We start from the raw sequence: 231,885 nt of genomic DNA on the forward strand, positions 1-231,885 counted from the left end.
TGGGAGTTACAGATAAGCCAACAAGTGACTACAAGACAATGCAGTTGGCACGTTTCCTGAGAGATGCATTAGTATTGTGGGTCCCTGGCAGAAAACTAACTAACCTAGACTTGGGAGGAAGGAAGGAGTCAAGAAAGACCTGGAGTAGGTGATGCCTGAGCTGACCCTTGAAAGACTAATAGAAATAAACTAGGTGGAGGGGAAAGAAATGGAAGGGAGTTCCAGGAAGAGCAAGCCTCTTGTGCAAAAGATCAGAAACATAATGAACATGACAAATCACAAGGAGCAGTTAGTTGTGGCTAGAGCATAGCGTGTGTGGGAAGAGTTGGATTGGGGCTGGGAGTTGTGACATATAGCTGCAGATGCAGGAGCTGGGTCCTGTGTGGAGGGTCTTGAAAGCTGTAAGTAGGCTGGACTCTACCCAGGGAGCAACAGGACTCCACTGAAATGTTTTAATCAGAGGAGTGACACGTCACATCCTCATTTTAGCATGATCACTCTGGCTGCAGAGTGGGAAAAAGGCAAAAATGGGAGCAGGGAGCTGAGTTAGGAGACTTCTGCAGTAAAGAAACCCAGATGAGAAATGCTGATCGTCTGGACCAGGGTGGTGACTATGACGGTTAAGAGAAGTAGATGGCTTTGAAAGATGTTAAAAGTTAGAATTGACATGAATTAACGATTAGACTGAAGTGGTGAGAGGGAGGTATCCAGAATGTCTTCCAGGTTTACCGAACTAGAAAAGGGGAGTAGGCTTGGGACGAATGTGAAAAGACAGTGGATACTGAGGAGCAGGCAGTGTGATGAACCTATTCCTTCCCCTTCCTGTGTCAAAATTGATCTATCCTGTGTCCCAGTCCCTCAAGAACTCTGGCCTCCCTTTCTAATTTATGCTAGCGTGTTACAGGCTAGTTATTCTTCCCATGCACAGGGAGCATTTTCATTTAGCAGCTACTTTTAAGGCTTTCATCTATAAAAATGATTCTAATAATGGAAGTTTCAGGCAGGCCAAGTGGGGAAGAGATTTTTGTCAAGAGGGCTTCAAATTATACCACAGTACATGGCCTGCTCCCCAAAACAGGTCCTAGTTCTATGTTACCCTGAAAGCAGATCTGGCTTTGTTCCATAGCATAGGCCAGTGAAAGGTGGCGGGAGGAGAGCTGTGGACCTTCGACTGGTCAGACGCTGGCCCAGACATCAGCAGAAATAGATCACATGCCTAACTGGAACAATCTGTCTGCCCTCATCTAGTTTCCCACATGTCAGGCTCCCTGTTCCCCCAAAGGAATGTGATCTTAGGGATCTGGAACAAACAGTCCTGGGAGACAGGGAGTTATTAGATGAGCACATCATTGAGCCCTTGAAACCAAGCACAGAATTTACTGCACAAAGAAAACTGGCATTCTGGATTCCAAAGGAGGGGGGAGGGCAGCCTGACATCAGAGGAGAGGGATTCGCGTTGTCATGGCAACCATAAGAGTTATACTGTATTGTTTGTACCCAGAATTTAAGAGATTATCCTTGGGCTAAAAAAAAGAAAGTGTCACCCCTTCCACTTCAACATCACCATCTCAGGACACCCGCCACCTTCCCGTGAGGAATTTTTATTTGTTCATTCGTTATAAGTCACTTGGATATTTATTGATTTACTAATCTGCCTTCCCCCATTTTTTCTCCTTCTTTTCTTCCTTGCCTGCATCTGACCAGCACAGCCAGAAGGAGCCATTTTTCTTTCCACAGATGGTCCCAGTAAATCAAACTTCTGTCTAGCGAAAACTGGTGCCCTGGAAAATCTCCCAAGTAGGGAGGTGTCCTTCCCATGCCTTAGGGCTGCCTCAGGTCTACCCCGGGAGAGAGCCAGGGGGAGGGAGGGCCTCTGGGAAAGGGCTCTCTGTCCAAAAATGTGGCAGAAAATCAGGCACTTATAGAAGCCTGCAGAGGTCTTTTCCCAGTCCCAAGCCCAATCTGGGATACTGGGAAACCTTAGCGTCTTCCCTCCTGATCTGGTTTCTCAGTCTGTGGCTACTAGGCAGGGAACTCACTCAAGTTATAGCCTTAAAGGGGTCAGAGCAGGACTGGGGATTTTCTAAGTGGGGAAAGACCTTTTTTAAACCTTTACACAAGCAAGTAGGAATTTCCTCACCACCATGTGTTTCTTTCCATGTCACAGAGGGTAAACTGAGACAGGAAAGGTACACCCAACCGGATTTTCTTTTAAAGTGAGTGAAAGAAGGATCTAAAAACATGCAGTGCTTTTTGATTCCCTAGCTTCAGCTAACCCCTCCTTCCATCAATAACACTGACATCACCTAGCTTTTTAATCCTGAGGCCTAATTGGCATCCTGTTTATTAAGCTTTATAAATCCTTTTCTTTCTTTCTCCTTCCTGGCTCAGTAACTCTCACTTTGGAAATCTCTGGAGATTTTAATTTCCCGAAGAGCCTCCTGTCATCTCTTACAGTAACTCTTTTCATTTCACCTCGTTTAAGTATATTGGCTGGTTTAAAGGCTTGATTGCGATGAAGAAGATTAAGTCCAAATTTAATAAGCATTAAGAGTAGAACAACATCCTTTATTTCCTCTGGCTTCAATAATCATTGCATTTGGTTTTTTATTTGGAGTGGAAGAGTTCAGATGACCCAAACTGGGGGAAGGAGGTGGGGTAGAGAGAAGGGCAAGAAGATGTTTAGCTGGCTTTTTCTAAAACCTGTGGTTGTTGCTGCCGCAGTGGCAGCAGACAAATGGTTGGAGGGTGATGGGTCTGGAAGTGATTCGCTAAGAATGCAAGATGAAGCAGGCACCAAGGGAGGAAGGAGCGCCTCCACGCTCTTCCCTGGTTTCCAAGTGGGCTCTTTATTTTACCAGCATGATTGGCTTCCAGAACACTCTGGGTTCTCCAAGTCCCTTGGCATGGGTGTAGACAAATTTCTTTTCCTGTTAGTACAGCTAAGACCAGATTAGCATTTTTCAAAAAGAACTTGACTAGGAAATGAAGGGAAACACAAAACTAAAAAAAGAAAATGTAAATGCATAGAAATGAGCACAGAGTCTAAGATAAAGTCTAGCCCCAGATTGGCTTGACTAGATAGACTACCACGCACCCATGTGCGCACACACACACACACACACACCCCTGGTCCTTTCTCCTGCTTAGTGCTATTTATGGAACTCTGCCTCAAAAAGCCCCCTTTCAGGCCTTGAGTGTTTTTCGTAGGTGTTGCAGTGTTGGCTCTCTCCGCTATTACATCCTTTATCCCTCTGTTTTCTGATGATCTAAATACATATTTGTCTCTTTCTAGTGGACTGTAAAGCTCGGTAAAGACAGGGACTAATCATAATCATCTTTGTACCCATAGCGTCTGGCATGTGAAATCAGTCGTAAATTATTGTGGAACTGAAGTGCACCAGATCAGATCCTGGCAACCTAGAATCATGTCTATCTTTGGAAAGTAGTTCCTCTAAAAGCAGGGTTCTGAGAGCAGACAATGCTTTACGCTCTAAGCTTAGGTCTGTTTGACCCCATGTAAACAAACTTTCTGCAATTTACAAGAACAGTACTGCCTTATAATCATATAGGACTCTGCTTTTCAAAACATGTTTCACACAATATCCAATTTGATTCACCTAACAACTTTGTGAGAAAATGGGACTTAGAGAGCTTAAATAGCTAGCCTCAAGTCACGAAGCTATCTAATAGTACAGTTAGAACTAGATCCTAGCCTTCTGATGCTTAATCCGGCAGTCCTAGTTCGATATGCCACATCCCAAAAAAGACCTGTTTTGGTTGGGTCGTAGTAAACTCAGAGAACAATTCTAAGGCTTGCCTCCTTCCATCCCTTCTGTCTTCCACTCACCTGATACGACACTAGCCCAGGGAGAAAGTCCAGTGATCACCTGGTGGCAAGCAGCAGAACCTTACTAAATCAGAACTGAGTGCCATGAGATTCAGTACTTCTATTTCTAGGAATGTGTCCTAACAAATCATCCAAATTCAAAAGAACTTTTTTATTTTAAAAAATGGTGAGCTGTCCGAACAAAACACATCTGTGAGCAAAAATCAGCCAGTGGGCTGTCATCTTACTACCTCGGAAATAACTGGACAGGTATGTAAAGATGTATGCATAAGGGTGTTCGTGGCAACTATATTACAATGGGAAAACATTGGAAACTACCTAATGTCTGACAATAGCGGATGGGATAAAGAAATTAAGGCACATCCATACTATGGACTGTCATGAAATCAATAAAGTCAATGATGTGATATAGATCTATATTTATTGACATAGAAATATATCCCTAACAGTGTGATGCTTTTAAAAAAGCAATATACAAATCAGCATTATAGTATAACATCATTTTTGTAATATACTACACTTACGAAAACAGTCAGGTAGAGTATTTTTAAAATGTTAACAGCAGTGGAATGTGTGACCTTGAGATTGGAAGGTGAAATGATTTGTGATCTTCATTTTTGCTCACATGTATTTTTCTGCAATGAACATATATTACTTTTGCCTTAAGAAAATATGTAACAAATGATTTTCAAAGAAAGAACTGAATACCAACCCTGCCATTGATGGTCAATAGATTTTCAACAAGGGTGCCAAAACTTTCAATGGCTCAAGAATAATCTTTTCAACACATGGTGCTGGAACAAGTGGATATTCACATGCAAAAGAATAAATTCGGATCCTTACTGCACACCATATACAAAAATTAACTCAGAGTGAATCCAAGACCTAAATATAACAGCTAAAAGCTATAAAACTCTTTGAAGAAAACATAGGTATTAAATCCCTAATTCTTTGAGTTTGAAGTATTAAATTTCCCTTGGTGATTTTTCAGAAATATAAATACCCTCAAGAAGGTGTATGAATAGGATTTTTAGACCCTAGTCTGTGATGAGCAATACTTTGTCTGTGTATGTGTTTGTCTTTGTGTGTGTGTGTGTGTGTATGTGTATTGGGAATAGGTGTGCACAGAAGATGAAGGCACCTCCACCACCAGCCTTTTCATACTGTGGCCATGAGCAAAGCACTATTTTCTGGGTTTGGTGAGCCAGGAGTTTTTCATAAGGAAACAGAAGCGAGGGGTAACCTAGACTAGATGCATAAGAAGGGGCCCAGCTGAAATCTGCTCCTGAGTAGAAATAAAATCTTTCCTAGCTATGTCTGTAAAAGCACTGCCTTCCCAATTCATTCCCTGAACTGTAGCCATCTTGGCTTCCTTTGAGTAGAGATGCTCCACCTCCCTCCACCCAGCCTTATATTAATACTTGTCTTATTGTATTAAATTGGAGTGTTGCCTCTTCCTCCTTTGCTCTTCCAGGTAGGCACATTTTAATTTGTTATCTTAGGTCTGTTTCCTGGAAACAGACTCTGATGCAGAGATTTGCATACAGGAAGGTTATTAGGAAGTACGCATGGGACCAACGCCTGTGAGGGAGTGAGGAAAGCAGAATTGAGGGGAGGGAGAAGTTGAACTGGAAAGCCACGGCCGTTCCCAGGGAGAGGTCTGGAGCTGGGATGGCCTTTCAGAGTTGTCCAAAATTGAGGCAAGGGGTGTGAGCCTTTGTACTCTTATTAGATGTGAGCTGCTTACCAGACCCTACCCTGACACAAAGGGCATAACCTTGGGCAAGGCCACCTTTGGCTAAGAGCAATGCCAAGATAGAGACACAACTGTGAGCCATCAGCAACAAACACTCCAGCAGATGGGGGAGATCTGGGTGGTGCACCATAACATCCACCACAGTTATTTACCTGGCCGGGCCTCAGAGAAAGCTTCCAAACATGGTGCTGTGAACCCTTTTACCTTCAACTATCTTCCCACGTTCTTTCATGACTAGAATTGGCAATTAGGAAGAGAGGTATAGGACTCCCAGATTTTGGGTGTAAGCAACTGGAGAATACAAAAAATTTCCTTGGCTTGAGCAAATGGGTGGATACTGGTGCAGTTTATTGAGATGGATAAGGAAAAAGCTTGGGGTAGGGAGAAATCAAGATTTTAGTCTTAGACAAGGTAAATTTGAGATGTTTGTTAAACATTCGAATGGAGATGTAAATTAAGTAATTGAATATACGAGTATGAGCTTAGAGAAGTTTAGGATATTGCTGTAACTTGGGAGATAGGATATAAATTGTGTTGAAAGCCATGAGAATGAATGAGATCACTTAAGGAAGGAGTGTAGAAAGAGAAGAGAAAACCTAGAGCTGAGCCTTCAGGAAACCTTCAATATTTAATGGCTGGATAGAGGAGGATGAGGAGACAGAGATGGCATAGTGAGGGTGGTAGGAAGAATACTATGAGAGAATCTCGTCACAAATCCACAGGAAGAGAATGTTTCAAAAACTGAGGAAGTAGTTAGTGGCATTATGTATTGCTGGAAGTGAAGCAAGCTGAGGATAGAAAATTTTCCATTGGATTTAACAATATGGGAGGCCATTGGTGATCTTTGTGAAAGCTGTTTCAGGAAAGTTATGAGGACAGAAGGCCAGATTGGAGTGGGTTGAGGAATGAGTAAAACCTGATGAAATAGAGGCAGTGAATATAGAAAATTCAAGAGGTTGGCTGTGATAAGGAGGAAGAAAGAGATATAGGGTAATTAGCTGAAAAGGTATATGAGTTTGGGGCATTTTTTTGTTTGCTCGATTGCTTCTGAATATTTTAATGGAAGTATAATATACATATAGAGAAGCACAAATCAGGTGTACAGTTTGATGAATTTCCACAATCTGAACACACCCAGCAACTAGAATGCAGATAAAAAAGAGAACACCTAAGGGCTACGTACTGTATAATTCCAAACATATGACATTCTGGAAAAGACAAAACTATAGAGAAAAAGATTAGTGCTTTCCAGGGGTTAGTGAGAGGAGAGGGATGCATAGGTGGTGCACAGAGGATTTTTAGGGCAGTGAAACTACTCTGTATGATACCATAATGATGGATACATGTCATTCATTAAACATTTGTCCAAACCCATAGAATGTACCACACCAAGAGTGAACTCTAGGGGGCGGCCTGGTGGCGCAGCAGTTAAGTTCACATGTTCCCTTTCAGTGGCCCAGGGTTCACCCATTCAGATCCCGGGTGTGGACATGGCATCACTTGGCACACCATGCCGTGGTAGGCATCCCACATATAAAGTAGAGGAAGATGGGCACGGATGTAAGCTCAGGGCCAGCCTTCTTCAGCAAAAAGAGGAGGATTGGCAGCAGTTAGCTCAGGGCTAATCTTCCTCAAAAAAAAAAAAAGAGTGAACCCTAATGTAAACTATGAACTCTGGGTGATAAGTGTCAATGAAGGTTCATCGACTGTAACAAATGTACCACTCTGGTGGGGATGTTGATAATGGGGGAGGTTATGCATGCGTGAGGGCAGGGGGTATATGTAAAATCTCCATACCTTCTGCAATAATCCTGTGAACCTAAAACTGCTCTAAAAAATGAAGAAAATTTTTTTAAAAAGAGAGAGAGAGAACACTTCAGAAGTCCCCTTGCGACCTATTTCAGTAACTAGCCCCTGCAAAGGCAACCATTATCCTAACTTCCAACACCATAGAGTAATTGTCCTTATTTTGGAACTCTAATGGAGTTATCCAGTGTGTACTCTTTCATATCTGGCTTTTATCACTCCACATCGCTTGTGAGACACATTCATATCATTGTGTGTAGTAGCAATGCATTCAGTCTCATTGCGGTATATTATTTCATTGTGTTAATTTATCTATTTCACTGTTAAAGAGCATTAGAGTAATTTCCAGCTTGGGGCTATCACAAATAGGACATTCTTGTGTGTGATGTATATTTTTTAATACTCAAACAATCTTTAATGTGTTTCAAACAAATCACTTTTCAAAAAGCGCTCAAACATTTTAAAAGCTAACTTTATAAAAAGAAAATACACAAATCTTAAAAAAAAAGAGCTTAAAAAAAGACCACTGGGGGCCAGCCTCATGGCCTAGTCATTAAGCTCAGCGCACTCTGTTTCGGCAACCTGGGTTCAGATCCCAGGCACAGACCTACACCATTTGTTGGCGGCCATGCTGTGGCAGTGACCCACATATACAATAGAAGATTGGCACTGTTGACGAAAATAATCCATATCCAATCTATAAATGACAATTTGGGTGAGTTTATTCTGAGCTTAAATCTGAGGATTATAACCCGGGAGAGTCTTTCCACAAAGGAACAGAGCACTCCAAAGAGGTGGGGGGGTATACAGGGTCGTTATATACCCTCAAAGAGGATGTTTCACATATGATTGGAATGTCCCTTTGACAATAGTCGCGAGACTACTCTGTCGGCACAGCGATTGATGGAAATAGCAGGTAGGTCTTCTGTCTCGGTGAACACAGCAGGATGGCAGTCTGTTGTCTCCAGCTGGGTGGTCACAGGTGAGCTGGGAGGTGAGTGCAGCAATCAGTTCCTAGCCTAAGGAAAAATGCTAATGTGGGGGGGGGGGGAAGTTGCATCTTTATCTCAAGGGCCTTTGTTCTGGCCATAGGAAATGTCTAAGCAGATATGCAATGCGTGCTCAATAGCCAGTCAGGCCCTTTTGGAGGAAAAAAAGAAGTCAGGCCGAATTAGGTTTATACCAAATGGCTTCCTCATATACTCCAATATATCCTATTGCTTGCCATTTTTATTTGTCAGCACATATGTTAACTCAAGCAAAAAGAGGAAGATTGGCAACAGACGTTAGCTCAGGGTGAATCTTCCTCAGCAAAAATAAGAAAAAAAAGAGACCATTCTATGGTCTGACCCTACAAAGTTAATTTCATTAATTTCAGAGCAATTTATTAAGATTCTAAATGTTACTAAGATGTTTCCAGTTATGTGCCCATAGATTGAATTTTACAATGAGAAAGTTGCTCAAAATCTAATCCCTTCAATCAATCTCCAAATAATTGTCCTACTTCAGGTAATCCATGAGCCCATTTATGGCAATATTCCTTAAATGCTTGCTATAAAATAAGCCAGTAGTTAACTACTGGACAGAAACTTTTATTTCAAGGACATACGTGGATAGGCAACTAGACAAATTCAAGCATTCTATTTTTCTTTAATTTTCATTACTGAAGAGAAATTCACATATAAAATTAACCATTTTAAAGTGAACAATGCAGTGGCATTTAGTACGATCACAATGTTATGTAACAACCACCTCTATCTTGTTCCCAAACATTTTCACCACCCCAGAAGGAAATCCTGTGCCCATTAAGCAGATGCTCCCCATTCCCACTCCCCTCCCCCACCGCCCCGGCCCCTGACAACCACCAACCTGCCTTTAGTCTCTATAGATTTATTCTGGGTGTTTCTGGATATTTCATATAAATGGAATCACACAATATGTGACCTTTTGTCATATATTTTTTCACTTCTTTTCACTTAGCATAGTGTTTTTGAGATTCATCTACATGTTGTAGCATGTATCAGTACTTCATTCCTTTTTACGGCTAAATAATATTCTATTGTATGGATAGACCACATTTTGTTTATCCATTCATCCATTGATGGACATTTGGGCTGTTTCCACCTTTTGGTATTGTGACTAGTACTTCTATAAATATGAGTGTATGTGTATTTGCTTAAGTACTTGTTTTCAATTCTTTTGTACATATACCTAACAGTGAAATTGCTGAGTCATATGGTAATTCTATGTTTAATTTTTTGAGAAACCACCAAACTGTTTTGTGCAGTGGCTGAACCATTTTACATTTCCACTAGCAATGTATGAGGCTTCTAATTTCTCCACATCCTCTCCACCACTCATTATTTTCGATTTTATTGTTTTGTAATAGCCATCCCAGTGAACCTGAAGTGGTGCCTCATTGTGGTTTTGATTTGCATTTCCCTAATGACTAATGATGCTGAGCATCCTTTCATACACTTGTTGGCCATTATATATCTTCTTTGGATAAATGTTTATTCAAATCCTTTGCCTATTTTTTAATTAGGTTGTTTGTCTTTTTGTGTTGAGTTGTAAGTGTTCTTTATATATTCTGAACACTAGACCTTATTAGATATATGATCTGCAAATATTTTCTCCCATTCTGTAGGTTGTCTTTTCACCTTTAGTGATGCCCTTTGACGTAACTGAGATGATGATGTGGGCTTTTGTCCTTCCTTCTATTAATATAGTCTTTTACATTGATCGATTTTCTTATGTTGAACCACCCTCGCAATCCTAGGATAAATCCCACTTGGTCATGTTGTACAATCCTTTTAATATACTGTTGGATTCAGTTTGCTAGTATTTTGTTGAGGGTTTTTGCATCTATATTCATAAAGGATGTTAGTATATAACAAAAATTCTACTTTAAAGAGAAAAAAATAAAGAAAAAAATGTACCAATACACTTTGGTCAGGAAACAAAATAGGGAAAAGGCAAAAATCGCACCACGGTGGTTGTATCTTTGAACAGTATTTTGTTACATTGAGAAATATAATTGGCCATACATCTTGCAGGGAAATTTCCCCCAAGAAGAATCCTGCTTGGGCCAGCTCTGTGACCGAGTGGTTAAGTTCTCGCGCTCCACTTCTGCGGCCCAGGGTTTCACCGGTTCAGATCCTGGGCGCGGACATGGCACCACTCATCAGGCCATGTTGAGGCCACGTCCCACATGCCACAACTAGAGGGACCCACAACTAAAATATACAACTATATACTGGGGGGATTTGGGGAGAAAAAAGCAGAAAAAAAAAGATTGGCAACAGTTGTTAGCTCGGGTGCCAATCTTTTTTTTTAAAAAAAGAAGGATCCTGCTTAATCTACCTAATATAGTTAAAAATAATTAAATCTTAAACTCATCAAGTCATCTTAGAGATGAGGAAACAGTGCCACAGAAGTTAAGTGATTTGCAGATGGTGACATTGATGGTAAGCATGAAGTGACACTTTTATTTTGTAACCCTTCACCTGAAGCACTTTGAACTTCACCACTCTTATCTTTTACTACCAATCTCCAAGACTTCAGCTTCCTTACCAAAATCCCATACCACCAAAGTTTCCCATGCTTCTAAATTAAAAAAAAAAAAATGTTCTGCAATTTAAGCCAATTTTTCCTTGGTATTCTCTTTGGTGAGACTAGAAAACAGCCAGTCAGTAAGTATATTATTGTAAAAACCTTTCACATGCTTGAAGTCCAGTGAACCATGTGACCAAGTTCTTTAATATTTTCTTTGTTAGTATTATTTCCAAGCCTTTGGGCTACTCTATCCCGGACTGGTACATATTCTCTACATCTCTCAAGGCTATGCAATCCAAAGTATGACATACAGCCATCCCGCGGTCTCCTCAGTGATTGGTTACAGGACTCCCACGGATACCAAAATCCCCAGCTGTTCAAGTCCCTTAGCCCACCGCATCCGAGGGTTAAGCATCCGCGGATTCAACCAACTGTGGATGCGGAACCCACGGCATGGAGAGCCAACTTTGCTGTCCTAATAGAGGGTAATTCACAGAATGAAGCAACTGTTGATTTTGAAGGTGAGTGTGACATTTTAAAGGTTGAAAAGTGACGTGGAAATATCAAACCTATTTGAAACGTTCAGACTGAAATGTTCAAATTAAGAGTAATGTTGAGAGACAGGAGAGTAAAAACGTGAACAATAATAGTTTAATTCACTTGCATGCGTCAATCATATTTAGTAAGTGGGTGGAACGAGAAGTGGGTGGAAATAGGAATGGTGAAAACTAGGGAGAAAAACCAGCAATAAAAAAGTAAGGGTCAATTCAAAGTTCAGATGAACTGTAAGTGAATCAATTTGGATTCCTGCAAAGTAATTTACACAACGATCTGCCAGCTATCAGGCTTAATATGATATGCTGCTTCTGGTATCCTCATGAGGAGGTGCTGCAACGCCCAACACCTCACTATTCTTCAGAGGTGATGTCAAGCTCCGCAGCTCCAGCTCTTTGACAGGAGCACTTTGGTTCTATTGTATTTTGTTCTTTTGAACTTTTCCTACATTTCTCTGCTTTTGGCGGTTCTTTCTCCTTTCTTGTTTTTATTTCCCGTGGCTGGTACAGGCCACTGCCTCCTCCCTCCCATTCCCTTTCACAGCCACAGCGCCCCCACCCTGGCCACTGTGCCTCCCCAATGGCAGTGACCACCACCGCTGCCACCCACTGTCTGAAGACAGCTGTTAGCTCCCTCTCCCTTCCCCTTTCTCAGGCTCTCAGGTACTGCAGTGGCAGTGGCAGCCGTGTACATATCTTTTGGTAAACACATTTGCTCTTCTGTTGGGTATATGCTTAGAAACGGAATCACTGGGTCACAGAGTATGGATATATATTTAGCTTGAGAAGATACTGCCAGAGTTTGCCAAATGTTTGTACCAATTTATACTCCCACCAGCAATGAACGACAATTCAAGTTTCTCTTTATCCTCACCAACAGTTGGTATTGTCTTTTTTTTCATTTTAACTATTCTGGTGGATGTGTAGTAGTATCTTATTGTGGGTTATTGTTGTTGTTTGTGTCTTTCTTTTAATTATTTTGAAATAATTTTAGACTTATGAAAAAGTTACAAAAAATACTACAGAGAGTTCCATATATCCTTCACCTAGCTTCATCTAATGTTAACATATTATATACCCACAGTGCCCATACCCTTATTTCCTATACAAACCAGGAAATTAACATTGATACATCATTATTAACTAATTTATAGACCTTTTTTGAATTTTGCCAGTTGTCCCACTAATGTCCTTTTTCTCGTCCTGGATCCAATTGCATTTATTTATCATGTTTCCTTAATTTCCTCCATCCATGCCAGTTCCTTATTCTTTATCTTTCATGACTGTGGTACATTGGATAATGGCCCCCAAAGATACCCATGTTCTAATCTCTGGAACCTATGAATGTTATCCTGTATGTTGAAAGGGACTTTGCAGATGTGATTAAAAGTCTTGAGATGGAGTTATCACCCTGCATTATCCAGGTGGCCCAATGTAATCACAAGGGTCCTTATAAGCGGGATGCAGACAGGAGATCAGAGTCAGTAGAAGGAGATGTGACAACAGAAGCAAGATGGAGCATTGCAAGGGAGGGGTCACAAACCAGGGAATGCAGGTGGGCTCTAGAAGCTGGAAAGACAAGGAAACAGATTCTTCCCTCAGAGCCTCCGGAAGGAATGCAGCCCTGCTGACAACTTGACTTTAGACTTCTGACCTCCAGAACTACAAGGGACTAAATTTGTTTTGTTGTAAGCCACTAAGTTTGCAGTAATTTGTTACAGCAGCAATAGAAATCTAATACAATGACCTTGACACTTTTGAAGGGTACTAGTTTTGTAGGATGTTCCTAATTTGAACTTGTCTGATGTTTTCTCATGATTAGATTGTGGTCATGCCTTTTTTTTTTTTTGCAATAATACCACAGAGGTGATAGTCCGTCCTTCTCAGTGCATGATGTCAGCAGGTACGTGATGTCAATGTGCCCTATTACTGGTGATGGTAACCTCGAACACTTGGTTAAGGCGTTGTCTGCTAGGTTTCTCCACTGTAAAGTTGTTATTTTCCCCTTTGCCATTGACAAATATTTGAAGGGAGGTACTTTGAGACTATGCTAATATCCTGTTTCTCATTAAACTTTTGCCCACTAATTTGAGAATCCATCAGTGTTTCTCGCTTGCAATAAATATTACGGTGGTGTTTGCCTCACGATGATTATCTATTTCCATCAATTCTTCTACATTTATTAACTAGAATTCTTCCTTAAGAAAGAGCTATCCCTCCCCCACACTTTGTTTACTCAATTATTTACTTACATCAGTATGGACCAATGTGTATTTATTTTATTCTATGGATTATAATCCATTGCTATTATTATTTACTTTGTTGTTCAAATTGCCCCAGATTTGGCCACTGAGAGGTCCTTCACGTTGCCTACTCTATATTCTCCTAAGTTTTCTTCTGAAGGCTTTATTGTTTTACCTTTTACATTTATATCTGAAATCTACATGGAATTCATTTTTCTGTATGGTATGAAGAGATGTCAATATGCATTTTCTCCTGTGTGGAGAACCAAGTGATCCAGCACCATCTATTGAAAAAACTATCCTTTGCCCCACTGAACCGCAATGCCATCTTTGAGATAAATCTGGTGACTACAAGCGTGGATTTGTTTCTAGATTCTCTATTCTGTTCCATTGATCTATTTGTCTATCCTTGTGTCAATGCCACGTTAGCTTTATCATTGCAGCTAGATACAGCTTAGTTTCTGGTATTATGTCTTGTTTTGTTCTTCTTCCTTAAGATTGCCCTGGCTATTCTTGGCCCTTTATATTTCCACATAAATTTTATAATTGGCTTGTCAATTTCCACAAATGAAAAAACCTTCTGGGATTTGACTGGGATTCTCTTGGATCTGTAGATCAAATCGGGCAGAATTTACATCTTTACGATGTTGAGATATACAATCCGTTTACAATCTGCCTGTTTATTTAGGTCTTATTTACTTCCTCTCAAACACGTTTTAGAACTTTCTCTTTAGAGATCTTGAACAATTTTCCTAGTTTCACTCTTACATATTGAATGTTTTTCAATGCTATGATAAATGGTTTAGGTGTTTTTGTTTTGTAGCCTGCTTTTAGCTGTTAATAAACCCTTTGAGAACACAGATGTTTTAAAAAATCTCTTCCCAAAATGGCAAATAGAAGAAAATTGACAAATGAGAGTGTTTCACAATTGTTAGATGAATCAGAATGTGAATATGAAGAGAAAGATAACAGTACTCCAGACTCAAATGATTACAGGGAAACTGACTGTGTGTGTGAAATCTCAGACTATGGATCTTCAGATGAAGATATAATATCCTAGATGATTTTCTCAAACTCAGGAATTGATGAGTGAATAATACATTTCTAAAGACAAAAAGGAATGACCAACAAAACTGCAACAGTATTATGCCAAGAAGCAAAAAGAAAAAGAAAAAGACACACACAAAAGGAATGACAGTCATTAACAGGAAGTACTTTATTATCCAGGATTTTGTGACATCCCTTTCTGCTAAAAGACATGTGACAGGGGCCAGCCCCATGGCCGAGTGGTTAAGTTCGAGCACTCCGCTTCAGTGTCCAGGGGCTTTGTTGGTTTGGATCCTAGGCACAGACATGGCACTGCTCATCAGGCTGCGCTGAGGCGGCGGCTCACATAGCACAACCAGAGCCACTCACAACTAGAATATACAACTATGTACTGGGGAGCTGTGGGGAGAAAAAGCAGAAAGAAAGAAGAAGGAGATTGGCAACAGCTGTTAGCTCAGTTGTCAATCTTTAAAAAGAAAAAAGACGTGACAACATTCTATATTGTTTATGATGTTTTTGTGGCAAAATTTACTTGATACAAAATTACCTGTATTAAAATATTTCCGAAAGATTTTTAGAAAATTATTTTTCATTATGCCTTTACTCTTACTTCTGTAAATTATCTGTAAGATGACTTAAAATTATAAAGATTGAAAAGGGTATACTGGATCCAGATGGTAAATAGGATGACTATTTTTGATGATATACTAAGGGTTAAAGTGTGTTGTTCTTATTGTTGTTGTTTGTTTGTTTGCAATCATTTTTCTCCTTTAGGCATAGCCCACTGGAGATGTACAGTCAAATTATTGTTTTTAAGTTTTTTGAATAATTCCATCACTAGATAGAAATTTAAGTCAGTTTGTTTGACATTATTTTTTATTTTTAAGGATTGCTTTCTTAAAAAATAAAGTTTTCATTTTGGACTAAATTTTAATTTACTGAAAAGTTGCAAAGATAGTAAGAGAGTTCTTGTATACCCCCCATACAATTTGCTTTATTGTTTACATTTTATATTTCCATGGTGTTTTTCTCAAAACTAAGAAACTGGCATTGGTACATTACTATTAACTAAACTCTAGATTTTATTTGGATTTTACCAGCTTTTCCATTTATGTCCTCTTTCTTTTCCAAGATCCAACCCAGAGTAATGGTACAGTTTTTCAATTTTCGCTTTCAAATCGTTTGTTCTGGTGTATAGAACGACAATTGATTGTTGTCTATTCACCTCATTAACAATGACCTTACTAAATTTACTTACTAATTCTCGTAGTTTATCTATAGATTATTTTGAATTTTCTGGACAGCCAGCCATATCATCTGAAAATAATGATTCTTCTAATTTTTAACCAACTTTATTGAGCTATAATTTACATAAAAGAAAATGCACCCATTTAGAGTGAACAGTTGATGAGTTTTGACAAATGTATACACTTCATAGCCCTTCTCAATTAATCTCCATTCCTGACTCCAGACAATCACTCTAGATTAGATTTGTCTTTTCTAGAGTTTCATATAAATGGAATCATACAATATGTGCTATTTTCTGTCTGGCTTCTTTGGCGTGGCATAAGACTGTTGAGATTCATACATGTTGTAGCATATCAGTAATTGGTTTCTTTTTAAATATTTTTAAACTTTCTTGAGGTGTAATTGAAGTACACTACTGCACATATTTAAAGTATACAATTCACTCAGTTTTCACATAAATATATACCTGTGAAACCATCGCCACAATTAAGGGAATAAATGTTTTCATCATCCCCCCAATGTTTCCTTGTGCCCCTTTGTAATCCATTCCTCCCTCCACCCTCATCCATGGGCTTCTACTAGTTTGCTTTCTGTCAGTACGTGTTAGGTTGCATTTTCTATTATTTTATATTAATGGACTCATGCAGTGTGTACTTTTTTTGGCCTGGCTTCTTTCACTTAGCATAATGATTTTGAGATTTTTTTCATGTTAATGAATATACCAATAATTTGTTGCTTTTATTGATGAGCAGTATTCTGTTATATGGATTTAGCATAATTTGTTTTTCCATTCCTCAAATGATGAACATTTGGGTAGTTCCCAGTTTGGGGCTGTGTATTACAGATAAAGCTCCTCTGAATATATTTGTACAAGTCTTTGTGTGGACATAGGCTTCCATTTCTCTTGGGGAAATACCTAGAAGTAGAATGGCTAGGTCATATAGTAGGTGTAAGATTACCTTTCCAAGCAGTTGCCAAATTGTTTTCCAAATTGGTTGTGCTATTTTACGTTCCCATTAGCACTGTATGAAAGCTCCAGCTTCTCGCATCCTCAGAAACACTTGACATGATCAATATTTTAAATTTTAGCCATTCTACTGGGTGAGCAGTGGTTTTAATTTGCAATTCCTTGATGACTAATGATATTAATTATCTTTTGTTTATTTACCGTTCACATATCTTTTTCTGTGAAGTGTCCAAATCCTTTGCCCATTTTTTAATTTGGGTTGTTTGTCTTATTGTTGAGTTGTAAGTGTTCTTTATATACTCTTCATCAGATTTTTAGCGTGTGTGTGTTCTAAGAAGCTTTTGCCTACCTCAAGGTCATAAATATTTTCCCCTATTATTTTTCTTCTAAAGTTTTAATTTTGGGGTTTTATGTTTAGACATATGCTCCATTTCAAGTTAATTTTTATGTCTAGGGTGAAGTAACAGTAGAGGTTCAGTTTTTACATTAGGATATCCAGTTGTCCTAGCACCATTTGTTAAAAAGAGTATGTTTTTCCTACTGAATTACTTTGGTACCTTTGTTAAAGTAAGTTTATATATATATATGTATATACATATGTGTATATATATACATATATATAAGATTTATATACATTATATTTTATATGTATTGAACACATATGTTTGTATACATGTGTGTGTTTGTGTGTGTATGTATACTTTTATATATACATATATATGTGATTCTGTTCCACTGATCTGTATACCTCTTCTTACATCAATACCACACTTTCTAGATTAGTAAAGTTTAAAAGCAAGACTTAAAATCAGGTATTGTAAATATTCCAACTTTATTTTTTTTCAATATATTTTTTGATATTCTACATCCTTAGAATTTTCATATAATTTTTAGAATCATCTTGTCAATTTCTGCAAAAAAATTTGCTGGGATATTGATTGGGATTGCATTGAATCTATAGATCAATTTGCAGAGAATGGACATCCTATAAGAATATAATTGATTTTTATATATTGATCTTGTGCCCTGAAACCTTGCCAAACTCACTTATTTTGCAAAGGAAGTAGCTTTTTTGCAGAGAAAATGGAAGGAGTGAATATAAACCACTCTCAAGACATTTGGCTGTGAGAAAGAGTAGGAGAGAAAGAGGGCAGTTAGCTGAAGGGTTGTGTGAGTTTGAAGGATTTTGCTTGTTTGGCCAGATGGTTTTCTTTTCCCTTTGTTTTTGTTTTATTTTATTAATGGAAGAATTTTAAACATGTTAAAAAGCTGAAAGACCCAATAAAGAGGGAACATTTTCATATAGAGAAGAAAAAAATCAAGTCATTAATAATTCAAGAAGGTGATAGAGTTTTGCTCTTTAAAACACCACACACATGCACACTCTTTCACACAGACTTCTCTATCCTCCATCCTTCCAATAGAATTACATCCCAATTATTGTTTAAATTGATACTCATCATTTACATTATTATGGCTATGTCAATATCTTTCATTGCTGGTCCAAGTAGTATACTATGATTATATTTCCTTTCTTCTACATTCCTTTTTCTCCCTAGAGTGAGTTTGCTCTTTTAAAAATTTTGTTGATTTTCTATTTTTCTATTATCAATATTTTTTAAATTCTCCTCTCTCCAGAATATTCTTTTTCACATGGTCAAATATATCTGGGATTCCATCAGTTCCATGTTTTTAATGGAGACATCTGTCCTGCAGGCCTGCATCTTCTTGCTACAATTTGGACTGATTGCCCTCTAGGTCTGCTGCACAGCTCTCGTCTTAGTGCTTCCTTTCATTCCCCTCCTATGGTGAATCTTCTCTTTCCTGGGTCCCAAATGTTCCCATCTCCTGGAGCACTTCCTCCAGTCACTTCCTGAGAAAGGATGCACAGGAGTTAAGTTTGCTGAGAACTTGCATGTCTGAAAATTTACTTATTTTATCCCAAATCTTGATTAATAGTTTTGCTGGACATAAAATGCTTATTTAAAAAGAATTTCCCCTTAGAATTTTGAAAACATTTTCCCATTATTCTCTAACTTCCAGTGTGGCTGTTAAAAAGTCTGATTGCCCAATCCTTTATATGTAACCTGTTTTTCCTTTCTGAAAGCTTCTACTATCTTCTATTTATCCCCAGTGTTCTGTGTTCTCATGATGCTTTGTCATAGTCTAGGTCTTTTTTCATTAATTGAGCTGGGCACTTGTTGGACCCTTGCAATCTGGACCTTCATGTCCTTCACTCCTGGGAAACTTACACTATTTCTTTTACATTTCCTCCTATCCATTTTTCTCTCTTCTCTCTTCCTAGAAGTCCTATTAATTAAATTTTGCCCATCTACATTGATTCTCTCATGTTCCTTATCTTTTCTCTCTGATTTTCCATGACTTTATCTTCTTGCTTTACTTTCTGGGTAGGAGTCTTTGTCTTACAACTCTTCCAGTGATTTTTTAAAAAGCCAGTTATACTGTTTTGAATTTCTAATAGCTCTTTCTTGTTCTCTTTTCTTTTTTTCTTTTTAAGGATCCTATTTCTATTTATTGTATGAAATATCTCTCTAAGGATATTTATTATTGGTCTTTTAAAGTTTCTTGCTCTATGCATTGTCTCTGTTTCCTTTGAGTTTCTCTCTTCCTCTCTTTTCTTTCTTTCATGTTAAAGGCTTTCTTCAAATCCTCTAATGATCCTCTGTTGTCTATTTATATTTTAAAATGGAAGTTTTTCTAAAGCTTACTAACTGCTAGGCTTCACTGTAGATAATTGGGCAGGAACCCAGACATTTCATTGGAGAAGCAACAGTACTCAATACCAGCAATCCTCATTTTGCATAATTTCTATGTGAACAAATTTCACTTATCACCAGTCCCCCAACACAGCACAGTTCAAATTTCAGTTATCACAGTATATTAACTGTGAGTCACTGCATAAAGTACAAACTATGATGCTAGCTCCTCAGCCCACAAATCACTATGTAAATAACAGATGTGCATCAAGACCATGTCACTTCTCTCAAAGTCTATTGCTAATTGGTTACTGTGAATCTGTTATTCAGTTCATGCACAGACAACAAAGCCTGTGGTAGCTGTGTTGCCTCCTTGTCTCCCAGTGATAAACCCACATGACATTTTACAAAAATGGGTAATCAAAAGAGGAAATTGGCCAACAAAGATGAGAGTACAGCAAAGAAATGAAAAGTGAAAATGCTGAAATTGCAATTGGGTGTGATTTGGAAATGGTGATTGCAAAGCAAAGCTACGACAAGACCTAAGCCTGCGTGAAGCTATAGTGTGAATAACATTGGACAAGTTTGATTAATATTAGAAAAAAACAAGGTAAAGTTGCATCAACATCTTTTATTTTAAACTGCAGTAGGAACAGAAAACTACTTATGATTGAAATGGAGTGTTTACTTCTACTTTAAAGACCGTAATAAAAAGAATCCCAATCAGTTTGGCTAGTGTTCAGGCCAAAGCATTGAAGTTATTGCCAGTAAAGTCTGCTTTAATCATTTCAGAAATTGGCACGAATTGATTAATGTTAATCCATCTGGTGAAGCAACTAGCACAGATGAGGATACTGCTGTAAAATTTGCACCCAGATTCCAAGGATTAGTAAAGGCAAGTGGTTCTGATGATCATCAACCATTTCATATTGATGAGACAGGTCTTTTTTGAAAGGCAACCCCATCAATAACTTATATGACAAAAGATGAAGGAGCATGAAGTGGTCATAAAGGAGAGGTTCTAGATATATAGCCAGAGAAACTTGGTGAAGATGAACTTATCAACATAAATGAGGAAAGTAGTTGTGACAAAAAGGATGAAGGTGTCCAAGAGGAAGTGATGCTGGCAAAAAAACTTCACATTAAAGGAACTCTCGGAGATGTTCCACCACATTTAAAGTACAAAGGATAAAATGTTGGAAGCTGATCCAAACTTAGAAAAGAATGTGACTATTTCCATGCCAAGGCATAGGAAATATGCTTGCTCCATGTCATCAACTATACTATGAGAAGAGGGCGAGCGCTGTCCAAACTACTTCTTGGTAAATTTTACAAAATTTAGACATTTTAATTCTCAATGTTCCTAGTGTTTTAAATTGCAGCGTACTAAATAGCAGTTTTACTCTTTCGTCATTTCCCTATGCATTTATGCCTGACAGTAAGAGTTTTTAATGTTTTGATAAAAATTTTTTAAGGTCATGAGTAAGTGTTAAGTTTTCCTGTTATTAAGATCACTTTGCATGGTTCCAGCTTGCAATAGTCATTTTTATAGTCCCACCCAACTGTGAAGCAAGGACTGCCTGTTTCTACAGATCTCTTCTCTGGGCCATTCAGTTTCTCTGGAGAGCAATGCTCCAATCCCTTGCCTGGTGACTATATTTCTCACTGCTAACGTGCTTGGAGCTATGTGGCAAAAGAGGTATGGGGGTCTTGCCAATGAATATGTAGACTTTTGTTTAATTCCACTATTTTCAGATGATACCATGCTCTGTGCCTGATATCTCCAAAACCAAAATCTCTCTGGTTCACTTTCTCCAGGGAATAAATTTCCTATCTCCTATCAGGATAAGGGAAGAGATTCAGGGGTGTAACTCCTTCTTACACAAGTTTTCGGCCCAACTCCTTCTTTATGGTTCTACACATTTCCCACCCCAACTGTACTCATTAACTAGCACTTCCGATTCCTGAGCCTCTCTGGAATTCTGTAGGTGAATTGGCTTGCTTCTTATCGGCATCATCCTTTGCATGGTCTTGGTATTTAGCCTTTTCAGTTCTGCGAATTCCTCCACCTGCTTTCCATCTTACAAAAACATATTCACATCTTATCCTCTGATTTTCTTTTCTGCTCTTTCTTCTCATGGGTTTATACCTTTTTTAAAAATTTCTTTGCTTCCATTTTGATGGGGTTTAATGAAGGAATAGGTGTTCAACGTGCTATGTTTAGCTGGAATGACCTATTATCATAAATTTATAGTGATTCCAGCCTGCCCTATTGTGTAACTTCTTTGGCAGTGCTTGGGTGCTTGGGTTAAGGAATAAAGAAAGTAGATAATAGGGTTCATCCAGAATTAATGTTGTACTAGGCAGGTACAGCAAAAAGTCAGAGGGACAAGAGAGTTTGGGGCAGTGGAAAAATTTTGAAGTGATAAATCATGTAATATAAGCTGAATAAAAATGAACAAAAAGAGAGAGTTGATGGACTGAGAGAAAATTAAGGTGTAAATATACTGGAGGTACTGATTAGGTCAAAAAAGTGTCATAGTGGAAATAGTTGAACAAGCAATCAAGAAGAGGAAGCTGTGGTCATACAGGGGGCTGTTGGAGTTACTGATTTTGGAGATTGCGCAGTCATGGGTGGCTGAGATGTTATAGAGGACACGGTTATTGGAATGAGGTACCAAAGAACTGAGAGGCCAGTTGAATGAGTTGTCCATATGGATCTTGAAGTCATACAGGATAATGAGCAAAGGTCATCATACTTGAAGTCTCTTAGCAAGTCTGCCATTTGGAGAACAACAATAACAACCAAAAAGGGAGAAAAAGGAGGAGTTAGGGGAGGAGGACGATATTATATTTCAGTTAGCATTAGGTTCAACTTCTACTGACAGAAAACCTCAAATAACCATGACTTAAACAATGTAGTTTATTTCTCCCTCATGTAAGTGTCAGGCTCATGGTGGCTCTGTCCCGTTATGTCTGCAGGGATCCAGGTTACTTCCAGTTCAATGTTCTGCCATTCCTGCAGTCTTGCCCTTGCCCTCATAGTCTAAGGTGATGATCTAGAGCTCCAACCATTGTGTCTGCATTCTAACAATGTAGGATGAAAGAAGATCCAAAGAAGAGGCAAAAGACATGGGCAGCTTTCTTAGAGAAAGTGCCTAGAAGCTGACACGTAGCACTTAAGCTTACATCCCACTGGTTGTGTACCACTGGCTTATACCCCATGGCCACTTCCAGCTAGAAGGGAAGCTCTGGGGAGCCATGTACCCACCTAAACTTTCTATTAGTATGGAAGAAAAGGAGAATAGATATGAGGGGACAAGCAGCAGGCTCTGCCACAGCCCTGGAAATCAGGTATGAGGGGAGAACTGGAGTAAAGATTTGTTAACTAGAGAGGAATATTCCCACCATTGAGTGATGTTCAAAAACAATCTAAAATTCTTTAAGCTTCAATGATGCTTCACTTTCCTTAAAAAATTTGAGTAAGTCTTTGGTATTCCTTAACAGAAAAGTCAGCAGGAACTCAGAGATATGCTGAATTAAATAATCAGCCCTCTAGAGTTACTAAGGGGTTTGTGAACCTGCACTCTCTTTCGTAATAATAAAGGCTACCGTGGTAAACTAAAAGTGTCCCCCCAATAATATCCACCTCCTGCTCCCTGGAACGTGCGCATGCCACCTTGTATGGCATTGGCGATAAAAGGGGGATCTTCGCAGATGTGATTCAATTAACCATCTTGAAATGGATAGATGTTTTGTTCCCCTCTTCTTCACCCCAGTGGTGAAGGAGGGAGTCCCACTATAGTGCTCTGAGGATGGTCAAATATATGGCACACCACGGTAGACACATGAACTAGACAGCAGTTTATTAGTCACATACACTCACAGCTCAGGGGAGGAGGACACCACATGCCAGGCAGAGCCACACAAGAGTTGCACTGGGGAATAGAGTAAACTGAAAAAGACTGTGGGAGGCAGGCTTTGTAGTAACAGAAGGGTGAGGTACCCCTCGGTCCCTGAGGGAGGATGTGATTGGCTTGTTTGAATAATTTACAGGCTTTCAGGGAGTTGAAACCCATTAGGTTGAGGACTGGGCCAGGTGGGGTGCAGTTGATCCAGCTGATGTGGGACTAGCCGGATGGGGAGACTTTCCTGCTGGATGGGAGACATACCTGGCAAGAGCAGAGGAAAACACAGTTAGGACTTTGAGGCCCTGTGAGACTCCAAAATGGCAAGGCAGCACGTGAAATTTTAGGCCTTATATTACAGGAGATTATTCTGGATAATCTCGGTAAACTCTAAATGCAATCCTGTGTATCCTTATAAGAGGGAAGCGGAGGGAGTTTAAACACACAGACAGAAGAGGAGAAGGCAATGTGACCACAGAGGCAGATATTGGAGTGATGCAGCCACAGAAGCCCAGAATGCTGGCAGCCGCTAGAAGTCGAAGAGGCAAGGAACAGATTCTCCCCTAGACCTCAGGGAGCGAGGCCCTGCCGACACCTTGATTTTAGCCCAGTGAAACTGATTTTGGACTTCTGGCCTCCAGAACCGGGAGAGAATACATTTCTGTTGTTTTAAGCCACCAAATCAGTGGTAATTTATTACAGCAGTGCTATGGTCTGAATGTTTGTGTCCACTCAAAGTTCATATGTTGCAATCCTAATGCCAGTGTGATGGTATCAGGAGGTGGTGCATTTAGGAGGTGCTTAGAGCATGAAAGTGGAACCCTCATGAATGGAATTAATGATCTTAGAAAAAAGACCCCACAGAGCTTTCTTGCCCGTTCCACCATGTTAGGACACAATGAGAAGGAGCCATCTATGAACCAGAGAGTGGGCTTTTGCCAGAACCCCACCATGCTGGCATTCTGATCTTGGGTTTTCAGCCTCCAGGACTGTGAGAAATAAGTTTTTGTTGTTTAGGAGCTACCCAGCCTGTGGGGTTTTGTTATAGCAGCCACAGGAAACTAATACAGCTAATAACCACTGAGCGTTAACTATGTGCCGGGTACTATGCTAAATCTTTTACATGCGTTATCTCATTTAATCCTCACAACAGTCCAAAGAGGTAGATACTATTGTTAACCCCATTTTACAAATAGAGAAACTGAGGTTTAGAAATTATAAATAGGGGCCAGCCCAGTGGCATAGTGGTTAAGTTCGCGTGTTCCACTTTGGCGGCCCGGGATTCGCAGGTTTGGATCCCGGGTGCGGACTTAGCACCACTCCTCAAGCCACGCTGTAGCAGCATCCCACATAAAGTAGAGGAGGATTAGCACAGATCTTAGCTCAGCAACAACCTTTCTCAAGCAAAAAGAGGAAGATCGGCAACAGATGTTAGCTCAGGGCCCATCTTCCTCACAAAAAAACTAAAAAGAAAGAGAAATGATAAATAACTTGCCCAATGTCACACACCACTCTATGGCAGATTGAGGGTGCTACCCCAAATATACATAGCCCTAGATTCCATGCTCTTAACCACAACCCAGTGTTACAATCAGAATATTCAGTTTCAGGACCTTGAGAAAGACTCCCAGAGAGAATGGGAAGCAGGATAGGAAAGTTTGTATAGTAAAGGAGGAATCCAAGGCGTAGAAAACAGCAGGGAGTGAACAAGAAACTCTCTGGGTGCGTAGACCAGCAAAGCAACAATTGGTTTATTCATTCATCCATCCTTCAGAGTGTCTCTTGTGTGCTCAGCACTCTGCCAGATGTTGTGGAGATAGAGATGATCAATGAGGGAACCTGTCCTTTTTGAACCTCTTTTACTTCCTCAGCCCCAGAGTGAACGACAAGCAGCTTTCTTGGGCAACACTGGCCAGAGACACTGTCCCACTTCCCTGCTGAGGGCCAGCATAAGCTTTATTCCTTCCAAAACCCAGCCATCTAGCCTCAAATCGCTCAAGACTCACAGTCAAGGAAAGTCAGAATCAAGGGCAAGCCTCTCTGAAGTGCTTATCACTCTCCGGCATCTCCTTATAAACCAGGAATAATCCTAGGCCTTTTGTAAGCTTCCCTTCCACCTACTGATCACATAGGCCCTGCACTGTTGAGCTTTTCTGGCTTTGGAAAGGGGTTTTCTGAACAGAATTTGCTTGAAAAGTCCCTGATATCCAAGAAAGACACAGGAACCATTAAGAGGCAAGTGCTGTTCTTCACTGCTTGCCCTGCGGCACTGCTTTCTGGACACCTATACTTCACCCCTTGCTGCCTTTACCCACATATTCATTAATTTTTGCTGATGAAACCAATCAAGTTGGAATAGATGAATACAGCCATGTGTATGCATGAGCTTGGTCCATTTCCCAGTATGTAGACTGTCTTATGATAAAGCTTCCATGAATACATTGTATTGCAAAAGCAGGAACCGCATACAAATTGACCTTTTATCGTTTTAAAAGATCTTCCCTGAGGACTTTCTAAGCAAAAATACAATGGAAGAAGTCAAGAAGGAAAAATATAGATAGATGTGACAAAGTCAAAATCAAAACCTTACGTGCATTAAAAAAAAACATAGACACTGCTGGTGGGTAAATGAATTGGTACAACTTTCATGGAGAGCAATCTGGTATATGCATTAAAAGACTTTCAAATGTGCTTACCATGTCACCCTGGAATCCCACTGCTAAGAATTTGTCCAAAGGAAATAAACATGTATGGGCACAAAGATTTTGCTATGGGGCTATTTCTCTGTTTTAATTATAATAGTAGAAGGTTGGAAGCAAGACAAATGTCCAATAATAAAAGGCTGATACACTGATATGATGGAGTGCAGTGCAAGCATTAAAAATCACATTTTCAAAGAATATTTAACATCATAGGAAGTACTTAGGTTATAACTAGGTAAAGAAAGCAGGCTATAAAATGGTACACAGAATGTTTTTTTAATTTAAATAAGTCTATGTACTCATTAATTCAACAAATATTTCTTGAGAACCTAATATGTGCTGGATATAGTGACAGATTCTGGGGATCCAGCAGTGAGCCAAACAGACACAGTCTTTGCCCTCATGAAGGAAAAGAGACTGGAAAGAAATACACCAAAATCCACATCATCAAAAGTACTTATATCTGGGTGGGATTAAGGGTGACTTTAAATTTTTTCTTTATACTTTTCTGTACTTTCTTTAATTATACAATGCTTTCAGAATAAAAAAAAAAAGGTATTTTTTAAAAATCTTCCTTAAAATTGAGACCAGCTACTAGGCCCTTGTGAAGCCTAATACGTAAAAACATTTTGTATTTAAAGAAGGCTTTGCCATTTGGACCCCTTCCATGGCCATCACTTCGTTTGATCCTCACAACAATCCTGTGGAGATAGGTAGGGCATGCCCATTGTATGGATAAAGAGACTGAGGCAGAGAAAGCAAGCGGTTGCCCTGGAAAACTGAGTTTGGGCTAGAATCATAGCACTAATGTCAGGTTTCAGGTCTCTCTTAGGCCTACTGTGTTTCCCTAAAGGTGTTGTGAAGGAAAGGGGCCCCCCAGGGCTTTGTCCCAAATCCTTTTCCAAACATTTCGCCCACTTCCTAGCCCCTGCTGTCTGTCTTTGTTTTTTCAAGTGACTGGTTACTATGGAATTCCCAAATATGCCAGAGGAATTGCCAAATCATTTTACCTTGCAGCCTCTCAAAAATTTAGAATCTCAGAAGAGAAGGGATCTTGAAAGCATTTCAGCCTGCCGTCCAAGTTGAGAAGATTGCCTAGAGGGTACCTCTGCTCCTGATCTGCCTTTCCATCTCTCTCTTCCAAGCACAGGTACCCCCTCCTTCCCTCCCCTGTCACCCTTTTTGGGAAGCCTGCTAGGTAGCTGTTTGATTGAACAAATGAATTCAACCTAGTATTTTCTGGCTAGTAGCGGACTCATGCCTGAATACAGAACTTCCCATGATGTTTGCATTTTAACTAGGAACTCAAAGGAACTGTGGGATTTCAAGCAGCAGAGCAGGCTAGCAAGAGAGGTATCTCTGGTCAGGATCACGTTTTGGCAGCTCTGTTAAAGATTTTACAAAGCCTAGGCAAGCTTTCCTCCTACTGCATGTAAGATCAGCCCCATCCCCAGCTTGGCCCAAAGAAAGGACTGAGGATACAGGGCTATAGTGGCCTATCCTTCTGGCCTCTGTCAGGGGTTAGCGGGTGCAGTCAGGCGCAATGCCCACAGTCACTCAGGAGGAAGCAAGGGATCCTGATGAATAGAGAAGGGAATGAGTTTCTAGTGGGAAGGTTTCCAATCCTTCCGAGAGAAAAACAAATCCAATTCCTTTTCCTGGTTCCAGCTTCCGCCCCCCCTGGCTTCCTTGGGTCAATGGCAAATCTGAGCCCTTTGTCAGCTTCTTTGCCTTGGTTCTGGTCTCTTCTTGAGCCTGCTGCTGCTGCTGCTGCTGCTGCTGAGAACCACCCTCCATCCATCAGCACAGCTGGCTCCCAGTTTGCTGCAAGGGAAAATTGAGATTTTGTTGCTCTCGTTCTGCTTTGCTGCTTCCATTTCAGGGCTTGCCCCCTGGGGTATGCAGCTCTTCCCTCCACCCACCCTCTACCACCGTGGCTTCTGCCCAAACTTAAAACTGTTTCCAGAAGCATCATTTCTGGAACCAAAGACGTGAAACTTGGACTTAGACCAGGCATAACTCAGTGGTGGCTGCAGTGGTCACCTGCCTGGTGTGGTTTTAAATGGCGTTAGGAAAAGATTCCCTGTCCAGAACTCTATTCCTCAATTGCTTGTCAAAGCAATAACAATAATAATAACTAATATTTATAAATAATCAAATATGTGCCAGGCACTGTGCTAAGTAACTTACATGCATAAGTCATTTAATCCTCAAAAAAACCTATGCAATAGCCATCACTATTAGCCCCATCATACATCTTTTTCAGTTCAAGATGGTAGGCTGAGCACAAACATTTAAGTCATCTCTCTCTAGAGACCTCATTAAAATAATAGTACAGAAATTTTAAAATGCATAAACCAACCACAATAAAGAGAACAGGAGGGGAGCCATCAGTGATGAGAAATTTAAATAAATTTCTGAAGTCAGAAAGCATCTGGAGAAGTGCTAACTGATGAAGCAGAGTGGAGCAAACAATCAGTTTAAACTATGTGTGGAAGTGCTGCAGCTAAAGAGGCAGCCCACCTACCTTGCAAACCTTAGCAAGCTCTGGCCTCAGAGACTGCAAGCATGACAAAGAGTTAGAGGGAGAAGTGAGGACAACAGGGCCTCACAACTGCAGCTCCTACTCAGAAGTGTTAACCCCCAGCTGTGACCTGGAGACAATCTGGCTGCCAAATATTTACTTGCCAGCCTGAAAACAAAGAGTTTCTTCTTGACAGAAATTGAACAAAGTATCTAGAGAGAATGAGGGCAGGTAGGTGGGTGTTAGTGCTTCACAGTTAGGCCTTGGGCAGTCTGGTATTTGGACCCTTCTTCCGCAGCCCGATGCCCCCACAGAAGTTTCATAACTGGCTCCCCCACCCATCATCTTTAAGCAAAGTATGCCTGATAACAAGGTCTGCTCACACCCCAGCTTCCAGTATCTCTGCTGCCTTATTTTAAAAGATGAACAGGAAACAAAGGAGCATTAGCCATATGAGGAAAGGCTGGAAAATTAAAGAGAAATTGCAAAATAAATAGAACAAGCGGAGTTAATTCAGGGAACTAAAGGTAGCTTTAAATAAAACTCCAAGTGGCCAGCCTGGTGGCAGAGTGGTTGAGTTCGAGCTCTCTGCTTTGGTGGCCCAGAGTTCACCAGTTTGGATCCCGGGTGCAGACCTACACACTGCTTATCAAGCCATGCTGTGGCAGGCATCCCACATATAAAGTAGAGGAAGATGGGCACCAATCTCAGGGCCAGTCTTCCTCAGCAAAAAGAGAAGGATTGGCAGCAAATGTTAGCTCAGGGTTAATCTTCCTCAAAAATCCCCACAAAACTCCAAGTAGTATCAATGGAGAAATTTGAGAATATATTACATCTGTAAAACAAGAATAGAAAGCTATAAAAAATAAGAACAAAGACTATAAATGAGCTCTTTGCAGAACTTTTCTATGTAAACCTTTGTATATTGCTTTGGTTTTTGAACCACATGGAAGGTATTACTTATTTGAAATAAATGATTTTAACTTTTTTAAATGATGAGTTCTTGGAAATAAAAAATATGATTAGCAAAGTAAAAAGTCATAGAAGGTGCATTAGTTTTCTATTGCTGCATAACAAATTACCACAAGCTTAGACAACACACATTTATTATCTCACAGTTTCTATAGGGCATAAGTTCAGGCACAGCATAGCAGGGTTCTGTGCTCATGGTCTCACCAGGATGCAATCACGGTCTTCCCAAGATGCATTCTCATCTAGATCTCAGGGTCCTTTTCCAAGCTCATTCAGGCTGTGGGCAGAATTCAGTTCCTTAAATTTGTAAGAAAGAGACCCTCAGCTCCTAGAAGCCACCCCTCTCCTTAGACAGGTTACAACATGGTTGTTTACTTCTTCAAGAACAGCAGGAGAATCTCTTTGACTTCTGTCTCTGACTCATAGATCTCCTTTAAAGAGCTCACCTGATTAAGTCAGGCCCACCCAGGATAATCTCCCTTTTGATTAACTAAAAAGAAACTGACTGGGGAACTGAATGACATCTGAAAAATCCCTTCAGTTTTGCTATATAACCTAATCGTGAGAGTAACATCCCACCACATTCAAAGGGAGGGGATTAGAAAGGGCATGTACACCAGAGGGCAGGAATCTTGGGGGCCATCTTAGAATTCTGTCTACTACAGAGGATTGGGGGATAAAGATAAGGAAATCTCCCATGTTGAAGAAAAAAGATGAGAAATAAAGGCGGAAAGAAAAACAACAAGTAAGGAAAATTCAAGAGGTTCAATGTCTAATATCCAACTATTGGAAATTCTAAAAAGAAGGAAGAGAGAAAATTATCAAAGGAATACTACGATCAAATTTCCCAAAATTGATGGAAGACATGAGTTTTCTAACTGAAAAAGCCAACTGAATATCATGTAGAATTAATCTTTTCAAATCCACAGTTCCCAGCCATGTGCAGGGTTATGCTGAATACTATAAAATGCTGATGAAAGTAATCAAAACCAAGTAATGGGGAAAAATATCGTGTTGATGGACTGGAAGGCTCAACATAGTTAAAAATGTCAATTCTCCCAAATTGATCAAGAGCTTTAATGTAATGTCTATCAGGATCCCAGAAGGTTTCTTGTAGATATAGACAAGCTTATTCTAAAATTAATGTGGAAAGGCAAGGGAATTAAAAAAAAGCAAGACAATATCTGAAAAAGAAGAATAAAAGGGGAATCACATTGAATGATTTTAAGATTTATGTAAAGCTAGGTAATCTAGATGATGTGGTATTGATAAAGGGATAGGCACATAGATCAATGGGACAGAAGAGAGAGTATAGACAGAGATCTGTAAAGGTACAAAGGCAATTCAGTGGAGAAAACACAGTCTTTTCAACAAATAATGCTGAAGTTATTGGATATCTGTATGTTAAAAAAAAGAACCTTGATCTAAATCTCATACTTTATATAAAAATGAATTAAAAATGTACATTAAATCTAAATGCAAAACCTAACACTATAAAACCTTTAGAAGACATAGGAGAAAATCTTCATGGCCTTGGGTTAGGAAAAGAGTTTTTAGACATGGCTCCAAAACCTTGATCTATAAAAGAAAAAAATGATAAAATGGATGTCATCAAAATGAAAAACTTTTGCCCTGTGAAAAACACAGTGAAGAGAATGAAAAGACAACCTAAAAACTGGGAGAAAATATTTGCAAATCGCATATCTGACAAAGGATTTGTATCCAGAATGTAAAGTCACACACACACAGTACAATGACATTTCAGTCAACGATTGACTGCATATACGACAGTGGTCCCAAAAGATTAGTACCATAGAGCCTAGGTGTGTAGTAGGCTATACCATCTATGTTTGTGTAAGTACACTCCATGATGTTCACACAACCAGGAAATCGCCTAACGACGCATTTCTCAGAACATATCCCCATCATTAAGTGACGCATGACTGCATAAAGACTTCCTACAACTCAATAATAAGGCTTATTGAAACAAACCAATATTTAAAAGTGAGAAATGATTTGAAGTGTCACTTTGCAAAGGAAAGTATAAAAATGGCTCACAAACACATTGAAATGGTCATTCAGCAAATGAGAATTAAAAGTGCAAGCCGTAATGTACCTCTACACAGCCACTAGAAAATCAAATAATAAAGAATCTCAATACCAAGTTTCGGCAAGCATGTGGAACAACTGGAACTCTGATTGTTGGTGGAGTTTTAAAATGGTATGACACTTTGGAAAGGACTTTGACAGTGTCTTATAACGTTAAACATATACCTACCATATGATCCAGCCATTCCACTCCTAGAGAGAAAGGAAGGCATATGTCCACACAAAAACTTGTACACGAATGTTCTTAAAAGCTTTATTTATAATTGTCAAAAATTGGAAATAACTCAAATGCCCAATAAAAGCAAACAGATAAACAAATTGTGGTAGAGCCATACTGTGGAATACTACTCAGCAATAAAAAAGGAACTGACTGTTGATTCATGCAGCATGAATCTCACACATATGATGTGTGAAAGAAGTCAGATACAAAACTATACATTTTGCATGATTCCAGTTTACAAAATTTGAATCTATAGTGAAAGAGAGCAGGTCAGTTGTTGCCTAGGGATGGGGGAATGACTTACAAAGGGGCCCAAGGAACCTTTTGCAGGTGTTGGCTATGTTCAATATCTCGATTTCACTGATACATGCATATGTCAAAACTTATCAAATTATGCACTTTCAACATGTGCAATTTATTCTAGGTCACTTACTCCTCAATAAAGCTGTTTTAGAAGACTATAAAAATTACACTAACAATTTTAAAGGTCACACACAAAAAGGTACATATGTATGATTCCATTATATGAAGTTTGAGACCACAAAAGTGTTTTAATTTATTTTAAAATGAGAAGGAAAAATAGAACTTTTAGGTCAAAGAAAATACTTTAATGCATAATATTAATATATTTCTCTTTATACTTATACAGCCATAAAATATCATTCTTGATCTTTTTTTATGAAAGAAGGGCTCACCAAAGAAGAAGTGCCTAGGGACCATGAAAGTCATAAAACATCCCAGTCTGTAGTGAATTATATTTTCGAAGTCACAATAATGTAAACATTACTTATTGGTTGTCAACTTTTAGAATCAACCTATAAACAAAGCATGGGAGATGTAATCATAGGTATAGAAGAGAATGTAAATATTATCAACCTCAACAATGTAAAAGTAATTATATATTTGACAGAAACTGGAGGTAGAAGGAGAAAGAGATGGAGGGTAGGGTACAGACTTGAACAGTTCCATGTTATAAAAATGGGGAGACAGGGGCCAGCCCCATGGCCGAGTGGTTAAGTTCGCATGCTCTGCTTCCGCTGCCCAGGGTTTTGCCAGTTGGGATTCTGGGCGCAGACATGGCATCACTCATTAGGCATCCCACATACCACTACTAGAAGGACCCACAACTAAAATATACAACTATGTACTGGGGGGATTTGGAGAGAAAAAGCAGGGGGAAAAAAAGAAGATTGGCAACAGTTGTTAGCTCAGGTGCCAATCTTTAAAAAAAAAATGGGGAGTCAAGAGGTGCTGTCTATAGTTGATGGAACAATATATAAGGGTTTGTGTATGTTATTTAATTTTACAAAGATAATTAGTAATAGAACTACAATATTATATACCTATATTGGGAGGAGTGGAGAAATGGAAGAAGATTTCTATCATAGTAGAAATCCAATAGATGAATGTCTCAAATTGATAAATCAAGAAAAGAGGACAGAAGCATATTCTTTAAAGAAACAGAGGTTAAACATCAGAAGAATTAAAAGAGAAAGGTTAAAAGTGGCAGCTTTGTGGGACTGAAGGTTGGGGGAATGGAGCAAAGGATTCTTTTTATTATAAGTTTTTCTGTAGTGTTCGATTTTTTTAACCAGGTGCGTGTGTCATTTTGATAAAAATGAAGTCAACTTCTCTCACCCCCTATTCTCTACTTGGCCACCATTTGTATCCTTGACTACACCTGTCCCAAGTTGTAATGACTTTAGTTATGTGTGTGATTATTCGATTAATGTTTCTTCCCATTAGACTGTAAGCTCCATGAGGACAAGAACAGTCTGTCTTTTTCGCCACTCTATCCCCAGTGCCTGGCACAGAATGTGGCCCAAGAATCAGGGTCACATCACACATATCACCCTGGGAACTCTGCATTCAAAGGCCCCTCCAAACGTCCTCTCTAGGACCAACTGGCAGTTGAGGTGGAAAATGTCCTGTCGTGGAAAGGCAGTGTCTTCCCAAAGAGTAAGTGCAGGGATGAATATTAGAGGAGAAAGGATCCATAGCCAAACAGTACCCCAGAAAGAACTCTAAACCTTCCCTAATGGGGGTGTGAGCTGGGGCAAATCTGATATGTGCTTGTGCCTCCAGCATGAAATTCTCTTAAAAAGACATCAGAGTGCCTTGAACGGGAAAAGAAATTCTAAATGGGCCTCCTGCAGGGAGTGTAAGGAAGGGAGTAGAGGGGAGGCACCTCTGAGCCTGGGTAATAGGAGCCTCCAGCATATTGACATCAGTTGGGGAGATAATATCCACCCAGTCAGCCTGGGCTTGTGTCTGCCAGCAAGCAGAGGCGGGCCCAAGAGATGGAGTTGATTTGGTGGTCCTCCCCAGACAACTCTGAAGAAGAGTCTGGAAATTGCTTGTTGGCTGAGCTGTTGATTATCTTGGGGTCATAACAAGAGAGCATGGGGCAGGGAGCTGGGGAAGCAGGCTATCATAATCTTCGAGAGCCACTTCCCTAAGAACCTGGAGGATATTAGGCGGAATGGTTGAGGTAGACCTGCTTCCTTTCTGATTAGATGTGGAAAGGCAACCTGTGAGGCTGCACCCTCCTGACATCAGCCCCACAGCTGGCCACTGGAAAGTCATGGGTAGGGAGATTAAGGTTCAGACAACCCCATGGAACCCCCTTGGGCTGGCTGGGCTTTCCTGCAGAAAACGTTCTTCTAATGAGGGGAACCCAAAGGAATGGAGCATGGAAAAAAGACCAATGAAAAATTATGAGTGGCACTGCTGGAGGAGGTGGCAGCAGGCAAACTGGTTCACAGGGAGGAGGTCCCTGTTTAGCAGGCCTAGAAACTCAGCACCCGGATTTGCTCCTCCCCCTTTCCAGGGAGGCAATAAATGGTCTTAGGGTTTCAGCTTTGTCTACCAGGTGCCTGGAACCTCCCTCTGGCCAGATTCCCAAGGCTGGATGAGTTGTCAATAGGCACTGCAGTCTCAGAATCTTTCCGGAAAGAGTATGTCAAAGACAGGAGTGTATTTGATCCATTGTGAACTGCTGCTGCATGTAGCAGGAGACAGCTGACAGATTGATCCAGGTGAAGGAAGGACTGGCAGTTGTAAGTAGAGAAATGAACGCTGAGACCATTTCTCATAAGTGGGGAGGGCTTGGAGTGAAAGGCATGAAAAATGCCCCTCATGCACTGGGCACGTTTCTCAGGGCCTGGGGCAAAGGCAGGACGTGGTGTTCCTGCTCTAACAGTGGCTGAAAAATCTGGTGGCAGCCCACAGCTTGCTGTTGGGCTGGCAGCTCGCGCTGTCCTCACTAACACCCCCAATGGCTCAGCCCGGAACACGGGGAGTCTCAGTCCTGAGAACGCAGCTCCCCCGGATTCCTCAGCCCTCATGCGTCCAGGGAGCAGCAGTGGCAACTTCACTCTGGACAGTGAGGGCTCTCTAAGCCCACAGCCTTAGTACATGCAAGGGAGTCTGAGCCTAACTTTACTTTCTTCCTAGCATCTACTGGTTTCTATCCAGCTGCTGTGCTTGGCCTGGCTTCCTTTTCTCCAAGTTGGTCACCAAATACCCAAATGGAACTCCACATTCAATGTAATCTTCCTCTCCTTTCTCTGGAGGCAGTGGAGGAGTTAAGGACACACACTCTGGAATCAGGCTGCCAGGGTTTGCAGTCCAACTCTGCCTTTTGCCAGCTATGCGGCCTTGCGTAGTTTACTTACCATTTTTGTGCCAGTTTTTCATCTCTAAAATGAGAATGACAACACTACTTAACTCACAGAGTTGGTGTGAGGATTAAATGAGACAAGTAACAGGTCTGGCACCTGGTTAGGGTTCACTGATGTTAGCTAGTATTATTTGGAATAAAAAGTCCTTTTATTCTCTTGCCCTCTCCGGCTCCTCTAGTTTCAGATACCTGCTCCTCTTCTCCCCAACTAATTTCTTGATTCTTCTCCAGACATTGCAAGCCTGTCAGTGCTACATTTCCTTAAAGAAGAGATTTCCCTTTGACCCTTTCTTTCTCCTGTAGACCCCAGGCCCAGAAAATCATTTGCTATCAGAATTAGAAAGGCCATTTATAAGTCGTCTGGCTTAATTTATTCTTTTCGCAGATGTCAAAAGTTGGAGCCAGAAAGATAAGGTGACAATAAAGATCACACTGAACTAGAACCCCAACCTAGCCCTGCAGACATTAGCAACATCAGACACCAAAGCCCACCACATTTAATTCCAGTAGATTCGACATATACCTGGTAAGGATCTACTATGTATGTGTGTGTTTGCGTATGTGTCGTAGTAGCTCAGATGCTGAGATGGTTGCAAAAATGGTTTCAAGTCATTTGTCCTGCTGGAAAAGTTGGATCTCAGGAGGTTGTGAGGCACTGTGTGTCTTGGGAAGGAGGGAGGCTCTGCATTCCTTTGTTTTACATATAGATATCCATCTATAAATAGATGTACATATAGTTATGTATATATTATTTTATATACAGTTTTGCATATGTATTGATATACATTGTGTGAATGTACATATGTGTATATGTAATTCAAACTAGTTTCACCTGAAGAATTTACTGAACCCTCCACCTTTCTAAATACCGTTCTTCTGCCCTAGTACAGTGGGCATGGCTATGCTAAATGATGGGGCTTGTAGACACTCATAAATGGAACCACAGTGTAATTGGTCTTGGGGACAGGTCCCTCTTCCCTGAATGTAGCCAGCAGTTCCCCACCCTGAAAGTAGATGAAGGATCCCACTATTCTCGGTGGGAGCTAAGTAAAGGACAATTAAAAAAAGAGAAAAACAAAGCAGTGTGGGTCTCTGTGAGACCTGGAAGGTGGAGGAAACCTACTGATTACTCAAGGAAGGCTCAGCATGGACCAAAGATAGAAGATGCTCCTAGAAAAAGAACAGACTTTTCTGAGAGCTGAATAGTGACCAGCAATAGATTGGAGTGAACTGATAGTCCCAAATCATGGAATCCCTGAGCAATACCAAACTGGACTCTGGGTCTTCACTGTAAAAATGATGTCCAGAGTGTATTGGTCTCCCCAGAAGTCTTTATGCGCTGAGAAAGGCTTGGTGGTAGTTGTTGATGGCTTACTGTGAAGAGGTGTCCAGCAGAATAGACCGTGCCATGCTCCTGAGGCTGTTCCCAGGAAGGTGGGAAGGAGGCCCAAGCTGCTAAGTTTGGTGCCAATTTCCTTACCCTTAGTAAATTAGCAGCACCCCAAGGCTGCCTTGTTCCACTGGAAGCCTTCCTCAGGTCAGGCATGACTGAATTCTCTCCTGTAAGCTGAACCTGACTCTGAAGTCCCTTCCAAAGCAAACACTAAATAGGATACAGTGAGATTCTAGGTCTGAACTGTAGGTTCCGTAGGTTCTAGTATTGAAGTCACCTCCATGTATTTAAATGGATGAAGGGAGGAAGGAAGGGAAGAGGAGGGAAGGGGCAGTGTGTTACACAAGTTTTGGCATGCAAATATTAGGAAGCTAGCCTTCCTTCTCTTCAACATTGGTCCTAGCAATGTGCTTAGATTTCTGTCCCTGATATATTGGCCCTCTCAGCAGCACTGGACACAGCCGGCCTGAGACACCCTCCTTTCTGGGCTCTCATGATACCACACCTTCCCAGCTTGCCGACTACCTCATGCTGGCTCAGTCTGCTTTGCTGACTCCTTATCTTCCATTCTACCTCTAAATGTTTGAGACGCTCTAGGACTTTCTCACTCTCTTTCAAGATCATTTCGTCCAGTGCCATAGCTCTAAGGAGCATTAATAAGATGAACACGCCCCTCTTTCTACGTCTGGCCCTCACCTCCTTTTTGAGCTCCAGGCTTATGGTAGGGTCTGAAGTTGGATAGCCTGAGTTTGAATCCTGGCTCTACCACGCACTGTGTGACCTTGAACAAGTTGTTTAGCCTGTTTTGCCTCCATTTCCTCTTCTGTAAAGCGGGATGATAATAATACCTGACCTTACAGGGTTGTTGTGAGAATTAAATGATCTAATAGGTATAAAACATCTGGGGCAGTATTTGGCACACAGTAATCATCAATAAATGTTAGTTGTTATTATTATTATCATTTCTGACTGTCTACTTGGCATCTCCTCTTAGGTGTCTCATAGGCATCTCTAACTTAACATAGCTAAAACAGAACTCTTGATTTCTATCCCCAAAATCATTCCTCCCCCACTTTTCCTCATCTCTAGTACATGGCACCACCAGTCATCCAGTTGCTCAGAAAAAAGCCAAGTATCATCTTTTTTGTCATTATTTTACCTCATCTTTTACATCTCATCCTTCAACAGAGCTTGGTAAGCTCTCATATATATCCAGAATCTATCCGGTTCTCTCTATCTCCATTGCTACCATCTTAACCCAAGCCAGCATCATGTCTCACCTGGATCCATCCTCCACACAGATGTCAATGATCTATTTAAGGAAGTTCTTCAGAACATGTCACTCTCCTGCTTAAAATTGTTTAATGGCTTTCTATTGGATTTAGACTGGAATCCAAACCCTCAACACGGACTGTCAGGCCCTGCAGGATCTGGCCTCTGCCTATCTCTCCAAACTCATCTTCACATTCACCAGCCTTCTTTAGGTTCTTAGTTCACACTAAGCTAGTTCAAGCCTCAGGGCCTTTGCACTAGCTGTCCCTTCTACCTGGAATAACCTTCCCCCAGATCCTCATATGATTGACTCCTATTATCATTCAGAATTCAGCTTAAATGTCACAATGTCACTTCCTCAGAGAAGTATTTCTGGACTACTTAATCTAAAGTAGCTTCCCCCATCACCGTTTTATATTTTTCATATCTGAAAATATCTTATTTGTTCATTTGTTGACTAGGTTTTCTCTCTCTCTCCCCTCTAGAATGCAAGCCCCATAGGAGCAGGAAGCTTGTCTGTCACGTTCACCATTGCATCCTCAGTGCCTAAGAGCATCACAGGGATAAGGAATTTATTCTTTAAGGGATTTCTTTTTAAAATTGTAATAAAATATGCACAACATAAAATTTACCATTTTAGTCATTTTGTGGTTTACAGTTTCAGTAGCATTAAGTACATTCACATTGTTGTGCAACCCACACGAGCATCCATCTCCAGAACTCTTGTCATCTAGCAAGCTGAAACTCTGTACCCAAAAAACAACAACTTCCCATCCTCTCCTCCCCCCCAGTCCCTAGCAACCATCATCCTACTTTCTATCTCTATGAATTTGACTCTTCTAGGTACCTCGTATAAGTGGAATCATACAATATTTGTCCTTTTGTGTCTTACTTACTTCAGTTAGCATAATGTCTTTAAGGTTCATCCACACGGTAGCATGTGTCAGAATTTCCTTCCTTTTTAAGGCTGAATAACATTTCATTGTATGTATAGACCACGTTTTGTTTATCTGTTCATCCATTGATGGACATTTGGGTTGTTTCCACCTTTCGGCTATTGTGAATAATGATGCTATGAACATGGATGTGCAAATACCTGAGTCCCTATTTCAATTCTTTTGGGTATATACCCAGAAGTTGAATTGCCACATCATATGGTAATTCTATGTTTAACTTTTTGAGGAACCACCATACCATTTTCCACAGCAGCTGCACCATTTTACTGTTCCACCAGTGGGATATATGAGAGTTCCAATTTCTCCATACCCTAGGCAACACTTGGTATTTTCTGTTGTTGTTATTTTATAACCCATCCTAATGGATGTGAAGTGGTATCTCATTGTTGTTTGCATTTCCCTAATGACTAGTGATGTTGAGCATTTTTTCATGTGCTCATTGGCCATTTGCATATCTTCTCTGGAGAAATATCTATTCAAGTCCTTTGCCCATTTTTTAATTGGGTTGTTTTGTTGTTGAGTTATAAGAGTTCTTTACATATTCTAGATACTAAGCCTTTATCAGATAGCCGATTTACAAACATTTTCTCCCTTTTCGTGGGTTGCATTTTCACTACATTTATAGTGTCTTTTGGTGCATGAAAGTTTTAATTTTGATGAAGATTAGGATTACTTTTTAGGGGAGGGACTGGGACTCAGCATGAGGTTTGGGGTAGGAAGGCTAGTGTTCAGAGGAGTGCAGTACACGAGCAGGTCTGAAAGGATGCCGTGGGGGGGAGTCCTTGGCAGTCTGAGGACCGTATGGGGTCTCTGGGAACCCTGGGGAGGTAGGGGCAAAAGAGGGGAGGATAATAATAGATAGCATTTGCTGAGCGCTTACTATGCGCCATGCACTGTGTTAAGCACTGTACATCCATTACCTCATTTAATTCTCCTAGCAATTCTGTGAGGTAGGTATTTTTATTAGCCCTAATTTATAGAAGAGGAGAAGGAGGCACAGAGAGATTAAACAACTTACTCAAATTCCCACAGCTAAAAAGTGACAGTGCTGGGATTTGAAGCCAGGCAGTCTGGCTCTGGAGCCTGTGCTCTCATGCACGGGCCTTCTGTACTGGACAAGTCAAGGAGATGGGCAGGGCATGGGACACATTGTGGTTGTTAAAACTATGATGAAAAAATAAGCCACAGGGAGTAGCTTGAAAGCATACCTTGAAGAATGTAGAGAAAGTCCTCAAAGGGTGGCCCTTGTTTTTTATATACTGGCTCCACAAAGGCAGTTTTATTTGTCAAGGTGGAATAGAGTGGTGGTGAAGTTCACAGGCTTTGGCATTAGATAGACCTGGGCTTGAACCCCAACACTGCCACTCACTAGCTAGTGACCTTAGGAAAATTATTTCACTTCTCTGTGCCTCAGTTTCCTCATCTACAATCAAAGGTAAAAGCAGTCACTTCATAGAGTTGTTAAGTGGATTTAATGAGACCTCTGATGTAACCTGCATGGCACCATGGCTGGCACCCAGTAAAGGCTCTTGCTCCCCACCCAACTAATGGTGTGGGCCCCTCCCCCAGCTTCTGACTGAGTGGATTTCTTGGGCCAGGCTGAAGTAGTTGTACTTGAATAACTTCATGGGCCATTAAGGCCCATGAGTAGATAGGTGACTAAAAGCGATCTCTCCCAGAAGAGAGAAAGGTTCTTCCTTCCCTAAGGACACATTCCGACTGCCCCTCTTTGAGCCCCAGGAAATGCATTTCTGACTATTTTAGAACAACCACTTTGTCCCAGCTTCCAGCTACCCAGAGTTCAGGAACTCAGAGTGTCTTGCTAGGCAATCAAGTTTGGGTTTTTTAATTATAAAAAGGACGTTTACACACCTTTTTTAGCGAAGTTTAATCTCAGGGAACAGGAAGTGGAAATGATGGCTGCTGGCTCAACAGCAGACACTGAGCAACCAGAGGAGGAAGGGTCGGATGAAAGACAAACTTCCCCGACTTCCCAGTTTTTTCTTGGCTGCCTCTGGATTGATTAATTTCAGAAAAACTGAAGAGGGTCCAAGGAAGAACCATCAAAATGATTAATAAGAGGAAGAAGCTCCTGAATGGTGCTAGGAGCTTCCAGTGAAGGACAAGAAAAGGGGATGGGGAGGGGAGGCCCTGAAGGCTGAAAACAAAGCAGCCTCCAGAGCCTGCAGAGCTGCAGGGAGCTACCAGAGGAAGGGGCAGGCAGCCTGGGCTCAGCTACCTCCTTGGCCCAGCGTCGGGCCAGGCACTCTGGGAGATCAAAAGGAGCATAAGGCTTGGCCTATGCCCACATAGATAGGGAGACAGAACTATGCCCAAGAAAGGACAATTACAGTCCAAGCCAAGAATACAAGCACTGCGACAAGGCACTCATTCTCTGATATGTGCCAAATGACTGGTGCAGTGAGAAATGCTCAGCGTTCCTAGGAGGATGGGACTTCCGCTGGTGGCGGGGCTGGGACTTAGGGGGAGGGACGGGATGTGGCTAGGCAGAGAGGAGGGAGAGTAACATAGGCCTGGGGAAACTGCAAGACCAAAATGCAGGAAACAGGATCCAGGCAAAGAAGAGTGAGGATCCATACCTGGTGGAGTAAGCAGTTCTCAGAAGGGACTAGTGGAAGATGGATGCTAGCAGAGGAGCTTGGATTTTATGCTACAAGTAGAGGGCAGCCACTCAAGGCATCGGAGCAGGAGAGTGTCATGGTACCAGCTATGCTTTGGCAAGATGGATCTGTCTAGGTACAGTGGATTGGACGTAGAGATCGGGAGACAGCCCCTAAGGAAACTCCTGTAGCTGCAGCCACTGGAAATGTGCTCAAGTGCTGACAGAGGCCAGGGCTCGGTTGACAAAATCAGCTGGAGCCCAAGCGTCTCTCCAAAAGAAGCAGTCTGGCCTCCATCTGCCGAGACCACAGCCTCGGTTTCCTCAAGCCCACCAAGCTCATGGTGCTGGTCACCATTCAAAGCACATCTCAGCAAGCTCAGGCCGGTACCAAGGACAGATTTCTGGGCAGATGATATCTCTGTTATAAATAGAGAATTTGACTCCAGGTGGGAAATTCAATTTGTGGGAGCAGATGAAATCTTCTGAAACCAAGATCTGATTTCCTGAGCAAATGTCCTTTGGTCTTAATGAACAAGAGAAAAAGATAAGGAAAAGAACAAGCTATCATTAGGCCTTTCCCCTAAATAGGAGGCTTCTTGGATTACCAGGGAACTGTCTGCAGTGCCTTAACAAATGCCTCCCATTTCTGAGCCATGACTTTCGAGGCAAAGAATGCCATTAAATATGGATGCATCACTTAGGAATGGTTGCAAAGTGCTTTTCAGCCCTTGTTATTCATTAGCCATTCCCTCTCCCACTCCTTTCTTCAGGCCCATCCCCCCATGAGCCTGGCGTGGCTTATGCAGGTTAGAAAAGATGAGAACTTGCAGACAGAAAGGTTAATCTATTGACTCCAAGTCAAACACAGCAAGTTACTGACAGTCCAGCAGTGAGAATGTCCTAGTCTGGCCTATCTGAGGGTTATTGCTTTAGCTCACCAAGACATCATACAAACCAACACCCGCTTTTCCTTGCAAGGCTAATTTTTTTTTCTTCCCTGTCTGGTGAATGGCAGCCAGAGGAACAGAAAATGGGGTCCAGAGAAGATAGAGTGAAGAAAAGAGAAATTAGTGACAGACAGAAAAAGTGAATGGGAGAAGCCGGCAGATCCCTCCAGGCCAGGTATTCCTGAGCCCTGTGCTCTGCTCCAGTGCAGTAAGCATGGAAAAGAGAGGAACATTCTATCCGGGAATCAATAGCTTCCTCTCTGTGTGGCCCTGGATGGTCATTTAGCCAATCTGAGCCTCAATTTCCTCATGTATAAAATGGGGATTATAGCAGCTCTACACACCTCACAGTGTTATTGTGAAGACCCCATAAATGTCAACTGTAAAGCCCTGTGCACGTGTAAGGGGTCATCTGAGGGTGAACCAGGAAAGGCCCCTATACCCTCAAACTCCTCAGCCAGCTGCCTCTGTGTCAAACGTTCCCACTGTTAATCACATCTTTGGAGAAAGACATTGAAAGCTTAGCTCTGGACAAAATGCAAACTGTTGGGAGGGGAACTTCTTGGCCCATAAGCACTCAATAGCACATTAGCAAGAATTCATGCATCAGATTAGTGGGGGCTCCCAGGGCTTTGGGGGAAGGTGTATTTAAACATTCTGTTCCCTAGAGTCTTTCAGGGGACATTTGTCTCTGTGTGGTGTTTTCCTTCCAAAAAGATCCAGGTTCATCCTTCTGTAAGTCAGCACCCCTGTGAAAAGTGTTATGCAAACGTTAGATTTTTCTTGGGGTTCTTTTCCAGGGGGACCTTAGGCACAGAGAGGTTAAATAAAGTGTCCATGACTGCACAGTGGCCTAATCAGGAAGGAGAGCCCATCGGAGGCACCTAGTCCTCTGCTCACCAGCCTAGGTACATTCCTGTTGCCCACCCAGTTTCTCCTTTCCAAATTTCACCCCACCCTCACCCCCACGGAGACAGAGGTGAGGAAGGGCAAGGAGGCCAGCTCCTGGCAGCAGTGTCCCAAGCACACACCCAGACTCCCCCGTGGGGAATAGCTGTACTGGTGGCAACAGCAGCGGCAAGCACTTGGCATCTGACAGGCTCCGTGAGCATCAATTTAAATTGGTGTTTTGCTTCCTAACTCCAGGAGGGCAAACATGCCTAAGATGCCAGCAGGGGGGAGAGAAGGAAGGCATACAAGGAAGCCATGGGCGATTCCCCAGAGCCTGTCAATTCAGCTCCCACTCCAAGGCCTTCCTGAGACACTGGCCCTCTCTCCGCAGGGCTCCCTCTGCATGAGGGAGGTGAGTGAGGAGGCAGCAGTGCAGAAGCTCTTCCTCTAGAGAGAGACAAAAAAAGAAAGAAAAGGATGAAAAGAGGAAGCTCCAGAGTAGGGCCAGGGCAATGCAAAGCTAGTGGGGATGTCCTCTTAGTCCCAGCCCTCAGTGACTGCTCATTTGGCCCTGGCCCCCAAGCCCTCCAGAGCAGCATTCCTCTCCTTAGACCTGCTTTGGCTGTGCTTTGATGCAGGCCTAACCCAGGGGGCTTGTTAAATAGAGGCCTGGGGTCTGGGGTGGAATCCGGAAATCTGCCTTTTCACAGCCACGAGCATGATTCTGATGCAGTGGGGTCAAGGCCCACAGCCAGGGAAACGCTGCGCTGGAGCTCCTCCACACCACCCAGAGCACCCCAAGGAAAGGCCCTTGGTCACTCTCTCATCCCCTCACAGCTCTGCCCTCCTGAGAGGTGACAGGCAATCTGATAGATTTATTCAGGCAAGTGCATTAATGGGCGCTAATGACTTAATGTGCTGTCCATTCCAGATAACATGTGCAATTTACCGGGACCTTCTGGAGACTGGGCCTTAACCCAAAGGAGAATTTCCGGCACACGCAGCAGGGGGGCGGGTGAATTTGAGTAAGGGGAAGGTTCCCATCACAGCAAGTAGGAGGCCCCCGGCGCCCTCTGGGACCTACGGGTGTAGCTGGATCTGCTCCAAGTCCTGCGGGGGAAATCGAGCTTAATAAGAAGACAGGCTTCCCCCACACACCGGTGCACCCCAACACTCCAAACTGTTCTAGTCATTCTTTCTGCTCACCACTGTCTTCAATAGAGATAGTGGGTCCAAAGCAAGCAGGTTCTGAGATAATGCGTTCATTCGGTGCTTCTCGAATGGGAGTGTCTATACCTCCTATGGTGTACACAGAGCCACGGGATAAACACAGTGCATCTTTTTGGAGCTTCAATTTATGCAAGGATTTTAGAGCTATGTAATACCTACATGGTAAATCAAGCACCAGTACCCTAGGGAGTAGAATATGAAAATTCACTTTTTCAAAATAAATTGTGAAACTGAAGAAATTCGACACTTTTGGCCACTTTGGCCTTCACCTCCAGATTCTCACTTTAGTGTATTGTTAGGGATTCTGCGCACGCATGCGCGCGTGTGTGTCTAAAGGTTGAGAAGCGCTGCCAATTACAGTCTGTGTTTACCTACGTATAAATTAGTTTATCGGATTATCTAGGACTAGGACAAGGGATGAATATATTTTTAAAAATTATTTTATTGAGGTCACATTGCTTTATAACATTGTGTAATTTCAGGTGTACATTATTATATATCAGTTTCTGTATAGACTGCATCGTGCTCACCACCATTCGTCTAGATTTTGTCCATCACCATACATAGATGCCCCTTTACCCCTTTTGCCCTCCTCAACCCCTTCTCTTCTGGTAACCACTAATCTGTTCTCATCCATGCGTTTGTTTATCTTCCACATATGAGAGAAATAACTGGAACATATGGTATTTCTATTTTTAATTTTTTGAGAAATCGCCCCTCAAAAAGCCCCTTTCTTCCTAGATCCTCTTTGAGTGCCCTCCCCGAGACAGGATGAATACATTTTGATGGCAGACAGAGATTGCATTCAGGAAACACCCAGAGCCTGAGGAGCTGTCTACAGGAGAGCACTCAAAGAGGATCTAGGAAGAAAGGGGCTTATTGAGGGGAGGCGCGTGGGGGATGCCCGAAAGGAAATCTTGTTAAGCCAGTACTTAATAGGTAAGTGAGATGAGCAGAAGCAGGGAAGGCTAAGGAAGCAACCAAAGAGGCCTGAACTTATCCATGCAGAGTGTCCCTCTGACCCCAAGCCCCAGAGAGGAACCAAGAACTGAGTGACCCCATTCTGGTCACAGGGCACCACTGTAGGATGAACCCCAGTTCTGACCCAGGGACTCCCCTCTCATGACTGGGCACTTCCCCAGCAAGTTGTGTCAGCGCGGGGCACGAACACAGACCTGGAAGCTGGGAGCTCCCTGGGACCCACAGAATTGGCAGGTGGGGGGGCCTGCTCAGCAGCTGCGTTTGAGGGGAGCAGGCTGGCTGGCAGTTTGCAGCTTATCGGGAGTTGTTCCCTTCAGGTCTCCCGGCCCACACCAGGTGGGCAGGCTCAGCCAGTATACAAAGGGCCACCAAAGAGCCCTCTTAGCATAATTGCCCAGCCTTTTACCTCCCTCCTCCTAGTGACAAATCCTTTGCAATGGCCCTCTCCTTCTCCATTTTCCTCTGGCTTCTCTCTGTCATCCAACTTTCCTGCTAGCGCCCAGTTTCTCCAGTAGCTCAGGAGGTTCCTCTCCCTTTTTCCGTGCCCACCCTCTTCCAAACACCAAGGCCCTGGTTAGCCTCAGATGCTTTAGGATGGGTGAGTGTCTTGCTGAAAGGCGAGATGGAGAATAAAGGGCTGGGGGCTGAAAAATGATAAAGTAGTTTTCCTCCTTGGTCTCTCTGATTATGCCATCCCTCCTTCCACCATCTGAGGGCCTGCCTAGCCCCCCAGGGGGGTCCCTTGCTGCCTTAGGCAGATGCACTTCATACTCTAGCCATCAGTCATTGGTGATACCCTGCTCTTCATTGATGCATCTTTTCCTGGGTGCTAGTGGATGCCTGGGTTGCCCCAGCAGAGGCAGGCAGTGTAGTATACCTCTGAAAAAGACTAGCAGCCTGTCTCTGCTATGTAATCCCAGTTGAAGGCTTGGAGCCACAGCCTTTTTGGAGACACTATAACTGTTGTAGTTAAAATGGCATGGGTCCAAATCCTAGATTAGGCCTTACTAGCTGTGTGACCTTGCGGAGATTACTTAACCTCTCTGAGCCTTCGTTATTGTGAGGATTAAATATGATAATGCATGCAGAATGCTAGCACAATGCCTGGCCCATAATAAGTGCTCAATAAAAGTCAGCAATCATAATTACTATTACTATTAATTGTCGTTATGTGGTTAGAATCCAGCTTCCACTACTTACCGCTACATGAGTCTTGGCTTCCTCCTCTGTAAAATGAGGAAGAGGGTTGTGGAGATCCTGAGATGAGTTAAAGCGAGTAAGCTCTCAGGGCAGGCTGGAGGTCCGACCAGGGGAGTGGAACTAATTATATCCCCTGGGATGAAGAACCATCCTCCTTTGCCTAGGCGCATTCGCAGAGGGCCCAACTCGCAGTGACGGATGGGTCGGCAAATGGTAGTCAGTATTGCTATTATTACTGGAGGCCGAGAGAGTCTCTGTCCATTTATTTCTGGATTCTCAGTTAATGGTGAGTTGGTTGCTTGGTTGTTAAGCGCTGATTATAGTCCAAAGGTGCCAGTGAGGCTGGGCTGCCTCGATCCACACTCAGTGTACAGGGGAGAAAAATAGTGCCACTTATTAGCTTCGTCTCAACGTATTGATTTCAATAGGAAATAGGCTTCTGGCTGGAAGGTCCTCATTTGTCATCCACTTGTCATGAGATTTGAAGAGACGGAACTCTTACCCCGAGGAGATCTTCCTCACCAAATTTCAGTGTGACTGGATCGAGAGTCCCAGTTTTACACACAAGTGTTTACTTTGCTGCATTTTGCCACAGGGTTAAGAATGTCAAAGAACCTTCTCTGTACTCTGCCTCCTGCTCTCCCCCCTCCCTCATTTCTCTTGAGCATAAGGAGTGCACACAGCTTGTCAAACAACAAAAACAAAAAAATCCTACTTACATGATTCTCTGGGCGGGATGGGGGAGGGTGGTTCTCCCTTTGGAAATGAAATCAGCCAAGGTGCACGCAGGCGTGAGAACTCATTTTGACCAAGAGCAAGAAACACTGCAAATCTACATCACTTCAGACTGGGCTCAAGCAGAGTAAGAACAAAACGGGAAGCCTTTTAGTAGATGACTAGGAGACAGATTGGTCTTGAGGAAGAATGACAGCTACCATTTACTGAGACCTCTTCCATCCATTATCTCATTTAATACTCCCAATAACTCCATGAGGCTCTACCATCATCTTCATCCCACAGGTAAGGCTCAGAGAGGTTAAGTGACTTACTCAGGTCATACCACTAATAAGAAGCAGATTCCAAAAGCTGTGTACTTAATCACTATTCTAAACTGGGCACTGCCTCATTGGTCACCCAGGCGCCCTCCCACATGTATTTGTCCAGTGACACAGTCCCTCCCCAGATTCTATTCCCCTTCACTACCCGGTCTTTACTTTTGTTTACCGCACAGCAGATTGAGCAGAACCCAGGCATATGCTTCTAGGGAGCCCAGCAAGCAGCAGAAGAGAGCTAATCCAAATTGCAAAATGCATTTATTTCAGTTATTAACCCGTGAGTTTTATTATAAGAACTGATACAAGCAAACTTGTTGGTAACTGTGTTATTAATATTAATATTCATAAGGAATGAACTGGGCAAGGATCAGGGGGACTCTGGAGGAGATCTTCCCCCAAGACACCACCACAAGGAAACCAGCCAGAAACTGTCTGGCTGCAAATAGCATTATTCATACCGGACAGCTGGTTCCCGGCTCCCTCTCCAATCCCTGGAGACAGGGGGCCAACTCTTCTCTGCTTCTCTTCACCTCTCTCTTTTGGAAGGATTAGAAATCAAGTCTGAGTCACTTCTCTGGCTAGACGTCTCCTTTTTTTTTGGACTAACTCAGTGTGTCTGTAGTCCCAAGTGTGACTCCGTGTGTGTCCCTGTGTGTATGTTGTGCTCCTCAGAGCATCTTCTACTGTGCGGGTCTGCCTGCGTGTTTGCCGGGAATTCTGTGTGTTTCTCGCCCTGCATGTCCTTACTTTCACTCACCATCCATTTTTAATAATTCCATCAGCTTGTTTTCCCAGCCTAGGCTACCCCCATCCAGATGCAGGGAATTTCCATCCTTTTTTTCACCGTAGGAAGTGCCAGGAAGGAAGCAAAAAGTGTGCTCAGTGGACTGATGGCCAAATCTGCTAGTCAGCTCCTCCACTGCTGATCCCAGCTGCGGGAAGCCACAGAGCTCTGCACCGGGGCTCTCCTCTGTGTCCTGGAAATTCCACGCAGCTTGCAAGACCCTCCTCTGGCCCCCCGATTGCCCCTCACTAGCCCTCCAGCCTCTTCTGTGGCTTTACCCAAATGTTTAAATAGAACTGAGGACAAGACTCCAACTAGAATGGGTCCCCTTTTCCCAACAGCCTCCCTGGCAGAGTCCAGGCACACAGGGAGAATTGAGGAGGGCTCACTTTTCACCTTAGAACTGCTGAGGCCCAAACGTGCCACAGTTAGTTCTCTCTCTGAGGCACCCCTGACACTCAGAAATTCGCCATGCATTTGGCATCACCAGAGGCTCCTCCACTCCACCACGTCCTTCTGCTTTTTTTGTTCCTGGCCTCAACTTTGCCCTCCCAAACCCATTTCAGCTTCCCGGTCCCCCCTGAGTCCCCAGTGAGGCTGCCCTTTGGGGGAGAGGGAGAGTGGCCTTTCTTCTTGGCCCCCAAACTCCACCAAAGGGGTCTGGAGCCATCTGGGAGACCAAGAGCCTTTCTTGAATCCCGGCTGCTACATGTTTAGTATTCACAGCATGTTTCGAAAAAAATGTCTTGAGATCATTCATTAGGCACTGTGCTGTGTGCCTAGCTACTCTCCTTCGGGGTGTGTGTGCGTGTGTGGCCAGGACCCTCCCTCCATCTGCTGGTGAACACACACAGGCACACACACCTTAACCTCCTTCCCTTCTCACCAAACCAACCGCATGCTCTGAGCAGACCTCTGCCAGCTGGCAGATTGCTCCCTTCTTGAGGTGGGCTCCCAGGGCTGGGCCTGGGCTGGAAACAGCTCGCACTTCAGGGCTGAGGAGAGGTGCTGCGAGTAGGAGCCGACGCCGAAACTCAAGATGTGTGTGGATGCTGGCGGTGGTGACCAGAAGGGGAGCTGCGGGGAGGGCAACCCCAGTAGAAGGCGAGCAAACAAGGGTCGAAGGGGCGCTCAGAGAGGCAAGGTCAGGGGCCAGGGAATGGAGTCCCCAAAGCGAGCATTCCCGTTGCCCCTTCTCTGCAGCTCACCACACCGCCCCCCACCCACCCCCCCTTTCTCGGGTTCACTTTGGAAATTGGCTTGCCCTTTTAGCTCCCAGCAGTTCCCGGCAGAGCCCAGTCTGAATGGTCAGGTTTAAGAAGTGAGGCAGCGCCAGGCTGGGTGGCTGGCTTGCTCGCTTGAGTCTTGGGAGATTCTTTCCCCAATTGTCAATTTTGTGCTTATTTTTAGTTGTGACCCGAGCCGGGAGCTGTGCCTTTAAGCCGCGTTCCCATTCCGGGAAACCGACGCCAGCACTCGAGGGTCGGGAGGCGCCGGAGAGGCCCCTCATTCTGCGCTCCCCTCTTTCCTCCCCCTCCTCCCCCTCCCCCGCCCCTCCTCCCCTCCTCCCCTCCCCTCCTCGGCCGTCCGGCCGCCTCGCCGCCATCCGTCACCTCGCCGCCTGCCGCACTCCTGGAGCGAGAGAGCGACGAGCGAGCCACGGAGATGGTGCCGCCCGCGGCGCAGCCATGGAGCCCGCCCGAGGAGCCCGCGCGCGCCGCTGCCAGCCTGCCCGCAGCCCGCCGCCTGCGCGCCAGCTCCCCGCGTCCCGGGCCAGCTGCTGCCGCCCCGCCAAGCTCTGCCCGCCCCGCCGCCCGGCGCCACTGAGCCCCACGCCCGTGCCGGGCTCGGGGACACGGGCGCCCTAGTCCCGCTGCTGTCGCCGTCGCCGCTGCGCCGCCGCCGCCGCGCCACCGAGGAGGAGGAGGAAGAGGAGGCGGAGGAGGAAGGTAAGAGGCGCGCTGCCTTCAGGGGGGCGCGCCCGCAGTCTCAGCCCGGCCCGGGGTGGGTCGCGGCGGGAGCGTGCCGCCCTGGGCTGTCTCGGGGGCGACCGGCGCTTGGGCGCCCCCGGGAGCCGGGGCCAGGGCGGGGGGGCGCCGAGCGTCGGGCTGCCTGGAGTTTGGGCGGGCGGGGGAGCGGCCGGCTGCGTGCCCACTGCCCCGGTGAGTCGCCGACTGGGCGGGCTCGCCTTGGCCGCCGGGGGTGCAGGGTGAGGAGCCAAGCGCAGGGGAGTGCAGTGCGTTCATTATGGAGCCTTTGTGTGCGCGCCGGGGCCATGGGCACAGTGGGGAGAGCTGGCTAGACGCGGGGCCTGGCTGCTGGGAGGTGGCCACTTAGCCGGGGTGCCCGGAGAAGCCCGAGCCTCAGGGCTGCCAGAAACAGCTGTCTGAAGCATGTGCGTGGTTCCCGGGGCCATGTTCACACGGGGACACGGACGCACACACACGCACAGGCAGCCGCACCACATACCCTGCGCTCAGCTACAGTCACCCCATTCAAAGACGAAACACACACACATATACACACAGCTACACTTGCCCCCTCCCACCAGGATGCTAGTAAAGCAGTCATCCAAACACATATAGCTACACGCACCCCCTCCCCAGCGCCACTTAAATATGTTTACACACACACACACACACACACATCCACTCCTCTACTGCCCAGCCTGATGCTTTGGAGCTTGGAGAGTGTGTCTGTTGTCTCAGAGCGTCCCTGAGAAACTACATGACAACTGCACATTACTGCAGATCCAGTACCTGCTCCCCCCCCACACACACGGCTAACTCGCGTCCCAAGCTGCTGTAGACACCTCCACCAGGGCCCTTAAGAACTCCATTCTGGCAAAAAGCACTCCCAACTCTTATAGTCCTTGCCATCTACACCCGACCTCCTGGGCCTCCTGCACACAGACACCCATACACGCACATTGAAACCACTGCAGGGGCCAATGCTTGACATCTTCCTCCAAAAGCAGGTGGCACCCCCACCCTTGCAGCTGACCAGAGAGCCCTTGATCCCGGTGTACACTGAATTCTGCCAGACCTGCTCCCTCCCCTTGGCATCTTAGTCTGGCTGCAGAGCCCTGGAGTCCACTGGGTGGTCTTAGCATCCTGCAGCTCTTTCAGAGGGCGGGGCAGTCTCTGGACTTCTGCCCACTGGAGAAACTGTTATAAGAGCAAGGCTCCCTTGGGGGCGCCCTTCTTGGGCTGGAGGGTTGGGGGCTCTATGCTGACTCAGAGAAAAGCTCCGAGTGAGTTTTCCCCACTGGAAGGCTAGGGTAAAAGGCGCACACTTTGGTAGAGTGGACCCTGGTGTGGTGTGGCAATTCAGCCACTGGGGCCCTCAGCAGGGAGACCTTATCTGTCCCTCCCCTTCCCTGCCCGTCAGGCTCACTGCAGAAGAAGCCAGGGGAACCCAGTTCTCAGTTTCCTGGGAGCTGAGAGAGGCTTCCCAGGAAGCCTTTGCTATTTTCACTAAGCAAGAGACTCTCAGCTCCCCTCCACACCCAAACCTCAGCAAGACTTGGCCATGCCCAAGCAGACGTGCCGGCTTCTATCCAATTTCATGGCCTATTTTTTTCATATGAAAGAAGCAGTTCAACCTCAGCAGTTTGGCATGAGGGTACCCGTGAGGTGAAATAAGATGTAATGTGTGTGTGGAAGGGGGAGGACTAGTGGGTTTGACTGGTTTAAGTAGAGACGCCGCCGCGGAATCAGACTGTATTCCTTGGTAAAGTCGTGACAGAAGGCTTCGACGTCAGAGCCCCTTCACTGCACCCCTCCCGGCGGCTGCTCCAGGCGCCTCGGGGTCCCCTCCCCCGCCCCCTTAGGCCGCTTAGGCGGGGCTTTGCTCCCTGCTCCGTCAAATCTGATGACAGAATCCCTGCCTGGCCAAGGTGTTAATAGCTGATAATGTTTTACTGCCTTCACCTCTCAGGTAATACTTGCATTTTTAAAGGAGGCAGAGGAATGGCTCTGTTGGTGGTGCTCTCAGGCACCTGTGGCAAGACCCAGGCAGGAGCGTTTGTGGACCATGTCTTCTACTGTCTGTGTCTGGCTCGGAGTTATGCGTGATGTGTGTGGGAGTGGGCATGTGGGAAGGTGAGCTGTAATTACGGAGCGCTTTGAGACCCATAGAGAGAAGGTTTAAATTGATGTTCGAGGCAATTGGGAGCCACTGCAGGATTCTGAGAAGGGAGGGGGTATGATCCAAGAAGGAGAGAGACACTCGTTGCTGCGTCTGGAGAGATTCTCCCCTCTCTCCCACCAACACTCACCACCACAATTGCTTTGTAAGTGTGGGCTGACGACCACTTGGGAGAGGAGGCCAGCCAGGGTAGGGTGGTGGGTGCCCCAAGTTCCTGACTCCGAACATCTCCCAGATCTGAGGCATCCTGAAGACTGGCTGGGCTAGCGGCCCGAAGCCAGCAAGTGCCCCAATAAACACAAGCTAGTCATGCTGTTGGTGCTGTGGCTTCAGACAGTGGAATGGAGCTTCTGCCTCCCTGGGTGAGGGGGCTGGGGACTCCTTGGAGGCTGCAGGACCCATTTTAAATGAGTCAAGGGACCTCTACCTCTGGTGAGTGGCACAGTCCCAGGGTCTTGGGAAATGAACTGTGTGGCCCAATTCGGGGATTTTGCCACCAACGAGGTCCTTTGGGAGCAATGGTAAGTTCAAAAAGTGCACCAGGAAAGCCCTGGGATTGTTGACAACAGCAGCAAGCTGGGCAAGGCGCAGGATTGGGGTGAGGAGCGAGGCAACTGCAATCCTGGGGTGTGAGGGTGAGTAAGGAGTGCTGAGGGTGGCATGGGTGGAGGAGAGGCGTTGGTCCAGCACCGCCACACTTCAGTAGTCCCCAGTTCAGTCCTTGGAGGGAACCCGTGTGGATGCGGGACAACGGAAGCACTCTGTTCCCACCCACCCCCACTGGCAGAAATGATTGGGCTCCGTGGCCAGCACCAGACAAGGCACCCTGAGAGGGCAGCACCAATGCAATAGAGGAAGGATCCCTGGTCTTTTGGAGCCTCTAGGCTCGCTGAAGCCATAAAAGACACACAGGCACAAACCACACACATACACACAAATTACACACAGAACCTACAGACACACACACCTGCATGCATGTGCACACACTTGCACATACATACACATATGCACACACACCTGGAGCAAATTGTGGGAAGTGAGGCTCACACGGAAGAGCTTGGGTTCTGGGGGTTCATGCCTTCACAGAGGTTCTAGCACCCCCTTTTAGGGCAGCTGGGACAGTCCCCGTCAATACTGAGTGAAGACCCTTAGCTTGCACAGGCCACTGGGAGGAGGCCACACCCAAGTTAGCTTCAGCTGTGGTCCAGTCTTAAGGCTATTAGCATACGCAGCAGAAAACTCTGTTCTGGCTCTTCTCGCAAGGACTTCTGTTTTCTTTCTTACCATAAATTCAAAAAGAAAAACATTCTCTTTCATTATCAGCAGCCAAAACGAAGGACTCTCAAAATGGGCTGGACCTTGCAACTCTGCTGAGAAATCCAAGGTCGGGATGGCGGGGGGAGGGGAGGGAAGCATACCATCTTCCTCCCTTTCCAGTCCCCCCACAACTAAGCTGGTAAGGAGAGGGCAGGGATCTTGCAGTTCTGTATTGTTTCCCACCCACGACAGGCAGGCCCTTTTCTGAGGCCCCCATCCTTAAAATGGAACATTAACAGCCCAGTGGCAAGCAAGTGCCTACTCCCCTGGGCATTTAGAAAATGAGCTTGGAAATCAGTGTGTATATGACATGGGGGGTAGGGGAGGGGGGCTGCCTGTTATGTCTAGGGGTCAGGGTGCCTGTGTGTAAGTGTTTGTGTTGATGCACATGAGATGAGCAGGTTTCTTTGTATGCAAGCCATAGCTAGTGACCTTTTCTGAGCCTCAGCTTCAGTTTGGCATTAGCCACACTGCTAGCCATCCCTAGCTTTTCAAAGGGCTCCGTGCCTGGTTGTACTATTTGGGTCTCCTTCCACCCTAGTGACCCCTCCTTTTTTCTCCATTTTCCTAGTTCCTCCTCCTACTCCTCAAATCTGGATGTTCTTCAGCTCCTCTTGCCTTCCACTTCCTCTGTTGGCAAGGACACGCAGCCATGTCATGGCTTCCCCTCTTACCCCTCTCCTGGCCATTCCCACTTCCCTAGTCTAAACTGAATCCCTCTCCTATATTTCAGTCCTATATTTCCAGCTACTTGCTGAACATTTCCCCTTGGATAGTCTGCCATCATGTCAGACTCAACATTCACAGACTCATCTCATTAGCTCTCAAAGATGGCTTGCCCTTCTGACCTCTCTGTTACCACAAGCCTTCTAGTCTCCCAGACTAGAAACCTCAAAACCATCTCTGACTCTACCCCAATTCACTCTGTCCCCTGCCATCACCTCCTGTCTACACTACACCAGCCTCTTTCCTTTCCAATCCATAATACACACATTTGTCAGGTTAATATTCCTGAATATCCTTTATTCATGACAGTTCTGATCAGCATCTTTGAGGGGTGACACCTGATTGCCTGTGGGATAAATTTCAGCCCCCTTAGCCTGGCATTCAAGGCTCTCCTTGAGTGGACCTAATGCTGTGTATTCTTCCAACCTCATTTCCCATCCTTTGTTCACATCATGGATTCTTAATTTTTACTGTGTCTCAAAATCACTTGGAGGAACTTGTTAAAATGCAGATTGCCAGGTCCCACCAGCTGAGCTTCTGCTTCAGTAGGTCTGGGAGCTGGAGTCGAGGAATATGCATTTTAACAAGCTCCCCCAAGTGACGTTGCTGTACTTGGTCTACTTGAGAAACATAGCCCTACATGCACCTTCTACTCCAGCCAAATTTCTTTCCTCAGGGTCTCTGAAACGTATCTTTTATACATTTTTTTGGCATCTGTGCTCTTGTTCATGCCATTCCACTCACCAGGAATGCCCTCTCCTCTCTGGCTATGCTCCTCTCCTGTCCAGTACCACTAAAGCTGTCCTTCAAGTCTACATTCAAATTCACGTCCTCTGTGAAGACTTGTCTGTCATTCTAGGCTGAGGTGATCTCTCTCCCTCCTCTGAACTCTTCCTGCACGCACTGTCTCTCAAATATATTTAGCAAGTATATCGCTGATACACCCCGCTGTTATTGCTTGAATCGTTATTTCATATATTCTTCGCATACAAACATAACTTCTCATATGTGTGTCTTATCTACATTTTCAGTTCAATAAAGGAAACAGCCTGGTGTTTTTCGTCTCTTTTTTATTCCTGTTACACACAGTGCCTCACACATAGTAGGTGTTCAATAAGCATTTTGGGGGTTGGATTAAATACTTGTCGGTTCACATCAGACAGGGAATCTATCACATCTCGCCGTGCACATCAGTTCAATAAACATTCATTGAGCACCTGTTATGTGTCAGGTGCTATGCTAGCTACTGGGGAGGATAGAAAGACGAAGGAGGCCCCTTGTCTTCCTCAGTCTCAGTCATCGTGCATTTCCAGTGCCTAGTGCATTTAAGAGGTCCTTAGTAGGTATTTGTTGAGTAAACAAATGAAGTGAGTTAGTGAAGGGATGAAGTTCAGACAGGACTCATCTGAGCAAGGACCTAGGGCACCTGTGTCATAGAGAAATGAGATAGGAGTACAACATAGAGCTAGGAAGATAGACTGGAGTAGAGTGGATGACAATTGTTTTTGTCCTGTATTATGAACATTTCTCAAATAAATACAGAAAATAGTATAACAACCCCATATACCCAGTATCCACATTAAGTAATTATCAGGACTTTGCCATATTTGCTTCGTTATCCTTTTTTTTCTTTGCTGAAGTTTTTTTTGAGGAAGATTAGCCCAGAGCTAACATCTGCTGCCAGTCCTTCTCTTTTTGCTGAGGAAGACTGGCCCTGAGCTAACATCCGTGCCTATCTTCCTCCACTTTATATGTGGGTCGCCTACCACAGCATGGCATGCCAAGCGGTGCCATGTCCACACCCGCGATCCGAATCGGTGAACCCCGGGCCGCCGAAGCAGAACATGCACACTTAACCACTGCGCAACCAGGCCAGCCCCTTTGCTGAAGTTTTTTAAAATAAATTTTAAACGTCAATCATGTCATTTCACCCCTAATACTTCTCTATGCATGTCTAAAAAAATGGACATTTTCTCATATAACCACAGTACCATTAATACATCTGAGAAAATTAACAATAATGCTTTTGTATTATCCATTTCCTAGTCTATAATCAAATGTCCTTAGTGGTCTCAAAACATATTTTACAGTCAGCTTGTTAGATCAAGATCCAAAAAAGCCCCACACATTACTTTGGTCATTACGTCTCTTAAGGCCCTTTCAACAATCCTCTCTCTTTGACTTGTTAGAGAAGTCAGGTTACTTGTTCTGTATACTGTCCCACATTCTGCTCTGTTTGCTTCCTCTTATCATTTAGCTTGCTCCACTATCCTCTGTATCTCTTGTAAATGGAAGTAACTCTATACTTGATTAGATTGAGGCTCATTTTTCTTTTTTTTCCCCTTTGGCAGATTGATTAAAAGGGGGCCATCCTGGAGACATGAAGACCCGTTAGGAGGCTGTTACAATAGCTGGATGGGGATAGAAAGAAGGAGATGGATGGATGGGTTTCGGAGGTAGAAGAAACCTGATTTACCTACCAATTGGATGAGTGGGGTGAGGAAGGAAGAAGAGTCAAAGATGATTCTGGGGCTTGGAGCCTGCGTGATGGGGAGAGTAATAATGCCATCATATGCGAAGGATCGGTTTTTAATAAGAGCAGCAGGAATCATGGTCAGATTAAAGGAGGAATTTTCTCACAGTAATAAGTTATCTGCTCTGTTTGTTCCAGATAACACTATCTTTCCCAGAAAAATTTTGATTATTGATATAGCTAGAAATTTAGGCCCTCCAGAAAAAAAAATTCAGAAAGAGACTTCTTATTTTTTGTCGACGCCAAATAATCAAATTTCCAGCCCCAGAGCCTTGGGAGGAGGGATAATATGTCTACCAGTGGACAGGAGAAAGTAGTGCTGAAATCACCCCTGCAGATCAGCCAACTATCCCATATCATCGTGAATATCAGAGTCACCACCCTTGGGTGGAGGGCTGAAGGGTGCCAGAACTTGGGATTTCTGTAGACCCAGCCAATAAGCATAGCTCAAGGCCCAAGTGCTTCCTTAGGATCCCCAGAAGTCTCCATTCTAACCCACTTCTGCATCCAATACAGAGCATGCAGCCTCTTAGGCCCTCAGTGGACTGTGGCAACAGTGATCTTGCCAAGGTCAAAGATTGCCCAGCAGCCCAGGGATATTCACTGGGCTCGGCGAAAGCCCCAAGATTATTTAGTTGTCTCAGTAAGAACTTGCTTCAGTTGTTGAATCAGATCAGATGAGAACTCTCTGCTCCATCCTATTGTATCCTCATTCATAAAACCTTCTCTCCCTTCCCCCAGCTCATCTTTCCTCCTGCTTTCTCTTCTGCTCCTCCTTCCCTGCTCTGTCTCTTCCAGCATACGTTTATTCTCTTGACTTAATCAAACACTGGCCCCTGCAGCCCATTGTGTCTCAGATTGATCACTTAAGGAGCATTATTGATGGCTCAGAAAGCCTTAGGAGGTGGGAGTGTACTAAAAACTAGAGATCTAATAGCCAATTGCCTGGATAGGCCTCTCTGGGCAGCCTCAGCTCCTCAACTGCCTGGAATATCTTTTGATAAAGGAGAGGGAACAGACAGAGAAGATCCTCGGAGGGCCTTCATTCGTCTTATCTTTCCTTAATTTTGGAGACTTGAGTGCTCCTGGGTCTAGCCCAGCGCCAATGTTATGGTGAGAAGGGGAGAGCAAAGGGCCTACTCTTTAGAAATTCATAATTTAACAAAAAAATAATACTTACTCATATGAACCACTAAGGATAATACATGTTGAGAAACAATTATATACCACATTATGTGCTCTAAACAGTAAGCACCGTAGGGGTTCAGGGCACAGAGAGAGCCAGCATCGTGGGCTGGAATGGAGGGAGAAGGCTTCCCAGAAGAGGCTGAACTTGAGTTAGGTTTTGAATAATGTAGGAGATTGAGATTGTTGGCTGTAAGAAAAGCAGGCTTCCAAGGGGGAGGCATAGTCAGGGAAAAGGCTGCAGGTGGAGATGGTCATGGTGTAATCAGGGAAGAGTGAGGAGGAGGTCTGACTAGAAGACGGGGTGGGTGTGGAGGCACGGTGGGGTAAAAATTACTTACCAGGTAAGGGGTACCTGGATTTGGAGGGCCTTTGATGTCCGCATGAGGAGTTTGGACTTGGGGAGGCCCTGGAAGGCTACTGGACAATTAACACGAAGTGTTCTAGGATGGTTAGCCATGCGATAGGAAGCAGACTTGTTTGGAATAAGGAGGGATTGAGACCAGCTTGTAAACTACTACAGCAAGCCAAGGGAGAGGCAATTAGGGTGGTGGCAGTGGGCATACAGAGGAGGGTCAGATTCAAAAGGCACTTAAAGCATTGGTGTGGCTGGTCAACCACCAGGTAGATTCTTTTGACTTCTTTTCATCCCATCCACTCCCTCCCCTTAGCCTCAATACTTACATAGTCTTTGCCCCATGCCCTCAGGGCCTTCACTTGGCAGAATTTCACTGGAGCTAAGACGACAACGGGTTAATCAGTTAACTATCTCAAGTAAAGTAGATTTGCACCGGAGCCTTCAATGTCACAACCTGAAGGACTGAGCCCTGGGACTCTGGCTGCAGAATCCAGCTGAGTGACCGCTGAGCTGGGGTGCTTGAGTACAGCACCCCCAACAGGGAGGCTGGAGGCAGGGGCTGTCTGTTTCAAGCTCCCAAGACCTCTGAGAGCTGCTGAGAGCGAGGAGCCACCTTTCAACTTCCCTGGTAGAATTAGTTTGAAAATTCCTCTCAGCACTTGGGATCGTCCCAGCGGAGGTCACACCTGTGCCAGAGCACAGCGAGAGCTACCGCAGCACTTTAATGCCAGCTGGAGCCCTATTGTTACAGCTGGTGTGAGAGAAATAAGCCAGGAGTCCACAGGTGGGTGGGAGGGTGATGGTGGAGGCCTCTGCCTGCTCATTTGCTTCCCCCACCAGCATTCCTCTCGCTGCCCAGCCCACTGAATTGCAGCCCTGGGCAAGTGTCTGGGCCGAGTCCCCCATCCCTGGGTTGGGGGGGAGTAGAGAACTGCAGATAAAGGGATATTTGTGAGATTTTAGCCCCCTTCCTCTGACTGGATCTTTCTGTGGGAGGCAATGATGCCTCCTAAAGATGAATGAGTGGAGAGTAAGTCCGCCCAGGCTGTGGGCTCCTAACCACCAAGGGAGCTCAGCTCTGGGGGCAGGACCACCCAAACAGGCCTCTCTTTGCTTCTGATCCAAACCCACTGGGAAAACAGAGGAACAGATGGCTAGACTGGTGGATGAATGCGCGCGTGCGTGCACACACACACACACACACACGCACACTGCATAGCCTGTCGACCAGCGGTCTCCAGCATTTCCCTGCTGAAGATTTCTTTTCTGATTTCCAGTCAGTCTTTTGATTTGAGGTAGGGGGAAGGATGGTGGCTGAAAAGTGGGCAGGTGTCCCGAGCAAAAGATGCCTCTGGAGGTGGGGGATCAGGAAGAGGGAATGGAAGTCACTGACTAGGGAGGTTGTCCTGTTTACAACTCTTCACATGGAAAAGCCCATTGAAAGTAGAAAGAAGAGGGCATGGTGGTGACAACTGGCTTAGGAGTCAATCAGGTAAGTGTCAAGACCTCTCAACTTGGAAATCTTGCTGCAAACTGTGCTTACTCTTTCTCAAGTTTTCTCTTTCATCTATACATTTTTTCTCTCAATAATTGTTCCTCCCACTTATAACCCAGACCCAAGCAAATCAGTTACAGATGCTTTTCCAGCTGACACACGGGGAAACTAAGGTACCCAGATTATTTTTTTAATGGGACTTGCCTCCGATCCTGTATCAAGATGACCAGAAGTCTGGATCTTGGGTTTGTGGGCTGGGACTCTGAAAACCAGCCCACTCACAGGGCTGGGTGAGGGTGCTGTGTGTCACACTGGCTCTGTTGCCACCATTAGTGAAATCACGGAGAATGCAGATATGATTAATAAAGCGAGTGTTGTTCCATATTCATCTCGTCACCTACAGTCGAGCTGTAATCTTTCTAATATGTAGAGAAATCACTCACTGACAGAGAAAAACGAGGGGGATTTTTAAATAGACCCACCAGCCTGCTGTTGCCACACAGTTTAAAGTCTGTCACCTGCAAATTCCAAATCAGAATTGGCTGTTGGGTCTGCTTTTTACCTTTTCCCTCTCTAGAAGTGTCTACACTCAATCTAAATACAGTTTGCCCTCCTTTAGAATTCTGGATGGTTGCTGGAAATGATAAAGCCTGGCCTTTAATCTGAGCTCCAGTTCCATTTCATTATTGCCTTTTAGGACATTTTCTCTTTGGAGTTTATCATCACTTTAAATTCACCACAGCTAAAACCAAACTCAGGCTCTCCTCTCCAACCTTACCCTCCATGCTGATCCCCAGCCCTGAGCCCTTCCCTGGATCTCCGTCTCTGTTAGTGACACCATCACTCCTTTACTAGCCCATGGGCTGAGCCTTGGAGTCACTCGCCTCCTCCCCACTCCCATCAGTCACCGCCGCGTCTTGGCAGTTCATCTCTCACAAGTGCCTCATGAATCCATGTCTTCTTGACCATTCCCACTGCCGCCATCATAGCCCACGCTCTCATTCCCTCACGACTGGAGTACTGCAGCAGCCTCCTGACTGGTCTCTGCATGCTGCCTCCCCCTCCCAGCCAAGTGATCCTTCAACGCTGCTGCCAAAGGAATCTCCTTAAAGCATCTTTCATCATGTCACTTCCCTGCTCAAGAGCCTATAATAGCTCCCTTTTGCTTACGATATCAAATAGAAATTCCTCTCCCTGGTATCCGAGGCCTGCCTTCCACAACTGCTGAGCTTCACCATATATATATGTATATAAATAATCCCTCTGACCTATTTCTTCCTGACCCCCAAGCTACACTAGTCTCCTTATTCTCCCTGCCCACTGTACCCCATTCAGAGGGTACTCTTCTCTGCACTCATCTTCCGGCTGTTCCCCCACTGGCAGTAGTCCCTTCTTCTCCACCTCTGCAAATCCTTCCACCGCATCCTCTAACTAAAAGCTCAAGTCCAGCCTCTGCTGTGAAGCCTTTCCTGATCATTCTAGCCCGCATTGACTGCCCTCCTTTTTTAAATTATAAATGTTCCCTGATTGTGAAAGTAATACTTATACATAGTTGAAAACTTTGAGAATACAGGAAAAAAATTAGTCACCCACAGTTCTCCCTTTTCCGTTTTGGAATCCAGACCGTTTTTCCACCACAATTTGGCACTTGATTACCCTGTCTTGTATTGCCGTGGCTTTCTGTGTGTTCAACCTTCTCCTTAGTTAGGGAGTGAGCTCTTCAGAGGCCTCTTTGATCCATGTGTCATGCAGAGCAGTGCCAGACACACGGACACAGGACACATCGTAGGGGCTCAACAAACCCTTGTTAGTGGATGGGGCGGAGATGAGCTGTTTATCATCCCGTGTGTACCCTTCATTGCCGAGGGGAGAGGGGAGCATGCGTGGGCAGCTGTGGCCCTGCTACTTCCTCTTCCTGGTGAGGAATGCACCCGGACAAAAGGGCTGCACATCCAGAGAGAGCTGAGAGTTCACGGTCATAATGCCCTGGAACTCCGCTGCCTCTGCTGACCTCTTGTGCAGTGCTGGATGTTTTCCCCGTCAGGAAGCCTCTGGCTTTGAGGTGAGAGCTTTAATTCATGCTGGTGGCCAGAATGAGCTTTTCCTACTATGTTGGCATTAACTTGCAAGAATCAATAATTGCCTCCTTTGCCCATCATATCAAATTGAAATCTCTCATCCTGGCCTCGAAGACCATCTGCCAGTTCCCTTTCCCATCTCACTAAGGTATCTCTCATGATTTCTCTAATTAACCCCTGCACTTAAGCCAAGCCACCCAGTATGCCATATCCTCACAAACTAACTTCTCTAATGTAAGGGTGCCTGACAGTAGGTTATTTGCTACGTACCACCCCCTGCCCTCAGCCCCAGGCCCTGCGCAGCCTAGTCCCTCTACCTTGAATCCTGCCCCTGTTTCTCTTCACCGCTGAGGCTCATGACCCCATCAACAGGTGCTGCCATTGACCCCAGACTCAGTGTGCCACCTTCTGGGTCCTTGTGTAATCATTTTGTATTAAAATATTAATATGTGCTTGCCATTTTATTATTATATCCAAGTGTTCCCCAGCTAGTTTCCATCTGGGTTCTGTGAACAGCATTTGGCAGAGTGCACACTCTGGAACTGGCCTTACCACTTACTGTATTTCATGGTTTCAAAGACACAATTTTAACATTTCTGAAACTGAAATGCGTCTTCTAATCCCTGGTGCATTGTAGTTCGGTTGGCAGCATCTTTTCTTTCTCAGGGAAACCTAAGAAAATGTTGCCTCTAACATCTAGAGTCAATGAAATACGGTACTAAGTTCCTTAACCTCTCGGAGGCCCAGGCCCTTTGTCTGCAAAATACTTACATCAGAGGGTGGTTGTTGTGAGGATTCAAAGATAATATTTATACAGCACCTTGCACAGGGCCTGACACTTTGGTGGAGGCTCAATAAACGTCAGCCATTGTAATTCCCCAACTTCATAAACTATAAACCCCTCGAGGGCAGGGACATGATTTTTCTTCTTTTAGCAGATGGTACAATGTGAAGGGTAGAAAAGGTTTCCTTTTGAAAAATATCTCCTTTGCTAGACTGCCAAACAGCCGAAATTTCAACATTAATCACTCCTTTGAGTTAAGGCATTATCTCCTGAAGACCTCTGTTAAAATGCAAATATGTCACTTGGGAAGGTAACAGATTAATTCATTAGCATTCATGATCCCATTAGTGCAGATTAGTTTATCAGATTAACTAGCTGGTGCCAAGCAAACCCTGAGAGCCCCAGTAAGGGGGCTAGTAAGATACATGACTTAAGGTGGGAGCAGAGGAATGAGGGGGACAGGCAGCCCGGAGTTTGGGGCCACCTCCCATCAGCACTTGCCTTTTGGGGTTTGTTTGTTGGCAAGGTTGTGACTCTGGTCTGTGATATACTAGGAAGGATCTCAGCGACAGAGGCAGAAACACATGGGTGGGAGGAAATGTGAGGTTAGGGTGGTCCTTAAAGATCATCTAGTTCAGTCTCCCCTTCAAATATTTACCTCTCATCAGCAGGCCGCTCACTGCCTCCTTGGGTGGCCCTTTCCATTGTTGAACAAGTCTAATTAGAACATTTTTTGATATTGAGCTGAAAGCAGTCTTTCAGTCATTTCTTTCCTTCCTCTTCCTCTTGGCAGCCCCTTTAAAATACCTGAATATAGCTATCACCATTTCCTTAAGTCTGTCTTTTTACTTTCATTTTATTTTACTTTTTTGGCTAAATCTACCAAATATGCTCAATGATTCCTTTTGTGGTATGATTCTACAGCTGAGCTTCTTAACCTGGAGGTCCATGAACCTCCTGGAATTATATGTAAAATGTTGGCTAGGTGTCCCTACGTGTCTTCCCCCAGGGTTCATAGCTTTCAACAGTGGTCAGGATCTGGAAGAGGCCTTAGCCTATTGACCTTACAGCATCTTAGTCATTTTCCTTCAGTAACACTCCAGTTTGCAAGGATGCCTCTTAGCGGTCCTGTCCAGAACTGAACACAGTCCTCTTGGGGTGCTCTAACCAGCACAGAGTACAGTGGACGCAGTATAAGCACCTTTATGAACAGCTTCATATTGCTCAGTTCTCACCTTTGGAGACCTCTCAGTTTAATGGATGAGAACATCTTGTTCTCAAGTAACTGACCCTCACCAGGAGTAAGTCACTTTTTTCAAAAGAGCAGCTTGCTGCCCACCCCTTAGCTCACCATGTTGAAGAGCATCTCAGTTCTTTCGACAGGAACTAGTGGAGGTCCCTTTGTGGGGACCTGTCTGGTCAGGCCACCTAGTAGGCTAGCAGAGGAGCAGTGTGACCCAGCACAGCCCGTGAGTTCTCTCCAGTGCTCCCCGTTTCCCCAATTCTGTGCACTGTAAAGACACGCTTAGGTCACACACATATAGGAGAAAAGCCAGAGAGAGGACCAGGGCTCACAGCCAGCCCTTCTTGAGGCAGTAGGCTTAGGGGGCTCTAGACGATAGAGTTTAGGGGACTGGTGGTGTTACTGAGAACAAGGTCACAAATATCAAGTGCCTTAGGAAAGACCAGCTCTTAAACATGAGTGTGTCAACATGAAAGATAGACAGGCTCCCTTCTTTTCCCTCCATCCTAGGCACCCAGACACAGCACAAAAAAGCTAAATATTAAAGGTACTTGGGACTGTATGGGGTAGGAGCAGGCCAACTGGTAAGTGACAATCACTTATAATGTGTGACATTAGACAGCCATACCATACCACCAGGGTCCTCTGGTCGAAAATACCTCCCTTGTAGCCTGGTGGTTGATCCAGTCTAACCATCACTGCCTCCACTAACTGTAAGGGTGCCTACTTTCCCACCATCACAGTCACCTTTTTAGGTGTAGGTATTAAAGACTGTTGAGAAAATGTAACTATGTTATCCGAGAAGGGAAATAGATTGAATAAACCACTAGTTCCATAGGCTGCTCTACAAAAAGAAACAAAAAAAGATTCTATGACCAAGTAAGTTTGAGAAATGCTATATCCCCCTCTTAGATCTTCACAATGCACATTAGCATATTAAAGGCTCTGAGAAGTCCTGCAGTAGAGAAACCTGCTAACATTGTTTAAGGTTTCCAGTATCGATTTGACCACAGATCACCATCCTTCTCTTTTTCCCCTCAATTACAATCTATTAACATCCACACAACGGCTTTGGAGAATTCAGCTTTCAGCCGTGACCCACCATTTCACACCTGGGTGCACAAATGACTTGACATACTCAAAGTTCTGCAGAAATGGGACAGGGATGTGTGAATTTTGTTGTGGGGAGGCTGTACAAGACTCTTGGGACAGGGAGAAAACACTGGGAGTCTGGGAGAGGGGAGCACAAAATGGGAAAGAAACCAAGATGGGGGATGTTGGAGACCAGCTCCCCTCACCTCGCAGTTTTGCCATTGGCCAGCCAGTAGAGGCCATGCTCTCGGCTATGAGCCAACGGTGAGCAGAACAGAGCAGCTTTGGCCAGGCCAGGACCCTGCAGGGCCATTTGTGGTCATTGGCTTCTCAGCTGGGGCCTTTCCACTTTCATTCCCTGCCTGCTGCTCTCCATTCCCTCCCTGGGCCTCTGGCGCAGCTTCAATTTGTCAGTCTACCAGTTGATCCATTTCATTTGGGTCTTGTTCTTTCCACTTCCCTTCATTTGGACTGAGGAGGCTTTTGAGTTTGCTGCTGCCAAAGGGAAGAATGAGAGGATGGGGTCAGAGAAGGCAAGGAAAAGAACATGGCCTCTCTGCAAGACCTGGGGCAAGTCTGTATTTTCCCTGCACCCTCGGAGCAGGAATAGGCACTTCTGTAGCCATCACTGGGCCTTGGAGAGGTACCAAAGATACCTCTGGGGGCAGAGAAAACTCCTACCTTTTTCCAAGAGAATGTAGGAGGAATTGAGGGTCAGCAAGGGGAGGGATGCCCTCTGGGAACCAGAGGGACATTAGGGTGAAGGAGTCCAGCTGATATCTGTTGAAAGTGGCTCAGGTTGGAGAGAGAGATTGAGGTTGAGACGGAGAGAGAGAACATGTGTGGAGAAGGTCCACAGACTACATGTATATATATGTCCACGCCTGTGTGTGAGGGTGAATCTGCAAGGTTACTGAATCATTCCTGACTGAGGAGGCCTAGGAGACACCTGGACCTTGGCAGGGGCACATCAGGATCAAAGTGACTTGTCAGTAGGGAGAAGGGCTAAAATCTCTGTAGTATGATAGCCCTTTCATCATCAGTGAAACATGAGATGGAGCAGGGTCATTTCCCTCCATGCAGGGTGCAAGAGTGTGACTGTGTGTGTGAGAGCATGCACATGCGGGTTGCCTCTGAGGACTGACCCTGCAAAGAGCCTCTCAGTAGATCCATTTGAACCCCCGCCACCTCCCCCACTGCCCACAGCTGGGAAGGGTTTGCTGGTACTGATAACCCGCCTCGGATCTGATCTCTGATCTCACCTAGTTTGAATGCCTCTGATGCGGGTGACTCAACCTCCTCTCTAGGCAGTTTATTCTGCTGTGTTAAGGTTAGGAAATGGGCTTTTTTGCTCTCACTAGATTCTATTTTTAGATATGCAGACCCCAGGCTTTCTCTCTCTCTTTCTCTGTCTCTGTCTCTGTCTCTCTTCCTCTCTTCTCCTCTCTCACACCAGATCACTGAGACCTGCAGTAATAGTCCATGTTTTTACTCACACAGAGACCCCCAGAGTTGGCTTTGCAGCCTCAGAATGTCCTTACCCCCTTGCAGTTTGGATACCAAATGCCCCCTCCCACTCCAGGACCAAGATTTCCTTTTCTCCGACATGTGTGGGCTTCAGTTTTTGCCTGTCAGCTTAGCCCCTTCCATCTTTCCTTTTGACTTCACTGTACATTCTCCCCTGCAAAGATTCTCTCCACTACCCAGAAACTGCAGAAAACCTGCCAAACTCCCTACCCCCACCTTGGCCCCCCCCAGATCACCCCTTTGGAAAGTTCAAGACAAAAACATTGTGCAGTAAAAAAGCCCATGATCACTCTGCATCTCCCCATCCCCTACAGCCCAGTAAGGCTGGGTAGTGTGGTTAAATGGATGAAAAAACTGAGGTGTGGGTGACACATCCCAACAATTTTACTCCACAAGTATGGTCTCAGGATTTACTTGTATCCGGTGTTATGCTCGATGCCGTGGAAAGCTGAAGACTATGACAGGGGCCTTGCTGTTAGGACACTTGTTTTCTAGCTAGGGAAAAGTGCACAGAAGAACTTCCAGGGGAAACATCTCTTTCATTCAACCAACAAATGTTCAATGAGTAGCTCTTATGTGCCCAGCCCTGTTATAGGCCCCGGGGACACAGTGGTGAACAGGACAGACAGAATCTTGGCTCTCGTGGAGCACATGTTTCAATGGGAACACATTTAAAAAGCAAACAAGTAAATCATCACTACTTGTATTGGTAAGTGCCAGAAAGGAAAGAAACGCAGGGCTGGGATGGAGAGTAGCCAGAGGGTTACCTCAGCTGGGGCAGTCGGGAAAGGCTTCTATGCAGAGGTGACAGCTGAGCTGAGAATTGAGTGGCCTGAGGACAGTCCACACTGTGTGCCTCAGACAGAGGAATTACACGGGCAGAAGGAAGTCGGGGAGGCTTTCAGGAGGAGATAGGGTTCGACTGGGTAAAGTGCGTGGCACAGCGCTTTGACCACCACCTTGGCGGCATTGGGCTCGCTCTCGCAAAGCTGAGAGAGGCACTTCCACTCAGGTAGAGGGTTCATAGTCTGCTCCTTGGAATCTGAGAGGACCACTGTGAGAGGAGGGTCTTCAAGATTTGTCCAGATGATCTGACTATAAAACCCTTTCTATGTCACACCTAGTAGTTTTCAACTAGAAACATTGAGACTTTCCAGGTAGGACAAAATCAGGAAGATAGCTTTTGTGGGGCAGAGAATCAGGGGATTATTGTAGCTAGAAGTAGAAGTTACATGGTGGAGAATAGAGAAAGATATGTAGGCTGGGGCCAAATTAATGGTAAGGGTCGTGAAGAGGACTTTGGACTTGACCCAGTAGGCAGTGGGAAGCTGCTGTCAGTTTTTGAGCAAGGAAATTGAAGGAAGACAGAAGGAAAGAAAGGAAAGATCCTGACTTTTGGTAACCCGAATCCCTCCTTCTGCCAAGTACATGTGGGCTTCCCTAGAGGAACATGGTTAGGACCATAGGCTCAAATCTTAGCTCTGCCACTCACTGACTCCTAACTTGGACAAGTTCCTTAACTTCTCTGTGCCTCAGTTTCCTGCTCTGTAGAATGGGGTTATTGTGAGGATTAAATGAGTTAATCATTGTAAAGTGCTTAGAACAGTGCCTGATATTGAGTTAGTACTTGATGAACTTTAGCTACCATTATCCAAGGAGGAAACTAGTATGAGGGGGTCCAGTCTGGGTACTGCCATAAACCTTGAGTTATTTTGGTTACCATTTGATCAGCTGGGGATTCTAAGAAGCTATGATCATTGCCTGGGCTGAGGACCCAAGGTATACAAAGGAACTGTGGACTCTCTGCCCCAATAATCTTTTCCATTATCCTACCAGCATCTAAAATCCCTACTATTCTTTAGTGGCAATCTGGAGACTTAAGCATTTTTAACTGAATTAAGGTATCCTCTTATCGGCTGTTAAAAAATTTTGAACATTTGGTCATTGGCCATTGTCACCTGGAATAAAGCAGAATTTTGAGGAAATGGGACACAGGATGGTATATTAGCTATCTTTGCTGTGTAACACATGATCCCAAAATGTAGCCATTTAAAACAAACATTCATCATCTTACAGTTTCTGTAGGTCAGGAGCCTGGGTGCATCTTGGCTGGGTGGTTCTGGATCAAGACTACTCATGAGGTTGTGGTCAAGCTGTGGGTCAGGACTGTAGTATCTGAAGACTCAACCAGGGCTGAAGGCTCTGCCTCCAAACTCACTTATATGGTTGTTGGCAGGCTTCAAGAGTTTCAGTTGCTTGCCATGCCATGTGGGCCTCTCCGTTAGGCTGCTCACAACATGGCAGCTTGCTTCCTTCAGTATGATTGATCAGAGAGAGAGAGAACGTGCGACCAATAGCAGGTAATCCAAGGCAGAAGCTGCAGTCTTTTTATAACCTTATCTTGGAAGTTATAGCCCATCACCTCTGTCATATTCTGTTCGTTAGAAGTCAGCCAGTCGGTCCAGCCCAAGCTCAGGAGATATCAAGAGGTGGAGATTATTGGGGCCCTTTTAGAGGCTGCCTACCACAGATGGATAAGGATTGGTGGTAGGTGCTAAAAAAGGCCCTAGTGAAGTGGAAACTTGGAATACGCTGGCTAACTGGGGGTCAGCATAAATAGGTACTGGACTTAGTGGTAGCCAAAGATATTGGATACCAAAAGGGCAAAGAGAAGAACCAAAAGGTAGGGTGGATGGTAGCTGGGAGGTGTTTGACCTAAATCTGAAGTTGCCAAATGTCCTGGGAACATCATCTGATCCAGGCCCAAGTTTGTGCTGAGGGTTCAGCCTCCCTTGCCCTTGCCCTCAAGGCCCAGCTCCATGGGTGTGGCCAGGGAGAGAGGAAGGAGCTGGGATGAGGCCCAGGAAGTCCAGTGGCGGCAGAAGCAAGAGAGGGGAATGCAGGTTCAGCAACTGCATTTGTTTGCAGTTGGGAAAGTTGTTAATTTTAGCTTCACACAAGGGGCTGAAGCAGGAGGGTTTGTCATTTCTGCTGAGCTAGCCCTTGGCTGCCTCCCACAGGCCACTGCCGCCGTGTCAGCTTCGAGCTGCCGTCTGCAGGGTGGTGAGCTTGGCTAACAGGAAAGAAGGGCTGTGGGAACTGTGGGTCTGAGGCCTTGGGTATGGGGGTACAGCCAGCCCTGGGCAAAACAGTGCTGTGGGCTAGCAACTGCCTGCTGGTGCTGCCTCCTTCCTTTTATCACTCCTGTGTTCCCATCCTGGCTCTACCACTTGCTGATCTTGTGACCTAGGGCAGTTTTGCTTCATTTTTCAGCGCCTCCATTTCCTCCTCTGCAAAATGGAGATAAATAGTCCCTAGCTTGCAGGGTTGTTGTGAGGAATCGTGAGCTCCTGTAGGTAAAGCACCAATAAACGGTAGCTGCTATTACTTATAAACCACGCACTGACTCAGGGCAACCAGCCCAAACGAGGCAGGTCTCTTCCAGCACAGGACCCTGCTTTCCAAACCAACCAGAAACCCTCTCTGAGTGTTAAGTATCTTTTGCTGAGGGCTTTATGTGGATTTACATGGGTTAGGCACTCTAACATCTCCGGTTTATGTAAGAAGAGAGGCTCAGAGAGGTGAAGGGACTTGCTGAGGGTCGCACAGCTAATAATAAGTGGCAGAGTTGCGACTGTAACCCAGATCTGTCATAGCACCAAATCTGTCCATTTTCTATCCTGCCCATCGGTAATTGGCCCTGAGCATGATTTCAGGATGTGATGGGGGTAGACAGTGGGGCTAGAGGTTGGCTACAAAGGTAGAAAGGATTGGGTTCAGATCATATAACCTTTTGGAGCCCTACAAACTTGAATTTGCAGTGCAATTTCTACTCCATCTCCACATGGCTGAGCCAGGAGTGGAGGTTCTAATTTGTGTAATGACACTCTCCCACCCTCACCCCCAGCACACACACTTTTCTACCAAATGACTAATTTCCTTTCAAACACACTTCTGAGATCCAGAAACAGGGAAGCGAGTGCAGGTGTGAGTGTTTGAGGACCTGTTTAAAATGCTGAGCTCCGAGAGCACAGGCATCCTCCCAGAGAGGCAGACACCCTCTCCTCGTCACCAAGGGAAAGCTCAGTCCCTGCAGCGGGGGGCGGGGACCTGGGCTGGCCACGACTTGCCCTGGCCTCACAGCTTAGGGCAGACTCACCCTCTCCTTTATCTACAATAGCTGTAGAGAAGGAAGAGCTTGAAACCCTTGGAGCTTGAGGCAAGGAATTAAGAATGGAGAAGATTCCAGGATTGAGGCTTGGTTGGAGAGAGGGAAGTGAGGTAAAGAATATGCAGATCTGAGAGGTCAAAAGAGGATAAAGAAGAAAAAGCACGAGGATTGAGAGAAAGGCTAAGGGAAAGGGAAGAGGAAATTAAGGAAGAGAGGAGTTTGAGAGACAGGAAGGAATGGAGGAATGCTAAGGAGGGCAAAGTCAGATTGCAGAATGCAGAGAAATACTGAAAGAGTGGCCTCCAGAATTGTCATCCAGGAAGAACGTTGGGGCAACAATCTCACTGGTAGAGGGTCTAGGAGGCTTGTCTAGAACCTGCCTTTGCACGTAGTTTTTACTCGGGTGGCATATTTCTCGGGGGTAGCTTGCAGGGGGGCAGGTACTTGTTAGAGATTCATGGGGAAGGGTGATTCATCCCCCAGCCACCCCTTGGCACTGCTGCCACTGATGAGCAACATTCATAAAGTGCCTACTGTGTGCCAGAGAAGATGAGATTGAAGAAAATCAAAGAGCAGGAAGTAGGGTCGAGGAAGGCTGCATCCGGTTAAACCGCCCTTAAGGGGGTAGGAGGGCAGGGGTGCTGATGGAAGCTTTCTGCTCAGCAGCCTGAGGAGGACAAGTTGACTAAATGAAGGCCTAGGATGGGAGACTTCCAAAAGAGAATGGTTGTATATTCCAGAATCTTATTTTAGAGAACTATCAGGCCCACCTCCACCAACAGCAGGACTAGCTCTGAATTTAGAGTAAGGACACCAAATGTGTCTGAATATATATATATATATGTATGTATGTATATCTGTGTGTGCGTTCCCAAAGAGGAACATTCTCTCCTGGTACAGACACGTTGCACACCCAGGGATAACACACATGGTGTGTGTGAGAGGGATTATGCTCTGTCTGCTGTCCAGGTGGCAGGGGGTCTTCCCTTGGCCTGTGAAGGTCGTTTAATCCCAGCTCTCCTGCCTCCCCGAGCTCCCTTCAAGTGTCTACTCTGCTCTCTGAAAGAGGGGCCCCAGCTGGGATCGTGTTTTTGTTTTCTGTGGTTTCTTTTTCCTCTGCCCCAACCTTAGCCTGAGCTGCTATTTCCTCAACAACATCCAAAGGGGGAAGCAATCATTGGTTTGAGAAGAATCTCTGAGCCAATGAAATGTCAGCTCAGCCATTGTTTCCAGATGCCTAAAAGAGAATTATCCATAGATGGAGCAAAACCTCTGTTGACCAGAATATTTGGGAATGGGCAGATAATAACGCAATTTTCTGGCAGATCGAGGGTTTTCATTTCATTTCATTGTTGAAATTCTCTCTAAAGCCTGAAGCCGCTCTCTCGCCTTAGAATGGAAGGCCCAGTGAAATGGATTCGGTGTTTGATGACTAATGACCTTGCTTTCTAAATATCAGCTCCAATGTTTAGGATCACAGGAAAATGGTATGCTATAGCTGTCAGAACACTGAATTCTAGAAGTCAGAAGGCGTGGATTCTACTTCCAGGGCAGCCACATATTAGCAGTGTGACTTTGGGCAGTGGCTTATCCTTTTTGAGCCTCAATTTCCTTGTCTGTAAAATGGAGTGGTGTTTTTTGATAGGATGGAGAAAGTATAGGGGAAAATGTGTACTGAACTCAGACTGCCTGCTAAAAATTACTCACTTAAATTATTCCCTCATGCAGGCTTATTTCATTATCCTGTGTTTCTTTTTCCAAACAGCTGAGTGAAGAAAAAATGTATATGATCAATTGATGGATTGGAAGATTGGACTTTTGTTGATGGAATTTTCACCATTTGTCCCATTTCCTCACCAGAATGTTAACCCCTAAGGACACATTGTGTCCGCCCCAAACTGTTCAGATCTCTTAGCTCCCAATTTAGTTGCAAGCACCTCACCGATGCTTAGTCATGGTCAACAGTGGTGCCAGTGTGGATGTGTTCGTCGCTCCACGCCTGGGCAAGGCTGGAGGTCCAGACAGGATCCCTGCTTTGAGGCCTCCGGACTAGCACAGGGCCTGGCATTCAGTGGTTGCTTATTACATGATAGCTGCTGGTCCTGGTATAATTATCCTTTGGGAGCTACCTAGAAACTGGGGAAGACGGCACGAATGAACACAGGGTTTCCAATTCCATTGTGGCTGCTGGAGTTGTATGCATCATCATAGCAAGGGGAATATCAGTGCTGGAAGAGACCTTATAGATGAGGAAACGAAGGTCAGAGGCTCCTAAATCAGGCAGTATGCCAGAGGCAAGTCTAAGCACTCTCTTTTAGGAGTGGATGGGGGAGAGGGCGGCAGACAGGCGAAAGCTAAAGAAGTTTGTGGTCTGGGCTCAGTCGTCCCCCGGGCTCTTTCCCATCTGCCCATTAGCTGAGATTACTTCACCTGGTAGGGTGAGGGTTTGGGATAGAGGAGGGATTGGCCTCCAGGGTAGGAGTCCAGGCCTAGGTGACTTGGGGGAACTTGAGAGAGGAGAGCAGGGATGAGTGGGGCACTCCTGCTAGAAGGACAGCCAGAGGGGATCTAGCAAGGACTGGGGAAAGAGGTGGCATGCTTGTCTTTCCTTAAAGATATCCAGGCTACTTCCCAGTTTTGCCTGAGGATACTGGAGGTATAGGGTGGTGGCCTTGCCCCAGCGAATTTCTTTGGGACCCCAGGAAAGAGGAGAGCCAGCTCTGTGCCCCAGGGCTGTTGGCATCCTGGCTCTGTGATTCTGCATACAGAGCTGAGCTTGTTGGGGGGGGGGGGGTGCGGGTGCAGCCCCTACTGCAGAGAGAACTGTGAGGAGAGAGGCCAGGCAACCGGCTCACCCAGGATAGGACTGTCATATAGAAATATTCCCATCTGGATAGTTCTAGAGAAGCAAGTCTGGGTAATGATAAACTATGAATTTTATGCATGAGCTGAACATTGAAAAACTTCAGCCCCAAGCTCCCGGCTAGCATCTGAGCCAAATCCCACTCGCACAGCATTTAATCAGCTTCCTGACAGATCCCAGTAAAAGGGAGATGAATTTACGAGATTGATTAGCTAATACCCAAGTGTTATGCTTACTCTGTGATCCAAGAGCACCAGGCTGGGGCCTCTAGATTTTCTGCTGCTCAGATTCTGCAGCTGCTTCAAAGGCAAGTAGACCTGGGGGCTGCCCCCTGGGGAGGGACTAAGCTGAGCTGTTCCTGCTCTTAGGCTTCCTCCTCAGCCCAGGACACTCCCCAACCTAGGATGCATCTAGGCCTTGGGCAAGAGTTATTCTCTTTGCCCTCCACCCCCTATTATGGCCTCAGCCAGTTTATTGCCCATCACCACCTCATGCCAGAGATGTCCTATCCTTGTCTCTACCAATCCAAAGCGTACCAGTCCTTCAAGACCCACCTGGGCTCTCACCTCCTCTGGGAAGCCTTCCCTGACTATCAGAGCCCTCAGCGAGCTTTCTCTTCTCCCAACTCCAAAGGCTCAGTATTGTGTGAACCAGAGAGAATCACAAACCGTGGTGAGAGATAACCCAGAATTTAGCTAGTTCCATCCATCCCCACTTGTAAATGCTGTATTTATTTAACCACAAAAGTAGTACATGCTCATTATAACAAGTCAAAAAATACAGAGAGGCTTGAAGAAAAATTTATCTCCCTCTCAAGCCCCTTTGATCCCATCCCTTCAGAAAATGGGTATTACCAGCCTCTCCGCTCTGTCTCTATGCTCATACAGACATAGATACACAGCCCCTTCATTTTACCAGTAAGGAAACTGAAGCCCAGAGAGGTGAGGTGACTTTTCCAAAATCACACAGCTGGCTAGTGGCTGAGCTGCGAGTCAGAACCCAGGTGTCCAGGCTTCCAGTTCCCATGTCAGTGCTGTCGTAGTTTAGTTCCCTCCTAAGAAAGTCTTGTCTCCCCAAGTGAATTGTAAACTCAACTGAGAGTAAGAAAACAAAAAGAAAAACATGTTCTCTCTTGCATTTCCCACAACACCTAGCACAGTTTCAAGCATCTGGTCCAGGGTGTTTACTAAATGTTTGTCTCCTCGTTTTAAATCTTTTCTGAAACAAGACAGTATAAATAAAATTTTAAAAAAAAGAAAATGTTTGACTCAGTGCCTGGCTGTGCTAGACTGCAAAGCCAAGCCACGCAATCATACAGAAATTGATTGTGAAGATGGCTGGGGAAGAAGTAGCCGAGAACTCAAGTGATTGGTGACTGTGTGCAGATACCTGGAGGCAAAGACAAATACGGACACTGAGGGGCTCAGATGTTCCAGGGCCTTGTGCTCCGAGCTGAGCTTACAGAACCGAGAGCCTGGCGGGGCGGAAGGGGGGTGGTTGGGGCAGTGCTGGAGGTGGGCAGTGAGACCCCTTGGCACCCCACTTTCTTTGGCACCTGTGGCTCCCTGCGCCAATGGCCACGTTGACTGCTGCAGTCCTCCGCACGCTGATGAAGGCCCCCTTGGCTGTGGCCAGGTACGTAAGACTCCTTTCATGTTACGAGTCTCAAGAACCTGCTTTTTACTCCTCTGTGGAGTCAGTCATGGGATTTGTATGGACTTATTTGATATGTTTCTTAGTTGCTGCTCAAGTCTGAGGGTAGAAAAGGCTGGGCTGGAATGAAGGCTGGTGCTTCCACTCATAGGAGTGTCTCCCTGCCTTGGGGAGCAGGGAAGGGTTGAGAGTGGCCTCTGGCATGTCAACTGATCTGGAGGCAGAACTCTTTGGAAAATCATAACCGTTAATTGAATTTTAGAGCTGAAACAAATGTTCTAGATCATCTAATAAGGTTATTAATGCCTCACATTTATATAGCACTTCATAATTTATGAAACAACTAGATGTGACTCATTCCCCTTATTTTACATGTAGAAACCTTTGTTTATTTAAGAAGACTCTGACAACTGGATGGTAGATTGTTCTTAATTATCTTTGGTGTGAGAATGGCATTGTGGTTATGTGGGAATATTCTCAATTTTAGATGAATGAGGAAGTATTTAGGGGTGAAGTGTCCTGATATTTGGAAGTTTAAACTGACACAGTATTTAAAAAGATAGAAATAGAGGCTGGGGAGGATAGAGCTGTTCTTTAATGGGTACAGAGCTTCTGTTTGGGGTGATGAAAAAGTTATGAAGATGAATGGTGGTGATGGTTGCACAACAGTGTGAATGTACTTAATGCCACTGAACTGTATACTTAAAAATGGTTAAAATGGTAACTTTTATGTTGTGATATTTTACCACAATAAAAATGTATGTAAATATATACACAGAGATAGATAAAGCAAAAATGGCAAAAATATTAATAAATGTTGAGTCTAAGTGATGAATATAAAGGTGATTATTGGGGGGCCGGCCCCGTGGCCCAGTGGTTAAGTTTGCGTGCTCTGCTGCGGCAGCCCAGGGTTTCACTGGTTCGGATCCTGGGCGTAGACATGGCACCGCTCATCAGGCCATGCTGAGGCAGCATCCCACATGCTGCAACTAGAAGGACACACAACTAATATATACAACTATGTACTGGGGGGATTTGGGGAGAAAAAGAAAAAAAAGGAAAAAAGATTGGCAACAGATGTTAGCTCAGGTGCCAATCTTTAAAAAAAAAGGCAATTATTGTTCTTAAGGCTACTTTAGGGGCTCTGTATATTTGAAAATATTCATAATAGAACATAGGGAATAAAAGAAACCCTTAATGTGAGCAGGCTTATGCAGAAATGGACACATGGCTGTCTGAATCAGCTGAAGATTGTACATGGTCCCCACGGGCATGTGGAAGATTGGGACATGTGATGGAGAGGAGGCAACGGATGGCTTGCTGTGCAGTTGGCTGTTGTTGGTCAGTTGACAGGTAAAATGGCAGAGTTGAGCCAGTTGTCTACTCTGGATGTTTCCTTGGGTGAGTGGTAGGAAAGTTGTTACATGGAGGGTCCTTAAGTTGCAGCACAACACAGCTCCTAGTTAGGGGCATCTCAAGGGCTCTGAGTTGCTCAGAGGCTGACTGTCTAGTTTCTGCTTCACACCTCCTCTGGGCCATGGCGATGCTTGTGATTCCTTCATGAGTGAATAAAGCAGAGAAATATAAGTTGCTGAAACTACCATGAACTTCATTTTAGTTGGCTTTGTGCCACTCAGCTCCACTCTTGAAATCTCATTAAACTGCACATCCTCTAGATGGATTCCTTCCTCAGAAGGAATTGCTGAAAGGTGACCCATAACAGCTTGGTGGTCCAAGGTTTGGTGAGAGGAGAAGTGAAAAGGAAGTGATTGACTGTGATTCAGTCGCCCAGCCCTACCTACGTGTATGCCGTTGGCCATTTGAGCCTTTGCTGGTGAGAGGAAAGGGAAGCTCTGGCCCAGTGCTGGGGCCCTCCGGATGTTCTTGCATAGAGTAGGAAGGTGCCATCCATCTCACCGCTGGCAGGGTCTTATGGTCAGTGCAGAACTCAAACAAAACCATTAGGGTGGGATTGCCCCCCCCCCCAACCGTGTAACGAACTGTAATTTATGGGGATCACTTTGTCGCTACTGCTGCTCTGCTAGACCTGCTCAGCTTCAGCTCTTCCAGGGCCTCATCCCTCCTCAGCAGACAGAAGGGCTTCTGACTGACCCTCCCAGTGCACAAGGGAAAGGGACAAGGACTTAATTTACATTTTCCTTTGGCCAGCATTTGCCTGGTGTCTACATTCATCACCATAAAGGATAAATGCCACCAAGAGAGTGGAGCAAGCCAGGGAGAGCGAGAGCAAGAGTGACAAAGAGAAAGAGAGAGAGAGAGAGAGTGTGCCTGAGCAAGCAGTGGGGCCTAATGGGAGGGGAGCGAGCTGGTCTGGAAAAGAGCCGGCCAGAATGAATCCCTGGTGAGCTCTCGCTTCATCTCCTGAGTCCCTGAAACTTCAGCCTTTTGAAGATTAGATCTCCTGTCCCCAAGTCATGTTGGATAGCCATGTTCCAAAATAACGGAGTCTCAGGCTAAAAGAAATCAGGCTGTGAGCAAGGCCTGATGCAGTGTCATCATAAGAAATGAATGCAGGTGGGAGATTGGACAGACGAGAGTAGGATAGAATGTTAGAGATTATTTACTAGCTCAGTTTCCTTCCTAATTTTACAGATAAGGAAACTGAGACTCGGCAAGGGGAAGGGACTTACCCAAGACCATCCAGCTAATTAGTCTAGGTGGAGCCCCTGAATCCTAATCCAGTCCTCTTTTATAAATCATAACACACGTCCTGCTGGTAAACGAAAACCGCATGAGCTGAGAGTTCTTTTTCTCTCAAACATCTTTGCAAGGTGGCACTGACAGAAACTCAGTCTTGGAAAAAGGCTTGTCCCTCCTCCCTCCCTGTCTTACCCAGCAAGGTGGCCACGCTCTGGAGTCAGGCCAAGCTCCAGTAGGTCCTCGCTCTGTCTCCAGCTCACTCCCCCCTCCCTCTCCTTTGTCAGCAGAGGCTTACCGGAAAGGCCACTCTGAAATGAAGATAATGTCAATGAAGTGCTTGTTAGTAGGTAGCCGCTGGCTGACTACAGACTTGGCCATGTCCCTTGTCCCTTGGTCTCAGTCCCAGGCTCTTGATCTGTGCTGCACCTGGCCCTACTCCTCTTATCTTCGACTCTGAGCATAGGGGTCAATAGCCTCTGACCTGGGGCCCAGATTTTTCCCACCCCAGTTCCAGGGCCACATAATCATCTGTTGGGTTGCTAGAGAGGCTGAGTCAGGGAGCAAACCTTGGGGCAGGACTATGACAGGCTTTTCAGAGACACAGAACCTCAGAACAAGAAGGGACCTTGATCGTTCCCCAACCTATAGCTAGGGAAACTGAGCATCACTGTCATAATAATGTAGCCTAGTTTCCACTTTAGAGCGGAGCATGAGGAAACAGCATCCCCAAAGAGCGTGCTTGCCTAGGAGTACCAACACTATTGGGCAGAGCAGTTATGTGGGGGGTTAAGTGGAGGCTCTTAGAGAGGGGAGTTCAAGGGAGAGGTTGGGGGATGCAAAAGACACCAGTATTTCAGGGCTGGCCCGGTGGCGTAGTGGTTAAGTTTGCACGCTCCACTTCAGCGGCTCGGGGTTCAGATCCCAGGCGCGGACCTAACACCACTCGTCAAGCCACGCTGTGGCGGCATTCCACATACAAAATAGAGGAAGATTGGCACAGATGTTAGCATGTTAGTTCAACGACAATCTTGCTCATCAAAAAGAAAAAAAAAAGACAAGTATTACTTTCATCATAGAATAAAACACAGTAAAAACAAAAGCTGTAAAGTTCTTGATGGGCAGAAGGACCTGGAAAATAACTCCCTCAAAAAGGAAAAGGTATCTCCATCTTGACCTCACAATGTAGCTTCCCACTGCTCTGGTGACCCAGCTGGGGTCACCATTGTCCCCATCCAGAGACCAAGCCTTTTCCTTGCTTCTAAACCACTGAGGACTGGATGCAGGCAAGGCTTTCATGAGCTCAGTCTCCCTGAGCCTCAACATGGAGGAGAAGGGGAGATATTTGCTGTAGTCAGGGCTATTTCCTACAGTTGTACAGGTTGTGAACTGCACAAAGGTGCTTGGCTAAGGAGGTAAGTAGGGGCGGAAATCCATTCTGTGCTCTGCTCCCCAAATCATGTGCCCTGGGCAGGGCTGAGTCCACCTAGATGAAGGGGTGCATTTTTCATCTGACAAAGCCATACTGTTCATGAGGCTGTGTTCACCCAGAGGGGGTAGCTTTTCTCAGATTTTTACACAAAAGCACTGAATAGACTACTTGTGGCTCCAGCTGCCACCAACCATGGGCACCCATGATCCATGGTAACCCATAACTAGGTTTCTAAGTTCCCCGCTAAGGCTGTCTCCCTCCTTGTGTACCCCTCGGTCCCAGGCTTTCTGTTCTTGCCAGCCACCTTCTGTGCACAAGGGCAGGAAATCCAGTGAGGCAGCTCTCTTGGGGCCTGGGGCCCACCTCATGAAGACTGCAGATTTCTCTCAGCCCTGCATTTTCTGCCCCTGTGCTCTGCTTACCTGTTTGGCTCAGCTGCCACATTTGGATGCCCGTTCCCTTCCTGGTAAGTCTGGTGCCAACTGTTTGTCTGAATCGTGACTCTTGACTGCTGTGTCCCCTGTTTTCTGTGCCCTGCCCTCCCAGCTGCCCCTCTCTAGTCAGCTGTCACAGCCGGAACACATCCCTTAGGCCTGTGGGGTCCTGATGTGGGGACAGGGTGGGGATGAGCTCACCTGAGGCTTGCTTTCTCTTCCTCCTGCCTTTCTGGATGGAGGCCTCCTGTTGGTGCTTTTCACTGCAAAGGAACTTACAGGCAGGGTGGGCAGGGAGGATGACAGCTGCCAGGGGCTCTTGGCTGGAGAGCTTTGTCATGTCCACGTAGTGCTATGTCAAGACCCCACGAGACACCCACCCTGCCCTCCCTGAGCTGCAGGGGAGGGGCTGTGGCAGGGCCAGGAACAGGTAGAAACCTGCATGGTGTGAGGGGGAGGGGGGTAGGTTGGTCCTTAAGATCAAGTAGCTTCTTCTGGCTCTGCTTAAAGCGTCCCTCCCCCACTTCCTGATGGCACAGACCCAAGGCTTCCAAGTGAGCTCACTGGGCCCTCCCAGAGGCCAGCAGATTATGGTGCCAGATCGGCCTGAAGCAAATGGCCCAACAGAGCACTGCTAAGGAAGAAAGGGGCCTCAGGACAGGACCCGCACTGGGCCAGCCAGCAGGGAGGGGCCAGGGAGGGAGTCAGGTCCCCTAAACCCTCCACTTGGACTGGCAGGCCAGTGTCTTCTAAGCTGAGCCCCTTCAAGTAAGGACTAGCAAAAGCCCTTGAATCAAGAAGAATGTGAATGAAACAGCTCCCTCTCCATCTCCTCCCTCCTCTCCAAATCCCAGAGCTGGAAGGAGCCAGACAGTGGAAGAAAGGCGGGGAAACAAAGCAGAGGGCCTGCCATCAATCTCCTGCCCTGACAAGCTGCGTCATCGCTGGCTCCCGCTGGCTCCCCTGGGGTGGGGGGAGGGGAGCTGGGTATGGGTCCTGGCCAGGAGGAGCACGGGGAGAGAGGCAGTCTGGGGACTGAGACTTAGGGCTAGGAGGGGGGCCAGGGCAGAAGGCTGGGGTGCCCATCCAGGGGTACAGAGAGGCCCAGCAAGCCGGGGTCCTTTAGGGAATACATAGACCAGGGCAAGTCCAGCTCCGAATGGATACCAGACAGGGAGCCAAGCTTTGTAGAGTCCAGCAATAGTCCCTCTGCTGCCTCTCAGGGAATAGAAGCTGCAGGTTTTCCCAGTGCCTGCTTCCCCACCACCCTCCACCTCTCACTTCTCGTAGCTCAGTCCACTCCCCAGAGGTGGGTGCAAATCCCAAAGGATATGGTTAGCTAATTGGGAAGATCTGGTCATGCCAAGATATGACGATTATGAAGAGGAGGGAAGCCCAGATCAGTTTACTCTCAGTCAGAAATGTCTGCTTTCTGGTTCTTTGAACTCTCTTGGAAAGAACCACACACCCTGGAAGAATGTTCCTATTTAGTCATGCCAGTGGGCTAAGCCAACCAAGTGATTTGGTGAGGGGGAAGGAGAGGGGAAGGCGCCCTGGAATGGAAGAGCGCGTGCCGTGGAGCTTGGGTTCCTCTGCTGGTGAGGCACTTCTTCTTCAGGAACCTGGTTTAGGACTGGGCGGGGGGGGATGAGGGGAGATCCTTACAGGGGCCCGGCTTCGGGAACTTATCAGTTGGGGTTTTCTTTAGGAGAGGGGGCAGATGAAGGGGGCAAGGGGAAAGGCTGAGGCAGAGGAAAGAGTTCCCAAACAAGTATCTCCCAGCCTCTGAAAAGGATTCTGGGCCAAATTAAATCTTTCGTCCTGTTGAGATGTAGTGGCTGTTGAAATTTTGTTCAGTAATGTTAAAAAGTATGCAGGTTTCTTCCTGGGTTTAATTAGTTTACTAGATTTTAAAAAGCACCCTAGTTTTGTATTCAATAAGAAAGGAATCTGAGTTCTGCCAAGGAAGCGTTCAGCAAATTAACAGGTTTCATTCTGATTTCGAGTTTGCAGTATGCTCAATTCAAGCTCCTGCCTCTGAGTAAGTTATCCCGGGGAATGGGAGCTGTGACCACTGCCCACTGGTATCCTCTGGGACCTGAGGCTCTTTGAAGCCCCGCCTTATCTCAGGCTATTACCCACTGTGTGGGCACGAGCGAGCAGAGGAAGGGAGGGGTACAGGGGAAAGAGAACGGCTCCTTCTTGGTTCCATCCTGCCTAATGTTTTTCCCACTAAAGAGCACTCATTTGTCACATTTAGCTTCAGGAGGTGTGACAGGATGATCCATCCCTCAGGCCTGGGCCTATAAAAACCAGAGAATTGGCACCCGCAATTTGCCATTCTCTGCCTTTGTCTTCTCTGGCTGCGGCTAAGCTGCTGCTAAAGTGCTGACTCCCACCTTGTCCATGATGGAGTGAGCTTTTAACAGGGGAGCTTGGCCTGTGAAGCTTACTCGATTCAGAGCTGTGTAAAACCCTGGAGGGGTAAAGAGCTAGAACGGGCAGTGGAGAAGTGGGGAGGAATACGCTGGCACTGGTGGCTGCATCTGAGAAGAGCCCCATGAAGCTGAGGTATGCCTGGACCTTTCCTGGGTGTCATCGCCAGTCACCCCCGAAGAAGGGGCCCAGCTTTTCCAGACATTTCTCAGATGTGGATCTCCAGTAATCAGCTCATGGGTAGCCATCTACCCATATGGTGCGCCTTGAGAACCTCTACAGGTCCCTTCCACCACAAAATATATTCTCTGTGCTCTGCCAACATCCCTGAAATTATCGCCATGAGTCAAGGCATTGTCCTCCGAAGGCCCTTGTTAAAATGTACAATTCGTTTTGTCTGAGAAAAGTTTTCATATATTGGATTCATTAGCTTTTACCTGTCAAAAGCAGGTTCACAAAGAAATGGGATCCAGGGCAAATAATGCTTGATGGGAAGGGAAGAGAGGATGTGTTTGCAACAAGATGAAGCATAATGGGCTGGTTGAGTCGGGAGTCAAAATTGCTAGGACAGGGAGGGAGGACTGGACAGCCAAGGGGGGAATCAGACAACTGGCATCAGTTGTCCCTGTCATCAGGGTGTCCACGTGGTCTCCCCTGCCCTGCAGATATGGAGATAAGATTCGTTCCAGATGCATGTCCTCCCAGACCTCTGCATTCCCTGGGCAGGCCTCCCTTCTCCTCGTCCTCCAATCCAGGCTGCACGCCCCTGGTCCTTCTGGAAGAGTTCCATCTGGACCGGTGGTTCTAAACCTTGGCTGCTTGTTCAGAATCACTTCGGGAGCTTTTAGAAGCATGATGCCAGGCCCCCACCCCGGATTAATTATATTCGAATCTCTGTGGGGAGACCCTAGGGGCATCTCAGGGTTTTAAAACTCCCTCAGGTGATTCTAATCTGCAGCCAGCACAAACAATTTAACATGTAAAGTTAGGAATTCTGGCCCTAAGGGGTCCTTGGTCATTTTTCCAGTCAGGCTCTAGCCTCCCATCATGTTCCCCAGTTTCCCTCTCTCTCCCCCATCTACTCCTCTCCCCTCTGCTCCCCCACAACCCCAGAGTTCTGTTCATTTTCACCACCCAGCGCTATGCTCTCTCCTCCGTTGCCTTGGCTCCTGCCTACCCATGCTGTCAAGGCGAGCAGCTTATCAAAATCTTTTCCTAAAGATGGTCCCAGTTCTCTCCTTAAGAGGGATTCTGGTGCCAGCTGGTGAGATGATTGAAATTTCACCCCACATCCACGTGGTTCTCACAAGGACCCTGGATGGCCTCATCGTTATATCTCCACTGGCTCCAAGAACCATCACAGACGCATGCTCTGCTATTTCCACTCAAAGAAGCAGGGCCCACATCTTGCAGGGGAGGCCCAAAGTTGGCAAAGCATTTGGAGAGTGACTGTCTGTGTATCCACTTGAGGGAGTCTTTGTGTACTTGTGGGTGTCTACCCTTATGGCTAATATTCAAATTTGGCCCATTTGCAGACAGACAGGACTTTCCCAAGTGCAGAGAAAAATGTCCTTGATTCATGACCTAAAAAAAATGTATAGATACTATTGCTACAAAACTACTTTGACATGAAATGTGATGTTTTATTCAGTGGCTATTTACTGGGCACCACCCTATGTCAGCCACTGGGTAGGTGTTTTAGATTTGATGGTGACCCAAACCTGTGTGCCTGGTACTTGCGGTCTAGTGGGTTTTAGTAATCTCTTTTTTGAACTCCTTTTCTTGAACTAAAAGGCACTATTTTAAAAAGAGCCAGAACGCTTTAAGCTCTGAGTCAGGAATTTCTCTGCCTTGGAAATTCTCCTCAGCAAACAGGTAGGCTTCTGTATACGGGCCTGCACACATTATTTCCCTTTTGTGTGTGTGAGAGCACCTTGACTCCTGAAACTATGCTTCCTAGAACTCTCCCAAGGTTTCCAACACTGGATCATTAGCCAGCTGGCTAACAGTTATCGGTGCTTACAGTGTGCCAGACACTGGGCTTGCTACTTCACATGCATCATCTCATTCCATCCTCAAGACAGTGAGTTACATAGAATTACTGTCCCCGTTTACAACTGGGAAAACTGTTGACTGACTTCGGTAGCAGAGTCAGGATTCAAACCCGGGACTCTCTGAACCCAGAGACTTTCAAAGCTCTCCACCTCTTGATGCCAACCGCCAAAGCAGGGCTGAGGGAAGGCAAGCTCCTCATCATCAATAACAACATCATCGCTGTCATCATTGTCATGGTCATTGTCATCCTGTCATCATATCAGTGATCATTTGTCAGGCACTTTCTTTGTGCCAAGCAACTGCACTAAATGCTTTTAGTAATAATAAAAAAGAATAAACTAATAGCAGTTAGCAGTTATTGAATTCCTATTATGTGTCAGGCATTGTCCTAACCATGTGGTCGGGATCACCCTGAGCATTGCTCACCAAGGTCCTATGAGATAGAGCCTATTCTTAACTTTAGAGAGGAGAAAACCGAGGGTTAGACAGGCTAATTTACCTCATGATCTCGCAGCTAATGAGTAGCAGAGCTGGGGTGTGGCCCGTATCTGACTCCAGACCCGGGACTCCCATGCTGTACTGCCTCCCACATCAGGGGTGCCCATCTCTCTCTTTTTTCCAGTTTGGGAGCACTGTGTGCCACTGGCTTCTGATAATTGAAGTGCTCTCTTGGACGCATCTGGATAGGGGCTGGAGTGAAGGGCCACCATGGATGTGAGCAGATGCCCTCCTACATAAACTGACAACCTAGACCCTTCCCATCTGGCCGTCAATGCCATGAGAATGAGAAATCTGCTCAGAATGGGCATCCTAGCCAAACAATTTGTACAGCAGAATTTTGGGAAAATACGTAGCTGAAACCTGTACAGGCAGAGGCCGGGTAAATTAGATGCCTTTTCGTATTTTCTTCCTCCTCATTCTATACAGTCAGATTTTTTAGGGTATATATTCTCTCTTCATTGCTCTCCCAGGACACCCTGCCCAGTAGCATCTCTTTCTGATGCCTCTTTCTTCCTCCTCGCCCCAACTAACCTCTGAGTCCGTTACCTCCTCTCTACTTTCAGTGTCATTTGCTCATCATCTCATTTCAGGCCTCTTTCAAAAATGCCTGCTCGTCTCTGCTCCAAATCTCTTCACTTTTCCCTGCTTTCATTTCAGCTCAAGCCACATTAAGGTTGTAAAGTACTTTGGAAAGTGGTGAGTATGGCAGGTTGGTAAATAGTTTTATGGTATTTTGCTGTCGTTGAGCTTGGAGTCTGAAAACCAACAGCAATTCACAGGTTTGGCATACTTTTTTCTCTTCAGGGCTATTAACTAGCCCTAGATGAGGTCTATATCCATGACCCAAAAATGTATACTTCTCAGATGATGCGAAGTCACTCCAGGTAGAGTAGTATTAACTTGAGCAGCACTTCCCAAATTGGCTTCCACAGTACCCTGCGTGTGAGGGATTAATAGATACCATGGGGAGAAAAAGGTTTCTGGGTACAAATGAGTTTGACAAATGCTGGGTTAGATAAGCTAAACTTTACTAAAGGATTTCACAGAGTCCTTAACATACTAATGAGAATCGTGAATCTCCAAGAGGACATTTAGAGCCTTGCCATCCAAAGTATGGTCTGAGGATTGGCAGTGTAGGCATCACTCAGGAGCTTACTGGAAATGCAAAATCTCCGGCCTCCACCCCAGACTTTCGCAGTCAGAATCTGTGTTGTAATGGGATCCTCAGGTGATTTGTATGCACATTAAATTTTGAGAAGCGCTGATATAGAGTACCTGACATTTCTCGAACTTTTTTGTCCATGAACCCCTCTACGGAACCTCTCATGGGACTAGAGTTCCCTGCAGCATACTTTGGGGAAGTACCAGGGCTAGAGAGCCCTTCATAGGAATTTCCCATTGTCCAGAGACTCCACAGAAAGACATCAGCCAAAGCAACATTTTGAAATTGGGGGGCTGGCTCATTATACATTACCCAAAACCTCACTTTACAGAAGTTTCAAGTCTTCTGAATCTTGTGTTACCAAAAAGTCTTCCCATACTCCTCCTGCCCCCAATTAACTCATTTCCTGGGGCATTTTTAAGCAGTGCCACTCTGCTTCTTCGTCTGCTCTCTGTCCCAGATCAACCTGTTCTTTTCTTAAATCCAGCAGCTTCTCCAGAGTACGAGAGCTCAGGATGCGAGTCTGTAAAGAATGTTGCATGGTCCCCTGCTGTAGAACATTAGAAAGGCAATTTTATGGAAGCTGGGCAACTTTTCAGTCTGGTGTGTTCTGTTCAGTTAAGCTGTCGTTGTTTTTCTTTTAGGCCTTTAAGCTATTGTGCCAAACATAAAATAACGCTAGCTATTTTGTCTTCAGATCTTGCAACTCATTTGGGGGCATTGTTAATATTTTATAAGAAAATTCTCATTTTTTTCCATTCCCTTTTGTGATTTTCAAATGTGTTGCTGCATTGCATTCATAAACGTGATTTTTATTAAGTCTCAGGGCCCCACTTTTTTCTCCTCGGAGAAACACATCTCCAATTTTATGTTAAAAGTTAAGTAGGCTTTGATATGTGAAAATTTGACTTGCAGGAAACTTGTCCAGGATGAAGCCATTCTGTACAGTAAGGTGCCGACATGCTCATGCTGTGCTTAGGACATGGGCAAAGTTCTCAGAAAGACTTCTTGGAGGTTGTCACCAAGCACCTTCCCAAGGACCACTCTATGGCTGGCCAGGATTGTCTTTTCAGAGTGCAGGAAGAGGAGGTGACATGAGCAGCAGGATGATACTTAGAGATGTGTGAAAGTGAAAAAGATACATGCCATTAGGCCCCTTGGGCTGGAGGTGCTGCCAACCCCAGAGGTTGCCCACTCTGGGTTTGGAACCATGATTCTGACCTCTCCCACACTCCCAGCGGAACAGAAGCAACAGAGTAAAGAGAGAAGAGACTATGGAAACACCTCCTCATGCTGGATCAGAAGATTCAAGGCTACGTTTGAATTTCCCACCTGCTTAATGATGCTGGCAATGCTACTGTTCAGAGCCCCACCATTTTAAAGCTAAATGCAAACCCACCTGCAAAAGGTAACCATTGATGCCAATGGTTCCTAACCTTTCTAAGTCTCAATACCCATTTGTAATGTTAAAAATTTAGGACACGCTCCATGATAGTGATTCTACTTGCATTTTTTTCTCTCTACTGACCACCCACAATTGCTGTATTCAAGAATTTTCCTTGTAAGAAGTCCATAGGCCTTTCAGGGGACCCAAGGCACACAGATTGCTCTCTATTGTTCATACCTGTCTGTGAATGAATACCAGCAGCTAGCATTTCTTGAGCATTTACTATGTGCCAGGCCCTGGGCTCAGCATTTTACATGCATTACCTCATTTAATCCTCCCAATACCTTATTATCTCCACTTTAAAAATAATGAAATTGAGGCTCAGAGAAGTAGGTGACTTATCCAAAGAAAGTTACACAGCTAGTAAGAGGCGGAACCGGGAGGAAGCCCAGATATGTGGGACCCTCAAGTTGTGCTCTTTATTCCCCAGGCTGGGGGACTGGATTTGCTGGCAGAGAGCACTAGAGAGGCCCCAAATTCTGGGGTGGGGGTGGGCGCACATGGAGGAGGAGGAGGCAAAAGGAAGGACTAGAAAGGGGTTGAAGAGTGACAGACACAAGTGTTTGCCTCATAGTTTTGTCTAGAGCTAGCCCTGCAAGCCAACCAAGGTTAAGGTGGCCCTCATAGGCCTCTTGGAGGTCTAATGACAGACTCCACTCCTGAATCCACCTCTGCACACACAGCCATTCATGTACATTCTCACAGACAAACTGTTGCGGCAACGCTGGCCTCCTTCACAGTCCTTGGTCACTCCAGGCCCATTCCATCCCCTGGCCTTTGCATGTGCTGTTCTTTGTGCCTGACAGGCTCTTCCCTGAGATAGCTACAGGGCTCGCTCCCTCCCTTCCTTCAGGTCTTTGCTTAGTTGTCACCTTCTCATTGAGACCTTCCCTGACCACACTATTTAGCCACTCATCCCCAATTCCTTGCTTCATTTTCTCCAAAGCACTTATCATTCTCTAAATATCATATAATTTTCTCTGTTTGTTGTTTATTGTCACTAGAATGCAAGCTCCATGAGGACAGAAATTTTTATCTATTTTGTTCATTGCAGTATCCCCAGTGTCTAGAACAGTGTATGGCAGGTGGTAGGAGCTCAATAAATGTGTGTTTAATGAATGATTGAATATGCAGATACCTTTAGACGTGGATCCCCACCCCTGTCATACCAGCAGAGACACACAGGTCCTTTGAGATAAAACAGAAGGTGAACAGATAAGAGAATGAGTGTCTTCATGGGTGAGAGGACATGGGGTGGGAGGACTCTACAGGCAAAATGCCATGGTTCTCAATCCGGCTAAAGCCAAGGACCCATATTCTGGACCCCTCTTGACAGAAATTTTACTCTTCGTATCCACTGACTGAGAAACACATAATGACCCCAAACTAATGTGAATGTATGATATTTTTAAATGAATTTTGTTAATCATTGTGACGTCTGCCTAACATTTGGAAAATAATGGTACATATATGTGTGGGATGTTTTAGGATAGTGCTTAAATGCCTAGTCTCTGGCATCTGTCAGCCGGGGCTTGCTTTGCAGCATTGCACTATATTACCTGTGTGATCTTGAGCAAGTTCCTTGAACCTTGGCCTCAGCGTCCTCTTCTGCAAAACGGGGCTAATCATAGTATCAAGTTCACGGGGTTGTTATGTAGATTCAATGAGATATCGCATGTCAAGTTCATGGAAGGTGTCTGGCATGTAGTAAATGCTCCTCAAATGGGAACTGTTCTCACCCTCATCCTCATCGTCATTATTATGATGGTGGATTATTGGCTGACATATCCACAGTCAATGCCTCAAAGTGTATGGATGTGCGACCCTCTTGCAGTACACTGCAGCCCCCAGGGTCCTGGGCCCACAGTTCGGGGGGCCAGTGTGGTGGACACTAAGTGTTGTTGGCAATCAAAAAAGAGGGGTTGGTAGCTGGGTGAATACGGGCATGGGCATGGTGAGAAGGGGAAGATAGACAAAAGGGAGAGTGGTCACAGGTGTCATCTTGGAATAGTGGCTCAATGTACGCATTCAGAGAGGAAGCCAGCAGCTGCATAAGAGGTCTTCCAACACTCTGAAATCCTGACTTGGTTAAGGTTGCTCAGGAAGACAGATAAAGATAGTTATTACCCAAGGTCCCTGGTGTAAGTTTCAAGTGTTTTGTCACCTCTGTGTGTTAGCTCTTTGAGAGTAGTGAGGCTGTTCTGATCATCACCCTGTCTGGCCTTGCATTCCAGAGAATTCTGAGTTCCAGATGGTAGCTCATTAGCGGCAGGTTGGGTCTGGGTGACTTGGGTAGTTTCTTTCCAGTATTTCCCAGCTCACTACTTACCCGCAAATGGGGGCTCCAGAAAGTTGTTTTCAAGACAATCTGTGGGGCTACAGGACAAACAGCAACCAGCTGAGGTCCTAGGGAGAGCTGAGCTGGAAGCAGCAGTGAGTAGCTAGTGGACAAGGATACTCTCCTCCATGGCACCTCATTACTGTGCCCTGTGGAGCAGGAAGCACTGGGCTGATTAACCAGGGGGTTCAGTGAGCCCTGGCGGTTTAAGAGATCAAACAAGAAGGAGGTCAAAGATGGAGCTCTGTGTGTGTGTGGAGAGAGGGGGAGAATGGCCACCTCCTGAGGCTAAACATTATCAGATAGGAAGCATTCCACCCTTGGAGAGAGCATGCAAGCTGTGCCCATAGGCTGATTGATTTGATGAGGGAGTTGAGTACATTCTGATTTTTTGCTCAAAATGGGAAATAGAACCAATTAAACTTCACTTTCCCAGGGAAGAAAAAGGGAACCCCAGCATTCAGATTTATTTTAGGAAGCTGATCTTTCTGGAAAGACAAAAAACTCCAATGGCACTTGGCAGCATGCCACAAGGAGCCTTCTTCTTCCTCACCTTCAGGTAGAAAGCTCAAACTCTTGTGCAAGTCAGGAATTTTTGTCCTCAAACAAAGGATCTTAAAAAGATAGTTCTGTCAGTCCTATGCAAATTGCCTGGGGCCCCTTCTCCATTTCTCCTGGAAGTCTTGACTCCATGCTTATCACCATGCAAGTGGCCCATTTGTAACTGTCCAGTCCCTTTCTGAGCCTGACGGGGAGTTCTGCTCTGGGGTTTTATTTGCGTAGACAAATGCAGACTGGCATCTGTCAGCTTAGCACGTCAAGCCAAGGAGCTAGAGCAGCAACGGGCAACCTTCTGGGCAAATACGCTGGATATTGGATTAAAAAATGACAGTGTCAAATTGGGGCTAATTTGCATAGGCTTATCAGGTTAATTACTACAATGTCTCCAGGAACTTGAAAATCCTTGAATTCTTATGCAACCAGAATGCTCAAAGTCTGTTGCTATGAAACTTGCAGTGTAAATTACCATGAATACCATTAATCTGTTCACTAGGAGGTTAATTTGCAATTTGTTGGCAAATCACATGTGGGTCTTATAGCAAGAGTGTGGGTGGTGTTTTTGTGCCAACGTGTGGTCCCGCCTCTGTCTCTGGATATGTGTGTGTGTCTGCGTACTTGTGCGCCCGAATATGTGGCATTGGGATTGGAACTCTACGGGAGTTCACATCCTGGGTTTTCCCACTGCTCCCCAGATCTCACCTGGCTCTTCTGGCACATCCTGGATCCTAGGGCATGTGTTCTCATGGTTGGAGGACTGCTGTGCTGAGCAGTCCTCGGCCCAGTGCCAGCTTACGAGGCATTAGCTCTTCCTGAGACAGGATCACAAAGCTGTCTGTTAATGCTTTAGAATCATCTGGCATTTCTAAAAGATGCTCTTTCCAGTTAATGGCTCTCAGGTTGTTTTTGCACACTGGCAGGTTGCTCCTGGCAAAGGAACTCAGGTTGTCTAGAGGAAACGGGGCAGGGAAGTTGCATTGGGATAGGAGATGGTGACAAGGACCACACTGGGTGGGGGTTGGGAGAAGGAAGACTGCTGACAGGGCTGGGGGGCTTCCGTGGCTGCTCTGTGTTATTGTTAATGGAAGATGGCAGGGTCAATGATACAAATCTCACTCCAGCTGTATTAGCCTACTCTCCAACAAAAGACAGGTACTTACAACAAAGTGAGAAAAATCCCCTCCTGAGTTAGGGGATAGGCTGTAGGGTGTGACTGAGGGGGCATTGGAACCCCACTAATACAGAAATAGATCCCCAGCTAGCCTCCCTGGTCTGGAAATCGCCTTTGGACAGAGGTATTGGAGAATCAAATATGTTGTCTAGGAGGGAAGACCTAGTGTACTATCATTATCATTATGTCCATTTCATAGATAAGGGCCAGGAAGCTAGAGTAGACAATTGGCCCTAGGAGGTATGGCTCAGTCATCTTTTGCTGCTGGGGTCCTCTGGGGACCCCGTTCTTCTTTCCTAACTCCCAGCCTGCCTCTATGGGCCAGAGGACACCCATAGTTCCAGACAACTATTAGTGCCCTCCCAAACTGGTGCCCCACCTTGCTGCTCCCCAAGTTAAAGAGGTAGTGGAGAGGAATGGAGTGGAGGGATCATAAGCTCAGATGACTACAGGGCCAGACCCAAGGGAGTAAATGTATTCACTAGGGCAAGATCAGATGTATGCCCAAGAAATGTTTCATTCTCCTCTTTATCATTCTTTTAATAAAAACAGCAACACAACAGTACAAGAACAATATTAAATGGCAGCTGACACTTGGCCCCATGTTGAGTGTACAGAAGGAGTGGTGGGGACTGGGGTGACCTGGAGAGCCCATCCCTCATCCAAAAGGGGCACTCCTCATCCAGGTGATCATTTTCAGGTAGGACTTTAAAGGCCCAGGGTTGCCAGATAGGATTTTTCAAGAGAAGCCAGAAATCTGGATTCTTATATGGAATGTGAGGATTTTTATATGTTAGCAATGAATTAAAAAATTTTTGAAAACACTGTGCAGGCCGAACAAAACACACTCACTTAGTAGCTGGGTGACCTTTGGGCAAGTAACGTAACATCTTGAGCCTCAGTTTTCTCAGATGTAAAATAGGAATAATACTAATACAGCCATGCGTCGCTTACAACAGGGATACGTCTGAGAAATGTGTCGTTAGGTGATTTTGTCATCATGTGAACATCACAGAGTATATTTACACAAACCTAGATGGTATAGCCTACTACACACCTGGGCTATAAGGTACTAATCTTATGGAACTACTGTCGTGTATGTGGTCCCTCCATCCCCCTGAGGAAACGTCGTTGTGTGGCTCATGACTCTACCTACTTCGGAGAGTGAGTATGAGGATTAAATGAGGTAATATAACTGAAATGCCTGCCACATAGTAAGTGCTTAATACATGATAGCTATTCAGATGATTATTCTTCCTAGGAGTTCCAGTCTCTTACCTAAGGAGCATCTCTTTATAGGTGATTGACCTGAAAGTCTCTACCCTTCACCTCGAGAGAGACCCCGTGCCTTACTCAGAGGAATCCAGCTCCACCCTTGCAGGCAGAAGATGCTAAAGATAGACTTACACAGCAACTGGCCAATATGGGTATATGGGACAGGGGTGTGTTTCTTTCTTTATACCCCTGCACACAGCAAACTCAGTGCTGACCAGTTTACAAGCCAGTCCAGGGCTGGGGAGGGGCTAAGGAGGCCTAAAGAATGATTTCCTTCAGGCAGAAAGGGAGAAACTGAGGCAGGGAAGCTAGACCATAGTTCACATTCCAGTCTACCTTCAGTTTTTGCTGGGGACGCCTAAGCTTTTTAAGAAAGCTCTTGGCTGCTAAGGCTGTTACGCTCTCATCTCTTATTTTTACATCTTCCTTTCAAGCAGTGGTTCTCACCCCCGGGTGCACATTAGAGTCACCTGGCAGCTTTTAAAAACTACTGATGCAAGGGCCTGACCCTCAGAGGTGCTATGACCCCTCACAAATTCATAAGCAAAATTGCAAATGGGTGTGTGTGCATACGGACACTTTTCTGGGGACTTGGTTAGGGCCTCTAAAGGCAGTGCCCAAGATGAATGACATAAGCATGTGGGGTATCATAGGAAAGAGCCGTGGTTCTAGGCCTGCTCGGCCATCTCACAGTATCTCTTCATGCAGGTAGGCCTTCTCACCACTCTGAGCCCTGGGTACCTCTCCAGTCCCACAGGGATCAGCATTCATGCCCACTTTGTTTCCTCGGGTGGTTGTGAGGCTGTACTGAACTACTAAAGCATGTACAAGAAAGGGCTTTGCAAAAGCCCAACCCCCTCTCCACGGGAGAGGGCCTGTTGTTACAAGGTTAAGGAGGGTGTGGGTGGGGAGGTAACAGAGGCAGCAGGGAGCAGCACTACACATCGAGAAAAGGCCATGCGCGTTAACAAAGCAGCTCACAAATGAGAGCAAATTAATACAGGGCCCAGCGAGAACAGAACATTCGCACTGCAGGGGCGAAGCACCCATTGGAGCAGCTAGGCCTTGGCAGGGAGAAGGAAGTAGAATAGCAGAGGGAGGGGAGACAGGGGCCAAGTGGGCAGAGTTTTCAATGCTAGGAAGGCTTGCTCTGGCTAAGAGCAGAAGGGAAGAGGTCAGCCACGAAAGAGGAAAAGAAAATGGTGGCAGGCACCACAGGTGGGCCTGGGGAGCAAACAGGAGCACGTGACAGCCCTTGTTGGGGGACCGGGAGGAACCAGTGAGGGGTACAGAATCAGTGCCCTGTTCAGGTAATAGCGGAAGTGAGTGCCCCTCCAACTTCAACACATTTGACTTCACCCTCTGGCAGCAGGATCCAGACCGCAGGGCAAAGGGTCACCAGGGCAGCTGCTACTAACCACAGAGCAAGCCCCCCACCCATTGCTGCCTTCTTTTTCTTCTTTCGGTGAAACCCCACCAGGGCCTGCCTGACTCAGAGGCAGGGAGTGGGGCTTACCTCAATTCAGAAAGCCCTTGACAAATCTTCACGGAGAAATGGCCTGGGAAGAGGGAGGGACGTTGAACTAGAGTGGAATCCTAGACTGGGGTGATATTAAAAATATTTTATTGCTGGTATGACTCGGGCATTGACCAGGCAGAATGAACAGCCCCTAGAACTAGAGCAGTGTTCTGGAGGGCCCCTACTGGGCTGGGCATTAACCCTTTAGCTGCTGGATTCGAAGGAGGTGGGGACAGTTGGATGGCACACAGGGGGGCTTGGGAAAGCAGCTGTTTACAATCACTAAGGCAGGAATGTGCGATGGTGGTGCAAGTGTTCACACTGGTGGAATGTCAGCCCTGTGAGCCCTGATCCTGTGGCAGCTGGAATCAGTCCTGGGGGCATAGGGCATTCACAGGCACAGAGTTACCACTGGGAATCTGAGGGGTTGCTCCCTAGCAAACATGGGTCAGACACTGGCTACCTTGTTGAATAGCATCGCCAGGCTCATGCCCATAGTGCCAACCCTTTGTCCCCCTCTAACTCCCATGCATACATAGTGCCATGCCCAGTGTCCCCAAATGGGGGCCCACTCTGGAGGGATCAGTCTATTTCAGTGCCAGATAGCCTACAATTTGAGCCTGTTAGAACGGGAAGGGACTCTGGAAGTGAGCTAAGCCAGTGCTCTCTTTTGACATATGGGGAAACTGATGCCTAGAAAGGGAAAGTATAGGGCATTATACATCTAATTAGTGCCAAAGCTGGGATGAGCAGCAAGGTGTCCCTGCTCCCAGCCTGGTGTACTTTCTATTGCTTTCTTTGCTATTATTCCAAGTCTTCATTATAGTCGAAGGAAAATGCCAGAATATCCTCAGGGCCAGCCTTACACATAGGTAAACATGATGTGATCAAATATGTCTCCTCAATTGCCTGTCATTGTGCCTGAAATTTCACCACCAGTGATTCATTCCTTTGGATCTTGAAGCTTTCTGGTCTTTCAGGGGGATATAGATGGGGGATTTATTGACAATCACTGAGAGAAAGGCTTTTGCAAATTGGACTCAGGTTATACAGCTGGGGGAGAGCAGCAGCAGCTGGCCCATGGAAGAAGACGCAGGCTGAGGTAAGCATAGGAACTCAGCGTAAGGCTCTGAATCCAGGGCTCAGGCCACCCTGAGGGGACAAGGAAAGAATTTGGATACACCCACACCCAATGCTTCCGTCACGCCCTGGCTTGGGCGCTCGGGAAGCATTTTCCCCAGGAGACTGTACTGTGACCCGGGAGGCCTGAATCACTGCTGTGTGGCCCACGCTGGGGAGAAAGGGCGGGAGAGTGAAGGATAACATCAGGCTGTCTGGAGTGGCCGCGGGGGCACTTTATTAAGAAGAGCAGCCTGGGCGAGATGGATGTGACAAGGGAATCTATGAAGACATTGAGAGGAGCCTCAGCCACAAGAGGGATGGGCTCTGAGACTGCCAAGGGAGGCTGGCTATGGAGTCTGTCTGTTGTGCACCTCCCCCCATGGACCTGCTGGTTGAAGGTACCCTGGCCCAACACTGGGCTCCTTTCTGTCGCTGTCCCTAACTCCCATTCTAGTTCAGCTCCAGAGCTGTGCAGTGCAGCGCTGGGTTTGGCCGGCCATGGTGTCCAGGCTCCTGAGCCATCCCTGTCCCACGTCGGTGCTAGCATTTTTATATTGAAGGGGCTTAAGGGTGACAATCTGGTGGGAAGGGGGAGAGGCAGATTTACCTACAACTGTTTGCCTGGCCAGACCTTGTGTTTCCTTAGAGTGTGTATTTATTTGAGGTAGCAGAGGGTAGGGGAGAGTGCTTCTGGAAATGTGGGAATTTGCCTTGAAGCTGCGTTTGCATAACAAGCATAGTATTATAATTTAGCCTGTAGATCTGTTTAGGAGGGCTTGCAGGGGTGGGTTGAGCAAGCTGAAAACTCCCCCACAGGCTCCACTAGTTCTGTTGTAGATCTTAGCTAGCCAGGCTGAACCCAGAACCCCTAGGTTCCAAAAGAGAGAACATCCACCCTCAAGGCCACCTTCTGCTGTCTGACATGAACCCTGTGCTTCCTGAAGGGGGTGTCTCTGGAGGCCTCAAGTGGTTTCTACTCAGACACTTGCAGTCCTGGGCTCAGGTGGGTTCGAGTTGAGGGCAGGGTGCTGCTGTTGCTGGGAAATTAGGGACCCAAAGCCCAGACTGCCCTGTTGGTTCCACTCAAGTCCCTCAAACAATCTCCCCAGCTTAAGGCCAGGTCATCACTAACCCGGATGTCATGGGCGCTGCCGTGAGAACACGGTATTTCACAGAGCAGAGACTCCTGCTCAGGTGCGGGATCAGTGATTTGGGAAAGATGGAATTCAGTGCAATCAATTTGGGAGAGTCAGCCAGGATTTGTTTTAAGCTTTGCTTCCCCGCAGCCCCCTCCCACCCTGGAGACAGACTAATCTCTGACATTTGTCTAGTGGCTTTATACTTTTCAAAGCTCCTTCACATCTATTATCTCCACTGAGCCTCGCACACACCCCCATGAAGTAGGACGGGAAGGTGTTATTATCCCTGTTTGACCAAGAAGAAAACCGAGGTCCCAAAAGGATACATGACTCATCCAGGGTCACATAGCTATTTAGTCAAAGAACTAGGACTTAAAATGTGTTCCCTAACTTGCAACCCTGTGTGCTTTCCACCTCCCGTGGAGACTCCCTCACAGAACCGTGGAGGTGCTCAGCACCTAGCACGGTGCCTGGCTCAAAGGAGATGCTAATAAATATTTGCTAAAAGAATGACTGAATGGTTAAGCAGGGGCAAGGCAGGGAGGAAGACAAGTTCTAAAACTGCTCTTTCTTTTTGTGACTAGAAGAGAAGGGAAGGAATACTGTATTATTTCATCATTTGGACCAGAAAGGAAGAAGTGAAAGATCTTTCCCATTTCACAGATGTCATTGCCGAGGCAGGGTGATTGGCATAACTCCCATAGAGAAGCAACAGGGTTTCAGCTCCTGACAAGGCTGCCGTCCGTTCATGCTTTAAAGAGTGGGTGCTGTGGGCCCTCACTCCAGTACCAGGAAGGAGTCAGAATCAGCCTGTAGGAAGAGCACCCTCTCCAGCTATCCCTGCAAGCCCCTTCTCCACCCATGTCCCCACCAGTGGCTCCCCGAGGTTCTGCCGTGGCATCGGTGTCTGAGAACACTGGCTGCCTGCTCCTTTAGGGGCTTCTGCACCCCCACCTATGACCCTTCTAGCATAATCCAGACCTCACAGGCTCGGTGCCTGTCTCCTGGATCTCACCTGGATCAAGACTATCTCCTATTCCACTTTCTGTCTCCTGCAAGGCCTGGCATAGAGTCGGCGAGGTAAAGAGGGATGGCCACTCCCTGGCTCTAGGCACTGCAGTCAGGATGCCGCCTCCCACGGCCCCCACCTCCACCTCCACCAGCAAACTGACCTAAAGTTGCCACTTGTCCCTAGTCCTGTCAGAAAAATGGGGAAACAGGAGGGGGAGACAGGGGTATTCAAATGTTGCTTTGCAGTAGCACAGAGTGACATTTGAGGCAAGCAGTGGCGAATTTGAGCTCCCTCTGGTTTCGAATCTTGGCCCCACCACCACTTATTAGGAGCTCATGTATTTGGCGCTGTTTGCTTTGCTCCCCTGAGGCTTGGTTTTGTTCTCTGGACAATGAAGAGGATGCTGGCATGAAATGGATGTAAAGCACAGGGCCCGGCACTTAGTCGGTGCTCACCCAGGGGCAGCTGGCTTATCCGCCCGGCGCTGTACTTCGAGCCTCCCTCCCCGCTCCCCCGCGGGGCCGTCCAGTGAGGGGGGGCCCCGCCGCGGCGGACTGCGGGCGGCGGCGAGGCAGCAGACGCCGTGTTTACCAGCTGCCTCGCTAGTTCGCCGCCTCAGCCCAGCGCGGCTCTGGGGCCGAGCCAGTTGCCTCCTTCTTTAAGATTCTGGTCACAGCAGGGGCTGGGTTTCTAAGGCAGGCGTGATCTTTCTCTTTCCACAGACGCCGCCGCCGCTACCGTCGGCGCTGGGCACAGGCAGGGGCAGCGCGAGGGGCCACGGCCGAGGGTGCCCGGCGGGGCGGCCGCCCAGCCCCGGCCCCGAGAGGGCCCCGACAGTAAGTACCGCGCTCCCGGCAGCCGGGTTGGGGCTCGCCTGGGAAAGGGCCAGAAAGCGGGGTGTCTAGCCGGTGGAGCTGGGGTCTCTGGGGTTGCAGGGTCGGCAGCCGAGTGCTGGGGTCCTCGCCGGCCCCTCAAAGTGACTCCGGGAGGCACTGGCACGGGCTCCTGGTCCTGGGTGCGCGCCCGCTCGGCACCCGCAGTCGTTGGACGGAGTTGGCGCGGCGGGAGCCACATCCCTCCACCCCCACCCGCCACCCCGAGCCCCCAAGGAGCCGATCGGGTCGTCAGCAGCCCACGGCCCCCTTCGCAGCATCGCCCGCGAGGAAACTGGAAGACAGGATGCGCGGGGCTGAGGTTTTGGACGCCCATGAAAAAGTGGCGGCTTGAGCGGGAAGTTTTTGCTGGAGCTGGGGGAGGGCGTGGGGGGAGAGGGGAGAGAAGGAGCCAGGAGGTTGAGAAGCTCGGAGGGCAGCCGCGCGCAAGAGTTGGGGGTGGGGTGGGGGCTGGGGGAGCAGGGGCGACCCCTCCAGGGGCTCCGGCCCCGACCCCCTGCGGCTGCCCGGGGCTCCTGCAGCCCCAAAGCTCCATCCCCGGCTGGAAGCCCCCTATCCGAAGTGCGGGGTCGGGGGGAGTGCTTCTGGGCGCCCTGCACCCAGGGCCTCGGCTTCCCCAGGGCCGGGGCATCCTGGCTGGCCTGCCCTCCCGTGGCCTCAGTGTTCACAGAGCATCGTGGCGCTGAGAAACAAGAAACCTTGGCAGGTGGGAGTATGCAGGCGCATACCTTTCTTTTCTTGAGCTGTGTAGAATTCAAGCGGGGGGGGGGGGGGGGGGGGGGTCTGAGGTCACGAAGGTGAGTTTATCCTAAGTCACTTAGTCTCCTTCTTAGAGAAGACCCAGATCTCCCTTCTGCTCCTCCGTCCCAAGTCACTCATCTTTGCCTAGAGTACTGGTGATCCCAGTAGCTACTATTCCTGTGTGCCAAGCATTGTGCTAAGCTGTTTATGTAGTAAGAAGAATTCATGTACGATAAGGACAGTAGCTGGCATTCACTCAGCGTTTTGTGTGTGCCAGGCGCAGTTTTAAGTGCTTTACATGTGTTACCATATTTAATCTTTGCAACAGCCCTGTGAGGTAGAGTCTGATATGATCCCCATGTTACAGATGAGGAAATTGAGATGGTGGAAATTGAGAGGTGGACAAGCCCAAGGTCCCACAACTAGTGAGAAGCAGAGCTGGGATTCCCACTGGTCTTGCTTCAGCACCCCCACTGTTAACCACTAGAAATATGATGAGAAGGTGGCTTTAATGAAGTAGTAAAAGAGTTTCTTTTCCCCACGGCAAAGCATATGTATTCTGTAGATCTGAAGTGAGGGCCCAAGTTCCAAAGAGATTTGAACCAATTTTCAAATCACCCCTAGTATATTCTGTGGAGAAAGGCGAACCAAGTGGGCTATAACAGGACAACAGATCCTATCAGTAGGTGCCTACACAAAACATTGATCATTGCTAATAGCCATTACTGATTGAGCACTTACTTTGTATATTTAATCTTCTTGTAGGCACTTTGAAGTAGGTACTATCATGAGCCCTGTTTATAGATGAGGGAACTGAGGCTCAAGAGGTTAAGTAACCTGCTACAGAGTTGGAATTCCAGCCCAGATCCACTGCCTCCAAAGCCCAGGTTGCAACTAACCTTTGGCAGATTTGTTCAAGAGGCAGAGGTTCCCCCATTGCCTTCGCCTGCTGGGCTCCTTGAGCTGTCCCCTCCTCAGCCAGTTGCCCAGAGCTCTCCACTGTTCCCTCCTCTCCCAGCCCCTGTTTGCGTTGAAGAAGGGATTGTACAGGTTGGCAGACAAAGGGCTTCCTAGAGAACATGGAGCATTCTGCATGGATTTGGGTTTTGTTGTTGTGCTAAGTGCTGTGCCCATAACATCAATAAGTTGTTCTGCTTTATAAGTTTTATTAATTAGACAAGTGTCTGGTCTGCTGGCTTGAAGTTGTTAATCTGACATTATGGTTCTATCTGAGTACCTTTGTTAGGAGTTATTTTCTAAAAAGTTTTTAGAGCCTGACTTGCAATGTTAAGCAAGGCTATCTTCCCACCTCCTGGGTAGGGGAAGGGGGCTTGTTTCTTGGCTAGGACTTCAGAGCAGCAACGGCAGCTGCTCCTATTGCTGTGTGTATTGATCTTCGTCCCTCCTTCCCCCAGGATGGCCCCTGTGAACTGAACAGCAGGTCCCGAGGGGGTCTTCCTGAGTCACATCTGGCCCTGCAGTAGGGTTGTTTGTAACTTCACACCTTTGGCACTGGCCCATTAATTAGAGCTGGCTCCCACGGACCCTCTTCACTGTGGGCATAACGGGGCGTTTGAGGTTCATGTTGGTCTCCGTTACTATGGCTGGATCTCAGTGCAACTGCTGGTAGTCTTCCTTCTGTGATGTGGGGGGCCTTCCATGGATAGCTTTTGGTTGGTGCATAGGATGTGTGGCTGGTAACCCTAGTGCTAGGCTGTGTCCCTCGTGGTCTCTGTGGCCTCTTCTGAGTGCACTGCATCATCCCACAAGGCCACACGAAAGGGGCCAGTAGCTAACACAAGTCCTCTGCCCTCATTCCTGCAACCAGAAATTAAAGCTTCCCTTCAGTTTTGCCTGAATTTGTTCTATGATTTCTTTTTTTAATTGAAGTGGCTTAAATATACCTAGAGGTTTCCTTCTTTACTGAATCTTCCTTATTCGTTTGCGTCATGTTTGACATTGCTTTCCTAGAATGCCCTTCTCTGCCTTGTCCATCTGTTGGACTTTTATTCACCTTCACCGCTCTGCTCGGGGGGTCTGCTGGGAGTCATGGGAGGGTGGGAAACAGGCCCTCCTCTGTGCTCCCATAGCATCATTTGCTGCCCTCTTTGGTGGCAGGTGACACATGTTTTTTTTGTTTTTTTTGTTTTGTTTTTTTTTTTTTACGGACCTGCCCCCACCTCAGACTGCAGCCTCCCAGAAAGGAGAGACTGGGCCTATTTTACCTCCGTATCCCCAGTACCCAGCACCATGCCTGGCTCACAGTAGGTGCTCAGTAAATTTTTGTTGCATATATGAATGAATGCACGAATGAATGCTATCTAAAAGCTGGTGGAGGGAGCCTATGACTCACAGCAAGGAACTCCGCTATTGTTCGCCTTACAAGAAGGGAGATGGGAAGAGAGCTTGCATTATTCTGTAACAGAGTCCCAGCTCTGTGGATTTTAATCACCGAAAAAATACAAATATACTGTAATACCAAAACCTGACTGCTTGGGGAAGGGCTTTTCTGCTTAATAGAATGTTCTGGGTAACTGAGGGTTAGGTTAAAAAAAAATCATTTTTCCTTACCATTTTTGGTTCTTTCTAAAATGCCTGCGTCTGCTTTTCTGCATCAGTGAGTCAAGTCTGGGGTCCATCGTTGAATCTGTGTTGCTGAGTAGGGAGCCTGTGGGTCCTCAGGACCCCCTAGGAGTCTGTCTCCCCTGAGCCTGATTGCAGAGTAGGGTACAGTGTGTTTACCACCCCCACCCCCACCCAAAGACAAGCCCACAGGCCCTTTGAGGTCTGCAGTTTTACTGCTACTCACCTCCAGGAAACGGACAGGGGAGTCCTGACCAACAAGCTGGGGGAGGTACAGAGTGTTTGGGGCTAACTCATGCCCTCTGAGACAGTAACTCAGCCCCTGCTCTAGCCCTTGTCTTTTATTCTTAGGTGGAGGGTTCACCAACCTCATTCCCCCTTTTTGATCCCATAGGATCTTCCCTTTTCTTTAGGAAAGACCTTATAGTCCTTCCTCCCTCTCAGCAGGAAGATGCAATTAGGCAAAATAAAAGGTGTCTCGTTCTCCTGAGGCTGTAGTTGGCATCTCTGGACACCTCCAGACAGGGTGGCATGAGTTTACTAGGTCTCTGCTCACATAACCTCTTTTGTCAAGTTGCTTCTTGGCCTGATTTCTGCCCTGCCCCCACCCGGCGCTCCTAGATGGACAGCTTGGAGATGGTACACAGGAGAGAATCGGGGGGTTGCTCCTGTTTATTCCCTCACAGGAGGTCAGCTGAGCGCCTGCTGGGCATGGTGCCTGGGATTCAGATGCTACCTGTGTCGTCTCAGTCAAGGAGGGGGCAGATGGGCAACTAGGCAGAGCAGCAGGATAGATATGCATTTCTCTGTCCAGCTATGGCTAGACTGGCCTGTCTGTCTCCTCACAAGTTCCCCTAGGGGTCACTGGAGAGAGGACCTTATGCCCTAGCAGAGCCAGGAATGAGAGAGGAGTGAGGAAAAGGTTTACCCCCTATCTCGCTGGGTCAGCCCCAGCTTCTTTCTTCCCAGCTAACCTCTTCCCAGCACCCCTTCCCGGCTCAGGCTGTCATCTTCCTTCCTCCTGCCGCAGACCCCCTGCTCCCTTCTGTCTCTGGGCCTGTTTTCAGTTTCCTCCCTCTCTACTTGCCCAAATCTGGCCCCTCCTGTAGTACCCAGCTGCAGTCTTCCTCTGGAAGGCCTTCCCTTTCCAGAAAGCCTGCTGCTTCTGGAAATCATCAGAGGGTGGACGAGGGTGAAGTAAATAACTTCCAAGGTCCCTGCCAACTCTGAGATTCTCCTGCTCTTTGACCAGAGTCAGGCGTTGGGGGCATCCCAGGCTGGTGGCCCAGGCCATTGATGCCTGGCAGCCTCACAGAGAGGAGGGAAACGGCACAGTCATCCAGCTGAGTAGGCCCTCATTTGGCTTCAGGAGGCTTTGCCCAGAGCCCTGTGTAGCAGGCGCCTGCCAAGCAGCCCCCAGAGGGGCGCTATTTGAGCCCTTGGTCTTTGACTGCTGGAGGCAGCTACTGGTTGGGATGTTCCCAGCAGCTCTTGCCCACACCTGCTCCCCCTCTCTGGCCTCCCAGCCTTGTTTACAGTTCAGCCCTTGACAGACTAGAGGCTAGGATCCAAGAGGAGAGAGAGATCTGGGTGGCCAGGGACCCTCTCCTGGCTTAGCATTCTGTGTCAGAGCTCTGCAGCTCAGCCTGGCCTTGGAGAGATGTGTTCACTGAGGGGAAGAATTCAGGCCTGCTGCTTCCTTCCCTGGCAACTCCACTTTTCCCATCATGACCATTCCCTCTCACCTTCTGGAATTCTCACCCCTTCCTAGTTTCTCCTCTTGATCTCATTCTCTTTCACAAGAAAAATATAGCCTCTGGTGGCTGCAGAATTGGCCCAAGTTGAGATGGTGTCCTGGGTTTCTTCCTCAGGCCCTTTCAGATTTGCCCCTTGCTCTCCACATCCCCATCTGTGAAATGGGGTGAATGCCCTCATGCTGTCAGTATGGCATAATAGCAGTGCCCCTCCCTGAAGAACTTGATCACCGGAAGTCCAAATCAGAAGGAAATCCAAAGCTCATTACCATGTGGCCCTCTCGTAGCTGCGGGAACCTGAGGGCAGAGCTGGGGGCAGCTCAAGGGCATTTAGAGAACAGGCAAAGCCCTGGAGTGGGCCTCCGAAAAGCTAATGCAAACCAGAGTTGGCAGGCTCAGGTTCTCTGTAGGGCTTGTCTTCCCCAAGCCTGTCCTTTCTCCTTCACTGTCTCTGAGGCCCCCCTCTTGTCTCATTTCTCCGCTTCTGTCTGGTTTTCTCTGCTTTGCCTCACCTCTACCCTCCCTCCTGGCTCTGTCTGGCCCCCTTTCTTGCTCAGCTGTCTTCCCCTCCATTCCTTATCTCTCCCCCTCTGGCTCAGTCAATCTCTGTCTCTGCCTTCCTCCGAAATACTTGGTATGGTACATGGAAGGTGGGGGCTGGGGTGCCCAGGGATCTTTGGAGTGACATGACAACTCCTTCAAGCTCCTGTGAATATTTCATTGCTCCAGTTCCCCCTCACTGCGTCTGCCAGTGACAGGTGAGTCGGGGCTAAAATGCAAGGATCTCCTCACTAACTCCGCCACAGCTCAGTGGCAGCAGCTTCAGACCTTGTGACCCACAGTGCCATATGGCATCAGCCTCACATCTGGCACAGCCCTCACATCTGTCACCAGGCTGGCAGCCCCAGCAGGGAGGGTTTAGGAGTGTGTCTGGGCCTATTAGGCAATATGTCTGAGTCTATTGGATGGGTAGCCCCTGAGGGGAGAAGTAGGAGGAGGGGGGGCCCGCCAAGAGGGTCCTCTGTAGTGTCCTCTCAGAAGCATCATAGAATTGATCTTTTTTTGAGGTGACTCCAGGTTCCCAGGTATCTGTGGAAGGACAAAAGGTTTTGGTCTCTCTACCTGCTCCCTCGTGACCTGCTAGAACAGGTGACAGGTGTCTCTATTCCAGCCCACTGAGGAAAAGCAACTGTTTGGATAACCAGAAAACAAATCCAGACACCAGCAGGTTTTCCAGAAGATGCCTCTCCAAGCTCAGCTGAGGAGGAATTGCAGGGCCATGAAGACCTCAAGGGAAAGAGAGAGGCAGCCCTAGGAAAGTAACCAGATTGTCTACCCAGAGACTCTTAGGAGCGGGAAGGACTACCCAAAGTCACCCTGCCCACCCCCAGGGCCTTTGGCCATTCTGAAAGAAGAGTTGTTTGCCCTTTAAAGAAACATATTTTTTTTTCCCTGAGAAGGAATAGCCTTTAGATTGCCCACCCTGCTATCCCTAAAAGGACTGGAGCCATTCTGCCTCCCATTTCTTCTTAGGTTGTAGCCTTCCTTGTACTCTTCCTTTCACTTCATTCTCTCCTTAACTTTGTCTTTGGCCAGAGATGTTGAGGGGTTTCTCCCACAGACCACACTCCCCATCCAGAAACCTGTCTTTTATGGGTGGAGACAGAACCAGTAGGCATTTGATAATGAATAGCGTGGAATGGCCAGAGGATTCTAATCTGTATGCCTCAAAATCACTCCTATCTGTGCTTCCATTGAGCCATTTTGAAAATATTTATTAAGCACCTCCTACTATGTGCCAGGTGCCATACTAGGTGGTGGAGATACACTGTTGGACAAAAGAGACATAGTCAATAGTCTTATGGGGTTTACAGCCAAATAATCACATAAATGAATATATAATTACATATCGTGATGAGTCTCACGAAGGAAATGAACAGGTTGCGGTAATAGGGATAACCAGGGCAGAGTTCTCAGGGAAGACCTCCGGGAGGAGGTGATATTTTAGTGGAGACCTGAAGGATGAAAGATCAGCCAAGTGAAGAATGGAGAAAGAGGTTTCCAGGGAGAAAGGAATACCAAATGGGAAGGCCTTGAGGTGGCAAAGAACTTGATGTGTTCGGAAACTGAAAGGAGGTCAGAGGAGCCAGACTGTACAAGGCATAGTAAGAGTAGCGTCAGAGGGGTTTGGCAAGGAGGGCAGGAGATCACCTAGGGCCTAGTAGGCCATGGAAAAGGAGTTTGGATGCTATTCACTTGCAGTGGGAAACGTCTGCAGGGTTTTAAGCAGGGGAGTGACAGGATCTGACTTGGACTTTGGCAAAATCTGTAGAGACAAGACTTAGAAGGGGGCAGCAGCGGCACAGGGAGACCAGAATGGAGGCTGCTGCAGCAATCCAGGGGACAGATGATGGTGGTTTGAACTGGGTGATAGCCATGGAGACGGAAAATGTTGGTCAGATTTTGAAGGAACACCTGTGAAGACTTATTGAGGGATTAGATGTGGGTAGTGAGGGAAAGGGAGGGATAGGACTCAAGAAAGACTCTGAGGTTTCTGGCTTGAGTCATTGAAGAGATGATGGTGCCATGTACTGAGATGAGGAAGGCTGAGGGAGGGCTAGGCTTGAGGGGAAAAAATCAAGAGTTCAGTTTTGGACATGTTAAGTTTGAGATTCCTGTGAGATGTAGAAGTGGAGATGCCAGAATAGATGGCTGGAATATAGGAATTTGGGAGCTCACAGAAGAGGTGTGGGTAGAATGCAAATTTGGGAGTTGTCTGCATATAGCTTGTATTTAAAGCCAGGGGTCTGATGATATCACCTCAGGAAAGAGAGAAGAGAAAGCCAGAAACTGAGTTGGGAAGAACTGCAATATCTGGTGGTAAAGTAAAGGAGGAGAAGCCCACAAAGGAGACTAAGAAATAGTGGGTAGAGAAGTCATTGGAGAGTCAGGAGATAGTCACAGAAGCCAAAGAGAGAGCGTTCCAAGAAAGAGGGAGTGGTCAACCCTGTCCAAAGCCAGTGAGAGGTTGAGCAAGATGAGGACTGAGAGATAACAATGAATGGCATTGGTGACCCTAATAAGAGCGAATCTGTGGAGTGATACATGTGGAAGCCCAATTATAGTGGATTGAGGAGCAAGTAGGAGATGAAGAAGTGGAGACAATGTGTGTGGAAAATTCTTGAGCAGTTTTGGTGTGAAGGAGAGCAAGGATTTTGGAGTTGAAGGAGGTGGTTTCTGTTTGTTTTCTTAAAGATAGATGGTTTCTATCAGCGTGCTAGCATGGTTCTGGAGAGATGGAGAGACTGATGACTTAGGGAAGAGAGCGAATGCCCAAAGGAGCAAAATGAGAAGATGAAAGGGGATGGTACCAGAGCATAAATGAAGAGCTCTGTCATTGATAGAAGAAAAGAAACATCCTCCATCTTAATAGGAGGGAAAAGGGAATCATGGGTACAGATGCAGGCAGGGTGGGTGTAGATTTGCTGGTGGTAAGGTGAGGGAGGTCTCGTTTGATGGCTTTTGTTTTCTCAGCATATGCAATAAGATCACCATCTGAGACTTGCTGGGGCAAATGGGGAGGTGAGGAAGGTTGAGGAGAGAGGAGGAGCTATGAAATAGTCATGTTAGAGAGTGAGAAAGTGGTGGCCAGACAGCGTTGAGGGCCTATACCAGGTTTGAGACCGTGAATATAAAGTGAAAGTCATCTACTCAGTTATGTGGTTTTTCTCCAGTTGCCTTCAGCTACTGGGATGCAGGTGTGGAGAACGTATATGGTTGAGTTCATCAAGGAGTGAGGTTTTTCAAGGCAAGTATAGCAGAGGAAGAGGAAGTAAGGGAGTTGAAGGTATTTGCAAGAGAATGATCATAATGGTAGATCAGGAGCTGTAACCTGGACATGAAGGGAAGTGAAGATAAGAAGGAACTTGAAGGAGAGTAAGAAAGTGAATACTTAGAGGAAAGGCTTGGGGAAGGCCTCTCTGAAGTGACATTTAAGCCAAGACCTGGAGGATGAAGATTTGGCTCTGCAAAGAATGGGGGAAGAGACTCCCAGTAAAAGGGATATCAAGTGGGAAGTGAGTAGGTGATCATGATGCGTTCTGATTATTCCTGCAGTGGGAGTCCTTGTGAAGGTAAACTGGCAGGATAGATGGGGAAGTAGAGTGAGATGTTGGCAAGGGAGATCGGGAGGTGGTGCAATATCTGATGATGACCCAAAGTCGTCATCAATGTGACAATGGAGTGACTGAGTGAAGTGAAGGAAGCAGTTGTTGGAGGCCATCATCACCATGTGGATGTTGAATTCACCAATGATGATATCAAGAACTGGAGAGAGCACACCCATTAGGATGACTATTATCCAAAAAATAGAAAACACTAACAAGTGTTGGCAAGAATGTGGAGAAATAACTCTTGTGCATTGCAGTTAAGAATATAAAATGGTGCAGCTACTGCATAGAATTACATATGATCCAGCAATTCCACTTCTGGGTATATATCCAAAAGAAGTGAAATCAGGGACTCAAACAAATATTTGTACACCCATGTTCATAGCAGCATTATTCACAATAGCCAAAAGGTGGAAACAACCTAAGTGTCCATCGACATATAAAATGTGGTACATGTATACGATGGAATATTATTCAAACTTAAAAAGGAAGGGAATTATGCAATACGCTACAACATGGATGAACCTTGATGACCTTATGCTAAGTGAAACGAGCCAGTCAGAAAAGGACAAATTTTGTATGATTTCACTTATGCAAGGTTCCCAGAATAGTCAAATTCATGGAGACAAAAAGTAAAATAGTGGTTGCTAGGGACTGGGGGAGCGGGTAGGGGAAGTTAGTGTTTAATGGGTACAGAGCTTCAGTTTGGGCTGATGAAACAGTTCTGGAGATGGATGGTGGTGATGGTTGTACAAAGTGTGAATGTACTTAATGCCACTGAACTGTACACTTAAAAATGGTTAAAATGGTAAATTTTATGTTATGAATATTTTACCACAATAAAATGGAAGAGTTGGGTGGGATAGAGGGGAAGGTGACATGTGACTGGGAACTAAAGTCCTCAGTGAATGTGGAGACTACCCAGGAAGTCTAGATAACAATGAGGAGGGAGAAGGAGTGATAAGAGTTTGGTGGCAGGCATGTTCCTCAAAAGAGCTGGATTTTTTTTGCAGAAGGACTAATGGCCCGGAGGCGGCATTGGCAAGCAAGGAGGACACCTACGGAAGGTCTTGAGAATTGAGAGGGAAAATAAAAGCGGCTTCCACAGGGCTGATTAGCAAGTGATGTCCTCAAGGAATAAACCAGGCCTCTATTGGGAAAGAAGGTGAAGGGAACTCTCAGAGAATCAGTTAAGGATATAGGGCAGCTTGCTGTTGACTGAGAGTTCCAGAGGGACAGGGGAAGGGTTTGAAGGGAAGAGAAGGGTAGCATTAGGGTATGAACAGACCACTGTGGGGATGAGAGTCTAGGTTCTGAAGAATGACCAGAGGCAAGTGGACTTCTCTCTGGTGGTGACTGAAGTTAACAGGCATGTGAGGCCTTATGGGCTGAGTCTCCCATATGGGAGGGTGGCCTTGGAGATGTGTAGGAGGTCAGTCCTGGGGCTGGAGTCTCCGCTATGTGCCCTCTGGTATGATGACTCAAGGGAGACTGCTCTGATAGAGAGCACTGCAGCAGCGCTCAGTTTGCTTGCGAAGGAGCAGTCTGCGGAATTCTCCCACTGGGTCTACTCATAGCCTAATGGGCAACTGCTTGGTCCACAGGTGCTGGGCAAAAATCGTGTAGGAAAATTGGTTCTAGAATCGGTCAGACCTTGGTTAACGTTGTGGTTGCACCACAGAGTATACAGGTGTATGTCTTGGAGCAAGTTACATAATCTTTCTTCCCAAATCTCAGTTTTCTTATCTGTAAAATGGAAATAATAATGCCTTCTCCTGAGGGTGCTATGAGGCTTGAGTGAGGTAATATGTGGACAGTGCCTGGCCATAATGAGTCCTCAGTAAGTGGCAGCTATTGTTTTCTGCACTGTCCTCTCTGTCATCATCTTCCTCGCCTTACTCCCGGATGTTGTGAGTCCTCAGACTGTCCTTTTGCTGAGCAAACTCTTCAGCAGGAATAAGTCGTGCCAATCTGTCCAGATCTTTCTCCCCTCTTCACTAATGCAGCCTTACCTGTCTTATTTCACATCTGTTTGTAACCCTCCCTGTTCTCTCCTGGGGTAAATCTGATCAGCCAGTGAGTCCTTTGTTTGCGTGACTTTGTGTGCCCTTTCTCCAAGACAGCATTTTTGTTTTAACTGGGGCCTTCAATGCCATAACCCAACGGAATAAAAGCACCTCAGTCCTCCCACCTGATTGTGGCCTTCCCATTGTCTGAGAATAGCGTTCTTTTAGATCCTTGCTTCTCAAAGTGTGGCCTGTGGATCAGCAGCATGGGCGCTGTCCTGGAATTTGCTAGAATCTCAGACCTTACTTCAGACCCACGGCATCAGAATCATTGTAGCAATACCCCCAGGTGATTCATGTGCACATTCAAGTTTGAGCAGCACTGCCAGAGTAAGGGGCAGCTAGCCGAAGTGAGGAAGAAGGATTTGTGTTGAAGCTCCTTACAAGAGGGCATCCAGAGCAGCTACTTCAGAGCCCTGAGGATGGGGCTCCCATCCCCGCTACCAGGAGAAGATGGCGTCTCCTGGGGGCCCAGCTGCCATGCTGGATCTCTGGAGCTTCCAGAAGAGTCAGGCTCCTGTGATTGGAATCAGAGGGCTAATTAGCTCCACATGGCTCCAAATCCTGCCAGTTGTGAGGGGAGTGACAAGACTCTCCAAGGAGCCAACCAAGTGTAAAGAAAAAGGAGCCAAAGGCAAGGAGGGATGGAGAACTAAAAGCTGATGCCTGGCAGTCTAGCTGTTACGTTTCTATCTTCCTGCCCAAAAGTGCAAGGGAGAGAGCATCAGCTCAGAACCAATCCATATTCTTCTCAGTTCACTTGTCCTTTAGCCACGTCCTGCCTAGCAACAGTTGTCAGCATGAGCCCCAGCTACCAGTCCCTCCTTGCACAGCAAGGGGGGGATCAGTTTAGCCCACAGAAGGACTGGAGTCAGGGCGTCCACAGGGAGCTGGGTCATCTTATCATTGGGTCAGGGGAAGAGCTGCCTGGAAAATGAGGGGACAGTGCATTGTGGGGCTGCCTCTTAGAGTCAAGAAGTTGACGAGGGAAGGGCCTGGATTGTGCAAAGCAGGCGAAGTTTATCTTCAGCTCCTGTTCTCTGCTCCTTTTGCCACCCAGCGAATAATACTACCAGTAATATCGCCACCTCTACATCTTTGTGATAGGTTTAACCTTCCAAAGTGCTTCTGTAGCCATGATCTCATTCCATTCTCCCAACAACGCTGAGTGAATGGGATCAGAGACAGGTTAATTAGGATGGGGGCCGGCCATCCAGACTCAGCCAGGACGCGGAGTGCTGCTGGCTGCTGGGTTGTGGCAGCCCTGCAAGGAAGACTGAACAGCCAGAGGGTCTAGGACCCTGAGCGGGTGTAGGTGGGCGTCCTGGGATTGTGGGCCCTGTCCAAGAGATTTGGCTCCAGCTGGGCTGCTAATGTGTTTAGCCTCTCTGGGTCACTTATTCATTGCCCACCTTGAAGGCTGGAATGGAGAAGGAGCAGTCACCTAGCCTATTTGGCAGGACATTTAGACACTATGAAGAGATAATGGATGTGAAAGCACCTTTTCTCAGATGAGGTAATGGGTGTAAAAATGAAAAGAACACATGACTGTAAAGTGTTGTTATCATTAGACAGAAGAGAAGGGCTAGGCCTTTACCTGGGTCACTGACTAGTGACGGCAAGCGTGGCACAGAATAAGGGGATACCTTTGGAAGCCTTGGGTAGGAAGGGGATAGAATAAAGGCATTGAGTGCTTTGGGGCAAAAAACAGAAGAACATAACAGGTCCCAGAAACAAAGCTGAGTGTTGGGGGAAGACCATAAGCTTTGGCTGCTTCACAATTTTGTTCAGGGTTGCCCTGTTTGGAGGGATCAGAATCCAGACATCTTTCAAAGTCAGATTGCCTATTTCCCTTAGGAGGGCAGTCATGTGACCCATGGACAGCTGAGTTCCTGTCATCTGTCACTGCTTGCCTTTGGTGTCACTCCCAAGACTCCAGGCACTTAGCAAATTTCAGAGGGACCAAACTGCAGACACTGAAAGATGCAAACCCCAGGAGGGAAGAGACAATTTCTATTTGCATTGTACAATGGCCTTCTGATCTGTTAATGGAGGTATTTCTTCCCTGACAATAGATACCTGGGAAGGACCAGGCAGTGTAAAGAAAGGGCTGCCTGCAGAACTGGGGGAGGCTCTAGTTAGGGACAGATAGTCCAACTCAGATAGGGACAACTCAGAGACAAATGTGCTCCAGTTAGACCTGGAGATATGCCTGTGGCTGTGGGAGAAATAACTGGGTCCCCTGTGAAAAGATGGGAGCCCCCATGGACAGAGCTTGGCTTCTTGTCTCTCGTCTCATCACTGCCCTTTCCTGGCTGTCTAGCACAATTCCCACCTCCTCCATGGAGCCCTCTCCAGCTCCTCCATCCCCTTCTCTGAACACACAATTGGACCTTAATTATGGACTTCATGCACTATTTTCAGTTACCACTCTCATTCTCTTGTTCAGTGTACACTTGTCTCTTCTCCCCTTGCTAGACTGGAAGATCCTTGAGGACAGAGATCTGAAACTTCTCTTGTGTTCCCCAAAGCTGACTGTTTGAGTAGTCACTCGATAAATACTTGTTGATGGATTAGCATGGTCACAACAGTAAAGCAGGAAACTCGTGTCACAAAAGGCATTTAGCCCCTTGATTCCTCAGGCTCCAGGAGTGTTTATTTTCATCAGTATTGGTGATGCCTCAAGGCCTAGTAGAGACCAAAGTGTCCCCAGCTTCTGAAAAAGAAAAAGGTGGCAAAACCGAGGCTCTAGTGGCCAGGGGTTCCTGAGTGCAGGACGGCGTCCTGAGGGCTTCCACGGGTGTCTGTATCTCCTTTGCCAGTGTTCCTGCTCCCAAAACTATAGGCTGCAAGCCCAACAGGCTCTCATCCTCCAGCCTGCCCTGGCTGGTGCCCATGTCGGAAATGAGCTGGTTTCATCCCAAGAAGAGGCCCTTTTAGTACCCATGAGGTCGGATGACAGGAGGCAATGGGCTCATTTCGGAAGCAGCCCCAGGGGTGAGGCAAGACAGCAGCTGTAGGAAGATGTTCTCTGGCTCCCTTCAAGGCCAAGCTCCTGCCTTCCACCAGGAGCAGAAATGAGAGAGGTGCCAGCCTGAGGCCACCCTCACCGAGCCCCTGTCCTGGGAAGGTACCTGTCCAGGACACCAGCCAGCCATTTCCAGCTTCTGAGTAACTTTCCATTGAAGAGTGGCCATTTGTCTTACCAGTGTGGAAGGGAAGGAGCCGGTTTCTGAATTCATCTTCAGAAGACTTGACCTTGTCCTAGCAGCCCCTTCTGCCTCCCTAAGGGGTGACAGACAGATCCCAAGACAGCTTGAGTACAGCCAGAGTTGATGTGGCTGGATTCAAATCAGCCATGGTCTATCTTCCTTCCCAAGTTCTTCTGTGAGAGAGAGAAGACCAAGACTATGAATTTCTCTTTTATGCAATTACTCTAAATCTTACCAGCCCCCCCATAAATAGTCCTAAAGCTCCTCTCTAATTACTGAATTTGTGTCCTCATAAACAACGTAATTGCTTGAAACCATTTGCTACTGAGGAATTTGGTATTCTTAGCTAGTCAGCAATCACTCTCAGCTCTCAGAGTGTCAGAACCTCCCACTTCTTTTATAAACCTTATACTAGTTTGACTAATTAGCTCCCGGCCCTGTGTATCTTGTTCAGAGGGTCCCTGCCTGGAGCCTTGATTTTTGAGAATACACACATAGAGGCTAGGAAGCTCAACCCCATTTATTAGGCCAGAAAGCTTGGGGGTAGAGTGGTGCTAAGTCAGGGAGCTAAGGCTCTGGGTCTCTTGGCTCTGGTCCCCTCTCTTCCACCTCCACCTGTGTTGCCCGGCCCGTTGACCATTCATTCCCCTCTTCACCTCCTTCCTTGCCTCTGGCACCCAGTGCCCTCACAAGCCCCAGGGTCCCCACGCCCTCACCCCTCACCCCTCAGGGCTCTTCATTCGAATACTGTGCTCAGACCCATCCATGCCTGCAGTGTGTCTCATCCTCTACCCTTGCTGTAGAACCTTTATAAACTCATTGCGTAATTCCTAAGCTTCAGTAACTTAAATTGTGGGCATTAGGTATCTTTCCCAGGTATTGGGGCAGTGATTTCTCTTCTCCCAGTTCATCTGGGGTTCAAGTCTGCTGGCAGCCTCAGAATGCAGCTCCTCTTCTTGCCCACAGGAGCCATTTTCCAGTTGTCCCATTAATAGAAATAAATTGGCATTATGTACAATTGTGTAAGGTCATGGTCCTCAACATTAGCCCATTTGTTTATGTATGTCATCTAAATATTTTATTTTTATATATAACCTAAAGGATATTAAAATTTTAAATTGCACAAGGACTTCATGAAGGTGCTCCAAATTCTGAAATGATTTCACATTTCTTCCCCACTTACTTACCTGTTTTGTGGTCCCTTCCCTCAAAGTTTCAGTTTCCCTTAGGGAGTTAACAGCCAATTCAATGGGTGATACCAATTAACCTTCAAATAAGCCTGTATTTGCATTTAGGCTTCTCGAGTCCCAATATCTTGGAGGAAGGGACTGACTCTAATGTCAAGCTCTGTGGCACCAGTTTCCTCTCTTGACTCTGGCCCTATGGACAAGTGGCTTCTCCTTTCCAGACTCCTCTTTCTCCAATCTAAAATATGAGGCGATCATCACCTCTGCTGGTTCCAGAAGATGGAGGAAGCTAAATGTGTGAACTCCCAGGTGCCATAGCCAGCACCCTAATCGGTGTCCCTCCAAGCTGGTTTTGAGGCTTAGTTGCCTTTGCGTCTTGTTTTGCTCCCATCTTCCCCACCCCCCAGTCATGTGATGCAGGAAGAGAGCGCAAATGATATGGAATGCGAGCAGCTGCCAGCAGAGACACTGCGACAAGTGACCATTCATCGGGACCCTATATATGGCTTTGGCTTCGTGGCTGGCAGTGAGAGGCCTGTGGTGGTGCGATCTGTGAGGCCAGGTAGGTGTCCCTCAGAGTGTCCCCCTGGCTCTGGCTCCTATCCCCTGACACCCACACGTCTTCACAAAGAGCAGAGCTCCTGAGTACACGGTGTTGCCAAGGAATTCATGAAGAGTGGGTGAAGACTTGCCAGCCACTAACTGTGTGAGGGAGCTGGTCTTTTTAAGACTGATCGACGCAAACCATTGAGGCAGCTTGGGGCCCTGGACAGAGGCTGCAGTTGATGGTTTAGTAGGGACTGGGCCTTAATAGAGCTCCCCTTTGCACAGAAACTTCATAGAAGAGCCATACTGCCTTGGACGAGAAATACCTATACAAATCAGTTCAACAAGTATTTATAGATTGCCTACTCTAAGCCCAGCAAGGTTGTAGGAAAGTACAAGACACAGTTCCTGTCCCCAAGAATCTAACCATCAGGCTGTGGAGACTGGTCCACACTCATGAGATAGGTCAGCCATTGAAGACTGGAATCAGGATACAGACCGTAGGTGGGAGAGGAGGGGAGAGGAGAATAAAATCTCTGAATGCTGCAGCGGCAGTAACAACAGCTGTCATTGATTAAGCATCAACTGTGTGCTTTACATCATCTTGTTTAAGCCTCACAGCCAAGCCTGCAAAGTAAATAATATAATTCCCATTTTACAAATGAGGAAACTGAGGCATAGAGGAAAAGAAATGACTTGTTCAGGGTCTCGTAGCTAGAAAGCAGCAGAGGCCAGGATTTGCATCAGGGCCTGTCTGATGTTATGCAGGGGAAGCAGGGCTTGAATGGGACCGTGTGGGATGGACCAAGCAAAAGCTCCACCTGAACTGTGAGATCCTGCCATCATGAATGAGATGAGAAAGGGCCTAAGCACTGTTTTGTTCCAAATCTGCTAGGCATTGACAGAAAAGACAGACAGAAAGGAGCTTTATTCCTGACTTGCTGGGCCTGAGGCTTTAGATGTTTACAACAGTTTCTCGCTCAGTCAAGAGGAGCAGCCGGAGTACAAACTGGTCTAGCAGAAATTTGATGAATTTTGCAATCCTCAAAGGAAAAGAAAAAGATTTTTGTAAGCTCTCTCTTCAACTACAGGGCATAGAGAAAAAAACAATTCAGTACAAGAGTTCATGGCTGACCTAAGGCTCCTGAGTCAGTCATGCAGTTTGGCAAAAGGTTTTTGAGTCTCTGATCAGAAATCTAATTTGTCCTGGGAAAGAAGGACCAGATAAAACTTAGTAACAGACCACCAGGAGACCCTGCCTTAACTTCAAAGGAGACAGAATTCACAGGGCCGCTTCAAGTGGTATGAGAATGAAAAGGAAGGATTTGGAGGAGTAGAGAGAAGAAAAGCCCCAGGCAAGAGCCACAGTATGCCAAGGGGCTGGCAGGCACAGCTCTATAAAGACTTGGGCTGATCTGCAAAGCTCCTTCCGACACAGGTGGCTCCCAAATGCAAAGAACTTGTTTTTGAGATCATAAGACAAGACAAGAAGTATCCTGTAGAGGAGCAGTTATGGTTGAGCAAGCCAGCAAGCCATTCCGTGAAAACAGGAGTTGATTGATATTTCCACTGCCATCAGAGAGCCAAGGCCCGTGAAGGAGGTTGAGTTCCAGGAGGCCTTCTTCCATTAAAAGGAAGGAATGGAGAGAGAGAGAGAAGGAAAGGAGTAGATAGAGTGGCCTCTACCTAGAAGATTGGCATTTTCGGCAGAAGGAGGTAGAAGGAATGAAATGAGTTGAAGTAATTGTCCCTTGGAGGATATAATGGGTACCATTTATCAAATTCTTACCAACATCAATCAACTGTTTTAAGTGTTGTACATTCATCATCTCTTTTGTCCTCCCAACAGTCTTATGATGCATAGGTACCATTATTATCCCATTTTACAGATGAGGAAAGAGAGATCCACTGTTTCTCATCCAAGGTCACACAACTAGTGTCTTGCAGATTTGAGATTAGAGTCCAGGTCTGGCTGGCTGCAAAGAGTGGGCTCTTCACCACCACACTCTCTCCTCCTGAAGTCACTGTGCTGTCAGGAGACTTGACCAAGTGGGTGGAGGGCCTTTGCAGTTGGAATGGTGAATCCTGCAGGCTGAGCTGGCGTATCCACTCTCAGCACACAGGCCCCATGCTCCAGAGCCATTGAGCTGTGCTCAAGTGACATAATTGCTTTGTTTTTGTTCATGTTTTTGGAATTTGCGCAGCACCCTTCTTTGTAGAGAGAGGAAGCAGTTGGGATCTGGCCCTTTAAAGTGGACACAAACAAGAGTCCAGGCTGGTTTGAGAGTGGGACATGTCAGTAAACACTTCTTTTGAGTTCGAGTTAGGCTGGGTCTGACTTCTTACTCTCCCTGAGTCTCTGAAAAGCTTTTCTCCGAGAAGGTCTTTGCTAAACACTAGAGGCGGCATAGCCTGTGGCACCCCTCTTCCCCACTCTTTACCCCAACCAAGCAGATAAGGCCCTCTAACAGGCCTGCTTGCTTAACCTCGACAGTAGAGATGGGAAGGAGAGAGCAAATTTCTGACTGCCCGTGATTTGGGGTCTGTGCCTTGTTTCCTTCATTTATTGGAGAGTAACATCTCACACTTAAAAGAAAATAAACCCTTTAGGTATTTTAGTTCATCCTCCTGTCTCCAGGCAAGTGAGTGCCTAAATCATTCTAGACCAGTGAGTATGAATAATGTTCAAGTAAGGAGATTCCTGGGCCAGCCCTGGTGGCTTAGTGGTTAAGTTCAGCACAGTCTGCTTCAGCAACCCAAGCCCCGTTCCCCGGTCTGGACCTACACCACTTGTCTGTCAGTGGCCATCCTGTGGCAGTGGCTCACATACAAAAAGAGGAAGATTGGCAGTGGTGGTTAGCTCAGGGTGAATCTTCCTCAGCAAAAAAAAGAAAAGAAAAGAAAAGAAGATCCCTCCCCCTCTTCCCATCACCTGTACCACCTCTAGTAGTCTAGAAGTCATTCATTGGACCTAAGCAGATCCCTCTTGGTGAAATGGAAGTCTGTGTTCCTCTTTAGATCCAAGCCAGGAAAGCACTCATTATCCTTGTTTGAGTGCCAGGCCTTCGCTACCCCACCACTCCCAGCCAAAGGAAGTCCATTCCATTCTCTTTCTTCAGTCCTCTGCCCTCCATCTGCCATAGGCAGCAGTGGCACAGAGCTCAAAAAGCATCCTAGCATTGGTGCCACTCAGCCTGCGCCATCTCCTGCAGGCCTCAGCACTCTCTTCAGCTCCCTCAGGCGCTGATTACTCCCGCCCAGACCTGTGCTTTCCCAGCCGTGGCTCCAAGCCCTCACGCCTCTCTCCTCTCCTCTGCAGGAGGCCCTTCTGAGGACAAGCTCCTGGCTGGTGACCAGATTGTGGCTATTAATGAGGAGGACGTGAGTGAAGCCCCCAGAGAGAGGTTCATAGAACTCATCAGGTAACAGGGGCCTTTTGGGCCTTGGCAGGAGCTGAGCTCTGCCCCCTCCCCTGTCCCACCTCTGGCATAGGACTACCATGGTCCTTCCTGGCCCTGAGAGAGGCGCCCTCTGAGGAAGACCAGTCCTAGCCAGAACTCCTGGCTACCCAGGCCTTCCAGGGCCAGCCCTTCTGGGAGCCCAGGGGCCCTCCCACACTCTGGCTTAGCCTTTTCCAGTGATGTGAAGAGACACAGAGAACAGCCTTCTACCAGAGCTCACCTCATCTCCCTCCACCCAACTACTCCCCTCACCCAAGCCCCTTGGTTTTTGACTTACTGTGCAGTGGGACAGACCAAGTGACCAATGAGAACCAAACAAGCCATTAAAAGAACACTGAGAGATAAAGCACGATCGATATGAGCAAGACATTGTTTCCCACCTCCCTGCCCCTCCAAAAAATCACAAGGAGAAAATCGAATCCCTAGACAGTGGGATGAGGAAGGGAACCTGCCATTGTGGATTTTGCTCATGATGTGTGTGACCATTTAGTGCCCTCCCAAGTTGGGGGCAGGTGAGAGAAAGAAGTGTCAGGGGGACCACTACTATCTATATGTGGGAGTAATCACATTGACTTTTCCCCTCCCTCACCCCTACACACACCATGCACACCACATGCTACACACCCCACACACACCATGAGCACCAAATACCACACACACACTCACACTATGCCACCACATACCACAGATACCACGTGTACCATGTACCACATACACACCATGCCACCACATACCACACACACATACACCACATACCACACAGCCTATACACACACCATGTGCACTCACCACATACCACACACACACACCATGGCACCACATACCACACACACACCATGCACACCACATGCACATCATATACCACACACACACTATGCTGCCACAATACCACACATACCACACACACACCATGCACACCACATACCACACACACATACACCACATACCACACAGCCTATACACACACCATGTGCACTCACCACATACCACACACACCCACACCATGCACACCACATACTACACACACACTATGCCACCAAATACCACACATGCCATATAGCCCACACACACACCATGCACACGGCATACCACATACACCCATATGCATTCCATGCACACTACGTACCACACACACACACCACACTACATACATGCCCACACCCACATGTGCCATGTGGTTCCATACACCGTACACATTCCCCTACCCCAGACTCCCACCACCTGCACACACACACATACCACCTACAGGCCCTGTTGCATAGACTTGATGATAAGGAATGAGAGGATAGAGGTGAAGGCTCTAAATTCTATGGGCTAATCTCAGTTTGGGGGACGTTGTCTGTCTCCCCCCCGAATGGAACCATGTGCTGTCTCTCTCTCTCTGTCTTGTGTCGTCTGGTCCATGTTTGCCTCCATAATCTTCAACCCCTCTTGGTTTAGAGTGTTTTCATACACGGGTCTTTCTTGTTCTCCCAAGGCCCACCTGCCCCCAGTGCCCCTTCCTCCCCTTCAAAGTCAGATTCAGTGCTCTGTGTATGGAGCAGCACCCTCTTGCTAGCTCTGGAGGGGTTTGGGCTGCTCCCTCCTGAGTCCAGAGCAGGTCTTCCTTGACATGCTCTCCCTCCAGCTCAATATCTTGGAACGTGTCTGGTCCCTAAAGACCTTTAGTTTGTCTTTTCTTCGAGTTCAGTTGTCCATTGCATTCCTGCACCCTCCACTCTTCGCCCTCCACCACCACACCAATATGGGGTGAGTCCTTTCAACCCCATCAGGGCCAATTGGGGTTTTCTCAGCTTGGCCCCTTAGAAGTCTTTGCTTTACTTTTAGTGGCTATCTTCGCACCCTAGAACAAGGTAGCCCAATTTTGTGAGGGAGTGCAGAGCTCCTTCAAGGTCAAGGCAGCTCACTCATTTGATAACCTCAGGAGCTAGCGTATTATTCATTCATTCATTCATTCAACGAATATTTATTATCAAATGTCTACTATGCACCAGGCACTGTTCTAGGCACTGAATATACAGCAATGAATAAGACAGACAAAAATCCCTGTGCATTGGAGTTTTACATTCTAATGGAAGGAGACACACCATAAGCAATAAACAGGATAAATAAGTAATTGTACAGTATACTAGAAGTTGGTGAATGTTATTGAAGAATAGAAAGTGGATCGAGGTAAAGAGGATCAGGAATGCTGGGCACAGAGAGCAGAGTGCAACTTTAAACAGCATAGCCAATGTTGGCCTCACTGAAGCTGACATCTAAACTCAGACTTGAAGGACATGAGGGTGTTGGAGAAAGAGAAGAGCCAGGGCAAAGGTCCTAAAGCAGGAGTGTGTGTGGCATGTTTGGGGAACAGAGGAGAAACCAGTGTGTGGAGCAGGGTAAGGAAGGGGGAGAGTTGTAGCCACTGTAAGGACTTTGGCTTTGTTCTGCGTGAAATGGGAAGACGAGGCAGGGACTGGAGCAGACAAGTCATGTAATCTGGCTTACACCATGCCCCTGCCCTGTTCAAGGGAAGGAAAGAGTTGTGTTCCAGGGAAAACACCATGGAAAAACCTGTCTTCCCAACTCTGGAGCTGCTTCATCCCTGGACTTCACCTCACCATATATAGGAAATGTTCCAAGGCCTTGGGCAAGGGGCCTTGACCTTTCTTGAACTACCTGGAACCAAGGCCATCTTGACCCTGCTTTTTGAATACCTTTGTTCCCATAAACATTTGAAAAAGGCCAGCAAGGAGAGAAGAAGCTCCTTCAAGGCAAACTCTTTCCATTTCTTTTAGTTCTTTTGAAGGATAATGTATTCCTGGGAGAGAATTTTCATACCTCACAGCCTGTTTGATCATTGGCATAATTCTTGTCGGAAGAGTTTCAAATTCTTCATCCTTTTGAATATTTGCTATCTGGAGAGTCTTGGCTTCCATCTGTTGCTCCCTGGCTCTCATTTTTTGGTCCTTCAATTAAAACAAATCTGCTGAGTATGAGTCATGATGACCAAATGACCTCCTTTGGGTTTTTCCTTTGAATTTCTCCTCTTGCTTAAATACCAAATTACCAATAATCATGGTACATGGTTCCCAGGACTCTGACTGTGAGCCCTTTGAGTTCCATAATTCAGGTCTTTAGTTTTCCTTGAGAATTTTCTAGTCTACAGATAAAATTGCTCCTAAGGTTTGGGGATTTTTATGGAGAGAATGTGAGAAGGAATATAAAAAGAAGACCTGAAAAATGACAAACTCAGAGATAATGGTAATACCATCCTCAGATGCCTATGTGAACCTATATGGATGGTTTATGTCGGCCACCACAAATGATGGAAGGCTAGGCAGCCATGCAGATGTTCAGATTGCCCTCTGTCCCAATCCGTATACCTGAATGCAGCCCAGGGGAAAATTCTGGTGTTGCTTCTTGTGCTAGATGAATACCTAGTACATGATACACTACTCTCCTGTTCCCTCTTCTCTCTGTAGGAGCGCTAAGGAATTCATCGTTCTTACAGTTCTGCACACTCATCAGGTGAGTGAGCCTCTTTGTCATCCACCCGTCCTCCTGACTGAGATGAGAGGACCCCACATTGGAAGTGACAGTGATGGGAGGGGGTGAGAGCAGAGACTAGGACCAACATGCCAACTAGCCAAGGATTTAGAAGTGAACTTAAAGCATACCTTCTGAATATCTTGTCTACTCTCCTGTCCAAAGCTTGAGGATTTTGAAGGGCTGTACAGTCCTATGTTTTGCCCTGTGCCTTCTGCTTTACCCCACTTAAGCTACTCACTGCCCTAGTTTCATACATAGTTTCTTCCTCTCTTTTGCTGTGCCCCATCAAAATTTACCTGTCCAGTGTCCAACTCCCACAAAGTCCTTGCAGATGGTGGGTGCTAGTCTTGTTCATTCATTCATACAGGTATTTGGCCTACAATGTATGAGACACACCGTTGTATGTGAGGGATTTAATATAAAGTTGCTGGGGAGATACAGTTGGACCAACAGTTCATCTTTGTCCTGGTACAGTCACTAACTGGCTATGTGACCTTGGATGGGTTAATTCCCTTTTCTGAACCTGTTTTCTCATCTGTGAATTGATAGGTTTAGACTAGAACAGTGTTTCCCAAACTTACCTGATCATAATAGTCACCAGGACTACTTACTAAAAGTGAAAATGTCCAGGCTTCTCTCCTAAGAGTTGGATTCAGAAGGCCCAGTGGCCATTACCAGGTTACAGCCTTATAGTAATCTTAACTCAAATGTACAAACCCAGGTACAAAACTTCCATGTGCTAAACTCAGAGCCCTCCTTCCACCTCCAGCCTAATTGTCCCTTCCCAGTGTCCCCAACACCGCCCTGCACCCCAGCACTCATGTCCCACCCCCATCCTATGGCCACAGGAGTGGTCACCTCTGTTGGGGGTGGGGGACATGAAATCAGGAGAGGCTTCACGGAGGAAACTGTACCTGAGATGGACCTTGAGGGATTGGGTAGGATTTCTCAGGCAGAGAAGGAAGGGAAGATTTTCCAGAGAGAGGTGACTTTTCTGTGCGAAGCTGGGGACAGTGCACAGGTGCGGGCATGAGCTCACAAGTCAGGGGGACAGTGTTCAAATCAACCTCTGGCACTAGCTTCTCCCCAGGGTCCCCAGCCCTCTTTTGTATCAGTGTGAACCTCACACGCACTCACGTTCACACATGCATATACACACTCACACATGCACATGCACACTCTCACATGCTCATTGGCAGCTAGGCCTTTCTTATTTGCAATTCTGTCTCGGGGCAGGCAAGCCCCGCCTCTCAGTGAGTGTTACCAATAGGCCCCTCCCTCCCGCCCTGACTGCTTATGTGCAGTTACCTTGTGGGCAGCAAGCAGTCAGTCCCCACTCCCCAATCTCCTGTTGTGAAAATAACCACCAGTTCTCCCCTAAAAACACGCTTGTTGTGTGGTTAGAATTTACCTCTCTGATCAGAGACCCATTGTGGGTCACTCTGTTAATCAGGTCTCCTCAAATGTCACCTCCTTGTGGAAGCCTTCCTCAACTACCCTTTCTAAGATAGCATCTACCTGTCACTCTCTCCTGCTTATTTTTTCCATTAGAACTGAAATATTATATTTTTTAACTTTTTGTTTTGAAATAATTGTAGATTTATAGGAAGTTGCAAAGCTCGTACAGAGACATCCCTGTGTACCATTTACCCTGTTTCTCCCAATGGTTATGTCTTACGTAACTACAGTGCCATACTAAAACCAGGATATCGACATAAGTACAATGTGTGCGTATGGTTCAATGTCAGTCTGTCACATGCGTGGGTTTGTGTATCCACCAGCACAGTCAAGATACTGGACAGTTCTAGCTCTAAAAGGACCCCTCATAGTTCCCTTTTATAGCCACACCCACCCCCTCCCCACCCCCAATCCCTGTCAACCACTAACCTATTCTTCATTTCTGTAATTTCATCATTTCAAGAAAATACAAATGGAATAATATAGTATATAACCTTTTTGGGATTGGCTTTTTTCACTCAGCATAGAGGCCTTGAGATTCATCCAAGTTGTTACGTTTATCAATAGTTTGTTCCTTTTTATTGCTGAGTGGTATTCCATGATATTCCATGGTGTGGATGTACCACAGTTTCTTTAGTCATCCAACCATTGAAGGACATCTGGGTTGTTTCCAGGTTTTGACTAGTACAAATAAAGCTACTATAAACGTTCATGTACAGATTTTTTTGTGAGTGTTAAGTTTCCATTTCTCTGGGACAGATGCCCAAAGGTACAATTGGTCATATATTAAATGTACGTGTAGTTTATTACGAAACTGCCAGACTATTTTCGAGAGTGGCTGTACCATTTTACCTTCCCATGAAATATTATACTTATATATATTTGTTGTCTATCTCCCTCATTAGAATGTCAGCTCCATGAGAGTGGAGACAGTTTTTTTCACTGCTGTATCCCCAGCGCCTGGAACAGCACCTGGCTTGATAAATATTTTGTTGAAGGAATGAAGGAAACCCAACTTCCAGCCATCATAGCAACCTAAACTAAACTCAAGTTCCAAACTTACATGCAGAATGAAGAGCCTAATACGTCCCCCGTCTCTGTCCCATCTCTCATCCCAGTGCCCCCAATACCCCTTTGCCCCCAGTTCTGATGCCTCCATATGTCCCATCGCATGGCCTCTTTGCTATGGCCAGGCTGCTTTCCTTCTCCTCCTTGTACACTTCTTAGTTCTTACTGCCCTGCAGACTTTTGTCCTTGTACTAGTCCGCATCTCATCTAATGTGTCTGTTTCCTTTGAGACCTGGTTTGAGACTCATGTCTTCCACACGACTTTGCCTGACTAACCTCAGTGAGAGTTTCTAGTTCATTCACTCTTTCCTCAAACATTTTTGGAATACCTACTATTCTAGGTGCTCTTCCAGGTTGGGAATATAGCAGTGCACAGGACTGATGTGGTTCCCAGCCTCACAGAGCCTAGCTTCTAGTTCTTGGGCTTGTGCTCTCTAATCCCTTGGAGCTTAGAAGTGGGTGAGCACATACACCACACCAGGGTGATAGTCAAAACAATTAATAACCTGTACAGTAGGGGCTATCTGATCAGAATGTAAGCCAGCCATAGACACTGGAGCAGAGTCTTGAAGGCCTCCTAACTGTGCCAGGTATTAACCCTTTAGTTGATCATTTGTGAAGAGGTCCTAGGGGAGAGGTCAGGTGGCACCCAGGAAGCTTAGGGCAGTGGTTACTTACCAATCAGTGTTAAAGAATCCTTCAATATTTTACAACAGGTGTGGCCGTACTAGTGCATCCCCACTGAATGTCAGCCTTGCATACACATGCAGTCAATTCTCGTTATTCACAGATTCTGTATTTTCAAATTTGCCTACTCCCTAAAATTTATTTGTAACCCCCAAATCAATACTCAGGTGCTTTCTTGGTCATTTACAGACACACGCAGCACATGAAAAATTTGAGTCTCTGAATGTACATGTTCTCAGCTGAGGTCAACAAGGCGATGCTCTGTCTTCTTGTTTCAGCTGTCATATAGAGGTGTCCAGAAGATGGAGATGGTAGGGGACAGTGCATTGTAGTGCAAGAAGCTCCAGCCCTGGGGACAGTTGGATGGGATTTGAATCCCAACTCTGGCACCTGTTAGTGGGGTGGCCTCACGCAGGTCACTTAACAGTTCAGAACCTCCTTTTCTCCTGGTGAAAGAAAGAAAATAGAATCCACCAGGATGACTTGTTTTTAGAATTTAAGATTATGATCTATATGAGATACACACACATACACACACAGATTTCCACTAAGAACGACTGTTTAGTATTCATTAGTTCAGTGTTTGAGGTGACTTTATAGACCATAACTACCATGAATAACAAAAATCAACAGAGAGAATCTTCTTTCTTAAGCTATAGTGAAAGATTCTTGAAGAGTTCCAGTAAATGTTCACTGTTATAGCCCCTGCATCACAGAACATAGTACTGCATCCACGGCAGCCTCTTGGCATCTCATGGGTACATGGAGACTGCTGCCTCTTAGCAAACTCTTGTCATGTTCAAGCTTGATTATCACTTCTTCCCAGAGACAATTTACCGAGAGGCAGGATGTGGCCCAAGAATCTGTATTTTTAATAAGAGCCACAAGTAATTCTGATGTTCACTAGAATTTGGGAAATATGGGATCAGACAATCTCTAAGGCTCCTGCCACCTCTTCCATTCCATGGCTGATAATGGTCTAATACAGTGGTTTTCAACCCTGGTTATACATCAGAACCACCTGAGAAGCTCTTAAAAATGTTGATAGTCATGCTCTAGCCCTGATCAATTGACTTAGGAGCTCTGGGGATAGAGCCCAGGTATTGGTCTTTTGAAAAGGCTCCCCAAATTATTCTGATATGTAGCGAAGGTACATATCGGGAACTAATATGTAGTCTCTTTAAAATGACATTTTCCTTTATATAGAGTGACTCTTAACTATAGCAGATCATTGGGAGGTATTTTGGGCAGTCACAGGGTCCTTTCCCAGGGCCCCTCAAACCCTGCTGCATAGATCGCCACTTATTAAGCCTATATGTATGTAAGGGTGTTCCTTCATCTTTGAGTGACCAACTGTTCTCTATGAATGACTGAATGTGTATTAATTTGGGTACCCTTAGACCTTGGCACACAGTATGTCCTCAATAAATATTCTAAAGTAAATAAGGTACTGGATTATGACCCACAATGGCTCTGGAAAAGCAATCAGTCTCTTCAAATGAAATCCTAGTTTGCTGGTTCTGAAAACTTAGCCTGTACCCAAAGACCCTGTATCTCCTCTGCTTGGAGCCACTTGCCCAGAAAAAAAGCCAAAATAATGGGAACCACTGCAAAAGGACTGTTTCTCCACTGAGTTTTTTGAGGTACAGTGCTTGGTAGACGGTAGGACTTAAACCAAATATGCTGAATTGATGAACTAATTTGTTATTAACCTTAGCAATCAACTAGTATCTTTTATTCTGTGTCTCCTTTGTGCTTGGTGCTAAGGGGAGACACAGTAATATAAAACGTCATCTCTTCTTTTACAGCCTGGTTGAGGAGATGAGCTATGGCAGTGTGGATTAACGAGTACTATAGGAAATGCAGGGAGGGGAATGAATGGAGGAGTTGGGGAAGGATTCAGGACCAAGATAGAATCTGAGCTGTGCTTTAGAGATGCCATTTAGCTGAGCAAAAGGGACACCGGGGGACCTGAAGTGCAAGGATGGCAAAGAGATGGCATGAGGTGAGCACAAAAGAGAAGAAGCCCAGTGTATCCATGGAGCTGTAGGCAGAACCACCCAACTAGGTGATAGATGGGGAATGAGAGTCATATGTGGCTTGCCGTGGGAAGCAGGGGAGCTTGGAAGCTGGGGAGATGACATATTCACCTCTAGGCAGTCCCAAGTGAAAGAAGGAGGGCCCCTGGGTCCCTTATCAGTGGGACCATGAAATCAGGATGGCCTTCCATTGTCCCAGGCTCCCACAATGGTTGCTATGGGAATTTCTTATAAGTAGACTCAGGTGTCAAAGACAATGAGCCAGCAGAAAGAAGAATCAGGAGGCTGTCAAAGCTTCAGGAACCTGAGCTCCATCCTCTTAAAATCTTTTCACACTTATCAAAGTGGGGCCCTATCGTCCACTAAAATGTTTGGCCATTTACCTGACTTTGGCCAAGACATGAGTGAACACAACCCTGAAATCTGTACTAATAGAGACACCAAATTAAAATAATGGTCAAAGAATCACCAGCTGCTGAATTCGGTCCTGAGGGAGAGACAGGCTCTCTCCTCTATTGCTTATTCCACCGAGCTGCTGGCTTCATATGTGCTTCAAGGGGCTTGCAGTGGCCCCGGAGGTATTAGCAATTCTAGTCCACTATTTCAAGCCAAAATTCATTTTAGCCAGAAAGGGTGCCCGTTGCAAAATGAGACTCCCAGCTGCTTGGAGGAAAAATGGGTCAGTGAAAAGCTCAGATGGCCCAGCTTTAAGGTACTCAATTAATCTTTGCTTAATAGATTAGGACATTTTCAACAATATAAATTCCTGGGCCCTACCCTCTCAGAGATTCTGACTTTTTAAGTCTGGTGTGAGCCTAGAAATCTGTGTTTTAACAAGCAATCCCCAGTGACTCTTATCATCAAGAAAGTTTTGGACTAAAACAGTGGGTAGGTGCGTGTTAATGAGTTAGTGCAGGGGTTGGCAAACTTTTTCTGTAAAGGGCCATATAGTAAATAATTTAGATTTTTGTAGGCCATATGTGATATCACAAAAGCGGCTATAGGCAATACATAAATGAAGATCATGGCTATGTTCCAATAAAGCTTTAATAAAAAAAAACAGGTGGTGGGCAGGATTTGGCGCATGCAGACCCATAGTCTGCTGGCCCCTGAATTGTGTGCGTCACTCCTCCCTGGTACCATATTCACATTTTGACCAGGGCCTTCCCAATTCTCAATATTTTAATTCAAATGAATGACCCTAGTATTAAGAACTCCAGGCTCCATAGCTGAGCTTTGAAGATGCTTTGGGATAGGGCAACCTTTGAGAGCCCCTTATATCATACTGTAAGGAAGGTATCACCTGTGTCGAAACATAAGGCTAGACAGGACTCTGTGACATGTAGCAGAGACCAGCTGGCAATGAGTGAGTCACTATCAGTGATCAAGGCTGAAGACCAAGAATAGGATGGAGTCTTAGAGACCAACAGGACATGGGTCAATGAAGAATGAGGCACAAACAAGCTGAAAATAGCCCTACAACAGATACCGGAAATGATTATAATCTCTGAAAACAGTGGCAATTCCGCTTGCTCCTTCGTGATTTTGCTCTTATAAGTATCTGAATCTTTTATCTGTAGTGGTATCTCTAGGACAGGATCTAATCTTGGACTTTTGGTAGGGAGAGCAAGGTGGCTTTTCCCTCCTCATAGGTGAATACATGGAAGGATACCAGTTGAGGTTCAAATCCATTCAGTAGGACCAAGGTAGAAGCAGAACCAGTGGAGGAAAGATCAGGAATGGACTTCCAGCTTCAGCCTGCTATGGGGAACAGTCGCTAATTCAAGATTCAGGAAACCTGGGTTCTAGTTTCGGCTCTGCTACCAAATTATTTTGACACTTTGAGTAAACCATATCCTCTTCCTGGGCCTCTGTTTCACGTGTAAAAATGAAGGGTGGACTACATGGCCCATTCAGGTCTCTAGAAATGCGTCGTTCCACACTGTGCATGGGTCATCCAATGACAGATGATCACAGAGAAAGGAGAGGGTGACTGTCAGGTAGAACAGAGATTTCACCTGCCTCGTGTCTATGGCACCTCTGGTGAAAGTTTGGACTGCAGTGGAGATGGAGTCAAGCAGAGCTGCCTGAACATAGCTACAGATCTTTCTGTCTGCCCCTTCCCTTTGCTCCTGCCGCAGCCTGCTGCGCCTGCCCAGGATTTGAGCACCAAGCTGTGCAACACACAAAGGCATTTCTCAACTCCCGTGAACAATCAATACTGTAATCACTTTCTGCAACGATCTCCAGCCCTGGATTTCATCGTGTTATATTGTCTGCTGCCATCAAATTGTCCCTGTGGCTCAGGATGAGAAGTCTAAGGTTCCTTTAACTCACTGGTTCCCAACCGCAGCTGCATTTTGAAATCATCTGGAGCTTAAACAATACAGAGACCTGGGCCCCATCCCCAGGAATTTGATGTAATTGATCTGAGATGGGGCCTGGGCATCGGGATTTTTAAAAGCTCCTCCAGTGTTTCTGCCGTATGCCCGGGGACCGACACCTACTGCCTGAGTTTCTGCTGGACTCGGGTAGAACAGGTGGCTTTTTGCACTCTGCCCTCTGTAGGGAATGAAATTGCTGGCTCCGGAACAGAACACAGCTGGGACCAGGGCCCAAGACCTGATAAGGACGTTTGTTTCTGGTGTGTCTTTATCTTAGGGCCCTGCCCTCCTGTGGCTGATCTGGTGAATGAATCTCAACCACAGTGTTAATGGCAGAAAATAGCATAATGTATTGCCCTCCCAGCTGGCAGGGGCCTTCAAGGCCTTAACACAAAGGAATTCTTTTTTTTTTTTAAGATTTTATTTTTCACTTTTTCTCCCCAAAGCCCCCCGGTACATAGTTGTATATTCTTCGTTGTGGGTCCTTCTAGTTGTGGCATGTGGGACGCCGCCTCAGCGTGGTTTGATGAGCAGTGCCATGTCGGTGCCCAAGATTCGAACCAACGAAACACTGGGCCGCCTGCAGCGGAGCACACGAACTTAACCACTCGGCCACGGGGCCGGCCCCAACACAAAGGAATTCTTGATTGCAGAACTCGCAGGCTCCATAGCAAGGCTAGTGGGGGAGGTGGTTTGAAGGGATCCCAAACCCGATTTCCCCCCTAGTCTTCCTCATCTCAGTAAATGGTAACTTCAGTCATCCAATTGACTCCTCTCTTTTTCTCACCTCCCACATCCAATCCATCAACATATCGTCTTAGTCCTATCTTCAGAGTATATCTGGAATTCACTCACTTTTCATCATCTCCATTATTACCATCCTAGCCAAATCCTCCATCATATTTTATCTGTATTATTGCAGTAGACTCCTAATTGGTCCCCCTACTTTGGCCATCACCCTCCTGAACTCTTTTCCACATAGCAGCCAGAGGTGTCCTTTTAAAAATGCAAGTCAGACCCTGTCTGCTCAAAACTCTCCAGTTGAGTAAAATCCAAAATACTTGCCACAGCTCACAAGGCCCTACGTGACCCACTGCCCCGCTACCTCTCTGAGTACAGCCCCTCGGGCTCCTCCCGCCGTCATTCTGCTCTGGCCACACTGGGCTTCCTTGCTGCTCCTCATGCACCCCAATCCTACTCCCCTCTCAGAGCCTTTATTGTTTTTTTCTGCCTGGAAGGCTCTTTCTCCAGGTATCCTCATGGCTGTCTCTCTGTCACTTCCTTCAAGTCTCTGCCTAAATGTCACCTCCTCGGAGAGGTCTACCCTGCCCATCCTGTCTTAAAGAACACCCCCATCACTGCCACCCTCACCCGCTCGTTCTCTCATGTGATCCCTTACCCTGCTAAATTTGTCCTCATAAGTCCTTATTTGCTGCCTAAGAGATATTTGTTTATTGTCTGTCTATCCCTGCTAGAATGGACGCTCCTTGAGGTGAGGAAGTTTTGTCTGTCTTGTTTGCTGCTGAATCCCTCATCACTTAGAACAGTGTCTGGCACATAGTGGGCCCTCCCCAAATTTGTCACATGAATGAGTAAGTGCCCCTGAAGACATGAGGGTGCCCCTCACCAGGACTCCCATTTCCTTAAATCCAAGGAGCACCCAGGAAAGACTTAGTTTCCAGCATCTGCTAACCATTCATCCTGCTGAATTTGTGGGAGAGTTTTCAAGAATTAGAGAACCCAGCCGATTCTTTGGGTGTTTCTTATAGAATTGGATGAACAAAGTGGTGGAGAGCCCAGGACTAGAATGTCAGGACACCGGGGTAAAATCCGCAACGCGTCTATTCCTCAATAGAGTAGAAATTGTGGATAAATCATTTTGGAGTGCTAGGCTTCCTCTCTCCCACATCTAAAATAATATTTTCTATGAGCCTCCTTCTGAGGGGCAGGGCATATCTGTGAGATGAATAAGATCATTTCTACAAATCCTTTGAGATACTTGTATTCAGATGTAATAAAAACCACCATTTAGGTATATCTCACATTAAGAAAACCAAATATATAAAAATTCAGTGTATGTTATTACTAAAGCATTTTCGCAAACTCCCCTAGGCCTAGAGCATTAATAATAGGATGCAATTTACCCAAATTTGATTCATGCCCAGCTTTTTCAGAACATACCAATCATACAAGGAAGCACTTAGCACATTGCCTTGCACCTAGTATGCAATCAATACTTATTTATTGACTTATTGATCAGTAAGGCAAAGTGTACCTGTACTGAGACATCTTAACTCCCACATGGCAAAGGTCAGGTTTCTCCCAGGGATGGAGAACTCACCAGCCCTCTGTTCTTTTCCAGTCCCCCAAATCTGCCTTCATCAGTGCTGCGAAGAAGGCCAAGCTGAGATCCAATCCCGTGAAGGTCCGATTTTCTGAGCAGGTGGCAGTTGGAGAAACAGATGCAGTAAGTGCAACTTCAGCTCCCTTTCCTTGGCCCTTGGCCAGAATCAGCCTGCCATTGGAGGTCTCCCTCTGGAGTAGTTGCTCATCTGCTGCTCCCCAGAGTGGACAGCATTAAGAAGGGGTTGGAGGGGGACCTCAGGGCTCTGGGTGGGTAATGAGGGGTGTGTGGCGTCCAGAGAGGCCCTGGGCATTGTGGGGAGGAGGAATACATATCAATTCACTCAGGATCCTCGTGGTGCTTAGAGAAATTTCCATCTTTAGCACAGTAGCTTACACTCAGAACAAGTGCTCCATAGACATCTTTTGGCTACTTGATAGAAGCAGGAAGGAAATAGTGGTTTTCTGAAGATCTGGAAAAAGAGTGGCTGGTGAAATTGAGCCCTCTTCACGTTGAAGTGATCCTGCACCTCCATGTCTTGACTGAAGAAGACCGTGCACTGAAGGGTGAAGCAGCCTAGGGAAAATGATACAGACTCTCATTAAGTCGCAAAGCTTTTATTAGGCACCTGCTGTGTTCCCAGCACCACAAGGGATGCAAAATAAAGACCTATTCCCCATCACTGGATACCTCACAGTCATGTTGGCAGGACAGATGGTTCAGATTGAGAAGGTATAGAATCCATCACTGGATGGTATGGTTTCAAGGAACAGGTGATGCTTGGCAGCTCATGCCATATAGCTGCCAATTTGGGGGGTCATGGCCAGCCCACAGTTTTCTCACTGCTTTGTGTGGTTTACATGAGCTGAGCTGTCTGCTCTAGATAAGCAAGTGAGAAGAGGTAGGTGGAGAGCAGAAAGATGTGTCTTAAGCATTCATGGATTATGGCCCAGAATCTCCCAGGAATCTGCGGAAGTTGGCGATATCCCGTGGAGGTAGGGGTAGGGTGAGGATAGCCAAGTTAACAGGCATTTGTGTGCTTTTGCAGGCTCTTGCAGGCTGGGCTCTCCGGAGGCACAGCTGCAGTTGAGAGGAGCTAGCAGGTCCAGCCTGAGGGGGACATCAGTGGAGTGCCAGGCTCTTCCCTAGTTCTTTGAGGCAGAGCCACTCAGAAGAGATAGAGGACACAGGTGTCTTCCATCTCTATTTCCCTGACTCTCATCCCCACACTCAGCCCAGGCCTTCCTCCATCCTTGTTTGAGGAAGGCAGTGAAGCCCAAGGGACTACAGGGCCTCACTGGGTAAGCAATCTAAATAATTGGTGATTGAATTTCGTGTCAGTCCTAGCAGACGAGGTTGAAGAGAAGCTGGGGTGGTGACAGAGAGAAAAGGGAGCAGTATGGAGTCCCTGCAGATCAGGGTCAAGCAGACCCTGAGGTCCAAGTCACTAAGGGGACATTTGTGTCCTGAGCCCTTGAAACCCAGAGGAAAGTGTGACTTGAATTTATAAAGTACAGACAGGTGCAACCTATCTCATCTCAGTATTACAGAGTAGAGTAGTCCCCCTTACCTACAGGGGATGTGTTCCAAGACCCCCAGTGGATGCCTGATACCATGGATAGTACCAAACCTCATATAGACCATGTTTTTTCCTATGCATACATACCTATGATAAAGTTTCATTTATAATTTAGCCACAGTAAGAGATTAACAACAATAATGATAAAATAGAACAATTATAACAATATACTGTCATAAAAGTAACCATAGATTTTAGCAACTGCAGCATACAATTTTTTTCTTATTAAGTCTAGAACTATCACCTTTTCATTTAAAAAAAGGCACTTTAAGGGCTTCTCTTTGGCATATCCGAATTGCCAGCATCACTACCCCTGTGCTTTGGGGCCATTAGTAAGTAAATTAAGGGTTACTTGAACACAAGCACTGCGATATCATGACAGTGGATCTGATAACTGAGACCACTACTGAGTGACTAACAGGCAGGTAGTGTGTACACTGTGGATACGCTGGACAAAGGGATAATTCATGTGCCAGGTGGGACAGTGCGAGATTTCAGCACACTACTCAGAACAGCGCACAACTTAAAACTTATGAATTGTTTATTTCTGGAATTTTCCATTTAATATTTTCAGACCACAGTTGACCACGGGTAACTGAAACCGCAGGAAGTGAAACCGTGAATAAGAGGGGACTACGGTAGTCAACCAAAGCCAGGCCACCCAGTGAAGAACTCCCTCCCTTCCCCCTCTTCCCCCCTCCTTTTTTCTCCCCTCTTTTTCTCTCCCTTCCCCACTCTCCTCTGCCTCCACCACGACTCTCCTCGCTATACTTCACAACTAACCACAGGTGGAATCAAGCCCCTACTCCAGACCAATCTGAATGTAAATGCCCCAGAGTAGCTAGGACCCACCTGGGGTTACTTCTGTTGCTCCTGGACAGGCTACCAGGCGTGCTGTGAGGCTCTGGTCTGGGAGGGAGACAAGCATCAATCTTCCCACTCTATCTGTGCTCAGGAAGTTACCTGATAACAAAACAGCATCCCCCCTCACAACCGCCACCAGTGTGGACCATAGCAGCCTCACCATTGGTTGCGACCGGGGGGAATCCAGGCCCAGGTGACTCCAAGGCTGTCCTATCATCACTTTCCCTTTGTGTTTCAGGGCTTTTTAAGCAGCCAGAGCAAAAATAAATCCTGTGGGTGTTCCTTGCCGACTCTATTTTTAAACAAAATCAATTAAGTAATTATCTGAGTCCAACTGAGTGTGCTAAATAAAACCTACCACTGCTGAGCATCACCAGCCTGGGGACAGGGGCCTCTGGGCTTGGCAGGAGCGAGGCATCTTGGGATTAGGGAGAGAACCAGGGGGTCACACTCTTTCAACTTTATATCCCCTCACTTCCCACCATGGCTTGACTCCTAGCTCCCCACTCCTGCTAGCCACACTTTGACCCAGGAGGACTTGCTTGTTCATGCTTTCATACTTTGTCTATGACAGTCCCTAGATCTGGACTGTTCTCTTCTGGCCTTTCTAATAGTCCACACCGACCGTCTCCTTCAAAATCAAAATCCAGTTCGCCTCATATAGGAAATTAACAAGTTTATCTTATACTTGTTGGTTTGTTTTGGTTTTATAATTGTTCTCTGGTGGATTTACACATGTGTGTGAGGTCATCACAACAAGAGTGTAGGACTAGACCTGGGTCCTCTGTTTCTGGCATAGTACTCATGGGGCTTAGTCCAGTGCTGGGCCTAGAGTAGAGGCTCAGTGAATGCCCACTGAATTAAGGAATCTGGCCATCTTATGCAGCTTTTCATTTCCTATAGAACTGATAATGTTGGCCCAGGGAAATGGTTGGATTCTCCTGATGAGTCTAATCATTCAAGGAAGCACATATTAAGCACCTACTGCTCATATATTAAGCAGCCATTTATTAAGCACCAACTGTGAGCCAGGAACTCTGCTTTATGTCGGGACTACAACGATTGAATAGAACATGGTCATTGTACTCTGAGTTCACCATTTGATTGTGAAAGACAAACATCTTCAAAAATATGATAAGAGCACTGAGAGAGGTGTCTGCAAGTTGCTGTAGGAACACATGGGAACACCAGGTCCAAGTACCTGACGATATTGAACATGCCTTTGCAGAATTCATATTTAAGCTGGGTTTTGAAAGATGAGTGAGTAAGAGTTTGCCAAGGAGGGGAAGAGGAAGGCAGAGGGAACAGTCTTTATTTCACAGATATTTATTGAGAACTTAGCATGCACCACTCTATAAATAAAAAAAGTGCCTGGGCCAGGAAAACTTTTGCTAAGGAGTTATCAGGTGTCAAAAATGGGCTTTGCCAGTGATTCTCAATTAGAGTCAGTGGTGCCTACTCTCAGAGAGCTTTTGGAAGTGCCTGAGGGTGTTTTGGGTCATCCCATCAATTTGGCATGCTGTTGGCAGTTAGTGTCTCAGGGTCACAGATGCTAAGCGTCCTGCAGGAAGTGGAGACAGTCCGTGAATGACAAATTGTCAGAGGTCTACAGGCATGAAAGAGCAGCGTGGGTATCTGGAATAGCAAGACATGACTCTGGAGAAGTAGGCAGGGGCCAGGCCAGGAAGGACCTAGGATGCTATGAGGGAGGGGGAATGGTAGAGCAAAGGTACGGATGTGGAGGTGATCTCCATGTGCGAAGGGCCTGGTGGAAAGGGAGGCGACAGGAGATAAGAGCAAGTGAGTGAGGCGGGCTCCTGAGGAGGCCTTCTGTCAGCCCTTCAGTATGTGGTGGTCTCTATGGGCCAAGCACTGCTCTAAGCTCTGGAGCTTTAAGCCACAGTGGAATGAAGGTGTGCTGTGACATCAAATGAAGGGTGAACTTTTGATGTGACCTAATATCTTCGAGGAGAATTTGGTTCTGGTCTCCACGTAACGTTATCATTGATCTTCTCTTTCCTCTGTCTCTTTGTCCTTCTGTACCTTTGGCTCCCTGTCTCCTTCCCTTGCTCCTCGCTCTTCCTTTCTACATCCCTCCTTTGGCTTCCCTCCTCCTTCTAAATGAGCCCCTCTCCTTGTCCTCTCCCTGCCTGTTCACAGAAAATGATGAAGAAAGAAGCTCTTCTTCTCATCCCCAATGTCCTGAAGGTTTTCTTAGAAAATGGGCAGATCAAGTCATTCACGTTTGATGGCCGGACCACTGTCAAGGTACATATAGAGTCTCCTCTCTCAGGTCAGCATTACCCTCTCTAGATCACACACAGCTGCTGGTCTTCAGGTTCCTGAGTCTGCACACAGCTGCTTGCTGCTGGAGCAAGGTGGCCTTTGAGCTCCTGCTCAAAACACACAATCCTCGGATCAGGATGGTGGGGGAAATTTGTGTGCCCAGCTGTGTGCTAGTGATTGTAAATGCGAGTGTGTGTGCATGTGCATGCATCTACTTGTGAACTGCTTTGTGTCCCTGTTATGCTGGGTCCTTCAAGACTCTTGGGAGCTGAGGAATGTGAAGATCGTTAAACAATTTATAAAGCAAAAGTGATTTATATTGATACAATAACACCTATGCAAGTTTACACGCAGAAATCAACAAACACAATCTCTCAGGGGATTAGCTTAGCCGTGTCTTGCTTTTTAAATAACAACGAGATCTCAAGCTCTGAACCAAGATTTGAAAAGTCAGGCAGCAGTCCCTTTGGCTATTCCTTTCACAGGAAGAGCAGTTACTGAGCTGTGATTCTTAATGGCTCAGCCAGGCATCTAAAAGTTGTAGTGATTCCCTTAGTCCTGAGGAGGAGAGGCGATGATATGGTTAACCCCCAGGTTCAACTCTGGTCTGGGACAGAAATAGCCACTCATGCTTCTTCTGGACTCTTTCCAGAAAGAGAATGCTATCCCCAGATTGAATGTTTCCATGCAACCAATGCTGCCCAGTGTTCAGAATTGGCCTTGCCAGTGGTTCTCAGCTCGGCTCAGCACTGCCCCCTCCCAGATGGCTTTTGGGAATGTCTGAGGGTATTTTGGGTCATCCCCACTGTTTGGCATGCCACTGCCATTTAGTGTCTCAGGGTCAGGGAGGCTAAGTGTCTTGCGGGGAGTGGGACAGTCCGTGAATGATGAAGAATTGTCCTGCCCAAAGTGCCAGTAGCACCCGAGTTGCAAATCAGTGTGTCTAACCCGTGTTGATTGAACTGAGTTTCTTTGGAAGGCTTAGGCCTGGGTGGGTATCCTAGGGGGACCTAGGACCAAAACACACTCCTTAGGGTGCCCTGGGATGGTCTCTTGGCTATTGAAGGTCTCAGTTTATAGGAGAGGCATTGGAAATGGAACAAGGCCACCCAGGGATGTCCAAATGCCCCTCCTCCAGATGTGGATATGTCTCCGTATCAGAATCCTCCTTGGTTTGTATTCATGGGTTGGTATGCCCACTGTAGATCTGTCTCCACACTGGAGAATTCACTCCTCTCTTTCCCCTTGGAGGCTTCTTTGAGCGTTCTCCTACTTCACAATGTCACCACCATTGTTGCTTCCAGGTAGCCCCAGCCTTCCAGGAAGCCCCAGCCTTCCAGGACAGCAATGTCCCCTGGCTTGAGATCTCACCCTGACTTCAGGGGGGTGCACTGACTGTTCATTGGAACTTGGACAGGCTTCCAAGCCACTTGTCTCAGAGAGGTACCTGGGTGAATTGACAGCCTTGGCATGGGGCCCTTACACTTGTAACGCCAGTTGGCAATCGCCAGCTTGGCCGTCCACGATCCCAGTGCAGCCGAACTGCAAAGAAAACCTCATTTGTCCCTGCCAGAGTTCCAGCAACACTGGCGCCTCTGTGACTACTTGGATAATACAAAGAGATACTCTCAACTACCCACCAGTTTCCAGCCTAACATTTGAATGGCTAAGCGTCTTTTTAATGTTCACTGAGGGGGTTGTTTGGCAAGCCTGGCTGTAAGGGAGCTTCTCATTCCCAAGCCTGCCTCTTTGCAGCCCTTGGGGGCTGAGTGATGCTGATTCCATGAACACACACACACTGGAGCCCAGTGTACGCTGAAGTCACAGCAAATAGGCGGCACAAGTCTCAAAACTGACATTTGGGCAGCCCCCATGGATATGTTTCCAGACACCCTAATATTAAAAGTAGGGCAGCAGAGCAGACGGAGCCCAGAAGTAGTCAGATTTATGACTGTACACAAGACATGTGACATAGTTCCTTTGCCTGGACACATTTTTCAAGTTGCTAAATTGATCATCTCTAAAAGCCATCTACGATCAAAAATGAACATTCTGCCAGTAACTCAAGTCATTTGATTTAGATTATGAATCCAGAAATAGTCTACTTTTCAAGTACACAATTGTGGCTTTTGCTTTTGTTAATTGCTAAGTTGATGGACAAACCAGAATGAACATTGTGACTCATAGAAGAAGGTGAGAGAAGAACTAGTACAGTGCCTGGCACTTAGTAAGCACTTAGGAAATAATTTGCCAAATGGAAGGAGAGAGGGTGGGCTGTGACCTTCTTTTGCCATATGCCTGGTCAGGCCAAGTTCAGAAACACCCTCCTCCACCCCTTGCTCCTTTTGTGTTCCCCAGGGCCCAGGCCTCTGAACAGCACTGATGGGTCACTCTCCTTATCCTGGAGCACAGTGCCTGGGCCACCATAAAGGCCAGTGTCTCCTTACCAGCCTCAGCCTTCTACCCCCGGTCTATCTTTCTTGATATTCAGTCTCCCTCTCCCATGTTTGGTGTTTAGAGTAGCTTAGAGCTGGAATGGATCTCCCTGTCAAGGCTCTTCTTTCTTCCACAGGATGTGATGGTGACGTTACAGGACCGTCTTTCCCTGAGGTACATTGAGCACTTTGCTCTTGTCCTGGAGTATGCCGGGCCAGAACAGAACCACAAGTTCCTGCTTCTCCAGGACAAGCAGCCCCTGGCTTATGTAAGTAACTCCTTTGTCCTGGCTTGATACCTTTGCATGTGGCCTCTACTAGAGAAGAGGACTCCAGGCACTCTCTTTCTAGAAAATTCATAATAATATGCTCCACCAGTTCCCAGAAGTCACAGTTCTCAATCAAGCTCTGTTCTACCCACCTCCAGAGGGCTTTTGGCACCATCCCTTGTGACCTAAAATGGGCATGAAGATTGCTAGTCTTGGTCTCTATTGGGAAAAGTGTGGGGTAGTGATTCACTGTGAAGCTCCCAGAATGCTGAGTAGAAGAACAGTGTCAACTCTCCTGCCTCCTGGAAGCCCTGCCTGCTAGACTTTTCTGCCTCCGAGAGGAAGCTTGGCCCTCAGATGAAGGCTGTCATGTGGAAGGGTCAGCGAGTGGAGTCTAGTGAGACTAGTGAGGCTGGACAAGTACGGGCTTGGAATGGGCTGAGTGGAGCCAAGAATGGGCAGCATGTCACCCACATCAACTTCCAAGGCAGAGTAGGAGAAAGCGTCTTATCATCCTCGCCTTTGCCATGTGGAAAAAGGCTGGGGAATCCAGGATTGCTGGATAGTTAGTCGTCACCAAGAGTGAAGCACCCAGAAGAGTCAGAGAAGCAACCAGGGTCAATCAACATTCCGGGGAGGGAGGAGAGGAGTTGGAGAGGGACAGTTAGGGAGCAGTGTCTAATAGAAGTGAAACAAAAACCAAAATCAGACACAAAAAAATGAAAGGATTTTAGGAAAGAAAAATTCTTCAACTTTACCTCTCAGCCAAATGCCATCCAGAGACTCACAGGTTCCCATGAAGAGAAGGTTGTAGGTGTCCTTCCTGGAGGGAGGCCTGAATACCTCCTCGCCCCTCAAGAAGACTTTTGGATTCAATTAGTCTCTTGTTCCAAATTGGATTTTAAACTTTTTTATTACCAAAAAATCCCCAACATACACCAAAGTAGAAGGAATTGTATAATGAACTCTCATTACCCATGCCAGCTTCAGCAGTTACTGAAATATTGCCAACTTGTTTCAGCTATACCTCCAAAAGAGATTTTAAATCTTTGATTTGGCTTCTAATCAGCAACTTACTCTGCTTGAAGCTGAGCCCCTCTGCAAGGTAAAGGCATTAGCCCCACAGAAAGAAAAGAGTCAGAGAACTTCCCAGGGGCCCTCTCTTCCTACGTAGTGTCTTGGGCCTTAGATTGTTCATAAAAGGCCATGTCCTGGATAAATGATATGAAAATTCTAGTCTCTTTGGGTCAAAAGGGCCGAAAGACCTGGCTCCTCATTACTTTCCCCCAAGGGTAACTAGAATCAGCCAGGCGGGAGACAGAGTGGGAAATAGCACCCTAGCTCTTCCCTAAGCCCCGCCTTGAAGAGCCCCCAAGCTGGTTCCCACCACCCTAGCCATTGATCCCAGATCTCTTTTCCTCACACCCCTCATCCCTGCGATTCAGGTGGTGCAGCGGACACACTATCAGGGAATGAAATGCCTCTTCCGGATAAGCTTCTTTCCCAAAGACCCTGTGGAGCTGTTGCGTCGGGATCCCGCTGCTTTCGAGTACCTGTATATCCAGGTAGAGTCTGGCTTGGGGATACACAGACAGACAGACCAATGGACAAACAAGCAGGCAGGCTGTTCTGCCATCACAATGAAGTCACTATGTAAGTTTTCCCAACCTCCAGGTAGCTCTGAAGGCCCTTTCCCTTTCTGCTACCATCGTAGACCAGGGCCAAGTTGGTTGGCCTGGTGACCTGAGCTGGCTGTGGCTCAAGGTCCTGTCTGTTTGTCAGGACAGATCTCATCAGTTTTCAGGAGCAAGCAACCTCATTAACTCTGGCACCATTACTGGATCCCCAGGTTTAACAAGCCGATTTGGGTAACAGGGGGTCCTAACCCCCAATGCCCAGATCCAGTAAGGAGATGATTCCCTATTTAATTCATCCAGAAACATTTGCTGAGTACTTATTCTGGGCCAGGACCTGTGCTAGGTGCTGGCAATCAAGGTGAACAAAGAACTGTCCTGGCTTTCTAGAGCTCCTAGATTGATATGTGCCCAGGTAAATATAAGACAGTGTGACAGGCACTATGTTGATGGCATTGTGCAGTAGGGGCACCCAGGAAGCAGTTTGTGAACTCTCCAAGGGAGGGGCATGGTGAAGGCTTCACAGAGGAAGTGATAGATGCACACTCTTAGCCTTAAAGGATAAGTGGACGTTTGCTGTGTGCAGAGATGGAGTGGAGGGGGCACATTCTAGGCAAAGGGACTTGCGTCTTCAAAGCCTTGGTGGCATGAAACAGCATGCGATGATGAGAGAACTATGAATAACTTACTTTGGATGGAGGACAGAATGTGAAGTAAGGAGCAGTAGGAAATGGAATAGGGGAGACCGGAAGCAGATGGTAAAGGGCCTGATAGGTCACGGCAAGCACAGGCTTTAAACTGATTTAGGCTGGGCAGCAATTCTCAAAGTGTGGTCCCTGGAACAGCAGCATCAGCATCAACCAGGAGCTTTTTAGAGATGAAAATTCTTGGGCCCCAGTCCAGTCCTACTGAATCAGAAACTCTGGAGGTGAGGCCCAGCAATCTGTGTTTTAGCAAGCCCTCCAGAGGCTTCTGATGCTTGATGGTGTGTGGGAGCCACTGCTTTAGGGCAGTGTGTCTTGACCCTAGCTGCATGTGAGAATTATCTGAGAAGCTTTGAAGAAAATGGTCTGCCCCACCCAAGACCAAATAAATCAAAATCTGTATGGGCGGGGTCCAAATATTGATATTTTAAAAATTTCTCAAGGGATTCTAATGCACAGCCAAGGTAAAGAAATTCTGCTGTAGTATGGGGGCCCAGAAATGTTGAAAGGTGAATAGCCTACTCAGATGAGTGATTTCAAAAGATCACATAGTGCCGAGGAAACACACCTGCTAGAGAGCTACTGCAGTTACCCCCAAGAGAAATGATGGGGGCCGGAACCATGGCTGTGATGGTGGTGGTGGGATGGGATTCAAGAGATATTTAAAAAGTAGAATTGATAGGCTTTGACTCAATGAGTGTCTGGGAAAAGTGGTATCATTCCCAAAGTTAGGGAACACAGGTAGTAGAATAGGTTTGGGAAAAGATGAGTTCACTTTGAGACATGTTGAGTTTTAGGTGCCCATAGGACATACAGAGTGCTTGATGAAAGGGAAAAAACCTCAAAACTCATCTCTGATGATGTCTCTGATAGAGATACCTGGAGATGAGCTATGAGATGTTGTGGTTGTCCTTTCTGCCCCTTCTAAAATGTTAACATTTCTCAAACAGCCTCGGGTTCCTTTATCAGCACTCTAGGGGGCAATGAGTTGTGGTTCTTCTATGAATTTTATAAGTTTAGTTCTCATTTTCTTTGCCCTAAATTTCTTCATTCAGGCCTCCAGAGATCATCTTGGTTCAAATATTTTGGAATTTGGTGACAAGACCATGTCCACCCTCTCTCTCCCCTTCGTGATGATATGGACTTCAGCTGTATTCCTTCTTGTTTCTATTAAACAGATTTATTGGGGTCTAATTGACACAGAGCAAACTGCACATATTGAAAATGACAATTTGATAAGTTTTGATATATGTTTATACCCATGAAGCCGTCACCCACAATCAAGATATTGACCATATTCAACACCTCCAAAAGTGTCCTCAGGCTCCTTTGTAATTTGTTCCCTCTATCCCCAGGCAACCACTGACCTGTTTTCTGTCACTATAGATTACTTTGCATTTTCTAGAGTTTTATATAAATGAAATAATACTGTATGGAAACTCATTTTGGTCTGGCTTCTTTCACTCAGCATAATCATTTTGAGATTCATCCATGTTGTTGTGTGTGTCAGTAGTTCATTCCTTTTTATTGCTGGGTAGTATTCCATGGTATGGATGTATCAGTATTTGTTTATCAGTTCACCTGCTGATGGACATTTGGGTTATTCCCCGGTTTTGACTACTATGAATAAAGCTTCTATGAACATTCATGTACAAGTCTTTGTTTGACATATACTTTCTTTTCTCTTGGGTAAATACCTAAGAATGGAATGATTTGGTCATATGGTAGATCTGTCTTTCTTTAATTTCTTAAAGAAACTCCAATACTGTTTTCTAAAGTGGCTGTACCATTTGACATTCCCACTAGCCACGTATGAAAGTCCCAGTTTCTCCACATCCTTGTCAATACCTGGTATTGTCAGTATCGTTTTTTATTTTAGTCATTCTAATAGTGTACAGTGGTAGCTCATTGTGGTTTTCATTTGCATTTCCCTAATGACTAATGATGTTGAACATCTTTGCATATGCCTATTTGCCATCATGCATCTTTTTTGGTGAAGTGTCTGTTGAAATCTTTTAGCCACTTTTTTATTGGGGTGGTTTGCTTTCTTATTATTGAGTTTTGAGAGTTATTTATATATTCTGGATACAAGTTTTTTGTTGGATATGTTATTTGCAATTATTTTCTCCCAGTCTCTGGCTTGTCTTTTCAGTTTCTAAACAGTGTCTTTCACAGAGCAAAAGTTTGAATTTTGATGAAGTCTAATTTGTCAATTTGTTTTTTTATGGATTGTGCTTATGGTGTCCTATCTAAGAAATCTTTGCATAACCCAAGTTCACAAAGATTTTTCTCCTATTTTCCAGAAGTTTTATCATTTTAGGTTTCACATTTAGGTCTTTGATCCATTTCGAGTTGACTTTTGTATATGGCACAAGGTATCAATCAAAGTTCATTTTTTTTTTTGCATATGGATATCCAATTGTTCCAGCACCATTTGGGTTTTTATTTTATTTTATTTTTTTTGAGGAAGATTAGCCCTGAGCTAACTGCTGCCAATCCTCCTCCTTTTGCTGAGGAAGACTGGCCCTGAGCTAACATCTGCACCCATCTTCCTCTACTTTATATGTGGGACGCCTACCACAGCAGGGCTTTCCAAGTGGTGCCATGTCCGCACCCGGGATCCAAATCGGTGAACCCAGGGCCGCTGAGAAGCAGAACGTGTGAACTTAACCGCTGTGCCACCGGGCCGGCCCCTAGCACCATTTGTTGAAAAGACTATCCCTTCTCCACTGAATTGCCTTTGAATCTTTGTCAAGAATCAGTTGTCTATATATGTGTAGGTCTTTTCTGAACTCTATTCTATTCCATTGATCTACTTATCTGTCTCTATGCCAAAATCACACTCTTGATTATAATAGCTTTATAATAAGTCTTAAAATCAGGTAGTGCTTGTCCTCCATCTTTGTTCTTCTTTTTCAAAGTTGTTTTGGCCTTTCTAGGTCCTTTGCATTTTCATGTGAGTTTTAGAATTAGCTTGTCAATTTATACCAAAAATCTACTGTGATTCTGATTGGGATTGTGTTGAATCTACAAATCAATTTTGGGAGAACTGACATCTTAATAATATTGAGCCTTCCAACTCATAAAGAGAGTATCTGTCTACATTTATTTAGGTCATTAATTTTTCTCAACAGTGTTTTCTATTTTCAGTGTACATTTTTTTCACACATTTTGACAAATTTATCCCTAATTACTTCATATTTTTGGTGCTATTGTAAATGGTTTTGACTTTTAATTTCAGTTTCTGATTGTCTGTTACAACCATGTGGAAATACGTTTTTGTATATGATCTTATATCCTGCAACCTTGCTAACTCAGTTCTAGTAGTTTATTTGTAGATTCCATTGCATTTTCTACATAGATGATCATTGATGAAGCATTCCTTTTCCACTCTCTCCTATTCTGTAGTGATACCACTATAGCTCCCTAGTACCATAGCTCATCCTGGTTTCACCTCAACACAATGGGCAACTGGTCTAACCAAGGTTGACTCATTGATAGCTGGAATTCTGACCTTCAGGGTTTGGGAGTTATCATACCCTTGGCCAGTAGTCCAGGGAACCCCTTTTAGGATAGAGAAGACTGACTCATCCCTGCTTTTGACTTTCAGACCCCAAGGAACAGAATATCTGCCCAATCCCTGCAATCCATCTCTCACCCTGTGCTTCTGGGCCAGAACGCTATAGAGAGCCCCTCCCAATGTCTGCTTTCCTTTGTTTCCATCTGAGCTAGTAGAGGAGCCTCATGTGGCTGGGGGGTGAGTATAGGCCCACGAGAAAAGGCAGAAAGCTCTCTTGTAACAGTAGGAAAGAAAGGGAGAGGTGTCATGTCTCACTTTTGCAATGACCTAGACAGTCTGCCCACTTGTGCCTTGCCATTGTGTGCATCTGTCACTGAGAAGAAGGCTGTCGAGTATCTGCTGTATGAAGTAAACAGTGTATCTGAGACCCAAGGTTCCTCTGTTTTCTCCTCTCCAAGGGCAGAACCTTCCTCCTCCCCTTGATCTAGAATGTCTCCCTGACACCTTGATTCTTTTCTGGGATGTAAGGGAGTAGATCAAGGGCTATGGAGGGAATGTCTCCTTTAACTGATGGATTTGGACTGCCTTCTCTCACAGAGTCGGAATGATGTTATCCGAGAACGGTTTGGAATGGACCCTAAGCCTGAGATGCTTTTGGGCCTTGCTGCCCTCCACATCTATATCACTGTCTCAGCCACTCGACCTAGTCAGAAGATCTCACTCAAGAATGTAGAGTAAGTTGTGCCGGGGCCCTTAGGGATGGGGGCAAGTAGCTGTGCAGGGAGAAGGTGAATGGTGGAACTGTGCTATGCTTTTCAGGAATCTAGCTCTGGGAAGAGAGGGAGAATTGGAGTTCCTCACAGCTAGACCATGATGCCCTTGAGCTACAGCTTCTACCGGGGAACTGTGGCCAATGTTATTCTCCTGCCCCGCCCCTTTTTCTCTTTCTCCTCCATCTCTGCCTCAGATTCAGTCAGTTTCTGCGTTACCATCTTCCTTTCTCTGTCCTACTTTGCCTCTCTCACTAATTTCTTACTTTTCTTCTGCTTTTAGGAAGGAGTGGGGCCTGGAACCCTTTCTTCCCCCCTCCCTCCTGCAGGGCATCAAAGAGAAGAACCTCCGGAAATCTCTCTCTCAGCAACTGAAGGCTCACCAAACACATCCTTCCAGTGGCACCAAGGTACCCAGAGTAGGACATTGGGTGCCATGCTCAAGCACTAGTGTCCATGGGGGGCTCTTGTGTGGTTTCCCAACAGGTCTGGTCTTCTGGGGATCGTCCCCATTGTTTTTGACTTGGGTACACATCCAGCTTGGCTAGATATGGGGGACGACTGTGTAGAGGAGTTTTCCCCAAGCCGGAACCGCCCCCAGGGACGGTTTAGTAACCAGTCACAGAGAGAGCCCAGAGTCCTCAAAGTAAAGGGGCCAAGATGCAGGGGGAGAAAATCCTCAGATTGTTTTCACCCATTAAGTCTGTGCAGATTGAGCACTTGCCGAGGGGACAGCACTGGACCCTGGGGAAGCACATGTTTCCCATAGAAATGACTGCTCTGTCCCTCATTAGGTTTCTAATTTGTCAGTCCTAGGATAGGGAATTCTGGGAGATAAAAGCCCAGCCCAGTGGAACAAGGCCTGACCTGGACAATTGGTCACTGGGCGGTATGTCGAGGGCTTAGGTCACTGCTGTGCTCTCCTGCACTTTCTCGGGTACCCTCTGAGGCACTCCTCCTCCCTGTTCCCCGGACTCTGCAGGCCCTTTTCAGGCTTGTAATGCTCAACCTACTTGTACTTCCTGCCCAGGAGGCAGGAGGGTGGTGAGAGGCACTAGAATCATCATGTAGACGTAGACACAGGACACAGTCGCCCCCATATATTCCACCCATTCCAGATTCTTTGCATTACCAACTAGCTTCTCTTTTAAGATGCAAATTTCCCCAGAGAGTTAAGCCATTCCTACCTTGCTGTGCATATTTAATCAGATTATTTTCTTCCCAACAGAGAGTATCAATGCTCCTAACCATCTCCTCAGCAAACATTTTTTGAGCCTCCCCAGTGTTCGGGCTGGAGAAACAGAGATGGAGACGACCTGGTCTCCGCCCTCTAGTCAGGCACAGGATGGTGGGGAAACATGACAGTCAGTCACAACATGGTATGCCAGGCGTGGGTGCTCTGGAAGCCCTGAGGAGGAACACCCAGGCCAGCCCTAGGGAAGTGGAAAAGGCCAGGAATTGGTGCATTTGATGTGGGGTCTTTAAGGACAGATAGGAATTTGTCTAGATGAGTTGGGGCTGGGGGAAGGAAGACTTTCCCACTCAGGGTGATCCATCTGTATAAAGACCTAGGGATATGAGAGAACATTGTGCATGGAAAGAAATGCAAATAGTTCAGCACAGGCAAGTACAGAGAGTGAAAGGAACATGCCTGGGGTGGGGTGGGGGCAAGAGAGAAGGCCAGAGAGGTTGGCAGGAGCCAATTCATGGAGTGCCTTGTATACCGTGGAAAGGGGGATTCATTGAGGGGTTTGAGCAGGCAGCTGATGTGATTAAACATATGTTTTAGGATGCTCCCTCTAACAGCAGTGTGGAGGGGTTGAGGGAAAGGAGTGTCAGTACTGAAGGTAAGCTGAATGCCACCCTGACACGGGATTGCCTGACACATCAAGGCAATGACTGTAGGGCTAGAGAAGAGAGATGGATAGGTTAGAGAGGGAGTTAGGAGGTAGACTCAAGATGATTTGGTGAGTGGTGGCCCTCAGATGAGAGGACGAGGGAGGAGTCTAGCGTGATTCCCAGGTTTCTGGCTTGAATGCCCAGAGGATGCCGGTACCACTGATAGAGATTTTTCTATGAGGGAATGCCAGAGTAAGAGCAGGCTTGGGACTTAGGGGTACTCAAGATTAAAGGTATTAAGTGGGACCCCCGGCTGGGGATGGACCGTACCTCCGTGGCTACTGGGGATCTCAAGAGAGGTATAGATGAGGTGGGGTATCAGAGTCAGGGAAAGCTCTTGGAATTAACCCAAAAACAAAATGAGTAAGCTGACTTCTTAAGGAAGGAAAATCAGGAGGCAGGAGAAGTTTAGAAAGGGATCTGAGATGCTATAGGCAAGAGCTATCCAAACTGGAACCTTCTTGCTGTTTTTCCAAGGGTCTCCTCACACTGCCACGGTGCGGCTTGCTGAATAGTCTGACTAGTGCCTATCTTAAGGTGTCGACACTCCTTCCTGAGAACATGAGTTTGCTTTTCCTGTGCAAGTCAGGGGTCTCATATTTCGGGGTGGGTTGTTTCCACAGGGCTCTGCAATTCAGGCAAAGCTCCAGTATCTTCGAATTTTGAATGAACTTCCGACCTTCACAGGCGTTTTGTTCAACACTGTGGGCCTGGTCAGTGAGGGCAGTGGTGGGGGTGGGAGCCCTTTGTCCTTGGGTTGGGGGTAGGAGGGTCTCCATTAGAACTTTAGGGTAGCATTCTCCATCAGCGAGTATTTCTAAAGGTCTTTCCTCCTCTTCCTGCTTCTCCCTCTCGCCTCCCCTGGTGCTCTGGTCCTGCCTCTGGCAAAATGGTAAAGTAGGAGCCAATATTTATTTTTAGTATCCCTGCATGACCCTTTTGTGTCCTCTTTCCTCAATTTCAGAGGTCAGCAAACTTTTCACATAAAGGGCCAGATAGTAGTATTTTATTCTTTGCAGGCAGTCCATGTGGGTCTCTGTCGCAACTACTCAGCCCTGCCATTGTAGCGCGAAAGCAGGCGTAGACAATGCATAAACAAATAAGCGTGGCTGTGTTCCAATATCTCTTTATTTATGGACACTGAAATTTGAATTTCATGTGATTTTCACATCTCACAAAACATGGTTCTTTTGAATTTTTTCCAACCTTTTAAAAATCTAAAAACCATTCTTAGTTCATGGGCTGTACAAAAACTGGTGAGGGGCCAGAGTTTGCCAACCCCTGCTCTATTTCATTGCTCTTCCCCATACCCCCAGAGCCCCCACCCCAGGCTTCCTGAGTCCACATACTTCCTCCTGCCTGTCCAGGGCCTCCACTGAAGAACCCCTCCTCTCAGGCAGGCGGGGCACAGCTGGCCCCCCTAAAGACTTTGCCTTCTACTAGTTTACCCTAGTGAGCTGTGGTGAAAAGAAATTCAAATCATCACGCTAATTGGATCCAGGTGCTTCTCATGCTCTGGGGAACACGCTGTCATGCTCGTGGGGTACACTGATAGAAAGCCGCTTATCAAAGAAACCGTCTATAGCAGATGGAAGAGGCTCCTTAGGGTGATGCTAATACAGTGAATGGGCCAGCATAGGGCTCAGGCTTCATGGCGCCAAGGAGCCTGTCAGGACCACTTGAGGGAATCCAGTCCATCAGGCTCAAATATAACTATTTATATGCTGAGATTTGAGGATCACCAAAGGCCCGCTACCCTCTTCCTCCACCCCCAGAAAAGTCCCCACCACTGCTGAAATTCTTACAGGCCATTCCTTTAGGTTCAGATTGCTTTGGTGCCTACTGAAGGACAAATACCTTCTTAGGAAGGGAGACCCCTCCCCCACATTAAGTACCCAGTCAGCCCTTAACACCTTAGGCAGAGTTACTTTGTCAGTTGAGCTTTTGGCACCAATGAGAAGTGCAAGTTTGAGTGGCTGTTGTGGGAGGGGGGAGCTGGTAAAGATCAAACACAGGATGCCACTGTTTAGGCACAGCCCTGGGTGGGGGCCTTGTGAGGCCTGCGGCAACAAATGGAAAGTCCCCAGGGCTTGGTAGGAAGAGGATGCTGCAAAAGCACCAAAGCAAACCTCACCTAGTTCACGATTTTGCTAGAGCCAGCCTCTGCTGTCCACTTCACTCAACCTACTACTGAGACTAAGGTCTCCATTTAAAGCAATGATCCAGGGCCCTGCCCCAGGAATAAGGGTGTCCCAGATCATTTTTCTCTCAAGGTTGTCCTCCCGCCCTGACTCTGAGCCCCAGATGTTTCCAGATCTCCCAGCAGAACTGGTCCAATCTGCCTGTTTTCTATTTCCTCCTCCTGCCTCCTTTCCCCACCTCCCCTGCCCTTCTTTCTTTGAATGCTGCCTGCCATGCTTGGGCACCAGGATGAGAAGCAGTCGGCCACCACTCTCCTGGTGGGACCCCGTCATGGCATCAGCCATGTTATTGACCTCAAAACCAACCTCACCACTGTGCTGTCCGAGTTCAGCAAGATCAGCAAGATCCAGCTGTTCCGGGAGAACCAGGGCGTGGCCCGGGTGGAGACCAGCATCATGGATGCCAAGGTAAGGCCAGCTTTGAGGGCTCTTTCTCCCTCGGGACAGGCCTTGAGAACAGAGGAAGACGTACATTTGAGAAAGAGAGTTTGAGCCTGTTAAGTGAGGTTCAGTGATTCGGAAGTGGTTCAGACCCTGGGCCCCTTTGGGCTCATCTTTCTTTCCCTTCTCAACCCTGTGGGACATGCTGTCTTGATCACATATTAAGGTCAGCCAGTGCTAGGAAAGGCTAGGAAGTGTCAGATCAACTCACGAGAGGTCTTCAACAGAGGGCAGGGGAATTGGAGAACTTGGAGCTACCCCCAGGCCATCTCTTCCCAATCTTTCCTGTGTCGCCGCACACACAGAAAATTACATTCTTGTGAACACTGGGGTAAATGGATCAGCTCCGGAGACTCTGGCCACCCCGGGCCTTGCCTGGCTGCCCCAGAGGCTGAAGGGATATGTGCATACCACTTGAGGAGCCCCGCCATAGACACACACACACACTTGAAATCATGGAAAAGGAGGTGTCTGAGTATGTAGACAGAACCGAGGGGGCCTGGGAAGACAAGAAGCAGGCAGGGGCTAGTCCCCATTTCACCTCTCAGACTCCAACCCTTCCAGAACCTTAGAACCTTTCCCATAGATCAGCTCCTTCAGACCGGCAAGCAGCTGTCGCCTGTGCAGTCTTGTAGCCGTGGTCAGCCGCCCCCTCCATGGCTCTCCTGTTTGAACACCCAGTGACCAGTGTGGGTGGGGGTCAGGCCTGCCTGCCAGCTGGCGGAAGCTGTTAGAGGAGGTGCAACTTTCCTTTCTTAAAGGATTTCCCAGGGGGAGATGTTGTTAGCAGATTAAGAGGTAGAGTGTTTGCTATTTCTAAAAGAGCAAGTTATTTACCTTATTTTTATCTTTGTGAAACCCAGAAAGCTTTCATATGTTAATTTTCCACCTGTGATTCACAGGATTCCCATTGGTTTAGGAACCTGCCCGGAGCTGATGTTTAATTGGCTTGTGGCCATTTCCTCAACCAATGATTGCTGCCCTCCTCAGATGTTGTTGGGTGAAAAACCAAATGGACAGGTAGGGAGGGGGCAGGAAAGACAAGACACACAGGGGAGATGTGGCTTCCTGAGACATAGAAAGGGTTTAAAACAGAAAAAACAGCTTTCCAACTGAGTCTCCCTCTGTGTTCTACAGCTGCTTCTCAACATTGGCAGCACAATAGAGTTTCCTTGAGAGCATTTTAAAAATACAGATGCCTGGGTCCTGCTCCCAGAGATTGTGATTTCATTGGTTGGGGTGCAGCCTGGGCATCATGATTTACTTATTTTTCAGTTCCCCAAGAGATTCTGTAGTACATCCAGGTTTGAGAACCACTCATCTCTGGGACCAGAGCTCTGGGAGGAACTAGGCCAAGCAGGGGGTTAGTGGGTGTTGCCTGAGGGAGGAGCACTACTCTCATTTCTGGTGGCAATCCAGCCTCAGTTGTGGGCATGAATGCTGCCTTGGAGGGGCTACACTCTTACTGGGGAGACTAGACTCACAAAGACACATGACCTGCATTAATAACACAACATCAGAACAGGTATGGAGCTCTGGAATCAGACAGACCAGATTCAAATCCAAGCTTTACCACTTCGTAACTGTGCAGCCTTTAAAAAGTATCTTAATCTCTCTGAACCCTGATTTCCCCAACTGCAAAGTGGAGTGCCTCTCTCAAAAGGTTGTCGTTCAGGATTAAATGAGAAAATGAACATAAAATGTCTTAGCACACTGCCTGACACATAGTAAGTACTCAACAAATGAGACCTGCAATTTTTTCAAAAGCGAAACAGCAATGAAAAAAAGTTAATATGAAGTAAATTTTGTAAATAAGTATGATGTGGAACATGGAACAAAAGAACAGGAAAGGGTTAACCAGAACTGGCTTCCCACAAGAGAGTGTTTTAAGCTGGATCTTGAAGTGATAGGCATGGATTAGCAGAGAGAAGTGGGATGTGTTCATAGGCAGAGAGCAAGCATAGAAATAAGCAAACCAGGGGCTGGCCCCGTGGCTGAGTGGTTAAGTTCATGCGCTCTGCTTTGGCGGCCCAGGGTTTCGCCGGTTCGAATCCTGGGCACAGACATGGCACCACTCATCAAGCCATGCTGAGGTGGCGTCCCACATACCACAACTAGAAGGACCCACAACTAAAAATACACAGCTATGTACTGGGGGGGCTTTGGGGAGAAAAAGAAAAAAAAAAAAAAAAGAAATAAGCAAACCATATGTGCAGGTCGATAAGCATAGTTGCTTGGCTGGAGAGGAGAATAATGAGAAAAGAGATTGGAGAGATTGGGGTGAGCAGAACAAGCTGGTTAAAAGCTTCGAAGGCCAGTCCGAGGATTTTAGATGCAATGTGATAGAATAGTGGAAATCCACTGTAGGCCCTTGAGCAGAGGAGTGAGAGAATGAAAGCTGACTTGGACCAGTGTGCCAGATGTATGGGAGCAAGGCTAGTGTGATACTGGGGAGGCGAGAAGTGGATCATGGTGCTAGTGCGGGGGTGAAGTGATAAGGGCAGGGCCTGAGCTGGAGGAACGCAGTGGTAATGAAAAAGAGTGAATGTAAAACATATAGAATCACTGAGTGTGGATGCATATCCCTACACACATTCCTCTCTTGCACATACAATGCACACGTCTTATCATACCTAACCCTTATTGCCCGCTGCCTGTATCCTGAATGCACTCAAGAACGATGCTATGTGTGCAGCACACAGAGGGTCCAAATCATGGGAGGGTGGAGAGGTGAGAGAATACATTAGGGGATAAATGGGAGATCATTTTGGAGAATGGAGAGGGCTAGGAGAAGGTTGCACTTTGCTGAGTGGGAAACAGAGAATGGTTAGGTAGATGATGCAGCCATCATGTGGTAGATAGTTCAGATATGCCCTACTTTAGGCAATTGATAAAATGCATATGAAAAACCAGAGGAGAATTATCCACTTTACATTAGAATGATTCTGCTTTGTAAAAAGATTTGTCGTGTGAGGTAAGCAGAATAATAGCCTCCAAAAATGTCCATGCCTTAGTCCCCTGAATCCATGAATATGCTGTGCTATATGGGAGGAGGAAATTAAGGTTGTGGATGGAATTAAGGTTGCTAATTAGCTGACCTTAAATTAGGGAGATTAGCCTGGGTTATCCAAGTGGGCCCAGTGTAATCACAAGGGTCCTTATAAGAGGAAGAGGGAAGCAGAAGAGAAGGTCAATGTGATGCGATGTGAGAAGGACTCAGCCTGACCTTGCTGGCCTTGAAGATGGAGGAAGGGGCCATGAACCAAGGAATGTCGGTGGCCTCTAGAAGCTAGAAAAGGCAAGGAAATCCATTTTCCCCTAGAACCTCCAGGAGGGACACAGCCCTGCCTACACTTGATTCTAGCCCAGTGAGACTCGTGTCAGACTTCTGACCTCCAGAACTGTAAGAAAATAGATATGTATTGTGGGGCCAGCCCCGTGGCCGAGTGGTTAAGTTCGCGTGCTCCGCTTTGGCAGCCCAGGGTTTCACTGGTTCGGATCCTGGGCGCTCGACATGGCTCGTCAGGCCACGTTGAAGTGGCGTCCCGCATGCCACAACTAGAAGGACCCACAACTAAAATAAACAACTATGTACTAGGGAGATTCGGGGAGCACAAAAAAAAAAAAAGATTGGCAACAGTTGTTAGCTCAGGAGCCAATCTTAAAAAAAAAAATAGATATATATTGTTTAAGCCACTAAGTTCATGATAATGTGTTACAGAAGCAACAGGAAACTAATACACCATAAGATTCCTTCAAGTAGGAAGCTCTCCTACACTATAGTAAAGATAGGGTTTGGTTGATAAATGGTCTACTCACATGCAACTTTTGCTACATAAAATCAGGGGCATCTGTAATCAGAGATGTCTGCTGTGTGCATCACTGGTTAGAAGTCATTGCCCTTTGAAATGGACAGGGAGGTATTTAGCCCCTTCTCAGATACAGTGGCTGAGGCAGGATCAGTGATGTATAGTGGTGGGAGGAAAAGAGGAAGATTGAGGAAGCAAAAAGATCCAGGTTTCCATTTAACAGTCTTTTAGTAAGAACCTACTGTTGCTAGAAAGCATGCTAAACCCGGTGGGAGATAAAAAGATGAACGAAAAGAAAACACATGGCTCCTTGTTCCCTCAAGAAGCTTCCTGTCTTATAGGAGAGAAAGAAGTACACCAATACATGGCATACTGAATGAGGTACCGTAGGAGGGTACCAAGAGCATGTTGGAGTACAGAAGAGGGTAAAATTAATTCTGGCTGGGGGATTAAGAAAGGCTTCCTGGAGGCGCTTTATATCAGCAGTATCTGTGGTTACTGAGGGGTGCCTCTCTCCATAAATGTACATAATGGGAAGGATTTGGGAGGACAGAGTCTGGGAAGCTCCTTGCTGGAGAATGGCTTCCCTGGGCTCAGTAAGAGTCTATCCTTAGGGTCAGTGTCGTGCTGGAACCAGTTTGCACAGGAGCGTAAGAGCCAGATGGGCACATCTCTCCCCACGCTGCCTTCAGTGATATCACACTGATAACTTGGAAGTGGCCATGGCGGGAGTATATACGCCAGGGAAACACTACAAATCAGAGAGCTGGTTGTTAACGGTTTACCAGCACACCACTGCATAGGGTACACTGAAGACTGAATTTCCTTAACAAGGAACATGGAAGTTAGAAGCCAGATTTGGCTCATTTCCCGCTAGATATGCCACTCTGGTCTGGGAATATCCTGGAAGGGCCTGGTGAAACTAAGACTATTTCCTTAAATCAGTACTTCTCAGCTCTGACTGCACATTAGAATTATGTGTGAAGATTTAAAAACCACTGGATGCTTGGGCCCTTCCTCTCAGACCATTTAAACCAGAATGCCTAGGGGTGAGGCCAGGGGTATATAGGTGTTTAAAGCTTCCCGGGTAATTCTAATGTGCCCCGGGCCTGAGAACCACTGCCTCAATGTGATATTCTGCCTTGCCCACCAAATTGGCTGGCTATGCCCGATTAGCCTTTCCCAGTGCTGTGGAGGCAAGAATCCAAATGTACCAGTCCCCTGGGACTCAAGGACCATCATCTTGTACCCTTCCCCTTCTGACCCCCTGGATTCCCATCCTTCTCCTGTTTTCAGGGATGCTAGAGTGAGCTGACATTACCCCAGGGCCAGTCCCCTCCCTAGCTGGCTCCCAAAGTGCCGGGTGCCTTCAGACTCCCAGAGCACCCTTGGAAGGAGATGGGGCTGAAGCATGTCGGATTAATCCCTGCTGTACCTTCTCATGACTGGCCATGCCTCCAGCTCCATTCTCCTTTTCTCTTTTGCATTTGAAGATGGCTTGGGCATATTTAGTTATATTTCTCCTCAGCTTACTTGCTCGTAGTGGAGTGAACGTAAGGTAGTATGCAGGTATCTTTCTCCAAGAGACAGCAGTCTGACACTGAGATACCGTTGGGCCATTGCCATACCCCATTACCACAGAAGCACACAAGGGGGTAAAACAAACCATCAAAGGAATGTCCCAAGGGATCTCTTGTGGCCCAGTGTCTCTCCTATTCTCATGTTTGAACTTTATTGCTCTAGTGCTTGCTGTAGGGACAAGTATTACATTAGACATCCTATTTGCTTAAAATCCTGTTTAAAATAAAATGTTGTTTTTGAAGGTTCCTAAGAAAACCTAGTCACCCTCTTTGCTTGCCTGCCTTTGATTTGGTTTTTACCCCTGCTGGCAAAAAGCGCATCTGCCTTCCTTTTACAAGCTGCATTTGGCCCGTGCTGGGGCCCAGTTGGCTGTGTGGGGAAGCAGAGGAGAGGCTCCTGATATGCTATGCTGAGCCAGCTGGGGATGCACTTGGTCCTCTCTGTGCACAAGATTTTGCCTTTGTGCTGCTTTATTACCGACATTGGGCTATATTGGGGGTAAGAAATAAGAGGGGAAACTGAAGTGAAGCCAGCCAGTTAAGCCAATCAGCCAGTTAGTCACTCAGCCTCCGATCTGTCCGTTAGCCAGCTGCCCAGCCAGCCAGGCAGCTAACCAGTCAGTATATCAGGCTGTTAGGCATTCTGCCTGTCCTGAAGCCAGCTTGTCAGCCAGGGCATCAGTGAGTCAGACTGCCCTGGAACCAGTTAGTCTGTCAGTCTGTCCATCAGTCAGCCAGCCAGTCAGCCTGTACTTTGGTCAAATGGTCCCTCGTTCTATTTGTCAGCCACTGCCATTTTCTCAAAGAAGCTCTCTCCAGCTTCTGAAACCAAATTAGTCACACATGCACACATCCACACCCACCCACCCACACGCTGATCCAGGACATTCTATGTTCTGATAGCTCTCTGTACTTTCCCTTCATAGCACTGATCATACCTTGCAATCACATTCATTTGTGTGATTATTTGGTTCATCTTGTTTCCTGCTAGATTATAAGTTCCGTGCAGTCAGGAACTGTGTTGGCTCTGTTTGGGGATGAATAGCTGCATCTCTCAGTGGGTCATGCTGTCCATGAGCCATCTAGACAATGCGTAGCAGCTTGCTGAGTGGACAGAGCAGGGCACAGGAGCATTTCAGCCAGAGGGAACAACATAGGTTAAGGTATGAAGGGGTAAAAGAACATAACATCTCTGACAAACTGTAAATGATGTGTCATTGCTGGAGCATAAGGTGATGGACAGTGATGGGAGGAGGGCACAGGCAGGGTTAGTGGGAGATATGCTTGGAGCTGTAGCGTGGGGCCAGGTCCTCAAGGGCTTTGTGTGACATTGGAAGGCACTGGGGTTTAGGTGATGAGCTATTGAAGATTTGAAGTGTCAGGGAGAGTTGTGGTTTAGAACACAACTCAGGAAACCATATGGAGGTGAAGTGGAGTGAAGTGGGTAGAGACTGGGGGCAAGGAGGTCAATCAGGAGGCTATTCAAGGTCCTGAGGTAAGTATGTCCCCACCTTTTCCGTATCACAAAAAATGCCATGATTTGTGTGGCACACTGGAATACACAGTTGAGGCAGCTTGTGGCCAGAGGCAACAGGACCCAGAGGCTGAGGGGCTCAGGATCTCATCTCAGCACACCTGTGACCATTCACACATACTTCGAGAAATTGTGGTCTTAGAGGAAGATGTTGAGGGCCTGAAATAAAGCAGTGGCAACAAAGATAGCTGTGATGTCTGTGAATGCTCCTGAGGTAAGCCTAGTGAGTCTTGGACCCTCGTAGTAATGGTGGTAGCAGCTACCCACACCCAAACCTCCGTGGATTCTTCTGCCATGGGTGGCAGGGAGTGAGGCAGAAAGGGGTATCTCACTCTGCCCCCACCCACATACCCTTCCCCTTCTGTCTCTACTTTGTTGTACACAAGGTTGACCATTCTGTTGTGACTGAGAAGCATCCATTAACCAAAAGTATAAACATCCCTTCTGCCCCTTCCTAATAATGACCCAAAGATAACATCTCATACCTGGTCCGTTTCTCACTGGAGTATAGACAGTTCCTTTTCTTCCCTACAGTATCGCATGAGCTCCATAGACATCATTAACTCATTGCTTATGGGGCAGAATCCAAATGCATTACCCTGGCATGCAGTGTAATTGGATACACAATAACTATTAAACAAGTCAAGATAGGATTCAATCCAGCACAAGCTTGTGTGATATAGACACAGCACTGCATGACTTCTGAGATAGGTAAAGAGTTTTAGAGGGAAATAGACTGGAGATGGTGATTTTTGAATCCCCAGCACAGAGGTGAAAGTTGATGCCCTGATGGTGAAGAACGGTGAGTTGAGGACTGAGCCTGGGGCCTGGACTGGGCTGGGAGGTTGTACAAGAAGAGCTGACCAAAGAGAGAGCTGGAGATGATCAGAGACTGCAGAACCAGAACACAATATCACCTCATGGAAACAAAAGCCAAGAGAAGAATTTCCAAAGGAGAAGGGGATTACTGTTAGCAAAGGAAACAAGCTGAAAGGTGTGAAAACGAATACAAACTATTGTATTTAGCTGGAAATAAGCTTCACTCCTAGATAAGGTGGCAAACTATGACCCATGAACCCAACCTGACCCACAGCCTGTTTCTGTAAATAAAGTTTTCTTAGAACACCGTCACACCCATTTGTTTAGCTGACAGATTATCGATGGCTGATGGCTGTTTTCACACTACAGTGGCCGAGTTGTTGCAACAGAGCTTGTGTGGCCCACAAGGCCTAAAATATTTACTATCTAGCCCTTTACAGAAAAAGTTTGCCAACCTCTGGTCTATATGAACTACAAAATATTCAGCTGAAGCTATGTGTCACGATCCTGGGAGATAGCAAAGAAAACTGGTGCAACTTTAGCTAAAAGCTGAGCTGGTTTGGATTCAGAATTGTTTCCAAGGTGATGATCCAGCCAAAGAAGGCTAGTCTAGTTGGTAACCAAGTTCCACCAAGTCTTCATGATGTCCCTTTTTACTGCCACTACCCTAGTAGAGGTCCTAATCGCCTCTCACCTAGACCATTGTAGTAGCCGCCTCACTGGTCAGAGAAGGGACTCATTACCTCTTTTTAATTCTTTTAGCTCTTAATGCCTGGTCTTCGAACCCCCAAAAGTCAAGGTGACCCACGGCCCCATGGCTCCCTCTTCAGCCAGTGTCATCAGTGGTCACTGTCATCAGTGGTCTTTATCTGGAGGTCCCTGCCCTATCTCAGGGAGAATGCTCCCATGGCTGACTTCAATCTGACCCAAACTTATTTTCAAGCCACACTTTAAAAATTATAACACAGATATTGGAAGGTTTCTAGAACAGGTGATGATTTTTTTTATTATACCTTTTTTTGTGGTATATCATTGCCAGGCCTCTGAAGCAGTCAGCTAGCTAACCCCAGGATTAGTTTGACTGATTTAGGGTCAGGGACAGAAGTCAATAGACTCTGCTTGTATTTCCCAAAGTGGGTTAAAAAAAATGTCACTACCATGAGATGTTCTACGAAAATAGATTTTTTGATCAAATAATTTGGAAAAGTTGGAATACTAAAGCCCCCCCCCCTTGAAGTTTCACAGTACACGTTAATATATTGAAGGATCTGAGAATTCCCATAAGTACAACTATCTGCATAGCTTTGTTTAACCCAGTGTTTCACACATGTATTTGACCAAGGGACTCTTTTAAGGAGCACCAATTAACATCTTGAGGACTCTTCCTCAAGATGAGGAAATAGAGGAGAGAGGAGAGAGCGTGAAGGTCTGAACGGTGCCAGTGAGGACTTGATTGCATGGAGTGTCCATGTCTGGGAAGCTGTTCTGGGTATCATAGCAGGTTATAGAGATGAGCAAGAGACAGTTTGTGTATTCAGGGAACTTCCTATCAAGGATGTTCCCCAGTCTAGCCTTGGCTCCCAGGTTCCCTCCAGCTCTCCCAGCTGGCCTGTACATCTGCCAAGCCCTGATAAACCCAAATACAGCCACACAGCAATCATGTGATGTTATATAAGTTTAGTCTTTCTCAGTGAAGGTGGTTCATTAACTGTGTAATTAAAGATTGATTTAATTTTGACACCTGGGTAAGAGTTTACTATAAATAAATTTTCAAATCAGAAGAAATTATTTGGCAGGCCATGTGCCTCAATTTTGGGTTCAGAAAGTATGGTTCCCACAACTATGCAAGTCATCGATTCTTCACTGTCATCCTCCAGGAATTGAACCTGCCTCCTTCCTTCCTGTGTCCTCATATTTCTTCCCATCTCTCCCCCAGCCTCTGGTGCTGTTGATGGAGTGGCCCGAAGCCACCAACTTTGCCTGCCTGATTGCGGGGTACTGCCGCCTCCTGCTGGATTCCAGGAAGATGGTCTTCTCCAGGCCCGCCAGCCAGCCTCTTCCACCTCCAATGATCAAGGCAGGTAGGGCTCAGCCTCGGTTTTCAGTGTGCCGGAGGCCCTTTGGACCCTGGAGACATGGAGGGAGGAGCTCTGCTGCCTTAGTGCTTACCCCATTCTGCCAGCACCTGGTTTACCAGGAGCCGATGCTGTACCACTGTGTCCTACCTGGCACAAGCCAGTGGGAAAGACAGCTGGCCTTCAGAAGGGGCTGTCCCACAAAGGATGCCTTTGACAACACATTGTGATTGAGTCAGTGAACGACTGTAAGATAAAAATAGCAAACAAGTGATAAATAGAACCAATTAAAGAATCACATTGGATCTAAGGCAAAGCTTTAGAGGCACAGTGACCTAGAAGCATGGATGTTCTGGCTTAGTTGAAGTGGAGGTTGAAAATGAAGATAAAGTCTTTCTTTTGTTCATCATAGGGAGCATTGACAGAGCTGCCTGAAGTAAGAGGCCATGGAAGGCTGGGGTAAAAGACTGTGCAGGCCTAGAATAGTCTAGCAGGAGGCTTGGAGACAGGAGGGGATGACTACTAAGAACAAGGTCAAGTGCAGCCCCCAAACAGAAGGCGTCCCAGTTAGTCAACTCAGTGCAGCCACCCCTGGGAGCTGTCCTGGTGATGGCACAAATAGGGGCTTTGGGAAAAATCAGCTCGGTCCAGATATTGCTGCCCCGAACTGAAGTGGGAGGAGGAGGAGATGCAAAGAACAAGTACTCCACATACTAGACCTAAGGCTCACATATAGGCAGCAAGTGCTCCCCCACCTCAGAACCCAAACATCATGAGTGCAAGCTGAGACTTACCACTCAGTCATCACCCTCCTCACATGGTGAAAACTCTCCATCCACTTGCCTTGCTGCTTGACTATTTCTTCTCTCTTCAAGGCTCTTGCTTTGCAGTGTGGTCACATCTGATCTAGATCAAGGAGTTTGAGAGTAGAAACACCCTCCTGATGGATGACCCAGCACCCAGTGGGCTGTGTACTCACACACACCCTCTCACCTCATTGTCTCTTCATCACAAACATCATGGCAAGCCCATATTTACATCTCATAACATTGTCCACAGGAATTAGAAGGCAATCCACCAAACACAGACTTGGGAAAGGAGAGGTGGCCCAACAGCATAAGAAGGAGCCTCCACATAGAGAAGCAAAGGAACTGACTTGGAGTAGAAAGAACCCAGGGGCTGAGTTGCCGCACGTCTCCAAGTGAATAGTTCCAAAGTAGGCAGCTATACGTAGTATCAAACCTATGATGGGCAAACAGTGGCAAAGCCAGCATTAGCATTGTCAGTGTCACCTGTGGTCTTCCTCTCTATCATCACACCCAAGTAAATTATACCTCTTACTGAGCAGGTTAGAGAGGGAGAAAGGGAAAAGGGAAGGCAGAAGGAAGAGCCTGGAGCTCAGCTGAGGACCAGATGTGGAAGTTTGGGTTGTTTGGGGAAGATCCACTTTCCGAAGGCTCTGGGGGCTTTGTAGTCCCACTCTGCCTGACAAAGGGTTTCTTTCATCCTGTCAGCACCCTAGCTAGTGTTGTCCTTAAGCATTCCCCTTGCTGTGGGGACAGTGGCATCAAGTGAGGGACATGGGCTTCCTGTGTCCCATTGGTCTCACTGAACACATTGCATGTTGCATCCTGTTGTTTTTCCAAAGGCAAATTGATTTCATTGGATTCTCTTGGAGGTGTTGCAGCCTAGAAAGGAGGCTCCTACAAATGGTAGGCATGGCTTTAGAGCCCCTCCCTGATTCCTGAGAGCCCCCTTAAGCCTGCACAGTGACGGGGGCTCAAGCTGCCTCTAGCACAGGTCCATGCAGGAGCTAGATGGACCACAGTGATGTCCCCACTGTTTGTAGTGCTTCACTTCCCCAAGGGCTTGAGTCCATGCCTGGGCCCAGCTGTGTGGCCTTTTGGACTGTTAGATGCTAGGTCAGCGTCAGCCACTGAGTCCTCTTGGCATGTGGGGCAGGGTGAGCCTCATGGCTCTGCCTGTTGGGTGCTGGTGTGCACATCATATTCCCATGGCCCCAAGGATGGGAAATGGGGACAGCAAGCAGCACTACTGAAGAACCCTGTTCCCAGGTTACAGTGAGGGGCCATCAGTTCCTGGTACAAAGTTGAGATCCATTTCCTCCATCGGCCCCCACTTTCATCCCAGAACAGAAGCCCCAGTGTTGGCTGTTGTTCAGCAAAGGCCTCAAAGGAACAGGTATCCTGCCAATCTCATCTGGGCTTTTCCCTCAGGGGCCAGAGCTCCAGCCCGCTCAGGGCCTGGTCTCTCTGGACGGCTCTATATTCTTGTCCCGCAGCAGCTGCTGGCTGCCAGCTAGCCCAACTCAATGCTTAGCTGACTGGGCCTTAAGGATGCTGTTAAACCAGCAACTGGGCAAGAGAAAGCATCACTTCTACTCTGAGAGCCAAAAAAGAAAGGAAAATGGGGACAAGGATGTGAAGGGAGTACCTCTTGGGCTTTATCAGTAGTTTCCCCAAAGTAGGTATTTCATTTTTTCACTAAATGACTACTTCTCAAGTTCTCATTATGTGCCAGGCACTGCAGATAGAGCCGTGAATAAGAGACATGGTCCTTGCCCTCACAGAGCTCACAGTCTAGTGGGGGAATACAGACAGTTAAAGAGTAATGCCAATGCAGTAAGTGCCTTTGTTCCTATACAGGGGAAATTCCACTGCCACAACAGAACAACGCCTGAGCTCGAGGGCATGGCGTAGAGAAAGGCTCAAACAAATGCCACTTCTCCTCTTGTATCGGGCTGGTGAGAAATCCAGAGGCAGGTGCCATCTCTCTCCAGCCTTGAGCTCCTTGTATCCTGGGGAAATCTAGGAAAATAGGGTTTTGGGGGCCCCAGTTGGAGATCACTCTATTTTCTCCCATGGTTAGAAAACAGTTTGGTCTGGTGAATCGAATATTCTAGTTAATGGCTTCTATACATCCCATACATGGCTTACTCATTTTCATGTAGTTAAAACTCAACAACATGCACAGAGTACTAAATCTAGACGGAACATAACAGACCCTTTTTTTTGATGATGATTCAGAAAGAACATGAGGTTCTCGCAAGGTCTCCAGGTCATCATTATGACCAGTAATGATCATCGGACTGTGGAATACAGCAAGACCAAGTAATAGAAAGCTGGTTGAGTCAATGTCATGCTGACTGTATGTTTATGTATATAAAAATAAACTGCATATATTTTTGAACATAGCTCCAGTTGGATCCCCATTCTGTTCTTTGCAAGTATTTTTTTTGTCAGTCTTCTGAGTAGCTGAGTACAGAGGGATAGACTAGGGCATCCCTCTTGGGGAAAGCTGATGAGCAATTTACAGCAGATTTGTAGTCTGGGAGGCACACAGTCCCAGCCATCAGCCGACTGCACCTGGCTTTACTGGCATTTCTAACCTTCCGTCTAGAAGAGATTTGCGCTTCTCCAGGCACATTTTCTCCTCCACACAGCCTCATGCTGCTGCTCAGATCTGGAAATCACAGTACCAAATGATAGGGTTGTGCATCACCTGGCCTTGACAGCCTGGTGTTGGGAGATGTTTCCATCTTACAGGGAAGGAAGCCACCCTTAGACCACCAGACCTGGCCTGAGAGAAGTCACCAACTGCTTATTGGACATGCCCCCGAGAGCCACCTGTGATGGCAGCTTATTGCCAGGCTGACTACACTGATCATTCAGCTGTCTCAGGTAGTTAGCACCTGGTGAATGGCCAGGACCTGTGGACAACGCCTTGGAGTAGAGACCTCCTGAACTGGTAGTTCATGCTCGTGGCTCACTGTTCCTCTAGAGCACTTCTTCCCTAAGGCTCAGAGGGTCATTACATACTATTCCCCCAGCTGACCCAGAGTTCACTAGATCTAGCCACTAAGGTCTGAATTGAACCCACGCAATGTAGCTACATTGACTGGATTTAGAGGGGCAACATGGTGTATGGAAAACAGCAAGGACTTGGGATCTGAAGTCACAGAGACTTGGGTTCCAGTCCCGGATGTGCCGTATCTTAGCTGTGTGATAATGAGCAAGTTCCATAAACTGAGTCTCAGTTTCCTCATCTGTACACTGAGGATAATCATAGTACCCACCTCCTGAGGGATTGACAGGATCATGTGAGATAAACCCCATAAAGTCCTTTTGAATGCAGAGTACATTTTTGCTCTTTTTATAATGATTGAGAGTTCATCATGTGCCCAGTGCTTTGCTTTTTTTTTAATAAACAGCTTTATTTAGATATAATTTCCAAGCCATAAAATTAACCCATTTAAAGTTCACAACTCAGTGATTTTGAGTATACTTAACGTGTTCACAGGGTTGTACAATCATTGCCACAATTTAATTTTAGAACATTTTCACCCCTCCTAAAACAAACACTGTACCCATTAGCACTCATTCCCCATTTCCCTCCTAATTACCACTCAGCCCTAAGCAACCACTAATCGACTTTCTGTCTCTATAGCTTTGCCTATTCTGGACATTTTGTATAGATGGAATCATACAATATATTGTCTTTTTGTGGCTGGCTTTTTTCACTTAGCATAATGTTTTCAAGGGTCATCCTTGTTGTAGCATATATCAGTACTTCATTTATTTCTATTGACTGATAATATTCTGTTGTATTGATATACCACGTTTTGTTTATCCATTCCTCAGTTGATGGACATTGGGTTGTTTCCACCTTTTGGCTATTATGAATAATGATGCTATAAACATTCATGTACAAGTTTTTGTGGGGACATGTATTTTCATTTCTCTTCGGTATATATCCAGGAGTGGAATTGCTGGTCAAATGGTGACTCTATGTTTAATTTTGAGAATCAGTCAAGCTGTTTTCCAAAGTGACTGCACCATTTTACATTCCCATCAGCAATGTTGGAAGATTACAATTTCACCATATCCTCGCCAACAGTGGTCATTGTCCATCTTTTTTCTTACATCCATTGTAGTGGACATGAAGTGGTATCTCACTGTAGTTTTGATTTCCAGTTCCCTAATGATTAGTGATATGGAGCATCTTTTCATGTGCTTATTGGCCATTTGTATATCTTCTTTGGTGAAGTATCTATTCAAATCCTTTGCCCATTTTTAAATTCGTCTATTTGACCATAAATATGAGGGTTTATTTCTGGACCGTCAATTCTATTCCATAGATCTATGTGTCTGTCCTTATGCCAGTACCACACTGTTTTGATTACCATTGCTTCGTAGTCAGTTTTGAAATCAGGAAGTGTGAGTCCTCTTCCTTTGTTCTTCTTTTTTAAAATTGTTTTCGTTATTCTGGGTCCCTTGTGAGTCCATATGGAATTTTGTATTAGCTTGTCAATTTCTACAGAGTCAGCTGAGCTTGTGCTAGAGACTGTGTTGAATCTGTAGATCAATTCATGAAGTATTGCCATCTTAAAAATATTGTCTTTCAATCCATGAACATAGAATGTCTTTCCATTTATTTCAGTCTTCTTTAATTTCTTTCACAAATGTTTTATAGTTTCCAGTGTACAAGTTTTGCACTTCTTTTATTAAAGTTTAACCTTTATCATGTTGAGGAAGTTCCCTTTTATTTCTGGCATATGGAGTTTTATCATGAAAGGGTGTTGGATTTTGTCAAGTGATTTTTCTGAGTCTATTGAAATGATCATGTAGTTTTTGCCCTCTATTCTATTAACATAGCGTATTACATTAACTGATTTTGGGATGTTAAATCAGCCATGCATTCCTGCAATAAATTCCACTTGGTCATGGTATATAATTATATGTTGCTAGATTCAGATTGCTAGCATTTTGTTGAGGAACTTTGATTCTATATTCATAAGAAATCTTGGTCATAGTTTTCTCGTGATGTCTTTGGTTTTGGTATCAGAGTAATACTGGCCTCATAGAATGAGTTGAGAAGTATTTCTTCCTCTTCTGTTTTTTGGAAGAGTTTGTGAAGAATTAGTATACATGCTTCTTTGAGCATTTGGCAGCATTCACCAGTGAAGCCATCTAGGCCTGGCCTTTCTTTTGGGGGGGCAGGGGGCGGGGGGGGGTGTGGATTTTTAATCACTAATTCAATTTCTTTCCCTGTTATTGGCCTATTCAGATGTTCTATCTTCTTGACTCAGTTTTGCTAGTTTGTGTATGTCTAGGAATTTGTCCATTTCATCTATGCTATCTAATTTGTTAGCATAAGCTTATTCATAATATTCCCTCATAATCAATTCCATATCTGTAGAGTCAGTAGGGATGTTCCTTCTTTCATTCCTGATCATAGTAATTTGAATCTTCTGTCTTTCTTGCTTGGCCTGTACAGCTAAAGGTTTGTCAATGTTATTCATCTTTTCAAAGAAGCAACCTTTAGTTTCGTTGATTTTCTCTATTGTTTTTCTATCCTCTATATTTCCTTCTGCTTGCTTTGAGTTTACCTTGCTCTTCTTTTTCAAGTTTCATAAGGTGGAAGTTTAGGTTATGGATGTGAAATCTTTCCACTTCTTCTTTTTTTTTTTTATTTGTGAGGAAGATTGGCCCCGAGCTAACATCTGTTGCCAACCTTCCTCTTTTTTCGCTTGAGGAAGATTGTTGCTGAGCTAACATCTGTACCAGTCTTCCTCTATTTTTTTTTTTTTAAAGATTTTATTTTTTCCTTTTTCTCCCCAAAGCCCTCCGGTACATAGTTGTGCATTCCTCGCTGTGGGTCCTTCCAGTTGTGGCATGTGGGACGCTGCCTCAGCGTGGCTTGATGAGCAGTGCCATGTCCGCGCCCAGGACCCGAACCAACGAAACACTGGGCCGCCTGCAGCGGAGCGCGCGAACCTAACCACTCGGCCACGGGGCCAGCCCCTTCCTCTATTTTTTGTATGTAGGTCACTGCCACAGCATGGCTTGTTGAGCAGTGTGTACGTCCAGTACCCGGGATCCGAACCCACAAACCCTGGGTCACCAAAGCAGAGCGCATGAACTTAACCACTATGCTACTGGGCCAGCCCTGTTGTATCTTTAAAGATTTTATTTTTTTTTCCTTTTTCTCCCCAAAGCCCCCCCGGTACATAGTTGTATATTCTTCGTTGTGGGTCCTTCTAGTTGTGGTATGTGGGATGCCGCCTCAGCGTGGTTTGATGAGCAGTGTCATGTCCACGCCCAGGATTCGAACCAACGAAACACTGGGCTGCCTGCAGCGGAGCACGCAAACTTAACCACTCGGCCACAGGGCCAGCCCCTGTTGTATCTTTATTTTAATTCATGTATTTTCCAGTTTCTCTTGTGATTCCTTCTTTGACCCATTGGTTATTTAGGTATGTTTTGTTTAACTTCTACCTATATGTGAACTTCCCAAATTTCCTTCTGTTATTAATTTCTAATTTAATTCTCTTGTCTTCAAAAAACATACTTTGTGTGATCTTATTCCTTTTGAATTTGTTGAGGCTCATTTTGTGACCTAACATATGGCCTATCCTGGATAATGTCCAGGTGTACTTGAGAAGAATGTATATTCTGCTGCTGTTAGGTGGCATATTCTATAGATTTCCATCAGGTCTAGTTGGTCTATAGTGTTGGTCAGGTCCTCGATTGCCTTGTTTATCTTCTTCCTAGTCGCTCCACCCATTATTGAAAGCGGCGTATTGAAGTCTCCAACTATTGCAATTGAATTGTGTATTTCTCCTTTCAATTCAGTCAGTTTCTGCTTCATGTACTTTGGGGCTTTGTTGTTAAGTGCCAGCACCATGCTTTTGTGATGACTATAAGCTCTAGTGAAAAGCAACACTGACACATTAACCCTGTCAGATTGGAATTTGAAAGGTATTGAAGTTTTGTTTTCCAGCATTTTGACGACCTCGATGAACTGTCGGGTAATGGTTAAAAACATGGGTTTTATGGTCCCTCAAACCTGGGCTCAAATCCCAACTACCATTTATGACTCCTGTGACGTTGGGTAAGGCACATAACCAACTGCATCAGCTTCTTCCTCTGTAAAATGGAGATAATGATAGCACCTACCTCATTGGGTTGTTGTTAGGATTAAATGGGATCATGTGTGACGACCTTAGCTTAAGTTAGTGCTTCCTTGCCATCTGTCTGTTTATCTGCTGATAGCAAAGTAAGTTGGCATTGTCTCAGTATATTCTCACAGATAACATGGAGAGGGGCCCCAAAACAGACTAAGAGAGAAAAGCCATTCAGAAATAAAGCATTTGCTATGGATAATTCTCAGATGTACACACTTACCATCATTAAAAACTGTTGACTAGAATATTTTGCAACATGTATGTGTAGGAGGCAGGCTGGCCCTGCATGAAGGCAGAGGAGTAATATGATTGAGGAATTATAAGGATGCCCCCCTCACATATGCACATCCCAGCATCTCTCTCATATGCTTTACACATTCAGATGCCCAGAACTCTACTAGTAGAGCTCTTTTCTTTTAGGGTCCCTCCATCGACAGTCCTCTTTGAAATGCAAACTGCTAGGCATTGTAGATAGCCCGTTTTGCACTTTCCCACTAAAGCACTAGTAACTTGTCATATTTATTTCCTTCTGCCAAAAGATTCAACATAAAACAAATCTCACCTCTTTAAGTGTGCTTACAGCTGACTCTCAGACCAGACATACCCATGTAAGAGTCCAGCTGTGCCCAGACACCCAGGTGTTCACCTCATGTCTTTTCCCATTTCAGAAGCGATGGGGCTGTTAGCAGCCCAGGCCATTTGATTCTACTCACTCTACTTTCAGGGTCAGCAATGACATGGCCAATTGACTCCCCTTCCCCTAAGCTCTAGCAGCCAGATAATTCTCTCTCTCTGTACCTGCCACCCAGTTGTGTGCCAGAGACCTGGGCCAGAGATGCCAAGGTTGCTCAGCCACAGTCCTCAGTACCAGGGCTCATCTGTTGATTCTCTTTCTGGGTTTAGATTACATGCACAGCGCCCACCGCCCTGTCACTGGGGGCCACCTGGGGAAAAAGGAGAGTAGTTATGTGGGCAGCGTGGGCACCAGCCCCAGGAAGTCGAGCCGCTGCACGCCCCCACCTGCCAACTCTGAGCTTGTCAGCTTTTGCTACCTCCACATGCGGGAACAAAGAAAGGAGCAGGAAAGCCGGACGGATGTCAACGAGAACTTAATCTTCTTTGAGGAGACCAGGCCCCGGACCAAGTCTGACCCCACGTCCAAAAGCTCTGGCCAAGGTTACACTGTGGTCCCCGATGACTTTGATGCAGCCAGCCTAGACCACGAGCCTTGTGCCAGCAGGGCCCGGTCCTACACCTTGGACAATTCCCTTGGGGCTGAAGCCCTGAATTTCTACTGTGACTCTTGCAAAGCGAAACTCCAGGAGCAGCTGGGCCCTCGCAAAGCAGGGAGGCCTGGCTCCTCTCGTGACAATATGGTAGACTTGATGTCCCTCCCACCCCCTGGGAGTGAGGAGGAGGAAGAGGAGGAAGATGAGAGCACTTCTCTGTTGCCTGCCATTGCTGCCCCACCTCCTGGTTTCCGTGACAACAGTTCTGATGAGGATGACCCCAAGCGCCGGGCCGTCCAGAGCCAGGAGCAAGGCCGCCACCTGCGTGGGCTCCTGTATGATGAGATTCCGGTGACACTGATTGACAGTGTGCAGACCCGGACAGTGCGAGATCATGCCCAGGAGCTAGATGATGCCCTGGTGTCCACTCTGCAGGCTCTGGAAGCCCTGGCAGCCTCAGAGGATGGACCACATCCCCCACCCCCACAGACTGCAGGTAACAGCCCGTTCCTCCTCCCTCTCGTCTCCCCTTTCTTCTTCCAGCTGGGCAGGGCCAGCAGGTGACATTGCTTCTTCCCAAGCAGAGGTCAAAGTCACCGCAGTATAGCAGGGCAGTGGATGGGCCAGAGGCAGTTCAGAGAGGGTCAGGGGAGCAATGACACTGCAGCAAGGATCAGCTGCTCAGCTCCAGCTAGAGCTCTGGCTCTCGCCATTCCATTTCTGGAAATGTCTTGCAGGTGGACCCCAGGGATTGGGGCTGTGACAGCTACGGAGCCAGGCCAGGATGGAGGATGAGAGCAAAATTGTGAGAGACATAGAAGACAGGCAAAGAACGTCCAGCATGCACATGACTGGAAGAAAAACAAAACGACCAACTAGCCACCTAGTGACCTGGGAGCCAGGAGCCATCACTGCTCAGGGCTGAGGTCTTTATCCTACCTAAGAGCATGGGCTCTCAGTCAGACGCACCCGAGTCCTGGCTTCTTCACTCACTTTCACTGTGACCTTTGGCAAGGCATTTCCTCTCTGAGCCTCCCTTTTCTCATCTTAAATGAGGTTGATAATAACTGTCATATGACATAGGGTTGTTGTGAGGATTAAATGAGATCGTTCATGCAAGGCACTTACACACTGCCTAGCACATAGTAAGGACTCAGTAAGTGGTAGCTACTATTATGAATTATTATTTGGTGGGAGAACCATACAACATGCATGCTATTCCCTGTTATAGACACACATGCATCCATCTTGTAGACAAACACACGTGTCAGACATGTACCCATAGTCACACATACACCTTAAAAAGAGGAGGGAAATGGTACAGCATCAGAAAAGGACTAGGATGGAATGAGGCACATGAGAGAGCATGTGAGGCAGGGGAAAGTAGAGGAAGAGATTGGGGTGAGAGGGAGCCTGGCTGCCCAGGGAGAGTACAGCCCCTGCCTTTTGTGTATGTGACGGCATCCTTGGTGTCAGGCAGCTCCCATGTGTTTGGCCCTCGGGGCTGGCATTTCTCTTTCCTCAGACTTGAGCTCCCAGCACTAGCTGCTCCCAGGCTTGAGGCCCATGTGGTAGCCAGAGTGAGGGCAAGCTCAGCTAAATGGCCTCAGCTGCAAGGACTGTAGGCAGGCCTGGCCAGATGCGAGGGCCAGAGAGAGAGGGACCTCTCTTTGCCAGCCCTCTTCAGGACAATTAACAAAAATTTCCTAGCTGTTGAATCTAAAAATAGTGATGATTAGCATGGTTTTTTGCATGTGATTTGCATGTTAATTTGCCATCAAACTGCCCAGATCTTCTCTGTGCCTCTTTTATTTCTCTTTCGGATTCCAGCCCTTCATAACCCCTCTCCCACTTGCCTCTCTTTGTCCCCTCCCCTCCACTCCTCCCACCCTCAGTCCTGCAGTCCTCCCAGGCCTGACTGGTTTTCCCTAGCTTGAAATACTGCTGGCTAACCTCGGCCCCCATAAACTCTTCACATATAGTTGGAAAAGGACTTGATCTGAGTAAGTGCAGCAGCCCTACCCCTGTTCCCCCAGGTCTGATTGTGCTGGCCACAATCACTCCCGAATCATCGCTGGACTCGGGCCACGAAACCAACTCTTCGGAGCTCACGGACATGTCGGAGATGATGTCTGCCATGAAGCAGCACCAGAACACCACCTACTTCTTGGCCCAGCACCTCAACAAGGACAGCCTCCTGGCCCGCAAGGACCTGCCCTTCCGGATCCAGAGCTGCGCAGCCCAGGCTGTTCTCACGGCCCCTTATTCTCTCGGGCGCCCGGATCCCAATCCATCCCTCCAGCCAGCTGTCACAGGCCAGAGTCCTGGCCCCCCTGGCGCTCGGAGGAAGCTGCCCCAGTCAGAGGCCCAGTCTCAGCGAGAGCGAACATATGCCTTGGCAGTGCACCCAGCACTGTCCCCACAGCTTAGTGAGCAGAAAAATCTGAGCCTGCTGTCCCCAGTTCCTGAGGACAAAGGGCCTGGCCACCCTAGGGCAGGCCTAGAGATGTCACTGAGGGCAGCCACACCGTCCCTCAGTGAAGAGCAGGTCTGTGAGCTAAGGGAGAACCTGCCAAAGGAAGTCAGATTGAGCCCCAAGCTTATCCTGGACCCAAAGGGCAGCGTGACCCCAGCCATCATCTCAGCCGCCCTACAACAGGTGGTTCACACTAAGAGTCTCCCTGCCCCTGGCGGGGCCTTGGGGAACACCCCCAGCAGTGGGGAGAGAAGGCTGGAGGCCAGCGTGGGGAGGCCAGAGGCAAGCATGATGAGCGGCAGTGCCAATAAGAATCTTAAGTTCAAAATGAGCCCCAGTGCTCCAGAGACCTCACGGAATTCCCAGCAGCAGTTGAGCCCAGAGGTCTCTTCCGGCTCCAGAGCACCCACAGGCAGCCGGGCTGACAGCCTGCATCTCTCCCCACAAGAGGACAGGCTGCCTGTTCAAAGTTTCCCTCCCAAAAGCTATCTTTCACGAGCAAGTCGAGAGTCAGTGGGCAAGCAAGCTGCAGGGGAGGTGGCAGGCAAGGGCGGGCCAGAGAGTGCTAAGCCCTCCCTGCACAAGCAGGGCACCATCTCTGGCCAGGGGGAGAAGGGACAGCTGGAGAGCACGTCCCAAAGCAGCAAGCTGGAGGAGACCAGCCTGGTCCCCCGAGCCAGCTACCCCGTGGCTCTGCAGAGCCCTGGCTGCCAGCCGCGAGGCCACAGCCCCAGCTGCCAGCCCCGTGGCCACAGCCCCAGCAGCCAATCCCGAGGCCAGAGCCCCAGCTGCCAGCCTCGAGGCCAGAGCCCACTGAGGTCCCAGGCTGCCACCCGGCAGGTGAGCACCATGCCCTCCAGGAAGCTTGAAACGACCCTGGATGGCGCACACTCAGCCTCTGAAGGCCCGACAAAGCCCAAATCATCCCGAGGTCCTTTCCGGCTACGCAATTTATTCTCTGCCACCTTCCCAACCCGCCAGAAGAAGGAGACTGACGAGCGGCAGGCCCAGCTGCAGAAGGTAAAGCAGTATGAGCTGGAGTTCCTTGAGGAACTTCTAAAGCCCCCAAGCCAGGGGGAGCTGCCGGGCACCGAGTACCTGCAACCCCCGGCCCCAGGCCGCTGCAGCTGCCAGCTCCGAAGCAGCCCGGTGCAGCAGGGGCCCGGTATGTCCCGAGAGCAAAGGCGCAGCTGCGATTGCAAGCGCATCTGCCGGGGGGGCCGCCCTCAGGCCCCCCAGACACCAGCGCCCGGCCTTCGTGGGACGGAGAGGGACAGGGTCCCCCCCACCCAGAGGCAGCCAGAGGCTGTCCCAGGCTTAAGCCTCAGCAGCCCCACCCATGTCCGGCGCATCCGCTCCACCAGCCTGGAATCCCGAGAATGCCGATCAGAGCCTGAAAGTGGTGTTTCGTGCCTGACCACGTGTGCCTCGGGGGGCGAGTGTCTGGGAGCTCCCAACTACAGGAAACTGATGCGCCGCTACAGCATCAGTGAGCTGGACCAGGGTGACAGGGCCTCGCTGACCTCAGACGTCTACCCACACCCACCCCTGGGCATGCTGCCCAGGGAGGCCAAGGAGGTAGAGGCAGGCCTCCCCCTAGGCTTGGGTCCCAAAAGCAAGTCTCTGGAGTCACCAACCCTGGGAGACCCCTCATACGTCCAGGTTGCCCCTGAGACCAAAGGCCCCAGACAGATGGCCGTGTTCTCACTGCCAGAAGAGGTGTACCGGAAGCCTGCAGAGCTGGATGAGGACAGCGAGAGCAGCAAGTGCTGCTCCATCCGCTACTGCTTCTACTACCGCAAGTGCGACATCGCAGATGACACCAGCGATGGCAAGGATGAGCTCTCCTACTCCATCCCCATGAAGATTCTGCCCGGCATGAAGTTGGATGAGCAGGTGGTGCCTGTGGTGAGCAGGACCCTGCAGGTGCTGGATGCCGCCACCTGCAGCAGCGGCAGCCCCGAGGCCTCCCGTACCCAGGAGATTGACCTGCGGGTGTCCACCTTTGAGGGGAGCCTGGCCAAGATCAATGCCCTGCGGGCCCATGCCTATGGCCTGCCTGACGGCTTCCTAGCTGCCCGGCTGGACACCAACGAGCTGCTGACAGTCCTGCGGCAGTGTGTGGCCAGCCCCGAGGCCCGGGCCCCCAAGCCCTACGTGTCCCAGATCTCTGAGTACAAGCTCGAGCTGGCTCTCAAATTCAAGGAGCTGCGGGCCTCCTGCCGTCGCGTGGCCAATGTGGACAAGAGCCCCACTCACATGCTGGCAGCCATCACGGGCAGCTTCCAGGTGCTGAGCAGCCTCATTGAGACCTTCGTGCGGCTGGTGTTTATCGTGCGCTCCGAGGCCCAGCGCCAAGAGTTGCTGGCCAAGGTAGAAGAGGTGGTGAGGAACTACACCTTCCTGCTGCGCGCAGCTGAGGAGTCCACCGCCCGGAGCCTCAACCAGCAGCAGCAGCAGCAACAGCAGCAGACAGCAGCTATAGGGGCGGCCACAGGGCACCCACCAGGCTCCCCAACTTCAGCGACTGTTATGAGCACATTCACTCGCTCCTTAAAAACCCTTATTAAGTAGGGCATCTGCCCAGGCCTGCCCCCCTTCCCCAACCACAGCCCCAGGTTTGAGCTTTGTGGTCCTTGCATCTTGTGGTGAGTGTATGTGTCTGCTGGGCCAGTCAGGGTCCAAGAGCCTTCAGTCTCCAGGGAGTGAAAACTCCCCGAATTGAGGCTATCCCTGAGGGCTCCAGGCAGCTGCCACCCTGGGTGTCCTCTCCCCTTCCCTGGCCTCTGGGCGTCACTGTGAGGGCCAAGGCCCCTCTACACCTGCCGCCTGCCGCAGAGCTGTATTTTATCTCTTTTCCAGGGCTGAGAGGTGCCATCAGGCTCACTTCCTGCTCCATTTTGGGGGCCAGGGGAGCCGGCACCTGAAGCAGGCAGGCCCACAGGCCTTCAGCTCCTCCTGGTGTCTGCTCCCCAGGGAGCAGTGTCAGTAGCAGCAGAACACAGCACCGAGCGGAGGGGAAAGGGCACTCGGCCCAGATGTGCCCGCCCACCCTGAGCTCACACTCACTCGGCAGGAGCCACCCCGCAGGGCCCATGCCCGGGTGGTAGGTCTGCAGAAGACAGCCACACAGGGCTGTTTGCAGCCGGCCCAACAGGCTGGCAGCCTTGGGAGCCCTCGCCCCCAGGCCCAGTAGCTCCACACCAGCCATCCCCAAAGTGCCCTGCCCCTCACTGACGGGCAGGGAGGCTCAGTCCACTAGGGCGCAAGCATCTGGGATCACCCCACTCGTTCTGGGTAAGGTACCTGGTGAAAACGTCTGCCCTGGGGAGACCCAGCGCAGGCCCTGGAGCCCGCCTGGCCCAGCCCAGTGCAGGGCTGTCGCTGCAGGCGTGCGGCTCCTCTCTCAACATCTCTCTACCAGACAGACTGTCCTTAGGAGTTCGACTTAGCTATGGATTGGGGGTGGGGGGTGGGGGGTTGGGGGAGGGGGGTAGGGGGTGGGGGGCGTTGATGACTATATCTTAAACTTCTGGAAGCTAGCGTGATATGTTAATCCTGAGTATATGCTTTTGGCTGTGTATTGACCCTGTGGATTTGTCTCTCTAAGAAAAGAAGCTGAGCGCCTTACCCGGTGCAGTCCTGCACCTCTCTCTCTCTCCGGAGTCATCTGGAAGGGAATTCACACTGTTTAGCATCCTCCTTGACACACATCTGCTGCCGTCACCGCCCCCCTACAGCCTTCCTGGGAGTGAAGACACGGAGTCCCTACCAATTGTCCCACTGTAGGGAACAAAGAAAGCCAATGTTTTTCTCTATAGATTGCTTCTCATCCACCTCTCCATACCTCCCTGTTTCCCACCCGCTCGTGCCCTGTGTCTGCCTCTCTTTCATCATTACATGAGAGGCCCGTGTGAAATCCCCAATTCTTATGTGAGTTTTATAAAGATGTACACTGTGCTTACCCCCCACCCATTCTTGGTACCCCCAGCGCAATAAAGCCCCCCTGAGTGGCCATTTCTCCTGGCAAGGATTAGGGGAGCTCCTTCTACAGAAGCCAGCCCCCCTTCCTTGCCTCTCCTCCCACAGGACCAAGTTGTTTAATGGGCCAGAGATGCAGCCAGTGGGGACCCCTTTCCCCTGTGACCACTGCCAGCCCGAGTGCTGATATGGTCTTCCTCTTCTCCCAACTTCTTGATCCTGCACATTCACCACTCAGCCCTCGCCTGTGTCATTCCACCACCATCCTTCACCTCTCCCTCAGCCTCATGGAGAGGACACATTTTCTAATGTCTGTATATAGTATATATACTACATAAAATATATAACTTATATATATATATACTAATTTATGTCTTGTTTTTGAAACAAGAATGATTAAATCTATTCATCTTACTATCCCAATAAGTCTTTGCAGTGCCTCTTTGTGGGTATCCTTGAATTGTTGGTGGGTGGTGGCCCTCTGAGTGCGCCCCCTGGGCCTCTGCTCCCACCTCCCCGGGCCCCAGTGGGTGATGAGAGCTGAAGAACCTGCTCCCCCTGCCTCCTCTCTGCTGCTCTTAGAAGCCTTCCGTTGGTCATGGGAGTTGGATACTGTTTACTCCTTTCTCTTGACCCTGGGGCCTCTGGCTCACGCGGCCACCATGTCTGTGACCTTAGAGTTAAAGGAGGCAGGAGGGGGGGACGACACAATGTGCTCTGTGGCTAGTACACAGGATGGCCTGGTAGTTAGGAGACAGGGTTTTAGGTCAGCTCTCAGGTTGGGGTTGAGAAATGGGGCCTCTCCTTCTGAAATGGGCCCCGTCGCCTCAGAGTATAGCCTGACTGCCTTGTCACTTAGGCTAGTGAATCCCTTGCAATGGCCTCTGGCAATTTATTGGGAAGGGTGTTCGATAGGATACAAGAGCAGGACCCTAAGCAGGGCTGACCTCTGGCTTTTCAGAGAGTTCCTGAATGGTGGGAAATGATTCTGTTTCTCCTTTTCTCCTATTTCCTTCTGGTACTCACAGGTCCCCACTAGCCTGTGAGGAGCCTTTGTGCCAACTCGAAAAAGGTTTTCCCTGCTGCACCCACCCCCGACGATGAATTAGAAGAAAAACCTTACCCTGTGGATGATGGTCCCTGTGGGCACATGGCTTGGTAATTTCAGCCACACTTGCCCCGTCAGCCAGGTGCACAAACTATACAGCCATGTACAGTGGCCCTGATTATTCGCTTCCTCCCAAAGATTGGGCATAGACTGTTTCTCATGTCTGCAAAGGTTGTAGCTAAACTGGTTTCGAATCTGAGCGTGGAGGAGGAGCCAAGAGAGCGCACAGTCAGGCTGGGCTGCTCTGCACACTTCCCAGCACCAAACCAGAGCCCCATCTGCATGTGGGAGGCCGGCAGGGGTGACAGGCCTTGCCCTGTTGGCAGAGCTCTTCTGAGAGCTGTCTGCCAGGGATACTGTCCCACAACACCAAGGTTGGGACTCAGTGGAAGTGAGTGCCAATATAAAGTGAGGCCTGCTACCACTTAAAATGACCCGACTGGACAGTCTAGAAACTTGGGCTCCCTCTGGCCCTACACTACACTGGTAGCTCCTTACAGCTAGAAAGCATTCTCATTCAGTTCTATACCCTGGGTACCCAACCACACAGTACCTGGCACATAGTAGGTCTTAAATAAATACATGTTGAATGAATGAGGGTTGACTAAGATGACTGCCATGAGAGAGCCCTCCCATACCTCTGTACCTCATGAAAAGGGCCCTCTGTCCTCTGGGAATGGTTAATCCAGGGCAGTGCTGTTGGACGAAGCCAGGCAGCCTGGCGTCCTCCTATCAAAGAATGAGGAGTCAGGGCCATCATCCAGTGTCTCACTGACTCAGCTGAGTTTCACCAACAACTTAACAAAAGCTTTGGAAACTCCTGAGGTGACCAATGGTCTCCTTTGCTGTGGGCCCAGGGCCATTCTCTGCAGTAGCTGGGAGCATTGGGGAAGGCCTTCTTCCCACCAGCATCTTCCTCTCTGTCTTCTGCCTGAGTCGGAACCTGAAGCCGATGCTCTCCAGCCACCCCGTACCAGAAGTGAGTCCCCAGAGCCTGACTCCTGCCTTTCTGACTTTAGCCAATTAAAGGAAAATGGGCTCACGCTGTTGGCATGGACCCAGGAGGTCTGTGGCACTGGCGTAGTCACATTTTTTTCAACTTGTTAAATAGGCAGTTTCATCAGCAACGAATTGAAAGGACCTGCCTTAGCCAGAACTTTTCCTGCCAAAGGGGCTGGGGAAAATCAGCTGCCAGTACTGGGAAGGGGCATACATTTATGTCTTAGGATCAAATTCCTCCAAACAGCCGCTAGGATGGGAGTAATAACTGCATCCCATTCCCCATCCTCCAGGCTGGAAGCCAGACTGTGGGTGTGCATCTGGGAGCAAGGATAAGGCCTCTCTGAACCAGGGACTGGAGTGGTATATGTGCACAGAAATTTGTGGGTAGAGCTGTTGTGTCCAAAATGCCACCATCAAAATTATGAGACACCCTCTGTGCTCCTCAAACTAAGGTCTGAGCCTCCCAGGGATGTGGCCCGTATTGCTTATACATGTGCATTTTCCTCAAAGATCTGGGAGGAAAAATCATGCAAAATGATACATTAAATACTTTTATGGAAAACTATCATGGAGAGGAATGCAAAAGTTGCATGCCATGTAAAACATATTTCAAAGACACTTGACACTCGTGTCTGATACTTTTGGCTACATTCCCATGCCCATATACCCAGCGTCCAGGTTCACTCTCCTTTCCCACTAGACATGCCTTGGTGGAAATATTGGACACGCTTAGGGTCCATCAGATGAGCTAACTGGTGGTGTGGGCTCCAAGGGGAAGACATCTAGGATGGCCTGTTTCCGTGGGTCTGGGCACAGGTAGGGGTCAGGCACTTCCTCAGGGATAAGAGACTTGGCATGACAGGGTGCCAGGAAGGGATGCCAGGAGGAGGTGGGGCAATGTTATCAAAGCCCCCCTCCCCTCCCATGCCCCACCCCAGTGTTGCCTGTTACACACTTTAGCACACGGTCAGCCCCAGGCACAGACTGAGGGGAGCCAGATTCCCTCCAAGCCAGAGATTTGTGCATCTGCAATGAACAAGCAAAGCAGGGAGGCTGCATGGGCTAAGCTGAGTGGTCCCCCCCAGAATCAGGGCTCCAATCTATTTTCAGCCGAGCCGCTGACTTGCCATGTGATGGGGTACAAGTCATTTCACCTTTTTGGGCCTCTTCTCTAAAATGAAGATGACTGAGTCTTCAGCCTCCCTCTGCAGCTTGGAGGATTAATGAGGTGGTGCTGAAAAAGCAGCTATAAAAATCCTGAGCCCTAGCTGTATGAGCTTAACAAGTGCAAATCGAATGGCCCTGGTCGCAGCTGGTCCACAGACACTAATTAAGCTTGCACCAAGAGCCTGGAACTAGAAACTTGGGTGCCTGTTTCCTTCAAATATCCATTGTTCTCAGTCAAAACCATCTTCCAGTCAGTTTCCAAAAGGGATATGCAAGACCGCCTCCCCTTTGGACCCTTCTTTTAAAATTGAGAAGCCTGCCTGCTACCTCAGTGGAGAACCCCATCCTGGGCTGGACACAGTCAGGTGGACCCAAGGCTCTTCTTGGCCTTTGGCCAGTACCCTGGCTTGTTTTGCTGACATCCTCCTATTATTTCTTCATTCTCATCCTCCTCGCTAGAAGCAGCTATAATGAAGGAGGCTTGAACTTCTAATTTTTCTTCAGCGTTTAGGCTTGGCTCATAGGAAAGGGCTTTCAACTCCAAACTCTCAGCCAGCTTCCTGGTGACAGCTTCAAGTTCTACCTACTGTGCTCAGTGTTTAGTTCCCGTGCATCCCACTCCCACCCTAGCAGTTTGCCAACCTATGGCAGCGTGCCAAGGGCAGCAGGAGAAATGATTTTCAAAGACCCACAGGGGACGGGGCGGTTCAGCTCCCAAGATCATGGCAAAATGGCCTAGCGGGCAAAGTTGGTTTTGGTTCCCACCCCCTGGTTGCCTTCCCTGCCCCTTTCTTGCCAGGACATCCTGGGTCCTCATGCATTCCTCTGGCTTCTCAGTGCCCTGCATGGTGATAACTCTGTAGGCCTGCCCTCGCTTCAAACTGAACTCTTCCTCCTCCTCTTCCTCTCTCCAAGCAAAAGCTGATATTATGGGCATACGTTAGGTTTTGAGCCATCTGATTAACAAATAAAGCAACTTGTGCTGTGCCTAAGGGCTTCCTGTGAAGTGAGATATAGTCATATCCAATACAGGATGCAATGAATCTGATCTTTTAATTTGTATGCATGTACGTGTGACCTTGGTAACAGTGGCTGTTGGAAATCCCTTCTCTCAATTATGGGATTATGACAATGGAGAATGTCCAAGCCATTGAGGTAGGTGTTCTCTTTGCCTTTTCTAGAACCCTAATCACTCAATCCGTTGGTCTGCCCACTTGTAAACTGAGGAGGCCATCTGCCCCTCCCTACCTCATATAAATTTGAGGATAAGTCTGCAGTATGGGCAAGCTGTTTGCTGTTTCCTGGAAATAACTGCAATTCCTGATTCCTAGTATGATTTATATGCAAAAAAAAAAAAAAGATATATGGCAATGGCAGGATTCTTGGCCACCAAGGACAGAGGAATTGGTGGGAAAGCAAGAGCAAGGACAAGCACTCCTGCCCCTTTTCTAACCTGGTACAGAGGGAATGTACAATGCCTCCAGGGACCTGAAAAGATTCAAAGAACCAGGTAGAAAATAGACAGATTTTCCCCCGATGAACAATGGAAGAGTCTGACTTGCGTTTCCTGCAGCCCTGAGCCCAAGTTAACTTCGCTCTGTGACGGAGTTGCAAGCAAAAGCCCTTACACCAGGAGCCAGAAGACTTTGGTTTTATTTGCAGCTCTTCCAAGAACTAGCTGTGTGACCTTGGGCATTTACTTCCCCTCTCTGAGTATCAGTTTCTTGCATTATAAATTGAGTGGATTGAACTAGAGGGCCTATAAGCTTAAAAAAAAACAAAGCACATTTTCTCTACATTCTTACATGTAAGCATTTTTTAAACAAAGGCAAGTACTTCTAGCATCACCCAAACATTCCCCAGGTCAGTAACTAAACTTGGAGAACTCCCCAGCTCATAAAAGTTAAACCCCAGAACAAATCACACAGCCCACTTGGCCTTGCCATTTTCATCTAATCCCCTTCTGTCAAGGGCGGGGCGGGGGGCTGAAATCTCCCATCTCTTAAATCCCTAAATGATTCCAGCTCTCTGGGATACAGTCCTTGTACAAAAAAGCCTATCTTCATGGGAAACCAACTCCCAGGAACCCTAGGAGAGTGAAATACATGTAAAGGGTCCAGCCAAATCCTACCTAAGGTAAAACAGCAAACTTTGCTTTATGAGATAAATCTGGAACAGGACTCGTTTTAAGATAGACGTTTGTTAATAAAATAGTGATTTACATATATGCCCTTTGCTTTTCCAAAGGACTCCTACACTGAATTCTTTTGAAAAACCATTAATACTCACCTCCTAATATATCTTCAGTGTTAATCCAGATTTTCAATTCAAATCCTTAAGCATTTAAAATGTATCCACTCGGAGGATCTATGAGAGGGGCTGTGGGACACACGTGGTCTCTGCCCTCAAAGAGCTTGCATACTTACTGAAGACAGAGAATGTGAGTTTGGGAGTTCAGGGCCCAATGGAAGGGCCAACTCCTGAGAGCTCATGAGCTCAGCATGGGCTGCAGCTCATCAGGCAGTCTCTACAAATCTGATGTGCTTTGTGGTGGCCTTTGAAAGCCCTCTGGCGTGCTTACAAAAGTGAGAAACCCACCTGCCATCACTTTGGCATGGAATTAGGAGATGGCTGAAAAAGTGAAGGTGAGAATATGAACAATGAAGACGGGTCACACTAGCCTGGAGAGGGAAAAATCGGAACATAGGCAGGGGATAGAAGAGAGAAAATATCTTGAAAGAAATGCTAATACCCAGAAGGAGCAGAAAAAGTTGCTTGAAGATGACGAGGAAGCCCAGCTAGTCAAAGCTGATGCTGGAACAAGTCCAGTGCACTGGGATTGAAGTGGCAGGCCTAGAAAAGGGAGATTTTACTGCAATGATTTATTTCTAGTCCTGCAGGGAGTAGACGGAGAGAGTGAGGACTTCTTTCTCTCATCTGCTGTTCAAGTAGTCATTTACAAGTTTGTAAAGCTTCTTGAGGAAAAGGGCCATGTTTAATTCATTTCTATACTTCAAAGGCTGAGCACTGTACTTTGTCCATACTTGCTGCCCAAGAAAAGCCTGCAGAAGAAATGGCTGATTGAACAAATGGATGAATTTAGACTCTCCTATGAAGCCTGAGATCTCAGAGGGAGGCAAAACCAGACCTGCACTACAGGGCACGGGGAGGGCGAGAGCCCTTCCAATGAGGAGTGTGTTTACAAAATTCTCCCAGTGGTCCTGAGCTTTGGAGTTAGTTGGAAATATGAAATATGGGCAAGAAGGCATTCTTCAGCCTTTTCTAGAGCAAAATAATTGGTCCTCTTCCCTCTCCCTTTCTCTCCAGCTCATAGATCAGATTTCCCCTCATCAGGACTCCAGCCCTTACCCTCAACACCCTGAAATTGGCATTCGAAGCCCTCCACAATCTGGTTATGTATGGGTCAGGATGGACCAGATAAACAGATCCAGTAGGAGATGTATGTTAGAGGATTTATTGGAAAGAATTGGCTTACACCATTGTGGGCGCTGGCTAGGTAAGTCTGAAATCCATGGGGTAAGCCATCAGGAAGGGCAGGTTGGAATTTTCAGGCAACAGCTGAATCTGCAGTCCGCAAGCAGAATTCCTTTTTCCTCAGGGAAACTTCAGTTCTGCTCTTAAGACCTTCGAACTGACTGAATCAGACCTACCCAAATTGTCTAGGAAACTCTCCTCCACCTAAAGACACTCATTAGGGGCCAGCCTAGTGGCACAGCAGTTAATTTCGTGTGATCCGCTTCAGTGGCCCAGGGTTTGCTGGTTCGGATCCCAGCAGGACCTAGCACCACTCATCAAGCCAAGCTGTGGTGGCATCCCACATAAAATACAGGAAGATTGGCACAAATGTTAGCTCAGTGACAATCTTCCTCAAGCAAAAAGAGGAAGATTGGCAACAGATGTTAGCTCAGGGTCAATCATCCTCATACACACACACAAATATATATATATAAAATATGTACCTGGTTAAAAAAAAAGACACTCATTATGAACATTAATCACATCCACAAAATACCTTCATAGCAACACCAAGATTAGTGTCTGATTGAATAACTGGGACCACAGCTTAGCCAAGGTGACACATAAAATTGACCAGCACAGGTTTCTAGTTGCCTTTCTTGCCTGAGATCTCCACACACTTTCCCTCACCTCACCTCGCCCTCCATGTGCCTGCCCCTCCCCCATGTCCTGACATTGGTTACCTTTCCAGAGAGAAAAGGGAATAAGGATAGTAGCATTATTTCCACACACATTTACATTCTGCACTTCACTGATCAGATTACTTAGTGTTTGCCCTAATGGAATGTTTAGTTTTAATCTAACGAGTCCAGGGTTCTATGATCATTTATCTGGAGAGAGGATCTATGGTGTTCACAAAATTCTCAGAGGGGTCCATGATCTCCAAAAGGTTGAGATTCATAAACAATGTCTCTCCCATTCCTCTTCTTAAACCCTACAGCTACGGGCCCAATTAAGGACGTTACTAACTTACCCTCCCAACCTGGTGTGCCTGCCTCCAGTCTCTTCCCTATTATTATTCACCCTACACAGATAAATTTACCTAAAGCACAATTGTGATCATATCATTCCCTTACTCTAGAGTAGTCGGTGGCTCCCCATGGTCTGCAGAATAAAGTGTCAACATGGTATGTGATACTCCAGCCACCCTTTCCTCAAAACCTCTCTCTACTTCCTCACCTTTGCTCCTGCCTGGGGAGACCCACCTCCTCCCAGTCATTGCCTGTCAAAACCCTACCCATCCTTCAAGGCCTAGCTCATGTGCTTCCACCTCCAAAAATACTTTCCAGGATACCCTATGCAGAGTATGATATATTTTACTGCTGAGTCTGCATATCACTTTATTTGGGTCTTGTGGCTGATGTCTAGTTGTATCTCCAAAACCCATCTTCCTCTTCTTCCTAGGTGCAAGACCAACTAACGAGGCATTTCCTAGTCTTTCTTGCAGCTAAGAATGAATTGCGGGGCCAGCCTGGTATCACAACGGTTAAGTTCACACGTTCCGCTTTGGTGGCATAGGGTTTGCCAGTTCGGATCCCGAGTGCAGACCTACGTACCTCTTGTCAAGCCATTCTATGGCAGGCGTCCCACATATGATGTAGAGGAAGATGGGCACGGATGTTAGCTCGGAGCCAGTCTTCCTCAGCAAAAAGAGGAGGATTGGTGACAGATGTTAGCTCAGGGCTAATCTTCCTCAAAAAAAAAAAAAAACACTGAAATGAAAAAAAATAAAAGAATGAATTGTAACTAAGCTCTTGCCATGTGACTAAGCTCTTGCCAAAGGGATATGACAGAAAATGAAATGAACAGATTCCACTTGACTTGCTTAAGAGGAAATCCATTGCCTGGACCTCTTCTCTTTCTTCCTTACCATGAGCTGGAATGTGAATGTACTCATGACCTAGCATGAAGCAGAATTGCCCCACTGGCCTAGACTGGCAAGCATGTTATATAAGAGAGAAATAATCTGTCTTATTTGAGCTGCTGTATTTTAGGGTCTCTGTTACAGCAGCTTACCCTTTACCCAAACACAGGGTTCTCTATGGCGGTGTATTAAATTGTACTATGCCTTATATATAGTCGTATAAACGTCTCATCTTCTCCACTAGGAGGCCAACTCCTAATTGGTCTCCCTGCTTCCTGTCTTGCCCAATACACCCTGTTCTCAGCTGGGGTAATCCTCTTAAAAGGGAAGTCAGATCATGTCATTCTTTGCTAAAAACTCTTACTCAGTAAAAACAAAATCCTTAAAATGGCCAAGGTTCTGCATGATCGGCACCCTCCCACGAATCGCTCTTCTCTCACTGACCTGAGTTTCCTTAGCTCCTCTTACAGGTGTGCTCCACCCCCACCACCCCAGCACGCACTCTGCACCAGACACACCAACCTCCCTACTGTCCCTCAGATAAGATCGATACACGCTGCCTTAGGGTCTTTGCACTTGTTCCCTCTGCTTGTCCCAGATCTCAACGTGGCTCATTCCTTTATCTCCTTCAGGTCTTTGCTCAAAAGTTATCTTCCCAGATAGACCTTTTCTGACTACGCTTCTTAAAATTATGCTTCTCCTCCCCTCCATCCCACCCTGGCACATTATTCCACTCCCTTGCCTGATTTTTCTCCACAGCACTTATCACCATTTGACATATTATACACTTCATTTACATGTTTGTTGTTTGAAAATGTAAACTCCATGAGAGCGGGGTTTTTGATTGCTTACTGCTGTATTCTCAGTGCCCAGAAAAGGGCCTGGCACATAAAAAGTATTCAATAAATATTTCCTGAACAAATGAATTCCTTGGAGGCAAAGACATTATAGTCCCCTCAATGCTTAGCACACTGCCTTGTATGCAATGAAGTACTCAGTAAATATTTGATGAATGAACTATGAGGGAAGACTACTAATATTCTGCCTTGCAATTTACTTCCTTCTCCAAGTATTCCTATACACCTGGGCCTACATTAGATTTTTCAATTCGTAAAAGTATGACAAAAGATCAGAAGGAGAGGTCCTATAGGGAAACTGCTGAAAATAGCAGTAAGAGAAAGAGAGGATGCTGCTTTGAGTATTTTCTGCCTTTGTCACTTGGACAAAACCCTTGCCCTCTTTGGGTCTCAGTTTCACCATATGTAAAATGAAGCTAGTAGACTAGATGATTTCTGAAGTCTCTTCTATTTTTTACAGCTTGTAGTTATGAACACCATAGTGCTCATAACTAAAATTGTATGATGTTTTTAATTCTTTTTTTTTTTTTTTTTGAGGAAGATTAGCCCTGAGCTAACTGCTGCCAATCCTCCTCTTTTCGCCGAGGGAGACTTGCCCTGAGGTAACATCCTTGCCCATCTTCCTCTACTTTATATGTGGGATGCCTACCACAGCATGGCTTGCCAAGCGGTGCCATGTCCGCACCCGGGATCTGAACCGGCGAACCCCGGGCCGCCGAAGCAGAATGTACACACTTAACCGCTGCGCCACTGGGCCAGCCCCAATGTTTTTAATTCTAAAATTCTAAGATTGTATAGTTTTTCTCTTACTTCTAAATCCATGGTTAGAATACGCTTAATGAAAATGTGGTATAAGAATAAAGGCTGTCTGTGATCCAATTAGCAAGTATCATCATAAAAATAATAAAACATGGTATAAAAGGCCACATTAGCAACATACAGATGATGATGCTGAGGCTCACATGAGTCAGACAGGACCAAAACCCAGGTTTTCTGATTCCTTCAGGGCACTTTATCCTGAGTCCCCTAAGTATACTATATTTTCTCTCCTTTCCAAGGGCTAGATAAATCAGACCTTTATTGCGCAGATATTTTGGAAAACCTATACTCCTTCATTTGTTTGAACATACTTGGTTCCAGCATTACAAATAAAACACAGCTTTCTCCTGCAGTCTCTCTGGATGTTCAGGTGGCGTGCCCTGAGTCACTTTCCCCCTTGGGACTTGTCTACCAGGCAAAGACGACACTTTGCAATTGCAAAGAGCAAACAAGCCCTTTGGATGCGCCTGTGCTATGGGTGTCTGTGATGTAAAAGTACTTTAATTCATCCCCGTCCTTATATTGAAATAAAAACCACGTTCAGAAACATGCAGACTCATGTTCAGAAATCTCCCCTTCATTCTAACTGTGGCTGCTATGCTGATAAACAGATTTTCTTAAAAGAAACTGTAAGGCAGAGCTAGACTTACTTTCTGGTGCTGAAAAAAACCCAGCGTGGCTAATTTCCCGCTTGCGGGAAATATCTGGCCCTACGCGTCACCAGCACCTCCCCACCCCCAGTCAAGCGCGGTTTATCTCGGCACTCTTTAGCTGCCTCTCCCTGACTGCCTAGCTGCAGGGGGCGGGGCTACTTCTTAGCCTCGCCCTCTTCATGGCCTCCAGCCAATACCTGAGAGAGTCGGAGGCAGGCGGAGCTACAGCGAGGACCCGCCCCTCAGCAAATCGGGGCTGAGGGGTGTGGCCTTCCCTGCTGACCCCGCCTCCCCGGCGCCGGGCAATTTAGAGCCGCGCGCCGGGCGGGAACGTAAGATGGCGGAGTAGCAACGCGAAGCGGTTAACAGAGAATCTCTGGGCCGACCTTGGTTCAGGTCTCGGCAGCAGCAGTGATCGGTGAGCGAAAAGTGCCTAGGGTAGCTGGCCAAGATGCCGAATATCAAAATCTTCAGCGGCAGCTCCCACCAGGATTTATCCCAGAAAATTGCCGACCGCCTGGGCCTGGAACTAGGCAAGGTGGTGACTAAGAAATTCAGCAACCAGGAGACCTGGTAAGGGCGAAGTTGGCACCCCGACCGGGCTCACCTGCCCGGGCGGCGGGGCGCCGCTTGGGCGCAGAGGGTAGGGGGATGGGGCCACCGCGTGAGTTCTAAGGGGCTGGCGTGGGGATGAAGGGACAGCTCTGTGGCGAGCGTGCCCCACGGGCTGTTTCCGTTATTTTACCTCTCGCGGGAGGGTCACGTTTATTCTCACCGTGTGGTGGGGTGGAGTCAAGATGGAGCATGAGGCGAAGCTCCTGGGTTTGAAGGCTGGGGCTGGAGGACCCAGCGCGAGGCTCGTGGCTGCCGAGAGCGACGGGAAGGTATAGCCGCTTAGCCTCGGCGTAGGGACACGTGGCTTTGTCGCTTCGTTTGAGCCATCCAGGCTGGACTGGGTTCGCTTCAGTTCTTGGACCAGCTTGCATGGGAGAACCTACTGCCTACTGAGCCCTCCTGGTGTTTCCCCTAGAGTCTAAGAAGCAGCTTTTCAATTCGAAATGGTGTGGGTCGGGTTTGGTATTGTGGGAAATTGACCTTATCTACCGAGGGTGCCAAAATTATTACTGAGGTTTTCCCTTAGATTGGCAAGCGTTGCCTTCTCACGTCTTTAGAATCGGACCCATACTTAAGTTTAATCTAGTTGATCTCACAAAGTGATGCGTTAACTCTGCATCCTGATTGCCAGCATCTCAGCTTGAACCATCCAGAAAATCGTAGGGAACCTTAATTCTGGAGTCCTTGACTTTCCCCATTGCAGCTACTGGTACGGATAATACAAAAGCATATTTTTTCAGTAGCAAAGTCTATCCTGAACTTGTCCAGTTCTCTTAGCCGTGTATGGGCAATTTAGGAAACAGTTTCATCCTTGAATGTTAAGATAATTGGGGAAAGATGATGGAGTGGAAGACCGAGATCGTAACGTGCATTGCATCTCGAATTTTTTTCAGTGCGTTGAGAATTAAACTTGTACCCTTTCCCCACTTCCACCCTCTTCCTGAACCTTGGGGCCATCTCAGAGACAATTTGGTTACCTGATCCTTTCACTACCCCTCCCCTTCCACCTAAACACAGAATCTTCTAGTTCTGATAAGTGCATTTTGTGTTCTGTCCTCACCCTGTTGATCAGATCAGAGCAGTGCCCACAGTCTTAGAGATAGTTATATTCTGTTAAGGGGAAAGTTTACACCAAACCTCATATCGGTTAAATTAGTTAAGATTGCTTGGAACATTTTTTTCCTAAATGCTTTTATTTCCTTTTTTCATCCTTTAAACTGATCACCACAGTGTAACTCCCCTTATACTTTTTAGATCCTGCTGATAAAAGCATTCATCTGGAGTGGACAGCTTCCTTCTGGATGCTTGATTATTGTGCCTCTGGTTGTGATGCAAATGATAGTGCAAACACTGATGCCATCTGTAACCAGGCAATACCTTAGTCAAAAGAGGCTAGCTAAGCTGCTGGCTTTAGCTGTGACCACACCATTATGACTCACAGGGCCGTATTAAAGAAGACAAAACAGGACCAGACTTTGCAAACAGCAGTGTAGCTAGGGAACAAGAATGATTTTTCATTTAGAGGGGGTTTTTTTGGCCCCCTTAGAGAACTGTGGTTATTAAATCCTTTTCCTTTGCTTCTAGGAAAAATACAAAGACTTTGTTTTTCCTTGTGTTAACCCTTCACCCTCTGCATAATGCAACACACCAGAACCTGAGGCTATACTGGGAGAGGGGAGGGGGAGAGCAACTTAGTTTTCTGCTGGTTGATTTATCTGAAATCTTCAGCGGGCCCAATCTACTTGTGAGATATAAGGCCGATTTCATTTTTATACAACTGGATAGTAACATGCTTGGAAACATTGGATAAGATTAAACCCAGTGTGGAAAATTGCTGACGGCTTAGGTTACCTTGTTTCTGGCTTAATCGTTAGCTTTCTGGTTCCTTAGATGTTCTGAAATCTTCATTGCACATAATCAGATGTGTTGCCGGTGGATCTTCCCCCCACCTCCCTCATCAATTTTTGGCTTTTTTGCACTGCAGAAATGGTAACGGCTGCCCTGTGCGACTTTTGGGATCTAAAGGTCATGGACAAGGCAGCTCAGTGGGAGCTGTGGGTGGATCATCAGCTGGGGAAGCGCAGAGCCTATCCTCAAATGTGACAGTTTTACCATTTGCTCCAGTTAGGCACAGTCTTAGGGGGTGATGCTCTTTTTAACAGAGTGGCTTTTCTTCTGAATTCAGGATCATCCTTTGCTGCCCAGTTATTTAGGAAACATCCACACATAGATAAGAGAGGTTAAAAGCTCAGGCTCTGGGATCAGAGAACCTGGATTTGAATCCTTAGCCTTTCTTTGCCCCAGTAATCTCATCTGTAAGGTAGTATCTACCCATAGAGTTATGAGGATTAAATGAGGTTCAGGAGTTAAGTTCTTAGAACATTGGCCAATGCAATAAGTGCACAATAAATGTTGTTAAGAAGGGCTGGTGATAGAATTGCAGAAAATGTGGAAAATATAGACGAGGACGGGGGAAGAATGACATCCCAAATAATTCTACCACCCAAAATAAAGTCTTCACATTTTGATTTATGACCTTCCAGATGTTTGTGTGTTTATATACTTTTCTCAAAAATCTAAGACATGTGTATAGCTTTCTTGACTTAGCAGTATAATTTGAGGGGCCTGCCCTGTGGCCGAGTGGTTGAGTTCGCGTGCTCTGCTTCAGTGGCCTAGGGTTTTACCAGTTCAGATCTTGGGCACGACCAAGCACCACTCATCAAGCCATGCTGAGGCAGCGTCCCACATAGCACAACCAGAAGAACCTACAATTAGAATATACAACTATGTACTGGGGGGCTTTGGGGAGAAGAAGAAGGAAAAAACAGAAGATTGGCAACAGATGTTAGCCCAGGTGCCAATCTTTAAAAAAAAATAAAACTATAACTTGAATTTAAAAAAAACCAATATAATGAATAGTTTCTCCCCTTAATATTTAGTCTACATGGTTTTAAATAGCTGTATAGTCTTGTCTTACAGTTTTCCCTTAATTTTAGATAAACAAGTCCCTATTATTAGATATTTCCAATTTTTTATCTAATGCCTTTATATGAAAAGCCTTGAACTTAAATCTTTGACCATTTCTGATTATTTCCTTAGGGTAAATCCCTAGAAGGGGAATTACTAGGTTAAAGGGTATATATATCATTTTTTAGGCTTTTGATACCTAATGCCAAATTGCTCTCCAGAAAAGTTGAACCAATTTCCACTCTCATCAGCAATAATGACAATCTTAATAATAATTAATGTATAGTGAATGTTTAAGATATGCTAGTTCCTATGCTAAGCGTTTTATGCACATAGCATATTTAATCCTCTTGACACTGCTATGGGGAGTTATTCTTACTGTCCCCATTTTATGGATGAAGGGACTAATATTCAGAGGTTAAGTGACTTGACCAACTCTGGTTATTATTGTTCTTTAGAATTTTTGCTGAGACAACATCTCATCTGGCTTTTAAAACTTTTGAATATACTAACATTTTTTTTACGCCATTCTCTTCAATATTGATAAATAACTTTGGTATATTTGGTTACTCTGGATTGGCTGAGAGGGGGAAGACTTTAAATTTGGTTGCCTAGGATTCCCTAAGAACCGTATCGTTTGGTTAGTTCATCCCATGTATTTTGCACATGCCAACAACTCCGTCTAAATTCTTCAGATTTTCTTAAGAATACCACCTGCCTCTTAGATTCACTTTATTTCCTTTTTGTGTTTCTTAACATTCCTTGCTAGTCGGATGCACTTAATGCCTGATGCTAAAGGAAAGGGTAAAGGATAAGTTCATTTTCTCATTGGATGAACCTCGCCAGTCCTCTGCAGAACGGGGGAGAATGATTGGCCCAAAGCCGTTTGGAGAACAGGCCATTAGAGCTAGAGGGAAAGAACAAGGAGTGTTGTCCTTTAAATCGCTAAACCAGATCTTTCCACCTGATAGATTAAAAGCAAACAGGTTTTAGGCATAACTGTTCTAGCCATCAGTCACTGCCTAACTTGGCATTTCTTAGAGGAAACCATAAGAATATTATCAAGATTTTCTTGAGGATTCATTGAACTGTTTATTGACCAAGCTGTATAATCGGAATGTAGTTCATGGGCTTTTTAAGACTTTCTGAGAGTCTGTGCCTTCTAATACTACAGGAGGGAAAGACTGCTCTTGATTAGTGAGATCAGAACTATACACAGTAAAACAAGGTAGTGTCCTAGTTTACTTGCACCACTGTGTTTTTAATATAGTTAAATAACTTATTCAAGTTATTAGGTGCATACATGGTCATAACATCCTTCTACGCTTGAGGGTAAGTTTTAGTCCTAAGTTTGGCTTTGGGAAATGGCTGAACTGTTGGTTGCTTGTCATCAGGTGAGATAATAACAAAAGATTGTGTTGGGTGGTGAGCTGGTGATTTTTTAAGAGTTCATTTTCAAACTTTATGTGATGCTGGAGTAGAATTTTTGAAGGAATCACCTCTGCTAAAGCTGCCTATTTAGCAAATGCTCTCTGAGCTTTAAGTTGGCAGTGATCATTTAATTTTATGATCAATGCCTTACCTGCTTTCAAGAAAGGATTTGAAGTGTGTTTCATGACAGTCACACTCACAAAAGGTTCGTTAAGTACATACATCAGAAGCCCTATAGAACAAAGGGCTATAGTAATTGTGCCAAGAATCTGGCATAAAGTGATTACTGAAGTTTAGTGTTACTTTGACAGTATCCCTTGACTTTCTGGCAGCCAGAAGGATAAAGCCGTTTGCAGTGGATTATGTAGTTTTTGTTTTCGTAAAACTTTTGATACTTCCAGGAACAAAATTCTAAGAATATTATAGGTGGGATCGTAAAATAATAAGCAACTTTGTGGGTATTTTTTATACTGACTTTGATAGTTAAGGCGTTTGTAAAGAGAGATAAGCCACCATGGTCTAATTATGTTGTTTTCTGGTCTTACTTGATAATAAGAAAGCTGTAGACTAGATATTTAGCCTGTCTCTTATACTATCTTAGATCCATTGTCAAGCTGCTGTTCCTTAGCTCCTCGTCGGACAGCCTGACTCTGGCAAGTGAATGTGTGCAGCACAGGTGATATTCTGTGTTCTTGACTAAACCAAGAGCCATAGGCCTCCGGTACCACATGTAGAGGACAGAGTTGACTTTTTATTGGAAATCAATGTGCATAACTTTCATTCTCCCTCAGGGAAATGGATATCTTAGCCAAGGAGGTGAGGTATGGGGCTCACCCCATACCTGTGGGTGGCATTACAATTTTCTTAAGTTTTGAAGTTGCTCAAATATTTGAAGTACTTGGTCAAAACCCCAGAGTTGCGCACCTTAAATGTGGAAGGGACTCTTTTAGCCTGGGACAGCTCAAAGGGCGGGCAGTGTTAGTAAAGGACATCTGAGGAGTCCCTTCAAACTACCACTGCCTCTTGTTTGGGCCTACCATAATGAGTAACTTGCAGAGCATGTTTTCTTCCAGGAGGGGTTACTTAGTTTTGCCCATTTGTGTTTTTTAAAATTTTAATAATATATTTTGTTTACCCAATATATCTTAAAATATTATAATTTTATCATGTAAGCAATATTAAAATTGAGATATATTTTTCCTTTTATTTGTGCTGTCTTCACAATTAGGTGTGTATTTTACACTTACAGCACTTGTCAATTCCGTTCCTCAGTCAACAGTAGCTGCATTTCAAGTGCTCGATAACCACCCGAGGCCAGTGACTCATTCTATTCTATTGGGCAGTGTCATTCTAGCACCTACGCTTTGGAAAACATGGAAGTTGCTCTTCCAGAAAGGCTTCCCTGGCTCCCTCCTGCCTGTCCATTTGAATTTTGAAGAATGTCTTCAGAAAGTAATTTTGGCATTGGCATAGTTGACCTTGCTGACAGATTCAGTTGTTTCTTAAGCTGATCTTGGTGATTAATAGATGTCAGTTCAGTTCAGGGGTCCACAAAAGTGCTATATTGTTCATAATGTTGCTCACTATCACTCTTTCAGTATCCCATCAGAAAATTCTTTGCAGCTATCACATTTTGGTGGGCCCATCAGGTTGTAGTTCTACCCAAAATTAAATATCAGCTGCGTATTTGTGAAAGGACATGAGCACATTTGTCAAAACTTTTTAAAGATGGGGCTGGCCCAGTAGTGCAGCGCTTAAGCGCACACATTCGAATCTCTTCAGCGGCCCGGGGTTTGCCAGCCTGAATCCCGGGTGCGGACATGGCACTGCTTGGCCAGCCATGCTGTGGTAGGCATCCCACATATAAAGTAGAGGAAGATGGGCATGATGTTAGCTCAGGGCCAGTCTTCCTCAGCAAAAAGAGGGGGATTGGCGGCAGATGTTAGCTCAGGGCTAATCTCCCTTAACAACAACAACAAAACCTTTTAAAGAAACATGTTAGACCCACTTGCATCTAACGTGAAGTGAGTTACTTTGCGAGGGATGGTAAAAATCAAGTCTTCTAAATTTTCACAATAGTAGGCCTACAGAAGGTTCACATTCTGTCTAGGGTGAGTGGATGCAAGAGGCAGCCTAATCGTGAGAGGTATTCATTCATTCATTCATTCTTTCTTTGTACCATATTGGCACTGCCTGGCTGGGTATACATGTGAGCATGATCACTCTGGTCCCTGCCTTCATGGATCTTGCACTCTAGTGGAGGAGACATAAACAAGTGCATAAAAAATAGTGATAATAAATTGTGATAAGTGTTCTGAAGGGAATAACCACAGCGATGAGAGAAGACCTGGGGAGGGTCAGTTTATTTAACTTTATTATGGAACATTTCAAACATAGACAGAGGTAGGGAGAATAGTAATGGTCCTCCCGACCCATGTACCTATCACCCAGTTCAGCAGTTATCAACTTACGGCTAATCTTGTTTCATCTATTATTACCCCTCCCCACACACATCCGCAATTGAATTATTTTGAAGCAAACCTGATATTATATCATATCACCCATATATATTTCAGTAACCACAATACCATTTTCTTGCCAAAAAAAATAACAGTAATCTCTTAATATTAAATAAGTAGCCAGTGTTCAAATTTCCCTGTCTCATAAATGGGGTTTGTCACAGTTTGCTCCAATTGGTATGGAAATAAGGTTCATACAGTGCAGTTGGTTAATATTTAAGTCACCTTTAATCTTACAGGTTCTCAGGGAAGTCACTTTTAATAAGCTGGGCAGGGAAGACGTTTTGATTGGAGACCTGAGAAATGAATGAGCTAGTTGTAGGAAGAGCATTCCAGGTAGTGGGAAGAAATGCAAAGGCTTTGAGGTGGAAAAGAGCGTATTCAAGGAATGTAAAGGAAGACAGCATGACTCATGCATGGTTAGCTAGGGAGGAAATATTTTGAGATGGGCTATTTCTCAAATTAACTTAAAAACCAGAGTTCTCCAAATTCCCTCACAGTGTTACATAATTTCTCAGAAAATAATACAACTGAACTAGGTTCTTTTGACTTAGTACAGAAGTGCCTTTGTTTTTAGTTATACTTTTATGACCTCAGCTTTCACTGAGAGCTGAAGTAATGGTTTACTCAAATATACACAAGGTATAATGATGCACTTTTTGTTAAAATTGAATTTTGAGATAATTGTAGATTCACATTCAATTGTAAGAAATAACAGAGATCCTATGTACCCATTACCCGGTTTTCCCAAAGTTGCCAACCATAGTTTTCCCAAACTACAGCTTTCTTGCACAAAAACTCTAGTGTAGTGCAGCAACCAGGATATTGACATTGATGCAGTGAAGATAAAAAAGCCATTCTGTCACCACAAGGATCCTTCTTGCTGCCCTGTTGTAACCACACCCACCTTTCTCCTCCTCCCCCTACATCTGTAGTTTTCTTTTTATATTGCCTTTATCTGCTTTTGGTATCTGGGTGATACTGGCCTCCAAAAATGGTTGGAAGGTATTCCTTCCTCATCTGTTTTCTGGAAAAGATTGTGCAAAATTTGTGTTAATTTAACTGTTTGGTAGAATTCCCCGGTGACGCTGTTTTAGATCAGTCTTCCTAGAGGCTTATCAGTTTTATTGATTCTCCTTCCCCCGAGAACCAGCTTATGTTTCATTGGTTTTTCTCTATTATTTTACTGTTTTCAATCTCATTGATTTCTGCTCTTATGGTTATTTTCTTCCTACTGCTTACTTTGAGTTATTTTGCCAGTTTTCTAGTTTTTTGTTGTAGGAACTTAAGATTATTGATTTGAGCAAATAATGCACTTTTAACGTAAGGATCCCTAGTATAAAATACTTCTTGAATTCAGTGCCAGAAGGTTGTCGACGTAAATAATCCATAACCAATCTATAAATGAAAATTTGGGAGAGTTTATTCTGAGCTGAAATCTGAGGACCATGGCCCAGGGCCTTTCTTCCCAAGGAAGAAAGGGCACCAAAGAAGTTTGGTATACAGAGTGGTTATATACCCACAAAGAGGATGATTTACATATGATTGAAATGTCCCTCCCACAATAGTCACAAGATTGCCCTGTGGGCACAGCACTTGATGGACACTGCAGGTAGTGGGTCTGCTATTTCAGCGGGTGTAGCAGGAGGCAAGTCTATTGTCTGGAGCTGGGCGGTCACAGGTGAGCTCAGCCATCAGTTTCTAGCCTAAGGAAAGATGCTTAATCCTTAAGGAAATGCCAACGATGGGAGGGGTAGGGAAGTTGCACCTTTATCTCAAGGGCCTTTGTTCTTGCCATAGGGAATCTCTAAAGCAGATGTACCATGCATGCTCAACAGCCTCAGTCAAGCCCTTTTGGAAAGACAAGGTCAGGCCGAATTAGGTTTACACCAAATGGCTTCCTCATATTCTCCAATATATCCTATTGCTTGCCATTTTTATTTGTCAGGTTTATGTTCGGATATCCCAAACTAACGTGTTTTCCTCTTTGTTCTCTCTGCTCGGAACCTCAACTTCCCTGTTCTAATTGGTTTCTGATTTGATTTTTACCATTTGCTTTTATTTCTCTTGGTTTACAATATAAACTAATCTCACTCTTGTTAAAGGTGAGATCCTTTCAATTGTTACTTGGATTGGAAAGGAATAAATATTAATTATCTCCTCTATCACCTTCTTCTGGTAATAGAATTATCTCCTATTGGGGAAGTTTTTCTCTTGATTAATAGCAGTTATCAACTATTCTAATTTACTCCTCGTCTACACATAGTACACACGCGTGCATGCATGCACACCCACCACCCGCACCACTTCACCTGGAGGATTAATTGGGGAAATGGTGTTGCTTTGAGGTGTCACTGAGGTTATTACTTTTAAATCATGATTTATTCTTGGTAAGGGTCCAAGTATGGCTATCAGAACTTTCATTCTGTGGTGAAATATAGCCCTACTCCATAATTAGAATAACTTTCTGTGAGATTTTTTAAACAAGACTTACTAATTGGACCAGAGTATGGTGAGCCTAGAATGAAGGCAAGGACCGCATGTTTTATTATTCTCCATTGTGTCCCTAGCACCTAGCACAGTGACTGGCATATGAACATTTCATGTTTGTTGAGTGAACTGCCAGTATGGTAGATGTGCTGCTGTCTTCTGTAGAAGGCATCATTATAGAACAGTAGTGACTCATTCTTTATATGATCTTTCTATTTCTTTTGTTATGTATGGATTGTGACAGTCCCAGATGCTGTAGCAAATTTGCATTCATATGTCGTGTACCTGTCTGAAATGAGATACAGGCCGCCTACTGAAATTATGGTCCAATTACTTGTAAGTACTTTAGCCAGTCTTTTTCATGGCATGTCACACGTAAAAATAGGTAATATTTGTATAGTGCACTAGAGTACTTGTAGAATATTTGTGTAGTAAACTAGAGTAAACTGAAGCAGTAAACAGCTTCTGGCACAGGGGCTCCTCCAAGAGAGCTCCTGAAGTCTGAGGGGGTCCGTGTCCACATGCAGCTGTAACTGATTCATAGCATACTAGAAGGGCAGCTGTGCTTTTGAGACCTTACTGTCTGTAGAAGTATAGTATAGTGCTTAAAATCTATTGTTTTTGTTGTCCTGTCTTTCCTGTTATAGTGTGGAAATTGGCGAAAGTGTCCGTGGAGAGGATGTGTATATTGTTCAGAGTGGCTGTGGTGAAATCAACGACAATCTAATGGAGCTTTTGATCATGATCAATGCCTGCAAGATCGCTTCAGCCAGCCGGGTTACTGCAGTCATACCATGCTTCCCTTATGCCCGGCAGGATAAGAAGGATAAGGTAGGAACAGAACCTCTTTTTTTTAATCGTTTTTTTTTAATCACAGGAAGCAGAAGCACTTGCCCAAAATCGCCAAAAAATTCCTTAATCATCAGATAGATATTTAGAGGGGATTACTTTTGTAGCACATTCTCTTAGGTATTATCCGATCTTCAAAACAATTGACATGTGATTTGTTTGTATAAAGCAACACATATGGAGTCGATATATTTTTTTCCAGTCATACCTGTGTGACTTTCGGTTAGCTCACTGCTGTTTTTAATTGTATCAGTAAGACTAAGCACCAGCTCCCATAGAGTAGACTATTTTTTAAACTATGGTAGATCCTCTGGGACCCTCTTGGGGTTCTAGTTGTGGCCTCTTCATAAAACCTGAAGTCTGTTACATGAATACTTGTTCTCCTTATACACACATGCATGCGCACACACACTGCACCTTATTTATCTGGCATATTAGACGATAAGCCATATACATGAAACTTTACAGGTCTATTGTAATCAATGCCCAAATTTTTCATACAATGCCTGGGAGAAGGCCAGATATTTTTATTCCAGTAGAGTTTGGTGCTCCTACAGAGTATAAAGGGCACGGGCTTTTCTATTTCACAGTGCAGAAGGTGTGTTTACCTGTTATTTAAGGGGGCTGAGGTTGCTGGAAGGTTGACCTCCAGATGAGTAAGGGAGTGTTGTAATTTACAAAACTACAATTCCCATTCTGTAATGTATGTTAAATTTTGACATGTTAGGTGTTATACAGGTTTGAGTATATATGTGTTGAAACAGATTTTAATAAAATTCTTTCAAAAAAGTTTTTTTAAGTCTGCCTAATTTAAATAATTGAGCATTGGAAACACTTGAATAGGCTGAAAATGCATACATTTAAGTTAAGAAAATGAAAGGTAGGAAGGTATTTTCTTTTCTGAAACATGTATCCTGAGTTGGAAAAGTGATATTGCACTTTACATTTGTGCTAGATAGTGATCTACTCAACGTCAATGGCCATGTCACTTTCTGTGAATTTCCTGGTAGCCCAGTGCCTTGAACATAGTAAGTACGCAATAAATAAATGCTTCTTGAGCAAATGAATTGTTTCTCAAACTGGCTTCTTGGTGTTTTTTTGTTTTTCTTTCCTCCCCTCCGTTTAGAGCCGGGCTCCAATCTCAGCCAAGCTTGTTGCAAATATGCTCTCTGTAGCAGGCGCAGATCATATTATCACCATGGACCTGCATGCTTCTCAAATTCAGGTATCAGTGGAAGCTAAATGCTAGCTTAGAAATTATTAGGAGTTAGAAAGTAGGGAGCAGAGGACTGATAATGTTGAAGACTGCAGCGAAGCAAAAAACTGCCCAAGTACAGCTCCAATAAACTAGACATTGACAACATATTAAGCATCCTCACCTTCAGCAGAGTTCCTGATCTTAGTCATTTAGGGTGGTTGGAAAGGGAGGCGTCTGGTATTCTGGGAAGAGCATAGGCTTGGGGATCAGATCTAGTTTGAATACTGGCTCCGACGCTTACTAGCTTTGTAGCCTTGGCAGGCTATTTAACTTCTCTGAACATACACTGCTTTGTTATTGTGAGTATTAAATAATATATTAGGGGCGGGCCTGGTGGCGCAGCGGTTAAGTGCGCACGTTCCGCTTTGGCGGCCCGGGGTTCGCCAGTTCAGATCCCAGGTGCAGACGTGGCACCGCTCATCAAGCCATGCTGTGGCAGGCATCCCACATATAAAGTAGAGGAATATGGGCATAGATGTTAGCTCAGGGCCAGTCTTCCTCAGCAAAAAGAAGAGGGTTGGTAGCAGATGTTAGCTAAGGGCTAATCTTCCTCAAAATAATAAGTAAATAAATAAATATTAAATTCATAGCATAATGCCTGGCTCACGACAGGTGCCAAATAAATGGGAGGTGTTATTGTCATCATTAAATTTAGAGCCATAGATTTGGAACCTACTTTCTAGCATAAACCCAGAGTAAGGGGAATGGAATACCACCTTATATTTTATGCTTTTTAAAGAGACTTTCAAATCATTATCATTGCAGGCTTACGGCAATCCAGTGAGATACATAGGACAGGTGATTGATTATACCCATTTTATAGAAGAAGAGCAAAGTTGAGAAACACAACTAATCTGTAGCAACTAGTGTTAGAACACAGATCTCCGGACTTGTAGTTACTCTCTGTGACCTTTTATTATAAATACCTTCCGCTAAGTTTATAGACCATAGCGTCTCTAACTGCATCAGTTAGCTTTTGCTCTTTAACAAACCAGCCCAACATTTGGCGGCATAAGGCAGTAAATATTTATTGCCTCATGAATCTGCACGTTGGCTAGGAACTTCCGGTCTCAGCTGAACTAGGCCGTTTTCCCCATTGGCTCACTCGTGTGCCTGTGGTCAGTTGTGGGTTCGCTGAGGGCTGGCTTTGCCCACCATGGCTGGGTTCTCTTGCACAATCCAGTCTCGAGGAGGCCGTTTTTATAGTCTACCACACTGGGCATGCCTTCTAATCAGTTTGAATGTTGTAGTAAGGTATCCTTTGGGCAAATTACTATTCTCTTTGTGTTAGTCATGTATAAATGGAGGAGAAGGGTAAACCTTAAACTTACACAATGTTACGTGTCAAATTTATTCAGTTAAAAAATAAATAAATGGAGGAGAAGAAAAACAAAGCAAAACTGACCCAGCTTCTTCCTGCAGGGCTTTTTTGATATCCCAGTGGACAATTTGTATGCAGAGCCAGCTGTCCTGAAGTGGATAAGGGAGAATATCTCGGAGTGGAGGAACTGCACCATTGTCTCACCCGATGCTGGTGGAGCTAAGAGGTATGGCTGGAATTTGTATTATTCCCAATGTACTGGGAGAATCTTTCAGATGGTTGTATCAGAAAGTGATGTCTTTCTATCCAAGTGACAGGTTTTAAGTACTTTGGAATGAGTGTACCAGTAGCTGGGGCTTGGGCTGGATATAGTTCTACTCACTCGTCTATTACTGGCCTGAGTCACTACCCAAAAGACAAGACAGCAGCCAAGGGGCCCTGGATAGTCTGGTATTGTGGGCTTGACTGTAACCCAGTAATAACTTGGCATTGCAGGGCTAACGAACTGCTATAAACCTACCAGGAAGGGGAGGAAATTTGGTTTTCTAATGAATGGCACCTGCTATCGACCCACGTGATAATAGCGGACCAGTAAGCTTTTACACACTTCTTAATGCTGTTGTTAGACCATTTTGATCCTTTGAATTAAAATATTAATCAGGAAGGAAAATAAAGTATGGTAATTTTCTTTAAACCCAAGATCTTAACATTTTAAACAAACTGATTGCCAGCGATTGCCAGTGGCCGTGCTTTGCAGCTCACATGGTGCTGACCAAGAGCTTTTGATTTCCTTAGTGAGTCACGCGTTAGTAATGCATTCAAAAGTATGGCACACATTCTTGTTGTGGAAATAGAATAAAGAGCGACAAAACACAGATGATTAGGAAAAGCGAATTCAGATCTTTCTACAAGCCATTCAAGTCTTCAATAACTGTTTCTCAACAACTTCTTTATTTCAGTAACTTGAACAGAACTGATGAGCTGAGAACTTGAGTTCTGTTATCCAGCCAGATGTATAGCTTTCTGAGTCCCACATAGTCACTAATTACCATCTGTAATACTACAGTCAGAACCGAAAAAACATTCTGCTAATGGTAGTTGTCATACTTGCCTTAACTTATTGGGCATTATTTTCACATCTTGCCATGGGACTTAGAAATAGTCATGTTTGAAATAAATAATCAAGCAGGATTTTCTTTCCAAAGTTGGGTACAAAAAAAACTGCCTTCAGTTAGATGACTTATTGCTACATGACTTTTTGTTGGTTATAATTTTCTTATAGTGATGGAGTCTTTTCAAAGGGAGTAGCTATCACTTCTGTCTTGGCAGGGTTTTTGGAGTAAGTAGACATCCCTGTGCGATTGTGACCTGCACATAGTGCTCCCCTCAGGAGTATAGGCAGTGACTTTTTCTAGCTCTTTATGCTTTGTCTATCCCTGAGTCTGTAGGCCATTGCATGTGGATGGTCTTGGATGCTAGAACTAATTGATCATGCATCTGCCTCGGATCAGTCATCATTCCAAGCAGATTGGTTACTCTTGATGTTATGTGTCCACACAGTAGTAGTGCAGAGTACAGAGTTTGGTCATTTAGATCAGGGTACAAATGTTGCCTAGGTTATGGTTCAAGCCTTGTGTGTTCTCTGTTAAATGGTCACGGTTCCCCTATTCAGCAAAAACTCAGAGATGTGACCATAGTCACAAGGGAGACAGGACACAATGCTCTGGTTGGATCTGTGCTACATTAAAAAATAAAGCCCAAGGCACAGACTTCTTCACGCATGACGAGGATGGCACAGTGGAGCACAGACGTACACATCACTGCGTCAGCACACTGTCATTTACACTGCGTAGATTTCTATTTGAGTGAATTATATGGGACTTTGTCACCAGGTAGATTTGTCTTCTATCCTACCCTCTAGTCTGGTTTGTATTTTGTAATAAAAAAAAAAGAATTCTGTTTTGATTTGGAGACACTTTGGGCTATACAGCGAGATGCCCAATTCGCCTGGTTAATTGGTATAACTTTCTTTCTAGCAGTCATTAAAGGAACTCCCAAACTTGGTGTTCAGGTACAGTTGACATTGACAGTTGGTGGATCACTGAGGGGAGTGTGATGAGGGCACGGGCATTGGAACAGGCTCGGGACTGCTCCTCTCCCTCCAGGTTCAGGTTCACTTCTCACCACTTCCGCATGTCAAATCGGGACAGTCTGCACTCCCGGCATTAGTTAACCAAGTCTGCTCTCTCCCCTCCTGCTGCCAATCCATTAAATGAACATGCCTTAGCATTATACTGCTTCCCAGAACTGGTGAGAGTGTCTGTCTATCCCCCACTGTAACCCAGAATGAATTATAATATAAATTTGACTAATATATTCATAAACTCCTCTCAGGATATGGAGGCATCAGTCTATAAAACCCAGTTTGTGATGTCAATCAATTATAATTGCTTGCTTCCAGCCCTGGGAACTGTTTGGTTTCAAGGAGTATTTGCCCCCAGAAAGCAAGCCCATTCTTTAGTCCATTTCTTTTGTCTTAGGAGCCCCCTCCCACACAGGTTGTAACTGTAAACTCCCTGTTTTACAGAGTGACCTCCATCGCAGATCGATTGAATGTGGACTTTGCCTTGATTCACAAAGAACGGAAGAAGGCCAATGAAGTAGACCGCATGGTGCTGGTGGGAGATGTGAAGGATCGGGTGGCTATCTTAGTGGATGACATGGCTGACACTTGTGGCACAATTTGCCATGCGGCTGACAAGTGAGTGCTGAGCGGTGGGGCCGGTGGTTAGAAGTGAAAAGCTAAGCGCTATCCGAATTCCTTCAGCCTGCTGATTCATTTTGGAACTGAATTGAGGGGATGATAAACCAGCTTTGGGAGTTTTTCATCACCTTAGGCTTGAATTGCAATACATATGAATTGATGAGTACTTTATTTTTTCCCCAGATTTCCTTAGGTTTTTTTTTTTCTTTTTATTGTACTCAATTATCTATAACATAAAATTTACCATTTTAAGTGTACAATTCATTGACATTAGTTACATTCACAAGGTTGTGCAATCATTGCCACTTTATTTCTGAAATTTTTTCATCACTCTGAATATTCTCCTTTCGGTAGTTTTTTTTAACAAGTTAAAATAGAAATCTGTTGGCTTGAGCAGACAGAAATATATTCTCATATTTATATTTCACCTGAGCCAGAAACCCTGCTCTTAACTTCTTGAGTGTGCGTTTAGCTGCTACTACCCCTGTTCATATTACCTGTCGTCTCTTGCCTGCACTGTTCTAAATTGCCTTCCTCTGTCCTCTCTGCTGCCAGTCACCAGTGTCTTGCCTCCCTAGTGCATCTTTCACATTGCCTTCCCACTTGCTAATCTTTCCAAAACCAAGGCTAGATACCATCACTCCTCTCCTGTAAAACCTTAAGTGGCTCCCTGCTGCTTACAATCCAGGTCACTATAGACAGCATTGTTTCTCACGACTTTTTTTTAACCTCTGAGTGTGCCTTTCCCAGGGCCTGGCATATAATAGGTGCTAAAAAATTTGTGCACCAAATGATTCCTGATTTGGATCCTGGAGTATAAATTTGTAAAATTCATTTTGTCCTCATATTAGTAAAGTAATGCTAATTGCTATAACAGATCAACTCCCTGAATTGTCAGTGGCTTAACGTGATAAAGCTTCTTTCTTGTTCATGGTGCACTCCAACACAAGTATTCCTCTTTCAGTCTTGTGGCACTACATCTTTAACCTGGGGCTTCCAAGATTAGTTTGGGATACGGTTCCATTTTGGCCAGCCAGAAAGGGAAAAGAGCATGGAGGATCACCCATGGAAGATTTTTATAAGCCCAGCCAGAAGTGGTATACATTGTATCTGCCCACATTTCGATAGTCAATATTAAGTCTCATGGCCACGCCTAACTATGCAAGGGAGGCTGGGAAATGTAGTCCAGTGGTGTGCCCAGGGAGAAGAGATGGATTTTGTTGAGTGCAGCAGTCTGTGCTGCAGTCCTTATACACTAATTCGAACCTATTCAGATAAGTTCTTAGTCCAGTTCTCTCTCCTTGCTATGGACTGAATTGTGTCCCCTAAAATTCATATGTTGAAGCCCTAATCCCCATTGTGATGGTATTTGGAGATGGGACCTTTGGGAGGTAATTAGCTTTAGATGAGGTATGAGGGTGGGGCCCTCAGGATGGGATGAGTGCCCTTAGGAGAAGAGACACCAGAGAGCTCACCCCCTGACACACACAGTGAGGTGGCAGCCACCAACAAGCCAAGAGAAGAGGCCTCAGAATGAAACCTACCTCACCACCAGCTAGTATTAGACTTCTCAGCCTCCAAAACTGTGAGAAATAAAATTCTGTTGTTTAAGCCACCTGGCCTGTGAGATTTTATTACGGCAGCCAAGCTGACTAATACACTCCTCCTTCCTAACTCAGATTCTATAGTGACAAGTAAGATTAATCCAAATCTACTCTGCTTTCTCCTCTAGACTTCTCTCAGCTGGAGCCACCAGAGTTTATGCTATCCTGACTCATGGCATCTTTTCTGGCCCAGCCATTTCTCGCATTAACAATGCATGCTTTGAAGCAGTAGTAGTCACCAATACCATACCTCAGGAGGATAAGATGAGGCATTGCTCCAAAATACAGGTGAGGATGAGATTCTTGCAAAACAAAGCTCCACTAAGCCTTGAGGAGGTGGTTACATATGTTGAATTAGGTGTCTGGGTTCTGAAGATTTCCTCCTTTGCTCTTAAGGGTTTAGTCTGTCATCAGGATCTGTGATCCAAAAGTAAGAAAATCACGTTTAAAAATTCAAATTGCTAGACCTCAGAATCTCTGGAGAATGGAGCCCAGAATTCTGTATTTTGACAGGCTCTCGCAGTGATTGTGATGCACACTCAAGTTTGTAGGTCCATGCTTTACAGTATGTGTGTGTCACTCTTAACTATTGGCTCCTGCAGGTGTCCTGTGAAGCCTTTAAACTGATGGTGCGCTCCTTAGAACTGCAGTGTTATTCAAACTGTGCTCTGGAAGCCACCTAAGGCAATTACTTACAGTTCTTGGGGGGGGGGGGGGGGGGTTTGTGGTTTTTTTTTTTATTTTTTTGAGGAAGATTAGCCCTGAGCTAACATCTGCTGCCAATCCTCCTCTTTTTGCTGAGGAAGACTGGCCATGAGCTGACATCCATGCCCATCTTCCTCTACTTTATATGTGGGACGCCTGCCACAGACAGCATGGCTTGCCAAGCAGTGCCATGTCCGTACCCGGGATCCGAACTGGCGAACCCCGGGCCGCCAAAGCGGAACATGCGCACTTAAGCCCTGCACCACTTGGGCCGGCCCCAGGAGTTCTTGTTAAAATGCACATTCCTTTACTCCATCTAAGACCTACAAAACCAGAGGTCCTGGGCTCAGTATTCAGAGTAATTCCCCAAGTAATTGTTAGACACTGAAGTTTGAATTCTGTGACACTAAAAGAACAAGGCCTTGCTTCATTAAAAATGTGTACAGTACTCCATTAGCTTTCTGAAATTTGTAGAATTGAAGGGTTGATGTCATTCTTAAAGGTTTTTTTTCAGCTTAAATATTGTTTGGTCTTTTTTCATTCCTAAGAATTTTCAAATGTCAACTCACCATCATCCTGGTGCGTGCGAGTCAGGGTGTTTTCTCCATTAGCATTTTGATTCTTTCCTAATGGTTGTATTAAAAATGTTATGAAGGCTAGCTGGGCGCGGGCTCACGCAGGGAAACAGCACAGTGCACCAGCCTTAAGAGGAAGGACCCTCATCAGGCTGCTCATCAGTGTCTGCAGATTGGCCAGTCATCTCTGTCTATATGATACTAACTGGAGGCTTTTCTTGCCTTTCTAGGTCATCGACATCTCTATGATTCTTGCAGAAGCCATCAGGAGAACTCACAATGGGGAATCGGTTTCCTACCTGTTCAGCCATGTCCCTTTATAATAGAATAATTTCTGAGGCTTTTTAAAAATAAAGTGAACCCCGCCCCTTGTTTTCCCTTGGTATTTGATGAAAAATTCAGCAGAAGACCCAGCTTGCTCCAGTGTAGCTTTCTACATCCCACATCAGATATATTAACATTTCTCCTAAATTAGAGAAAGACAGATTGAGATTAACTGCTGGGATTTCCTCCCTGCGTTGTCTCATTCTGGCTTTTCTGATTTTGTGAGCCTTGCAGCTTTAACTACAGCTCAGCTGCTGCCAGATTTCAGACTTTGAAGGGTGTTGTGTAGGGGTGTTGAAATGTGATTGGGGAAGCTCAGACTCCTTTGCATGTGAATGCTTCAAGGTTTCCTTGGTTCAGAACTACTAGCAACAAAGCCATCCCAATCCCCCCCAACCTGTGACAAGTTCTCTAAGGTCTATTTTAAATTGCATCAAGAGCCCTTGGCAGCCCTGCACCCAGCTCTGGTTGCCGATCCCCTGTCAGGTAGGAGCAGGCAGCTTGCACAGCACTCCAGCGGGGCCTGGGGGGAGGCAGCACGTAGTGCAGCAAATGCTTCTTGGGAGGAAAAAGCCTGATCTGTCACCCTCTGCTTGGGGACTATTGCCTGGATTGTCCTTTCTACTTGTTCCTTTCCCTTTGGCTTGACCTTCAGCCATCTTGACCTTTTCCTGGCCACATATCTTCTTGGCCCCAAATGATCACTGTACCATAGTCTTCTGGAAAGCAAACTCGCTTCTTGCTGTGTATTCTCTAACACTGACACGAGATTATTTTGCTGTAGCTTAATCTTCCTTAGCCTACTGCCACCGTGGAGGTAGGTTTTAGGTGGCGGTGTAGTGCCTTTTGATTAATTTAAGTATTTGAGTTTCATCTTCCTTCCTTGGATCTGTTCAGCCTCTCAAATGACCCGAGATTTCTGTTTAAAAAATGTTACTGTTTCTTGTAGAGGAAACTAATAAAGTGTCTGTCTGTGTGTGCTCATGGGTCTTTATCACATCTGTACTGGTCTCTCTGCGGGAGGTTTGGTTCAGGTGTCTTGCTGCCCATAGGATGTATAATGCCTGCTGGATCTCTGGTTCTTTTTCCTGGGGATAGGAATGAGTTATTTTCTTACAGGAAGAGAGTAGTTTCTGTAATTCATTTTGAACCAGTTTTGCCAAATATGGTAAAATTCTCCTACATCAGTAGTTGACACACATTTGGCATTTAATTTCAGCCCTTCTAAATAAAAACTATCTGGGGAAGGCAAATATGCAAAATTGAAGAATGGATTATAATGCCTTCCAAAATTTTAAGTGAATTTCTTTTTTTTTTTTTCCTAAAGATTAGCACTTGGGCTAACAACTGTTGCCAATCTTTTTTTTTTTTCCTGCTTTTATCTCCCCAACCCCCCCCCCCCCCGTACATAGTTGTATATCTTAGTTGCAGGTCCTTCTCGTTGTGGGATGTGGGACGCTGCCTCAACATGGCCTGACGAGCGGTGCCATGTCTGCGCCCAGGATCCGAACCCTGGACCGCCGCAGCGGAGCGCGCAAACTTAACCACTTGGCCACGGAGGCGGCCCCCTAAGTGAATTTCTTTGTGCATCATCAAATAAGGGTGCTCTTTTACTCTGGGAAGCTACATGCTTCTGGAGCTTTGTGAAGAGTGCTCCGTTATCTTGGAAGCCTGGTTCTGCTTTTGTTTGTTTTTGCTTTGAGTATTGGGACATCTACTCTACAGTGAGTCTTTTGAAAAAAGTGATTCAAAATGGACCGAAGTGAGCTCTGAAATGTGTGCCTCTGACCCTCTAGCCCTTTTTCATCTCAGACCTCTGCTCTGAGAGAAGCTGACATGGAGCATCGATGCCTTAACTTGCTGATTATCCTATTTCCTGAAGTGTTGGGGTCAGTTGATCAGGGCTTGCCACGTCAGAATGTTTGAACATAAAACCTCTACTGTGGGCCCCCTTGGGTAATCCAGTTACGAAGATGAGGTTTTGAGGTCATTCAAGAAGGGCCCTCAGTCCCCATCTTTGATCTATATGCCTGAGGGAAGGACAGTACTCAATTCCCTGTGACACTCAGCAAAGTGCCATAAGTACCTCCAAGCCGTTCCTTTTTTTCTCCAGTGGGAGACACCACATGTCCTGGATGGCCAGCAGTTCTTGACTAGGAAACAGTAGCAGGAAGAGACCTGGTGGGGTGGAGGAGGCAGCACCAGAGCTGACCAGAGTTGCAGTGAGAGCACAGTTGCAAGAAAACTGTACCTGTGATAGCCATGTGATTGCCTCTGAGCAAAAGGCCTCACCAGGTTCTGCTTCACATCCCTTCACCTCCTTCCACCCTCAGAACAGAGGAAAGGAGAACTTGGACCACAGCTGAGCTTGGCAACTCCCAAAACTAATGCCTTTATAAAAGATTTATTTCATCTCAAGTTGGGGCTGCTAGTCTCCTTTCCAGATTTGGAATAGAAGCATTTTCTGCTAAAGAGTTTATTTAACTTGACCATTAATAGCATGTAGCCCTAACCTGAGGGTTATTAGAATCATAAGCATGAAATTTTAAAAAAAGGAAACGTCTCTCCTATTGACCTACCATCCTACCATCTCACTCCTCCTAGCTCTTGGTTGTGGGGGAGGGGGAAGAGGCCTCCAGAAAGGAGTCAAGTTATTGGTGGCACCTCCCTGACAAGGAACTCTCCAAGAGAGGGTGAAGGAAGAGAGCTCACTCCACTGCCCCGAGGCCCACCACTTAACGTAGAGACCACTGAGGGAGTAAAGGCCCCCGTTTGTGAGAGCAGCCAGTACATTCGGTCAAGAAATGCAGCCAGCCTCCTACTCTTGTTTCAGTCTGTCCCTCCAGGCTTTAGCCTGATGCATCTTCAGTCGATTGGCTCCTGGAGCTCCGAGCCCCGGCTTCCTCTGCCTCTGGTGTTCCCTTGCATTTGCTTTCATTGTCCACTGACAAGGCGTTTTGCCACCAGTGCATAATATGACCGAGAGAGGTTCGATAATAAGAGGGCCATGTGTCTTTGGAGTCCTCTAGGGATGCCAAAGTGACCCCCCATCACGTGGTAACTGAGGTCACAAGGGTCATCTAGTGTCCTCCTCTCACTAGCTGCAAATGGGAGAAGGGAGGATTAGAATTAACACAACCGCGGGGTGGGAACGCACCTCTTTTGCAGGCAGAGGATTGACCAATCGTGTGCCGATTAGTCATTTGCTGCCTTTTGCCGACTGCTGGCTCTCCAATAAAGCTGTCCTTAAAGGCTCAGCCTTTTGTAAGTGATTATCCGAAAGCACGCTGGGTGGTATCCCTCCCCTCAGTCATTCATTGGCTCCTGGACACTGCTGCTTCAAACAAGTGGCTTCTGTCACGAGGGTCATGGTTTAAAGGCAAGGTGCTACAGCTAGAGACTCCCTCCTGCTTTACTTCTTTACCATGTTTTGAGCCCTGTTTTTCTCTTGCAGATTTTTTGCCAGTCTGAGGCTCCTTGTTTAAGAATAAAGTAAATTCTGCCCCAAACCGTGATGGATAAGGCTCAGTGACCCACAGAATCTTGGCTCAAGCACTTCTTCTAAGTCAGGTTTTTCAAAGTCGTCTAGGTCTTTGCGGGACAGCTGCAGGGGAGCTAAGGGGTGAAGGGGCAGTTCGGCTGCCATGTAGTAAAGGCAAGCGGGGGTTGGGATCCGGCCTTGCCATTGGTTCTCAGGTTGTTCGGGCATGTCTGCTGGGGTAGGTGTTGGCAGTGGTCTCAGGAGACTTTGCACTGTTAAGAAAAACCTGTGTTATATAACGGTTCTTTCAGGGGTACGATTGAATGTAAGGTTAGATGTTAGCTGTCAAATCTGAAGGAAATTCCAGTGTAAAGGCAGTTGCTGAGAGCTTGCCTACAGTCTATTACCCGGGGAAGGTCCTTGCAGTCACTCACATTTGGTGCATTCGGAACAGAGTGTTTCAGTTGCAGGAGGGGGTCACCATTTCTGTTGAGTGTTTCTTACGCTGGAATCCAAATGGGGGGTGAGGGATATAGGGAATAATAGCAAGAAGCAATGGTCCTTCCCTTAAATTTCCAGGAAGTTGAGTTTGACCTGAAAGACCCGTGGCAATGATTGTTTAGTTGCCCCTCTGCGTGGACCCTAGCATTGCAAAGGTGAAGGGCTTGGAGGGCTGGCCAGATTCCTGATGCCTTGCCCTTCCTGAGACTGCTCTCCTGCCTCAGCACCGGTGGCGGGGGGGGGGGGGGGGGGGGGGGGGGGGTGCGGGCGTGAGAGAGAGGACACTTCCTGACCACCACCTGCCATTCCCCTCTCCCCAACTCTCTCCTGCCCAGAAGCCTGGATGCACTTAGCCTTTGATGTTCCTAAGTAGATCTTGCCATGAAGATTCTTAGGATCTCCCGTTCTTTTTGAGGGTGTTCCCTTAGGGTTTTGCTTCCAGAGTGAAAGGGAAGGAGAGACAAAAGGGCGGGGGAGCTTTTTCCACCCCAGCCCTTAGTAACCTGACCAGCCCCAGAGCCTCAGAAACCTGGCTGGCTCCTTGCTCCAGCTGAGTCCATGAGGGTGTGAGCCTCTTTGCTGCTGGCCCTTGGTGCCCCTTGGTGACAGCCTGCTGTCCCCGCCCCATGCCCTCAGTGAGACCAGTGGATCTCCACTAGCCACAGAGTCAGGCTGTTCTCCATCTTTTCCCTTTCTGGAGCTATTTTCCTCAATATATTCCTCCAATAGCTCAGCTACCAACTGTAAAATTAAAAACGGGGGGAGGGGAAGCTCATTTTGAAGCAAAAATATCTGAAACCTTGCCAAGTGATGATAGGCTGACTCCCATTCCCCTATGCCCTGCTTTGTTTTTCCAACTGTCTCAATTCTGTTCTCCGCGTCTCAACCACCACACTCAGCGTGTCCACTCGCTGCTGCAGCTGGGGCTTGTTGCTTCACCCAGGTGGTTGCCACGAGCTCACTCAGTCTTGTGGTTTTGATTCAGAGTTTGAACATAAACAGAACAGGGCAGCCAGGCCTGACCAATGAATTTTGCCTGGGCAGTACACTGCGCAGAGGTTTTCTGCTCTAGCACGTCAGTCAGCCTGGAGCCACACCGCCCAACTTTAGTCATCGCCCTCAAAGTTCTTGGGGTAAGGGCTCTGATAACACAGTGGGTGGGGAGTTTATGGTGCAGGAGGGGCCTCAGCGAGGTAGGGGAGGAGCACAATGAGGGAGGGCTGCCCAGTGGTTGAAGTCTGGCTGATGACAACCTTCCTATTGTCCCTTTCCTGCCACCACCCCCAGCCCACGGGGCCTGTCACTACCGCCCAGCTGCACTAGGGGGAGCCAAGCAGAGGATGGAGGGAAGGGACACCTGTGGAAAATGGCTCAGGGCTTCAGGAGTGGCATGACTGACAGCCTTAGCACCTGTCGGTCCTCCAGGTCCCCTCTTCTTCCCTTTTATGTCACGAGCAGCCAGGGTGACAACACGCTGCCCGGTTCCCACTCATTCAGCAGAAAGGAAAGTGCACAATGTATAATTGCATAGCTCAATGCCTCTTCACAAACCAAGCACTGTGCCAGATGCTAGGAACACGGAAACGAGTCCCACCCAGCCCTTGACCCCGAGGTGCTCTCGTCTAGAGGGGAAAACAGGACACTACAATTTGGTGTGAAAAGGACTATGATGAGGGAAGAATTACGTGCGATGGGAGCATAGGAGGAGGCATCTAAGCCAATGTTGGGAATCAGGGAAGGCTTCCTGGAGAAAATTATTTTGTCTCTTAAAGCAGTTGATTAGAAGTTGGCCAAAGAGGGAGTGGGAAGGAGAGTATTTCAGGCAGAGAGAATATCACATGCTTCCTGGACACCCAAAAGAATGTGGCGTGTGTGTGTTTGAGGTAGCATGGGGAACTGTGATGGGGGATGGGGCTGGTGAGACATAATCGTGAAGGATCTTACAAGTAGAGTGACCATATGCCTCTTGTCCCAGTGTCCCTATTAATAGGACCTTTTTCACTCTCACAAGTGTCCTTGTTTGGATAATATGGGAGCCCTATTATATGGTAACCCTACTTGTAAGACATACTAAGGAGTTTGAACTTTAACCTGGGAGCAAAGAGGAACCACTGATGGTTTTAAGCAGGGCACTGACAGGATCAGATTCATGCAGTTAAAATAGACTGGCAGTAACGTGAAGAAAGGATTGGGTGGGGGCAAGAGTGAGGGCAAAGAGATCAGTAAGGAAGCCATGAAGTTGTCCAAGGGCGAGAGGAGGGTGGCTGAGGCAGGAAACGTGCTGGTGGAGAGAAGACCAATCTGCAATATAGTTTGGAGGAAAATGCAACAGAACTTGGTGATGTTCTGATGTAGAGACTGAGGGAGAAGGAGGAGTCCAGGACAACTTCCGTTTCTCTGGCCTGAGCGTCTGGCAGACGCTGGTGCTGTGGAGTTTGGGGGATGATGCTGAAGTTCAGTTGAGGACCTGCTAAGTTTAAGTGCCTGGGGGACCGCACCAAGAGGACTCAACGGGCAGCCATTGCTGCCAGCAGAAAGGTTGTGGACGTTGATCCCTTTTTGCCTAAATAGCCTCTCCAGATAGTCATGAGCGGTGGGGCTATAAACTAGGCCAGCCTTAAGTATCCTGGGTGTTTGAATCCAAAGGACAAGGAAAAGTGGGGGAGGCTATGGAATAGGAGGAAAACTAGGGAACAATGAAAAAAGTTAAAAAGGGTTTTCAATGCGCAAGATAAAAATCTGGGTTATAGGTTATCTAAAGGAGAAAGATAAATAGAAGCCAACAAAGAAGGTTCTAAAAGAAAGAGGTGTGTATCTTTTTTAAAATTAAAGAGTTTACAACAGCATTACAGACAATTTGGGAAATGTGTGTAAAAAGCCTTAACCCATAATCTGCCACCTCATCACAATGCTGATGATTTGGGGTATTTGGGAGGTAATGCATGAGTGAAGCTGGAGCAGCGGCAGCAGGTTAACTAAAGAAAATCTACGGTAACAGTTTAACAAGGTCCAAGGCCAGACTTAGAGGCTACAGCAGTGACCCAGATGGGGAATGACAATCAGAGACTCACTGAAGGGCGGCAAGGGCGGCAGAGCCTTGTGTCTGTGCTGAACAGAGTCCCTATGCCATTTTTTTTTAAGATTTTATTTTATTTTATTTTCCTTTTTCTCCCCAAAGACCCCCGGAACATAGTTGTATATTCTTCGTTGTGGGTCCTTCTAGTTGTGGCATGTGGGACGCTGCCTCAGCGTGGTTTGATGAGCAGTGCCATGTCCATGCCCAGGATTCGAACCAACGAAACACTGGGCCACCTGCAGCGGAGCACGCGAACTTAACACTCGGCCACAGGGCCAGCCCCCCATGCCATTTTTTTAAATTAAAATGTTTATTTTGGGATAATTATAGATTCACATGCAGTTGTGAAAAATAATACAAAGAGATCCCATATGCCCTTTACCCAGTTTCTCCCAGTGGTAACATCTTGCAGAACTATAGTGTAATATACAACCAGAACTGATAGGTTGATACAGGCAAGATACAGTGCCATCACCACAGGGAGCCCTCGCTTGCCCTTGTTCAGTCATGTGCTGCATAATGACATCTCCATCAGCAACAGACCACACAATGGTGCCATAAGATTAGGACCATCTAGCCTAGCTGTGTAGTAGGCTATACCATCTTGGTTTGTGTAAGTGCACTCTGTGATGCTTGCGCAACCATGAAATTGCATGATGACGCATTTCTCAGAATGCATCCCTGTCGTTAAGCGATGCATGACTATATAGCCACAGCCACTTCCCTCCCACCCCAGCCCCCTCATTAATCACTGGAAACTACTAATCTGTTCTCTATTTCCATAATTTTGTCACTTCAAGAATGTTATATAAATAGAATCATACATGTAACCTTTTGGCTTTCTTTTACTCAGCCTAATTCTCTGGAAATTCATCCAAGTTGCATGTATCAATAGTTTGTTCCTTTTTAGTGCGGAGAAGAATTCCACGGTATAGGATACCACAGTTTGTTTAACCATTCACCCATTGAAGGACATATGTGTTTCCAGTTTGAGGCTATTAAGAATAAAATGTCTGCTGTGGACATTGATGTACAGGTTTTTGTGTGAGCATTAACTTTTTATTTCTCTGGGATGAATGCCCAGAAATGCAGTTGCTGAGTTGTATGGTAGTTGCGTGTTTAGTTTTTTAAAGACACTGCCAAACTGGTTTCCAGAGTGGCTCTTCCATTTTACATTCTCACCAGCAATGTATGAATGATTCAGTTTCTCCACACCCTCCCCTGCATTTGGTGTGGTCACTGCTCATGTTTTTGTTTTTGATTTTTAGCCATTCCGATAGGAATGCAGTCATGTCCCATTGTGGTTTTCATTTGCATCTCCCTAATGGCTGATGATGTTGAACATCTTTTCATGTGCTTATTTGCCGTCCTTATATCCTCTTTGCTGAAGTGTCTGGTCAAATCCCTTCGGATCTTATTTCAGCCTTCTGTTGTAGCTGCCTCCCTCTGACACCACTCCAGCAAGGGAGGGGGAGATGGGACATCACCTCATGACTGCCAGCTGGGGGTTGAAGTACAGGTCCCCACTCAACCTCCGTTGACAACCAAGTAGGGAGCCTCCTCGTTACTGCTGGGTGGGGATGGGAGTTCTGCTCTCCCCTAGGCCTCCACTGATACCTCTGGGCCGGGAGGGGTAGGAGTTCCTTGTTATTGCTCCCCACATGGTTTCCACTGACACCACAGGGAGGGGATAGTGTGGCCTCGTTACTGCTGGGTGACAGTGAAAGTCTTAATTCTTCACTAGATCTTCTGACACCACCCAGGGAGGATGGGAAGGTAGCCTCATTATTGCCTCGTGGGGGCGGAAGCCCATGCTCCCCGTGAGGTCTCCACTGACGCTGCTGGAGGGTGGCCCTCGTTACTACTCAGCGGAGATGAAAGTCCCAGCTCCCTACTCAGCCTGCTCTGACATCCCCTGGCAGGGGTGCAGCCAGGGGCTTGGGAGGCTTGGGGAGGGCTCATTACAGCCTCAAGTCAAAGCATCTGCTCTCTACTTGACATTTCCTGGCAGGGCTGGGGTCACAACTTTTTCCTGTGGTCTTTAGCTACAGTAGAGAGATTAATATCTAAAATTTTCCGTCTTCCTAGGCTGCCCCTTTCCTAGAGAGATGACTTTTGCTGGGCCTTTTTCTGTCTGCACCCATTGGCATTACCCGGTGGTCAGCTTCTTCAGCTCCAAGTCTGGAATACATGAGGCAAGAGGAAAACCCAGGGAACTCAGCACCGTGTCGTTCCTTGAGTCTGAAGCCCCTAGCCGCTCTGCCTTCTCTCCACCTTTCAGAGTCTTCTATGGTTGTTTCACATATAATGGCCAGTGTTTTCAGTTGTACTTAAGAGAAGGAACAGGCAAAAATATGTCTACGCCATCTTCCCAGACCTCCATATGCCTTTGAAAAAAAAGCTTTTTTTATTGACATATAATATATCAGAAAGGGTACAGGGGCCTGCCCAGTGGCGTAGCAGTTAAGTTTGCGCACTCTGCTTTGGCGGCCTGGGGTTTGCCGGTTTGGATCCAGAGCACAGACCTATGCACCACTTATCAAGCCATGCTGTGGCAGGCGTCTCACATATAAAGTAGAGGAAGACAGGCATGGATGTTAGCTCAGGGCCAGTCTTCCTCAGCAGAAAGAGGAGGATTGGTAGCAGATTAGCTCAGGCCTAATCACCTCCCCCCCCCAAAAAAAAGAAAAAGTGTGCAATTCATAAATTTATAGCTCAATGAATTTTCACAAACTGAACATACCTAGCACCCAGATAAAAAAACAACAGCACTGCAGAAGTCCCCTCTCGCCCCATTTCAGCCACTACTTTCCACACTAGAGTAGTTACTCCCTCTGTGACTCTTACCTGGCTGGCCTAGCAGAAGGGCATCGACAGCTTGAGACCCACTCTGGCTTAAAGCTCTCTCCAGTGTGTGTGGGGGTGTGTTGTGTGTGTGTGTTTCTGCCCCCTCACTTAGGCCTGTGGGGTTTTGCACACAACTTCTGTCAATCTAACTTCCTTCTCTAGGCATCCTTAGGCTTGAAAGTTCTTCACAGACCCAGGTTCACATTTTAGTTCTATTATTTGCTGAAAGTGCAGTGTAGCAACTACGAGCATGGGCTTTGGGGTCAAACCTGAGTTCAAATCCTGGCTCTAGCACTTCTCACTGCGTGGTCTAGAAAAGGGTGACAACAGTACTGACCTTGTGATGTTGTGAGGATTAAATGAAGTAACCCAGGGGAAGTGTTTAAAACAGTGCTTGGCACATAAGCCAACCCTCAGTCAACAGTATTATGATTATTAGTATTAGGACTGTTGTGAATATTGAATGATATCAATTATGTAAAGTACCTGATACAGTCCCTGGCACTCAGTGTCAGTTCTCCTTTCTCTCTACAGGTGGGCAATAAGGAGTCGGCACCAATTGTAACTTTGTTCTTATGGGTTGGAGAGAGGGAGGGGAAAGTTTCGGTGGAGAAGTAGCTATGGGAGTAGCTTCGGGAGAGTAGCTATGCTGTGGTGTCCTTCTTGGGGCCTCCTGGGAATATGCAACATGCTCCCTTTTGACAGACTCCCTTCCCCTGCTCAGGAACAAGGTCAGCTCCCACTGCCTTCCTTCATGCCCCTACTGAGGACTCTTCTGAGCGAAGGCCTGGATGGAGCAGAAGCAATGCTGATGGGAAAGCCAGCCCCTCTCCATAGGTTGACGTCTGCCTGGCCCCCTAGCTCTAACACTATTCTATTTCCCTCGTAGTATGGCAGAGTAAAGGCCCTGGAGGGTTCCGGGCTAGTACAACCTCATCTCCTAGCTTGGTCCCTGGAGTCCTTTCCTCTCTCAGACAAATAGTATTGGCTGCCATACTCAGGCCTGCCTTAGTGAAGCCCCAAGGTGGCTCCCAGAACCCCAATTTGGAAGTTAAGGGGAGAGCCTGTCATTAAATGTCCAAAACGCAGTTTGACATAACCTTCATTTTCAAACTACGTCACTACACATTTCTGTGAGGAAAAAAGGAGAGAGTACATTGAAGTTACACAGGGCTCAGGCATTGCAGCGCTCCAAAGTTTGGAGATCAGCTACTCTAATAACTGAATGTAATTTATGAACTCCTGATCCTCCTTGTTCCACTGCAGAGAAATTTGCTACAGACTCCAGATTTATGGCGTCCTTCTCTCTGCAGACGGCAGAGGGCCTCATTAGCACAAACTCAATGTCACTGGCAAATATACGGGAAGGGAAGTTGCCAAGGTTCTAGAAGCATGGTAAAACTTTGATTAACAGAAATGTGCAAGAAGATGGACTATTCAGCTTACTTCCCTCCAAAAAAGGATATTCTGAGTTAATAGAGGTTAAGAAGTTAAGAAGAGCCTTATTGTTTCAATCCTTGTGGTTGAATATTCACCCCAAATTCCCAAGTCATCCACACTGCCTCAACTAGCAACAAGGATCCTGGGTAGGGTTGCCAGATTTATTAATTTATTGATTTATTGATTTTTAAGACTGGCACTTGAGATAACATCTGTTGCTAATCTTCTTTTTTATTTATTTATTTATTTATTTATTTATTTTTCTTCTTCTTCTCTTCAAAGCCCCCCAGTACATAGTTGTATATTCTAGTTGTGGGTCCTTCTGGTTGTGCGGGTTGCCAGATTTAGAAAATAAAAAATACAGGATGTCAAATAACAACCCTGGACATCATATATTTAAAACAATGAGACTCTGAAAGCTGGAAAGAGGAAGGGAGACCAGCAGGGTCCTCAGAACCTGAGGAACAGCATAGCGATGAGTTCCCTGGATTTTCTTTTTGCCTCATATATCCTGGACCAGGTGCTGGAGAAGCAGGCAACCCAGAAACGCCAATGGGCCCAGACAAAAAAAGCCCTAACAAAATCCAGCTCCCTCTAGGCAAAAGAGCAGGAAAGAGACAGCCTAATGAGACAGAAAACTTATAGACAAAAACTGCTCTACAGCAACCAAACACCACATAGAAAACCAGCCCTGCTTGCCCCACACCAGCAAAGACCTAGTGGGACACCATGATTTCCACCCTCACCAGGCTGTAAGGAGGTGTTCCAAATGCCCCACTAGGGTGGTTTCAGAAAAGGCCTAGCACGGGGCCAGGGCTTTCATTGCCACCAGACGATAAGAAGGCCTCTCACCTCATATTGTCAGCGGAGGCACCCCGGTCCCTCCTACTGGGGGCCTAGCAGGGAGCCTGAACTCCCATCCCTGCCCAGCCTCTGGGTGTCAACCAAGGCTAAGTGGGGATGCTGGACTTCCACCTCACATGGCTGTTATTGAGACCACGTCCCCCTTCTCCCACCAGCATGGTGTCTGAGGACGCTGGCTAAAACAGGTTTAAATCAGAGCCAGAGTCTCATAATACCCCAAATGTCCAAGACGCAACTGAAAATTACTTCTTTCCAAGAACCAGGAGGATCTCAAACTGATTGAGAAAAGACCGTCAAGGGATGCCAACACCGGGATGACAGAGATGTTAGAATTATCTGACAAAGATTTTAAAGCAGCCATCATAAAAATGCTTCAGTGAGTAAATACGAACATGCTTGAAACAAACAAAAAATAGAAAGTCTCAGTAAAGAAATGGAGATATAAAGAAATAATTGGAAATTTTGGAACTTTAGTACAAAAAAAATATAGATGCGCTCAACAGCAGAATGGAGAGGCCAGAGAAAAGTGTCAGTGAAGTTGAAGATAGAACAATAGACATGACACATTCTGAACAACAGAGAGAAAATAGGTGGAATAGAAAAAAAAAAAAGAGAGAGAACCGTGGAGACTTGCACAACTATAACAAAAATTCTAACATTCATGACATCAGAGTGCCAGAAGGAGAGGAGAAAGAGGATGGGGCTAAAAAGATACTAGAAGGAATATGGCTGAAACCTTCCTAAATTTGGCAAAAGAGAGAAACCAAGAGATTCAAGAAGGTGAGTGAGCTACAAACAGAATAAACTCAAATAAAACCCGCACCAAAAAAAAAAAAAAATCCACACCAAAACACATCATAGTCACACTTCTTGAAACCAAAGACAAAGAACAAATCGTAAAAGCAGGGAGAAACAACACCTCACCTATAGGAGAAAAACAATGCAAATGATGGCAGATTCCTCATCAGAAATGATGGGGGCCAGAAGGAAGCACTGAAAGAAAAGAACTGTCAAGCCAGAACCCAGTAAAAATACTCTTCAGGAATGAAGGGGAAGAGCAAGACATTCTTAGATGAAGGAAAACTAAGGACAGTTTGTCACCAGTAGACCTACTCTGAAAGAATGGCTAAAGGAAGTTCTCTAAACAGAAAGGAACTGATAAAAGAAGGAATTGAATCTGGGAATAGCAGGAAAGAGGAAAGAGCATGGTAAGCAAAAATACGAGCAAATACAATAGGCTTTCCTTCTCCTCTTGAATTTTCTAAATTCTATTTGATGGTTGAAGCAAAACCTATAGCCCTGTCTGAAGTGGTTCTCAATGCTTGCAGAAGTAATATTTTAAGACAATTCTATACTTGTCAATTGTACTTCAGTAAAGCTAGAAAAAAAATTAAGAAATAAAGACATTATAAATGAGGGAGGGTAAAGGGACTTAAAGGGAAATAAAGTTTCTCTACTTCACTCAAACCCATAAAATGCCGATGCCAGGGGGCTGTGATAAGTTATGTACATATTATACAATGCGTAGAGCAACTACTAGAAAGTTATGCAGAGATGCACTCCAAAGCACTACAGACAATTAAAATAGAATTCTCAAAATGGTACAAGTAACCCACAGGAAGTTAACAAGAAAACAAAAAACAGAACAAACAGGAAACAAACAATAAAATGGTGGTCTTGAGCTCCAGCGTATCTAGCAAATGATTACATTTGATGTATATGGTCTAAATACACCGATTAAAAGTCTTGGACTGACAGAGCGGATTTAAAATAAAACACTGGACGGATGTTAACTAGACTTATCGAGGTGTCATTTTGCAATATGTACAATATTGAATCATTATGCTGCACACCTGAAACTAATATAATATGTCAATATCTCAACAAAATAGTTAAAAAGTACTGTATACTCAGCTAAATTTAAATTTCAGATAAACAGTGAATAATTTTTTAGTATAAGTATGTCCCATGCAGCTGCTGTCTTAAATTTCCCATAGCTACCTGTTTTCTTGCCAAGTGCTCATTTCTCCTAACAGTCAATTGCAGGCGGAAAAAAAAATAAGCAGTATAATTCATGTGTCTTCTCCAAGGAAACTGCGTTGATTGACTATGAAGTAGATTTCTCTCACAGGAATAATGAGCTAGAGGAAACGAAAGCCCTTGGCACCCAGGAGTTGCTCAATAAACGTTACTTTCCTTCTTTCCTTAAACATCAAGGAGAACTTTCGGACATCCTCAGCCTGGCTGTGGCTCAGAGATAAAACCCAGCTGCCCCTCTGAACTCTGAATGTCATTATTATTTTAGTAACTAATGTTTTTATTGAAAAGATAAGACACGGTTAACAAAAATCCAGGCAGTAAAAACGGTGTACGATGAAGAGGAAGTCCCTCTCCTGTCCCAGGCCACGGTTCTCCATTTCCTCTCCCTAGGGGCAACCGCCGTTACCAATTTATTCTTCCAGAGGAGTTCCCTGTATATATATGCCTATATATAACCCTCTTTTTTCCCACCAGTGTGAACATACTAGACACACTGTTCTGCACCTTCACACGCTATTTTTAGCTTCTAATTGCCTGGCTGCAGTGGGATACAGGCAGTTGATCCTGAGGGTCCGTATGAAAAACAGCTCTTTGAAACTTGTTGCTACCGCTATTGTAAGGATGTCGTCAAGGATGTCGTTCATTGTATCCCACAGCATCCTCTCTGAGGACCCCCGGGAGGAATTCCTGTCTGATCTTAGTCCTGAGAACAGTTGCCCTTCTGAGCAATGAGTTTGTTTTTATCTCCTTGACATTGTGAATTGTATAACAACAAAGTTTCCCCTTTCCTGTTGGCTGCTGGAAAGCTTGGAGCCCACCCTTCGTGGGAGCAGAGGTTGTTATGCTATGCATGTCTATCCTTATTCTTGGCTCCATGTTCTGCCCACCTTTGTTTTTCCATCTTCAATTTATGCTGCCTTGACTTATCTTACACGTCCTTGGAAGGTCTCTGAAATCTTTTCTGAGAAAAGGTGAAGTTGGAATAATTAAATAACCACCTGGCTTTACACACTCACTCCCTCAGTCCCCACCCACCCGTCCCTTAGCCCCCTCACATCCTTTCAGCAGCTTCCCAGAGCTCCCCTCTGGCCTGCTTGGCAATTACTCTCCCCTCCAACCTTTGATGTCAGCCGGCCTTCATTGCTTTTGGGCCTCAGGAGGTCTCTCTTGCTTGTCATTGCCTCCACCCCCACCCCTAGCCACTGTCTTCACCTCCACATGCATTGTGGGCAGCCTTTCGATGCTTGATTTGATCATTCCAGGACTGCAGACTCTGGCACCTGGCTCCACATTTGAAACGTCCTCCATCCACCCAAGGTTCCAGCTTGTATCCCTGGCAGCTGGGCCTGTGTTTGATAGTGGCAGGAGCATGTGCTGCAAGAACAGAGCCATCACAGGCTCAGGTTACTTCTCTGGACCAAGCCGGGCAAAGCTTCAGGGGAGGGTCCCATAGAAGAGACGAAGTCTTTTTGAAGAGAGCTGCATCCCAGGAGAGCTAACCTCGTTTCCCAGGTGAAGGGTTTGAAGGGCCAGGGAGGCAGAGCGCCCTCTGATAAGAGCATGAAGACCCTACAGAAAAATTAGGAGCCCACGTTCTGTTCCCAGACTTGCCACTGAGTGGCTAGGCACTGTCGGACAAGTCCTGTCCCCTCCCTGGGCTGTGGTTTTCTAATCCATAAAGATAAAAGAGTAGATGATCTCTAAGGGTCCTTCCAACTTTGACAGTTCGTGGTTATATGTGTCCTACCGCGCTTCTCACGGCCTCTATCCACTCCCTCCTCCCCCAGCAGTTTCCTAGCCTCTGTTAGCCAGTCTACAGATCTGAGCAGGTCACCTGGTTCTGCTCCTGCTGGAGCATGTGCTCATCCCCTCTTGGCTACTGTAGGTCTGCTTGTACTGGGCCTGCTAATAAGATACCTCTACTTCTCGGCCAGAGAAAAGAGGTTCCTGCAATTACTAATCTTCTAAACTGGCAGAGATGCTCCTACGGACTAAAGTAGTCTGAATTCAAATTTAACACAGTAAGAGGTCAAGGGAAACCCAGCGGGAAGGGCTGACAGGGCCACTGCCTTGCTGGTTGCATTTTCCCTTCAATGCATCTACAGCATTGTCCCTTCACACCGCAGCACCATGGCTGGTAGACGGCCTGGATCGTCGCGACTGCCATTTCACAGTGGTACCGATTAGCACAGTGATCATTCCCATCAGAGTGGAAAGTGCTCAGAAGTGAATAGTTGCCTTTTTCCATGGAGTGGCTAACTTTGTTTTTAAATATATACTTAAAAAATTCAGAAACCCTTCAAACATACAGAAACAAAATAGCTAATTCTAACAGTTCATACTGGAGCGCAGTAAGGTACCAGTCCTGTTCAAAGCACTTTTGATGGATTAACTCATTCTTCACAACAAACCAATGAGGTTGGTGCCATTAGAATAAACACCTATGTAGCCATGACTCAGATTTAACAAATGTTCACGTTAGATCCTTTAAAAATACTCACCTCAGATCTTTTTTTTTCTTTTTTTAAAAAAGAAGTGCAACATTGCAGAAACAGTTAACATCCTCCCTATTCCATCATTCTTCTACCCTCGCCTTTGGCAACCATCATTCTGAAGTTGGTGGTTGGTGAGGGTCTGTCCTAGTTATGTTTTTGTACTTTTACCACATAGTGTATACCCATAAACAGTATATGGTATTGATTTCTGTTTTTTATTTTACATAAATGGTGTCATAATGTACATTTCCTTTTGAAATTTGAGTGGTTAATTTTGTATCTTCTTACAGTGGATGGCCTCGTTCATGCAGTTTCCAGATTATAAAATGTCAACAATTGGGGCCCAGCTAGATTTGCCTTCCCTATAGAGCTCCTAATTCCCTCACAGCCTTGGGCTTCAAGAAGCCTTCCCGTCAATCTTCCATGTACCAGCTTTATGTCCCTTAGAATGGAACCAAGTCAACTAGCTCCTATCAGGCCACCAGCCAGGAATTTCCTCAACTTCCAATCTGCCCCCGACCAAATTATCTGTATCTTTATTCACCACCTTAACCTTCTTCCTTTCAATTTCATCAATCTCTAGAGTGTCAAGGATTACCTACCGAATAATTGACCCACAAATTTATATATCCAGCCCAGACTTTTCTCCCGATATCCAGGCCTGTATATCCATCTGCCTAACTGGACACTCTGTCTGGATGACTTAGAGACACCTCTGATTCAACTGGGCTCAAATTGAACTTATTTCCACCCTGCTTTCTAAAATAAAACACAACTCTTGAAAGAATTGTCCACATACACGGTTTCAATGTCTCACTTCCCATTCACTCTTCAACTCATTGCCATCTAGCTTCCATCCCCACCACTTCACCAAAACTGTTCTTGTCAAGGTCCCTGGTTCCCTCCAAGTTACTAACTCCGATGGTCAATTGTCTGTCCTCAACTTACCAGGCCTCTCAGCACCAGCTGGCCCAGTATCACTCACTCCTTCTTAAAACTCTTCACTTCGTTTTTGGGACTCCTGCACACGTTTCTGGTTTTCCTACCTGCTGGGTTGCTGCTTCTCAGTCTGCTTTGCAAGGCCCTTCTCATCTTTGTGATCTCTAAACATTGGAGTGCTCAGGGCTTAGTCCTCAGAGCCCTCCTCTTCCCTACCTACACTCTGTGTGTAGGAGATCTCGTTCAGTCTCCTTGCTGATGAGTCCCGAAACTGCAGCCCCACTCCACAGCTCCTCTCTGAACTCCAGGCTCATATATCCAACCACTTCCACGCCATTTCCACTCGGATGTCTCACAGACAGCCCAGCCAAAGTGGCCAAAATTGGGCTCAATCGTTGCCCACATCAGACTTCCCCACCTCAGGAAATGGCCCTAAGCAGAATCCTCGAACTCATCCTTGACATCTTCTCCCCAATCTCCCACACTCTATCCATCGCCAAGTCCTGGCAATTCTACTTCCTAAATCTGGCCCTATTCCCACCCTGTCTCACTACCTCCACAGCTTTCAGCCAAGTTGAAGCCACCATATTCTCTTTCCTGGACTTCTAATTGGTTTCTCTGCTTCCACTCTTGCCCTTCTGTAAACCATTCTCCATACATATGGCAGATGTGTGTGTGTGTGTCACACACACACAAACTTTGCTATTTAAAAACTATTGCTGTGGACAATGGGTAGATATCAAGGGATTTGAAAAAGGGGAGGTGATAGATTTGATTTATCATATATACACATATATACACGTATATATGATAAATCAAACATATATGATATATCAAATCTGTCAACTCCTCAACTCCAAATCCTCTTATATCTGCCCATTGTCCACAGCAGTAGTTTTCAAACTTGTGTGTAGGTGGTGTTTTTTCTAAAAACAGAGAAACTTAAAAATAAAAGGTTTTCTGAAAGCAAAACAAACAAAACTTTTAAACACAGCTGGAAGTGGAGCTATTCCAGTGGGGGAGGGGCGGAGATCCTAAAGCTCCATCCGCGCCCACTGCCCTCCTTGCCCCTTCCTCCCCTCTCAGCCCCAGCAGGCACTGGGGGAGCTCCACGGAGGCTGCTCTGTGGAACTATAGTACTCCAGGAAACGCAGTTGGAAAACCTGCAGGATGAAGTCCAAACTCTCACAAAACAGAGACAACACCAATAAGAAAGTGTTTCTCCATGCTCCGGCCCTGGCTCCCCTTCCCACCTCGTGTCTTGCCACCCTACTGCACTCCTTATGCTTCAGCCACAGCCAACCACTGGCGTGTTCCAGGGCACCCCCAGCAGTTTCAGCCCTCAGGGCACAAATGTCCCGTCCCCTGGGAGAACGCCCTGTCCTCCCTGCCATACCTCCATCCAACAAACTTCTCTTTCAAGAGTCAACACAAAAGTCAGCAGTGCCTCCACAGAGTCTCACCCACCTCCTCGAGGAGGATTTAGGGGGCCTTCCTTCTTCAAACTCTCTCTGATGGCTCCGAGCATTGCGTTTTCTCGGCCTGGCCGCCTCGAGGGCAGGGACTTTCTCTAGTTATCTCCCTATGCCACATCTCCTGGTTTGTAGCAGGTGCCCAACCAACGTTTGGAGAAAGGCCGAGTAGACTGAAGCGATGGTTTTGACCCTATTAATAGACCCTATTAATACGTCGCTTTAACTAACAGGACTAAGCAGATAGGGCTATCTTTACTGATAAGCATGAAATACACTGAGCCTGTTTTCTTCTCTCCCAGACTGGAGGCCGTAATCAATGTCTCCCTTCTGTTGCAGGTTTCTGAGAGGGGAGACAGGTTTCTTCAAGCCAGCTGCTGTTGGCAACTTTCCTGAGTGGGAGCCCCACAGGACCTCCAGGTTATGGAGCACATAATGGCTACAATGTGCTGGGCCGCAGGAGGGAAAAGAACAATCTCTATAGTCTCTGTACTGTTTACACTAACTTAACAAAAGCGTTTCACGTAAGTGGATGGGCGCCAGCCTGAGAAGACTATCAACACAGGGAAAGGGATGGGGGATGGTGGAGAGGGAAGTCTATAAATTCGACACCAACCCTCGCCGGAAAACACGCTGAGCTGGCTCCCACTATCTCCCTGATGTTTCTTTTTGTTGTTGTTGTTGTTGTTGTTGATGAGGCAGTGAAGAGGAAGAGGGGAACTTCAAATAACAGCTCCCATTTATTTAGCATCTACTACACACCAGGCATTGTACTGATGGCTTTGTGTATATTATATAGTTTAGTTCCTCATAACCCCTTGAGATCGATACTATTATTGTTCCAATTTTACAGATGGAGAAACTGAGGCACAGGGAGGCCAAGTAGCTTGCCTGAGGTTACACAAGGAGCAAGCCAGAATTTAAATCCTGACAGTCTGACTGGAGAGCCCATGCCCTTAACCAGTGCACCACACTGTCTCCCACTGGTGGTACAAAGGCCATTTCTACTGTGGTTCTAGTCCTTGGGGAGCTGATAGAGCAACCAGAGACCGACACGGGCCTCAAAGGGAGAGAATATGACCATAAGTACACAGGGCAGGAAGAGAAAATGAAGGCCCGAGAGGCTCACTAGAGCTGGTGCTGGAGATCATTGGCAACGGGGTGGGGGTAGGATGGGCGGAAGCAGGAGCTGTTCCCACGGGTGCTGACAGGTGCACTGAGACAAAGCAGAGTCAGGGCAGAAAGCTGTGAAGGCAGTTTCCTCCGAGGAGAGCCAGGCCACCAGCCTGCCACAGGGAATGGGCAAACAGCCCCAACATCCACTCCTAGGTAGACACCCCAAAATAATGAAAGCAGAGACTCCAACAGATCCTTATACACCCATGCTCACGGCGTTATTCATAACAGCCAAAGGTGGAAACCCTAATGTCTATCAACAGATGAGTGGGTAGACAAAATGTGGTACATACCTACAGTGGGCTATTACCAAGCCTTAAAAAAGAATGAACTTCTGACGCATGCTACAGCATGGATGAACTCTGACGATATTATGCTAAGTGAAAGAAGACAGATACAAAAGGACAAATACTGCACAATTCCACTTATATGGGGCACCTAGAGTAGGCAAATTCATAGAGACAGAAAGTAGCATAGTGGTCACCAGGGGCAGGGGAAGGAGTGGGGAGTCAGTGTTTAATGGGTGTGGAGTTTCAGTTTGGGAAGATAACAAAGTTCTAGAGATGGTTGGTGGTGCTGGTTGTACAACATTGTGAATGTAGTTAATACCATTGAACTGTACACTTAAAAATAGTTAAAATGGTAAAAAAAAAAAATAGAATAAAATCAAATAAAAACAGGCCCAGCAGCAGCCTGGGTCACTGAGCTTGCGGCCCACACGGAACGGTGGTGGGTTTTGAGGTCTTAGGGACAGAAATGGTCACCCAGAGAGAGGAGCGGCAGTGGGTGTGCATTGCCTGAAGAGGGTGCCAGAGAGCTCCGGACGGCGCGATTCCTCAGCCGCCCCACCGCCGCCCCGCCCCACCCCACCCCCGTCTGCGGCTGTACACACACACACACACACACACACACACACACACGCACACACGCGCTCACTTACCCCACTCCAGAGCAGACACAGCCCGGCAGCCCAAGCAGAAGGAGCAGCAGGGTGTGGCCCGACTCCAGGGAGTCCTGGGGAATCCCTATAACCGAGCAAAGGTCGTGCCTGCCTCTCCCAGTGTCTCTAGGGAGCACCTCCTCCCCTCCGAGGCCCAAACCAGTTGATTCTCCAGTGAACAGATTGCTAAGAGGTGCTACCCGTCCAGTCCTCAGGACTGTCCTGGGTGGAAAGGAGGCAGTGCATTCCAAGTGGAAAGATCGTGCACGCTCCAGTGCAACAGACTTGGGTTCGAATCCTGATTTCTACTACTTGGGAGCGTATGACCTCGGGCACAGCATTTAACCTCTCTGTGCCTCAGTTTCCTTGTCTGTAAAATGCAGTTGATAATAGCACAGGGACTTATCTTACAATTGTGGTGTGGATTAAAAGATATGTCAAGTGCTCACAACAGTGCCTGCACAGAGTGAGCGTGAAATAAGTACCCCGCAGCATTCCCTCACAAAGTGGCTGCGAGGACCAAATGGGACCGGCTAAAAGCAGCCGGTCCCATATGGACCCTCGAGCAGTGGTAGCTAATACTACTAATAATGTTAACACCACAGACCCGGGACCCTGAGCAGTCAGAGTAATGGCCAGAAGAACGTGGAGACGCCGAGTGCTGCTGGAGAAAGGAAAGACATGGTTCAGGGTCTACGGGGAGGACAGTGATAGCAAGTCTCCAAAGAGCACTGCCTTGCTTCGCCCTAGGCGGTTGGGTGCTGGGTGGCTCCGGCGGCCGCTCCAGAAGGCTTGGGGAGGGAAGCGAAGCAGAGCAGTGAAGAGCCAGCGACACTGTTGGCCTTCCCCGCGTGGGATGCCTTCAGGGAAGGGGAAGGGGGCGGAGCCACCCCAGAGTCTCCAGGGACCAGCTGTACAGTAACAGCCTCTGTTTCTATTCCTCCCCTCTTGGTGTCAAAGCTTGTTTTTGTGGCTGGAGAGGAAAGGCATGGGCGGGGCTCTACCGCACAGCACCAGGAACCACAAACCCGCCCCCAGACTGAGGGTACAGAATGTACCCAGACTACAAACCACACCCTTGTGGCTTGGGGAGGCCCTGGGGCGGGCTGGGGAGCTGTCACACTACATTGTTTGAGAGCCCTGTGCCTAGCAACCTGCCTGGGATTCCACAGCACTCAGACAATGGGATGCCCCAAGGGGGCAGGACTGAGTTGGAGGACCTCCTGCCAGAGGTCGGCCAGTGCCCAGGATCCCTCTGATCTGAAGAGAGGTCCATGGACCCTCCCGGGGCTGGATTAGGTCTGGAGCTGGTTTAGGAGAGCTTCCAGCTTAAGGCCACCATGAGGGGACACTCCCAGACACAGCCAGACCCTCCTCCAGCCCCAACCAATTTAGGGGGACAGATTCTGCCTCCCTCCACCTGTCTGCACCATCCCCCAGGAGGCCTCACTAGGGTTCTCAGAGCAGTGAAAGGAGGGAGCCAGATGGGCCATTTGGGGAGGGTGGTGACAGTTTCCTGAACCCTGAAGTGACTTGGAAATGAAAGAAGATTGGGAGGGGGCCAAACCTACAGGAGACAGGGGAAGGACTTCCAGTCGGAAGGGCTGGAGGAAAAAGGTCTTGTGAAACCGGGATGAAATCGAGCGGGGACAAGTGCAAGGAGTTGTTAGTGACAAAACCTAACAACATAATTTGGCTCAACACAAATAAACAAGAAAAACACGGAGTGAAGGAGGGAGTTGACCACAAGTCGAATATGAATCAGCCTCAAAATAGAGCATAGCTCACTTCTGTTGGCCACATTTTCTAGACCAAAGATCAGGACACACATTTAACAGGGATGAATGCACTTATGGGGTAACAAGCCTGAGTGTGTGGGATTGAAATTCTCCCCAGCAAACCTCACTCCTAGGCTCGCTGAGACCACGCTCTGTGCCAGCCTATTCTTCATCAAAGAGCTAGGTCCAGCATCTGGGGAAAATGGAGAAGATTCCGAAGAGGAAGAAAGAGATGAAAATTGGGCTGTCTGGGCAAAGATTGGTAAAGTAGAGGCAGTGTGATGAGGTGGAAAGAGCTCAGGCACCAATGTCCAGCAGCTGGACACTTAGTGACTGTGCACCATCAGGAAAGTTGCTTAACATCTCTGAGCTCTAATTTCCTTGTCTTTAAAACTGGGATAATAATATCTGCCATAAGGATTGTTGTGAAGATTTAAGTGATTCAAAATATGTAAAGCACCAAACACACAGCAGGTTGTCAATAAATGCATAGCTGCCAGGTTCGGAGAAGGGAAGAATTAGATGTGAGAGGATTTTCTGAGGAGGCTACAAAGTAGTTGCTCCCCCACATCCGTGGAAACTGGACCAAGGGGAAATGAACTCTGGCTGAAGCAGGGAGGATTCCGGTGGGCGTGGACAAGAACCTGGTGACCATCAGAAGTTGCAAATTGGCAGCTGACAGGCTAATTCCAGTGCTCAGGCATGTTTTGTTTGGCCCAAAGAGTGTTTTCCATAAATTTGAATTAGTTGCCAACTTTTTAAAAAGTGGAAGATTTCACATAAAAATCCAGATTTCTGGTTTCTCATTTTTTAAAAATGGTAATATATATATATATATATATATTTTTTTTTTTTTTGGTGATAGAGTTGCTTTATTTTTATATGCCGGGGGTCCCTAATTAGCAGAGACACTTGAAATATGTGCCTTTTTTTTTTTTGGTGAGGAAGATTGGCCTTGAGCTAACATCTGTTGCCCATCTTCCCTCTTTTTATTTGAGGAAGATTGTCGCTGAGCTAACATCTGTGCCAATTTACTCTATTTTGTACGTGGGTGGCCACCACAGCATGGCTTGATGAGCAATGTGTAGGTCTGTGCCCAGAATCCGGGCCATGAACCCGGGGCAGCCAAAGCGGAGCACGAACTTGACCACTATGCTACGAGGGTGGCCCCTGGCCTCTCTTGAAAAAGTAAAAAATCTAGCAACTCTGGACCCACACGTCCGCATGACAACGGTTGGGGGAGCGGAGCGAGGGCTGCTTCTTTTAGAAGGTCTCTCACACCAGTGCGTTTCCAACAGCAATGCACGGAGGAAACCTGGGAATTCTGTTAAAAAGTAGATGCTAATATCCAGAAGGGGCAAATCCATAGAGGCAGAAAATATAGTAGTGGATGCCCATGGCTGGAGGGAGGAGGGAATGGGGGCTGAGATTGCTAATGGGTCTGAGGTTTCTTTTTCGGGGTTATGAAAATGGAACCAGGTAGGGGTGATGGTTGCACGAAATTGTGAATATACTAAAAACCACTGAACTGTACACTTTAAAAGGGTGAATTTTATGGTATGTG

The 231,885-nt window shown here is 46.3% G+C and overlaps 2 protein-coding genes across 22 annotated transcripts; both read left to right on the forward strand.

Moving 5' to 3' along the window:
* The first annotated feature begins 50,665 nt into the window (after positions 1-50,665).
* Positions 50,666-177,269, forward strand: FRMPD3 (FERM and PDZ domain containing 3). Of its 20 annotated transcripts, none has more exons than XM_070258150.1 (16): positions 50,748-51,141; positions 115,638-115,792; positions 119,096-119,198; positions 122,705-122,750; positions 132,770-132,874; positions 134,905-134,968; positions 137,355-137,462; positions 140,053-140,184; positions 141,630-141,749; positions 146,640-146,776; positions 147,096-147,222; positions 149,335-149,424; positions 151,141-151,320; positions 161,032-161,176; positions 170,061-170,882; positions 172,423-177,269. In XM_070258150.1, the coding sequence occupies exons 7-16, from the start codon at positions 137,358-137,360 to the stop codon at positions 175,434-175,436; spliced, it is 4,872 nt and encodes a 1,623-aa protein (XP_070114251.1). In that variant the 5' UTR covers positions 50,748-51,141; positions 115,638-115,792; positions 119,096-119,198; positions 122,705-122,750; positions 132,770-132,874; positions 134,905-134,968; positions 137,355-137,357; the 3' UTR covers positions 175,437-177,269. The 20 variants fall into 20 exon arrangements, with proteins under 20 accessions (XP_070114254.1, XP_070114244.1, XP_070114251.1 ...); XM_023634296.2 differs by lacking the exon at positions 134,905-134,968 and adding an exon at positions 99,348-99,461 and having other exon boundaries at positions 51,024-51,141; XM_070258143.1 differs by lacking the exon at positions 134,905-134,968 and having other exon boundaries at positions 50,747-51,141.
* A 10,828-nt stretch (positions 177,270-188,097) lies between these two features.
* Positions 188,098-208,252, forward strand: PRPS1 (phosphoribosyl pyrophosphate synthetase 1). Of its 2 annotated transcripts, none has more exons than XM_001491375.5 (7): positions 188,098-188,423; positions 198,520-198,703; positions 199,848-199,946; positions 201,402-201,526; positions 203,888-204,061; positions 205,797-205,956; positions 207,179-208,252. In XM_001491375.5, exons 1-7 carry the CDS (start codon positions 188,302-188,304, stop codon positions 207,269-207,271), a joined length of 957 nt encoding a protein of 318 aa, XP_001491425.1. In that variant the 5' UTR covers positions 188,098-188,301; the 3' UTR covers positions 207,272-208,252. The 2 variants fall into 2 exon arrangements, with proteins under 2 accessions (XP_001491425.1, XP_070114264.1); XM_070258163.1 differs by having other exon boundaries at positions 188,151-188,268.
* The last annotated feature ends 23,633 nt before the right edge of the window (positions 208,253-231,885 follow it).

This window comes from Equus caballus, chromosome X (assembly GCF_041296265.1).
Source record: "Equus caballus isolate H_3958 breed thoroughbred chromosome X, TB-T2T, whole genome shotgun sequence".
Taxonomy (NCBI): Eukaryota; Metazoa; Chordata; class Mammalia; order Perissodactyla; family Equidae; genus Equus; species Equus caballus.

Bases quoted from the DNA above. Each gene is read 5' to 3' on its own strand.
- FRMPD3 (XM_070258143.1), top strand. From the start codon at position 115,645: ATGCAGGAAGAGAGCGCAAATGATATGGAATGCGAGCAGCTGCCAGCA. The intron at 146,777-147,095 runs GTAAGTTGTGCC...TTCTGCTTTTAG, and splicing joins ATCTCACTCAAGAATGTAGA to GAAGGAGTGGGGCCTGGAAC. The intron at 151,321-161,031 runs GTAAGGCCAGCT...TCTCTCCCCCAG, and splicing joins CCAGCATCATGGATGCCAAG to CCTCTGGTGCTGTTGATGGA.
- PRPS1 (XM_001491375.5), top strand. From the start codon at position 188,302: ATGCCGAATATCAAAATCTTCAGCGGCAGCTCCCACCAGGATTTATCC. The intron at 199,947-201,401 runs GTATCAGTGGAA...TTCTTCCTGCAG, and splicing joins TGCATGCTTCTCAAATTCAG to GGCTTTTTTGATATCCCAGT. The intron at 205,957-207,178 runs GTGAGGATGAGA...TTGCCTTTCTAG, and splicing joins GGCATTGCTCCAAAATACAG to GTCATCGACATCTCTATGAT.